The sequence below is a fragment of the Bubalus kerabau genome, chromosome 17 (assembly GCF_029407905.1).
Source record: "Bubalus kerabau isolate K-KA32 ecotype Philippines breed swamp buffalo chromosome 17, PCC_UOA_SB_1v2, whole genome shotgun sequence".
Classification (NCBI taxonomy): Eukaryota; Metazoa; Chordata; class Mammalia; order Artiodactyla; family Bovidae; genus Bubalus; species Bubalus kerabau.
Window position 1 is genome coordinate 60419280 of NC_073640.1, and position 285066 is coordinate 60704345.

Consider the following 285066-nt stretch of genomic DNA (forward strand, 5'->3'; position numbering starts at 1 on the left):
GGCTCCCACTCACAGTACCAACTGTGGTCACCCCTCAGAGGTGGAAATGACCCTTTGGTGCATGTGCGGCATCATGAATCATGACATCTGAACCAACCCTTGGATGAGGAAGTCCATCCTATTTCTGTGGCAGCAACTACATTATTCTTCATTATCCCTTCCTCCTGGGCTTCCCAGATGGGGCTAGTGGTTAAGAACCCCACCTGCCAATACAGGTGATATAAGAGACTCAGGTTCAATCCTTGGGTCAGGAAGATCCCCTGGAGGAGGGAATGGCAACCCACTCCAGTATTCTTGCCTGGAGAATCCTCAGGGACAGAGGAGCCTGGTGGGCTACGGTCCAGAGGGTCGCAACGAGTCAGACACAGCTGAAGTGACTTAGCACGCATGCGTGTTCCCTTCCTCCAAAAAGCCTGACTTGAGTGTCCAACCTCCTCAACCCGGTCACAATCCATCTGCTTCTTTCATCTTAACATTGAATTTGTTAGGATGAAATTGTGGGCTCATATGCCCATTGCTCCCATTCACCTGGTGAGTCCAGCCTAGTCCCTTAAACAAGGCCTCACACAGACTTCCCTGGTGGTCCAGTGGTTAAGAATCCGCCTGCCAATGCAGGGCACACGAGTTCGATCCCTGGTCTGGGTAGATCCCACATGTGGCGGGGCAACTAATCCCGAGCACATACCTACTGAAGCCTGCACATCCTTGCGTCTGTGGCCCGCAACAAGAGAAGCCACTGCAGGGAGAAGCCGGTTCGCCACAGCCAGAGAGTAGCCCCCTCCACTCAGCACAGCTAGAGACAAGCCCGTGCAGCAACGAAGACCAAGTACAGCCAAACAATTAATTAATTTAGCAAAAAATGAAACCAAACAGGGCCTCACAAGTGGGGCAGTGGCTCAGCTTGGTCTGGACCTGCATCCTTCCAGACTTGCGGGGTGGGGGTGGGGCGAGGAGGGGGGTGGTGGATGGGAAGGAATGTCCCTGGGGATGTTCTCAGAGGAGAAATACAGGAAGGTGTCTCCATCAGTCTGGAGGGATTCGACTCACTGCTGGATTGTCTTTAGGTCCACACGGCTATAAAATGGGGGAGCTGATATTTCCCCAACTGGGGCCTTGAGAGAAAGATCTGAGAGGGTGTTATCTGCTGGACTGATGACAGAAGTGTTGTTCTCTTTTTGCTTTGGTCTCCCCCTTCCCCACCACCCATCTTTTCACCTCCTCTCTTCCTCCACATGCCTCCAAATTCCTTCTTGCACAGGATCTCATTGTTATTAAAAATCCCCCTGGGGCAAAACAGGAAGGAGTCGGCAAGAGGTTACAAAGTCCCAGGATATGCAAGGGAGGCAGGCTGTACGAACAGCCTGCCACCTGGCTGGCCTTCTTGAATTAAAGTCCTGTTGGCAATCAGAGCCTCCTGCTCAGGTACGTCATTATTTTCTGTTCTGCTAGAAGGATTGGGCCGCCGCCTCCTGTTCTCAGATCTGCAGCTGCCACCCAAGGCGACCTGCTCCGGGCTGGATTCTTGGAGACACTGCACCATAACAATGACATCAATAATAAGAACAATAATACTCGTGACAGCTGCCACTTAGGGAGCATTCATTCAGTACTGAGTGCTGAATGTGTTCTGAGTGCTTTCACGTATGAAATCAGTCCTCTCAAGAGTCCTCTGAAGTAGATGATGTTCTCTTTAACTTTATTAATACACTGAGATGGTTCTTCATCCTCGGATGGGGAAAAGTGAATTCGTTGGTAGCACATTATTGTTAATGATCTGTACAAGCCTCCACTTTTGTTTTCCTTCTTTATTTCCTTTTGCCCTCATTTCCTTCTGCTATCACCTTTATTATTGTATATCTTTTGCTAGTATTTCTGTCACTCCGTATCCTTTGTGATCGCTTTTTATTATTGTATATCCTTTGCTAGTGTGGGCTTCCCCCCACACCAACCCCGCTGTGGCTCAGCAGTAAAGAATCTGCCTGCCAATGCGAGGATGCAGGAGACGTGGGTTCCATCCCTGGGCAGAAGATGTCCTGCAAAAGGAAATGGCAATCCACTCCAGTATTCTTGCCTGGGAAATTCCAGGGACAGAGGAGCCTCTGGCTACAGTCCACGGGGTCGCAAAGAGTCGGATACGACTGAGCGACTGAATAACGACAACAATCACCATTTGCAGTTATTTACTTTGTGTTATTTCCTGTGAAACCGCTGAGGGCAGAGTTTACGGCTGCTTAGTTATCTGATACACAGTTTGAAACCAAAACTCCTGGCCTTTCTCTGCAAAACTGTTGCTTCAGCTTCCTCCTATTTTAGTAAATGGCAGTTCCATCCTTCTGGTTGCTCAGGCCAGAGTCTTGGAGTCATCCTCGATCCTCCTCTTTTTTTTTTTTTAATGTTGAACATTAAAAAAAATTTATTTTATATTGGAGTATAGTTGATTTACAATGTTGAGATAGTTTCTGGTGTACAGCAAAGTGATTCAGTTAAACATATACATATATCCATTCTTTTTCAGATTCTTTTCCCATATAGGTTATTACAGAGTACTGAGTAGACTTCCCTGTGCTATACAGTAGGTCCTTGTTGATTATCTACTTTATATATAGTAGTGTGTTTACATCAGTCCCAAGCTCCTAATTTATCCCTCCTGCCCCCTCGATCCTCCTCTTTTTCTCACATTCTCTGGCTGAAATCAACAGACGCTGTGTAACAATCCCCTCAAACAGATCTAAAATCTGATCCCTGAACTCCTCCGAGGATGGCACCTTGATCCAAGCACCATCAGCTGTCACCTGGGCCATTGCAGTCGTTCCCCACCAACCTTTGCATCTTCTTCTCTAATCTAATACATCAGGTGGGCTCCTGCCTCACGGTCTTTGCCTTTGTTATACTTTCCACTTGGGCATTTAACCACTGCACTTGAGGGTCATAGACAAAGATGTAACAGCACGGGGTACTGAACAAGGATTGTGGGTAAAAGAACAGAAGATTTGGTGGACAATAGCTGCCAGGAGACCAAACCAGTTGATCCTCAAGGAAATCAACCCTGAATATCCACTGGAAGGACTGATGCTGAAGCTGAAGTTCCAGTACTCTGGCCACCTGATGTGAAGAGCCCGACTCACTGGAAAAGATCCTGATGTTGGGAAAGATTGAAGGCAAGAGGAGAAGGGGGCGGGCAGGGGATGAGATGCTCGGATGGCATCACTGACTCAACGGACATGAAAATGCGCAAATTCAGGGAGATAGTGAAGGACAGAGGAGTCTAGTGTGCTGCGGTCCATGGGGTCACAAAGAGTCGGACAGACTTAGCAACTGAACAACAACAGCAGCAAAGGAGCACGGAGGCCTCTTGGAGCAGTCAACCCCAGCACCCTAGAGTTTAGAGCACTGTTGATATTGAATGCCCACCGGGGTTCAGAGACAGGGAATACTGGTAGAACATGGAATGTAGGTAGGAATAGGACAACTGGGGAGACCCAGAAATGTCTCCAGGAATTTCCCGAGGTTCGTTTGAATGAACGAACCATCATGCGGCTCCAACGTTAGCTGTGACGAATCAGAGGTGCACATAATGTTGTCAGGGCAGAAGATGCTGCAGACAAAAGAATATTTTCAGGAAGAAATGTCTTGGGAGTCTAGAACTCTCTTGCGTACAAAACATAGACGGATCTAGAATATTGGCAGTGAATAAATACTTGAAGGGGTATAGGATGTTGTCAAGGAAGTTCCATTCACAGAACATAGAATATCGTTGAGATGGGCAGACAGAGGCATTCAAGTGTTCCACAGATTGCACATTCAGATGGTGATCTAGGTTTATGTTGAAACAGTTGGGGCATCCGGAGTGTTGTCTTCTTTGGGACGTTCAGGGGACTGGGATGTTTCAGTGATGCAATGTCTGGGAGAGCATGATGCTGAAAATGACTGAATGCTTTTGAAACATGCAGTGTCAGCTGGCATTGGAAGTTTGGAGAACATGGGTTGCTGGTGCAAGTGGAAGGCTTTGGGAGGGACAGGAAAGGGCTGGGCAAACCGAGTAAAGGGGCAGGAACGCCAACCCGACTTTTATTGTGGGCCCTTCGTCCATTCCTGTTTACAAGTTTTCCGCTTTTGAATTGTTTCTTGGATCCATGGAACATACTGAGAAACTCGGGTGTAGACACCAGGCCGGTTGGGCTGCCCACATGGGAAGTCTCCCCAGGAGATGATGCCATGAAGTGTTCCATTACAGACCAGGGGACCCCCGGAGTCACCCTAAGTGGGAGAAAGAGAGAGGCGGGGTGTCCTAAACAAAGGCAGAGACACACATAGAGGCAGAGATAGAGACAGGAATACAGAGAGAGGGTGTGAGAGAGAAACAGAGATAAGCTGACGAACACAGAGAGAGATAAACTCTGAGACAGAGAAACAGACAGACATTTCTGTGTCTCTCCCTGTTTTTCTGTTCTTCAGTCCCATTAAAATGGTGGTGGCTTACCTCACACCACTGTTCTTGGTTCTCTGGCCCCAGATCTCACCTGCTACCCCTCCCCACCTCTCAACCCTGCTTCGACTTTACGGCTCCTTGGTGTCGTCTTACTATTGAGTTAATCCAGCCGTGTTCCTGGTAGGGTATGCAATACACCTGAAGGGCCACTTCTCCCTCTGGGCCCAGGGCAGACATTACTAACTGATAAGGCTCATATTACTACTTCATTATCATACCATTTCCCATGAAACCAAAACTCAATCTTAAGAAGCCCCCCTCTCTTGGGCATAGGGTTTTTTTTTTTTTTTTTTGTCTTTTTTTTTTTTTTTTTTTTTGCCTGTGTAGTACCCATTTCCCCTTATTTTGATGACAGCCTCCTGATTTTCTTCATTTGGAGACTGCCCTCTCTCCCACTTACAATCCATACAACTTGTCTATGCCTCTGTCTGCCCCCACAGCTAGTCACATGACTCAGACTTGGTCCATCAGAGAACCCCACAGCTCTGGCTAGAGTGGTGGCTCAAGACACAATACAGCTGACCCTTGAATGGCACAAGGGTTAAGGGCACGGACTCTGTGCACAATAAAACTCCCCCTATAACTTGTAATTAGCCCTCTATATATATGCTGTTCCTCAGTGTCTGAGGTTCTGCATCTGCGGATTCAATCAGCCTTGAATCATGTATTTACTGTAGTACTTACTATTGAAATAAACTTCATGTATAAGTGAACCCATGCAGTCCTAACCCGTGTTGTTCAAGGGTCAGATATCCTAAGTCAGCCTAGTAAGAGAATCACGCTCAGAGATTATGTACACAGTTGGAAAGGAGATCCTCTCTCTTTCAAAGATGGTTCCTTAGAGGGTAAGATTTAAGACCAAAGCTGCTGGGGCCAACATGCTATATGGCATGGGGAAAGTTTAACTGAGAATGAAACCAAAACAGAAGAGCTGAGAGTTAGAGAGATTCTTAAACATCATATGGGCACCTGGATCCACCCATGCCTGAAACAAGACATCCTGCACTTTTCAGTCACAAAAGCCAAGGTTTTGCTGAAGCTAGTTTGTGTTGGGTTTCTGTCACTCACAACCAAAGGAGATCCAACATTTATATATCTCAACACAAGGATCTGGGTAGCCACTACCAGTCAAAGCCTAGGCTTAAGATGAATTCTGTTTGCCAGCAGTGGGTACCCTCTTTTTATCCTGACCCTCTATGCTAAGAGACATCTCACATTGCAAAGACTGGTTTGCCCAAGGCTGGAAGCAAATCCTTCCCCCCAAGCATCAGTCCCCACCTCCTGGCTTGTGGCAACCCACCACCCCCTTGGCCTCACCTCACAGGAGTCCTTGCCACCCTCTTTTGTGCCGGCACAGAGCATGTTGGGTGTGATCTTCCCCGGGTAGGCTTGACGACACTCTTCATCTGAGCGAAGCTCGATGTTGGCACATTGGAGGGTTTGGGGGTAAGTCACTGAGGAGGAGAGAGAGAGGAAGGTCTAAGGATGTCTATTCTGGACAGGTTCATGGGGTGGAAGTTGGATGGGCAGCAAGTCTGTAGAAAATAACGATGGGAAGACAAAAATGGGAGAAGAGATGGGATATGTATTTGGGTAAAGTGATGGAAGACAGAAATGTGGAGAGAAGGTGGGGGACAGCTCGAAGAAAGGATGAGAAGTAGAGAGAAAGATGGAGAGGAATGGTAAGGGGTAAATAAATACATCTCAGCAAGAGATATAAGTGGGGAGGTAGGTGAGGACAGAGGTGGAGAAAGTGATGCAGAAAGATGGAGAGAAGGTGGTGGGAAGAGACAGGAAGGCAGCAGTGATGAGAGAGAACCAGAGATGGGGAAAACACAGGGAAGAGGAGAGACGGAAGGAGATGCAAGAGAGCAGGAAAGAGTGGTGGGAAGAAGGGTGGGGCACGCTGGGAAGAGAGATGTGGAGATGAGACGAGGGGAGAGCGAGGGATGGCTAAGGAGGTGCAAAAGGCTCTTGCTGCTATAGAGCTCAACTTACAGTCATATATATATATATTTATATCCAAAAGATGTATTTATTTATATTTTATTATACTTAATAACCAATATATTAAATTTAGTTTCTAAATTATAAATGATACATATATATTTAAATACATGCTTATGTATAATATATGTTATTTGAATACAATGTATTTAAATAAATATATCATTTATAGCTTAGGAAATAAATCTAATTTCTATAATTTACATATTTATATACAGATGTTTTACTATGTCAATCCATATAAATATGATCCAAATAAATATGTACATATACTATATATTACATATATTTTTACATATAAGTTTATATATATTTATATAAAGGAAACATAATTTTATATATGGTATATAACATATGTAATTATAGCTCTGTATTGGTAAATTTATGCATATTTATATAAAGGAAATATAACTAATCATTTACATGATATGACATATTATATATAGCTATATATATTTATACATTGATTTGCATATTCTTTATAAATATGGACTATAAATATAACTATATATATACTTATACATTTATATTTATACATTCTTTATAAATAAAACTTTACATATATTTAAGTATTCTTTACATAGAATATAAATATAACCTTATATATACAATTATATTTATATATTCTTTATATAGAATATAAATATAACTTGATATATATTCACACATTTGCATATTCTTTATAAATATACATTTATGTTTATATATATTTATATATGCTACATTTATATATTCTATAAAGGATATACAAAACTATACATTATATGTGACATTATATAACTTCATATTTATATTTTTACGTATTTACACTTCTATATTTACATGAAGGATATATATACCTTTATATATCACTATGTGATTCATGACTTAACCCATGTCTAATAATCTAGTTTTATCTATAAAGACTCCTGCTCTGACCTGCCCTCCCGTCTCTGCCCCAGTCTCCCCAGCCGTTCTGTGTGGCCACCAGCCACCCGTGCGGGTGCGTACCCTGGGGGCTGGTGGTGGTGCCCCAGCCAGACACCCGGCAGCAGGTGCCAGGGGGCAGGCAGTGATGGTGGGAGAGGGGCAGGGTCTGGATGTGCCTGGTGAGCTGCACAGAGGACTTCAGTTCCAGAAGCATGATGTCGTGGTCATGGTTCAGGTGGGTGGGGCTGCTCTGGTACCGAGGGTGGGGGATAGCTCGAGCCACCTCCCTCACCTGCTCCCCAGCCTCCACACGTGCCAGGACATGCTTGCCCAGGTACACTCTGTACCCTCTGTGGGTGCAAGAAGCCGGTGGTCAGAGGGGTCCAGGAGCTCGTCTCCATTCCCATCCCCAGTCTCACCCTTCCCCACCCCCCTTCCTTATTTCCAAAGGTGTCTGCTTCCACATCCTTGACTCCAGTTCCCTCCAAGTCCTCTGCTGGGACTCCCTGTCCATACCCATACCCCCACATCTCCATCAAACCTCATGCTCACCCCATGCCCATCACAACCCAACTCCAACCTCATCTTCAAATTCTGCTCCACCCACGCACCATGCCAGTTACAGTCTCATCCCCACCCCTCACTCCCCCATGCCCCACATACTCCTTTAGACAGTGCGCTGCGGTGAGGACCCATTTGGGGTGCACCAGGACTCCCCCGCAGAGCAGCCGCCCTTGCACTTGTAGGGCTGCCTGCCAGGGCTGAGAGTGGGGGATACAGGTGTAGCCACCAGGGAGGAACCTGTTGGTCCCATTGGTACCATTGAGAATCTTGGGGTACTCCTGAGAGATGCCTGGTGGAGGAGAGAACGTGTTAGAGAATTGGGGTTCACAGGGAAAGGAGGCTGGGCGTTATGGTTCTTGGGCTTGGGGAGTGAGTCAAAATTTTGCTCTGGGTGGCCAGGAATTGATGATTCATTTATCGGTCTCTGGGCATTGCCATTTTCTACGTAGTGGAGATGAGCTGGGGCGAAGAGATTGATGTCCCTTCTTTCTAGAAGCGCCAAACCCTCCACTGGAGATTAAAAGAAGGGTTTGGGGAATGAGGAAGCTTCTGATATGTAAGCAGAAGCCTGATTTCTTCCCACCTGAATTTTCTGTCTTGGTCCACCATAGGGATTGATTTCCAGGAGTAGAGGTGGGCCTACCCTACCTACCTAGGCAGTATCCATCCATCCATTCCTCCATCCTTTCTAAACACATTTGCTGAATGCCTTCATGACCTTAAATAGCATTCATAACCTCTGTGAAGGGAACTTTCCTGGTGGCTCAGATGGTAAAGAATCTGCCTGCAATACAGGAGACCCAGGTTGGAGGCACAGCAGTCCACACAGAGACAAAGAAGGTCTAATCCTGGAGCTTCCCTGGTGGCCCAGTGGTTAAGAATCCACTTGTCAACATAGGCGACACAGGTTTGATCCCTGGTCCCGGGAGATCCCACATGCTGAGGGGTAACTAAGCCTGTGCACTGCAACCATTGAAGCCTGCATGCTCTAGAGTCCCTGCAACGAGATGCCACCACATTGAGAAAGCTGAGCACCGCAAGGAAACGTAGCCCCTGCTCGCCACAACTGGGGAAAGCCCAGTGCACCAACCAAGACCCAGCACAGTCAAGACAAATAAAATAAGCAAAGAAATTGAAAAAAATAAAAGGACATCTAATCCTGAATGTGCCACTTCCTGGCTGGGTACTAGTCTCAGTTTTCTCTGCTGTAAAGGAGGGAAAGTTATAGTTCGTCTCTCATCGGACAGTCATAGGTTCCATAAGATCCTACATTCAAGACACACACAGGACCTGGTGTGGAGCAAGCACTCAGGGAGCAGGGAGTGCTATTAATTGCACCCTCAGAAACTGAGTCATCATCACTTCTCTTTCAAACCTGATTTTAACAGGAGAAAGTTTTCATGATGGCGCTCATATCCTTTTAACATCTCTCTTGTCTTGCTGAGGTCACCTTTTCAAACCAGGAGGAAGCAGAAGGTTGCCTTTGGCTGGCAACCCCCCAAATTAAGTAGAACCAGCTGCCTTTCCTATTATGGGGGACGTCAGAAAGGGAAACTGCCTATTATTGAAGGAGGTCATAAAGGGAAATTGCCTGTCATCAACAGGCAATTCAATAAATATTATAATTGAAAACAATATTGGTCCAATTCAATAAATACTGTTTTTGTTCATTGTGCAGAACTGATTTTTTTTTCCATTGTTGTCCTTCAGTCGCTAGGTCCCGTCTGACTCTGCGACCCCATGGACTGCAGCACGCCAAGCTTCCCTCTTTCATTATCTCCCGGAGTTTGCTCAGATTCGTGTTCACTTAGTCGGCAATGCCACCAAACATCTCATCTTCTGTCGCCCTTTTCCTTTACCTTTATTTATAGCAAAAGATGCTGTTTTCCACTTAGAATAGTGATATTAACTTCAAATATGCTCTAAGTAAAAAAAAAAAAAGTTGCCTTTATGAAGCCCATTAGGTTGAAAATAAAGATGGTTTGTGCGAAGTCCCTTCAGTCGTGTTCAACCCTTTCGTGACCCTGCGGATTGTAGCTCGACAGACTCCTCTGTACATGGGATTCTCTAGGCAAGAGTCCTGGCAGGGGTTGCCATTCTCTACTCCAGAGATGGTTTACCAGAGCATAAAGTCCAGGGTGTGGAGGACAGGGCGGGCAACATGGATTAAGGTCCTGACTCAGGCACTGCTGGTGACTTTGGGGCAGGACCCTGCTGTCTGAGAGTCTTGGGTTTTTCAGCTATGAAACTGGAGTAATTACCGTGCACCTACCTCACCAGGCTGTTGAGGGCTCCATAAGACCCGCATGTGGAGCTCCTAGCTCGGGGCATGGCACCAGGCGGGGACACGTATGTGGAGCTCCTAGCTCGGGGCATGGCACCAGGCGGGGACACGTATGTGGAGCTCCTAGCTCAGGGCATGGCACCAGGCGGGGAGACGGGAGTCCTAGGGGTGTCGCCACAAGACAGAAGCTACCCTGCCTTCAGCCCAAGAGTGGTGATGGGTGCCTGAGGACCCCCTCCCTCAGGTCCCAGCTCAGGCATCAAGTCCTTTGGGGGCCCTGGTTCTGGGCCAGGAACCGCCACCACATCTCTGGGCTTCCAGGTTGGCTCCTTGAAACCATTACCTTGCATCACAGTGTTAACTATTTGGGGAATTGTCTGAATGATGCCAGCATCCATCTCTGCTAGGTTCTGGGTGCTGAACACAGCAACTGTGTCTACTTGTACAGCACCTAGCATGGTGCCTGCTGCTCAGCTGTCTGTTGAATGAATGGATGAATGGGGTTTCCAGACAACTCACCTGCCAAGGCAGGGAAAGGGGACTTAAATGGGAGGAGAGGAATATCTGGGGACCAGCTCTGCGTGGAATCAGGTTTGGGGTCTCCTTCCTGGTGGCTCAGATAGGAAAGAATCTGCCTGTCAGTTAGAAGATGCAGGAGACATGGGTTGGATCCCTGGGTCAGGAAGATCCCCTGGAGATGGGAATGTTAACCCACTGCAGTATTCTTGCCTGGAGAAATCCCATGGACAGAGGAGCCTGGCAGGCTACAGTCTATGAGGTTGCAAAGAGTCAGACACGACTGAGCAACTAACAGGGTAATGATTATCAAGGACTAAAGAACAATCTAGGTTCTGGAAAGGCCTGAGACTAGAGACAGAATACTACCGATAAAGCAGGGTGTGTGTGTGTGTGTGTGTGTGTGCATGTACACTCATACACATGCTCACTCAGTCATCCCACTGTGACCCCAGGCATCGGGATTTGAACCCCTGTCTATGTCTTCTAACTCTTGAACTTGGGAAGGTCTTGGGGATGGACTTTCCGGTACAGAGTACGACAGTCAGTGAGAGGGCTGGTGTGCAAGATCTAGAAGGCTTAACAATAGGGCAAGCCCATCTGAACCGGGATACCCCAGGGAGAGGTCTGGGGTAGGTGTGGAGCATGGACTGACCCCAGCTGGGTCACCAGGTCACGCAGGGACACGCAGGAATCACGCCTGCACCCCAGGGACCCGCCCCGCCCCGCCCACCAGCGGGCTGGAGGCGGAGCTTGCGGCTCCCTGCAGCTCCCGCCTCGTACCATTGTTGGCAGTGGCCACCCCGCCTCCGCCTCCGCCCCGGCGCCTTGCATTCTTACCTCCTGACCAGGCCACCGTCAGGAAAGAGATCGCGGCGGCCAGGGGCCACATGGTGACTTTGTGGTGGGGGGCAGGGCGGGCGGAGCCTGAGAAGTTGAAAGGGAGTAAGAGCGGGCCAGAATCCCCCATCTCTGGATACTCCATACCCTCTGGATACTCCCTGCCTGCTCTGCTCTGCGGGTTTCCCAGTCTTGAGTGTCCTCTCCTTTACTCTGAAAACCTTGACCTTGGAAGCTGCACCGACCCCCCATCTCCCAGTTCCATTCTTGGTGTGTGTGTGGGGGTGGGGTGGGGGTCCCGGTAACGCGATGGGAGGGGCAGCTTGCACATCCCTCCCAGGGGCTGCAGCTCTCTCTGCAGCTCTCTCGATGCCCTTCCCCCTGGGTGGCCAGTCCCTCCACCCCAGCCCTCCAGCCAGCTGGATCCTTGTGCACTCTCCTGCCCCTGTCTACCCTTTGCAGGCGCCTTTCCTCTCTCGGATCCCTGGTCTAAAACTGAGCATCTTATCTTTCTGCTGCTTCACCTCTCAGTTCAGTTCAGTTCAGTTCAGTCGCTCAGTCGTGTCCGACTCTTTGTGACCCCATGAATCGCAGCACGCCAGGCCTCCCTGTCCGCTTCACCTCTCAAACCTCTGCAAATTTCTGTCTGGAACCCTGCCTCTGGCCTCTGCCTCCATCTCCCTGACTCAGCTGTCTCCCGCTCTCTCCAACCCTCCTCCCTCCCAGTGCTCCTGCCCCTGCCATAGGCGGACCCTACCTCGGTTGGGGCCCCGCGTGACTTCTGCTGCCAGCTGCCTCCAACTTCAGCCTCAACCCATGGCTTTTAACCCCTGAACTCCCTCCCCCAGCGCCTTCATCGTTTCCCTGTTGCTGGCCTTCCCTTCTCCACCCCCAATGGCTCAGCAGGCTGTCTTTGGGCACCCCCAGCCTGGGCTTGGCCCTTCTCAGTGGGGCGGAGCTCCCAGGACAAGCTAGGACCCAGATCTGGTTCCGCCCAAGTTGAACCCACTGTGAACTTTCAGGCAGCAGGACCCATCTGGGAGGGAAGGGAAGAGCCCAGTTCCTTCTCCAGGTCCACCTTAAATCCCCTGGGGTGGGGGTGGGGGGTCTTCTCCAACATCAACCCAAGTTTCCATCCCACTTTCTTATCTCCCCTCCAACCTTGTTGCTGTTCAGTCGTGTCCAGCTCTTTGTGATCCCATGGACTGTGTGTAAGCTTCCAGGTTCCTCTGCCACTGGACCACCAGGGAAGTCCCTCCTACCCAACCCTACCCATACTCTTAATATATATCAGTTCCCGGCCATTTTCCATCCTCTTCCCACCTTCCTACCTAATTTTAACCATTCTCCACACTTAACCATCAGCCCATCCCTCAGACCCATCCCCGTCCACAGCCGTTCTCAAGTTTAATTCTCCATGTCAAGCTAAACACATCTAAGTTCCAGTTCTCAGCCTCATCTCCAGCCACTTCCAACTCCATCTCCAGCCCTTTTTCTTCTGGAAAACACAAGAATGCCGAAATTTACCCTGCCCTTCTCTCCGAATCAGACATAAGAAGGGAATCCTCAGGTTGGTGGATAGAAAGTCAACTTAGATTGGATGTGGGCAGGGGTTGGATCTGGGAAAGCAACATTTTGGATAAACGTGGCCTTTTAGGAGCAGGGATGAGGCAGTCCACGGGGCGTAGGTGGGGAGGGAGAAGCAGGAATCAGAGAGCTCTGGGGCGTCTGGGGGCCGGATGAGGGGGAAGAGGAAGGAGGAAGAGACAGTGTTTTTAGGTGTTTGAGGAATGAGAAGGCGTCTCCTGGAACTGGGCCTGGGTGGATCCCATGAGCTAATCCCAGGGGGTGGAGGAGGCAGGATTAGGGATTAGAGAGGACCAAGGTGGAGTCAGAATTTGAAAGAAAGCCAGGGATGGGGATCAGATGAGGTCTGGAAAGAGAGACAGCGGTGGTGTCATGGGGATGAGGAACTGAGATGGATGGAGTAAGCCTTCATCTCAAAACTGGTGTGACCCATATTGAGAGATTAAAGGTTTGTATATAAGGGTCAAATCTAGTGTTAAAAGGTTTTTAAAAAAAACAAAAACAGAAGATCTAATCATGACACTCCTGTATCTATAAAATGAACATATGTCAAAGATGTTATTTGGATTCATTAGTAAGTGATGGAGCTAGCAAGGTGTTACAAAGAACCACACACATCTGGGCAATAAGAAGTGCTGAAACGAACTAACAAATAGATACAAAAGTGGCTTATCCTGTGTTGCTGTTGTCTAATCGCTAAGTCGTGTCCAACTTTCTGCCACCCTGTGGACCATAGCCCACCAGGTTCCTCTGTCCACGGGCTTTCCCAGGCAAGAACACTGGAGTGGGTTGCCATTCCCTTCTCCAGGGGATCTTCCTGGCCCAGGGATGGAACTGCGTCTCCTGCATTGGCAGGCGGATTCTTTACCACTGAACCACCTGGGAAGCCCTATTCTATATGGAGGGGAGGGAATTGTACTTCCACCAGACAAAAGTCATTTACTCGGTTATGGATGAGAATTATTTGCACTGCTATCAACTGTTTATCATTCACAGGGTGGTAAAGTAGCTCAGACAGTAAAAGAAGCTGAGACCCCACCCAATCATAACTCGTCCAGTGTTCCATTGATGGTATCATTGGGTCCATCTTAAAGCATTTCACAAATTTTCCCTACACTAGGAAGAAAAGTTTGTGGTCATGTTTAGGATGGTAAGGGGTGTAGTTGGGGGTGGGGGGGATCTGATGCTAGCAGGCAAGTTTGGGGAAGAGAATGGACCTGGGGTGAGGGTGGGGTTGGAGTAGGTTTAGGGGATAGGATTGAGTTGTAGAATGGAGGGGTCTGGGAATAATGCTGTTGATGGAGTCCAGTTGGGTTGGGGCTGGAGAAGAGACCAAGACTGAGTGTTTGGATGTGGAGGTGTTGAAATACAGTTGAGCTGGTGTTGTGCGTTGACACTGATAATGAGCACTAGACGTGCCTGTGTTGGGATCAGGTTTTGGTGGGAGTGGGCTGGGTCGTAGCTGTGAATGCCGCTCAAGGTGACAGAGGTCACTGTCCTTCCCCACCTTGGAATTAGCCCACCTCCCAGGACTGGGCCCAGAGTAGAGACTGAGTTCAGCAACACTGCCCCCCCCCCCTTTTTTTTGTTGTTGCACTGGGATCTGAGTTCCCTGACCAGGGATCAAACCTGCATCCCCTGCATTGGAAGCACAGAGTCTTAATCACTGGACGACCAGGGAAGTCCCCGAGTTCACTCTTTTCCAATCAGTTTGGGTTCAGGGTGAGTGCCAGGAGGGAAGATGTGGGGTTAAGTGAGGTGACAGGCTTGCGTGGGAAGTCGGGGTACTTGTGCCCTCTGGTGGCCTGGGTTCACATTTCCAGAAAAAGCCTCTCACTTGGGAAGGGCTGGAACTTAGAGTAGGGGTGGCTGGTTTTGGTATTTGCTGAGGGGTGAGTACCAGGTCAACACTGACATTAGGGCTTATGACTGGCTGACTCTTGCTGAAGTGAGGTCATGGACCCCACTAAGGACTAGGAGTATTCCACCCCCTCACGGGATGAACCGGAGCCCACGGAGGGCAGTGAGCTGCTGACAGGCACGTACCAATTAGACTGAATCCAGGGGGGTCTCATGGATCAGAGAAAGAAAGGGAAAGGACAAAAACAGAGTGTTCCTGGTGGTTCAGAGCTGAGTTCAAGTGACTCGGCCACTCTGACTCAGGGTCCCATTTGTAAAATGGTGCTCTCAGTAGCACCTGCCTCATAGAGAAGGAGTAAATGAGTTAATGATGTTTGAAGATGCTTAGACCAGAGTTTGATATGAACCAAAGGCCACAAACGTGACTTGTTATGTAAGTAAATCTGGCGATGGAGGCAGCCCAAGGTTCCTGGGGTGGGGGTGGGGGGTGCCCCACCCTAGCTTGGCTTCAAAATGGGATTCTTTGTCAAGCAGGAACTGGAAGTTCTGGTTGGAAGTGCTGGCTGGAGCGAGAAAGTTGGCCCCACACCCAGGCCTGGAGCAGAGGCCCCGGTGCAAACGCTAAGGGAAGGGGAGACAGAGAAGGACGCGGAGAATACACAGAGATAGAAAAACAAGGTGGATGGGAGAGGGCAGGTAGAGGAAATGCAAGGAGAGACAAAAAAAAAACGGCAAGACATTTAAGAGGGAAAAAGACGGAGAGGCGCCTGCGGAGAAACCAGACTTGGGCTTTCGGAGAGAAAGATGCCCAAGAAATTCAGTGAATTCACGTGAATTCTTTCTTTAGAGCTGGATCCGTGTTATTAAGGATGTTGGCCCTGGTCGCCATCTTTCTCCCCAGCAACAAAATACCACTTTTCATCCATCGAAACAGCAGAAACTAGAAGTGTCAGTCTTGCCATCTACCTGCTTCTGTGCCCACATCCTCCACTTCCTCTCCCATTTCTATAGATGAGCAATCTTCACCCCCTTCTAAGACAGACCCCTCCACTGGCGCCAGGTACCCCATCCCCTCTCACCTCCTTGAGGACACTGTTCCAGCCAGCAGTTCTCTGCTCCCTCACTGACATCATCAATTTTTTTCCTTCCCCATTATCATATGAACATACTACAATTTCTCCCATGTTCCATGGAAAAGATTTTTTTTTTTTTTTTTTTAAACAGCCTGCTCTCAGCCTTCTTGCTCTCCTCCCAGTTTTGGCTCCCCTTGACTGCAAGTCTCCAAAACGTTGGCTACATGTCCTGCCTGGCATTTCTCTTCTCCTGTTCTCTTAAGCCCACTCCCTGCAGGCTTCCTCCCCTGCTAAACTTTACCAACTGTGCCCCTTTGACGGACACCAGTGATATCTGTGTTACTGAAGCCAGTGGCTGGCTCTTTGGGGTTCACCTTACTTGATGCATCGGCTGCACTTAACGAGTGGATCACTTCCTGCTCCTTTGAAGTCTTTCCTCGACTTCTGAGACACTACCCTCTCCTGGCCCTTCTCTTAACTCATTGACTGCTTCTCCTCCGTGCCTGGTGCTGTTTATTTCTTGTGAACCTCTACATGATCAAGCATCTGGCCCTCTTCTTTCCCTCTGTCTACGCTCACTCCCTTGGTGATCTCATCGTGGCTTTAAATACCATCGACACGCTGACGACTCCCACTTTTCATGTCTCCAGCCAGATCTGACTCTTAAATTCCCCACTTCACGTCCAACTGCCTACTCAACAAATACACCTTCAAAACCAAGCTCCTGACCTCCACCCCTCTCTCGTTCCAGATGAGCTCCTTTTAGAGTCCTGGTCTTCTCAGTAAAGAGTCTCTTCATCCGTTCCACCCCTCCGCCCCGACCTCAGTCTCGCCCTTGAATTTCTTTTCTCGCGTGCCACACATCTGTTTTGCTACCAAACCCTGCCCACTCCGAAACAGATCAGGAATCGAGACCATTTCTCAACACTTTTCATCCTCGCCACCCCAGTCGCTCCCAGCCACCCTCATCTCTCACTGGGATTGTCACAACTTTCTTATCTGGTCTCCATGCTCTCATCCCTGTCTGCCTACTCTCTGTTTATCGCACACAGCCGCCAGTGTGACCCTTTAAAGATGTAAGTCAGGGCAGGTCGCTCCTCTTCTGAACAGCCTGCAGTGCCTCCCGCCTCATTCAGAGTGAAGGTGTCCTCATGGTGGCCAAGAAGGCTCTGGAACCTCTGCTCCCAATAGTCCTCTGATATCACTTACCCCTTCCTCTTCTCCCACCCTTCCCATGCCATGCACAATCCCATCTCAGAACCTTAGTAGTTACTGCCTTCCCTGGTGATCCAGTGGTTGAGAATCTGCCAGCCAACGCTGGGGACGTGGGTTTGATCCCTGGTCCGGGATGATTCCACATGCCGTGGAGCGACTAAGCCCGTGGGCCACAACGACTGAAGCCTGTACACTCTATAGTCCATTCTGCCACAACAAGAGAAGCCACTGCAATGAGGAGCCCGCTGATCACAGCTAGAGAAAGCCCGTGCGCAGCAGTGAAGACCCAGTGCAGCCAAAAATAATAAATAACAGAAAAGAACTTCAGTAGTTCAGTTCTCACTCCCGGAGCCCTCTTCCCCACCAGATGTCTGCCTGAGTTCTTCCCTTCTTGCCATCTTCCGTGAAGACTTCCTTCATTGCTGTAGCTGGAGATCCCTGAGACGAGGTCCGGGAATCACTAAGGAGGGCTCACAGAGCTCGGAAAAGCGCCTCTACTCAGGATGTTGGTTTATTCCAGCGAGACAAAATGGCGCACGGGGCTAGGTCCAGGGCTGACCAGGCCTGTGCTTCCAACCGCCTTCTCCCCTGGGGTCGTATAGACAGTGCTTACATTGCCCAACACCAATGTGTGATAACACGTACAGAGTATGGCCCCCCCGGAGAGCCCCCTGGGCCTTGGTGTCTAGGTTGCTTTTACTGGGTGTTGGTCCGTAGGCACGTGGCTACCTGCCTGCACTGCTAGCTTTAGTCTTCAGCTCCCCTGCAGGTCCAGCACGCCCCCAGACCTCCACCACGAATCACCTTATTGAGATAGACTATCTGTCGTGGCCCAAGGCCCCTGGGTAAAGAAAGACACTGTTATTAGGCAGAATACTCCATGGGCTTACAGGTTATCTTCCAGAGAATGGGCAAGTGCCAAACTTTTCTTTGTAAGGTAAACAACAGTCCTGCTGAATTAACCACTCAGTGCATGACCCACTTTCAATTATAACCCTCCTCTGACATTCTTTGCATCTCTATCCCCTCACTCTGCCTTGAAAGTGAAATTGTTAGTGGCTCAGTTGTGTCCCAGTCCTTGCGATCCCATGGACTGTAGCCCGCCAGGCTCCTCTGTCCGTGGAATTCTCCAGGCAAGAACGCTGGAGTGGGTTGCCATTTCCTTCTCCAGAGGATCTTCTTGACTCAGGGATTGAACCCATGTCTCCCGCACTGCGAGCAGATTCTTAACTCTCTGAGCCACCAGGGAAGCTAACTCTACCTTACTCTGCCTACTCTGCCTTACTTTTCTCCAAAGCATTTACTCCCATCCGTAATATATATATACTTCCCTGGAGGTACTTCCCTGGTGGCTCAGACGGTAAAGCGTCTGCCTACAATGAGGTTTGTGGAAACTTACTTCCAGAACTAGGGATGGAACCTGGGCCCTGGCATTGAAAGTGCTGGGTCCTAGCCATTGGACCACCAGGGAATTCCCAATGTTTTGTGTTTTACTTATTTATCTGCCCCTTCTTTGCCCCTCCTCCAGAAGTGAGTTCCCTGAGGGCAACGGTGTTGTGTGCTTTGTTCCTAGAGCAGTAACTGGCACGTAATAAGATTCAATGACTATTTGCTGGATGAGTGAATGAGCTGCAGGCATTTTTGAGGGTGTGGTGAGATATGAATCCTTATCTGAGCAAAAGCTTGCCAGTACTTGGTGAAATCGATGAAGAGTAAGACTTTTGGTCCAGTGATCCTGCTTTTGTGAGTATTCCAGAGAAGCCTTCTTGTAGATATATAAGGGGCCTGCCCCACAGCGGTCAATAGCCTGGGTGTCCATCACTGGGGAACTGGGTCATTGAATGCGGCGGGTGTATGCCAAGAGTGGTGCTTCTCAAACTAATAAGCATTGAATCCCCTGGACTGCCGGACGAGGTGGAGGTGGGGGTTGGTGGCTCGGGCGGGGGATCTTCTTATAATGCAGATTCTGGTTCAGTTGGTCTGGGATGGAGTCCAAGACTCTGACTTCTTTCTTTTTCAATATTTATTTTTAGCTGTGCTGGGTCTCCGTTGCTGAGAGGGCTTTTCCCTAGTTCCAGCCGAGTGGGACCTCCTCTTCGTTTTGGTGCCCGTGCTTCTCATTTCAGTGGCTTCTCTTGTTGCCTAGCATAGGCTCTAGGCACTCGGACTTCAGTGGTTGTGGTACATGGGCTTAGTCGCCCTCCAGCATGGGGAATCTTCCTGGACCAGGGATCAAAACTGTGTCCCTTGCATCAGCAGGCAGATTCTTATCCGCTGCACCTCCAGGGAAGCCCTGATTCACAATTTTAAAGGTTATGCTGCCTTTACAGTTTTTGTAAAGTATTGACTCTATTCTCCCCCAGCAGTCTTATGAGCTGTTGTAGCCAGGCAGGTCCCAGGCTGCCCCCTCAGAACTCTCTGATCCTGGGTTGTCCTCCACGGCCGAGCAGCTGGACACATGTGGCCACGCAGGCTTCTACTGTATCTGAGTTCTGCAGTATCCAAGCACAGAACCTCGAGAAGATGGAGATGGAATCGGGAAGGGCTGCCCAGTTGCTTGGGGCTTCCCAGGTGGCACTAGTGGTAAAGAACCTGCCTGCTAAAGCAGGAGACAGAAGAAATGCAGGTTTGATCCCTGGATCAGGAAGATACCCTGGAGAAAGGCATGGCAACCCACTCCAGTATTCTTGCCTGGGAAATCCCATGGACAGAGGAGCCTGGCAGGCTACAGTCCATGGGGTCGCAAAGAGTCAGACACGCCTGAAGTGACTTGGTACGCACACATGTCCAGATGCTCACCGTTACAGATGTAACATGACAGGCATAAACAGCCTCGAAGCATAGATACCAACAATGATAATTAGGAATTGAGTTTTGAGTACTGACTTTTCAAAAGCGTACATTATTTAATTGCAAGTTTCTGTAATTTAATTTTATATTATGGCTATGTTGAGCAACCGGTGCTCCAAATCCCTGAAAATTTGCCAAGAGGCTCTTATGGGCTGGTATGAGCTGGCTCTGGCGTGCATACAGGGCCTGCCACCCAGCCCAGGTTTAATGACCTTTTTGTTCCTAGAGACTCTCTGCCTTCAAATGAAGTTTACTGTTTCTTGTCTGGCACCTCCTGCTAGGATGCAAGCTCTGTGATGAGAAGTGTTTACATTTGTCTGGCTTGTTCGTGGGCCTACTTCCAGTACCTAGAACCATGCCCAGCGCATAGTAGGTGCCCAGTAAATAGAGGTTCTTGAATGAAAATAAGAAAGAGAATGAGATTTGTAACACAGTGATGTTGTACAAATTAGAAGCAACACGTTGTGACAACCGACGTGTGCCAAGGAGGCATGTTATCGCAGGCCAACTGGGCTGGTGCCTGTGGTAAAGGAGGGTATCTGGAGTCAGGGGTGACAACTAGAAATAAGTAAATAAAACGAGTGCAGGACCTGAACTCAAGAGTGTGATGAACTTAACTCTCCTCACCTAACATCTGATTAGGAAAAAGAGGACCTCTTCATTTGCACCGTGTTTTCCCAGGAAAACAAGGTCGGGCTTTGCCCTGCCTGTCCTGGGCCTCAGCAGTCCCTACTCATAGGACCCCGAGAAGAGGCTGGGAGAGGGGTGGTCCTGCTCAGGGGGTCACACTGCAAGGCTGGGGTGTTTTCTTCCAGCACACCAGGTACGGTGGATGGCGAGGGGGCGGACCCCCCGGGGGACACCATGCTCCTTGGGACACAGCTCCTGGCTGGCCGTGATCGGACCTCTATGCATGTCTCTGTTGAGTGCATTAAATGAATGGGTGAATGGAATTTAAGATTGTTAAAAACGTTCTTTAAGCTGTTTATTTTGTATTGGGGTATAGCCAGTTAGGGCTTCCCTGGTGGCTCTGCGAGTAAAGAATCCACCTGCCAATGCAGGAGACTTGGGTTCGATCCCTGGGTTGGGAAGATTCCCTGGAGGAGAAATGGCAACCCATTCCAGTATTCTTGCCTGGAGAATCCCCTGGACAGAGGAGCCTGGAGGGCTACAGCCCAAAGGATCGCAAAGAATTGGACGTGACTGAGCGGCTAAACACGCAGGCATATACGATTAACAACAATGTTGTGATAATTTCAGATGAACAGCAAAGGGACACAGCCTTACTATATACATGTATTCTCTCTCTCTCAAACTCCCCTCCCATCCAGGTGCCGCATAACATTGAGCAGAGTCCCCTGTGATATACAGTAGGTCCTTGTTGTAGGATTGTTAAAATTTTATTAGTAGCATTTATCTGGTTTTTAGAGACACTGAGAGCCTTGAAAATTGTCTTCTTTGGAATGCGGTGCCAGTTCAATGCCTTTGTGTTCATGCTCCTGCTCTGGTGTCTTGGGGTACCCTGGATAACGGGGAGGAGGTAGGGGTGCAGAGAGAACCCCTGAAGGAACTGCTCTGGGAGAGGGGAGTTCTGAGCCAGGGGTCAGGATCAGGATGCTGGGGGTCTGAGGGAGGAGGACCTGGGGGCTAGGGTCCCTGGGTCTTGAGTGGGAAGGGCAAGGTCTGGGGAGCATGTGGGCAGGTGATGTTCTGTCCCGCAGGCTATGATCTTCTCCGTATGGTTCCCTGGATCCAGGTGTGATATTTGCACAGGTTGGTGTAGACGCCGGGGTAACCAGGCTGGGCACAGTGCTCCATCCCCCAGGACACGAGGCCCTGGAGCTGCCCTCCGCACACCAGGGGTCCCCCGGAGTCACCCTGATGGGGAGAGGCAGAGATGGAGACATCCGTGGACCGACGGCCAGACCCCTGGCCGTGGGGAACCCAAGAGGCAAAGATGTAGGGGGTGGGCTGAGACCCCTGGAGATCTCAGCCCCTGGGGCTTGGGGTCCCTTGTCCCGTGTGTCTCTTGGGCTCCTCTTCACCTTAGCTCTACATCTAGAAAACTGCATGTGTGTTTCCACACTGCGTGTCTCTGGAGCCATTGCTCAGGGATGGATTAAGACCTCCAGAACCTGAGCACAGCTTTCTAGGGCCCCATATGTAAAGACGGCAGTGACAGCAGCAATTAGAGCTCTGCACTCTTGCCATGGACGAGCTCATCCCATGCCACCCAGTCCTCATCGCCATCCACCGTACCTGGTGTGCTGGAAGAAAACACCCCAGCCTTGCAGTGTGACCCCCTGAGCAGGACCACCCCTCTCCCAGCCTCTTCTCGGGGTCCTATGAGTAGGGACTGCTGAGGCCCAGGACAGGCAGGGCAAAGCCCGACACTTGTCCCCATGGGACAGGTGAGGAAACTGAAACCCGGAAGGTTAGGTCCATACCCAAGGGTGAGCAGCTAGGAGACAGCCTGGCTGTGACAACCTTTCTCGATCTCTGAGGGTGGGAGGGGGGCCTCCCCTGATCTTCCTGCTCCTGAGGTCCTCTTGTACCTAAGTCCCAGCCTGGAACAAGCCCCCTCCCCAGGCTTTCTCCCTGGGGCTCACCTGACAGGAGTCCTTTCCGCCTTGGGGAACCCCTGCACAGACCATGCCCGGGGTGATGGCGCCAGAGTAGGCCCGCCGACACTCCTGATCCGAGGAGATGTTGATGTTCACACATTGCAGAGAGTTGGGGTACTTGGCTAGGGGGGCATTGAGGTGTTAAAATGAGGTCTACTTTCCAATAGGACCCAGAACTCAGGGCCTGAGACCCTCCTCCTGCAGACCCAGGAGTCCTGACCCCCAGCCCCTCCTCCCGCAGACCCAGGGGTCCAGCCCCTGGCCCCTCCTCCCGCAGACCCAGGGGTCCAGCCTCTGGCCCCTCCTCCCACAGACCCAGGGGTCCAGCCCCTGGCCCCTCCTCCCGCAGACCCTGGGGTCCAGGCCCCCAGCCCTTCCTTCCCCACACCCAGGATCCAGGCCCCCAGACCCTCCTCCCGCAGACCCAGGGGTCCAGACCCCAGCCCCTCCTCCCCCAGACCCGGGGTCCGGACCCCCAGCCCCTCCTCCCCCACACCCAGGATCCAGGCCCCCAGACCCTCCTCCCCCAGACCCAGAAGTCCTGACCCCCAGACCCTCCCGACTCAGACCCAGGGGTCCAGACTCCCAGCCCCTACTCCCACAGACCCAGGGGTCCAGCTGCCAGCCCCTCGTTCCCGATGTAGGGCCCCTCACCAACAGGACTAGAGATGGTGCCCCAGCCTGACACAAGGCAGGAGGAGCCCACGCGGGCGCAGGAGCTGGCCACGGAGATGGGCCGCACCCTCGGCCCCAGCCGGGCGGGCCGCTCCAGCTGTAGCAGCATCAGGTCGTTGTCGTTGGTCCTCGAGTTGTACCGGGGGTGTGGCACCTTACGGACCACGCGCAGCACCTGCTGTGTGGCCTCCGGGATCTTCAGGTTGTGCTTGCCCAGAGCGACTTGAAGGATCCTGGCCCGCGACCCCCAAGGGTAGTGCTGCTCAGGATGTGAGCTGGAGACCCCGCTCCCTCCCCTGGGGATGAGTTTTCCTCCAGGTTAACTCTCCCCCTGGGCTTCCCAGGTGGCTCAGTGGTAATGAATCACCCTGCCAAGGCAGGAGACACCAGAGACGCGGGTTCCGTCCCTGGGTTGGGAAGATCCCCTGGAGAAGGGCATGGCAACCCACTCCAGTATTCTTGCCTGGAGAATCCCCATGGACACAGGGGCCTGGCGGGCTACAGTCCAGGCTCACAAAGAGCTGGACCCTGCTGAGCGCGCGCGCGCATGCACACACACACACACACACACACAACCCTCCCTCTAACCACAGGCAGAAGGTTTCCTGGATTCTTGGACCCTTTCCCCCAGCCTGGACACTCTCTCTGGGTCCAGTCTTATATCCTCCCCTTCCCCTGGTGGGCTGTGCCCTGCCTTCTGAGGTTTGTGCTTGCTGGCTCTGCCCTAGGGTATGCGCCTGGGTCAATACCCTGTATTCTAAAGTGAGGCTCTGAGCTGTGGCTCTAGGCTCTAAATCAAATTGATCTTCTGGAGTAGGCGCCAGGGAAGCTCCACTGAAGCTCCAGCCTGGCCTTTGGGCTCTAGACATCCTAAACTTTTGACTCGAAGCTAGGAGTTGCGTTCTAGATTAAAATCAGATGCTAGCATACTTTCTAGATACTGGTGTGCGCTGTAGTTTCTAGGTTGAGTTCTGGGTTCTTGATGAAGCTCTGGTTTATGACGTGGGTTGTAGACAGTGGCTTGAGTTCTGTGGTCCAGCTGGACTCAGGGTTCTAAACATCAGCCTGCATTCTTGATATTAGGTTGGGTTCTGCTTTCGATCAAATTACAGGTGATAGTCCGGATTCTTGGTTCAAGATTCTGGTCTAAGCCTTCGACCTCAGGCTGGGCTCTAGGTTCTAGAAGGAGCTCCAGACTATGGTCAGGATCCCAGGTTCTAGGTGTTGGTTCCATCCTGGGCTTTATGTTCTAGACTCTAGGACCTCGGTTCTACACTGAACTTCAGTTTATGGCATTAGATCTGGTTCATGAGCACTGGGTGAGCTTTTGTCTGGACTTTGACTTCTAGTGTGGGGTCCAGGTTTAGGTCTAGAATCTGGGAAGGGCTCTGGGCTCTCTATGAAGCTTTAGATTATGGTCTTCATTCTGGGATGGAGAGAGCAGGTTGAGGTCTGGGTTCTAGGCTACTCAAACCAGAGCTATAGACTAGACTCTGGATTAAATGTTGGATCTAGAACAAGCTCCAGGTTCTGTCTTTATCCCACGCTCTGAGCTACAAGCAGGTTTCCAGATTTCATGGCTGGATGGTGGGCTCTGAACCTGACTCTGGATTCCAGGCAGTGTTCTAAGAGGGGGTCCTGAGTGAAGGTAGCTGTGTCCTGAATTCAACCACCACTCCCAATCTTAGTCTCTATGTGGAGCTTGGCCTCTGGATGGATGTCAGGTTTTGTGTTAGGTTCTAGATTATGTGCAGGACTTTAAGCTGGTATATGGGTTCCAACCGGCTTCCCAGGTGGCTCAGTGGTAAAGAATCCATCTGCCAGTGTATGAGATGCAGGTTCGATCCCTGGATCGGGAAGATCTCCTGGAGGAGGAAATGGCAACCCGCCCCAGTATTCCTGCCTAGAGAAATCCCATGGATAGAGCAGCCTGTCAGATTACGGTCCACGGAGACCCGAAGAGTCAGACACCACCGAACGACTGAGCACATGATCATGGTTTCTAAACGGCTGATCAATTTATGGCTGGCTTCCATGTTCTGGGTCTGTGGTTCTAGGCTCTTATCTAGACCCCAAACTAGGATCCAGCTAGTACCCTGGGTTGTACACAGGGCTAGACTCTGGAATTCACTTAGCAGAAGAATTAGGAAGGGACCACTCACGGGCGGGCGCAGTGAGCAGCGGTGATGACCCACTGGTTGGACAGCAGGGACCCTCCACAGAGGAAACGACGCAGGGGGCCTTGCAGGAGGGCTGCCTGCCACGGTTGGGAGCCCTGGGTGCATGTGTAGCCACCGATTATCTTGTTCTCATTCCCTTGGTTCTGGGCCATGGCTAGGAGAAGGCAAGGGTGAGCTAGAGTGGGGGAAGCAGGTAAACAAAAGCTCTCCCGCCCTCCCCCTAGCTCTCTAGGATGTCTGGAACCCACAAGTCCCCCCTATGCTGCCTAATCCTTAACCCACCCATCTTTACGTACCCCACCATGTATGAGATATGCCCAACAGTGCCCACAGTATTGTCCAGACACAACCAGGGAGTTTTCTGACACCCCCTCACTCCCAGGCACCCCATAGCATCTATTATGAGGCCCCAGAACCACCTCATCCACAGTCCTGACACTACTGCCCCTGACTCTGCTTTCCCACGCATGCTTTCTACGATCACTTTATGCAACATGCCACTTCTCTGCTCAGCAATCCTCCAACACCTTCAGGGAGCTCCCTGTCCCTTCCCCAGACTTCTCACTCTGTGTGTGGTCCCCCAGGATCACTCAGGGCCCCCAGGTTACCCCTTTCTCCCTACACCCGCTCTGCATGCCACACCACTCCCCAGCCAGGAGCCCACCACCCCATCATCATTGCTGCCGTCACTTAGTTCTTCCCTAATACAATCAACAGGGCTTCCCAGGTGACTCAGTGGTAAAGAATCTGCCTGTCATTTAGGAGACAAAGGTTCGATCCCTGGGTTGGGAAGATCCCCTGGAGGATGAAATGGCAACCCAGTCTAGTATTCTTGCCTGGGAAATCCCATGGACAGAGGAGCCTAGTAGGCTACAGTCCATGGGGTCGCAAAGAGGCGGACACGACTGAGCGACTAGCGAACAACGCAGTCAGCAAGTGTCCTGCTGGTACTTTCTCATACGACTCGGTCAAGACCTGATTGTTTTGCTCAATTCCTCCCTTGATTTCTCACTATCTCTTGATATTGTTGTTCAGTTGCTCAGTCGTGTCTGACTCTTCACTATCTCCTACAAGTCTCTGGACCCTGCGATACTCCAACACCTCCACCCCTTAGAACCTGGGCCTTCCTCTAGCATGCTCCTCAACCATGGTCCCCAGACTACTCCCACCCCTTCTTGCCAGGTGAGCATCTCAGGTCCCCAGGGCCCTTCCCCATCTCCCGGTCTCTTCTCAGAGTCCAGCTCCACCCCCACCCAGTCTTACCTAGAGCCAAGATCTGAAGAGCCATCAGCATGAAGAACATTCTGAGAGCTGGTGGCTGGATCCTGGCAAATGCAGAGAGAATGTGAGGGCCAAGGAAGCTTCAAGAGACCTAAAGGTTATAGGTGAGAGAGCCTCTTAGAGACTGAGACCCTTAGGGACATGGATTGGGGGACAGAATAGAGGTCAGAGACCAGAAGGGCAGGGTCTGGGCCGGGGTGGGGTGGGGGGGCTCCTTGGTGGCTGGAGAGGATACTGAGAAAGGCTCAGGGCTTGCCTTGATGTCTCCTGTCTGGCGGAGTGGGGGTGGCATCTGGCTTCCTTGTCACTCACCGAGGCCTTTTATCCCTGGTCTGAGTAGCTGGCCCTGCTCCTTCCTCCACCCTTCTGAGGTTTTTTTTCTTTTTTTTTTTTTAATTGCCTATTTCCTACTCCAGGATCCCTGTCCCTTCTCCTCCCATATCCTCTCTGGCCGGAGAAGCAGCCACAATTTGTTCACGAGAACCTGCCTACCTGGCGGGGGAAGGTGTTATAATCTGGGAGGAACCCAGGGAGGGGGAACTCTGGGGCAGGGTGGACGGGGTGGTGTGGGGTGGGGGACTCGGGTGAAGGTGCTGGGAGGGGCCGGGAGAGAGAGGGACAGAGGTAGAGAGAGGCTGCCCGGGCAGCAGAGAGAGGTGAGGAAATGTGAGAGAAGTAGTAATAGGAAGGAAGAGGAAGAGGGAGAGGAATACGGGCCAGAAAGACGTGTGAGAGGTGGAGAGAATTTAGGGAGATGGAGACTAGAGACAGGAAGGAGGAGGCAGACAGAAAAAGACAAGATGGGTGGGGGCGGGGCGCAGGGACGGGGATTCACGGAGAGATGAGTGTGGGAAGAGTGAGAGACAGAAGCAGAGAAACAGAAGGAAGGAGGGGAAGACAGAACAGAAACAGGCAAAGAGAAGGAGGAAAAAGCACACAGAGAGAAAGGAAGCAGAGGTGCCCCACCCTCCAAACACACACATGAGGGATGGCAGCAGAGATGACGGGAGGAGACCCAGAGAGGACGAGGAAGCATGCAGAGATCCCGAGGAGAAACCAGGCGGAGGACGGGAGAGAGGGAGAGGGAGCGGAGGCCACAGGGGGCACTTGAGAAAAAGGGGAGACGGGGAGGCAGGGATGAGAGATGACAGCTGCAGAGGGACAGGGGGGGGCAAGGGGTGGGGCTGGGAGCTGGCAGGAGGCGGGAGGTGCCGGGGGCACCAAGGTTCTGGCTGTCCTGTCTCCCACACGTTCTGTGGTCCTTGAGGTCCTGAAAGGTAGGGGAGCGAGGGTCAGGGCAGAACAGGTACCTCCCAACTCAGGCTCTGCAGAGAGGTCAGGGAGAGTGGGATAGAAGGACCCAGAGAGAGTTGGGACAGAGACCCAGGGAGAGGGGGACAGAGACTCAGGGACAGCAGGAGAGACAGAGTGATGAGATGGGGGATGGGCCTGGGTTTGGGGGACCCATCCTAACTGCTGGGCAGGGCCCCGCCACCAGCAGCCCCTCCCCCAGCCTCTTAAATTCACTAATGACTGCAATTTGTCTCAAGGCAGTCAGTCCAGGTCTGGACCACCTCATGGTGACTCAGGAGGTCAGCTGTCTGCACTCTCCCCACTGCCCTCCAGTGCCCCCTCTCCTGGGGGTCTGGCTTCCATACCACTTTCCTCCCCTTTCCACCTGGACTGCTGCTCCCCCGCTCCCTTGCAGAGGCACTCAGTGCCCCCTTCAACTGTTTTCCCTTCAACTGGCTTTTCAGAGAGGCCACACTACTTCAGGCTGAAAACCTTGGTTCAGGCCCTGGTAGACCAGAAGGGTGAAATGCAAAAATAGAAGCCCTTCTGCCAAGAAAGAATTCTCTGTGGACAAGGTGGTGGTGGGGAGGGGTGGGGAGGGGTGGGGAGGAGTGGGGAGGCATGGGTGGGGTGGATGGGGTGGGGGGTGGAACAGGCAGCTGCTCTGGGAGGGCTCAGATGCTGTAGTGCATTTTGTTTTTGTTTTGGCATGCAGAATCTTAGTTCCTCGACCAGGGATTGAACCCCTGTCCTCCCTGCATCGAGAGCATGGAGGTTTTTGTTTATAATTTATTTTAATTTTAATTTTATTTAATGTTTTACATTCCATTTTATAATTTATTTTTAATTGGAGGATAATTGCTTTACAGCGTGTTAGTTTCTGCCTGTATAACAACGTGAGTCAGCCTTATGTATAAATATATCCCCTCTCTCTTGAGCTTCCCTCCCGCCCCCGTCCCACCCCTCTAGGTCATCACAGAGCACTGAGCTGAGCTCCCTGTGCTATAAAGCAGCTTCCCACTAGCTCGTTTACACGTGCTCAGTTGTGTCTGACTCTTGGTGGCCCCATGGACTGTAGCTCACCGGGCTCCTTTGTCCTCAGCATTCTTTAGGCAAGAATACTGGAGTGGGTTGCTGCGCCCTCCTTCAGGGAATCTTCCCAACCCAGGGATTGGACCCCTGTCCTCAGCATTGGCAGGCGGATTCTTCATTGCTGTACTGCCAGGGAGGTCCCAGAAGGCTGTAATTTGAAGGACTCACAGGGATCCTCTGCTGAGCTGGAAGATAAACCCGAGATCTCTTCCTAGAAAGAATACTCGGCTTAAGCAGAAGGCCTCAGTGAAACCCAGGGAGCCCAGGACAAAAGTGCTGGGGATGTGGCCACAAATAGGGCTCTGTTAACCGGCTCATCCCCCACCTATCACAGCCCCTCGCCCCATTCAGCGTTGCTGCCAGGTTATTCTTTCCCTTCCAGCCACACTCCGTTCTTGGCTGCCTTGCTCCCACTCCACCCATTATCGGGGTCCTCAAAAAATATTTGATGAGTGAATGACTGGACATACGGCCACAGTCCTTGCCTTCCGGGAGCTCACAGTCTGGCAGGAAAGGTCAAAGACGTAACGGGAAACTCAGTCTGGTGTGATGTGTGTCCTGATTGGATGGAGGGGACTATTGAAGGTTCTGATGAAGCCCCAGGAGTAGGGAAAGGGCTCCCAGAGGGTGGGCTTTCTAAGTTGGGCACTGCAGATGAGTAGGAGTTCACCAGGGGGATGGACGGAGTGAGGAGAGCAGCTCTGAGTAGAGCTCTTCAGATGGGAGGACGGTGCAGAGCTCAGAGTGCTAGAAGGAGAAGTGATCCCCCAGTGATTCTGAGCAGTGGAGAGAAGAGCCCTTAGGGTCCTCACTGCAGACCTGGGCTGCCTCTTAAGGGAGCTGTCTCGTTAGAGACAGCAGTGGGGGTCGCTAGCACCGACGGAAGGTGCTGGAAACCACAGCACTGTCCCACTCACATGGGGAGACTGAATAGAGTGAAAAGACCCGGGGCGTCTGCTCAAGACCCCAAGGAAGATCCTCAGCTTAGGGGGCGAAGGGCCGAGAAGGAGAAATGGAAGAGCTAAGAAGGAAACCAGGAGAGGATGGCGTCAGGGAAGTTGAGATGAATTTTAAGAAGAGAGTGGCACGAGGGTTGGACCCAGCGAGGTGGCCACTGGGACTGGGAACTTTGTTTGTTTCTTGTTTTTTCTTTTGGCCTTGTGGCATGTGGCACCTTACGTCCCCGGCCAGGGATCGAACCCGGGTGCCCTACACTGCAAGGTAGATTCTCAACCACTGGACCACCAGGAAAGTCCTCATTACATCACTAAGTGTACAGTCCAGTGGCAGAAATCCTTTCACTTGGTTGTGCAGCCATTACCATCATCTGTCTCCAAAACCTTTTCATCTTCTCGGACTGCATGTCTGTCCTCATGAAACACCAGCTCCCCATCCTCCCTGCCCCCGGCCCTGGTAGACTCCATTCTACTTTCTGTCTCTATGAATTTGACTCTGAAATAGGTATTTCACATTTCAGTGAGCATAATGTCCTCAAGGTTCACGTGACATGCTGTAACGCATCAGAATTTCCTTCCTTTTTTCTTTTTGGCAGTGCTGGGTCTTCAGTGCTGCACGTGGGCTTTCTCTAGTTGTGGTGAGTGGGGGCTCCTCTCTAGTTGTGGTGCGTGGGCTTCTCATTGTGGTGGTTTCTCTTATTGCCGAGCACGGGTTTCAGGGGTTGTGGTGCATGGGCTTAGTTGCTCTGTGGCGTGTGGAATCTTCCCGGACGAGGGATTGAACCCGTGTCACCTGCACTGGCAGGTGGATCCTTAACCACTGGACCACCAGGGAAGTCTTCCTTTCTTTTTCTTTTCTCCTTCCTTTTAAAGGCTGGATCATACATCTTTGTATGGATAGGCCACATTTTGTGTATCCAGGTAACTATTTTTTAAGAGTTATTTTGGGCTCAGGTTATCGACATTTTAGGGACAAGTATTTGTCCCTAAAATTGTATTTGTATTTTTTGCATTTTTTGGCCGTGCTGGGTTTTTGCTGCAGTGCATGGGCTTCTCATTGCGGTGGCTTCTCTCGTTGTGGAGCACGGGCTCTAGGCACGTGGTGGGCTCAGTAGCTGCAGTTCCCACGGTCTACAGCACAGACTCAACAGTTGTGGCACGCGGGCTTAGTTGCTCCATGGCATGTGGGATTTCCTGGTGGTCCAGTGGTTAAGAATCCACCTTGCAATGCAGGGGACACTGGATCGATCCCTGGTCTGGGAGATCCCAGGTAACTTTCTTAATGTGGGTTAGTTTCTTTCATTCCTCCTTCCCTGCCCCCACCTTCCTATCTCCCTTTCTTCCTCTCCCTCCTTCCCTTCAATAAGTTTTTCTTGAGTACCTACTATACATCAGTCACGGTTCTAAGTGCTGGAAAGTGGAAAGTGTGTTCAACTCTTTGAGACCCCAAGGACTATATAGTCCATGGAATTCTCCAGGCCAGAATACTGGAGTGGGTAGCCTTTCCCTTCTCCAGGGGATCTTCCCAACCCAGGGAAAGAACCCAGGTCTCCCACATTTGCGGGCGGATTCTTTACCAGCTGAGCCACAAGGGAAGCCCAAGAATGGAGTGGGTATCCTATCCCTTCTCCAGTGGATCTTCCAGACCCAGGAATCGAACTGGGGTCTCCTACATTGCAGGCGAATTCTTTTCCAGCTGAGCTATCAGGGAAGCCTTCTAAGGGCTGAGGATATGGCAATAAACAAAGTAGACAGAGATCTCTGCCTCACTGATATTTAAACCCTGGAAGCAAAAGAAAGTTAAATATAATATATAATATCACAAGTCATGAGTGCTAAGAAGAAGAAAGCAGGGAGGGGACTTCCCTGGTGGTCTAGTGGTTAAGACTTCACCACTATCTGTAGGGAGCAGGGGTTCGATCCCTGGTCAGGTTAGAGCTAAGATCCCACATGCCACACAGGCAAAAAACAAAAACAGAAAACAGAAACAATATTGTAACAAATTCAATAAAGACTTCAAAAATGGTCCACTTCAAAAAAAAAAAAAATCTTAAAAAAAGAAAGCAGGGAGGAGGTCAGGGGGAAGGCACTCTTTAAGCAAAGACCTAAAGGGGAGGGACATGGGAGTGGGGAGACCCTGTGGGGGGATGGCCTCACCTGCAAAGGTTCTGGGGTGTAAGGGATCTGATGTGCCTGGGGACCAGCAAGAAGGCCAGTGTAGCTGGAGAAGCTGAGCCAGGGGAGAGAAGAGAAGGGAATGAGTGCAGTGAGACCGTGGAAAGTCCACCTTCCCTGGGCTAGGTGCTATCCTGAGCCGGGTTTACAGCCTGAGGAAGGAGGCTGGGGGAGTGGGGAGTGGCCCGTCCAAGGTCAATCAGCGGGTAAGCCCCGGAAGGCGGGCGGCGCACTGGGCTCCCCGACCCTCTGAACCCTCACTATTGTCTCCGTGATTTGAGCGTCAGTTTCATCTGAGCCCTTACTTGTGTGTCCAACGCTGTTTTAACGCGTTTCGTCAATTACCTCGCCGAACCCTTCCCACGGCCTCATGAGAAAGGTGCTCTTATTATCCTCCGCACGCAGGTGGGGAAGGGGAGTAGCCCGTCCACGGTTACGCCAAGCGGAACGGTGGCACCGTCGTCCGAACCCAGGCGGCGGGCTCTTCCCCACCGCAGGGAGCCGGATGCCTGAGAACGCAGGGGCGGAGGGTGAGCCGCCCCGGCGCGGGGATTAGCTCCAGACGGAAGGAAGGACGCCTCTCCCATTGTTCGGGAAGGAAGCAGGAAGGGGTGGGGGTCAGGTGGCCGGGAGGCTAGGGCCTGCTCATCCAGTCTCCAGGGGGCACCTGCTTGGGGAGGTAAGGGTGGCGGGTAGGTTCCCAGGTAAGATTGGCGACCAGGAATTTAACAGCGGCCTCTTCTGAGCAGCTGGATGGCTCTTGTTCCGTTTGCCTCCAGCAAAGTGCAGGGCTGGGTGATTGGGAGGAGGGATGCTGAGAGAGGGGAGATTAAGACAGTAGAGGGGCGGGGTGGTGGGGGTGGCGTTATGAGGGCGGACTGTGAGTGTAAAGGAGGCGCAGACAGAAGGGGCTCCGTTGGTGGAGCGGTTGGGGTGTCTTGGAGGTGGACAAACAGGTCCTGCTGAGCTCTGGAAGCATGGGACGGAGGCTGTGGTCAGGGAGTGGGATGTGGGATTTTGTGGGTTTTTAGAGGTGGAGCTCCTCTGGATGCAGATAGAGGCCAGGGTGTGACCTTGGGAATAAGTGATGGGGGAGGTAGACTCTGGCCGCCTCCGGAGACTGTGAAACCCCGTGGGGCGAGAGTCCTCTCTCCAGGGGGGCTCCTGACTCCCTGTCAGCAAATGCCTGTCTTGACCTCCACTTATAACTACAAATCTGGCAGGTTGTCTAGGACTTTGCCCGCGTTGTCACCTTTAATTCTTGCAGGAGCTGTATGAAGTTGGGGTTAGGGTTAGTGTTAGGATGATGTGAGAGATGAGGAAACCGGGTTCTCAGACAGAAGTCCCTTGTGCAAATGGCGTTAGCTGGGGTCAGAATTTGGGTCATCTGGCTGTTAAACGCTATGACATTCAGTCTCCAAATCTGTCTCCGTGCCGCATGGGCAAGGAGTTCTCAGCTGCATCTTTATCTCCTGGTACAGCCCCAGAGAGTGCCTGCAGAGAATGGTCTGGAATGTGCAAATCGACCTTGGGACTTCCCTGGTGGTCCAGTGGTTAGGACTTAACTCTTTGATTTCAGGGGGCATGGGTTTGATCCTGGGTCAGGGAACTAAGATCTTCTTGTTCAGTCACCAAGTCGTGTCCCACTCTTTGTGACCCCATGGACTGCAGCCTGCCAGGCTTCCCTGTCCTTCACCAGCTCCCGGAGTTTACTCAAACTCATGTCCATTGGGTCAGTGATACCATCCAACCATCTCATCCTCTGCCGCTCCCTTTTCCTCCTGCCCTCAATCTTTCCAGCATCAGGGTCTTTTCCAATGAGTCGCCTCTTTGAATCAGGTGGCCAAAGTATTGGAGCTTCAGCATCAATCCTTCTAAGATCTGCATGCTACCAAACAGACAAACGAGCCAGTCCCTCACCTTTGCCTTCTGTCCCCCATCAGCTTTTGGTTGACAGTTTCTCTAGTGCCATCCAAGCGCCACATCTCACTTATCCCCTGCACCAGCCCTAGAGATGCATATAATCACTCCCATTCTACAGATGAGGAAACTGAGAGAAAAGAAGGTCAATTGCCCAACAAGCAAGAGGTGGAGCTGGGACTCGAACCCCAGCCTGTCTGGCTCCATAGTCCTCTGCTGCTGACCTCACATGTCCCTAAGATTACCCAAAGTCTCTCTGGATAATCCCTTAGATGGCTCTGAGTCAGCACCTGTATCTGCTATGTGCCAGGCTGCTTCTGTGTGCATGCCTGGGCGCCCCTGATGCTCTGTCAACCAGCGAATATCTCTGCCCCGCCTCCCTCTCCCGTCTCCATCATCAAGCACTTGTTTCCATCTGTAGGTGACGACACCACCCTCTCCCCGATTGCTTCCTTCAAAAGCTGGGAGTGGTCCTTGATCCCGCCCTCACTCCCACTTCCCACTTTGGCAATTCCTGTCACCTTAGCGCCAAAATAGACATCAAACCCACCCACTGACTTCCTCTCACTCACCCTCGTCCAGGCTACCCTTATCTCTCACCTGGACAGGTGCCATAGCCTCCAAACTCGTCTCCCTGCTTCCAAATTTGAACCCTGTTTCCACCTCCCCCCCACGCCCACCCCACACTAAGTCCATTCTCCACTTGGCAGGCAGTGCGTTCTTAAAATATAAAATGGTATCATGTTAGAATCTGCTTAAAACCCATCTGTGATTTCCCACTGCAGTTATAATAAAACCTCAACACTTCCAAGGCACTCTATTGTCTGGCTTTCTGTCCGTCTCTCCAGCCTCACCATTCTACCATGCCCTGTGCCTCAGGGCCCCCTGGGCTTCTTTGACTTTCCTGACATGGTACAGGGCCCCCCACCTCACTGCCTGGCTTTGCTGTTCCCTCCACCTGGGACACACTTCCCATCCCTCTGCCCACGGTCACTTTCTCTGGAGTTGACGTTCCCTTCTGGTTTCTGTCTCAGCCCCTTGCTGCTTTCTTTTCCTCATTTTAATCTATGATGGCCTTCTGTGTTTGCTGCCTTATTTATTGTTGCTCTTGTTTTCTTCTCTATGGCATTTATCACGGTCCAATGTCCCTCATCTTTTATTTACTTCCTTTTCTGTGTAGTCTGTCTCCCACAGTTTGAGTGCCAACTCTGACAGGGAAGGGGGGTTTGCCTGCTTTCTCTGCTTCTTTTCCCTGGCACTTAGTATGTGTTCAGCAAACTTTTATGGACTGAAGGAACATTTCTCTCATTCAGACCAAGGCTTCATGAAGGCAGGGACCCTGTCTAACAAGTTCACAGCTGAATTCTTAGAGCCCACTCTGGTCCCTGGCATGTGCAGTGGCTCTGTGAAAACAGGCTGGATGAGATTAAGGGCATCGAGAGACTTCTCTCCAGAATCTCTGCCCCCAATGCCTCTACATCTTCAGACCTGACAGTGGTCTCCAGTTACGCAGTCCTGAGAGAGCACACACAGTGGGGAAGATGGGGAAGCCCATCTTTCTGAGATTGGGCCCCATCCTTGCAGGAAAGAATGCTTCTGACTCCAGGTCGTGGTACCCTAGGGCATGGGGATTTCTGGCTCATCAACTTGGGTCCTTTCCCAGACATTCAATAAGTATAAAGGACCCCTGATGTTTATGTAGGAGCTGCCTCTCCAAGGTCTTCCCTGGTAGGCTAGCTGGTAAACGATCTGCCTGCCATGCAGGAGACCCCAGTTTCATTCCTCGTGAAGATCCTCTGAAGAAGGGTTAGGCTACCCACTCCAGTATTCTTGGGCTTCCCTGGTGGCTCAGACTGTAGGGAATCCACCTGCAATGTGGGAGACCTGGGTTCGATCCCTGGGTTGGGAAGATCCCCTGGAGGAGGGCATGGCAACCCACTCCAGTATTCTGGCCTGGAGAATCCCCATGGACGGAGGAGCCTGGCGGGCTACAGTGCCTGGGGTGGTAGCACACAGCACAGCCTTCTCCAAGGCCATAGACCTCAGAAAAGCCCCGCTCCTCGGTGACTGGGGCTTCTTGTCTCAGCAACACCCGTGCCCCGCCCTCCATGTTTACCACGGATTTCTCTCTCAGCAAGACTCTCCTGTGGTCACCACTGCCATCTGCCTAAGTGGCAAACATCTTTATTTCTGTTTAGGAGAAACTTCTCTTGTATTTACAGGGTTGTTTGTTTTTTTTTTTTGGTGGGGGGTGTGCATGGAGCGGTTATGCAGGAGCTCTTAGGCTTATAAAACAACACCTTAGACTTGAGCAGGATTTCCAGGCTTCTTACATAGCCCTCATATCTGTTCCCACCATCCCCACCTCATGGTTTTGGCTTCTTCCTGGCTTTCTTGCTTTTAAGTATCTTCCTTTGCCACAGTCCTCCTAGAGGCAGCCACAGAAGGCCTTAAAAAAAATTTTTTTTTTTTTGTCTTGGCCCTGACCTGAGGCAGGTGGGATCCTTGTTCCCCAACCAGGGAATGAACCTGCGCCCCTCTGCCTAGGAAGCACCGTCTTAACCCACTGGACCACCAGGGAAGTCCCCAGAAGGCTCTTTTTGAACAAGCCTTGTCAGCTCTAAGCCCTTCTGCCTTGTGCAACGGCATTCTGACCCTGAGGGGTGGGGGGGTCGCCGCCCACCCCCATCGGCCCCTCTCCAGGCGTCTGGCACCAGAAGCAGCCATTCCTCCGCCGGGGCTCAGGGGTTCATGGTGCGCCCTAGCCTGCGGGCCTTTCCACCGGCTGTTTTCTCTGCTACAGTGCAGTCGTCCCCCTCCCACCCTTTTCCCGTGCTCATTCTTACTCATCTGGATCCTGGTTTAAACACTACCTCTTTCAGAAAGCATTCTGCGACGCCCCACGCTGAGTTAGCCGCCCCACCTCTGGGCTCCCCTGGGCCCTTACTGATCTCCGCCTTGACGCCTATCCCTCTGGGTCTTGATTTGCCAGAGTCGGTGCGCACCGCCTCCCCCCATCAGACAGGGAGCCCGTGGAGGGCAGGGACTGGGGCTGACTCAGCTGTATCCCCACGAACCCCCTGCAGGGCCCGGCTCCTGCGAGGTGCCTGGGCAGATGTTTGTCTCCTGAATAAAGGATGATCCTTATCACTCCTCTGTTCCCAAATCTCCGTGGCTCCCTGGGACCTGGCCCCTCCTTCATCTCTCCTCTGCTCACCTGCCTCCACCACTCCCCTGCCTCCCTTGGAGCTTTTTTTGGGGGGGGGGGTGCATATAATTTTATATAATGATACGTAGAGATATATTCATACCTATATCTAGATATATTCATACCTATCTATACCTATATCTATCCATTAGATCCATTATATCTATATATCTATCCATTGTATCTATGTATGTTTATAGAGTCAGAGATATAGAAATGGTTCCACTTATATAAAATGCTTAAAACAGTAATTATGTAGAAAGTCGTCCATACTGTTGTTGCTGTTCTATTATCAATATCATGTATACACATAGATATATCGACCATCAGTTCAGTTTAGTTGCTCAGTCATGTCTGACTCTTTGCGACCCCATGAACCGCAGCACGCCAGGCCTCCCTGTCCATCACCAACTCCTGGAGTTTACTCAAACTCATGTCCATTGAGTCGGTGATGCCATCCAGCCATCTCATCCTCTGTCTTCCCCTTCTCCTCCTGCCCTCAGTCTTTCCCTTGGAGATTGCACATATGGTTTCGCAGCTACCAGAGGTCTTCCCCGTCCACCCTACTTAAATGTTTGACATGATCGATCCATAAATTTATCACCATCTGAAATGCTACATATTCTACTTATTTGCTTCCTTTTTGGGCCTCTCCCGTGAGGGCAGCCTTTTGTTTTGTTCTAGCTGTCACAAATTGAGTGATCCATAAATATTTACAGAATGAATGGATGGATGGACAGACACATGTCTTCAGGTCATGGAATTTTTCCAGTGTTCATATGGGACCTTCAGGTTTCTGCCAGACTGTTTCTCTCACCCTTGGATCCAGGCTGGCTGGGGCCAGAGGGACCGGTGTGTGTGTGTGTGTGTGTGTGTGTGTGGCGGGGAGGGGGCAGGCGAGGAGAGGGAGGAGGAGACAGCAGAGTTCACCAAGGCGGAGGGGAAGGAAACAGATCTGTTCTAAGGTGCCGGCCACGGACGCACGGTGTGGTCATAGTGACCTCTTATGGCTGGAGCTGAGAACAGCGTCTTCCTCAGCTCCTCGAGGCCCTCTGGTCCCACTGGCGACAGAACTGTGGTTGAGTCTCAATGGAGATGGACTGTTCGTGACATTGTACAGGAGGCAGGGATCAAGACCATCCCCAAGAAAAAGAAATGTAAAAAGGCAAAATGGTTGTCTGAGGAGGCCTTACAAATAGCTGTGAAGAGACGCTAAAGGCACAGGAGAAAAGGAAACATATACCCATTTGAATGCAGAGTTCCAAAGAACAGCAAAGAGAGATAAGAAAGCCTTCCTCAGCGATCAATGCAAAGAAACAGACGAAAACAACAGAATGGGAAAGACTAGAGAGCTCTTCAAGAAAATTGGAGATACCAAGGAAACATTTCATGCAAAGATGGGTACAATAAAGGACAGAAATGGTGTGGACCTAACAGAAGCAGAGGATATTAAGAAGAGGTGGCAAGAATACACAGAAGAACTATACAAAAAAGATCTTCACGACCCAGATAATCACAATGGTATGATTACTCACCTAGAGCCAGACATCCTGGAATGCGAAGTCAAGTGGGCCTTAGGAACTATCGCTAGGAACAGAGCTAGTGGGGGTGATGGAATTCCAGTTGAGCTATTTCGAATCTTGTGAAAGTGCTGCACTCAATATGCCAGCAAATTTGGAAAACTCAGCAGTGGCCACAGGACCGGAAAAGGTCAGTTTCCATTCAAATCCCAAAGAAAGGCAATACCAAAGAATGCTCAAATTATGGCACAATTGCACTCATTTCACACGCTAGTAAAGTAACGCTCAGAATTCTCCCAGCCAGGTGAACTTCCAGATATCAAGCTGGATTTAGAAAAGGCAGAGGAACCAGAGATCAAATTGCCAACATCTGTTGGATCATCGAAAAAGCAAGAGAGTTCCAGAAAAACATTTACTTCTGCTTTATTGACTATGCCAAAGCCTTTGTGTGGATCACAACAAACTGTGGAAAATTCTTCAAGAGATGGGAATACCAGATCACCTGATCTGCCTCCTGAGAAATCTGTGTGCAGGTCAGGAAGCAACAGTTAGAACTGGACATAGAAAAACAGACTGGTTCCAAATAGGAAAAGGAGTACGTCAAGGCTGTATATTGTCACCCTGCTTATTTAACTTATATGCAGAGTACATCATGAGAAACGCTGGGCTGGAAGAAGCAAAAGCTGGAATCAAGATTGCTGGGAGAAATATCAATAACCTCAGATATGCAGATGACACCACCCTTTATGGCAGAAAGCGAAGAAGAACTAAAGAGCCTCTTGATGAAAGTGAAAGAGGAGACTGAAAAAGTTGGCTTAAAACTTAACATTCAGAAAACTAAGATCATGGCATCTGGTCCTGTCAGGAAGCTTTCAACAGGAGGCTTCCTGTGTGCTGTTTTGGATCTGTCAGGAATTCTCTGTTCTTTATTAATTCCTGAATATTCAGGAATTGGGGGGGGGGCGGTACTGAGGAATCCAGTCATTTCCTTCGTTAGTTTTTCTATACGGTGATAAGTACCCTCTTCCATTTTATGAACCATATGGTAAAAGTGATTATTTACAACTCTCTCTCTCTTTAATATGGATTGCCTATGTTTTGTGAGTCTGGAATTTTAATCTTTATCTTTGCTGAGAATGACTACAGTATATATGCCCACACCATGTTGATTAAAACACCTTTGCTCCATCAGAGCTCTGGTCCCCATGTCTTTCTTTCTCTCTCTCTCTCTCTCTCTCTCAGGCTGATCCTCTGGAGCACAGAGGCTCTCTGAGTTCACTTTCCTGCCTGGGCTTCTGAGACCCTCTCGAGAAGGCGCTCTGTGCCTTCACCCCATCAAGAGGGCACCTGAGGCCTCCATGAACAATAAAGCCCCGTGCACGGGCTTTATTGGCTTTCTGTGTAAACCAAGGAATATCAGCCTTTTTCTTTCTCCTTTACTTTCTTATCGGTCAACTCTGGACCACCAGGTTCCGGTCCATTAAAAGACCTCAATATGGTCCCATCACTTTATGGCAAATAGATGGGGAAACAGTGGCAGACTTTATTTTTGGGGGCTCCAAAATCACTGCAGATGGTAACTGCAGCCATGAAATCGAAAGATGCTTGCTCCTTGGAAGAAAAGTTATGACCCACCTAGATAGCATATTAAAAAGCAGAGACACTCCTTTGCCAACAAAGGTCCATCTAGTCAAGGCTATGGTTTTTCTAGTAGTCATGTACGGATGTGAGAGTTGGACCATAAAGAAAGCTGAGCACCGAAGAATTAATGCTTTGGAACTGTGGTGTTGGAGAAGAATCTTGAGAATCCCCTGGACAGTCCTTCCCTTCATTGGAAGGACTGATGCTGAAGGTTAAACTTCAATACTTTGGCCACCTGATGTGAAGAACTGACTCATCTGAAAAGACCCTGATGGCGGGAGGAGAAGGGGACGACAGAGGATGAGATGGTTGGATGGCATCACAGACTCCAGGAGCTGGTGATGGACAGGGAGGTCTGGCGTATTGCAGTCCATGGGGTCGCAAAGAGTCGGACACGATTGAGTGACTGAACTGATACATTAAAATAGTAATATTTTGGATATCTGTTGTTGTTGTTCAGTTGCTAAGTCATGTCTGACTCTTTGTGACCACGTGGACTGCATCACACCAGGCCTCCCTGTCTATCACCATCTCCCAGACTTTGCTCAAACTCATGTCCATTGAGCTGGTGATACCATCCAACCATCTCATCCTCTGTCACCCCCCTTTTCCTCCTGCCCTCAATCTTTTCCAGCATCAGGGTCTTTTCCAGTGAGTCAGCTCTTTACATCATGTGGGCATAGTATTGGAGCTTCAGCTTCAGCACCAGACCGTCCAATGAATATTCAGGACTGATTTCCTTTAGGATGGACTGGTTTGATCTTGCAGTCCAAGGGACTCTCAAGAGTCTCCAACACCACAGATCAAAAATATCAGTTCTTCAGTGCTCAGCCTTCTTTATGGTCCAACTCTCACATCCATACATGACCACTGGAAAAACCATAGCTTTGACTCTATGGACCTATGTCAGCAAAGTGATGTCTCTACTTTTTAATACACCGTAATAAAATATATTATTAACATTTCACCTGTTTCCTCCCCTCCTTAAAAATATGGCTACACAAAATCTTTAAATTACATATATGGCTCATATTATTAATATATTTCTGTTGGTTAGTGTTGTTCTAAACTACAACAGAAGTCTAATCAACCACCCACCTCCTGATGTGAAGGGGGTAACTCGATTAAAGAAAAGTCCCTTGCCCAAAACCACAAGGTGAATCAGTGGCTGATCTGCAGCAAGGGCCCAAGTCCCCTGGCTTCCAGCAGGCGGCACAGCAAAAAGGGTGAATAGCCCCAGCTTCTTCACTGATTTACGGCTTTGTGACCTTGGGAAGTTACTTCACATCTCTGAGCCCAAAATTCACCATTTGTAAAATTAGGGATCAAAACACAGTCTATCCTATCACTGAACTTAACGCAAGGAAGGAGTGCTCCACAAGGGCCTGGCAAACTAGAACTGGGAAATGGGCTCCTGCCTAAGTGAGACCTTGCAGGATCCACCCTGGCTACCACCGCATCTCAACTCTTGCTATTCTCCTCCCTGCCTGCTCTGCTCTGGCCACACCACCTGGCTGTTGTTTCCTGGACTTATCAACTTTATTCCCACCCTTGGGCTCTTGTATCAGCAGTTCCTTCTGCCTGGAAAGTTCTTTCCCAAGATGGCTTTATGATTTTTTTTTTTTTTTTTTTTTTTTTTTTTTTTGGCTGCCTTCAGTCTTAGTTAGCTCAGGATCTTTTGTTGCAGCCCAAAGACTCTCTAGTTGTGGAGGGTGGGCTCAGTAGTTGCGGTGTGGGTGGGGGAGAGTGGTTTAGTTGCCCCCTGACATGTGAGATCTTAGTTTCCACATGAGGGATTGAACTCATGTCTCCTGCATTGCAAGGCAGATTCTTAACCACTGGACCACCAGGAAAGTCCCGATAGCTTTATGATTCACTCCTTTGCTTCACTCAGGTCTCTGCTCAAACCCTCCTCAAAGAGGCCATGCCCTGACCCCTATGGACACTGGTGCTCACTCTCTCTCTCTAATCCTGCTTTATTTTTATTTGTTGTGTTAATCACTATCTGACATTATATATTCATTGACTTATTGTCTGTTTCTCCCAGACTGTGAACCTCATGGCAGCCGGGGATTTTGTCTTTTGCTCACTGCAGTATTCCTAGCCCTTGGCACATGGGCCACAGATGAAGTGCTCAATACATGTTTGTTGAACGAATAATTAACCTAATGCTCGATTAATTCACAAGGGACTCCAAGCATCTGTTCCCGGCTCTCCAGCCCAATCTAAATAGGAAAAGAGAGACCCAAAGAGTGTGGATGGCCAGAGGACAGGACCCAGCAGCTGGGGTTTGGGAGACTCCCAATGTCCTGGGCTGGGCAGGGTGGGAGGAGAGATTCAGGAACGCTTCCAGGAGGCCCCTGGAGGATGTGAGCAGGAAGGTGGGAAAGGAGGGCATTTCTAACAAAGGAGCAGCCCAGCAAAGCTTGGAGGTGGGACTGAGGACACCAAGCCTCCTCAGGAGTCAGGCAAGCAGTTTGTGAGCCTCACACCTGTCTGGATTGGCAGGGCAGAAACCCCCAAATCGAGCGCCCCCTGGTGGCCAAACCTTAGTGTGAACAGCCAAGTCTGACACATTTATTGAGCGCTTTATCAAACATTCACAACAGTGCTTTGGTGGGAGGCCTTGATTCCATTTTCAGCGGAGCAAACGGAAGATTTGAGAGGTTAAGTCACTGACCCAAGCTCACCCAGCTATGCCTCTAGAATCTGAAGTCTGGAGAGCCGCCCCAGTTGCTCTTCATCCATCAGAGATTCAGGTGGTAGTGGGGATAAGGGCTAATTCCACCGTCTTGAAGAGCCCCAGGTGGGGCTCCAGAGAGGTGACCCCAGGCCAGTTATGGGCCTCGGGCTACAGCCAATGAGATTGTGGTGCGGGTGAAATGAGATGGCCCAGCGCCTGCAGTACACGCAGTGCTCACACAGAAACACCATGAGTGCTGTAACTGACATGTCCATCCAGCTGCGTGGTTGTGCTTATCCCACTACAGGCAAACACGATCATCAGGCGGGCAGTAGGCGATCGAGAAGGGTTAGGGCTATCTGAGCACGTCCAGAATCCCACAGAGGTACAGGCAAGCAGCCCCCTAATTCTCACTCACTCAGGAATGGAAGGTCGTTTAGTGCTCCCCTCTCTGAGACCCAGCAGTCCCCAGTCCCCAGGCCCAGGAGCCCAGAGCCCCAGCGTCTGCAGGATCGCAGGTAACAGGTTCCGTCTCTCTCCCAGCTGCACACGAAGCCCGGGCTCAGGTAACTCGGGTTCATTCCATGTCATTTATAGGCGGCCCCGCGCCCCCACGGCGCCGGATCCCCGCGGGGAACTGGAGTCTCTAGAAGTCGGGGACCGCCTCGGAAGTCGGCGGTCGGGACGGCTGCGGCTCCCGCGGCGGCCCCTCCTCGTCCAGCCCCCGGCGGCCCTTGCCGATGGCCAGGCGGGGCCGGCCGCGGTTCAGGCCGTCCAGGAGCGCGCAGGCCTGGCACAGCGCGCGGCTGGCCAGCGCCCCGCAGCGGGAGCAGGCGCCGGGCGGCGGGGGCCGCGCAGCTGGGGCCAGCGCCAGGCGCTCGGCCGAGTGTACCAGGTCCAGCACCGCCGACGGCCGCGCCGCCTCCAGCATCTTGAGCAGGTCGCGCGCGTGGCCGCGGAAGGCCTCGGGCGCGTACACGCACTCCTCGGAGAAGTAGTCGAGGCGGCGGAAGTGCGCGTACAGCACCACCTCCTTCTGCGACGCCAGCTGCAGCGGGCGGCAGCGCGGCAGGGCGCCCCCCTCGCCCGGGGAGCCCAGGCCCCCGCCCCGCGCCAGCCGGCCCGCGTCGCCCCTCAGGAAGTTCATGAGCACCGTCTCCGCCATGTCGTCCGCGTTGTGTCCTGAGGGAGGGGAGACGGGAGCCGTGAGGAGGGGGCCGGGGCCGACGGGGCCGCGGGAGGAGACCCCGGGGCACCGCGGGGCAGCCTGCAGGAGGCTGCTGGGGGACCCGGCGAGAAACGAGAGGGTGACGCACCCAGGCTCCCGTGGAGCAACGCGGGGTGCCTCACTTACCCCCCACTTATCGCAGACCAGGCCCTCTGCTAGCAAGTGAAAGTCCTTTAGGCTACAACTATCATTTCAGAGCCTCCTCCCTGGTGGCACAGAAGGTAAAGAATCTGCATGCAGTGCGTGAGACCTGGGTTTGATCCCTGGGTCAGGAAGACTGTCATTTCAGTCTCAATTAAAAGTGTACTTAAGGGAATTAATTCCCTGGTGGTCCAGTAGTTAGGACCCTGTGCTTTGGATGCTGAGAGACCAGGTTCAATCCTTAGTTGGAGAACCAAGATCCCACAAGCCCAGAAGACACCCCCCGAACAACAAAAATGTACTTCAGACTACACAGAAGTCATTTAATGGAGATGGGAAAGAGGACTGCTGTAGTGAGCAGAGTCCCCCATGCCCTCAGCCGGAAAATATATTGGGTCCCATGGTGAAAGAGATAAAGGTTGCATACAGAATGAGGGTTACTAATCAGCTGATCTTAATATAGGGAGAGCAACCTGGCTGAGCCAAGTGGGCCCCAGGGTAATGACAGGGGTCCTTAAAGTTAAAGAGTCAGGATGGAAGATGTGGGAACACAAGCAAGGTCAGACGATGCAAGATGAGTACTCAGCTGCTGGCTTTGAAGCTGGAGGAAGGAGGCCTCCAAGAGGTAGCCTCTAAAAACTGGAAGAGGCAAGAAAATGGACTTGCCAGTAGATTCTTCAGAGGAATGCCAACCAGTGAGACTTCTGCCTGAACTTTAATCTCCAGAACTGCAACCTAATACTTTTGGTTTTTTGTTTTTTTGTTTGTTTTTTTTTTTCATTTGTGTTGTTTTAAGCCACTCAATTTGTGGTGATTTGTTACAGCAGCCATAGAAAACTCATAGTTGTTGACACAAGTGCCTTTGATGGCATAGACTGCAATGTTTTTGTGTTATCTTTGTTTAGAGGGACCAGGGAGAAAGTAAGGGAATATTTACACAGCATTAAAAAAAAAAAAAGCACTGATTCTCCCAACCATGGTCTCTCGCCTGGACCACCCGCAGCTGCCACCCTCCAGGCTCATCTTCTTTGCTCTGCCCTTGCCTCTCCAACCCAGGCGCCTCACCCCTGCCCTACTGTGCTTTTCAGAGCCTTTGTCAGGCCCACCCATTTCCCCATTGCTCAAAGGATCAGATGTTAACGCCTCACCATCAAAAGGGGAAAGTGGATCTGAACTCCTCCCACTGCTCAGGTCTTCCTGGGGCCCCTCAGACTGGCCTGGGAACAGATGGTTCCCTCTGCCTGGAACAACCTCCACCCTCCTCAAACATCTCTCCTCTTCACCTCCTCACCCAGAGCCCCCGGATCTCAAAAGCCCTCCCTATCCCCTCTCTCCACACCATAAGGTCCTCTTTTTGCTCCATGTAATTTTTCCCAGTAGCATTTATGATCGTTTATCATTTTATATTTGGACTGTGCAAAGGTGCGGGCTTAGGTCTATCCTGGGCATCACTGTATTCTCAGCCATAGCCCGATGAGGATGTGAGCATATATAATATAAATGTGTGTAGTGCGTACTCTATATATTAATAACAGCTTGGAGCTGGCAGAAACCCGGTGGTTGTTTGTTGAAGGAATGGATGAGAGCGAGAGAAGAAAAGAGAGTTATGGAAAAGAAGAGGTGCCAACAAGAAAAAGAAGTTACGAGGCAGAGAGATACTTTCCAGCGATAGAGATGGATTCTGAAGAGAGACAGCTGGGGGCCATGAGACCAAGAGTATTAGAGATGATTAAAGATAAGTAAAGACTCAAAGACCTAATACCCAGAAACTAACTCCTGCCACTCGCTTCTCCCACCTCCCACCCTCCTTGCCAAGCTGTGCAGACCAAGAGAGCGGCCAAGACCCAAAGTTTTTGTAATGCCCAGCCCATCCTGTTTCCTCCCGCCCCCACCACCCTGGCAGTAACCTGTACTTTCAGACCCCATGCTGGAGCATGCGCATATCCCCTTCTCCGTGTTCGGTGCTTTCCTTTAGGCTATTCATAGTCTCCATTACCACTTGGGCACGCACTGCAGCGCCCTTACGGTGCCCTATCCTGCGCATGCGCCCCTTCCACCATGCCCCCTCTGGGTCGCGCCTGCGCTCACCGGTCACAACGTGCGTGGCTCCCACGAGGTGCGCCCCTTCCTCCAGCGCGCGGCGCCGCAGCACCCCGCAGAAGGTGCAACAGGCGCGGCTGCGGCCGGAGCCAGCCGTGCTGCGGGCCACAGCGTCCATCGTCCAGCCCCCGAAGAGGTCCGCGTAGGCCACCACGGTGAGCGGAAGCTCCCAGCGCGCTGCCTGCCGCTGCACGGCCGCCAGCGCCGCGTCCCGGTAGCCGCCGATGCCCTCGTCCACCGCCACGAGGTGCAGCGAGATGCCCAGGCGCGGGGCCAGCTCACGCAGCACGTGCGCCAGCACCGTGGAGTCCTTGCCGCCCGAGGCGCCCACAGCTACCACGGCGCCAGGCGGCAGCAGGCGGCCCGCGACCACCGTGTGCAGCACCTCGGCCTCGAAGGCGGCGCAGAAGCAGGCGCCACACAGCGCCTGGCCCGAGCGCGGACGGCGGAGGGCAGCGCGTGCCTTGTGGCAAGAGGCGCACTGCGGGGCGGGCATCGTGGGGTCCTGGAGAGGCGGGAGGGGTCGGCTTCTCCTGGATGGGTGGAGAGGGGAGGCGGGTTACACGTGGATTCCGGATTGAGGGGGTCGTTACTTACAGAGGGTAGTGTCCCTGCCGAGAATAGTGGGGACCAGGTAGGCTTCTTCCGGAGTAGTTGTAGTAGTTAGTAGTTTAGTCACTAAGTCGTGTCCGACTCTTGCAACCCCTTGGACAGTAGCCTACCAGGCTCCTGTCCATGGGATTCTCCAGGCAATTTCCTTCTCCATCTTCCAGAGTAAGGGAGGGTTATATGTATACAGTTGACCCTTGAACAACGCGAGGATTGGGAGTACAACCAAATTCCACATAACTTTGCAGTCGGCCTTCCATATCTTCCCTGTTCCAAGTCCAAGGATTCAACTAAACTGCGGATGGTGTAGTATTGTATGTATTTATTGGGGGAAAAAAAAAGTCTGAGTCTCAGTGGAGCAGTTCAAACTCATGTTGTTCAAGGGTCAACTGTTTGACCCTTGAAGGTTTAAGGAGGCTAGTGCCTCCAGGAAGGCTTCTTGGATTACACCCATTACACACCAAGGAGAGAGAAGTAGCTGGTTGGGGGTGAAGGGTGGAGGGGAGAGAGAGGCAAGTTAGGTTGGATTCTGTTTGGAGGGATGGAGGTGCATATTAAGGACCCATTTCACAGTCTCCGGGGAAGCCACCCCTCTTACAACCCTGATCAGAAGGACAGGTCACTGACCTGGGCTTCCAGGGCTGCTCAGAGAGCTTGGGAAGGGTCAGTGATCTAAGAACAGAAGGAGGCAAGGGGACTGCCAGCAGTTCTGTTAGGGTAAGGGGGATAAACAGGAAAGACCAACTGAATTTCACTTTGGTGGGGGTGGGATGCTGTCTCTAGGAATGGGTCCTGATTGTATCCTCTGAAAGGCAAGGCAGTCATCTCAGAATCTCCTGCAAGCTTCTGTGGCCCTATCAAGAGATGGATCAGCCCATCTTTGACTCCTTCTGTTCCCCCCGCCTCATTCCTCCCCACCCAGCCACAATTCCCTCTCTTCTTGGATCCACCTGCCAGGGGAACCCATAAGAACCCACCAGACTGAGTCCCTCCCCTCCAGGGCACCATCATCTCCGGGCTGGACTATCATAGTGCAGTAGCTTCTGAGCAGTTCATCCTGTTTCCAGGATTTCCCATAGAGTGTGGAATCATTTTATGTGACTTGCATGCTTACTGTCTATAACACCAGTTAGGTGCCAATGCAACTCAGCTGTCTGACAGGCATCGCAGAACCCAGATTCCTGATTCCCCTTCCCAAACCTGCTTCTCTGAGCTCTGTCCCTCCAGCTACTCAGGGCAGGAGCTTTGTGTCCCAGGACACTGGGCTGCTTTCTCCATCCCTCTTAACTCTCCCTGTAGGTGATTCCAAATTGCAGTGTAAGGTCTCAACCTTTCCTCCAAATGCCCCACTGAGAATGTACCTGGGGCATGTCCTCAAACCTCAAACCCCATACATCCAACTAGAACGGAGCAAATCCTGTTTGTAACTTCAAAACAGACCCAGAAGCCCAGCACTCCTTAGCATCTCCACAGCTGCGACCCTGGTCTGAACCATGTTTCTCTCCTGGATACTGCAGGAGGCTCCTCCTTGGTCTCCCTCCCCTCCCCTCCTCTACACGCGAAATTGTCCACAAAACTGTCCAGGGTCTTCTCTACATCCTCCCATGCATCTCACCTCACCCCTGCCTCTGGCTTGAGTCTCCCTCGCTCTCCTCGTTTGCCTCCTGCTCAGCCTCTTTTGGAGAGGCACCTTCGTGGTTCCCAGGTCCTGCCCAACTCGTTTTCCTTGTGGGTGACTGAATCACGATGTCCATCAGGCTCGTCCTTCAAATGTCCTATTGAAGATACCCACCAGTTCTCCAGAATCCTAGGTACCCAAACTGACCAGTCCCCTGCTCCCCACAGAGAAACCTGTTCTTGCCCAGCTGTTCCCTGCTTGCTGAGAGTACCACATCTCCACCCAGCTCCTCCGTAGGACAGGACATAAAGTTACTCTGGACTCATCTCTCTTCTCCCCCTAAATCTACAGTCACTAGGGCCCAGAAACCTGCCTCCTGAATGAGGAAGACCCCGCCAGGAAATGAGTCTGCAGATTTTCAGTGGCTCATAGGCCATGAAACAGCTTTAATTTTAATTCTGAGAGAGATGGGAGTCATGGGAGGGTTCTGTGCAAAGGAGGCAAATGATCTGACTTAGGTTTTAAAAGTTTCCCTTTGGCTGCTGTATGGGGAACAGACTGTGGCAGGCAGGGAGGCCAGAGAGGAGGCTATGGTGATAGTCAGTGAGATGATGTTGGCGTGGACTGGGGTGCTGGCAGTGGCGATGACAAGAAAAGGTGGGGTTTGGGGTCTATTTTGAAGGTAGGGTCTGTAGGACTTGCACAAGACTTGGATTGGGGTGGGGTCATGAGAAAAGAGAGGAATGAAGAATGATTTGGAGGCTTGGGCCTGAGCACCTTGGGAGGATGATGGGAACATTTAGTTGAGGAGGCTGACTAGAATTCCATTTGGACACGTCACATTTGAAACGTGTATTAAGCATCTTCCCCTCGAAGATTTTATAGACCCCAGGCTGGCTCAGGCGCCCCCTCTGGGGTCGCAGAGCCCCTTGTATGCCTCCATCCCAACCGGCTCACAATGCTACCCTTCATGGTGACAGGCCTGTCTCCCTTCCCCTGTCACATGAGCTCACTACAGGCAGGGAGGGACAGGGTCTGCCTCAGCCACCACTGACTCCCCCTGCCTTGCAAGGGATTTGGCAAAGGATCGGGGCTCAGTAAAGATCTGTATGCTGAGGGAATAAGCGCCCCCAGAAGGCGGGGCCCAGACCCCAAGTGCCATGCCTCGGGATCGCAGCTTTGTCAGAATGATGGGTAGTGTGTAAGTAACATCATTCTATCAAGACAGGTTTCAGGACAGTGTAGGGACCTCCTGGAAGTATCCAGTTAGGGGTGAGGGCAGGGAAATTTCCCCGAGCCCACGCGGGGGAGAGGGGTGGGCGGGCCAGAGACAAGCTGGACCGCAGAGCCCACAGTGAGGATTCCGGTCAGTAGGCCTCTGGGAATACAAGCATTGGGACGTCAGAGGCGAATGTTATCACTCCCGGAGAGTTCCTCAACCTTCGCACGGCATCGCAACAAAGCGCGGGCGCTCAGGGGCCGACCAGCTCCGGGAGGAAATAACTCACCTCAGTAGAATGCGGTGCTGGATCGTCCAAACTGCCTAACACGCGGAACTCCTGTACGGAAGTGGCTCCGAAACTACGACTCCCACAAGGGTTTGGGCGCTGTCTTGCCTACGGCTCCCATAGCCCCACGCGACGGCTCCACCTGAAGCAGCGGTGGTTACTGAGGCCCTCGGCCTACAACTCCCAGCAGTCCCTGCGGCCCCTTATTTCAATCTGCCTGCTACTCCCAAAATCCACTGCGCTGTTTCCTTCTGCGCCTGCACATGGGCAAGGGACGGTGAGCGCGTACAGTTAACTAGGGTAGTGAGCTGTCACCGTGCCGGACGCTTGAAAGGCGAAGTGGCTGCATTCGGATTATCTGCTTTTGTGGGATTACGATAGGCTTTTAGAAGGATTATAGAGCACATTGGACTTCCCTGGTGGCTCAGACAGTAAAGCGTCTGCCTACAATGCGGGAGATCCGGTTTCAATCCCTGGGTGGGGAAGATGCACTGGAAAAAGAAATGGCAACCCACTCCAGAATTCTTGCTAGGGAAATCCCATGGACGGAGGAGCCTGGTAGGCTACAGTCCATGGGGTCGCAAAGAGTCGGACACGACTGAGCGACTTCACCTTCACTTTCTTTCATAGAGCACGTTATTTTTGCCCTTTGAGTTCGGGTCGCAGCCGTGTGAATCTCGTCCTTCACGTTTTATTGGTAAAAGCAGTAATGAGCTCAATCCAGATTCAAGAGGAAGACGTAATAAATTTCACTGTGTAATAAGTTTATTACTATTTTGCCTTAAGGAAGTGGTGGGATTGTTTGGAGCTCTTTGGAGACTAGTACCTACAGCTACTCATCTGTCTGTCAACTGCTCCCTCTATTTGATGAGGGGGATTAGCCCTTTCTGTCAGGCATATTCAGAAAATGAAATGGGATCATATATGTTAAGCGATAGAACAAAGCTTTCACCTTACCCAGTGCTTGGACCAGTGTGTCAACAGCCTAGCGTTTTCCGAAGAACATTCCTGAGGGTGGCCAGAAGGTCAAGGAAGACGAATAGAGATCTTCTTTTCCCTGGAGTCCCTCCTCTCAGGTAGACCTGGGCCCTTCCTGGCACGTCTGTCATATTGTTGACCCTCCTGAATCCAGACCGAGGGTCCTTGTTCTTTGTGGTCAACCTCAACCTCCCCTCCCCCTCCCCAAGCCTGCAGACATTCCGAGTCACCAATCAACTCCGAATCAGCACCACAGATAGCGGCATCGCCGTTTCCTAGGGACCCCCAGAAACCAGAGAGAACCCAAGGGTTGCAGAGGTGGGGTTGGTCACAGACAGAGCCCAGAGCTTGGTAGCTGGTGGAGGATCCCCAGCACAGTGGGAGAGTGAGTGGGATTGGGAACATGGTACCTGAGAGTCCAGGGTCATCTGCAGACCTCACATCACTTGTGAGACCCTGAATGTCCCCAATATGTCTGCTTGGCCTATTCCTCTCTGAGAACTCACCCTTTAGTCCAGAGAAGCAAGAGCCCCACCCATCACATACCTTTGTTTCCCCACCACAGGCACTTTCCCTGTCTCATTGGAATTGTCGGATGATCTGTCTCCCAACCAGATGTTGCTTTTCTCAAGGGCAAGGGTTGAATCTTTACTAAAAACCTAAAGGTACAGTGTAGATGGTTGATGAATGAATGAAATTTCTTCCCTCACCTCATGGTAAGAGTTGACAATTCTTCCCTCTCATATTAACATACACTTCCTATCACCCAGCCCAGTGAACCCTAAGCTGTCAACTGATGAACTGACTTCCTGTGCAATTGCCCGCTCTGGACCTCAGTGTCTTCTTCAGCAAATTGAATAAGTGGGGTTAAAAGTCCTCCTAAACTCTGATGGCTTGTGGTCAAAAGTTCCTCTTTCACCCACCACTGGATTCTCCATGACTTCCCTCTGTCTCTTCTCTGATTCTTCTGTTTTTGTTTGCAAATTAGGGACCATGGGAAACAGCCCTTCTGAGCACTGAGATATTATAACTGCCCCTGCTAGGAGACAGTGAGTTGGTCAGGACAAAAGGGGTCAAAGAAGGGGATGGGGCTGCAAGATGAGATATCAGCTGAAAAGGCAAGAGTTGATGATGGTGTGGGCATGCCCATGTATGCATATACCCTGCACCTTCCCTTCTCAGTGATCACAGCACCGACCCTACCCCAGGCTATGGGTAATGGTTCCACAAGAGGGGTGAGGGGTATAAGATGGGCAGATGCATGAAGCTGAATGGAAGAAAACAGATGCATTTTTTTTTCTTTTTATATCAAGTCTTAAGAAAAACAAGTGCAGGCCCTGAGAGTAAGTGTTTCCGGCCATTCATACGTCCAACCTCTGCTCTCGGTGGTCGGATTTCGTGTACTATCGGGCCAAAAGGGTGACGGCGCTGCTAGGATGAAGCACGTGAGATTTTTGATGAAATTGAGTCACGAAACTGTAACCATTGAATTAAAGAATGGAACACAGGTCCATGGAACAATCACAGGTGTAGATGTCAGTATGAATACACATCTTAAAGCAGTGAAAATGACCCTGAAGAACAGAGAACCTGTACAGCTGGAACCACTGAGTATTCGAGGAAATAACATTCAGTATTTTATTCTGCCAGACAGCTTACCTCTGGATACACTACTCGTGGATGAGGAACCAAAGGTGAAGTCTAAGAAAAGGGAAGCTGTTGCAGGAAGAGGCCGAGGCCGAGGAAGAGGATGTGGCTGAGGCCGAGGCAGAGGAAGAGGGGGTCCTAGGCGATAATGTCTCTCAAGACTACTATTTCAAAGTAGTGGGGCAGGAAGACAGATACGTGACAGAGGAAGACTATGAGGCCAAGGCAGAGGAATGTGAAGTCCTAAGCGATAATGTTGCTGAAGCTTGCTGTTTCACAGGGGTGGATGTTAAAGTTTTTTGTACAGGCTTTGTTTGTTTGTAGCAGTTTTTAATAAACATAAATGTAACACACACACACACACACACAGACAAGTGCAAAGCTTAGTACCAAAGGCAGCATGCTCAGATGATAAAACTACGGAGAAAAGCAAGGAACCAGTTGGCATTAAAGGGAGGCTAGGGGCTTATTGGGACTTTCCTAGTGGCTCAGAAATCAGGTAAAGAATCTGCCTGCAATGCAGGAGATGTTGGTTCGATCCCTGAGTCGGGAAGAACCCCTGGAAAAGGGCATGGCAACCTACTCCAGTATTCTCGCCTGGAGAATCCCATGGACAGAAGAGCCTGGTGGGCTACAGTCCATGGGGTGAGAAAGAGTTGGACACAGCTGAGCTAACACTTGCCCTTTTTTTCCACTTGGGGCTTATTGAGGGAAGTGGGTGTGCAGTGGGGAAGAGAAACAAGAAGGAGATCCCAAGGGGCCATCAGCATTCTGTTTCTTGGATGGCACAGTGGTCATGGGGGCAGAGAAGGGGGAGGGACTACTGGGTTCATCCACAAGAGGGTCTCAGATCACTGAGGTGGGGCCCTGGGCTGGAAGCAGCCCTTTCCCACAGCCTGGGAGAGTCCTCCTTCCTACCTGTGCCATTTTCCTGCACAATGGTCATGGTCAAGTTCAGTGGAAAGTCTGTGACAGAGAGACATGGGGGACCCGTGTCAGTAGTGAGGCCTCAGTGGACGTGGGCCCTGTGTCCTCAGGAGCTGCATAAATGGGGAAAGGATAGGGCAGGGATCTTCCTGACCCCCTCCCAGGCCAAATTCTGGGACCTGATGTTTGAGGCCTGTGACCCCCGGTTATGGGTAATGGCTGCCCTCTAGACCCTGTCAGGGACCTGGGCATCCTGGCCCAGCTCTCACAGGACACGTTGAGGTGGACAGTCCTCGCTGTGCTCACTTCGGCTCCAGGCGAGGTCACTTGACGGGAGCTTGGTGCCATGGGGTGAACACCAACGAGAGGGGGGTCCTGGGGCCCAGGGAGGTGGCAGCAACTGATGTCCAGGAGAAGATGGGGGGTGTGCCCACCTCACAGACCCAGGGCACAGAGCAGGTCAGGTTCCCGGGGCGGCCGGGCTCCAGCATCCCAGAAATAAGGATGTGGGGTGTGTGGTTTAGGGCTGGTGAGGAGATGGGGAGACGGAGGGATTAAAAGCGGGGCTTGAGGTGTGACCCCCAGACAACCTCAGGCTTTGGTCCATCACCTCCCTTGGGCCCCCCTCCTGTTTTACCCCAACCTCTATTTCTGAAGGAGAGTCTCATTCATACTTTATAATATTGATTCTGTCCCCTACAAATTGGCACTTGCCATCTACCTCGACAAAGATCAAATCCTGAGCTGCTGTAGCTGCTGACCTTTGTTACCCCCTGAAAAGAGTTCAGGGTGGAGATCAGGAATGAGGTATCTGTGTTGTGGGAAAAACTGGCAGGACAGGTCTTCAGACAGTTAGATATTTTCAGGAGAGGATTTTATGAGCCCAATTCATGCATCTCCTTATGTCTAGAAAAGCACTCAATTCCTTCCTGGTGACGTCTGCTCCTCGTGACTAGCAATAACCTTCACAAGGCAAGCAGAAACCTTCTTCAAAAAAAAATATCTGATTAATTAAAAAAATAAATGAAGTGGCAAAAAAAAAAAAAATGCTTGCTTGCATGTTCCTAAGTTACATATATACTCACATTTTGCCCTATCTCTTTGGAGCAGTTTCTTAGACCTAGAAAGGCTGTCTCCGGGGCTATAGTCCTCATTTTGACCTGAATAAAGCTTAACTCACAACTCTCACATTGTGAATTTTTTTGTTGACAATGCCATGTTTAAATATTTTTGATATGGTGGATTAAATATAATACAATTTAAAGTAATTTCAGACTTCCTTGGTGGCAATGGCACCCCACTCCAGTATTCTTGCCTGGAGAATCCCATGGACGGAGGAGCCTGGTAGGCTGCAGTCCATGGGGTCGCTAAGAGTCAGACACAACTGAGCGACTTCACTTTCACTTTTCACTTTCATGCATTGGAGAAGGAAATGGCAACCCACTCCAGTGTTCTTGCCTGGAGAATCCCAGGGATGGGGGAGCCTGGTGGGCTGCCGTCTCTGGGGTCGCACAGAGTCGGACACGACTGAAGTGACTTAGCAGCTTGGTGGTCCAGTGGTTAGGAGTCCTCCTGCCAATGCTGGGGACATGGGTTTGATCCCTCGGGAAACTAAGATTTCCTCTTGGGAAACTAAGATCCCACATGCTGTGGGGTAACTAAACCCATGCACCACAACTCCTGAGTCTCTAGAGCCCTCGAGCCACAACTACGGAAGCCCCCACACCCTAGAACCCATGCTTTGCAACAAGAGAAGCCACCACAATGAGAATCCTACGCAGAGCAGAGAAGAGTAGCCCCCGCTCACAGCAACTAGAAAAAGCCTGCATGCAGCAACGAAGACTCAGTGTAGCCAAAAATAATAAATAAATAAAATTTAAAAGTAATTTCACCAAGTTGTTTTTCTATGGGGGCTATCAAGACTTTTAAAATTACATACATGGCTTGCATTCTATTTCTTTTGGACAGCATTACTCTAGAAGAAAACTTAGAAAAATATCTATGGATGTGCAAAGAATTCTTAAAGGACATCCAAAATACTAAGCATAAAAATACATAAATTAGACTTCATTAAACACTTCTGTTCATCAAAGACAGAATTGATAATATAAAAGGGAAGCTATAAGGTAGGAGAAAATCATATCTATCTATCTATATCTTCTATCTATCAAGAGATCCCTGAAAGACAGGTTGAACTTATATATAAAGAATTCTTACTAGTTGATAAACTGATGTTTTCAAAAAAGAAGTTGGGCCCCAAATGGAGTCATACCTGCTAAGCCCCATATCAGCAAACAACACTTATTACCTAACCTAATTGCAATTTCAGCCTCCCAAGGATGTGACCTTTAATCAGTCAGCTTGTAATTTTCTGGTCAGCACTAGTGAGATGATGTTCGATATAGATCTCTATCTCCCAAAGAAAGATGAGGTAATTCATTCTTCCCTGGTCCCTGCACCCTTCCGATATAAAAGACTTCCATTTTGTACATCTTTCTACTTGTTCAGTGAGATGTTGCCTGATTCATGAATAAGCAAATATCTAATTAGATATTTAAATCTGCTCAGTTGAATTTTACTTTTTATACCAATGACAACCTAATTTTTAAGCTGGGAAAAAAATATATATTTTTTTGTAAGAGAAGAGATCCAAATGACACGTGAAAAAGTGCTGAAAAGATGCCAGAGAAATGAAAATTGTAATCACAATAGATGTTCTATCACAACTCTTAGAGTGGCTAAAGTTTTAAAACCTAAGCATACCAAATGTTAGAGGGGATGTGGAGGAGCTGGAACTCTTGTACATTTCTGAGTGTGCTCAGACTCTCAGTCGTGTCAGACTCTCTGTGACCCCATGGACTGTAGCCCACAAGGTTCCTCTGGCCGTAGAATTTTCCAAGCAAGAACATTGGAGTAGGTTGCCATTTCCTACTCCCGAGATCTTCCCAAACCAGGGATTGAACCCGCGTTTCCTGCCTTGGCAGGAGGGTTCTTGATGACTGCACCACCTGGGAAGCCACACATTTCTGGGGTGGAATGTAAATAGTGCAACTGCTTTGGAAGATGATGCGGCAGTTTTGTGTACAGTTACGCATAATGCATCCATCCTATGACCCAGCAATTCTACTCCTAGAAATTTACTCTGGAAGGATAAAAGCAAATAGCCACACAAACACTTAAATGTGACTGTTTATAGCAGCATTATTTATAACGGCCTAAATGTGGAAATAACCCAAATACTAGAAGAGAATGGATAACCAAAGTATGGTATATCCAAACAATGGAATACTAGTCCTCAAAAACAACAACAACACGTGTAACGAGAATGAATTTTGAATACATGTTGAATGAAAGAAACCAGATGCAAAAGAATACATACCTTACAATTCCATTGATATGAAGCTCAGGAATAGGTAAAATTAATGTGTAGTATCAGAAATTCCTCCTTCATGGATCGCAGCCTTGTCCTGGTGAAGGGGCTTGCATAACTCAATGAAGCTATGAGCCATAGCTCAGGGCCACCCAAGACGGACCCAAGTCATAGTGAAGAGTTCTGACAAAACGTGATCCACTGGAGAAGGAAATGCCAACCCCCTCCAGTATTCTTGCCTGGAAAATTCTGTGGACAGAGGAGCCTGGTGGACTACTGTCCACGGGGCTACAAAGAGTCGGATACAGCTGAGCACACACAATTGACTTCCAATATTATATCAGTTTCAAGTGTACAATAGAGTGATTTGACTTTTTTTAATGGAGATACAGGTTTAGATACAGACGTAGAACACGTGCCCATCTCTGTCAATGGGAATACGCAATGGTTAACTTGGGATGCATTTGTGTTAGTCGCTCAGTCGTGTCCAACTCTTTGTGACCTCACAGACTCTGTAGCTCACCAGGCTTCTCTGTCCATGGAACTCTCCAGGCAAGAATACTGGAATGGATTGCCATTCCCTTCTCCAGAGGAATTTCCCAACCCAAGGAACAAATCCCGGTCTTCTGCATTGCAGGCAGATTCTTTATCGTTTGAGCTACAGGGAAATCTGTATCGTGAAACTGAAAGTCGTTCAGTCATGTCCAACTCTTTGCGACCCCATGGACTGTATAGTCCATGGAATTCTCCAGGCCAGAATACTGAAGTGGGTAGCCTTTTCCTTCTCCAGTGGATCTTCCCAACCCAGGAATTGAACCAGGGTCTCATGCATCACACACAGGCAGATTCTTTACCGACTGAGCTATGAGGGAAGCCTATGAGGGATGTGTTTAGTTTTTTATTATTCACATCAGGTGATTTTTGGAAATACCTGTGAATCTAATGCATCTTAATGCATAGATATGACAGGCTGCAGTCCATGGGGGTGCAAAAGTGTTGGACACGACTTAGTGACTAAACAACAACATTGCTAAGTCACTTCAGTCGTGTCCCACTCTGTGTGACCCCAGAGACGGCAGCCCACCAGGCTCCCCCATCCCTGGGATTCTCCAGGCAAGAACACTGGAGTGGGTTGCCATTTCCTTCTCCAATGCATGAAAGTGAAAAGTGAAAGTCAAGTCGCTCAGTCATGTCCAAGTCTTTGCGGCCCCATGGACTGAAGCCCACCAGGCTCCTCCATCCATGGGATTTTCCAGGCAAGAGTACTGGAGTGGGGTGCCATTGCCTTCTCTGAAACAACAACAATGGTGGTTAAATAATGGAGCACAGAGGCCACAAAAAAGGGGTTGGGATGTGTAGGGAGAGCATACAGACATGGCACCAAGATGCAATAGCAGGCACTTCTTTCCAATAGGACTCCACAGGGGAGGGAGCTGGGAGCCTGGCACAGGGGAAGACATTTCCATCTCAAATCTTGACAATTTACATCCGGAAGAATTTCTCAGGGCAGCTCACAGTCCCGATTCTCTCCTAACAAGGACTGGGATCCCTGTTGCCTCCTTCTCCTGAATCACTCTTCATAACAACTCTCCCAGTTTTTTCTGAGCCTCTCAGCTGCAATCCTGGAATGACCTGTGCCCGGTGGGTGGATCCAGGCAGTGACAGACAGAAAGCCCCGCTCACTCTTTTCCTTCTCCCTTCCTGCACTCATGATGGAAAAAAAAAACAAACCTCATTGCTCCTCCCAGAGGAAGGTCCCTGTTTATGTGACATGGCTTGGCCACTGTCCAGCCCCACCCAGGATGCCTTCCGGGTTTGAACAGCAGAATTTATAACTACCTCCCACTCCCCAGTTGAGACCAGGCATTAATTCAAAATTCCCAGAGGTGTTGTCACTTCTGAATCAAGCTGGGGAATGAACTGGGGTGTGGAAGGTCATCTGTGCCCTTGCTGGGTCCCAGCTGGGCGGTGGAGTCTGACTGTAGCTTTCTTCTAAAAAACGATCAGACACACGTATGGCTTCCTGGGACCTTTGCCAAGCACCTGGCTGGTGTGAGGCTCTGTGCCAGGTGTGCTGAAGGATCCTGAGGAATGCAAAGTGTCACTCAGGTTATGGAGATGAGGAACCAGGCTCAGAAAGGTTAGGCGGCTGCCTCGGGGTCACCCAGCTACTCAGGGCAGCATTGGGACTCACGCCCCTCCAGGGTTCTGAGGGTCTCTTCCTCATGGGCTGTTGTTGGGTCAGGCAACCAGCAGATCCCTTGGCCGTGTGTTTGCACGAAATAACCTCCCATGAGGACTTTTGATTTTTATTGAAGAAACAGCAGTGAATGACCTAGTAACTTGGGGACAGGCAGATACAGATGAGGAGACGAAGGCTAGAGGACCCCAAGATGGAAAAAGAGGTCTTAAGCAATGGGCCCAGGAGACTGCCTTGTGTCCAGAAATGGCCCTAACTGCTTCACGAACCTTCAAACAGTCAGGTATTTCCTGAGAGCAGCAACAACCACAGAGGCTCAGCTGGGTCTCCACACTCCCATAGATCTGGCCAGGAGATCTTTTTCTTTCTCCCTCCCTCCCTTCTTTCTATTCTGTTATGGGGAGCAAATTTACTTCGATACTTTTGGACACGTGCATGAAGAGAGCTCAAGAAGTTCCAGAAATGGCATTATGAGGTCTCCGTAAACTGTATGTTGTTTTAATTTTATTGGTTCTTATACTAAATATGAAAACAACATATACACTTGGGGAAGGAAAAAAAAAAAAACCACTTCAGAGCATGCAGTAAAGTGCAAAAAGGGAAATTGAGATAGCACCATTAAGAGTTAACAGTTTCTACAATTTGTGCACAGATATTTATATATATATGGAGATACATATGGTATATCTATATGTGGATATTGTCATCGTTGTTCACTTGCTAAGTCATGTCCCACTCTGCGCCATGGACTGCAGCACGCCAGGCTCCCTTGTCTTTAACTATCTCTCGGAGTTTGTGCAAACTCATGTCCATTGAGTCGACGATGCCATCCAACCATCTCACTGGATATATATAGCATATGTGTGTGTGTGTGTGTGTGTGTGTACACATACTGTAATATTGTACCTATATCAATTAACTAATCTCTACTTTTCACAACATGGTCTTATCAGATGCAGGTCTGTATTGTGCGTTTCTAACTCGGCATCAAGTTGTGAACATTCCGCACACCAGTGAGTCTCGTTGCCCAGCAGTTTCTAACCATGACATTCACCCGACATGCGCTGTGGTTCCATCTCTCTGTCACTGGGGATGCTGAGATGGGGCATCTTTGCAGCCTCTCTAATGGTCCCACAGGGTCTGGTTAAGGAAGTAGAGAAGTTGGAATCCAATTTACTGGTGGGGAAGAGGCATGGGAATTAGAACCCCGAGCTCTGCGCATGCCCCGCCCCAGTCTGCATCCCATTGGCTGGTTCTGATTGGCAGATGGAGTGGTCTGTGGCCATGTGCTCCTGGAGTTCCCCACCCTCCCACCACCCGGTCCTAGGAGCAGACTGTAGACGTTCTCTGGGAGCCTCCACCTCCAGTCCCAGCGGGACTGGCCCGAGTCCCTTGCTTGACTGTCCCCTCCAGGCAGTCCCTGGGCCCCTTCCAGCCTAGCCCGTCCCTATGGGGACTCTCACTCCCGCCTCACCTCCTTGCTTGTCCGGTTTTATTCTCCAGGTCTGAGGCAGACAGTCATATAGACCAATTTGCCCTATGGAGAGAAATTAGGGAAGAAGTCAGATCTGGGATCCTTAGGAAACTGTGAGAGTCCTGGGTAGATGAGGGGTCAGCTTCTTCTTTCCAAGGCCCTGTACTCCTAAGAGAGATAAGGAATCTGGGGGCTTACCCCTTACAATGAGTGTCTCCAACATTTATACAGTTTAATATTTCTGAGGTCTTAAGGTTGCTAGAGAGCAATGCTGTGGGGCAGGGGAGAGGGAAAACAGACAGGGTGTTCCTGGAAAAGGTATAGGTACTACCTAGCTTGATTATTGATGATGATGAATTTCACACCTGTTTTATGCCAGGCACTATGGTAGATCATGTATAGAAATTGTCCTGAACTCACCAAACAGATACATAAGATATATTTTGTGGCTGAAAGAACAGGTGTTTGCAGAGGTTCCTGGGCAGTCACTTGCCCAAAGTCACACAACTTCCTAGGTTCAAGTCTAAACTGCCTCTTTTTATGAAGCCCCTAGAGTCCTAAGATCAGAGTTGGGGTAAATTCCAGGGAGATAAGGAGAGCTCACATTTTCTGAGCACTTCCTCCATGCCAGCGCCTAGCACTGTAACCAGGGTTACACTATCAGTCTCGGCACAGAGTAAGTGATTGTTATCAGCATCACCTCCACTTTGTTGTTATTGTTGCTGCTTAGTTGCTACATTGTGTCTGACTCTGCGATCCCATGGACTGCAGCATGCCAGGCCCCCCTGTCCTTCACTATATCCTGGAGTTTACTCAAACTCATGTCCACCTAGTTGGTGATGCTATGCAACCACCTCATCCTCTGTCTCCCCCTTCTCCTCCTGCCCTCGATCTTCCCCAGCATCGGGGTCTTTTCCAATGAGTCGGCTTTTCGCCTCAGGAGACCAAAGTATTGGAGCTTCAGCTTCAGCATCAGTCCTTTCATCACCTCCACTTTACCGGTGAGCAGATGGAGCCTCATGTCCTTGTTATCTATTTGTTTGCCCAGATGATCCCTGAATACTCAGTTCCTGGTTGGTCCCTTCCCCATTCTGGCTCTGCTTCCCCTCTCAAGGATGTGCTGTCCCTTGAGTTTGAGCCCCCGGCCAGTGTCCCACCCTGGGTCCAATGCAATAGGTACCTACCTGGTAGAGTAATGTCTGAACAGGGCACGGATTAGGACCATAAGGAAGTGGGTGAAGCCCAGAACTGTGAATATGATAAGAAACACCAACAAGGAGCCTGAGATGGTGAAACTTCTGCTGACAACAGGCTGGCGCCCTAGGAAGAGAAGATACATAGAGGTCAAGAGCATCATTTGCTCATCCCTTTGTACGCTCACACATCTGCTCTTCGATGATTTCTCAGCACCTTCTTCTATGTGGGAAGCACTGTTCTGGGTGCTAGGGGCTCAGCAGTGAACAAAAGAAACTTCTTCACTTGATGGGGCTGACATTCTAGCTGGGAAGTGGAGCAGTCAGCAATTAAGCAAAGAAACATCCCACTTCATCACAGGTAGTGAGAAGTGCTCTGGAAACGCATGAGCCCAAGTAAGGGGACAGAGGGCGGCAGGGCAGGGTGTGCTGGATAAAAATGGTCATGAACTCATTCCACAGGGATTCATTCACTGAGCTCCAACTGTGTGCCAGGTACCATGTTAAAAACTGGGGACAAATGATGATCAAAGTGCTTGTCCAGCCTCTGTCTGACCTTCTGAAGTTTAATAGTCCAATGGATGTCAAATGGCATGAATTGAAGCATCATTCATATGCAAAAGTTGTATCTGTTCGATGCTTAGTAAATAGTGAGAGGTAACTGAAATAAATGTCTCCAGCCCCCATTCAGCGTCTACTCACGTCATTCTGAGCCAGGCTGACGGCTTCTTGTGCCGTCTGATTTCCCTCGTGCAGCAACCCCATCGACTAGAACCCTCACTATCAAACTGCAGAGAGGTGACTCTGCAGCCCCTGTTCACGCAGAGGGGCAGTGGCTGAGCTGGGATTTGATCTCAGGTCACTAGGCTCCAGAGCTCCTGCTCTTCACTGCCCTGCATATCTACTCTCTCCCCAAGCCTGTCCATCTCTCTCCGTAGAGTAGAGGATAGGACGTGGGGTCCCTGAATAGGTGCCTCCCCTACGTGCAGATTCCTTCCTAACCTGCTCCAGAGGCCACACCATGGACAGCTCCCCACGTCCCCCGTACCACCTCCCCTGGCATGTTCCTGCTTCCTCATCTCAGGGCAGCCCCGCAGATCTGTGGAGGGCAGAGGCTGTGAGGTCAGACGGCTAGGGTTTGAATCCTGCATCCTCTGCCCATGAGAACTGGAGCCTTGAACAAAGCGCCCAAACTCTCTGTGGCTCGATTTGCTCACCGGTAGAGTGGAGGTGATGCTAATAATGGTCACTTTCTCTGTAAGGAGATTGGAGGGTCACCCAGGTTAGAATCACCCCGGTTAGAAAGGTAGCTGCTAGAGTAAATGCTCAGTCAGTGCTGGCTGATCCTGCATCCCTGGAATTCACTCCAACTCTAACCTGAGGACTCTGGGAGCTTCATAAAGGAGGCAGTTTGGACTTGGACTTGGGAGGTTGAGGGGACTTCATCTGACTATTGTGAGCATGGCAACACACGGTGAAGGGGACATTTCTGATGACAGGCATCCCCCAGGCAGAGGCATAGAAGTGGGGAGATTTGGAGAGAGCGACGGGCCTCTCCTGCACTCACAGGGTGCCTGGATGTGGACTTCATTGTACAAGGTCAGCTGGGTGGCGGAGTTCTCTGCGATGCACCTGTATCTGCCCATCTGGTCCCAGGTCAGACTCGGGAGGGTGATGTTCTTCTCTGAGAAGCTCAGGAGGGAGCCATTGTGGATCCAGCGGTACTGGGATTCTGGTCTGGAATAGGAGATGCACTCCATCTCCACCTGGGAGCCAATCTCAGCAGACAGGATGCCACTGAAGTCAATGGGACTGCTGCTGAGCTGCAGACTGTAGGGCCCATCTGCAGAGACAGAGCAGGACCCCTGGAACCATGCTTCTGACACCTGGGGGTCCCGACTCCTTCCCTCAGTCCACACGAAGTCCTCCCCAGCCCCCAGATGCCCCCGCTCTGTACCCCAAGCAGACTCCCAGACCCATCCCAGCCAGGGCAGCTGAGCCAACGACAATGACAGTAGCCGTAGCATCTTCTGTTGCCAAGAGGTACTACAGCCCAGCTCCCTGGCTGCCCTTCGCTTCGTAATAAAATAGAAAAGTAAAAGTAGAAGCAGGCATCACACCTACTGCACTCCGGCACTGTTTTAAACATGTCACACATTCACACACTCAGTTAATTCCCACCCAACCCTTGTGACCACAGCCACTCTTGATCCATTTCATGCCTGAGGATAACGAGGCTCAGAGGAGAGGTTTAGGGATTCACGAGTCCCCTGTTGACCTACAAAAGGACCAGGCAAGTACCCTTATGACCTGGGAGGAATTTCCCTGAACACTTGCAGCCCCTGTGTCTTTGGCTTTGGTTCTGAACCTCTGGCCAGTGAGCAGTGTGGGAAGGTCAGAAATGATGACCCCTTTGTCCACAGCTCTCAGTTTAGGGAATCTGAGACACTGCAAGAGTGGTTCCAGATTTAAATGTGATGACGACGCTAGACTTAGAGATGAAAGAGTTGAATCAGTGTGAACAGTCCTGGAATGTTTCAAAGAATCTGAGTTTCACTGCCTTTCTAAGTTCAGTATCTTGGATTTACAAGACTTGTTTGAAAATTTGAGCAGGTCTTAGTGGGATACCAACTTGTGTTGATGGGCAGCAGAGGACTTTAACAGAATGTCTATAAAATGCATAATTTAGTTTGAAAACCAAACTCTTTAGGGGAGTATGATCAGTCCCATCTCAGTAACAGCAAAAGTGAATGTGATTTTATTAAATTTACAAGAACTGAATAAAATGATCAGTGAGCTGAATTTGAAGACTCGTGAACAGTTGGGTTTTGAAAAATTAAGAAATGAAATGTCGTTTTAAGAAATGGTTGTAGGGGATTCCCTGGTGGCTCAGTGGTAAAGAATCCACCTGCCAAAGCAGGAGACGTGGGGTCCATCCCCGATCAGGGAGGATCCCACAAGCCTCAGAGCAATTAAGCCCGAGCCCACAACTATTGAGCCTGCACTCTAGAGCCTGGGAGGCGCAACTACTGACGCCCGCCCACCCTAGAGCTCGTGTTCAGCAACAGGAGAAGCTACCACAGCAAAGAGCAGCGCCCGCTCGATGCAACTACAGAAAAGCCTGCACGAAGCAGTGAAGACCCAGCACAGCCAAAAACAAATCAATAAAATGATGTTTCAAACAATTGGTTGTAAGCAGTCCCCTCATGACACAAGGGACAGGTGTCACAAATTGACACTATTTCTAACTTGAGAGGTAGGGATTAAGGCCCCCATTTTAAACTGAGTGGAGACCAGGGTTCTGAGCAGCCAGTAGGGTTCTGAAGCCTAAGGGTTAAATAGTCAAACCTGGGATTCGAACCCAGGGCAGCTGTCTGCAAGGCAGCTCATGTTGCTCTCTCCAGTTCTGCTGGTTTTATTGCTATGCTGTGGGAAAACCCAGAGCCCCACCACAGCTTCACTCTCACGACCCCAGAACACTCACAGGCCACTGTCACATAGACGAGGTCACTTTTCTGAATGAGCTCTGGGAGAATTTCTATCCCGCACTGAAGTGGTGAGTCGAAGCGGCTGAACATTCGGATGACGAGGGTCTTGTTGTCCGGGGAGATGGCCATCCAGTACTTGCTGGACACCGGTGCGTGATTCACATACCACTGGACGTGGCCGTCATTGGTGTAGCAAGTGGCAGCCACCGCATCCTCGCCGTCTATGACGGAGGTGGTGTTGACCGAGATTTGTGGGATTTCCAACTCTGGGTGAAGCAGGGAGGAGAAGGTTAGGGGTTGGATCTGTCTCCCCACACTCTGCTCCTCTCCAATGGGGGTTTCAGGGTATGTTGAGGGGAGAAGCCCAGAATTCTAAGATAGGATCTAGGATCCTGGCAAGAGAGCATCCCTGGGGCTGAGAGGGACAGAGAAGCAGGGGTGGGCACAAGGCAGTCGAAATGAGGGTTCTCTACTGACCTGTCTTCCAATGCTCTGAGCCATCTCTATGGCTCCATTACAATAACCGTGAGTTCTTACTATTGTCCAGTGGCCTGATGGTTGCTTCTGAACCCCCAAACCAGGACACCCCCGTCAAAGGAAGTGCAGATAGAACTCAAAGTAACCGACGGTGTTTGTTCTCCATAACAATTCCTCCCATTAACTTTTCCCATTCTTTTTACAAATTTCTGCCTCTAACCTTAAGACAGACCACAACTATGCATAATACTGCCATTTTACACATGAGAAAACCGAGGCTCAAAAGGTGACATGGTATATAAACAGTCAGAGGTGAACTAAGTTCTCCCAGCCTTCAAAATCCACACTGTCCTTCCCTAGCCGTGTGGAGCACCAGGATCTCACTGGAGTAGACAGAATTCCAAGATGGCCCCATGATCTCCACTCCATGGTATAACGCCTCTATAATCCCATCCCCTCGATGCGAGTGGAGCTCCTGACTTTGTTGTAGCCTAATGAATATGGCTAAGGTGATGGGCTGTCTGTCATTCCCATTATTAGCTTTGTTGTATTAGACTCCTCTCTAGACAGAGAAATTTTTGTTGGCCTTGAAGAGGCAAAGAGCCAGGTTGTGAAATCCTGTAGACAGAGTCACATGTAAGAACACAGCCCCAGCCAACACCCTGTGAGTCTCAGCGCTGGAAATGGCTGAGCCACATCAGAACTTCTGACTCAAAGAAGTGGTGTTCTTTTAAGCTACTAAGTTTGAGGCTCTTTGTCACGCAGCAGGAGATAACTAATACACTGAGAGGGAACCTGGAGCCCTTGAAGGTAGTGAGGGTCCCATTTCTGGGGAGAAGCTGGGCTACCATCCACCAAGGTTCCCAGTGTCATCTGGAGGTGGGTGGAGACAGGACAGTGTGAGCTTCAAGGGACACCATTCCCTAAACCTCCAGTCCAACTCAGCTGCAGTTGGGTGGTGGGGCCGCTGCTAACTCACCTAGAATCTTGAGCCAGCCAGTTGCTCTCTGGGTGTCATTGATGGTGTCCACCCTCACTGTGTAATTCCCCGTGTCATTTAACTGTGACCTCCAGATCCTCAGGGTACCTCTAATGGACACACTTTCCCGGCCACTGTACATGGGCCCATCCCGCCTGAAATGAGATGTGGCGTTGTAGCTGATAATCAGATTTTCCTCAGTGTCATTTGCACCCCGGTGCCAGCTGTATTCCTGAACATCTTCAGGGGCGTTCTCAATGGCCAGTGAGCTTGAATATCTTTCCACTCCGATGAGTGAATCCGGGGCGATGTAGATTTGGCTGGAGGCCTGGCGGATCCCACAGGCCAGCAGACTGGCTGAGGAAGACAAACAGAAAAAGACACACACACATACATACACGCACACAGGTTTACACTGCAGATCATGATCCACAGAGACCTTAGAAAATGGGTCAAGGGCTTCTAGCTCCTGAAGGACTTGGCAGTCTGTTCCCCCGCTCTCCGTCACCTCAGCCCCTGCCCTGGTCCATTCTTTTATCGTCCTGTTCCAGGCTGGCCTCCTCCCTGAACTCCAGCCCATCCTCACAGGTCAGTTTTGTGGATCCTTGTGAAGCCTCATAGGTGACCCTGCTCTCCCTCTGCTCATGTATCTTCCATGGCTCCCCAGTGTTCTCACTATAGGTTCAACCCTTAGCATAGCTTGTGAAACACGTAGAGAGAACTGGTCTCTAGGACCCAAGGTAGGCTCTTTTTGAGTCACATCCACCCTACTTTACCACCTTCATTCATTCATCAGAAGACACAGCATCCAGACTGTGTACCCCAGTCACACACATAGCTCTTCTTGACCCACCACACATACTCTTCCTCACTTCTAGCACCCTGATCCCTGCTCTCTCCTCCCCATGTCCATCTTCCTTGTTGACTCACTTCTGTGTCCCCAGCTCCCCAGAGATCAGGGTGGAGCCCAGCAGGAGGGCTCAGAATGGTTATCTGGGGGGATTAAACTCCCCCAAGAGGATCTACACTGTCTTTAATTTACCACTTAAGTTCAGTGGCACAAACACCATTGGGGGTGTGTATCTGTTATCTCCTAAGTGGGGGGGCAGGTGTCTGCTGCTATAGGAACCCTAAGCCTTGCCTCCATGGAGGAGGCAAAGACAGCTGAGACCCCCTGCTCCAGGGTTCCAGGTGTGGGCCCTAGAGGTTTTGAAGGACAGTATATGTGGCCACCAGGGCAACATGAGAGTGGTCAGTATCAGGAAGAAGCAGAGTGTTTTGGGGGAAAGTGAGGGATTGGGAGGGGTCCTGCCAGAGAGGCAGTGAGGGGATCAGGTCAGAGGAGGTGAACCCAGAGGAAGTGGTTGCTGGGAATTGTGTGTTGGGGTTCAATTTCATCATGCCTTGTGGTGGGTAGAGAGGAATGCTACCTCTGTGTGTGTGTGTGTGTGTGTGTGTGTGTGTGTGTGTGTGTGTCTTGGGCAAGCCATGCCCAGGTGTGTGAATTCATGAGAGTTCTGCTGGGGTCCTGGGTCACTCCCTTCTACCCCACCTGCATCCTGCTAGCCCCACTGTCTTACCCACAAGGACCAGTTCCCTCCGGAGTCTGCACCTGGGTCTGGAAAGGTCCATGAGCTGCTCCGGTCCTCCTGCTGGAGGGATCTCTCTAGGGACCCAGCCACCTCCTGTGCCCTTTTACAGACCTGTGTCCTCTCAGGCCCCAGACGTGGTCTCCACCCACTTCCTGCTCAGGGATGGACTCTGAACTGCAAGGTGGGAGGGGCTGGGGAAGAGACACTCTGCTGGGTGGGTGATTATCTTTAGGACTTGATACCCGAAAGGAAGGACCGTGGACCCATGGCAATTTAGAATGTCAATAATCATTATGAGGAATTTTTTATATCCCCAACTGACTTTTCTTAAAACTGAATTGGACCACCTGAGAACAAAAAGAGAACAAACAGCTCACTCATCACCTTGTTGTACAAGGGTTCAGTCACTACCTGCTTCAATCTCCCAGCAACAGTGAACCCTGAGAGGATTTAGGGATGAAAAAACAGGATGAAGCACTCTGTGATTTGGATAATCAGGCCTGCATATGCATGACTCAAGAAGAATTTCATGAATTCTGGTGATGAATTTCATAAATTCTGACTGATGACTTCTGCATCTGCTGCTGCTAAGTTGCTTCAGTCGTGTCCGACCCTGTGCAACCCCATAGACGGCAGCCCGCCAGGCTCCCCTGTCCCTGGGACTCTCCAGGCAAGAACACTGGAGTGGGTTGCCATTTCCTTCTCCAATGCATGAAAGGGAAAAGTGAAAGTGAAGTCGCTCAGCCATGTCCAACCCTCAGCGACACCATGGACTGAAGCCTTCCAGGCTCCTCCATCCATGGGATTCTCCAGGCAAGAGGAATTCTGCATCAGTCATATGCAAAAAAAGAAAAGCACTAAAATCATTAACTTGGTATATCTGTTCTTTGTGACGAGCTGTGAACAGTTACCAAGATGTATGCTTGATGACACATTTTTCCCAGCCCCCAAATTCAAATACACACTGGCTTCACCCCTTCCTTTTTGGAGCAGTTCCTCAGAGCTGTCTCCCAGGCTACAGTCCTCAGGAAGACCCTGAATAAAACTTAGATGCTCTGTGTTTTGCTCTAAGTGGACACCCTTTAATAGAGTCAGACTAACTTATTACCCTGGTTTCTCCAACTTATCAGTTAGTTCATATGCTTATCAGTGAAGACTTGCCAGTGATTCCAGCACCAGAGTGAAAGCCACTAGCTGGCAAACGCCTGAGAGGTCTCTAGGAACCCAGAGACCAGCCAACTGATTTATTGTACAATCAGGGTTGGGCAATCACTAGATGACTTTATCATGTGCTTTCTAGGGTTTTTCCAAAGCCTGTTGATTGGACAAAATTCAGGCTTGCACAGAAAAACCTGATGAACCTATTCAGGACTATCACAATCAGCCTCAGATTTGAAAGAATATTCTGATCTTCCTGCAAATGTTGCTTCCAACCAGGTAGCTTGTAACTCTATAGTTGTTAATAGGCTGACCTGGAACCTCTCTATCTCATAAGAAGGACCAGGATGGGCTGGGAAACTCTGTTGGAGATTTAGCTGATCTCTTTCTTCCTCCCTCCCTCCTTGTTCCCCTTTCCTTCCTTTCATTCTAACTGCCATGGTGATGAACAAAATTGCTTATATATTTTTGGACACACCCATGAAGAAAGTTCAGAAAAAAGTTTCAGAAATGGCATTATGGGGTCTGAACTAACTCCATGATGTTTTAAATTTATTGGGTTATATTTTCTCTTTTTTTCAGATTTTTTTTTTCTTTTTTTTTTTTCAGATTTTTTTTTAAATATTTTTTTTAACTGAAGGATAATTGCTTTGCAGAATTGTGTTGGTTTCTGCCGAAGTATTGGGTTGTCTTTTCTAACTATGAGAACAAATTATATACTTTGTGATGAAGAAAACCGCACTCAGAATATACAGTAAAGTGCAAAGAAGGAAACTGAGACAGAACTGCTGATAGTTAGCATTTTCCTCAATTTTTGCACAGATCTATATGTACATCATGCATACATACGTATGTAAAACTGTGGAGACAGTCATACAAACTGTAAAATTTTATCCATATCCACTAGCTAATACGTGGTCTGTATTGTGCGTTTCTAACTCAGCATCAAGTTTGAACATTTTGCACACCAGTGAGTCTCGTTGCCCAGCGAAGTTTCTAACCATGACAGATTCACCTGACATGTGCTGTGCCCCGTTTAAGCAATTCTCGACTGTTGGACATATGTAGATGGTTCCGTCTCTCTGTCACTGGCGATGCTGAGATGGGGCATATTTGCAGCCTCTCTGATGGTCCCACAGGGTCAGGTTAAGGAAGTGGAAAAGTTGGAATCCTATTTACTGTGGGGAGGACGCGTGGGAATTAGAGCCCCGCCCCAGTCTACATCCCATTGGCTGGTTCTGATTGGCAGATAGAGTGGTCAGTAGCCATGTGCTCCTGGGGTTCCCCACCCTCCCACCACCCAGTCCTAGGAGCGCACTGTAGACTTTCTATAGGAGCCTCCACCTCCAATCCCAGAGTGACTGGCCTGAGTCCTTTGCTTGACTGTCCGTTCCAGCCAGTCCCTGGGCCCCTTCCAGCCCAGCTCGTCTCTATGGGGGTCTCTCACTCACCTCTCACCTCCTTGCCCATAAGGTCGTGTCCTCCATGTCTGAGGTGGACAGTCATACAGACCGATTTGCCCTATGGAGAGAAATTAGGGAAGAAGTCAAATCTGGGATCCACAGGAAACTGTAAGAATATAGGAGAGTCATGGGTAGATGAGAGGTCACTGCTTCTTTCCAAGCCCGCACATCCTGAAGGAACCCCAGGAGTAGGAGGTGATGAATCTAGAGGCTTGACTTCTACATCAAAAGTCCCCACACTTTTATTGATTTTTTTGCCTTTGTGATTAGATAGCTTTCCCCCCATACTTTTAATGTATCTGAGGTCTTAAGTTCTTGGAGGAAGACGCCATGGGTCATGGGATGGTGGATTGTATGGTCTGGCCACTCAGAATGGCTGTTCTCTTGCTCTCAGTCCATCCCCTGCCTGATCAGTGCCTGCTTCACCTACAGCCGACTCACATCACTGACCTGCCTGCCTAGCCTGCCGCAGAACCCATGCTAAGCTGCTTCAGTCGTGTCTGACTCTGTGACACTATGGACTGTAGCCCGCCAGGCTCCTCCATCCTTGGGACTTCCCAGGCAAGAGCACTGGACTGGGCTGCCAGTTCCTTCTCCAGGGGATCTTCCCAACCCAAGGATCGAACCTGAGTCTCCTGCATTGCCAGGCAGATTCTTTACTGCTGAGCCACCAGGGAAGCACCACTGAAATGATTGTCAGACCCCAAATGTTTATAGTGCTGAGAATGGAAATCTTTGCTCCACTCTGTTCGTATAACTAACGCCAATCCCTTCATCCTCCACAATGTGTGTCTAATCCCCTCATCACCCTCCAGGGCAGTGCGACTCTTCACATCCTCCAAGAGGGGCTGGGAGGACGTGAGAGGAGGAATGATCTGCTCAAGGTCACCCATCCAGCTGGCGGCAAAGCTGAGTTTCAAACCTAGATTTTAATTATCTCCATCCAGTCTCTTCCCCCTGCACCACTGACCTCTGCCACTCATTTGCCCAACTTCTCTTGGTAACTAGTGACTACCATGACCAGATACATGCAGGATATTTGGCACGCACCCCTGTTATTCTCACACCTGCCCTTCTAGGTTGACCTTCAATATCTACACTGTAAACACAAACAAACTGGGCTGAAAAGATGTCACTGGAGGAAATCTCACCGCTGTTTAGAGGTGTGGCTGACCCCAGACCCTTATTCTCCCCTACAAACCTCTGCTCCTTGAGAACTATTTGTTTGCCCAGATGACCCCTGACAGCCCTGTTCCTGGCTGATTGCTTCCCATTCTGGTCTGCCTCCCCTTCTCAAGGGTGTGCTGGTCTTAGAGTCCCAGTCCCCAGTCAGTGTCCCACCCTGGGCTCAGAGTGATAGGTACCTGGTGGAGTAACATCTGATGAGGCCCAGAAGGATGAGTATAAAGAGGAGGACATAGCCCAAGATTGACCACATCATGAGGAAGTTCAGGAGGAGTGTTGGCATGGTGACGTCTTGGCTAATCCCTAGGAGGAGAAGAGGCATGGAGGTCAGGACTGCCATTCACTCATCCCTTCATTCACCCACACATCTGTTCCTCAGAGACTCACGAGCCCCTACCATGTGTGAGCAGCACTGTTTCGGGTACTAGGGGCTCAGCAGTGAACAAAGCAAACTTCCTGCCCTAATGGGGCTGGCATTCTAGCTGGGAAGTGCACAGTGGAGTACAAAGCAAAAAGATGTCCAACGTCATGGAGGGGAGCAGTAAGTCCTCCAGAAAAGCATAAGCTGGGGGGAGAGAGCAGCAGGGTATAGGGTGTGCTGGTTACACAGGGTCATGAACTTGTTCCACAGGGATTCATTCACTGAGCTCCAACTGTGTGCCTGGCACCGTGCTAAGCACTGGGGACAAATAGAGATTTAAGAACTTGCCCAGCCTCTGTTCCCTTGAAGTTTCAGAGTCCAGTGGGTGTCACGTGGCATGAAATGAGGCATCATACATACACTAAAATGGTATCGTTCGATGCTTAGTAAATAGTGTGGAGTGACTGAAATAAATGTCTCCAGCCCCCATTCAGCATCCACTCACGTCATTCTGAGCCAGGCTGACGGCTTCTCGTGCCGTCTGATTTCCCTCACACAGCAGCCCCATCGACTAGAACCCTCACTACCAAACTGCAAAGGGGAAAACGGGCTCAGAGAGGTGCTGCAGCTGCCACTGTTCATGCAGAGCGGCAGTGGCAGAGCTGGGATTTGATCTCGGGTCACTGAGCTCCAGAGCTCCTGCTCTTCACGGCCCTGCATGCCTGCTCTCTCCCAAGCCTGTCCATCTCTCTCCGTGGTGTAGAGGATCGGACGTGGGGTCCCTGAATAGGTGCCTCCCCTACATGCAGACGCCTTCCTAACCTGCTCCAGAGGCCACACCATGGACAGCTCCCCACGTCCCCCGCACTACCTCCCCTGGCGTGTTCCTGCTTCCTCATCTCAGAGCAGCCCCGCGGATCTGTGGAGGGCAGAGGCTGTGAGGTCAGACGGCCAGGGTCTGAATCTTGCGTCCTCTGCCTGTTAGAACTAGAGCCTTGAACAAAGCATCCAAAATTTCTGCAGCTCCATTTGGTCGCCTGTACAGTGGAGGTGATGCTAATAATGGTCACTTACACTGTAGGGAGACTGGAGGGTCACCCAGGTTAGAATCACCCAGGTTAGAATGGTGGCTGCTAGTGTAAATGCTCAGAGAAGGCAATGGCACCCCACTCCAGTACTCTTGCCTGGAAAATCCCATGGACAGAGGAGCCCGGTAGGCTGCAGTCCATGGGGTCGCTCAGAGTTGGACAGGACTGAGCGACTTCACTTTCACTTTTCACCTTCATGCATTGGAGAAGGAAATGGCAACCCACTCCAGTATTCTTGCCTGGAGAATCCCAGGGACAGGGGAGCCTGGTGGGCTGCCGTCTATGGGGTTGCACAGAGTCAGACACGACTGAAGCGACTTAGCAGCAGCAGTGTACATGCTCAGTCAGTGTTGGCTGATCCTGCATCCCTGGAATTCACTCCAACTCTGACCTGAGGACTCTGGGGGCCTCATAAAGGAGGCAGTTTGGACTTGGACCTGGGAGGTTGGGGGGGCTTCATCTGACCATCGTGAAGATGGTAACACACAATGAAGAGGGCATTTATGATGACAAGCACTGCCTAGGCAGAGGCATGAGAGTGACGGGATTTGGAGAGAGCAAGGGGCAGCTGCTGCACTCACTGGGCACGTGGGCCTGGACCTGGACTTCATTATACAAGATCTCGTGGGTGGCAGAGTTCTCCAGGATGCACCTGTATCTGCCCATCTGGTCCCAGGTCAGACTTGGGAGGGTGATGTTCTTCTCCGAGAAGCTCAGGACAGAGATGTTGTGGATCCAGTGGTACTTGATTTGCGGTCTGCCATCAGAAAGACACTCCATCTTCACTTGGGAGCTGATCTCAGCAGGCAGGATGCCTGGTAGTTAACAGGCATGCTGAAGATTGTTGCATAGGAGGGTCCATCTGCAGAGACAGGGCAGGATGCCTGGACTATGCTTCTGATCGCTGGGGGTCCTGTCTCCTCTCAATCCACAGGAAGTCTCCCTCTTACCAAGGGTGTCCCCAGTCTGCCCCAAGTGGATGCCCAGACCCACCCCATGAAGGCAGATGGGCCAACAATAATGAGAGTCATCACAGTGTCTTCTGTTATGGAGACTTACTACAGGCCAGCTATCTGGCCTTCATGTCACAATAAAATAGGTGTAGAGTAGAAGCAGACAGGCTTCTTTGGTGGTTCAGAATGTAAAGAATCCACCTGCAATGCAGGAGGCCCAAGTTCAATCTCTGGGTTGGGAAGATCCCCTGTAGAAGGGAATGATAAACCACTCCAGTCTTTCCTGAAGAATCCCATGGATTCCATGGGGTCGCAAAGAGTATGACGCAACTGAGCATGCACTCAGTCCCTTCTTTACACAAAAGTTAGATGTGCGTGCATTCATAGTATTTCTTGTCTGAGAAGTAGGGATTAGGGCCCTCAGTTTAAATTGAGTGGACCGGGGTTGTGAGCAGTGAGGATAATTCTGAAGTCCAAAGCTTCAAACAGCCAGAACTGGGATCTGAAACCAGGACAGCTGTCTTCACGGTGTCTCATGCCACACTCTCTGCCTGTTTTGTCATGATGTCCGTGGGAGACCCTGAGACCAGCTTGGCTTCCCTCCCATGACCCCAAGACACTCACAGGTCACCTTCGGATGGACTGGTCACTGTCAGATAGACCCTCCCATTGGATCCCAAGACTTGGATCCCACACTACAGTGGTGAGTCGTTGCTCCTGACCCTTTTGATGATGAGGGTCTTAGTGTTGGAGAGATGGTCACGCGTTCAGAGCTGGACACCTGTGTGTAGCCTACAAACCACTAGACATTCGTGTCATTGGTCTGGAAGATGGCAGCCATGGAGTCTACACTCAGTCCTGAGTAGCTGGTGTTGACTGAGATGCCTGGGATTTCAAACACTGGGTGAAGCAGGAAGGAGAAGATTAGGGGTTGGATCTGCCTCTCCAAGCTCTGTTCCTCTCCACAGGGGCTTTCAGAGCAGGCTGGGAAGAAGCCCAGAATTGTAAGATGGGATCTAGGATCTCGGGGCTGAGACAGACAGGGAAGCAAGGAGTGGGCATGAGGTAGTCGAGATGCAGGCAATCCCCTGAGCTTGTGGTCCTATGGGCCGAGCCATCCCTATAGCCGTTCATTGCAATAATGGTGAGTTCTTCCCATAGGCATGTTATCATGTGGTTCTTTCTATAAAACTTGGATCCTCCATCCATGGAACCATTGGTCGTATGGACTGAGAAATGGCCTGTGCTCTCCATAACAATTCCTCCTACTCTCTGAGTCCCATTCCCTTTACAAATACTTCCTCTAACCTTACAACAGACCACACTGTCTCGGATTCTACTGACAAGAGGATCAGAGAGGGAAGACTAAGGCGATTTGTTATATACAGAGTCAGAGGTAAGCAAAAGTCTTTCAGTCTTCAAAATCCACACTGTCCTGCCCTAGCCCTGTGGAGCCCCCTGGAGGTCGGTGGAGTAGACAGAATTCCTAGATGACTCCATGATCTCCACTCCCTAGTATAACCCCTGTATAATCCCATCCCCCCTGTATAATCCCATCCCCTCAATGCTGGTGGCTTCCCTGGTGGCTCAGATGGTAAAGCATCTGCCTGCAATGTGGAAGACCCAGGTTTGATTCCTGGGTCGGGAAGATCCCCTGGAGAAGGAAATGGCAATCCACTCCAGCACTCTTGCCTGGAAAATCCCATGGACAGAGGAGCCTGATAGGCTACAGTCCATGGGGTCGCAAAGAGTCGGACACGACTGAGCAACTTCACTTTCACTTTCAATGCCGGTAGAACTTGTGACTTTCTTGTAGCCTATAGAACATGGCGAAGGGGATGGGGCTGTCACTCCCATCATTGTGTGCCTGTGAGTGCTCAGTCACTGAATCGTGTCCGACTCTAGCCTGCCAGGGTCCTCTGTCCATGGGACTCCCCAGGCAAGAATACTGGTGTAGGTTACCATGCCCTCATCCAGGGGATGTTCCTGACCCAGGGATTGAACCCACATCTCCTGAGTTTCCTGGATTGCAGGTGTATTCTTTACCTATTGTTATATAAGTTTCCTTCTCAGCAGTCTATAGAGAGATACTGTTTTTGACCTTGAAGAGACAAAGAGCCATGATGTGAAATCCTATGGACAGAGTCATCCATAAGAACATAGCCCTGGCTGACACTCTGTGAGTCTCAGCACTGGAAATGGCTGAGCCATGCCGGGATTTCTGACTCACAGAAATGAGTGTTCTTTTAAGCTACTAAGTTTGAGGCTATTTGTCCTATTTGTCATGCAGCAGGAGATAACTAATACACTGAGAGGGAACCTGGAGCCCTTGAACATGGTGAGGGTCCTGTCTCTGGGGAGAAGCTAGACTACCATCCACCAAGACTCCCAATGTCATCTGAGGGCAGGTGGAGACTAGACACTGTGAGCTCCAAGGAACACCACTCCCCAAAACTCCAGATTCAACTCAGTGCAGTCAGGCAGTGGGGCAGCTGCCCACTCACCTCGAATCTCGAGCCAGACAGTTGCTCTCTGGGTGTCATTGATAGTGTCCACCCGCACGGTGTAGCTCCCTGTATCATTTAACTGAGAATCCTTGATCAGCAGGGCACCTGTAGGAGACACTGTTTCCCAGCCACTGTACATGGGCCCATTCTTCTAGGAATGAGATGTGGTGTTGTAGCTGATAATCAGATTTTCCTCAGTATCATTTGTACCCTGGTGCCAGCTGTATTCCTGAACATCTTTAGGGGCATTGTTGACAATCAGGAGGCTCCGGTATCCCTTCAAACCTGTGAATGGGTCCGGGCTGATGTACATTTGGTTGGAGGCCTGGGTGATCCCACAGGCCAGCAGACTGGCTGAGGAAGACAAACAGAAAAGGACACACACACAGAGGTTTATACCCACAGGCGATGACCCACAGAGACACTGCTGAACGGGTTTCTAGCTCCAAAGGACCCCCGACCCTGTCTCCTTCTCCCCGTCACCTCAGCCCCTGCCCTGGTCCATTCTTTCATCATCCTCGTCCAGGCTGGCCTCCTCCCTGGATACTCAGCCTCCAGCCCATCCTCACAGGTCAGTTTTGTGGATCCTTACGAAGCCCCACAGGTGACCCTGCTCTCCCTCTGCTTATGTATCTTCCATGGCTCCCCAGTGCTCTCACACTCTTAGAGAGCGAACTGGTCTGTAGGACCCAATGTAGGCTCTTTTTGAGTCACATCCACCCTACTTTACCACCTCCATTCATTCACTCATGTATTCATTCATTCATCAGAAGACACAGCATCCAGGCTGTGTGTCCCAGTCACACATACAGACCTCTCTTGACCAACTTCACTTTCTTCTGATTTGGGTTTTTGCACATGCTCTTCCCCATTTCTAGATCCCTGGCACCCTTGCTCTCTCCTCCCCATGTCCATCTTCCTTGTTGACTCACTTCTGTGTCCCCAGCTCCCCAGAGGTCAGGGTGGAACCCAGAAGGAGGGCTCAGAATGGTTATCTGGGTGGATTAAACTCCCCCAAGAGGATTTACACTGTCTTGATTTACCATATAGGTTGAGTGGCATGAAAATGAATGGTGGTGGGGATCTGTTATCTGGGCAGGGGTCTGATGCTCTGGGAACCTCTTCCATGGAGGAGGCAAAGATAGTGAAGACTCCCTCCCCTAGTGCTCCAGGTGTGAACTTTAGAGGTTTTGGAGGACAGTGTACATGGCCACCAGGGAAACATGAGAGTGGTCAGTATCAGGAGGAAGCAGAGTGTTTTGGGGGAAAGTGAAGGATTGGGAGGGGTCCTGCCAGAGAGGTGGTGGAGGGGATCAGGGCAGAGGAAGTGAACCCAGAGGAAGTGATTCCTGGGGTTCAATTTCATCATGCTTTGTGGTGGGTAGAGAGGAATGCTATCTGTGTGTGTGTGTGTGTGTGTGTGTGTGTCTTGGGCAAGCTGTGCCCAAGTGTGTGAGTTCATGAAAGTTCTACTGAGGGTCCTGGGTCACTCCCTTCTCCCCCTGCACCCCATATCATGCTAGCCTGACTCTCTTACCCACAAGGACTAGTTTTCTCCAGAGTCTGCACCTGGGTCTAGAAAGGTCCATGAGTCACTCTGGTCCTCCTGCTGGAGGGATCTCTCCAGGGACCCAGCTGCTTCCTGTGCCCTTTTACAGACCTGTGTCTTCTCAGGCCCTGAAGTGTGGTCTCCACCCCCTTCCTGCTCAGAGATGGACTCTAAATCACATGGTGGGAGGGGCTGGGGAGGAGACACTCTTCTGAGTGGCCGATTATCTTTAGGAATTGATACCCACAAGGAAGGACCTGGGACATGTGGCAATTTAGAATATCAATGACCATTATGTGGAATTTTTGATATCCCAACCTACTTTTCTTAAAACAGAATTGGACCACCTGTGATCAAAAAGAGAACAAACAGCATCACTCATCACTTAATTGTACAAGGGTTTTCAGTCACTACCTGCTGCAGTCTCCCACCAACAGTGCACCCTGAGAGGAATTCAGGATGAGGTACTCTGTGCTTTAGATAATCAGGCCCCAAGATGCATAGCTCAGGAAGAATTTCAATGACCCAGACTTCAGCATCAGTCATACTCAAAAAAAGCTCTAAAATCATTAACTTGGTATATCTGTTCTTTGTAATGAGCAGTGATCAGTTACTAAGATGTGTGCTTGATGATATATTTTCCCCGCCCACCAAATGCAAATACACACTGGCTCCTCCCCTTTCTCTTTGGAGCAGTTCCTCAGAGCTGTCTCCCAGGCTACAGTCCTCAGGAAGATCCTGAATAAAACTTAGATACTCTGTGTTTTGCTTTAAGTGGACAGCCTTCAATATAGTCAGCCTAACTTATCACCCTGGTTTCACCAACTCATCAGTTAGTTCATATGCTTATAAGTGAAGGCTTGCCAGTGACTCCACCATTGGGTGAAAGCCACTAATTGGGAAAAGCCTGAAAGGTCTCTAGGATTACTGTGAGGAGGCCAGCCTGCTAATTTAATATGTGGTCAGGCTTGGGCAATCACTGGGCCACTTCATGTGATTCCTAGGGTTTTTCCAAAGCCTGTCGATTGGACAAAATTCAGGCTTACACACAAAAATCTAACAAACCTGTTTATTGATAGGGCCCACATGGGGTCTCAGTGATAAGATGGCTCGTTATGTCGACCTCGCAAAGAAAGAATAAAATCACAGTGATCCGTGAGACTGACCAAATTGCCCAAATGGCATCCTGTTATCTCACTGGTGCCCATCTTCTCAAAGCTGCGAGACCACCAGATTCCAGACCTCAGGCTACGTGACCATCCCTTCAGAGAATTTTTCATTAGTGGGGTACAAGAAGGACTCCATCAGAAAGGGAGGACGCTGGTTCTCCTTAAGAGCCACTCACCCTCTCTTTTCCCTCTACTAAATTTCCCTTTTCTTGCCTGACTGCCCAGCTTGGTCTCTTTTTCTCTTCATTTGCCTTACATTTATGACTATCACAATCCGCTTCAGGTTATTTTAAAGGATATTCTGATCTTTCTTCAGATGTTGATTCCAACCAAGTAGCTTTTAATTCTATGTTTGCTAATGGGCTGAACTGGGACCTCTCTTTCTCATAAAAAGGACCAGGATGGCGTGGTAAGTGCTGTTGAAGATTTAGCTAACCTGGAAAAACAGCTCTCTCACTCTCTAGAGGAGCTCCCTAAAAGGAAGACCCCCTCCCCAAATTCTTCATCTTTAACTCCAGCCATTGAAGACCCCTCAGTGAAAGCAAGATCCTCCTTGTTTCTGCTCTTATTGCAAAACAAAAACAAAGACAGGACATTGGAAAGGACTATCATAAAGTAAAGGTCTTAAGGCACCTTTTTCCTCCCAATTCTCAATGATGGAGCTCTGAGGAGCTATAGGGCCTCTTTCCCCTTTCTCCCTCTTCACTGGTTTGAGAAACATTTCTCTAGATTGGGAGTAAATCTCTCTGGTCCTAATTCACGCAGTAGACACACTTCTGGTGCTCAACCCACTACCATAAAACCTCCCCTGCCTTGAGCAGTAAAATCATCCAAACAGTGGGGATCTCCAGTGAACCCCAAGAGATTCTTGCATCTGAACCTGCTCCCTCTGTTTAGACCTCTGAGGTGCTCACCCTTTCTCCTTTGATCCTTCACCCTTCTGGATTTATCAGGTTGAGATTCCTTAAAGAAGTATCATGCTGTCCTATCTTTCTCCCAAAGGGGAAAATAATTCTAGAATTTGACAGCAGCCAACCAAGTGAATTAAATGACCCTCTGACATCTTTTCTTTGTTCCATCCCTGACAAAGCTAAAGCTGAACCTGGAAACACTGATCAATTATCTCTACGGAATCAGCTACCCTCCTTATGGGCAAAATCTCCAACTGGTAAGTCACAGTACACCTCCCACCAAAATCCAGTGAACTTCCCTGGTACTCCAGTGGTTAAGACTTCACCTTCCAATGCAGGAGATGCAGCTTTAATCCCCAGTCAGGGAGCTGGAATCCCACACGCCTCGACAGTCAAAAAAATAAACCATGAAACGGAAGCAATGTTGTAACAAATTCATTAAAGACTTTTAGGGCCTCCCTGGTGGCTAGGGGTAAAGAATCCACCTGCCGATGTAGGAGACACTGGTTCAATCCCTGATCTGGGAAGATCTCACATGCTGGGGAGCAACTAAGCACAAGAGTCACAAGCACTGAGCCTGTGTTCTGCAACAAGAGAAGGCCGCTCAATGAGAAGCCAGTGCCCCACAGCTAGAGAAGCCCCCACTCACCACAACTGGAGAAAAGCCCACGCAGCAGTGAAGACCCAGCACAGCCAAATAAATAAAGTTAAAACATATATAAAGACTTTAAAAACTCACATCTCTCAAAATCGCTTTTCAGAATTAATATCCTGTAAGTAAGATCTTCAGTGCTTCCCAGGTGGCACATTCGATCCCTAGGTTGGGAAGGTTCCCCAGGAGGAGGGCACGGCAACCCACTCCAGTATTCTTGCCTGGAGAATCCCTTGGACACAGGAGCCTGGTGGGCTATGGCGCATAGAGTTGCAGAGAGTTGGACACAACTCAAGAACCTTGGCACGCACACACAAGAAGTCCTTCAAGGCTTAAAGACCATCAGAAGATTACAAGGCTCAAAGCCCTTGTAACACTCCCTGATAACACTGCCATTTTGGCACTGAGGATGAAGGTCTGTCCCGGGTCTTCAAGGGATAAACAGACCTGCTGAACTTTGACTCTGTTATTCCTAATGGTCATATGTTGTGGGCGTCCCTTCCAACCATAAGTAAATTCTTTACTGTAATTGATTTATGAGTATAATGTTTAATGGACTTTCCTGGTGGCTCAGCTAGAATTGGTTTCATTCAGAGCCCAATTCCAGTTCACTACAGGAGTTAAGGGGCTTCCCAGGTGGCGCTAATGGCAAAAAACCTGCCTGCTGATGCAGGAGATATAAGAGATGCGAGTTCGATCCCTAGGTCTGGAAGATCCCCTGGAGGAGGAAAGGGCAACCCACTCCAGTACTCTTGACAGAAGAATCCTATGGACAGAGGAGCCTCGTGGGCTACAGTCCATGGGGTCCCAAAGAGTCAGACATGACTGAAGTTGGGCAGCATGCACGCATGCAAGAACCTAAGAGTTAAAAGCAATGAGACCCTCAGGAGGCCCCTTCCACTTGGGAGGTGCCTACAGGTTTGGAATTCATTCCAGCCTCCAGAGACTCGCTCTCTTGCCCTCAAACAGACCCGGAGCTGGACTGATCTATTCCGTCCTGGATTCCCTATAATTTGGAGCATCTTGTTTGAACCCTAGCCAGGAGCCTGAGGTTTCCTACCTCATCAGACTCTGAATCAGAGACATCTGATGATCCTGGGGGAAATGATTCCCTCCAGAAAGACCTACTAATACTACTACTGAGTCCAAGCTCGCTCTGCTCACCACATGAGAGGCCAGTGAATTGGAGACAAGCCTGCGGAGGCAAGGGATACAGCTTTATTCAGAAAGCCCGCTGACCAAGAGGATGGCAGACTTAAGTGTAAAAATAACCCTCTTATTGGAGTCTGGAAGCCAGGATCTTTTACAGATCAGAGACTGGGGCAGGGGGAGGTGAGGAGACAAAGTAAAAAGGTCATTAATCTTGCAAATATCTCCTAGAATGGCAAGCCTCAGGCAGGGGATGTGTTAATTTCTTCCTTCCTGTAGCCATCCACAAGTGGACAGAGTCCTGAACAAGGGCTCTTCAGTTTTAACAGTTAGGCAGAGGGGCAAGTTCTCTGAGGCAGGCCATTATGTATGATCATAATAACAAAAGTAACGAAAAGCAAGTCAAAGAGACAGTCCCAACCTGGAATCAGAATTAGCTTTTCCCTGCAACAATATTGGATGTGGCTCCCCTTAGCCAGTCCCAGAGCTCACCTGGGGGCAGGTGGCAGCCAGGGAAGCTGTCTCATAGAGTCCTTAATCTCTTTCTAGAGCTCAGCTTTGTTCTTTCTTATCGGAAGAGCAAAATGTCACAGCCCCTCCCAGGGAAAATTTCTACCAGGTGCAATAAGCATGTGTGCGTGCTAAGTCACTACAATCTTGTCCGACTCTTTGCGACCCCGTGGACTCTAGCCCACGAGGCTTCTCTGTCCATGGGATTTTTCAGGCAAGGATACTGGAGTGGGTTGCCATGCACTTCTCCAGGGGATCCTCCCGATCCAGGGATCGAATCTGGGTCTCCTGCATTGAGGACAGATTCTTTACTGATTGAGCCACAGATATTAATAAATTTCCATCCCCACCTATTTGTTAGGCCTGGAGAGCACCAGGAATATTAGCCTGGGCCCTTTGTGCAACTGCAAACAGGCGGAACCCGAATAACTTCCAGCCGCTGTCCTCCTAGACCTGCTAGGCAAAGCCCCATCACCCCAAGTGCATCAGACTAGCAGGGGGAGCCGTGGAGTTGGAAACTCGGCCACCCTGATCTTGGTCAACATGGTAACCCACTCCAGTATTCTTGCCTGGGAAATGCCATGGACAGAGGAGCCTCACGGGTTACAGTACATGGGGTCTCAGAGAGTTGGACACGACTGAAGTGACTGAGCACGCAGGCAAGTGATGAAGAGTAGTAACTCTGATACATGCCCTGGAGTGCCTTGCTCCCTGGTATGCAGGGTGGTGTGGTTTAATCACTAAGTTGTGTCTGACTCTTGTTGAAGGAGGAAACAGAACAGGTTCTATCTTGAGAGCGGGACTCCATCTTGGGCCGGACTGTGGACTTTGAGCTATATGCCCACTATCTATGGAAACAACATACCAACTAGAAAACCAGGCCCCAGGAAGGAAGAGCCCCAGGGCTCCCCATCCCCTAAAAGAATACCCTAATTATCTGTATAACCGAATAGAATCATACTTTCTATTATGCTTGTTGGGGTATGGCCACTATTGGTAATTGTCCACTGTTAACTACCTAGGCTTAAGGCATATGAATCAAGAGTTAACTTTGATTGTATCTTTCTTTTTCTTTGTTCAGACTAATTTCAGGGAATTTGGGGAGGTGGGTTTGGGCACATACACTTAGAGTGTATAAGGTTTTCACAAAAACTGGTTGGGGTCCTTGGCTAAGAGGAGACTCTGCCTTGCACCCGCCGGTGTAATAAACTGCACTCCACTATCTGCAATGTCCTTCTAAGTGAGTTTGTTTCTCAAACGCGTGGCTACAACATTATGACCCCAGGGACGGTAGCCCGCCAGTCTCCTCTGTCCATGGGATTCTCCAGGCAAGATACTGGAGTGGGTTGCCATTTCTTTCTCCAGGGGATCTTCCCGACCCAGGAATCAAACCCAGATCTCCTGCATTGCAGGCAGATTCTTTACCTACTGAGCTATGAGGGAAGCCCCTGGTACCAGAACAGGTTCCAAAGGACAGGATGTAGAGCCAGGAGAGGTGGCAGCAGGTCCCGGCTTCCCAAGTGCCTTGGGTTGTTCATTGCCTTCTCTGGACTGCAGCATCTCTCTGAAAGATGGGTAAATGAGCACCATCTCCCAAGACTGCCAAGCTGCGATAAGAGAAGGTCTGAGGTTCCTCTTCTGCACGCACGCACGCACACACACACACTTCTGTCAGGACTTCCTCTTGCTTCACAGGGCTATTGGTTCCTTGAAAGAGGGAACTTAGACATCAGACAATCCCAGCAAAGAGCTTGGCCCTTCCCATTGCCTCTACTGTGCCCACCTGATGAAAAGAATTGACTCCTTGGAAAAGACCCTGATGCTGGGCAAGACTGAGGGCAGGAGGAGAAGGGGACAAGACAAGATGAGATGGTTGGATGGCATTACCAACTCGATGGCCACGAGTTTGAGCAACCTCAAAGAGATGGTGAAGGACAGGGAAGCCTGGCGTACTGCAGTCCATGGGGTGCAAAATCAGACAGGACTGAGTGACTAACAGTTTCACGTTCACTTTAGGAGGCTAAAGCTTTCTTTTACAAACAAGAGGCATGGGATGTGGGGCGGTCTGTCTCTGGGAAAGGCCCTTAGGGTCTTGGTCAATGTCAGCTCCACACCTGGAAGAACTGAGGACCTCTAGGGTCTGGACTAGGTCCCAGTCACTGGGTTCTCAGTCCCAGCACTGTTGACTTTGGGGCTGGATGATTTCTGTCGCAGGAGTAGGGGCTGGGTGTGGAGTATAGCACGTTAAGAAGCTTCCCTGGCCTCTGCCCACACCCATCAGATGCTAGTTTCACCCAATATCCAAATGTCCCTTGGCATGTTGGGGCATGCACAACAAGTTGACCCTCCCTGGCCAGGGCAGCAGGACCCAGCCATCCAGACATCTACCACATCCCCCACACCACATGCCTCTGAGGTGTGCAGACCTCCCTGGCGCACCCATGACAGGTCAGGAGGTGCCTCCACCAAGGTCCAGAGTCCTGGAGGTTCATAAGCCACATTCCTCGTCTCTGCTGCACTGCTGGATGAATGAGCCCCAGATGGGGTCAGGACAGGGGTCCCCTGCTTGTCTGCTCTTTTCTGGGCAGGTCTCTGGGGTCTCTGGGCCCAGGGGTGTCCTGTCTGCTGTGTGTGGAGCGGGGGGAGCTCCAGCTCTGAAGTTCCTCTTCTGTGAACAGAGTCTCTTGCTCCTCCCCAGCTTCCCACGGGTCTCCCCACAGCCCTACCTCCCTCTGCCTTCCCTTCTCTTTTCACACAAGGACGCCCAGACACCCTCCAGCTCAGACATGCCGCCGCTGCTGCTGCCACTGCTGTGGGCGGGTGAGTGGACGGTGGGGCATGGGTGGGTGGGGCGGGGGCTTGGCTGATCCTTGATTTCCCGCAGGGTCCCTGGCTCTGGGTCCGAATTAGTGGCTGAAAGCACGGCGGTCTGTGTCGGTGCAGGAGGGCTTGTGTGTCTGCGTGCCCTGCTCCGTCTACTATCCCAGCGACTTCCACAATGGTTCTACCCTTGTTCACGGCTTCTGGTTCTGGGAAGGGGCCAAAATGTTCGTGGATGCCCCTGTGGCCACAAACAAATTAGATCGTGAAGTTCAGGAAGAGACCCAGGGCCGATTCCACCTCCTCGGGGACCCCAGGGACAACAACTGCTCCCTGGAGATCAGAGACGCCAGGAAGAGTGACAGAGGTTCCTATTTTTTTCGTGTGGAAAGAGGAAGGATGAAATGGAGTTACGTGTCTCAACTGTTCTTCTTGAATGTAACAGGTAAGCAGTGGATCTAGGAGAGGCCACAGTGGGGGTCATGGGGGTCCCAGGTCAGGGCTGATATGGGGGCCCCTCCTGGGAGGCTCTGAGGGTAAAGCAAGTGGGGGCTCAGAGGTAGGGGCTGGACTGAAGCCTGAAGCATCTCTTGGGGGGCCACACCTAAAAGCCTCCTCCAGATCCCCGGTCTGCCCCCTCCTTTCACCAGCCCTCACCCACCAGCCCCACGTCCGCAGCCCGGGGGCCCTTGAGCCCGGCCGTCAGGGGAACCTGACATGCTCTGTGCCCTGGGCCTGTGAGCGGGCCACGCCGCCCACCTTCTCCTGGATATCAGCTGCCCCCACTTGACTTTACATTCCAGGATGTCTGGCTCTAGGTGAGTGATCACACCATCGTGATTATCTTGGTTTGAAGATCTTTTTTGTACAGTTCTTCTGTGTATTCTTGCCACCTCTTCTTAATATCTTCTGCTTCTGTTAGGTCCATACCATTTCTGTCCTTTATCGAGCCCATCTTTTCATGAAATGTTCCCTTGGTATCTCTAATTTTCTTGAAGAGATCTCTGGTCTTTCCCATTCTGTTGTTTTCCTCTATTTCTTTGCATTGATCGCTGAGGAAGGCTTTCTTATCTCTCCTATCAATAGATAAAGGGATAAAAAAGATGATGGTCTACGTATATAATGGAATATTACTCAGGCATAAAATGGAAAGAAATAATGCCATTTGCAGCAACATGGATGGACCCAGAGACTATCACATTGAAGTAAGTCAAAGACAAACGTTCTATAAATCACTTATATGTGGAAACTAAAAAAAAAAAAAAAAAATGAATGTATTTACAAGACAGAAACAGGCTCACAGACATAGAAAACAAATGTTTGGCTACCAAAGGGGAAAGAGGATGGGGGTAGGGATAAATTAGGGGTTTGGGACTAATTTAGGAGTTTGGTGTCTGACTCTGTGTGACCCTATGGACGATAGCCCACCAGGTTTCCGTGTTCATGGGATTCTCCAGGCAAGAATACTGGAGTGGGTTGCCATGCCCTCCTCCGGGGGATCTTTCAGACCCAGGGATGGAAGACAGGTCTCTTGCATTGCAGGTAGTCTCTTTACTGACTGAGCCACCAGGGAAGCCTCATATACATACTGCTATATATAAAAGAGATAATCAATGAGGACTTCATGTATAGCAGAAGGAATTCTACTAAGTATTCTGTAATAACCTATATGGAAAAAAAAATCTGAACAAGAATGGATATATGTATGTGTATAACTAAATCTTGTTGCTGTACAACTGAAACTAACGCAGTCTTATAAGTCAACTATATTCTAATACAAAATAAAAACTATATTAAATTGAAAAATAAATCCTTTGGATAATAAAAAATATCCTATTATCCTATTGTCCCTCTATCTATATTAAATTGAAAAATAAAAGAAGTTTTGTCTGCACTGACTCACAGAACATGTGTTTGCCCTTTTTGTTTTATGTGAAGCAAGATGCTATACAGTCTTATTTTGAAAATGCAATTGAAAGTTTGTGAATCAGCATAGAAGTTTTTTTCTTTAAAAAATTCCATGTCATAATTCCAGAAAACCCCCAGAATGCTGCCAGGACACTAATTCTAGAAAACCCCAGAATGCTGCCAGGACACATGGCAGTCTCACCAGTGAAGAAGCTCTAGACCTGGCAGTGCTGTGTGTTGGGGGAGAAAGTGAGGGCCCCGGGCAGGGGGCATCAATCCCGCCGGGACCAGGTGAGTCGTATCCCTTCTGGTCTCCAGGTTACCACCCAGAGACGCTCACCGATGGGGGGGATGCCTGAATGGGTGGCTGGCTGCTGCCTTCACTCCACCCAGGAGCCCCTTCTTGTCTTCTGCTCCAGACACTCCCACAGACCGTAAAGAGCCCTGCATCTCGCAGGAATGACCACCCGAGGGTCTCCGTGAGGCTGTGACTCTCCAGGTCAAGAGTGGAGTTGAGCAGCACCCTGGTGTAGACAGTGGAGCTCGGATGGGAGAACCTTAGGAGGCCGCCTGAGTCCCAGCCCTCGGTGTCCTCAGAGGTCCGAGCTCTGGTGCTGGAGGGACGAGCCCCAGATGGGGGTCAGGATGGGGGTCCCCTGCTTGTCTGCTCCTCTCTGGGCAGGTCTCCGGGTTCTCTGGGCCCAGGGGTGTCCTGTCTGCTGTGTGTGGAGGGGGAGGAGCTCCGGCTCTGAAGTTCCTCTTCTGTGAACAGAGTTTCTTGCTCCTCCCCAGCTTCCCTTGGGTCTCCCCGCAGCCCTACCTCCCTCTCCCTTCCCTTCTCTTTTCACACACAGGACGGCCAGACACCCTCCGGCTCAGACATGCTGCCGCTGCTGCTGCCACTGCTGTGGGCAGGTGAGTGGACCGCGGGGCGGGGGTCGGCGGGGCTGGGGCTCGGCTGATCCTCGGTTCCCTGCAGGGTCCCTGGCTCAGGATCCGAGCTACAGGCTGAAAGCACCGCGGTCCGTGTTGGTGCAGGAGGGCCTGTGTGTCCGCGTGCCCTGCTCCTTCTCCTATGCCCAGAAAGATTGGAAAGACTCTGACCCAGCTCACGGCTACTGGTTCCGGGAAGGGGCCGAAATATCCGTGGATGCCCCCGTGGCCACAAACAAATTAGATCGTGAAGTTCAGAAGGAGACCCAGGGCCGATTCCACCTCCTCGGGGATCCCAGGGACAACTGCTCCCTGGAGATCAGAGACGCCAGGAAGAGTGACAGAGGTTCCTACTTTTTTCGTGTGGAAAGAGGAAGGATGAAATGGAGTTACATGTCTGAACAGCTCTTCTTGAATGTGACAGGTAAGCAGTGGATCTAGGAGAGGCCACAGTGGGGGTCATGGGGGTCCCAGGTCAGGGCTGGGGTGGGGGCCCCTCCTGGGAGGCGCTGAGGGTAAAGCAGGTGGGGGCTCAGAGGGAGGGGCTGGACCGAAGCCTGAAGCTTCTCTGGAGGGGGGGGCACACCTCAAAGCCTCCTCCCGATCCCCCGTCTCCCCCCTGCTCTCACCAGCCCTCACCCACCAGCCCCACCTCCGCAGCCCCGGGGCCCTGGAGCCCGGCCGCCCCGGGAACCTGACCTGTTCTGTGCCCTGGGCCTGTGAGCGGGCCACGCCGCCCATCTTCTCCTGGACATCAGCTGCCCCCAGCTCCCTGGGCCCCAGGACCCCCTTCTCGTCGGTGCTCACCCTCACCCCACGGCCCCAGGACCACGGCACCAGGCTCACCTGTCAGGTGAAGCTCCCCACAAGCGGGGCGATGGTGAAGCGGACCATCCTGCTCAATGTCACCTGTGAGTGAGGGGTGAGGATGCCCGGGGAACTGAGGGTGTTTCGGGCAGGGAGGCCAGGCTGTGGATTTGTGGTGCTCTTGTCCTGGAGGCTGGGCTGGGGAGGGGGCTAGAGGGACATAAGGCCTGTCCCGCCTGGGTTCTGCAGATCTGGGGGGGGGCGGGGGGGGGGATGACTACACTTCCATCACCCTGGTCCTCCCGCTGAGGAAGGAGATCCTCTCTTCCAGTCCCGGATGCTCCACAGAGCCCAGTGACCAGAGACTTCCAAGGAAACAGCACAGGTAGGAAGGAGGGCCCCTCCTGGGCTGTCAGGAGTGAGGCTGCTTCTGGCTCAGGGCTGGGCTGGTCTCTGCTGGTCCCTGCCTCACTCTGGACCCACCCCAGTGACCAGAGCCCCCTAGTGCATGAACCCAGTGGTCCCTGCCCCTCCTCTGTCCCCATGGCCTCTGCGCCCAGCTGTCCCCTCCGGCCCCTCACTTCCCTGGGACTTGTCCACTTCCTCCTCTGCTCCCCAAGAGCAGAGCAACATCCACAGGGCAGAGCCCACCCCTCAAAGCCCCTCACCACCCACGACCTGACTCCTTCAGCTCTGCATTTTTTTTCTTCCAATAGCTTGTAACTTATGCATGTTTTGATGGATCATATATTTTGAAAGCGTTTTGTTTTCACCAAGGCCATTTATGGTGAAACCTTTTGATCTTTGCCCGTACCAGATGAAAACTGGCATCTCTATATAGCGTTGCTTATTTAAAAGCATTATTTTTATTGAGGAAAAATCAGATAAAATAAAATCAACCGTTTTAGCCAGTTTAAAATAGACAAGACAATAGTTGGCTTCGAGAACATTTGTGAAGTTGTACAAGTCTCACTACTCCCTAAATCCACCCATCTCAGATTTTCATCATCCCAGAGAGAAGCCTGGTGCCCATGAAGTAGTCACTCACCACACTGTCCTCCCCAGCCCTGGGCAACCACTGACCTGCTGTCCGTGTCTATGGATCTGCCTAAGGGGGACATTTCATACAAGTGGAGTGTTACAAGACTCTGGCCTTTTCCATGTGGCTCCTTTCACATAAAAAACCATTTTCCAGGATCATTCATTAAGCGTGTATCAGTATCAATTTCTTTTTGTCTGAATAATATCTCATTGCATGGATGGACCAGCTTCTGTTTGTTTAGCAATGGTTGGACCTCTGCGTTGTTTCTACTCTGGGGCTATTACAATGCTGCTATGAATGTTGCTATACTTTTTTGGGTTTTGATCATTGACTGCAGTTTTCTCAGGCATATACCTTGGAGTGAGATTTCTGGGTCAAATGGTAGATTCTACATTTAAATTTCTGAGGAAATGTCAGCTGTTTTCCACACTGACAGGACCATTTTACGTTCCCACCATCAATATATGTGGGTTCCAATTTCTCCAGATCCTTGTTGATGTTGTTATTTTCCTTTAAAACTGCAAAAGAAATTTGGGTGTGAAGAAATATCTCATCATGATTTCTATTATGTTTATGGAGTGAGTAATGATGTCATTCCTTTTTTAAAATGAAATTATTGGTCATTTGGAGAAATCTTTTTATCCATTGTTCCCTTTTTTAAATTGCAATGTTTGTCTTTTTGTGGTTGAATTGTAAGTTTTCTTAATATAGGCTGAATACTACATACATATCAGATCTATGATGTGCAGATGTTTTCTCCCATTAAATGGGTTGGCTTTTCACTTTCTCAGTAGTGTCAACTGATAAGCAGAATTTTTCGTTTTCACGAAGTCCAACTCATGCATTTTCCACGCTCCACGCCCCCCTCCCCCCCATTCAACTGCTGGAAGGTAAGGGCATGGGGATGGGGTGAGGTGCGGGCACATGGGGTCTGGCATCCAGTGAGTCAAGAAGGCCTGGAGTCCTCGTGGGAGAGGAAGGACCCAAGATGAGGTCAAGCTGGTGAATTTGTCCTCATCCCACCTTCCTGCAGGGCAGTCAGGGCGCGTGGCAAGGTGGTGCTGAAATCACTAAGTGGCCTCTTGCGGGGGGGCTCCAGTGAGCTCTGGTTCTTTATGACTCGGCACAGAAAGGATTCATCAAGAGGCAAAGTCACAGATAAGAAGTGATTTATTAGAACAGGATGCTGAGGAGTCTTACAAGCCGATTTTCCATAGGGTGCCGTGCCCCTAGATCTCAGTGGTTTACAGTCTCATAAAGAAAGGAAAGGTGGAAACAGGGAAAAGATCACCTCCTTCTTCATTCTTGAGTAGACGTCACATTTCCTCACTAGCTCCCCTTCCACATTATGCTGGGGAGTCTGCTTGTCCCCACATGGTCCAGCTGGGGCTGCCGTGGCATCATGGAAAAGTCATGTCTCAGTACACTGAGGGTCTTTCACTTTGAAGGGTCCTCTCTCCGTAAATTATTATTTTTTTATGTGTGCAGACAGAACGTCCTAGGGCTCATTAACTCACCGGGCTCACCGGGCAGGGTGTGGGGTCTCATGCCGCGGTCATTGTACCGTTTGGGGCCACGTCTCATGCTGCAGCTGCATGGTTTTGTTGCTAAGAAAGACTGCTCTCTTGAGTGACCATTAACTTGCAGGGTCTCTCATACCTTTTTCTTTACCTACGATCCCCTCGTGGGCTTAACGATTTAATCACCTACTTTGTTCGTTTACTCTGTCCCTGCCAGTCCTGGTGGCCATCTGGGAAGCGGCTGTCAAGATCACACTCCTCTTCCTCTGCCTTCTGGCCCTCCTGTGAGCACTGCCCAGGGAGAGGGGAGGGGTGGGCAGGGCAGGGTGCAGGGGGCTGCAGCCTTGAACCAGCACCACCGGGGGTGGGGCAGGGCCAGCAGGGGGCTGATGGGAAGGGGGGTGTGTGGAGTTGGCAGTGCTTAGGGTTCCCCTGGGGAATGGGCTGTCCTCTGTCTGGCGTCAAGGTTGGAGGTACCTGCTGTGCTCTGGAAGGTCTGTGGGGTCAAATGACGTCTTCCACCTGTCACCCCTCCTGCCCCTGAACAAGGAATGGGGGATGGGTGAGTCTGCAGCCCAGTTGCACCCTGTTCTGGCCAGAGTGAAACAACCTGGTCTCTTCTTCTCTCAGCGTGAGGTCCTGCAGGAGGAAGACAGCCAGACCAGCAGGGGGCGCCTCAGATGCAACCGCCATCCCAGGTTAACCCTTCAGGTGAGCGATGCAGGCATCTTACTGCCCAAGATCACACTGCACACCTCCCCCAGGATGGCCTTTGGGATTGCCTGGCTCAGCGTGGCCAAAGAAGAGCTGCCATCTTCCTCCCCAAACTCACTTCTCTGCTTGGCTCCCTGTCCCACTGATGACAAGGCAGCCTCTAAGGCCAGATGTTGGGGAGGGGGCAGGCTTTCCCCCCTTTCATCACCCCCTTCTCTCCTCTGGGATCCAACAAATCACTAAATGCTGTCCATTCTTCCTCCTAAGCACAGCTCATCTTGAAGTCCGTTTCCTCCCCGTCCTAACCCTGGTCCTTCCAGCAGCCTCATCTCTTCCTTGAGTCACTGAACTGATGCATCTCCTGCTTCTTCTCGTTGGGAGACACAGCCCTCCGGTCAGAGGACTCACCAGAGACAGTTCCCGTCCACTTCCTGCACATTCGGAGCAGCTCTCTTTCCTCCCCACGCAGGGGACGGTGGGGCCCACACTGCAGGCTGGATTCAAAGCCCTGGTGGGCTCTCCCCTGCTGACTCTCCACCCAGATTACCCCTCTGTCTGCATCTCCTAACATCTCCACACCCAGCCTGGTCAGAATCTGTGACTCTGAGACTGTATGTGCAGTTCCTTCTCCTGAAACGCCCTTTCCTCCCCATCCCTGCCTCTCTGAATTATGAGCAACCTTCAGGCTCAGTCTTCAACATCACTGTGTGTGTGTATGAGTGCAGTTCATTGTCTGGTTTTGGTTGGAAGAGCGACATACGTTTAATTATAGATTATTCATAAAGTATTACTGCATATCTACTCTAAGCCATCTAGTTGTAGGTGCCCAGCGGGCATCAGTGAATACAACATCAAATTCTGAAAGTCCCAAAAGTCACTGGGACTTTCCTGGTGGTTCAGTGGCTAAGACTGCCCTCCCAGTGCAGGTGAGCTGGGTTCGATCCTGGATCAGGGAACTAGATCCCACATGCTGAAACTAAGAGTCCACATGCTGCAACCAGAGATCCTGCATGGGGCAACTAAGACAACTAGATAAAAACAAGTAAATAAATATCAGATCAGATCAGTCCCTCAGTCATGTCCGACTCTTTGCGACCCCATGAATCGCAGCACGCCAGGCCTCCCTGTCTATCACCAACTCTCAGAGTTCACTCAGACTCATGTCCATTGAGTCAGTGATGCCATTCTGCCATCTCATCCTCTGTCACCCCCTTCTTCTCTTGCCCCCAATCGCTCCCAGCATCAGAGTCTTTTCTATTGAATCAACTCTTCGCATGAGGTGGCCAAAATACTGGAGTTTCAGCATCAACATCAGTCTTTCCAAAGAAATCACAGGGCTCATCTCCTTTAGAATGGACTGGTTGGATCTCCTTGCAGTCCAAGGGACTCTCAAGAGTCTTCTCCAACACCACAGTTTGAAAGCATCAATTCTTCAGCACTCAGCCTTCTTCACAGTCCAACTCTCACATCCATACATGACCACAGGAAAAACCATAGCCTTGACTAGAGGAACCTTTGTTGGCAAAGTAATGTCTCTGCTTTTGAATATGCTATCTAGGTTGGTCATAACTTTCCTTCCAAAGAGCAAACGTCTTTTAATTTCATGGCTGCAATCACCATCTGCAGTGATTTTGGAGCCCCCCCAAATAAAGTCTGACACTGTTTCCACTGTTTCCCCATCTATTTCCCATGAAGTGATGGGACCGGATGCCATGATCTTTGTTTTCTGAATGTTGAGCTTTAAGCCAACTTTTTCACTCTCCACTTTCATCTTCATCAAGAGGCTTTTTAGTTCCTCTTCGCTTTCTGCCATAAAGGATGGTGTCATCTGCATATCTGAGGTTATTGAGATTTCTCCTGGCAATCTTGATTCCAGCTTGTGTTTCTTCCAGTCCAGCATTTCTCATGATGTACTCTGCATATAAGTTAAAGAAACAGGGTGACAATATACAGCCTTGATGTACTCCTTTTCCTATTTGGAACCAGTCTGTTGTTCCACGTCCAGTTCTAACTGTTGCTTCCTGACCTGCATACAAATTTCTCAGGAGGCAGACCAGGTGGTCTGGTATTCCCATCTCTTGAAGAATTTTCCACAGTTTATTGTGATCCACACAGTCAAAGGCTTTGGCATAGTCAATAAAGCAGAAATAGATGTTTTTCTGGAACTCTCTTGCTTTTTCCATGATCCAGCGGATGTTGGCAATTTTATCTCTGGTTCCTCTGCCTTTTCTAAATCCACCTTGGACATCAGGAAGTTCACGGTTCACATATAGCTGAAGCCTGGCTTGGAGAATTTTGAGCATTACTTTACTAGTGTGTGAGATGAGTGCAATTGTGCGGTAGTTTGAGCATTCTTTGGCATTGCCTTTCTTTGGGGTTGGAATGAAAACGGACCTTTTCCAGTCCTGTGGCCACTGCTGAGTTTTCCAAATTTGCTGGCATATTGAGTGCAGCACTTTCACAGCATCATCTTTCAGGATTTGGAATAGCTCAACTGGAATTCTATCACCTCCACTAGCTTTGTTCGTAGTGATGCTTCCTAAGGCCCACTTGACTTCACATTCCAGGATGTCTGGCTCTAGGTCAGTGATCACACCATCGTGATTATCTGGGTTGTGAAGATCTTTTTTGTACAGTTCTTCTGTGTATTCTTGCCATCTCTTCTTAATATCTTCTGCTTCTGTTAGGTCCATACCATTTCTGTCCTATCGAGCCCATCTTTGCATGAAATGTTCCTTTGGTAGCTCTGATTTTTTGAAGAGATCTCTGGTCTTTCCCATTCTGTTGTTTTCCTCTATTTCTTTGCATTGATTGCTGAAGAAGGCTTTCTTACCTCTTCTTGCTATTCTTTGGAACTCTGCATTCAGATGTTTATATCTTTCCTTTTCTCCTTTGCTTTTCACTTGTCTTCTTTTCACAGCTATTTGTAAAGCCTCCCCAGACAGCCGTATATAAAAAATATATATAATAGCCATATATATAAATAAATATATAGACTTTTAAAACTGTCATCAAGCATAAGGCACAGACTTGTGGTTGCCTACGGGAAGGCATGGTGGGGGAGGGATGGACTGGGATTTTGTGGTTAGCAGATGCAAACTGTGATATGTAGAATGGATAAACAGAAAGACCCTCATTCTACTGCGTAGCACAGGGAATTATATTCAACATCCTGTGATAAACTATTATGGAAAAGAATATGAAAAATAATATATATGTATGTATAACTGTTAGGTAGTTAGAATAGGAGAAAGCAGTCCAGAATGGCGGTGACTAAAAGACAGGGAAGGGAAAAGCCCGTGGAAATAGAACAAAGGAAGGTCTGAGGCCCAGAGTGAGGATCTCAGGTAGAACAAACAGCACTCTTGGCTAGCCCAATTTACATAAGGCAGGCCCAGGGGGAGCCAAAAACACATAAAAAGAAGAGCCAAAGGGCCTGGGGGGCGGGGTTCTCTTCTGCACACACGCATGTGTGCCCGCGCTCTCTCTCTCTCTCACTCTCTCTTCTCTTTGCGTCTTTTGGGTTGGAATGCCCTCATGCCTTGAGGATGTATTTTCCTTTATTTTCTAAATAAAGCTGAGCTGTAACACGGAGCTGTAACACGGAGCTGTAACACTGATCTGTCCGAGAGCTAAGACACAGTCTGTCTGAGGGCTTTAACGTCCTTCGCTTCAAATTTTTGTGGTGACAAGACAGAACCGAGGAAATTACACACTCCCCTGACATAACTGAATCACTTTGCTGGACAGCAGAAATTAACACAACATTTTGTAAATTGCAAATCAACTATGGTGTGGCGTGGCATGCATGGTCCATCGTCTCCAACTCTTTTGTGACCCCATGGACTGTAGCCTGCCAGCCTCCTCTGTCCATGGGATTTCCCAAGCAAGAATACTGGAGTGAGTTGCCAGGGCCTCCTCCAGCGGATCTTCCTGACACAGGGGTCAAACACGTCAATAAAAAAGTTTCTTTTTTACAGCTCTATCATGAAGAAGCTGTCCTTCTGGAAACAAAGATACAAACAAAAGGAAATAAGGACAAAACTGAGAGTGTTTGATGGTAATATGTGTTTAGAGAAGCATCACCCAGGGAAAGACCACATGACATTTAGGGGGACAATTTTGTATATTCGAGAGGTGAGGATTGAGCCAAGACTTGATGGTAAGAAAGCAGGTTCTGTGTTCACCTGAGAGAGTTATCCCAAGACAGTGGGTGTGAGGGAGGGGAGAAGGAGTGTTAAAGCTCTAATGCAGCTGTGTTGTGCTGCGGAAGCAGCCAGAGGCTGGTGTGTGACAGCATAGGGAAGAAGGGACGTGGGGAGAAGCTGGGGGGATGCTACAGACCCCGAGGCGGTACAGATTTCGGGAGGGCTTCAGGCCAATCAGTATCCAGAAGTCTTTGAGGAGAGCAGTCATATGACTGAACTTTCACTTGACAAGGATCTTCATGAAAATGCAAATGAAAACCACAGTGAGGTTCAATGGCCACCGATCAAACTCACCAAAAAGTCTACAAGTGGTAAATGCTGGAGAGGGTGTGGAGAAAAGGGACCCTTCTACACTGTTGATGAGAATGTAAACCAGTGCAGCCACTATGGAGAACACAATGGAGGTTCCTTAAAAAAAAACAAAAATAGAGTCACCATATGATCCAGCAATCCCGCTCCTGGGCATTTATCCGAAGAAAGCTCTAATTCAAAAAGATACATGCAGCCCCATGTTCACAGCAACACTATTCACAATAACCAAGATGTGGAAGCAACCTAAGTGTCTATCAATAGATAAAGGGATAAAAAAGATAATGGTCTATGTATATAATGAAATATCACTCAGAAATATTACTAAAATGAAAAGAAAGAATGCCATTTGCAGCAACATGGATGGGCCCAGAGATTATCACATTAAAGTAAGTCAAAGACAAACATTACATAAATCACTTATATGTGGAATCTAAAAAATATTACAAATGAATGTATTTACAAGACAGACAGACTCACAGACATAGAAAACAAATTTATGGTTACCAAAGGGGAAAGGGGGTGGGGAGAGGGATAAATTAGGGGTTTGGGTTTAACTTAGGAGTTTGGTGTCTGACTCTGTGTGACCCTATGGATGATAGCCCTACAGGCTTCCCTGTCCATGGGATCCTCCAGGCAAGATACTGGAGTGGGTTGTCATTTCCTTCTCCAGGTGATCTTCCCGACCCAGGAGTCAAACCCAGATCTCCTGCATTGCAGACAGATTCTTTACCTACTGAGCTATGAGGGAAGCCCCTGGTACCAGAACAGGTTCCAAAGGACAGGATGTAGAGCCAGGAGAGACAGCAGCAGATCCCGGCTTCCCAAGTGCCTTGGGTTGTTCATTGCCCTCTCTGGACTGCAGCATCTCTCTGAAAGATGGGTAAATGAGCACCATCTCCCAAGACTGCCAAGCTGCAATAAGAGAAGGTCTGAGGTTCCTCTTCTGCATGCACGCACGCATGCACACACACACACTTCTGTCAGGACTTCCTCTTGCTTCACAGGGATATTGGTTCCTTGAAAGAGGGAACCTAGACATCAGACAATCCCAGAAAAGAGCTTGGCCCTTCCCATTGCCTCTACTGTGCCCACCTGATGAAAAGAATTGACTCCTTGGAAAAGACCCTGATGCTGGGAAAGACTGAGGGCAGGAGGAGAAGGGGACAAGACAAGATGAGATGGTTGGATGGCATTACCGACTCGATGGCCATGAGTTTGAGCAACCTCAAAGAGATGGTGAAGGACAGGGAAGCCTGGCGTGCTGCAGTCCATGGGGTGCAAAATCAGACAGGACTGAGTGACTAACAGTTTCACGTTCACTTTAGGAGGCTAAAGCTTTCTTTTACAAATGAGAGGCAGGGCACATGGGGTGGTCTGTCTCTGGAAAGGCCCTTAGGGTCTTGCTCAAAGTCAGCTCCACACCTGGAAGAACTGAGGACCTCTAGGGTCTGGACTAGGTCCCAGTCACTGGGTTCTCAGTCCCAGCACTGTTGACTTTGGGGCTGGATGATTTCTGTTGCAGGAGTAGGGGCTGGGGGTGGAGTATAGCATGTTAAGAAGCTTCCCTGGCCTCTGCCCACACCCATCAGATGCTAGTTTCACCCAATATCCAAATGTCCCTTGGCATGTTGGGGCAGGGGTAAGAACAGTCTGCACAACAAGGTGACCCTTCCTGGCCAGGGCAGCAGGACCCAGCCATCCAGACATCTACCACATCCCCCACCCCACATGCCTCTGAGATCTGCAGACCTCCCTGGCGCACCCATGACAGGTCAGGAGGTGCCTCCACCACGGTCCAGAGGCCTGAAGGTTCATAAGCCACATTCCTCATACCCACTGCACTGCTGGATGGATGGGCCCCAGATGGGATCAGGACAGGGGGCCCCTGCTGGTAGTTAGAATAGGAAAAAGGAGGCCAGAATGGCGGTGACTAAAAGACAAGGAAGGGAAAAGTACGTGAAAATAGAACAAAGGAAGGTCTGAGGCCCAGAGTGAGGATCTCAGGTAGAACAAACAGCACTCTTGGCTAGCCCAATTTACATAAGGCAGGCCCAGGGGGAGCAAAAACACATAAAAAGAGGAGCCAAAGGGCCTGGGGGACGGGGTTCTCTTTTGCACACGTGCATGTGTGCCCGCGTGCGCTCTCTCTCTCTCTCTTCTCTTTGGGTCTTTTGGGTCGGCATGCTCTCATGCCTTGAGGATGTATTTTCCTTTATTTTCTAAATAAAGCTGAGCTGTAACACGGAGCTGTAACATTGATCTGTCCGAGAGCTAAGACACAGTCTGTCTGAGGGCTTTAACGTCCTTCGCTTCAAATTTTTGTGGTGACGAGACAGAACCGAGGAAATTACACACTCCCCTGACATAACTGAATCACTTTGCTGGACAGCAGAAATTAACACAACATTTTGTAAATTGCAAATCAACTGTGGTGTGGTGTGGCATGCATGCTCCATTGTTTCCAACTCTTTTGTGACCCCATGGACTGTAGCCTGCCAGCCTCCTCTGTCCATGGGATTTCCCAAGCAAGAATACTGGAGTGAGTTGCCATGGCCTCCTCCAGCGGATCTTCCTGACACAGGGGTCAAACACGTCAATAAAAAGGTTTCTTTTTTACAGCTCTATCATGAAGAAGCTGTCCTTCTGGAAACAAAGATACAAACAAAAGGAAATAAGGACAAAACTGAGAGTGTTTGATGGTAATATATGTTTAGAGAAGCATCACCCAGGGAAAGACCACATGACATTTAGGGGGACAATTTTGTATATTCGAGAGGTGAGGATTGAGCCAAGACTTGATGATGGTAAGAAAGCAGGTTCTGTGTTCACCTGAGAGAGTTATCCCAAGACAGTGGGTGTGAGGGAGGGGAGAAGGAGCATTAAAGCTCTAATGCAGCTGTGTTGTGCTGCGGAAGCAGCCAGAGGCTGGTGTGTGACAGCATAGGGAAGAAGGGACGTGGGGAGAAGCTGGGGGGATGCTACAGACCCCGAGGCGAACAGACTTTGGGAGGGCTTCAGGCCAAGGGAGTATCCAGAAGTCTTTGAGGAGAGCAGTCATATGATTGAACTTTCATTTGACAAGGATCTTCATGAAAAAGCAAATGAAAACCACAACGAGGTATCAATGGCCACCGTCAAACTCACCAAAAAGTCTACAAGTGGTAAATGCTGGAGAGGGTGTGGAGAAAAGGGACCCTTCTACACTGTTGATGAGAATGTAAACCAGTGCAGCCACTATGGAGAACACAGTGGAGGTTCCTTAAAAAAAACAAAAATAGAGTCACCATATGATCCGGCAATCCCACTCCTGGGCATTTATCCAAAGAAAGCTCTAATTCAAAAAGATACATGCAGCCCCATGTTCATAGCAACACTATTCACAATAGCCAAGATGTGGAAGCAACCTAAGCGTCTATCAATAGATCAGTTCAGTTCAATTGCTCAGTTGTGTCCAACTCTTTGCAACCCCATGAATTGTAGCACGCCAGGTCTGTGTCCATCACCAACCCCCAGAGTTCACTCAAACTCATGTCCATCGAGTTGGTGATGCCATCCAGCCATCTCATCCCCTGTCGTCCCCTTCTCCTCTTGCCCCCAATCCCTCCCAGCATCAGAGTCTTTTCCAATGAGTCAACTCGTCGCATGAGGTGGCCAAAATATTGGAGTTTCAGCTTCAGCATCAGTCCCTCCATTGAACACCCAGGACTGATCTCCTTTAGGATGGACTGATTGGATCTCCTTGCAGTCCAAGGGACAGTCAAGAGTCTTCTCCAACACCACAGTTTGAAAGCATCAATTCTTCAGCGCTCAGCTTTCTTCACAGTCCAACTCTCACATCCATACATGACCACAGGAAAAACCATAGCCTTGACTAGACGAATCTTTGTTGGCAAAGTAATGTCTCTGCTTTTGAATATGCTATCTAGGTTGGTCATAACTTTTCTTCCAAGGAGTAAGCATCTTTTAATTTCATGGCTGCAATCACCATCTGCAGTGATTTTGGAGCCCCCCAAATAAAGTCTGACACTGTTTCCACTGCTTCCCCATCTATTTGCCATGAAGTGATGGGACCAGATGCCATGATCTTCGTTTTCTGAATGTTGAGCTTTAAGCCAACTTTTTCACTCTCCACTTTCACTTTCATCAAGAGGCATTTTAGTTCCTCTTCACTTTCTGCCATAAGGGTGGTGTCATCTGCATATCTGAGGTTATTGATATTTCTCCCGGCAATCTTGATTCCAGCTTGTGCTTCTTCCAGCTCAGTATTTCTCATGATGTACTCTGCATATAAGTTAAATAAGCAGGGTGACAATATGCAGCCTTGACGTACTCCTTTTCCTATTTGGAACCAGTCTGTTGTTCCATGTCCAGTTCTAACTGTTGCTTCCTGATGTGCATACAGGTTTCTCAAGAGGCAGGTCAGGTGGTCTGGTATTCCCATCTCTTTCAGAATTTTCCACAGTTTATTGTGATCCACACAGTCAAAGGCTTTGGCATAGTCAATAAAGCAGAAATAGATGATTTTCTGGAACTCTCTTGCTTTTTCCATGATCCAGCAGATGTTGGCAATTTGATCTCTGGTTCCTCTGCCTTTTCTAAATCCACCTTGGACATCTGGAATTTCATGGTTCATGTATTGCTGAAGCCTGGCTTGGAGAATTTTGAGTATTACTTTACTAGAGTGTGGGATGAGTAAAATTGTGCGGTAGTTTGAGCATTCTTTGGCATTGTCTTTCTTTGGGGTTGGAATGAAAACTGACCTTTTCCAGTCCTGTGGCCACTGCTGAGTTTTCCAAATTTACTGGCATATTGAGTGAAGCACTTTCACAGCATCATCGTCCAGGATTTGAAATAGCTCCACTGGAATTCCATTACCTCCACTAGCTTTGTTTGTAGTGATGCTTTCTAAGGCCCACTTGACTTCACATTCCAGGATGTCTGGCTCTAGGTGAGTGATCACACCATCGTGATTATCTTGGTTTGAAGATCTTTTTTGTACAGTTCTTCTGTGTATTCTTGCCACCTCTTCTTAATATCTTCTGCTTCTGTTAGGTCCATACCATTTCTGTCCTTTATCGAGCCCATCTTTTCATGAAATGTTCCCTTGGTATCTCTAATTTTCTTGAAGAGATCTCTGGTCTTTCCCATTCTGTTGTTTTCCTCTATTTCTTTGCATTGATCGCTGAGGAAGGCTTTCTTATCTCTCCTATCAATAGATAAAGGGATAAAAAAGATGATGGTCTATGTATATAATGGAATATTACTCAGGCATAAAATGGAAAGAAATAATGCCATTTGCAGCAACATGGATGGACCCAGAGACTATCACATTGAAGTAAGTCAAAGACAAACGTTCTATAAATCACTTATATGTGGAAACTAAAAAAAAAAAAAAAAAATGAATGTATTTACAAGACAGAAACAGGCTCACAGACATAGAAAACAAATGTATGGCTACCAAAGGGGAAAGAGGATGGGGGGAGGGATAAATTAGGGGTTTGGGACTAATTTAGGAGTTTGGTGTCTGACTCTGTGTGACCCTCTGGACGATAGCCCACCAGGCTTCCGTGTTCATGGGATTCTCCAGGCAAGAATACTGGAGTGGGTTGCCATGCCCTCCTCCAGGGGATCTTTCAGACCCAGGGATGGAAGACAGGTCTCCTGCATTGCAGGTAGTCTCTTTACTGACTGAGCCACCAGGGAAGCCTCATATACATACTGCTATATATAAAAGAGATAATCAATGAGGACTTCATGTATAGCAGAAGGAATTCTACTAAGTATTCTGTAATAACCTATATGGAAAAAAAAATCTGAACAAGAATGGATATATGTATGTGTATAACTAAATCTTGTTGCTGTACAACTGAAACTAACGCAGTCTTATAAGTCAACTATATTCTAATACAAAATAAAAACTGTATTGAATTGAAAAATAAATCCTTTGGATAATAAAAAATATCCTATTATCCTATTGTCCCTCTATCTATATTAAATTGAAAAATAAAAGAAGTTTTGTCTGCACTGACTCACAGAACATGTGTTTGCCCTTTTTGTTTTATGTGAAGCAAGATGCTATACAGTCTTATTTTGAAAATGCAATTGAAAGTTTGTGAATCAGCATAGAAGTTTTTTTCTTTAAAAAATTCCATGTCATAATTCCAGAAAACCCCCAGAATGCTGCCAGGACACTAATTCTAGAAAACCCCAGAATGCTGCCAGGACACATGGCAGTCTCACCAGTGACAAAGCTCTAGACCTGGCAGTGCTGTGTGTTGGGGGAGAAATGAGGGCCCCGGGCAGGGGGCATCTCTCCTGCCGGGACCAGGTGAGTCGTATCCCTTCTGGTCTCCAAGTCACCACCCAGAGACGCTCACCGATGGGGGCATGCGTGAATGGGTGGCTGGCTGCTGCCTTCACTCCACCCAGGAGCCCCTTCTTGTCTTCTGCTCCAGACACTCCCACAGACCGTAAAGAGCCCTGCATCTCGCAGGAATGACCACCCGAGGGTCTCCGTGAGGCTGTGACTCTCCAGGTCAAGAGTGGAGTTGAGCAGCGCCCTGGTGTAGACAGTGGAGCTCGGATGGGAGAACCTTAGGAGGCCGCCTGAGTCCCAGCCCTCGGTGTCCTCAGAGGTCCGAGCTCTGGTGCTGGAGGGACGAGCCCCAGATGGGGGTCAGGATGGGGGTCCCCTGCTTGTCTGCTCCTCTCTGGGCAGGTCTCCGGGTTCTCTGGGCCCAGGGGTGTCCTGTCTGCTGTGTGTGGAGGGGGAGGAGCTCCGGCTCTGAAGTTCCTCTTCTGTGAACAGAGTTTCTTGCTCCTCCCCAGCTTCCCTTGGGTCTCCCGCAGCCCTACCTCCCTCTCCCTTCCCTTCTCTTTTCACACACAGGACGGCCAGACACCCTCCGGCTCAGACATGCTGCCGCTGCTGCTGCCACTGCTGTGGGCAGGTGAGTGGACCGCGGGGCGGGGGTCGGCGGGGCTGGGGCTCGGCTGATCCTCGGTTCCCTGCAGGGTCCCTGGCTCAGGATCCGAGCTACAGGCTGAAAGCACCGCGGTCCGTGTTGGTGCAGGAGGGCCTGTGTGTCCGCGTGCCCTGCTCCGTCTCCTATCCCCAGAAAGATTGGAAAGACTCTGACCCAGCTCACGGCTACTGGTTCCGGGAAGGGGCCAAAATATCCGTGGATGCCCCCGTGGCCACAAACAAATTAGATCGTGAAGTTCAGAAGGAGACCCAGGGCCGATTCCACCTCCTCGGGGACCCCAGGGACAACAACTGCTCCCTGGAGATCAGAGACGCCAGGAAGAGTGACAGAGGTTCCTACTTTTTTCGTGTGGAAAGAGGAAGCATGAAATGGAGTTACATGTCTGAACAGCTCTTCTTGAATGTGACAGGTAAGCAGTGGATCTAGGAGAGGCCACAGTGGGGGTCATGGGGGTCCCAGGTCAGGGCTGGGGTGGGGGCCCCTCCTGGGAGGCACTGAGGGTAAAGCAGGTGGGGGCTCAGAGGGAGGGGCTGGACTGAAGCCTGAAGCTTCTCTGGGGGAGGGGCACACCTCAAAGCCTCCTCCCGATCCCCCTTCTCCCCCCTGCTCTCACCAGCCCTCACCCACCAGCCCCACGTCCGCAGCCCGGGGGCCCTGGAGCCCGGCCGCCCCGGGAACCTGACCTGCTCTGTGCCCTGGGCCTGTGAGCGGGCCACGCCGCCCATCTTCTCCTGGACATCAGCTGCCCCCAGCTCCCTGGGCCCCAGGACCCCCTTCTCGTCGGTGCTCACCCTCACCCCACGGCCCCAGGACCACGGCACCAGGCTCACCTGTCAGGTGAAGCTCCCCACAAGTGGGGCGATGGTGGAGCGGACCATCCTGCTCAATGTCACCTGTGAGTGAGGGGTGAGGACGCCGGGGGGTGGGGTAGGGGGGTGCTGAGAGTATGCGGGCAGGGGGGCCGGGCTGGGGATGCGAGGTGCTCTTGTTCTGGAGGCCCTGCTGAGGAGGGGGCTAGAGGGACATTAGGCCTGTCCCTCCTGGATTTTTGTGGCTTCTGGGTTTGTGTGTGGGGGGAGGGGATGTCTACACTTGTCTCTCTCCATCCCTCCCCAACCCCCCCTCCCACCCCACCCCCCCACCCCCACTGAGGAGGGAAATGCTCTCTTCCTGTCCTAGGTGCTTCACAGAACCCAAGCAATATCTGCGCAGGGGATGGCACAGGTAGGAAGGAGCCCCCTCCCCCTCCCCGTGGGGCATTGACTGGAGTGGGGTCTCTGCCAGCTTGGCTCAGAGCTATACTTTCAAATGATGTACTCACATTCAAATCATGGGGCTTGAGCAGGGTCCTGCATTGAGACAGAAGCCCCCATTAGGTCTCATCCCCAATATCCTCCAATTCTGGTCTTGCCAAGTGACCCACATCCTCCTCCCTGCCCATTCTAAACATGCTCTTTGCCCTTCACCAATCACTGAAGTCCTCAGCTGGCTTTTTTTTTTTTTTTTTACAGCTGGCATTTTTTAAAATTAGACTTTATTTTGAGGAACAGATTGAGACTAAACATGCTCTTTATCCTTCACCAATCACTGAAGTCCTCCGCGGGCTTTTTTTTTTTTATGAATTAGACTTTATTTTGAGGAACACATTGAGGTTCGCAGTAGAACTGATCAGAAGATAAAGAGACTTCCCCTGCCCTTCCTGCACTTTATTACACACACACAGCCTCTCCCTCACCAACATCCCCCTGCTCCTAGGGTACATGTTGCAGTGAACTTCCACTGACACATCCTTTTCAACCAAAGTCCATGATTGATGTTAGAGTTCACTCTTAGCATTGCATGTTTTGTGTGTGCATGTGTGCTCAGTCACGTCTAGCACTTTGCCACCCCCCGGACTGTAGCTGCCCAGGCCCTTCTGGCCATAGAATTTTCTAGGCAAGGATACTGGAGTGGGTTGCCATTTCCTACTCCAGGGGCTCTTCCTGATCCAGGGATGGAACCTGCGTCTGTTCTGTCTTCTGCATGGGTAGGCGGATTCTTTACCATTGTACCACCTGGGGTACTTTTCTTGGGTTTGGACAAAGATGTAATGACATGTATCCACCATTAGAGTGTCCCTCAGAGTGGTTTCATTGCCCCCCAGTGTCACTTGGGGCCATGTTTTGACTGTCAGCACCACCCCCACCCCAGCCCTCACGCTGACCCCTCTCTGGAGCCCAGCGCTCCCCTCGTTTCTCTAGTCCCATGGGTCATGACAACCGGACAGTGAGCCCCATCAGCAGTCTCTCAGCAGTGCCCATCCAATCATTGACAAGTAATGTCCAGATGTACCTCATCTTGAGTGTTGGGGTCCCAGGAGGCTTGGCCAGGCAGGGCCAGGAGCACCGTCTGGATCTGATATGAAGGTCTGAGAAGGTTCCTTCTTCCACTTACTTCTGGAGGCTCAAAACACCACCGTGAACTCTGAGTGACAGCGTCAACAGAGGCCGAGAGAGCAGATTTAGACACCCTCCCTGGAAGGAAGGAGGGGCAAGGCCTTTCAGCATCCCCCAAAGACTCGCTGTCTGTCTGTCTGTCTGGAATGTCCACGGGGCTCAGAACCTCATGGCTCTGCTGTGGCCGGGTCTGGGGTCTGTTACATTGAGACTCTGGATGGAGAAGTAGCTGACTCCAAGGAGAGCTGAAGTTTGTTGGAAGAGTGTGGGCTGGAGAGGCAGTGCCGCTTAGACTGTGCCCTTCTGAAAAAGGCTGAGGTTCTGAGAGGGGAGGGGGAACCGAGCGGCTGGACCCTGCATGTGAGGGGCGGGATACCCCTCTCCATGCTGAGGAGAGGAGTCAAGGTTGGAATTCTCTCCAAGTGTCTCTCTCATCTGCAGGGGAATCAGGGACAGGGGCAGGAGTGACTGAGGGGGCCATCGCGGGAGCTGGCGTCACCGTGCTGCTTGTTCTCTGCTTCGGCCTCATCTTCTTTCTGTGAGCTGGGCTGGGTGTGGGCCGGTGGAGGAGAAGAGGGGCTTGGAGGGATTTTGAGGACCCAGAGCAAGGGTGGGGATGTACAGGTAATGAGAATCCAGCTAGTAGCCACCTAGCCAGGCATGACAGTGCTCCCAGCCCTGATCCTAGAGATTCAGGACCCTCCTGGACTTACTCTACCCTTTTAAAATTTTTATTGGAGTATAATTGGTTTATAGTGTTGTGTTAATTTCAGGTATACATCAAAGTGAATCCATTATGCATATACCTATATCCACTCTTTTTTATATCCTTTTCCCATATAAGTCATTACAGAGTATTGAGTAGAGTTCCCTGTGCTGTACAGTAGGTTCTTATTACTAATCTATTTTATGCTTCGTGCTCGTGCTCGTGCTCAGTCTCTATGTCATATCCGACTCCTTGGGTCCCCAAGGACTGTAGCCCACCAGGCTCTTCTGTCCATGGGATTCTCCAGGCAAGAACACTGGAGCGGGTTACCATTTCCTTCTCCAGGGAATCTTCCCAACCCAAGGATCGAAGCTGCATCTCCTGCATTGGCAGGCAGATTCTTTACCACTGAGCCACCAGGGAAGCCCATTTTATGCATAGTAGTGTGTATATTGGAGAAGGCAATGGCACCCCACTCCAGTACTCTTGCCTGGAAAAACCCACGGACAGAGGAGCCTGGTAGGCTGCAGTCCACGGGGTCGCAAAGAGTCGGACACGACTGAGCGACTTCACTTTTACTCTTCACTTGCATGCATTGGAGGAGGAAATGGCAACCCACTCCAGTGTTCTTGCCTGGAGAATCCCAGGGACGGGGGAGCCTGGTGGGCTGCCGTCTATGGGGTCTCACAGAGTCAGACACGACTGAAGTGAGTTAGCAGCAGCAGCAGCAGCAGTGTGTATATTTGCCTAGAAAATCCCATGGATGGAGGAGCCTGGTAGGGTGCAGTCCATGGGGTCGCTAAGAGTCAGACACACTGAGCGACTTCACTTTCACTTTTCACTTTCATGCATTGGAGAAGGAAATGGCAACCCACTCCAGTGTTCTTGCCTGGAGAATCCCAAGGATGGAGGAGCCTGGTGGGCTGCTGTCTATGGGGTCACACAGAGTCAGACACGACTGAAGTGACTTAGCAGTAGCAGCAGCAGTGTGTATATGTCAATCCCAATCTCACAACCTATCCCTCCCCTTGTTTTCTGCCCTGGTAGCCATTGGTTTGCTTTCTACATCTGTGACTTTATTTCTGTTTTGTGAATAAGTCCATTTGTACCATTTTTTTTTTTTTTTTAGATTTCACATTTAAGTGATATCATATGATATTTGTCTTTCTCTGTCTGACTTCAGGCTTCCCTAGTGGCTCAGATGGTAAATAATCTGCCTACAATGCAGAAGACCTGGATTTGATCCTTGGGTCAGGGAAATCCACTGGAGAAGGAAATGGCAACCCACTCCAATATTCTTTTCTGGAGAATTCCATGGACAGAGGAACCCAGTGATTTACAATCCAAGGGGCTGCAAAAAGTTAGACATGAGTGAGCAACCGATAATTGTCCGACTTACTTCACTTAGTGTGATAATCTCTAGGTCCATCCATGTTGCTGCAAAATGGCATTTCATTCTTTTTTAAGGCCAGTAATATTCCAGTGTAGGGCTTCCCAGGTGGTACTAGTGGTAAAGAACCCACTTTCCAATGCAGAAGACGTAAGATACATGGATTCAATCCCTGGGTCAGGAAGATCCCCTGGAGGAGGGCACGGCAACCCACTCCAGTATTCTTGCCTGGAGATTCCCATGGAAGAAGAGCCAGGCGGGCTACAGTCCACAGGGTCGCAAACTGTTGGACACGACTGAAGTGACTTAGCACACATGCATGCAATATTCCATAGTATACAGGTACCACATCTTCTTTATCCATTCCTCTGTCAAGGCACATTTAAGTTGCTTCCATGTCCTGGCTATTTTAAATAATGCTTCGATGAACATTGGGGTGCATGCATCTTTTTGAATTATGGTTTTCTTTGGATATATTGGTGGCCCTACACTTGACCTGCATTAAACACTCACTCCAGCCTCAAAAGAGTGACCCTGTGTCACAAACCCTCTCTCTCACCAGAGTGAAGATCTACAGGAAGAAGGTAGCCAAGACCACAGTGGACATGGAGGACATCTACTCTGCCACAGAGCCAGCTTCCCTGGTGAGTGACATGGGTACCCTGGCAACGCAGCCTGCCCGGTATATTCCCCCAGTGTGTGGGGTGGCCCTGGCCATGCTCCTTTCAGCATGTCCAGAAATGAGCTCTTCCTCTTCCCCTTCTTGCTTGTTTGAAAATGTAGGATTCATTATTATTCAAATATGTGAGGCCGACAGATCAGGAGATGATTGCCATGGAAAAGACAGTTATTATAGTTCCCAGGAGGAGGGTTCATGCCACACCACACAATCACACCATTGTTTTATTGTTTGAGGGACAGGTCATGGGCTTCTTTTGCATGGTTTTGTTGCTAAGCAAGCCTGCTTGGTTTGTGGTTAAGCAGGAGAAGGGAATGGCAATCCACTTCAGTATTCTTGCCTTGAGAACCCCATGAACAGTATGAAAAGGCAAAAAGATAGGCCACTGAAAGATGAACTCCCCAGGGCAGTGGGTGCCCAATATGCTACTGGAAATCAGTGGAGAAATAACTCCAGAAAGAATGAAGAGATGGAGCCAAAGCAAAAACAACTCCCAGTTGTGGATGTGACTGCTGATGGAAGCAAGGTCGGATACTGTAAAGAGCAATATTGCATAGGAACCTGGAATGTGAGGTCCATGAATCAAGGCAAATTGGAAGTGGTCAAACAGGAGCTGGCAAGAGTGAACATGGACATTTTAGGAATCAGTGAACTAAAATGCACTGGAATGGGTGAATTTAACTCGGATGACCACTCTATCTACTACTGTGGGCAAGAATTCCTTAGAAGAAATGGAGTAGCCATCATGGTCAACAAAAGAGTCTGAAATGAAGTACTTGGATGCAATCTCAAAAATGACAGAATGATCTCTGTTCATTTCCAAGGCAAACCATTCAGTATCACAGTAATCCAAGCCTATGCCCCAACCAGTAACGCTGAAGAAGCTGAAGTTGAACGGTTCTATGAAGACCTACAAGACCTTATAGAACTAACAACCAAAAAAGATGTCCTTTTCATTATAGGGGACTGGAATGCAAAAGTAGGAAGTCAAGAAATACCTGCAGTAACAGGCAAATTTGGCCTTGGAGAACAGAATGAAGCAGGGCAAAGGCTAATAGAGTTTTGCCAAGAGACTGCATTGGTCATAGCAAACACCCTCTTCCAGCAACACAAGAGAAGACTCTACACATGGACATCACCAGATGGTCAATACCAAAATCAGACTGATTATATTCTTTGCAGCCAAAAATGGAGAAGTTCTATACAGTCAGCAAAAACAAGACCAGTAGCTGACTGTGGCACAGGCCATGAACACCTTATTGCCAAATTCAGACTTAAACTGAAGAAAGTAGGGAAAACCACTAGACCATTCAGGTATGACCTAAATCAAATCCCTTACGATTATACAGTGGAAGTGACAAATAGATTCAAGGGATTAGATTTGATAGACAGAGTGCCTGAAGAACTATGGACGGAGGCTCCCAACATCGTACAGAAGGCAGGGATCAACACTATCCCCAAGGAAAAGAAATGCAAAAAGGCAAATGGTTGTCTGAGGAGGCTTTATAAGTAGATGTGAATTGAAGAGAAGTTAAAGGCAAAGGAGAAAAGGAAACATATACCCATTTGAATGCAGAGTTTCAAAGAATAGCAAGGAGAGATAAGAAAGCCTTCCTCAGTGAACAATGCAAAGAAATAGAGGAAAACAATAGAATGGGAAAGTCTAAAGATCTCTTCAAGAAAATTATGAGATACCAAGGGAACATTTCATGCAAAGATGGGCTCGATAAAGGACAGAAATGGTATGGACCTAACAGAAGCAGAAGATATTAAGAAGAGGTGGCAAGAATACACAGAAGAACTGTACAAAAAAGCTTTTCACAACCAACATAATCACGATGATGTGATCACCAACCTAGAGCCAGACATCCTGGAATGTGAAGTCAAGTGGGCCTTAGGAAGCATCACTATGGACAAAGCTAGTGGAGATGATGGAATTCCAGTTGAGCTATTTCAAATCTTAAAAGATGATGCTGTGAAAGTGCTGCACTCAATATGCCAGCAAATTTGGAAAACTCAGCAATGGCTACGGGACTGGAAAAGGTCAGTTTTCATTCCAATCTCAAAGAAAGACAATTCCAAAGAATGTTCAAACTACTGCACAATTGCACTCATCTCACACACTAGCAAAGTAATGCTCAAAATTCTCCAAGCCAGGCTTCAACAGTACATGAACCGTGAATTTCAGATGCTCAAGGTGGATTTAGAAAAGGCAGAGGATCCAGAGATCAAATTGCCAACATCCGTTGGATCATTGAAAAAGCAAGAGAGTTCCAGAAAAATATTTACTTCTGTTTTATTGACTATGCCAAAGCCTTTGACTGTGTGGACCACAATAAACTCTGGAAAATTCTTAAAGAGGTGGGAATACCAGACCTGCCTCTTGAGAAATCTGTATGCCCGTCATGAAGCAACAGTTAGAACTGGACATGGAACAATAGACTGGTTCCAAGTAGAAAAAGGAGTCCATCAAGGCTGTATATTGTCACCCTGCTTATTTAACTTATATGCAGAGTACATCATGAGAAACACTGGGCTAGATGATGCACAAGCTGGAATCAAGATTGCTGGGAGAAATATCAATAACCTCAGATATGCAGATGACACCACCCTTAATGGCAGAAAGTGAAGAAGAACTAAAGAGCCTCTTGATGAAAGTGAAAGTGGAGAGTGAAAAAGTTGGCTTAAAGCTCAACATTCAGAAAACTAAAATCATGGCATCTGGTCCCATCACTCCATGGCAAATAGATGGGGAAGCAGTGGAAACAGTGTCAGACTTTATTTTTTGGGGCTCCAAAATCACTGCAGATGGTGACTGCAGCCATGAAATTAAAAGACGCTTGCTCTTTGGAAGAAAAGTTATGACCAACCTAGACAGCATATGAAAAAGCAGAGACTTTACTTTGCCGACAAAGGTCCATCTAGTCAAAGCTATGGTTTTTCCAGTAGTCATGTATGGATGTGAGAGTTGGACTACAGAGAAAGCTGAGTGCTGAAGAATTGATGGTTTTGAACTGTGGTGTTGGAGAAGACTCTTGAGAGTCCCTTGAAGTGCAAGGAGATCCAACCAGTCCATCCTAAAGGAAATCAGTCCTGAATATTCATTGGAAGGACTGATGCTGAAGCTGAAACTCCAATACTTTGGCCACCTGATGTGAAGAACTGACTCATTTGAAAAGTCCTTGATGCTGGGAAAGATTGAAGGCAGGAGGAGAAAGGGACAACAGAGGATGAGATTGTTGGATGACTCAATGGATATGAGTTTGAGTAAACTCCGAGAGTTTGTGATGGACAGGGAGGCCTGGCGTGCTTCAGTCCATGGGGTTGCAGAGTCGGACATGACTAAGTGACTGAACTGAACTGCCATCTGTTTTCTTGAGTAATCATTAACTTACAGGGGTCTCCCATATTTTTCTACTTACAATCCCCTAGTGGGATTAACTGTTTAATCACCTGTTCTGTCCCTCATTCTGTCCCTATCATTGGGAAGTAGCTACCTTCTTTGAGAGTTTCCCTGTAACATAATAATATTTTCCACATAGGGCTTCCCAGGAGGCTCAGTGGTATAGAATCTGCCTACAGTGCCGGAGAGGCAGATGTGGATTCAATCCCTGAGTCAGTAACATAATATTATTTTCTACATAGGTCTATGTGAGTGTTCTGTAGAGTTGGAAAACAATCTATAGCCTTATATATGTTGAATGATTGAATAAACAGAACCTTGAGAAATGTTTAATAACAGAATGGAAGAATGAATAAATGCTTGTCCCAGAGTCAAATTCACTTCATGGGCCCTCTCTGCTTTCTCATCCCCAAACTACCTTTATGTGACCCTTTTCTTTGCTCTCTGCACAGGATCACCAGCAGGAGTCCAAGTCAGAGGAATCTTCTGACCCCACAAATTATGCAGGGGCCACCCCCTCTTTGGAGTTGGAGCAGGAGTTGCATTATTCCTCCATCATCTTCCGTGGGGAGAAGCCTCGGGAGAGCCCTCACTCAGAATACGCGGAGATCAGGATCAAGTGAGGCACCGAAGGCCGTATGAGCCTCAGCGTCGGGACGTCGCTTCCTGTGGGAAGGAGGACCCACAGGCTGATTCTTGGAGACCTAACATCCCCATCAGCAGTGGGTTCATGAACTACTGCCTGCAAGTTTCCTGCTATATGTCTTAGGCTTTGCAATCACAGAGACCTGGGATCACATCCATGCTCTTTCATTTATTAAGAAAGTAGCATCTTGTGACCCACCTACCCTGACCCCCATCCACCATGCTTTGGTGAAACAAACATGAGAAGTCCAGCCTCACAGGGCTGTTGTGAGGATTAAATGGAAGTATGAAATATGCAACAGAAGTCTTGATACATTGTGACTTTTGGCTGAAAAAAACCACACACACACAAAAACACACACAACCTGAAAGTTGTGAGTTATGCTTTATTTGGGGATCTTACCTAGGACTATAGCTTGGGAGACAGCCTTTCAGATAGCTCTGAGGAACTGCTCTGTAGAGGTAGGGAGGAGCCAGGATATATAGGCGTTTTTGCTGAAAACAAACGTGTAACTGAACATCAAAAATATCACTGCTAATCACAAAAATCAGATACCTCAAGGTAATGATTTTAGTGCTTTTCTATGTATGGGAGGATGCAAAAGTCTGAGTCCATTGGAAATTATTCCTTAGATATGCATTTTAATCATCTAGGGCAAGTACTGTGTTTTTCTCCACCCTGAGTTCTCCTCAGGGCACAGCAGCGGGGCAGGCTTCTGTGGCTGATGGCTTGATGGTGGGCAACATTATTATTTTGTCTGCACATTTCACCCAGAACCGGGTCGGTCCTGTCCCTGGGTACCACATTGGTTATGTTTGTCAGCCTCTCTCTTACTCAAAACTCTCCCTTGGATCCCTTCCCTGACTTGACCTCCAGCATCATCTCTCTCCATTCCTGAATTTTCCTTTTCCATCCTCTCTACCTCCTACTACTCCTGCTATAGGCAAAATCAAATAACGCCATTTAGAGAATTTGCTAAAGCTTAGAGCTGACCATAGCCAAAAGACTGTTCTCTCTCCTTAATCCAACAGAAGAATTTGCAAGCTTCTCAACCTGATATTCCAGGTCAGCAGTCAGGAGACTTTTTGGTAAAGGGACAAATAGTAAGTATTTAGGCTTTTCAAGCTGTATGGTTCCTGTTGCATTTCCCAGCTTCTGCCCTCTGTTCACAACTATAAATCCCCCAAATGGTGCAAGAGACAACCAAGGAGAATTCTGGAAGGTGGTAAGAAGAAGGCAAGTGGGCTTCAGTTCAGTTCAGTCGCTCAGTCATGTCTGACTCTTTGTGATCCCATGGTCTGCAGCATGCCAGGCTTCCCTGTCCATCACCAACTCCAGGCGCTTGCTCAAACTCATGTCCATCTAGTTGTTGATGCCATTCAACCATCTCATCCTCTGTCATCCTCTTCTCCTCCTGGCTTCAATCTTTCCCAGCATCAGAGTCTATTCCAGTGAGTCAGCTCTTCGCATCAGGTGGCCAAAGTATTGGAGCTTCAGCTTCAGCATGAGTCCTTCCAGTGAATATTCAGGACTGATTTCCTTTAGGTTTGACTAGTTGGATCTCCTTGCAGTCCAAGGGACTCTCAAGAGTCTTCTCCAACACCACAGTTCAAAAGCATCAATTCTTCAGCACTCAGCTTTCTTTAGTAAATATTTAGGCTTTTCAAGCTGTATGGTTCCTGTTGCCTTTCCCAGCTTTTGCCCTCTGTTCACAACTATAAACCCTAAGAATGATGCAAGAGACAACCAAGGAGAATTCTGGAAGGTGATAAGAAGAAGGCAAGTGGGCTTAGGACCCCAGGAATGGAGGAACAATACAGAGTGAGGGCATTTCAGCCCCTATAACACAACCCACTCAGACCCACCATCTCTCGAACCTGACTGAGAGACAGTCAGGGGTCTTTGCCATATTGTCAGGGATGCGCACACCTGTCCCATCCTCCAGGTACATCCTCTCTCCCTCCTCCTAGGGACTCCCACAGCCCGGTCCTCCTGATTGGGTCAGCCCTGGCCACGCCCGACCTTGCAGCCCCTCCCCCACTCAGCTGGTGCTTACCCAGTGTCAGCCCCACCCCCACCCCACCCCCAGGACACTCTGCTGGACAGATGGCTGCAGGGACAGCAACTGGCTCAACCATCAGAGGGACAACCCGAGCAGAGGCCAGGTCAGCACCACCTGGTGAAGTAAGAGCCCGCTGGGATCAGAGCAAGGGCAAAAAGGAGAAGCAGAGGTTTCCTGGGGTTGCCACACCATTCCTTCCCTTTTCCCCTCCCGGCCTCAGAGGGCTCCCATCCTGCCAGCTGACCCCTGGCCACTGTGTACACTGAGTGCTCCACGGGTTGATTCTTCCTGGAGACCCCGTGGGTTCACTCACTATGGCTGCTTCAAGGAAGTTCCACCAGCTGGCAGGTTTGAACAGCAGAAATTCATTTGCTTATGAACCTGGAGGCTGGAAGTCTGAGATCAAGGTGTCCACGGGGTTGGCTCCTTAATTTTTCTTCATTTTTACATTAAAAAAAATTAACTTATTTTCAACTGCGCTGGGTCTTTGTTGCTGCCCATCTCGGTTTTCTCTAGTTGCAGCGGGTTGGGCCTACCGTTCACTGCAGTGCACAGGCTTCTCTTGTTGAGGGGCACGGGCTCGAGGCCCACGGGCTTTGGTAGCTGCAGCTCCCAGGCTCTAGAGCTCAGGCTCAGTAGTCGTGGTGCACGGACTTAGTTGCTTGCAGCACGCAGGATCTTCCCGAACCAGGGATTGAACCCGTGTCCCCTGCGTTGGCAAGTGGATTCTTAACCACTGGACCATCAGGGAAGTCCCTAAGTTTTAAAACAATTTTTGATTAACGTATAGTTGCTTTACAATGTTGTATTAATCACTGCTGTACAGCAAAGTGATTCAGTTATACATATGTATACAGCCTTCTGTGGCCTCTCTTCTTGGCTTGTAGACAGTCGTCTTCTCCCCGTGTCTCCACGTGGTAGCTTCTCAGTGTGTGTCTGTGTCCTAACCACTTCTACTTACATGGACACGGGCCCTATGAGGGCCAACCTCAATGACCTCATTTTACCTTAATTACCTCACACATACAGTTGTGAGAGCTGGACTGAGTGCCAAAGAATTGATGCCTTTGCATTGTGGTGCTGGAGAAGACTGCTGAAAGTCCTTTGGATAGCAAAAAGATCAAACCAGTCTATCTTAAGGAAAATCAACCCTGAACACTCATTGGAAGGACAGATGCTGAAGCTGAAGCTCCAGTATTTTGGTCATCTGATTCAAACATTGGAAAAGTCCCTGATGCTGGGAAATATTGAGGGCAGAAAGAGAAGAGGGTGTCAGAGGATGAGAGGATTGAATGGTATTGCCAATGCAATGGGCATGAACTCAGGCAAACTTTGGGAGGTGGTGAAGGACAGAGAGGCCTGGCCTGCTGCAGTCCATGGGGTTGCAAAATGTCGGACATGACTGGGCGACTGAATGACAACACAACCTCTTTAAAGGCCCTGTTTCCAAATGCAATCACATTTAGAGGCACTAGGGGTTAGGACTTGCACATATAAATTTGTTTGGGGTGGGTGATACAATTCAGCCCCAACACCCCATGAACAACAGGGATGCAATTCTGCACGGAATGGTTAAGCCACTTCCCAAGGTGGCACAGCACACATTAGGGAGTGAGGCTTGGCCCAGAGCCATCTGACTGCAGAGTCTGTGCCCTGGATCCCCTCTTTGGAGGCCTCAGATGAGGCTTTGGTATCTATCAAAGATAACACTGAGGCTTTGGTATCTATCAAAGATACCACTGACCACCAGGAGCTTCTCGCTGAAGGAGGGACTCAGAGCAAACGGGCAGGGCCAGACACGTGATCTGCAAGACGGCCACACCAGAGACTGTAGAAAATGCCCAGGACAAGGGTTGAACATTCTTATTCCTGCATGTACAGATGAAAAGGAGAAGGTAATGGCACCCCACTCCAGTGCTCCTGCCTGGAAAATCCCATGGACAGAGGAGCCTGGTGGGCTGCGGTCCTTGGGGTCGCTAAGAGTCGGACATGACTGAGCGACTTTGCTTTCACTTTTCACTTTCATGCACTGGAGAAGGAAATGGCAACCCACTCCAGTGTTCTTGCCTGGAGAATCCCAGAGACCAGGGAGCCTGGTGGGCTGCCGTCTATGGGGTTGCACAGAGTCGGACACGACTGAAGTGACTTAGCAGCAGCAGCACAGATGAAAAAGCTGAGGCTTGGAGGGGAAGAAGGGCAGGCCCACCTGCCCCCAAAGGCTGTCATCTTGCTCTCAGTGCCTGGCTCCCAGGCCTGGTGTTCGCAGCCAACACCAGGAGGGCCAGGGCAGGCTGCTATTACTACGTCAAGAAGCCCCATGCTCCCCTGGGATCATGTTCTCTTAGCACCTTCATTCTGGTCCCACCCACTCTGGCCATTTACACCCAGGAACTCACCTTCTAACTGCACAGAGCAATCGAGTTTTTCCTCCAAACCCCGAGCTGGCTACCGCCAGCTCACTGTATCAACGGGACCTGGGGTGTCAGAGAAGTTCTCCAGGATGACACAAAGTCTGTCCCATTCTTCCTGGGGCTCCAGTCCTGAAAACAGAGATGCACATGTGTGCCGTTGTCATATCATCTCAGTAACTAATCTCCACCTCCTTCATCCGGGGGGGTGGGTACCCATCCCCATCTTTCATGCCTAGAGCTTCCCCGGCTGCCCTTCCTGCCTCCCACACCCGGCGGGGACTGACTGGCATGATTTCCAGCTGTGGACAGAGGTGCAGAGGGGTCAGGTGGAGGACAGGGAGCCGGGAGCCTCCCCCTGGGCAGTGCTCGCTGCTTGTGACCCTCAGCGGGGCCTCATCTAGACGGTTCCTCTCCAGGATTTCCGTGGCTCTGGCAGCCTGTGGGTGCCGAGTTCTTCTTTTGTGGTTTGTCACTTTCTGACCTCAGCCCTGGGCTTCCTGTTGGGGCTTCCTCTCAATCCTGTGACACCAAGGCTCCAAGAGTGTCACCCCAAAGATGCTGCTGCCGCCGCTGCTGCTATCGCTGCTGTGGGTAGGTGAGTGGGGCGGGGGCTCGACTAATCCTCGTTTCCCCGCAGGGTCCCTGGCTCAGGATCTGAGATACCAGCTGGACGTGCCGCGGTCCGTGTCGGTGCAGGAGGGCCTGTGTGTCCACGTGGCCTGCTCTGTCTCCTATCCCCGGGAAGGCTGGAAAGACTCTGACCCAGCTCACAGCTACTGGTTCCGGGAAAGGGCAGATTCCCCTGGAGATCCCCCAGTGGCCACAAACAACCCAGAGCGTGAGGTGCTCAGTGAGACCCAGGGCCGATTCCTCCTTGTTGGAGACCCCTGGACCAAAGACTGCTCCCTGGACATCAGAGACGCCCAGAGGATGGATACGGGGACATACATCTTTAGGGTGGAGAGAGGGCCTACTGTGAGATATAGTTATAAACGGCATCCACTTTCGGTCCGTGTGACGGGTAAGGATGGGGCCAAGTGGAGGACATACATATAGGGGTCTTTAGGGACCCTAGGGCAGGGTGGGAGGGGAACCCTGTCTTCTCATCCTGGGGGGGGACCCAGGGGTACAGGATGCTGGGGAACAGACTGCTCTGAGGGGCACACAGGGGTCCCCCCTCCAGTCCTGGGTCTGTGTCTCTGCCTCTCCAGCTCTGACAGACACACCTGACATCCACGTCCAGGGGACCCTAGCATCCGGCCGCCCCACCAACCTCACCTGTGCAGTGCCATGGGCCTGTGAGAGGGGGACGCCCCCCACCTTCTCCTGGACCGGTGTTGCCCTCACCTCCCCGCACCCCGAGAGTCCCCACTCCTCAGTGCTCACCCTCACCCCAAGTCCCCAGGACCACGGCACCAACCTCACGTGTCGTGTGACCTTCCCTGGAGCTGGTGTGAGCACAGAGGCGACCATCAGGCTTAATGTGTCCTGTGAGTGGGGGTGGAGGGGCAAGAGGCTGGGTCCCCAATGGTGTTGGGGGGAAGGAGGCAGGGCCTGGGCTGCTGGGACTGGGGAGGATGGATGAGGATACTCCACTCCACTTGCTTCCCATTTCTGATGTTTCTGGGAGGCCTATGTTCCTGCCCCTGAAAAGGGACAGTTATGTCTGTCTGTCCAGATGCACCCCAGGAGCTGACCATCAGAGTGTACCAGAAAGAAGGCTCAGGTATACGTCAAAACCTCTCTTCTTGGGGGCAGTGACGGAAATGGGGTCTGTCTCTGACCTTCCGAGCTGACCTGGGGTTCAGGACTCAGATGGACGGTGTGGGAACAGCAGGAGTGGAAAGCCCCCCACACTGGCTTGTGGGCTTACAAACCAGCCTCCCCCTTCCGCTGACCCTGTTCTCATGGATGTCGCCTGGTCTCTTCCTTGCCAAATGGACGTAACTGTCCCCACTGCCTGGGCTCTATCTTCCTCCCAAATCCTGCCTTCTCTCTCCTTAGGGGTTGGCTGTCACTGGTTGGCAAGAGCCAGTTGTGCAACTGTGTCCATCTTTTCCCACTTCTGGGTTCAGTGGCTTCAAATGAGGCATTTGAAATTGGCCACAATGGGAGTTTTTACACAGAGGAAATCAACAGTGCTCCGAACCAGGACAATATGAGCCACTAAGTAATGGAAGAGATAGGCAGAGCGAGGCTAGCTTTCTCTCTGTCTTGCCAGGACCTGAAACTCTGGGCAAAAGCCAGTCTCTTTCAGTCCAGGAGGGCCAGTCCCTGCGCCTGGACTGTGTTCCTGACAGCAACCCTCCTGCCATGATCAGCTGGACCCGAGAGAGCCTGACTCTGAGCCCCTCGAATTCCTCGAACCCTGGGGTCCTCGAGCTGCCCCGGGTGGAACTGAGGGACCACGGGTTATATGTCTGCCAAGCTCAGCATCCACTGGGCTCCAAGAAAGCGTCTCTGAATCTCGTTGTGAGAAGTGAGTTGGAACACACCCGGGGGAAGGAGGCCAGGGTTCCAGGGAGGGGAAAGCTCCCCTGATCCCTCCCATATCTCCCCACAGCTCCCCTACAGCTGCTGGGCCCCTCCTGCTCCCAGGAGGACGAAGGTCTGAGCTGCAGCTGCTCCACGCGAGCCTGGCCGGCCCCCTCCCTGCACTGGCGGCTGGGCGAGGGGCTGCTGGAGGGGAACTTCAGTAACACCTCCTTTGAGGTCGCCTCCAGCTCCGCCGGGCCCTGGGCTAATAGCTCCCTGAGCCTCCGCGAGGGGCTCAGCTCCGGCCTCAGACTCAGCTGTGAGGCCCAGAACGCCCACGGGAAACAGATCGTGAAGATCCTGCTGCTGCCAGGTCTGGGGAAAGGGGAAGTTGCGCATCTGGGTCCTAGAAAACGTGGAGAGGAAGAGAAATGGGCATGATTCTAGGCTAAAGGGGACTAGCATTCAGGGTCCTCTGTGGTACCAGGGGAGGGGGGCACAGGAGGATGCAGTTGTATCAAGGATGGTGGACACAGCACCGAGTCCTGGGGAAAAGTGGGCACACTCGTGGGTCATGGATGTGAGAAGGCTGGGGGCTCAGGTGCCCGCTTGAAGGGGGCTGGAGGTCACCCCAGGTCTCGTATCTGCAGGGAGACCAGGACCCAGGACCGGCGTGGTTCAGGGGGCCATCGGAGGAGCTGGCGTTACAGCCCTGCTTGCTCTCTGTCTCATCTTTGTGTGAGTGGGGGCCTCAGCTGGGGACCACTATGGGGGTGGGTGCAAGGGGTGGATGACGGGGGTGAAGACTCAAAGAATCTTCAAAACTCAAAGCTCAGGACTTCCCTGGTGGTCAGTGGTTAAGAATCCGCCTGCCAGTGCAGGGAACATGGGCTCGATGCTGGTCCGGGAAGATCCCACATGGGCGTGGGACAACTAAGCCCGTGTGCCGCAACTACTGAAGCTTGCTCGCCTGGAGCCCCGTGCTCTTCGACTAGAGAAGGCACTGCAGTAAGAAGCCCACGCAGGGCACCCAGAGTGTAGCCCCCACTGGCCCCAACTAGAGAAAGCCACTAGGCAGCAAGGAAGACCACCACAGCCAAAAATAAACTAATTGTTTTTTTAAACAAACACTCAAAGCCCAGAGTTGAGGGCACTGGTGGAGTGATGATGCTGAAAAGGAGGTGGCTTGCTGAAGTGGCATCAAGAATGCAGCCTTCTGACATCTTGGCCCAGTGTGGACCCTGGCACTGGCCGTGCGGGAGGAGGGCGCTTGCTTTCTGGTCACGGTCTCTGCAGCTGGACACCGGCCTGCGCTCAGGAAGTCCCTCTGGACTCCCTAGAGGAGCCCTCTTAAAGGCCTTGGTCTCTTTTTTCAGAGTGAAGATCTACAGGAAGAAGTCGGTGGAGAGAGCGTCGAGCCAAGATGGCGACTGCCCAGCGTCGCGTCCCGCGTCCCGGGTGAGTGACGTGGGCGGCTTGCCGTCCAGTGTCCCCACCGGACCCCTCTGCCTACACAGGGGCCGCGGCGGCCTACTTAGCACCTTAGAAAAATGTGCTCTCCCCCACCCCTCCCCCGCCTCCAAGTTTGCTTTTCCTCTCGAGTTTCTTGTTGCACTCAAATCACCCTCTCGTCTTTCTGCACTCCCCGGAGCCTAGAATTCACCGAGTCCTGTCCATCTTCCGTTTAGCAAACTTCTTCTTTTGGCCCCTTTCCTGCTGAGCCCTCACTCTCTTCTGGGTCAGTGGCTCCCTCTCTCCTCCCCCACTAAGCTCTCAGTAAGAAGTTCCCCAAACAGCTTTTCTTTACAGTCGTCCTGTGCTTGCCCCCCACAGTCTAAATCCAACAGAAATAGGATGTGAGCCATGACTACAACTTAAAACCTAGCCATGTTTAAAAAAAAAAAAAAAAAAAAAGGAGAAAGGAACGTGAGATCGGTTTTTATATAATATTTTATTTAACTGAATGTAGCCAAAGTATCATCTCAAACATCATGTCATCAATAGTCAACATAAATGTACAAATTATTAATAGGATATTTTCTCTTTCTTTCTCTTCTTCCTTCCTTCCTTCCTTTTTCTTTCTTTGTTTCTCTTTGTCTCTTCCTTTCCTTCCGTCCCCTTTCTTTCCGTATCTCTTTCTCCCTTCCTTCTTTCCTTCCTCTGTCCCCCCTCCCTTTCTTTCTCTCTCTTTTTCTTTCTTTCTACAAAAACTTTGACCTCCAGTATTCATTTTTGACTGATTCACTACATTTCTTGGGTTCAAGAGCCACGCATGGCTAGGGGCTCCTGTATTGGACAGCGCAGGCCTAAGGAATCAAGCCCAGATTCTTCAGTCTAGTGTTCTGTAATCTGTCCCCTGCCAAGTTCTCCCGCCAGCATCCTATCCCTCCCCACAAATGAGCTTATTGTATTCTATGATATTATGATCTATAAAAAGAAATATATATTTGATCTTTATCCCCTATTCCTGACACAGAGCTCCTAGAACACTTGAGCCTTGCAGTGATGGGAGTGTTAAAGGGGTCTCTTGTTATTTTCATGGCGTGACTTTTGGAAAGTACCTAAGGATAGGGCCTGGTTGCCAGGAGAACCAAGCAGAGGGGACTGGAACCTTCAGTCCCACCCCCTGACCTCCAGGGATGGGAGAGGCACTGGAGGATTTCAGTCGCCAAAGGCCAGTGGTTTAGTCAATCACGTCTGTGGTGTGAAGCCTCCCTAAAACCCTCAAAGGATGGGGTTTAGAGAGCTTTCGGGTTGGTGAACAAGAGGAGTTTTGAGCAGGATGAAGCAATTGGAGAAGACATGGAAACTGTGTCCTTTCCCTACACCTTGTCCTCAGCATCTCTTCCATCTGGCTGTTTCTAAGTTAATATTGTCCAGTTGCTCAGTCGTGTTCAACTCTTCGGACCCCGTGGACGGCAGCATGCCAGGCTTCCCTGTCCTTCACTATCTCCCTGAGTTTGCTCAAACTCATGTCCATTGAGTCGGTGATGCCATCCAACCATCTCACCCTCTGTTGCCCGCTTCTCCTCCTGCCCTCAGTCCTTCCCAGCATTGGGGTCTAAATAAGTTCATTTGTATCATTTTTTGAGATTTCACATATAAGCAATATCATGTATTTGTCTGTCTTTGTTCAACTTACTTCACTTAGTATGATAACCTCTAGATCCATCCATGTTGCCACAAATGGCTTTATTTCATTCTTTTTAAAAAAAAAATGTATTTTGTTGAAGTATAGTTGATTTACAATGCTATGTTAATTTCTGCTGTACAGCAAAGTGATTCAGTTATGTATGCATATATGAATATATACACATTCTTTATCCCATTATTTCTTCCCATTATGGTTTATCAAGGTAATTGAAAATAGTTCTCTGTGCTATATAGTAGGACCTTGTTGTTTATCCATCCTATTATAATAGTTTCCCTCCACTGATCCCAAATTCCCAATCCATCCCTCCCTCACCCTGCCCCACTCCTTGGCAATCTGTTCTCTATGTCTGTGAGTCTGTTTCTGTTTTATTTCATTCTTTTTTAAATGTCATGGCCAATTGATGACATTCAAATATTCCCCTGCCCTACACCAGGCAGACTGTTGTCACACTTCCCTACAATAACCACAGGCCTGTTCCCCCGACACCGTGAGCTCCTGGAGGGCAGTGCAGGTCTCCTGCAGACCTCTGTGACTCTCGCCCACAGCACCCTGCTTCTGTCCATAAAAACACAATTTGCAATTTGATAAGTTTTGAGTGTGTGACAAGTTCATACTGTCTCCTTGTCCTGATAGACACTCCAAGGTCAGGGACCTCGTCTGTGGAAGAATCACTTCACTTTGCTCCCTCTATTTTCCTATCTGTAAAATGGGGATAACATTTATATCACCCATGGAGGGAGGTTGTAAGGATTCAGTGAGATGAGTAATAAGAAGAACAGACCATTCTGATTAAAGGTATGAATGAATGAAGGAGTGACTGAATGAGCGAATCCTCAGGAAATGGGTGTGAAAATAGATAAGTGAATAAATGCCCTCCTCAAGCTCTGGGTTCCCTTCTCCAGACCTCAAAGGCCAGCTCAAATCGTTCTCTCTTCCCACTCAGGGTCACTTCAATGAATCCTGGTCAGACAGCGCCTCTGACTACCAGACCCCAGCTTCGGCTGCTTCCACCTCAGAGAAGGAACAAGAACTCTATTATGCAAACCTCAGTTTCCACAGACCGAGGACCCACAACTTCCAGGTCTGGGACACCACCGAGTACTCAGAGATCAAGATTGGGAAGTGATAGGACCCTGTCTCCACCCCCAGAAAATGCACCTCTGAGGGACGTGTGTGTCAGATACTGATTCTTGAAGACTTGGCTGCCTGCTGAGTCAAAGCCTATAAGTGAGAAGGTGAGGTTCCTTGGAGTGGCTGAAGGTCACAGTTAGAGAGTCCTGGGTTCAAATCCAGGCTTGGGTAATGCTAAGGGTGTTATGTCAAGCAAGTCAAAGGATTTTATCTCTCTGTGCCTCAGTTTCCTCCTCTGTAAAGTGAGGATAATATTCCTCAGTTCAGTTCAGTTCAGTCACTTAGACATGTCTGGTTCTTTTTAACCCCATGGACTGCAGCACGCCAGGCTTCCCTCTCCATCACCAACTCTCAGAGTTTACTCAAACTCATGTCCATTGAGTCGGTGATGCCATCCAAGCATCTCATCCTCTGTTGTCCCCTTCTCCTCCCACCTTCAGTCATTCCCAGCATCAGGGTCTTTTCCAATGAGTCAGTTCTTCACATCAGGTGGCCAAAGTATTGGAGTTTCAGCTTCAGCATCAGTCCTTCCAATGAATATTCAGGACTGATTTCCTTTAGGATGGACTGGTTGGATCTCCTTACAGTCCAAGGGCCTCGCAAGAGTCTTCTCCAACACCACAGTTCAAAAGCATCAGTTCTTCAGTGCTCAGCTTTCTTCATGCGAGCATGCACTGTGGGACATGACTGACGTGACTTAACGCACACACACGTGCACTGTGGGTGTTGTTAACCATGTTTGTGATATGTTACCTCAGAATGGAGGGAGATGTCGGCTTTTGATTCTACCACATACTTCTATTTTGCCTGACTAGTTTTTGACTATTCTTAACAACATATATTATTTTAGTTTTTCTTTTCTGCTGGGGTGTGACATGTATTTTTTTTTTTTAAGTAAATCTAAATGTAATTCTCTGGGTGGAGAAGATACTTCCCAATATATGTATCTAACAAAGGACACTCAGAGAATATAAAGAATATCTATTTTAAAATAATTAAAAAATTAAACAATAAATTTTAAAAAATGTAAAGGAATATATAAAGAGCTTCCACAAATCAATAAGAAAAAGACAAGCAAATAGAAAGGCAAGATAGTCAAATGGCCAACAAGCATACAGAAATGTATTCAACTTTTGTAGCTGTCGAGGAAATACAAATGAAAATCGCAGTGGTATGCCAGTTGCATAGTGACATTGGCTAAGATAATAAAAATAATATCAAGGAAATTGATTGTTGAGGATATTACATGAAGTGAAATAAGCCAGTTGTACAGAAAGACAAATACTGCGTGATTCCAGCTATAGGAAGTATTCAAAGAAATTAAACTGTGAAACAGAAGGTAGAGGGGTCCCCAGGGGATACTCAGAGGTTGGGGAGATAGGAAGTTACTATTCAATAGGTGTGGAGTTTCATTCTTGCAAGATGAAAACATTCTTAGAGATTTGATGGCCAACAAGATGCATATAATAAACACTACGGTATCATGCATTTATAAATGGTTAAGATGGTAAATTTTATATCATTTTTTTTAACCACAGTTTTTAAAGAAAAGCATTATAAAGTGGATACCAGGGGCTGGGGACTGGAGGAGTCAGTGGACAGTTAATGTTTAATGGGTACAGAATTCCAGTTTCAGATGATGAAAAAGTTCTAGAAATGGGCGATGCTGATGGTTACACAACTTGAACATGTTTAACGCCATTTAATTGCACACTTGAAAATAGTTACATTGGTAAATTTTATATCATGGGTACTTCATCACAATAAAAAATGTTTTCTTAAAGAATATCCAATGTTGGGACTTGCCTGGTGGTCCAGTGTTTAAAACTTTGTTTCCCATACAGGGGGCACAGGTTCGATCCTAGTTGGGGAACTAAGATTCCACATGTCTCAAGGCATGGCCAAAAAATAAATAGCATTTAAAAGAAAAAAAGAATATCAAGTGTTGGTGATGATGTGGAGCAATTGGAACTCTCCCAAAGTGCTGGTAGGAGTGAGAATAGGTACAACCAACTTTGGAAATGCCTGTCACTCTAACACTGAGCACACGAGACAACCATTCAACTCCCAGGTATGCATTCAACAGAAGCGTGTATGCATGTTCACCAAATGTATCCAAAAGTTTTCACAACAGTGCTTGTTGTAATGGCTGAAAAAATGGAACCTGCCCAAATGCCCATGGACAGTAAGACAGTTGACAGACAACGAGGTTCCTCTGGATAGCACAGGGGACTGTATTCAGTGTCCTGGGGTGAGTCATTATGGAAAAGAATGTAAAAAAGAATGTACAGAGATGTATAACCGAGTCACTTTACAGTACCAGAAATGATCACAACATTGTAAATCAACTGTATTTCAAAAAAAGAAAAAACATTAAGACAGGTGACAACAAGGTCCTATTGTATAGCACAGGGAACCATATTCGGTCTCTTGTAATAAACCACAGTGGAAAAGAATATGGAAAATAATATGAAAAAGAATGTTGTCATTGTTTAGCTGCTCAGTCGTGTCTGACTGTTTTGTGACCCTGTGGACTGTAGCACGCCAAGCTCGTCAGTCCATGGGGATTCTCCAGGCAAGAATATTGGAGTGGGTTGCCATTTCCTTTTCCAGGGGATATTCCCGACCCAGGGATCAAACCCAGGTCTCCTGCAGTGGCAGGCAGATTCTTTACCACTGAGCCCAGGGAAGACATTAAAAAGAATATATGGCTGAATCACTGCTGTGCAGAAACAGACTCAGATATAGAGACCAGATCTGTGGTTTTCAAGAGAGTGCAGGGAGAGGGATGGATTGGGAGTTTGGGATTAGCAGATGCAAACTATTATATATAGAATGGATAAACATGCTATGTGTAGCATGGGGAACTATACTCAATATCTTGTAATAAACCATAATGGAAAGCAAAAAAATTGTAAGTGCCTTCCTAATAGCCAAAAAAGAAATCCAAATGTCTATTGGTGGATGAATGGATAAACAAAATATGATCCATCCATACAATGTCACCAACCCACTCCAGTGTTCTTGCCTGGAGAATCCCATAGACTGAGGAGCCTCACAGGCTACAGCTAATGGGGCTGCAAAGAGTCGGACACAACTGAATGACTAGGCAGTACAATGGCGCATCATTCAGCAGTAGAGGCACAGATACACACTGCATCACGGATAAACCCAAACATATGCTAAATGAAAGACACCAGACACAAATGGTCACATAGTGTATGATTCCCATTTATACGAAACATCCAAGGTATTTACCTCCACAGAGACAGGAAGCTGATGAGGGGCTGCCAGGAGCTTTGGGAAAGAGAAGACTCTTGAAGAGTCCCTTGGACGTCAAGGAGACCCAACCTGTCCATCCTAAAGGAAATCAACTCTGAATATTCATTAGAAGGACTGATGCTGAAGCTGAAGCCCCAATACCTTGGCTACCCAATGCGAAGAGCCAACTCATTGTAAAAGACCCTGATGCTGGGAAAGATTGAGGGGAGGAGGAGAAGGGGGTGACAGAGGATGAGATGGTTGAATGGCATCACCAACTCATTGAACATGAGTTTGAGGAAACTCAGGGAGATAGTGAAGGACAGGGGAGCCTGGCGTACTTCAGTCCATGGGGTCGCAAAGAGTGTGACATGGCTGAGTGGCTGAACAGCAACAAGGGGTTTGGGCAAGGAGGAAATGGAGAGTAACTGTTTAATGGGTACAGAGCTTATTTTTGGGGTGAGGAAAAATGTTTCAAAACTAGATAGAGGTACTGGTTACACAACATTGCGCATATACTAAATGCCACTAAACTGTTCATTTAAAAATGGTTAATTTGATAAAAGTTAGATAAAAACAAGGGGATTTCCCTGGTGGTCTAGTGCTTGAAAGTCTCACAGCCAAGGCAGGGATGAGGGTTCCATCCCTGGTTGGGGAACTAAGATCCCACACACTATGCAGCAAAGCCAAAAGATAAAAAAGTAATTTATTGGTTAATTTTATGTCATGAGGATTTCCTCTTCATTAAAATAATAATAATTTAAGCTCAAAGTCATTCCACCAGGATCCAGGCACCTGTTTCACCACTTAAGCTCTTGCTACTGCCACTTGCTTCTGCATCAAATGGGGATGACAGCATTTCTTGGTTCGTTTGGTTGTTTTGAGGATTCAGTGAATTCGCGTCCACAGGCACAGTGCAGTGCTCTGCGCTCAGTCAGCCCCCAGTGGCCGATCAGAGTGTACCATACAGCCAAACACTCCCAGGTAACCATTAGACTTACTAAATGACCGCCAGACTCGAGGCTATAAAGCTGGGGCACCCTGATCAGGTGGGTGTTTGTATGGTTATGGGGAAAGGATGTTGACACGCAAATTAGCAAAGGAGAAGTATGAGGTTTATCTCAACTCTTCACGGCCAGGCTTCTGTTTCAGTTCCCTCCTCCCTCATCGCCAGTTTCCACTGAGTCACCAACTCCCAGATCTGTCCCCTTGTCTCTATCCCAGCGTGACCTCTCTCCCCTGAGCCTTAAAACACCCCCTCTACTCAAACCCTGGGCTCCAGTCTCACTCCCTCCAGCCCATCCCCACCACCAGCAGCAGAGGGAGCAAACAGCCAGCTCCAACCCTGTCCCTCCCCTCCTCAGTGTCCTTCCACGCCTGCCCTGTTCCCTCAAGATGAAGCATCAACCTCAGGGACAGTTATTCAAGAACGTTCACACTTTCACCATCATCTGCCTTTCCCCCGCTCTCAGCCACCCGCTCACATGCCTCAGCCACATCGCTGCCACTTCCTAAGGACCTTGCGCCTCTTCCTGTCTCTCCAACCCTGGTTCACATGGTTCCACCCCACTATAGTATTGCCCCCTCTCTCCAGCTTTGCGATGCATGCTTATCCTTTGAGACTGGGGTCTACATTCCCTCAGACAAGCTACGTTCCCTGCCTTACCCTGTCCCCACCGCTGCAGTTGCCCACGTGTGGATAAGAGCTCGGTTTGTCAGCCTCTGCACTGTTGATACGTGGGCATTTGGGGCTGGACAATTCTTTGTTGATGGGGTGGGTCTTGTGCACAGCAGGACATCAGCGAACATCTCTACTCTCTAGCCATGAGATGTCAGGAGCTTTCGATGTCCGGTTTTGACAACCAAAAATGCCCATTAGCAAATGATCCTGGGAGAGTGGAAAACCCCCACCCCCAGCTGAGCCCCACTGGGTTACAGTCTCCCTTCTCTGCAAAAAATGGAACGGCAAACTTTCCCCAGTTCTCTTTTTTAAAGTCACCGCAAGCACCATTTCTTTACTCCTGGTCAGTTTCAAAACCATTAAGTGTATTTCAGTTCCTTTCCTTTGCCTCGCATTCAGGAGGGGAGTCTTGGGAAGTTTTTACACTGCCCCCTCATTCCTTTGTTCCCCAAACTTTTTTTGGTTGCTGTCTTTCCCAATGTGCATGAAACACTAAGAATAACTGAGAGGAGAAAGATACAGTTTCTGCCCCAAAGGAGTTCAAGTTCACGGGGTAAGGGTTGGAGAAGGAACAGAAATAAGTAACCTGTTTAAAACACAGTGTGATGAGGCTCTTATCCAGATGGACATTGGGGATTAAGGGAAAAGCAGGAGTTGCCCAAGCAGAGTGAGAGGTGAGAGGGCGGTGGTTTGGCCCAGGGTGGCAGTAGGGCAGCTGGTTAGAAGTGGCCAGGCTTTGAATGTATTTTGGAAAATGGCACCAACAGGATTTTCTGACATATAGAAGAATAGTCAAGGTGGACTCTTGTAGGGGGAATTCCTAACAAGGTACTTTCACAGCCTTGAGAAATTTCATAGAAATAGCACTTGGAAGAACAGCATATTTCAAGAAACTGTGTTGATGATTTTTTTTCATAGTTTTCTTAGAATAATAGCCTGTTACAGACCCAGAAGGGAGTGTGACTGGGATCATGAAAGCATAGACCTTGCAACACTGGGTCAGCGTTAGGTAGGAACACTGCCTCCACACTTGCTGATTGCTCCTGAGACTATCCCAGAACGGAATGGCCTGGGGTAAAAGCAAGGAGATCTGGACTATGTCAGTATAGTGTCTTAGGACAGATAGATCAAAGAAAGTCTTGTAGTCTGCAATCAGGAATAAAAGCTGGACTCAGAGTGGACTCTGCACCCCCGTCCAATAGAGGCTGCAGGTCCCCTGGACCCATTGCACCAGATTTCACGTTCTGTTTTCATTCTCGTCACTCACTTCTGGACCTTTAGGGCAACAGACTCTGAGGTCTTGATTCTTGATTTCCTCCTGAACGTGATTTTATTTGATTTAGAGACATGTTTCCTAAATTTTAAGTGATTCACTTCTTCCTTTTTTGAGCGAGATGGGGGCTGCATTCCTGCGTGTACACAGTCTTGTCCGACTCTTCGTGACCGTATGAACTGTAGCCCGCCAGGCCCCTCTGTCCATGGGATTATCCCGACAAGAATACTGGAGTGGGTTGCCATTTTCTTCTCCAGGAGAGCTTCCTGACCCAGGGATCGAACCCATGTCTCCTGCATCTGCAGGCAGATTCTTTACCACTGAGCCACATGGGAAGTCCTGAGTTGAGGGTGAGCCTGTATAAACATTTAATAGTAATTTGTACAGTACCCATAGTGCCAGTTGGCCAAAGAATGTGGGGAGTTTATATAATTTCTATACTCTCGAAAGTTGGTGTGGAGAAAGAGAAACTTGAGTTTTAAATCCATCTCTGTTTTGGGGTTTCCATGATGGCTCAGATGGTAAAGAATCTGCCTCCAATGCAGGAGACCTGGGTTCAGTCCCTGGGTTGGGAAGATCCCCTGGAGAAGGGAATGGCTATCCACTCCAGTATTCTTGCCTGGAGAATCCCATGGACCCCGGAGCCTGGTGGGCTACAGTCCATGGGGTTGCAAATGAGAACAGGTTATTGATTCAGAGCTTGCTGTAGCGTGAGAGCCAGCGACCACAATTTGCATTTGGCAGACACAAAGGCAGGTGGGGCAGTGGGAGTCCTTTAGAGTGGAAAAAGTGAGGGAGTGTCAGCAGTGATGGGAGATGATTGTAATCACGAGAAAGCTGGAGTTCTGTAGTTGTATTAGGGAGCATATTTGGTTTTCTTTGGTTGGTTTTGAGCTGGACGCAGGGGCAAATAATAAGGAACCTGATATTTGTGGACCAAACTCTGACTGTTCTGGGCTGTCACGCAGCTGTGGTTTGGATTCTTGGACTAGTTGCTGGTAATTGAGGATCAGAGTCATATATATCATATGGCCGAGACTTGAGGATCGTATACGGTCTGGCTATTGTTTCTGTATATTCAGTCTCTCAGGTTGTTGGTGGGGGTGTAAACGAGACGTGTATGTGAAACTGACAGACGTACATGCTAAGTGACTTCAGTCGTGTCCAACACTTTGCGACCCCATGGACTGTAGCCCACCAGGCTCCTCTGTCCATGGGATTTTCCAGGCAGGAATACTGAAGCGGGTTGCCATTTCCTCCTCTTTCCAGACATATAGTAAACAATACATAAATACTAGTTTAAATTAAAGATTTTTAAAAATCTCATTATGGCCTAATTGGGTAATCCTTTCTTTTTTTCTCTTACTAATCCATCATTAGGAAAAGAATTTATCACCAGTGTAATATGTGAATGTGAACTTATATATCTAACAATAACAGAATGTGCATAATTAAAACTGAAAATCCTACTTCATTTTTTCCTTAATTAGTGCTCTTGAGTTTCATCTCTCAGTCATGTCTGACTCTCTGTGACCCCATGGACTGTAGCCCACCAGGCTCCTCTCTCTATGGAATTCTCCAGGGAAGAGTACTGAAGGGGGCTGCTGAAGGCAGGGCAGGGTGATCAGACAGCAGGTGGGGGTTGGTGGAGGATGAGGAAGCCCATCAGATATTGAGGGTAAGGGATTTTGATTAAACTGACTTCCCTGGCGGTCTAGTGCTTAAGAATCCACCTGCCAACGCAGGGGACACAGGTTCCATCACTGGTCCCAGAAGATTCCACATGCCAGAGGGGCAACTCAGCCTGTGTGCCATAAGTACTGAAGCCCATGCGCCTAGATCCTGTGTCCGCAACAGAGAAGTCACTGCAATGAGAAGTCGCATGCTGCAACTAGAGAAAGCCCATTTGCATCAACGAAGACCCAGTGCAGCCAAATATTAACTAATTAATGAAACTTAAAAAAAGAATTGGGATAAAGGGGACATTGATGGGGTCAAAACAAAGGTCTCAGTGCAGCACTCTGGGAGACTGGGTGGACCAGGGGGAACCCTGGATCGTCCCCAGCACTGAAGGACCTCAATCAAGTCTGCTCTATCTACCCTAGTTTGGGGGAATTTAAAAAGCCACAAGACAGATAGGACAATGAGAAATCTGACTGCAAATCACCTGAGGTGATGGTCCCATAACCTAATCAAGATAAAGATTCATTAAAGGGCCTGGGTTCCTTGGCCCCACTTCCAGCGGGGCACTCAAAGCCGTATGCACATTAGCAATAAAACGGAGAAGACATGTTTCTGGGACTCCTTAACGCAGGAGCCTCACATTCTGTGATTCTAAAACTTGTTATTCAGTCACTCAGTTGTGTCTGTCTCTTTGTGACCCCCATGAACTGCAGCATGTCAGGCTCCCCTGTCCTTCACTATCTCTCAGAGTTTGCTCAAATTCATGTCCATTGAGTCGATGATGCTATGTAATCATCTCATCCTCTGCTACCCCTTTCTCCTCCCGCCTTCAGTCTTTCCCAGCATCAGGGTCTTTTCCAATGAGTCAGCTCTTCACATCAGGTGGCCAAAATATTGGAGCTTCAGTTTCAGCATCAGTTCTTCCAATGAATATTCAGGGTTGATTTCCTTTAGGATTGGCTGATTTGATGTCCTAGAAGTCCAAGGGACTCTGAAGAGTCTTCTCCAGCACCATAATTTAAAAGCAACAATTCTTCATTGCTCAGCCTTCTTTATGGTCCAATTCTCACATCCATACATGACTAGTAGAAAAGCCATAGCTGTGTCTAGTCTGACCTTTGCCGGCAGAGTGATGTCTCTGCTTTTTAAATACATTGTCTAAGTTTGTCATAACTTTCCTTCCAAGGAGCAAGTGTCTTTTAATTTCATGGCTGCAGTCACCATCCACAGTGGTTTTGGAACCCAAGAAAATAAAATCTGTCACTGCTTCCACTTTTTCCTCTCCTATTTGCCATGAAGTGATGGGACTGAATGCCTAGTCAGCCCTAATGGGAGTTATAGTTGGGTGGGGACGCTATGGAAATGCAAGAATGATGAAATTAAGGTGAGAGTTTGGATGAAGATTGGAATGTTTGAACAAATTTCTTGGGAAGCCATTGTGTCTCCTCCTTTACCTCAGTGTATTAATAAATAGATACCCTGTATGACGGGGAACATTTCCCCTTTCTAGTATCATTAAACAGGAGACAGGTAAATCCTCCCTTCAACCAAAATTGATTGGACATAATAAATGGGAACCAATAAGACTGCCCAAACCCACACAGGTTGTTAATTTGAAAAGTACAGGGTGTCTGGTGGAAAAAAGAAGTTAGAAGCCCAGTGTCTGATTGGCCTATTTGGATTTTGGAGGACACGCACATATTCTACATCAGGGATTGTTGCTAGCCCCTGTCTATAAAATTACTGGAAAGAAGTCTCAGAATCCTTATGCAGACTGGAGTTTATGGCAAAAGCCAACGAGCTCCACAGTGGCGGCTGCTGGAATATTTTACCAGAAATCAATTGAGACCAACCCAGTGTCTGAGGACATAAAATAACCCTGGAACCTGAAATACCCATGATGTCTTTGGTAATGCTTGATTAAAATGGTAATGAGGAAGGTCATGCCCAGACATATTTCTTAATTCTGCCTCTTTCCCAGGAATTATTGCAGAATTATTGAAGAAATGGCCCAGAGAGGAAAAGCAGTTGTCTGTGGTTTCCCAATGAATCAATGTCATAGCTGACATAATCGGCACTCAAACCCTGGGCTCCTGCTCTGAAGTCGGTGCTTTTCAAAAAAAACAAGTGTGTGTGGGGGGAATAGTTTCAAGAAAGGTGAAATTGATGTGAACATTGTATCAGTGACTATCAAACAAGTTCATTTCTAAGCTCTGCAGAGGGCACAGGGGTGTGCTTGATATAGGATTGGATGTCAAGTGGGAGCTGGGTGGGGGAGGGATGGATTGGGAGTTTGGAGATTTGCAGATGCAAACTATTATAATACAGAATGGATAAACAACAAGGCCCTACTGTGTAGCACAGGGAACTATTTTCAGTATCTTGTGATAAACCATAAAGGAAAAGAATATGAAAGAGAATATATATATTTATACATATATACATGTATAATTGAATCTCTTTGCTGTACAGCAGAAACTAACATTAAATCAGCTATACATCAATTAAAGAAAAAAAGATGTGCAGAGCTAGGCTGTGCAGGGTTGGCATAGCAGCTCTACAAGGCCGTCAGGGAACTAGACTTCTTGAATTGTTCTGCTAAAGCATCCTTAAGTGAATATCAACCATGAGTGGCTTTCTTCCTTATGGTTACCTCATGGTTGCCAAATTGCTGCTCCACCTCCAGTATCACATCCATATTCTAGGAAGAAGAGGAAGGAAGTGACAGGAAAGAGGAAAGGACAGTATCAGGAAAGCAAAAACTTCCCCAAGAATCCCCAGCTCACTTCCACTAAAGCAATGTCACACGGTCCCCTCTTAACTGCAAAGGAGGCCAAAGTAGTGCTTTAGTGGGCAATATTGCATCCCTAAACAGGTTGAATTTGTTGAGTAATGAAGAGCAGGGTAGGTTACTATCTGGCATCTGCACAAAAACAAATCACTCTGTCATGAGGCAAAAATCACTTCTCCAGAAAAGAACAAATAACATCACTTGACAGGGGCTTCCGTGTGGTCCAGTGGTTAAGACTCCGCCTCCCAGTGTAGGCAGCACAGGTTCCTTCCTGGTCGGGGAACTGAGATCCCACCTGCTGCCGAGCAACTACATGCCCTGTAGCCCGCCTTCTGCAACTGAGACACAATGTAGCCAAATAAATAAATTAAAAAGGAAATCACTTGATAATTCAGGGAAGGGAGAGATTACCCACTTCTGATTGGGTAGGGCAATCAGGAAAGGCTGCGTGAAGGAAGCTGCATTGAACTCAGCTGTGAAATTGAAGAAGGATTTGAATGTGGACAGAGGAGAGTTACAAGATGAAAAGCTGGAGGCTCCAGAGCAGGGGGTGGCTCAGGCTGCAGTGATGTGAAAAAAGAGGACTTAAGGGTGTAGGGTGGGCTTCCCTGGTGGCTCAGCAGTACAGAATCCACCTGGAAGGCGGAGATTTGGGTTCCTTCCCTGGGCCAGGAAGATCCCTCGGAGGAGGAAATTGCAACCACTCCAGTATTCTTGCCTGGAGAATCCCAGGGACAGAGGAGCCTGGCGGGCTACAGTCCAAAGGATGGCAAAGAATCAGACACAATGCAGCAGCCACACAAGGGTGTAGGGCACCAAGGAATCAATGTGGGTTAAGCATCTGCGGGCCAGATTCTGGCCGGGCTGGGGAGGTAAGAGGGGGTGTGGGCAAGGGTGTAGGGTTGAGGGCGAGGATAGGAGCTCATCAGGGGGTCTGAAGAGCTTCGAGCACAGGAGCCATCTGAATATAGCTAGCACACTGGGAGTTCCAAGATTAGTCAGTGTTTCAGCATCTGTTGATCACTCTCCATGGCCTGTCTCCTCAGGTGGTGAAAATGAATCATCTGGAGGTCAGCAGTGGAGGAGAGACAGGCAAATTCTTCATTCCCCCAAGTAACCCAGATGGAAAGTCCAAGATCAAGGGCGACTCTTCAGGGGGAAATGACCCCTTTCCTCCAGTAACCCCAAAAAATTCCAATGGCAAAGTACGTGGAAATGCTAAGGACTGATTCCTCAGTATTGGAGACCTTGAAGAGCGTGACTATCCCTTATCAACCCACAATCTCACTGGATGGACCACGTGTCCGACCTGTTCTATGGAGAGTGAGGCAGTTTCATGGTGTTCTCACTCAGAAATCAGCAAGCAGTCTTTGCTTAAGATGAATGCCCAGTCCACGTCCACCGGGGTGGGGAAGAGGAAAATCTAAAAATGTTCATTGAATGGGTGGTACGTGGTCCTGAATTGAGGCAGGAACACAGTAAACCTCAGGCATTCATTGTATGCCTTTTCCAGCAATAATAGTGTGAGACGGGCTCAGGGAGTCTCTGTTTTCCAGACTAGGGAAGAGTAGAAGGGGAAGTGACTTGTCAGGAGCATCCAGACAGTGATGGAGGGAAAAATCTGACCACAGGTGGGGCTGGAAGGGCCAGAGCTGGGGACGCAAGGAAGGGAGGAGCTGAGGGTGAGAAGTCTAGCCTGGGTGGGGGTGGATGAGAGATCGTAGGCAATGCAGATCCTCAGAGGAGACTCCTTTGCTATCCGTCTGGAAAGTTGAGTGTTCCGGTTCAGGCCAGATGAGGAGAAAGGGTGAAGGGCAACTGGTCTGTGAGGCCTGACTCCTCTGGACGTCCGAACAACATTTTTTTTAATATATAATTTTGTTTATTTCTTTATCTTTGGCTGTGCTGAGTCTTTATTGCTGTGCGGGCTTTTCTCTAGTTGCAGTGAGCAGGCTTCTCACGGCGGTGGCTCCTCTGGCTGCAGAGCACAGCACCTAGGGTGCCTGGCCTTCAGTAGTTCTGGCTCATGGGCTCAGTTGTGGTTCTCGGGCTCCAGAGCACAGGCCCAGTGGTTGTGGCACATGGGCTTAGTTGCTCAGCGGCCTGGGATTTTGGTTTTGGTTCCTCAGAGTTTTCGTTCCTGCATTTCTAGAATGTCTCCTAGATTCTTCTGCTTCTTACAATAGAGTTTCAGATCCCTGCTTTCTAGGGGTAATGGGAATACGTGAGTTGAGAAAGACAGACTTCATGATGATTCATTATGATTTTTAACCTTCCTCTCCACTGAGATAATCTTCATCCTTCATACTGCTGCTGCTGCTAAGTCGCTTCAGTCGTGTCCGACTCTGTGCGACCCCATAGACAGCAGCCCACCGGGCTCCTCTGTCCCTGGGGTTGTCCAGGCAAGAACACTGGAGTGGGTTGCCATTTCCTTCTCCATATAGTGTTTGTGATATTCATACATGTTAATCAATAAAACTGAATGGTTTCTGGTGTACAGTTGATGTGTGATGAATGGTTTACCTACCACCGACATTTGCCTCTCCCATCTTATTTAAAGTTGTAGGGAAGAATATATAACAGTGAACTATTAGGTAGCACAGTGGGATGACATCTGTTACTTCCCTTAAGCCTCATATAATTTGATCATATATTTCCCACCATTTATCCATTGTACTTTTTCCCCCTCTCTGTAACTGCAGGGACATGGTGACGGTTCTAATAAGAAGGATCATACAGAGGACTGTTGAGAGCCTCCCTGACTGCTCCGTGCTGGTGCTGCCTCAGCGTCTGTCTGGGGAGCAGGCAGCCTGCAGGTCCTTGAACTCACACCAGCCAGTCCTGTGAGCACCTCCACTAAGTGACCCCCTTCCTTGAGATCAGCAGTCTTGCTGAACCCCAGGGTCTACTGCACAGGCCCCCCTTCAATGACACCCTCAGAGCTCACCAGATTCCTGCTCCTCTGGTTTGAATGGACCCATCCACTCTCAGCCTGGGGAGCCCACAGCACTTCACCCAGGGTCCCTTAGAAAGGCCTGAACCCCAAGTATTGGAGCTTTCTCTGCCTGGTTCTAGTCTGACCTCCCTCAGAAATTCCCACCCTAAACCCTCCCCTCCTGAGATGTCTCAGCTGTGCTGAGTGAGAGGGCTAAAGCTCAGGGCTCCTGAATGTGGGTCTTGGGGGAGAAGCATCAGAACAGAGAACTTGCTAAAGGCATATTTAATGACCTCACCTCAGACCTGCAGATTCATAACTTCTTACAGTGGGGACCTGACCTCGAGGGGTTCATATTCACTGAAATTCATTGGCCAAGTGACTTCCATCTGTTTCCCATCAGGGTCACATGACCAGTGTTAGGCAAGGACCTCCTGGTGCCCTCCCCACAGAGTTCTCTCTTGGTCCTGTGGGAGCATCAGTGTGGTGTGTAGGAAGAGCTCCAGGGGACTCTAAGTGGAAGCCCAGGTTAAGAACGTGGCTCCTGGTCTACCTGTGAGAGCTGAGGCCGGGCTTCAGTCCAAGGAGAGGCCGCAGGGTTGGTCTAGCTGGATTTGGACCGTGGAAGTCAGTCAGCTCACGTGGTCTGTGTGAGCAGAGGGTTAGGAGCTCTCTGTGGGGAGAGAACAATCAAGAAATAAGTCCACAGGCTGGTCTCCAGGTAGGAAGTGATTGTTCCTGAATCTCTCCTGAGACAGGACAGGGGAGGTGGGTCTTTTCAGCTTTTCAAGGGCTTTCTGTCTGTAGGTGAAGTGGTTGCAGGTTAAAGAGCTGTGCGGATGCCTTTGAAGATATTTTCTCAAGATGCAGAGGTGTGTTTGCTACATAACATCCTCAGAGAAGACGCAGCAGGAGGAAGAAGAGGAGGAAATGGTAGCTTCTCAGGTACATGTCCTGTTCCGGGCCTGGGGCTGTGTCTGCTTTTCCTCCTGAACTGCCTGGACTGAGAATCTGCAAACCTTTAGTTCTCTGCTTCTAATTTTTCTGCCTGGGGTATTTGTTATCAACTTCTTATTTTTTCCTTTTCTTCTTATTGTGAAGACCGGCTCTCTAGACCACCTCTCCCTTGTGTCCCAGAGCCTGTTCTCCGTTGTCTGTATCCTGGCTTTCTATAGAACATGATGAATTTTCAAAGTGAATTAGTGACTTTCAGCTGGTGAATATATTCCCTTTGTGAGAGATCAACACGGAGAGGCACTGGTATCCAAGATTCCCACTGGGATGTGGTTCGGTGTTGGGATCTTAGGGAAGTAGGGGAAATGCCGTCATGAGTTTACACGTGGATACAATTCAGCTCTTGAGGAGTTAAAAAATGCCCTTATATATTAAATCAACTCAGTGATCCAGAATTTTTCAGAAAATGCTCAGAAATAAAAAGAAAACTAGGAGATACTGTCCTCTGTAATGCTAAGACTTACTAGTTAAACAGATTGTTAGGTTACAAAACAGAGGAAGTATATATAAAATGAATTTTGCATAAAACTGATATCTTTTTATGTTAGGTTCAACTTATAATTTCCTTATTTTTTCCTAAATGCCTAGGCTCTGATAGTGCATCTTCCGTGTGATCAATTTACACCATGACAGATCTGGCTCTGGTGATTTCTCTGAGGTTATCAGGCTATGAAGTTCATTTTTTCCCCTCTGTATTTAAACAAGGCTGTGGAAAAATGGAGCGAGGAACATGTGAAAACCCTCACAGTTAATGGAGAAACTCCGCATCTTCTTGGTTTCTCTTTGCTTTGGAAAATGAACACTCACTGTGTTGATGATAGACACTGGGTTTTGGGAGTGGGGTTTTCATCACTCAAGCCCAGGTGTGGTGTTTCCAGTACACTCCATGCTCATATCACTGACATAGTCTTCTTACTCACTTTTTTTTTTTTTTTTCAAAATATTTGCAACAATCATATTGGTGCTAATCTGTTTTCACCTATGTTGAATTTCTAAGATACAGCTCAACAAAATGATACAGTTTTTCAAGAAATCAAAGTTTCAGAACCAAGAGTTCTAATTTATCTTATACTGTTGTATATGTTTGTACCCTAGTGTATTTAAAATAAACAAAGAATATCATCCACAAGTAGATGTATATATTTTAACCCATTAAAAATCATCTCAATTTTATTGACATGAATCAGTTCAGTTCAGTTGCTCAGTCGTGTCTGACTCTTTGCAACCCCATGAACCACAGCATGCCAGGCCTCCCTGTCCATCACCAACTCCTGGAGTTTACCCAAACTCATGTTCAATGAGTTGGTGATGCCATCCAACCATCTCATCCTCTGTCGTCCCCTTCTCCTCCTGCTTCCAGGAGGAGAATCTTTCCCAACATCAGGGTCTTTTCAAACAATTCAGCTTTTCGCATCAGATGGCCAAAATATTGGAGTTTCAGCTTCAACATCAGTCCTTCCAATGAACACCCAGGACTGATTTCCTTTAGGATAGACTGGTTGGATCTCCTTACAGTCCAAGGGACTCTCAAGAGTCTTCTCCAACACCATAGTTCAAAAGCATCAATTCTTCTGTGTTCAGCTTTCTTTATAGTCCAACTCTCACATCCATACATGGCTACTGGAAAAACCATAGCCTTGACTAGATGGACCTTTGTGGACAAAGTAATGTCTCTGCTTTTTAATATGCTGTCTAGGTTGGTCATAACTTTCCTTCCAAGGAGTAAGCATCTTTAAATTTCATGGCTGCAATCACTATCTGCAGTGATTTTGGAGCCCCAAAAAATAAAGTTAGCCACTGTTTCCCCATCTATTTGCCATGAAGTGATAGGACCGGATGCCGTGATCTTAGTTTTCTGAATGTTGGCTTTTCTTTAATACTCTGAATAAGTATATAGTCTCATTTTAATATATGTCTGTATGCATGAAAATGTTAAATTTTTTTTCTTGTTTTGGTATTCTCCCCAGTTATATAAAGTTCTTTTAAAAAAATACACGTATTTATGTGTTCGGCTGAATTGTGTCTTGGTTGTAGCCTGCAGAATCTTGGAGCTATGTGGGAGACTGTTGCAACACGGAAGCTTTAGCTGTGGCATGTGGGATCTAGTACTCTAGCAAGGGACTGCACCCAGCCCCCTGACTTGGGAACTTGGACTACCAGGGAAGACCGTATAAAAACTTGTATAAACTTTCTTTAGTGTTGTCTCTGTGTATTTGTGTTTTACTAGTTAAATTTTAGTTCACATAAACTGAAGCAAAATTCAAAATCTGTCATTTAATGAATGTTTGACAAAATATTTGCAAAAAGGTGGGACAACAATGTTGTTGATTTTATATTATTTATTTAGTGCATTCAAGACTCTGTAAAAACTGTTAGAAAGACATATAGTATATACTAAATAGTTCAAAGGATTATTGCTGCTATGGGTACTATTCTATCAGACCCATCAATTTTGTAAAACACTTAAAATTCAAAGTTAAGTATAAATTCTAACCTTACTAGTCTACCTCTTTGCTATTCAGAATGGTCATTTATGTATCAGAATTTTCAACATTGCTAGTTAAAATAAGCTTGTTAAAAATGGGGCACATTGGCCCCACTCCAGAAGTCTTAGATCAGAGCATGCTTTTTAAAAATATTGCCTGTTTCCTTGATAAGGGCCTTTCCTGGTGGCTCAGATGGTGAAGAGTCTGCCTGCAATGTGGGAGACCTGGGTCCGATCCCTGGGTGGGGAAGATTCCCCTGGAGAAGGAAATGGCAACTCACTCCAGTATTCTTGCCTGAAAAATCCCATGGACACAGAAGCCTGGCATGCTACAGTCCATGGGGTCAGAAAGAATCAGACATGACTGAGTGACTAACATACTTTCCTTGATAGACAGTTTATCCTGTGTCACACGAGTACAACTCGCAAAAATAGATCAGTGTTGGTGTGATTGTTTTATAATTTCTCTTCCAGATCAGAATAGTTTCTATAGTGGTCTGTGGATCATATCTCATTCTCCTTTCCTGGGTTAGAAATACAGTGGAAAATATGGCTGTATAAAAATTATATTCTTGTGTAACACCAGACATTCTCCTAAATCAAAACCATTTCTCTTGCTGGTTTCATCTTGGGTCACATTAGGAAGTCTTCCCATGTCCACATGGCTCATGTCCTTTGTATTTCAGGGACGGCTGACGTTCCAGGATGTGGCCATAGACTTCACTCAAGAGGAGTGGGAGTGCCTGGACCTCGGTCAGCGGGAATTGTACAGGGACGTGATGTTAGAGAACTACGGGAACCTGGCCTCCTTGGGTGAGGATAACTGCCTTCCAGAATCCCTTAAGTACATTCAGGGTTTTGGTTCGTTCATTCTAGAATGTCTCCTGGAATTTTCTGCTTTGTCCAGTAGAGGTTCAGATCCCTACTTTCTAGGGGGAAAAGGGTATTTGTGACATTTGAAAGAAAGACTTCATTATGGGTCATTATAATTCTAGCCTTCTTCTTCCTTGCTGTAATCTGCCTCCTTGCTGTTCAGTCACTAAATCATGTCCAGCTCTTTGCGATCCTGTGGAATGCAGCAAACCAGGTTTCCCTATCCTTCCTTAACTCCCAGAGTTTGCTCAAATTCATATCCATTAAGTCAATGCTATTCAATCATCTCATCCTCTGACGCCCCCTTCTCCTGCGCTCAGTCTTTCCCAGCATCAGGGTCTTTTCCAATGAGTCGGCTCTTCACATCAGGTGGCCAAATTATTGGAGCTTCAGCATCAGTCCTTCCAACGAATATTCAGGGTTGACTTCTTTAGGATTGACTGGTGTGATCTCCTTGCTGACCAAGGGACTCTCAAGAGCCTTCTCCAGCACCACAGTTCAAAGGCATCAATTCTTTGGTGCTCAGCTTTCTCTATGTTCCAAATATCACATCCATACGTGACTACTGGAAAAACCATAGCTTTGACTAGATAGACCTTTGTTGCCAAAGTGATGTCTCTGCTTTTTAATATGCTGTCTAGGTTTGTCATAGCTTTTCTTCCAAGGGGCAAACATCTTTTAATTTCATGGCTGCAGTCGCAATCTGCAGTGATTTTGGAGCCCCCCAAAATAAAGTCTGTCACTGTTTCCCCATCTACTTGCTATGAAATGATGGAACCGGATGCCATGATCTTAGTTTTCTGAATGTTGAGTTAAACTAACTTTTTCACTCTCCTCTTTCACTTTCATCAAAAGGCTCTTTAGTTTTTCTTTGCTTTCTGCCACAGGGGTGGTGTCATCTGCATATCTGAGGTATTGATATTTCTCCCGGCAATCTTGATTCCAGCTTATGCTTCATCCAGCCCAGCATTTCTCATGATGTACTCTGCATATAAGTTAAATAAGCAGGGTGACAATTTACAGCCTTGATATACTCCTTTCCCAATCTAGAACCTGTCAGTTGTTCCATGTACGATTCTAACTATTGCTTCTTGACCTGCATATCCTTCATTCTAGGTTAGTGGTAATTCTGTAAGTTCTGTGGTATAAAATAGTGCCACTCTCCTCTTAAAACCGGATTTCTACTACTAGCTTTTGCCTTAGTAGTACTCGAGCATAATATGAGAACCTGATTTTGATGCAATTGTCTTTTAAAGGTGCTTCCAATAAACTATTTGGTAAAATCATTTATTAAGGCTATTTTAACTTTCTTCCTTGACTTCTCTCTCACCTGAACACATATTGGATTGGAAATTGATGAATATCTGGGAAAACACATATTCCTTTTTCTGATGAACAGGTCTTGTGATCTCTAAGCCAGACCTGGTCACATTTCTGGAGCAAATGAAGGATCCCTGGGATATATGGAGAATGGAGACGCCAGCCGTACACCCAGGTATGTGTCTATGGATGGAGCAGATAACTCAGGTGAGAGGGACAAGCATCGTGGAGGAAGTCCTACTTTGTCGTGTGGTTTGAAAAGATCTGCTGTGGAAATGATTTTGGATTAGCCTGGGTTTATTTCTGTCACTGTCATAGAGGGTCATCTCCTGACCCATTCCTGATTCTTTTTATCATTTATGTATTTTTCTCCTGTGGTTAATTTTCACATTCACAGTGAGAACCAAAATACTTGTCTGGCCTGGGATAACCTGAATGACCTGATAGCTCTTCCATTTTGGGGAGGTTTTAGAAAATCTGTGCACATTTCTGAGTAACTGTATTAAGCCCTTTTAAAAGTTCTGATTCTGTCCCTAGTCAGAAGTGTGTGGGTGGAGTTGTGAACAAATTGCCACACTTCTAGGAGTACTGGGGACAAATAGTGCTTGTTTTCTACCCTATAATTTCCAACCCACTAGAAACTACACATATGACCTTATAAACTTCATACTCAAATTCTTTCTTCACTGCATAAGACATTTTGCTAAAATGAGAAAATGCAAACCTGAATTTTACTTTAAAGTTTCTCTTTTTATAATATGAACTAACATTAAATGTGTTAAGTATATTTACCCCAATTCCTTAATGCTAAAATACTTGAATATATTTATTTAACTCATAGAGTTTTTAAATAAATTATTGGCATGAGGATTTAAGACATTTCCCACAGTGCTTTTTTCTGATTGTTCTTCACTATTAAGCTTATAGATTATATAAAGGAATCTTTCAAAAGAAATTTTTCTGTTCCAATAATGCCATTTTACAAAGTTATGTTAGTTTGCTGTACAGAAAGAATAAGTGATACATATACACATTTCCCTCCTTGATTAGATTTCCTTCCCGTTTAGGTGACCACTGAGCATTGAGTAGCATTCCCTATGTTCTCACCATATTTTTCAAGTCTCACTTCTTATTTTATTTCTTAAGATCTCTTACCTTATTAAATCTATCTTGTTTGTTATGAAACATCCCAGAACTTTATTGTTTATGCCATCTATTTCTGATTAGTTCTAGGTCAATATCATTTATGATTTTAGATTCTATTAGAGCATGCTCAGATAACAACAGGAGTGGTAGGAAGTGGGTTAAATAATTAGTAGGCATTAGTATTCGTGGAGAAGGAAATGGCAAGCCACTCCAGTGTTCTTGCCTGGAGAATCCCAGGGATGGGGGAGCCTGGTGGGCTGTCGTCTCTGGGGTCGCACAGAGTCAGACATGACTAAGCGACTTAGCAGCAGCAGCAGCAGCAGCATTTGTGAAAATGTTTTGTTTGTAAATTTGATTACTTAAAGGTAAAATTAATCATTACATTGCCCAACTGCTCTTCATTTAGCTGTTCCTGTAGGTTTCTATCTTGACTTCTCCTCTACACCATACTCCTTTGTCATCTCATTTTGTCCAGTGTTCTGTGTTTGTGCTCTCTGTTCTGCAGGCTGCAGATCCTAGTTCCTCTTGCTCTGGTGTCTGCCCCTTGGTGGGTGAGGTGGTCCAGAGACTTGTGCCCTTATCCCCTTGATAGGGACTTGATTGTTATTATTGTGACCAGAGCCTGTCTGAATATTGAGGGGAGCTTCGTCTTTCCTCTGTGGCTGTCACTGCCCTGTCAGGGGTGGGGTCTGCTCCCTGATTAGTGGAGTAGAGTCCCCAGATCTGTTTCTTAGCTGTGCTTCTGATCTATGGTGCTTCTGACCCAGTGGGACTGGAGCACACCCACTAGGAGAGAAGCCACTGAGGATTGCTCCTCGGGGGATGTTCACCCCGGAGCGTGCTCTGTGGGTCATCTTCCATGTGTTGTGCGAGCTCTCATGTGACCCTGTGTTGGCATTGATCTTGGCCCCACCTGAACAATGGGCATGATGGCACTTGACTCTGGTGTCTCTCAGATGTTGTTTTCACCAGGGCACCAGCATAGATCCACTGTAGTCTCATGTCCCAGGTGTACATCCATTGTGGAGCTGGACCCCCTGCAGTGCTATGGGGGCAATTTAGACTGCGACCTGGCCCAACCGCCTCATGTGCATGCCTACAAAGTCTACAGTTGCTAAAGCCAGACTGGTCTTGACTGCCAGAGCCTCGTTTCCATCCAGATGTTCTGTCGGGGCTGAGTTTACAAAGCCAGTTGTGGGGTGTAACACCATGGTTTGTACAGCTGCAAGGAGAGATCTCAGCTTTTCTTTCTTAGTGGTTTGTACAGCTGCAAGGAGAGATCTCAGCTTTTCTTTCTTAGTGGTTTATACAGCTGCAAGGAGAGATCTCAGCTTTTCTTTCTTAGTGGTTTATACAGCTGCAAGGAGAGATCTCAGCTTTTCTTTCTTAGTGGTAGGGCCTGGAGGCTCAGCTGTGGTTTCAGTGCCACCTGTACATTGGGACCACCCACAGGCGTGTGCTCTGAAGGTGCCCCTGGAGCCCACTGGGGAGGGGGCTGCGGAGCAGGAAGCAGCTGTGGGGGTCATGAGATCACCCACCTAGGTGGGAGCCATTCCTAGTATCTGGAGAGGCAGGGACAGGCACAGGGGCAGAGAGGCTGCAATGGGGTTCTTCCCTTTGGGCATCACTCAACAACGCTGCTCTGCTTCTCGGGTGGTTCGGGCTTCCTCCACAAGCATCCCGTTTGCAGAGCTCCTCCCTCCCTCCTGTCCCCTCAGGATGTCTCCTCACAGCCCACCGCAGTCCTCTGCCTGGGTCTGCTCTCCAAGCCCCACGTTCCAGCACCCAGCCCTTGTGTGCAGCGGTGGACTCCCTCTCAGGCTGCATGGGCAGGGCTGGGGTCAGCAGCCTGTGTACAGGTCTCACTCTGTCCTGCACACTGGTTGCAGCGTTCTCTTCCCACAGAGAATGAGTCTCTCCTTCTGTCCCAACTGGGCTCCCCTCAGTGAGGGGCTTCCCTGGATGTGGAGACCTCTCCTCTCTTCAGTCCCCCCATGGTTTTGCGGGTCCCATCCCGCTTCTTTTCCTCCCTCATTCTTTTGTCCTACCTGGCTCAGCAGGAATCTTTCTTGTCCTTTCAGGTGTCCACGTTCCTCTGCCCGTGTTCCGCAGGGCTCTGTGAGAATTTTTCCGCTTCAAGATGTATTCTTGATGCTTTTGTGGAGAGAGATGAACTCCACGTCTTCCAAATCCTCTGCCATCTTGACTTCTTCTATCTCAGTTTTAGGCTTAATCTAGCCAGTGTATGCCAATTTTATGTAAATTGTAAAACATATTCCCCGAGAATAGTAAGTAGAATAACTTATTATTTGGTATCCTTCAGCTGTATCTTCTCACGACACCCAGGGTTTGAGGACCCAAAAGCCAGGCTTAGAAGATTTATTCCCAACAGCAAAGCTAAGAATATATGAAAGATTTCACCTTGCAAATTTACATTTAACCAAAGACTGGGAATATATGAGGGCATATAAAGAACAGAGAGCATGTTATGATGGACAAAAGCAAATTGGTACAGTTTCCCATAATGTAAACATTACTGCCAAAAGAAATCAAGGATGTGAATCAAATAGGGAAAAACCAATCTCAGATGACCAATTTCAGTCATCAACACCCACAGATAAGTGTATATTTGTCAGCAAAGACCCACATCATCTCTTGAAACATACACGTTCTCTGAACAGAAATGTGGAAAATCTGGAAAGTCATCTAGTCTCTACTGCAAATACTCATTCAAACAACTCTGAGCATAGGTATCTATTAAACATACATTCAAACATGTCTGGAAACCAGAAACTTAAAAATGAGGGGGTAAATTCCCAATATAATCATTTTGAGGGATCCTTTAACGAGGGTTTATTGTTCTTCAACCAACAACTATTTTCTCCTTGTTCCAAAATCTGTAATGTTGATAATAATGGGAGAGACCTTATTCAACCATCATTGTTCAATACATATGGAGGTATAATTAGTGTGGAACAACTTTACAAGCGTAACAAAATGAGTAATGCCTTAAGCAGGAGCTCTACCCCCAATAATTACAAGAGTATACATGATGGAATGAGAAGCTCTTCATGCAGTGAAACTGGGCGTAATGTTGACCAAGACTCATATCTCATGTCTCATGAAACAACAGGGACATCAATTTTCAGACAATTCTAAACATAATAAGTATAAGAATACATTTTATCAAAGCTCAAATCTTACTATTAATACTTATAAGAGTATTGATATTGGAGAGAAGACTTATAATTGTTATGATTATGCTAAAGTTTTTAACCAGTCTTCAAAAGTTATTCAACAGCAGAATATTCAGACTAAGCAGAAACATTACAAGTGTAATACATGTGGGAAAGTCTTTAGTAACTCACCAAATCTAAGTAGACATAGGAAAATTCATACAGGAAGGAAACATTTCAAATGTACAGCATGTGGCAAAGCCTTTAATCAGAGTTCATATTTAACTGAACATCAGCGAATCCATGCTGGGGAGAAACCATACAAATGTACAGAATGTGGCAAAGCCTTTATCTGTTGTTCACGTGTTACTCAACATCAGCAAATTCATACTGGGGAGAGACCTTATAAATGTACAGAATGTGGCAAAGCCTTTAACTGGCATATGAGTCTTACTGTACATCAGCGAACTCATACTGGGGAGAAACCATACAAATGTAAAGAATGTGGCAAAGCCTTTATCTGTTGTTCACATCTTACTCGACATCAACGAATCCATACTGGGGAGAGACCTTATAAATGTACAGAATGTGGCAAAGCCTTTACCTGGCGTATGAGTCTTACTGTACATCAGCGAACTCATACTGGGGAGAAACCATACAAATGTAAAGAATGTGGCAAAGCCTTTATCCATTGTTCACATCTTACTCGACATCAACGAATCCATACTGGGGAGACCTTATAAATGTACAGACTGTGGCAAAGCCCTTTCCCGGAGTTCAGGTCTTTCTCAACATCAGAGGATTCACACTGCAGGGAGGTGTTAGAAATGTAAGGAACGAGGCAGAGGATTTCATCACAGCCATCACGCCACTCACCGTCAGAGAATACATGCTGCAGAGAAACCCTAGAAATGAATCAGTGATAAAGAAAGGTTGGTCCTAAACATACAATTTTGAAAAAACGAGTGTTTACTTTGGAAAGATACATGAATGAAATACAAAAATGTAGACAAGTGTTTAATCAAACAGCAAAAGTAAATCAATGCCAGAGAATTCATACTAGAAAGCATTTCATTAGTACCACTTTTGTTGAATTACTCTAAACAGAAACTCTGTAGCAAGTATTCCATAATTAAAACACGTACAAAATTGATATGTTAATACGGATCACAAGATGAAGGGGTGGGTATTTGCAGAGGTATAATTATTATTCATGTATCCTTATTTATATTAACGTGATTTGAGATCATTAAGGAACCAAAACGAATGTAATTCAACTCTCAAGTTACTATGCTGTGATTTGTTTCTACTGTATATATGAACTTCTGTTTCTGACGGTTGTTGCCTCAATTGTAAGAGAAGCCCTTCTATATTAGGTGGGAATCATTTATATTTATTCTCCAATTTATAAGACTAAGAACACAGTAATGGTATATGCACACCAAACCTCTAAATGGAGGTATTTGTCACTGATGTCAAACATCTGTGTTGCCACCATGATGTAAGTGTTCAGGGAATAATTCAAAGTAAGACGGAAGTTTGCTCTAAGTTTTCAGTAATTATGTCACTTGCTTTTTAAGCATAAAACAAGGGTTGTTCTTTCAAATCTAAGGTATTTTTATAACATCAACATAGAGAAATCATGCATATTACCTGGCAGGCTTGAAGCAAGGACACCTTCTCTTCTACCTGATGTAAGTATAGAAAACTCTTTCTGGAAAAGTCATATTAATATAATAAATGTCCATCCCTGTTTACTAAATTAGCCTCCATTTTGTAAACCATATAAATCACATTCACAGATCATTTTATCAGAGAAACAGGAAAGTTTTTAGAAGCTTGTAATCTGTATTTTAATCAAGGATCAAACAACAGTTGTAAAAGGTTTTATTCCATCTGTGTAAAATTAATGTATGTTAATTAATAAAAGTGAATGGTTTTTTAGTGTTACAGTTGATGTGGAATGAATGAAGGGTGAACGCACCACCAGCATTAACCTGTCCCACCTATTTAAGGTTGCAGGAAAGATAACGTTACAATAAACTGTCTGTAGCACAGGGGGATGGCATCTGTAGAAATTAGTTCCCACCATTTCTATGTTGTATCTCCTCTCCCATTTTGAAGCTACTTGGACACTGTGACGGTTCTAATAAGAAGGATCATACAGAGGACTGTTGAGAGCCTCCCTGACTGCTCCGTGCTGGTGCTGCCTCAGCGTCTGCCTGGGGAGCAGGCAGCCTGCTGGTCCTTGAGCTCACACCAGCCAGTCCTGTGAGCACCTGCACTACGTGACCCCCTTCCTTGAGACCAGCAGTCTTGCTGAACCCCAGGGTCTACTGCACAGGCCCCCCTTCAATGACACCCTCAGAGCTCACCAGAATCCTGCTCCTCTGGTTTGAATGGACCCATCCACGCTCAGCCTGGGGAGCCCACAGCACTTCACCCAGGGTCCCTTAGAAAGGCCTGAACCCCAAGTACTGGAGCTTTCTCTGCCTGGTTCTAGCCTTGACCTTCCTCAGGGGCCCTCAAGGCTTCCTGTGAATTCTCTCAGGACCTAGAGTCATAAACTCACCTGCTTCAATTGTCCTTTGTTCTTCTGTTAGCTAAAGCTTTTCAAGGGCTCATTTAAGCAAATGTAAATTTAACAAAGTCACAAAAAGAATAATTAAAAGCCATGATGGTAAAGTTCTGAACCAAGATTTATAAAATCTTACCCTGGATAATTCTTAGCACGTTTCTTGTCTAGGCTTAAAGGAACTGTTTTCTCATGGCCTTGGCATACTTTGAATGCAATATATAAATATCTGAAGATATATACATAATATAATTTATATAACACACATTGAATACAATATATAAATATCTGAAGGTATACATGTTAAGCAGTGAGAAAACCAAGAAGGAATATGTGAGTGTATGTGTATTCGTACACATTTAACTTAGAGAATTTAGAAATGCTAGATCCAAACTGGTCATTTTAGAATTGCAGATGATTTACTAAAAACTGCAAAACTTGTCAGTTTGTCAATTAATCTGTTTTGTCTACTTTTCATGGAATTCATTTCCTTGAATGTCACGACGTTACGTTTTTTAAGGAACTTCCACACTGTCCTCCCGCGTAACCGCACCAGTTTACATTCCCTCCAGCCATGTAGGAGGTTCCCTGATCTCCAGGCCTCTTCAGCGTTTATTATTAGTGGGCTCTTTGCTAATTGTTATTCTGACTGGCATGAGGTGATGCATCACTGTAGCTTTGTTTGCATTTCCTATTCTTTTGCGCTGGTGAGAATCTTTCATTTGCCTCTTGCCTCTAAAAGAGCAAGCTGCCCCACCCAGGCTCAGCAGTTGTGGCAGTTGCCCCAAAGCATGTGGAGAATTCCTGGACCAGGGATCCAGCCCATGGCCCCTGCACTGTCAGATGGACTCTCCACCACTGGGTGGCCAGTCTGTTTAGCCTTTTTTCCTTTTGAGATGCATATATATTTTTCATTGGCATATAATTGCTTTACAATGTTGTGTTAGTGTCTGCTGTACGACATCATCAAGCAGCCATAAGTATACATAAATCTGCTCCCTCTTGAACCTCCCTCCCGTGATCTCCATTTCACCCCTCTGGTCAGCACAGAGCACCAAGCTGAGCTCCCTGTGCTATACAGCAGCTTCCCACTAGCTAACCTGTTTTAACCATCAGTTCAGTTCAGTTCATTTGTTCAGTCATGTCCAAGCCTTTGCGACCCCATGGACTGCAGCACGCCAGGCCTCCCTGTCCATCACCAACTCGCAGAGTTTACTCAAACTCATGTCCATTGGGTCGGTGATGCCATCCAACCATCTCATCCTCTATTGTCCCCTTCTCCTCCCCACTTCAATCATTCCCACCATCAGGGGCTTTTCAAATGAGTCAGCTCTTCGCATCAGGTGGCCGAAGTACTGGAGTTTCAGCTTCAGCATCAGTCCTTCCAATGAACACCCAGGACTGATCTCCCTTAGGATGGACCGGCTGGATCTCCGTGCAGTCCAAGGGCCTCGCAAAAGTCTTCTCCAGCATTTCGGCCAAGGTGGTGTGTGTGTGTGTCAGTGGGGCCCTTCTTCTTCTCCTGCCGTGTCCACACATCTGTTCTCTATATTTGTGCAAATATTGTCTTAACAGATATTTATGGAATCTAAAAAAATGGTGTTGATGAATTTATTTACTGAGCAGGAATATAGGCGCAGAGGTAGTTCTTAAGCTTTTGGATGTTAAGCTTTCAAGGCATAAAATACATGGACAATCATTCCATGCATTTTACTAAGTGAAAGAAGCCCATTCGAAAATGCTACAAAAAGTAGGAATTTTACAATATGACATTTTGGTGTAGGTAAATGTTCATATGTGCTCAGTTGTGTCTGAGTCTTTGTGACCCCAGGGACTGTAGCCTGCCAGGCTCCTCTGTCCATAGATTTCCCAGGAAAGGATACTGGAGTGGGTCTCCATTTCTTCCTCCAGGGGATCTTCCTGACCCAAGGATTGAACCCGTATCATCTGGATGTCCTGCATCAGCAGGCAGATTTCTTCCCACTCAATCACCTGGGAATCTAGTAGGAAATATAGAAGAGATTAAAAAGGTCTGTGGTTGCCATGGGTTTCAAAGGAGGGACTATGAATATCCTAAGTCTAGAGAACTTTCAGGACCTTGAAATAATTTGTGTTAAACTGTTGTGATGGACACATGTTATTATACATTTATCCAGAGATATGGAGTGCACATCCCTAAAAGAGAAACATAAGGGTAAACTAAAGAGTTTATCTATTTACTGTCCATGTAGATTCATCAGTGGTAACAAATGCTCACTCTGATGGGGAAAGGTAAGTAGGGAGATTGTCCACGTGTTGGGACAAGAGGTATATGGGAAACGTCTATACCTTATTCTCAATTCTGCTGTGAAACGATATCTTCTACAAAGTTGGTACTGGTGCATGCACATTGAATATTTTTTAGAATATATAATATTAGAAAGATGTACATGTTCTATCTTTAATTTTTCCTTAGTCATTATACTTTAACGATGTGAGAAAATAGAGCTCTCTAAATGGAGCAGACAACAAACTGTAGCAATTGATTCATAAAACCTAGAAAAACACACACAGGAATTAGAACAACAACGTTTTCACGTCTAAATTCATGTGTAATGTAACTTATGACAACACCGATCATTATTTCCTTGGTTGGTCATCAGATAGCATTTAGGGCATCATTTTCAAAGGCATTTGTCTCTGCCCATACACACTGTTAACCTCGCATGTCCTGCTCAGTTCAGTTCAGTTCAGAGGCTCAGTCCTGTCCCACCTTCTGCGACCCCATGGACTGCAGCTCGCCAGGCCTCCCGCTGCCTCTGGTTTATTTTCAAAGAAAGCCTTGATGGAAACACCTCTAGGCTCCTGGTCTCTGAAGTTGGAGGTGCCACACCTGCAGGGAGGTGGTCACAATGCAAATCATTTTGTGAAAACCTGTGTCCCCAGGCTGCAGAGGAGGGTAAAAAAAACTAAGGAAGCGGGAGATCTGTGGGAAGAATTCTGCAAGTAAAGCCTGGCAGGAACCCAAGACCCCCAGGTGATTCCCACCAAACACTCACCTCTCCCCTCCCCTCCACCAAGGGCACAGGCACAGGCCGTGGACCACCACACCCAGCCTAGAAAGAGCCCCTCCCCAGGGAATCAGGTTGACCTTTGCTTCTAGAAGTTCCCACCCTAAATCCTCCCTTCCTGTGGTCTCAGTTGTGCCAAATGTGAGGTTTCCCTCAGGGCTCCTGAATGCGGGTCTTCCTCTTGCATTTCTTCAAAACCCTCATAGGCTGGGTCAGGTAGCCCAGAAGTAGGGTCCATTGTCTCTCGTGAATTGTTCTGCGGCCTGCTCTCTGTAATGCAAAAAGGAAGGAGAGGAACTAGCCGGCAAGATCTGCAAATAGCGTGGAGCACCGGGATGTGATTAGCATATCAAGTTAGTCTTGATTACCCACTACAGCTCAGGAACACAGAAAGTCAGAAAAGAGCTCAGAAAAGGGTGAGAGAAACAAGGAAACTTTTTCTTCCTTTTCACTGCAGCAGTTGCAGGTTAAACGGCTATATGGATGCCTTGGAAGGTGTTTTCTCAACATGCAGATGTGAGTTTGAGACGTAATATCCCCACAGAAGACGCAGAGCAGGAGGAAGAAGAGGAGGAAATGGCAGCTTCTCAGGTAATTGTCCTGTCCCGCGTCTGGGGCTGTGTCTGCTTTTCCTCCTGAAATGCCTGAACTGAGAATCTGCAAACCTTTAGTTCTCTGCTTCTAATTTTTCTGCCTGGAGTGCTTGTTATCATCTTATTCTGCGCCCCCCCCCCCTTTTTTAATAGTGAAAACCAGCTCTTTCAGGTTTCATCTCCCTCATGTTCCAGAGCCTTTTCTCCATTGTTTGTATCCTGGCTTTCTATAGAGCATGATGAATTCTCAACATGAAATAGTGACTTTCAATGTTGAATACATTCCTTTTGTGAGCGATCAACACGGGGATGCACCGGTACCAGAGATTCCCATTGGGATGTGGTCCGGTGTAGGGATCTTAGGGAAGTCGGGGAAATGCCGTGATGAATTTACATGTGGATGCAATTCAGCTCTCTAGAACAGGAGTAAGAAAATGCCCTTGTTAATAGAATGAACTCAGCATTCCAGAATTTTTCAGAAGTTCAAGTAGCAGAGACAATCCTCTATACCGATAAGAAAAATATACTAATTAAATGGACTATTAAGCTACAGATCATGGGAGGTATATAGAAGGTGGAATTTGCAGAAAATTGACATTTTTCATGATAGATTGAGATCATGGTTTTCCTAATATTGCCCAAATATCTGGCAGTGATAATGCATTTTTCCATGTACTCTTACCCCGTGACCTCTGATGTTCACTGATTCAGGTGCTTCTATGAGATTTCCACACTATGAAATTCATTTTTTTTTTTTGTCTTGAACAAGGCTCTTGGAAAGAAAAAGTGATGGATATGCCTATCACAGTTAATGAGGAAATGCCGTATCTTCTTAGTTGCTCTTTGCTTTGAAAAATGAACACTGTCAGCTAAAACAGATGCACAATTTGAGAGATGTGAATTAAGTTGTATTTGGGGCAAAATGAGGACAGCAGCCCAGGAGACAGCACCTCAGATAACTCAGAAACTGCTCCAAAGAGACAGTGGGGGAAGGTCAGTCTGATTTTGGTGAAGGGGGAGTTCAGTGCAATCAAGCACTTACTTTACAAAAGGTTTTCTGCCAGGAAAAACCTGAGGAACTGAAGTCATCATTTAGTGGTTTAGTGCTTTTCTAGGTCTGAAGAGATACAAGGATTGGGATCATGAAAGCAGTTCCTGAAAATACCTAACTCTCTGAAGACCTGTCCCACCAGATTTTCCTGGAGCAGGGTGCCTCAGTCCACCCTGAACTCCCTCGAGGGGATTGAAGTCAATAGTTACAGCACCGTAGGGTTCATTCTCCCCAGAGGCAGATGGCAAACGCCCATGTTGAGTCACTGGCAATGCTCTTGGCAAGAGCTGATTTGTAGTTGACAACACTCATGTGTGTTTAGTAGAGATGCTGGGATTTGGGAGTGTGGATTTTCATCATTCAAGCCCAGGTCTGATCATTTCCAGTACACTCCACACTCACATCCCAGATAAGTCTCATCACATTTCTGTATTTTCCAAAATGTTTACAAGAATCATATTAGTGCTAATCTATGTTCAACTGTGTTAAATTTTAAAATATAGTTCCATGCAAATGGTAGATTTTTCAGGAAATTAAAAAATTCACAACCAGAGCTGTCTATTTTTTTTTATCATTGTGTATGTCTATACCCTAGTCTATTTTAAAAAATTAAAATAATATCATCCTCAAATATTTATGTAGATTTTCAATCAGTTAAAAATTATCCTGATTTTATTGACATGACAATTTTTCTCTTACTAATTAATAAGTATATAGTCCCATTTTAGTGTATGTCTGTATGCACGAACATGTTAACATCATTTGATTGATTTTTTTCTTTTTCTTTTTTGAAGATTCCCTGAAGCAGGGAATAGCTACCCACTCCAGTATTCGTGCCTTGAGAATCCCATGGACAGAGAAGCCTGGCAGGCTACAGTCCCTGGGGTTGCAAAGAGTAGGACACCACTGAGTGACTAACACTTTTCTTGTTTTTAGTATTATTTACAAATACAGAAATTTCTATAAACTTTCATTAGAGTTAGCTCTGTGCATTTGTCTGTGTTTTATTAAAGTCTAGAGTCATAAACTGAAGTAAAATTTGCTGCTGCTAAGTCACTCCAGTCGTGTCCAACTCTGTGCGACCCCATAGACGGCAGCCCACCAGGCTCCCCCGTCCCTTAAGCTGTCATTTAAAGAATGTTTGTTAAATATTTGCCAAAAGATGCTACAGCAACATTATTGATTTTGAATTATTTCTGTTATACATTCAAGATTCTGAAAAACTGTCAGAAAGATATATAGTATATACCAGATCGTTAAAATGATTGTTGTCGCCGAGGTTACTATCCTATCAGACCTGTAAAATTTGTAAAGCACTTAAAGTTCAAAGTTAAATATGAATTCTTTCCTTAGTATTCTACTTCGTTGCTGTTCAAACATTATCACTCATGGAGCAGAATTTTCAGCATCACTAGTTCAAATAAGCTTGTTAAACATGTGGCACACTGAGTCCACTCCAGAACACTTGGATCAGGGAGTGCTTTTAAAAAATATTTCCTGTTTCTTTTGATAGACAGTTTATCCTCTGTCAACGGAGTACAGCACTCAAAAATGAATATGCCAATGTTGATCTGATTATCTTTAATTTCTCTTCCAAATCAGAATAATTTCTGTAGTGGTTGATGGAGCGTATCTCATCCTCTTTTCTTGGGGTTAAAAATGTGGTAGGAAATATTACTGTGTAGAAATTCTATTCGTGTGTAACACCAGCTGCTGCTGCTGTAACACCAGACATTCTCCTAAATCAAAACCATTTCTCTTGCTGGTTTCATCTTGGGTCACATTAGGAAGTCTTCCCGCGGCCACAAGGCATCTGTACTTTGTATTTCAGGGACGGCTGACATTCCAGGATGTGGCCATAGACTTCACTCAAGAGGAGTGGGAATGCCTGGACCTCGGTCAGCGGGAATTGTACAGGGACGTGATGTTAGAGAACTACAGGAACCTGGCCTCCTTGGGTGAGGATAACTGCCTTCCAGGATCCCTTATCTACCCACATGGTTTTGGTTCCTGCATTTCTAGAATGTCTCCTAGAATGTTCTGCTTCTTAGAATAATCTCAGATCCTTGCTTTCTATGGGAAAAATGGATTATTTATGAGTTGAGAAAGAAGACTTCATGATGATTCATTATGATTTTAACTTTTCCTTGATGTAATCTGCCTCCTTCTTCTAGGTTAGTGGTAATTCTGTAGGTTCTGTGGTATAAATGCCATTCTCCTTTATAAATCAGATTTCTACTATTACTTACTTTGGCCTTAGTAGTACTTGACTAGAATCTCAAGATCTTTTCTTTATGTATTTGTTAGTTATAAAAGTGCTTTCGATAAAGTATTTGGGGATATAATTTTCTAGGCTATATTAACATTCAACCATGCCTTCTCTAGAATGTTAATAATGTAATAATGTAATGAGCAAGATTAGAGTCGTGTTCGACTCTTTGCGACCCCATGGAATAGTCTATGGAATTTTCCAGGCCAGAATACTGGGATGGGTAGTCGTTCCCTTCTCCAGAGGATCTTCCCAACCCAGGCATCAAACACAGGTCTCCCACATTGCAGGTGGCTTCTTTACCAGCTGAGCCACCAGGGAATGTTAATGCAGCCTAGGAAATGATGTCCCCAAATACTTTATTTCTAGGCTGTATTGACATTCTACCACGCCTTCGCTGGGCTTCCCAGATGGCACTAGTGGTAAAGAACCTGCCTGCCAATGCAGGAGACGTAAAAGAAGTGGGTTCGATTCCTGGGTTGGGAAGAACTCCTGGAGGAGGACATGGCAACCCACTCCGGTATTTTTGTCTGGAGAATCCCATGGACAGAGGAGCCTGGCAGGCTACAGTCCATAGGGTGGCAAAGAGTCAGACATGACTGGAGCGACTTAGCACGTGTGCCTTCTCTTCTCACTTGAATACATATTAGATTGGAACCTGATGAATCTCTAGCAAAACAAATAGTCCTTTTCCTGATAGCAGGTCTTGTGGTCTCTAAGCTGGACCTGGTCACCTTTCTGGAGCAAATGAAGAATCCCTGGGATGTAAGGAGACTGGAGACACCAGCCATATACACAGGTAGGTGTGAATGGATGGAGCCGATGACTCAACGACAGGTCCCAGGATCAGTGAAGAATTCATCTTTTGTCATGTGGTTTGGGAAGATCTGCTTCAGTGGAAATGATTTTAGAGAAGTCTGGGTTTCTTTCTGTTGCTGTCATAGGCAGACATCACCTGCCCCATTCTGTCTCTTGAATCATTCCTGAATTCATCTCCAGTGATTACTTTTCTCAATCGCAGTGAGAACTGAAATTCTCTTGGCCTGTGACAACCTGAATGAATCTGTTACTATTCCATTTTTGGGGGGTCCTAGGAAAATTGCACATTTCTGAAAAACTCTTAAGACGCTCCTATTAAAGTTTGTTTCTACCTCTAGGTGACAGTATGTGAGTGGAATTGTAGACATACTGCCAAAGTTCTAGGAATACTGCAGACAGAGGTTTTGTTTGTTTGTTTGTTTTCTGACTTATAATTTCTAAAACACTGGAAGCTACAAATATGATCTTATAAATTTTAAATTCAAGTAATTTATTCACTGTATAAACCAAAACCTCCCTAAAGAGAAAGAATGCAAATCTCAGCGTTACTTCAAAGTTTCTGTTTTCTTCATATGAACTCATATGAAATGTGAAGTGTATTTGCCCCAATTCCTCAATGCTAAAAGACTTAAATATATTCAATTAACTCAAAGAATTTTCAAATAAATTGGCATAAGAGCTTAAAACATTTTCCACCATATTTTTAATGGTTTCAAACTATTACAATTTTTAGATAATATAATCTTTTTAAAATGTTCTTATTGGAGTATAACAGGTTTACAATGTTGTACAGCAAAGAGAATCCATTTTACGTATAGATATCTACTCTTTTTTAGATTTCCTTCCCAATTAGATCTCCACAGAGCATTGATAACATTCCCTGTGTTCCCACCGTATTTTTTAAGTCTCATTTCTTAATTTCTCAAGAACTACTTCTTTATTTAATTAATCTTGTTATCAGCTTCCCCAGACTTTGTCCTATATGTCCTCGCTTTCTGATTAGACCTACATCAGTATCATTTATGATTTTTAGATTGAAACATTGAATAGCACATGCTAAAATAAGAAGTGGGTTAAAGAATTAGAGGGCACCTAGTGACATCTGCATTTAAGATGACTTAAGTCAAAAAGTAGTCATTAGACTGCCTGTCTCTTCTTCATTTAGTGGTTCTTGTAGCTTTTTGTCTTGCTCCTTCCTCTACACCATACTTCTTTGTCCTCTCATTTTGTCACATTTTCTGGGTTTGTGGTCTGTTCTGCAGGCTGCCGGATCCTGGCTCCTCTTGCTCTGTTGTCTTCCCCCTGGCGGGTGAGGTTGGTCCACAGGCTTGGACCCTTAACCCCTTGATCTGGGCTTTGATTGCTGTTTTTGTGACCCCAGCCTCCCCTGGATATTGAGGGGAGCTTCCCCTTGGCTCTGTGGCTGTCACTGCCCTGTCTGTGGTGGGATCTGCTCCCTGGTTGGTGGAGTAGAGCCCCCAGATCTGTTTCTTCGCTGTGATTCTGATCTGTGGTCAAGGCAGCTAGGATTGGAGCACACCCACTGGGAGAGAAGCCACCAAGGATTGCTTCTCTGGGGATGTGCACCTTGGGGTGTGCTCACGTGCTGTGAGTCTCATGTGACCCCATGTTGGCACTGCTCTTGGCCCCCCCCAACCATGGGCATGCTGGCACACTGCTCTGGTGTCTCTCAGATGTTGTTTTCACTGGAACACCAGCATAGATCCAGTGAACTCAGGTCCCAGAATTGCATTCATGGAGCTGGACCCACTGTGGTGCTATGGGGGCAGCTCAGACTCTGGCCTGGTCCCACCCCCTAGTATACATCCCCACCAAGGCTACAGCTGCTAAAGTTACGCTCCCATGACTGGGGGAGCCCTGGTTGTCCATTCAGATGCTCTGTAGGGGCTGAGTTGACAAAGCCAGTTGCAGGTATAAAAGCATGGTTTGTGCAACTGTGAAGAGAGACTTCAGTTTTTCTTCCTTTAACCCTGGGGCTCAGCTGAGCTTTCAGCTCCTTCTGTGTGTGTGGCCCACCCACAGGTGTCTGCTCCAGAGGCTGCCCCAGAGCACAGGAGTCTGCTGATTTTGGAGGAGGTGCATGGGGGGAGGCTGTGGCTGGAGCTCAATAGAGCCCACTGGGGTGGTGGCCCTTCCTAGTGCTGGGGGAGGAGGGGCTGCAATGGTGGGTCTTCCCTTTGGGCATCACTCAACAATGGCGCTCTGTGCTATGGTGGTTCAGGCTTCCTCCACAAGCATTCCTGTTTATAGAACTCCTCCTTCCGTCCCATCCCCTCAGGATGTTTCCTCACCGCCCACAGCAGTCCTCTGCCTGGGTCTGCTCTCCAGACCCCACATTCCAGCACCCAGCCCTTGTCTGCAGTGGTGGACACCCTCTCAGGCTGGGTGGGCAGGGCTGGGGTCAGTACCCTGTGTACAGGTCTCACTCTGTCCTGCTGCCACAGACTGTTGCCATGTTCTCTTCCCACAGAGAAGGCTCGCCTTCTGTCCCAACTGAGCTCACACCAGCCCCAGTAGATAAGAATAGTAGATAAGAAAACTTTATTTGGTATCTTTCAGCTGTGTCTTCTCACAACACCCGTGGTTTGATGTCAAAGAATCCAAGGTTAGAACATTTAATCCAAAAAGAAAACCTAGGAATATATCAAAGAGCTCACCTTGGAAACGAACATTTAATGAAAGACCAGGAATATACGGGGATATGTGAAAGATCTAGAAGATGTTTATATGGACATAAAGAAACTGAGATAGTTTCACACCCTGCGGACATTACTGCCAAAATAAATGAGCAATGTGAGTCAAATTGTGGAAAACACCCATTTCAGTTATCAACATCTGCAGAGAAGTGTATCTCTTCAAGCAAAGGCTTAAATCATTTTTTGAAACGTACACGTTTTCTGAAGGGAAATGTGGAAAATCTGGAAAGTCATCCAGTCTCTACTGCAAATACTCATTCAAACCACTCTGAACACGGGCTTCGATTACACATACATTCAAGCACGTCTGAAAACCAGAAATTTAAAAACGATGGGGAAAACTCACAATATAGTCAGTTTGAGGGAACTGTGAGCAAGGGGTCATTATTCTTCCACCAACAGACAGTTTCTCTCTGTCCCAAAATGTGTAACGTTGATAATAATGGAAGAGAGTTAATCCCACCATCAGTGTTCAATACACATCATGATACGGTTAATACGGAACAACTTCTCACGTGTAATAACACGAGTCAGGCCTTAAGTAAGAGCTCTACCCCCAATGATTACAAGAATATTTACGATGGAGTGAGAAACCACTCATGCAATGAAACTGGGTATAAAACTGAACAAGACTCTAACCCTATGAAACATCAGGGACCTCAATCTTCAGACAAAGATTCTAAAAATAGTACGTGTAGGAATATCTTTTATCAAATATCAGGTCTTCCACTAAATGAGAGTACACATACTGGAGAGAAGACTTATAATTGTGAATATGGTGATGTTTCTAATCAGTGTTCAAATCTCACTCAACAGCAGAGTATTCAGAATCCGCAGAAAAGTTACAAGTGTAAGAAATGTGAGAAAGCCTTTCCTAAGTCATCCAGTCTAAGTAGACAAAGGAAAATTCATTCAGGATGGAAACCTTTCAAATGTACAGAGTGTGGCAACACCTCTAATCCGAATTCAAAGCTTAGTCAAGATCGGCAAATCCACACTGGCAAGGAACCTTATGAATGTAAGGAATGTGGAAAAGCATTTATGTCTTGCTCACATCTTAGTCGACATCAGCGAATTCACACTGGGGAGAAGCCTTATAAATGTACAAAGTGTGGCAAAGCCTTTAATCAGAACTCAAATCTTACTCAACATCAGCGAATCCATACAGAGCAGAAACCTTACAAAGGTAAGGAAAGTGGCAAAGCCATTTTTAGGTGTTCACATTCTAGTCTGCATCAGCGAGTTCATGCTGGGGAGAAACCAAACAAATGTAAAGAATGTGGCAAAGTGTTTCCTTGTAGCTTATGTCTTACTCAACATCAGATAATTCATATGCAGCAGAAATCATACAAATGTACAAAGTGTGGCAAAGCCTTTAATCAGAAGTCAAATCTTACTCAACACCAGAGAATTCATACTGGAGAGAAGCCTTATAAATGTAAGGATTGTGGCAAAGCATTTAGACAACACTCATATCTTACTAAACATCAAGTAATCCATACTGGAGAGAAATCTTATAAATGTAAAGAATGCGGAAAAGCCTTCAGTCACGACTCAACTCTTGCTAAACATCAGCGAATTCATACTGGAGAGAAGCCTTATAAATGTAAGGATTGTGGCAAAGCATTTAGACAACACTCATATCTTACTAAACATCAAGTAATCCATACTGGAGAGAAATCTTATAAATGTAAAGAATGCGGAAAAGCCTTCAGTCACGACTCAACTCTTGGTAAACATCAGCGAATTCATACTGGAGAGAAGCCTTATAAATGTAAGGATTGTGGCAAAGAATTTAGCCAGCGCTCAGGTCTTACTTACCATCAGAGAACTCATACTGGAGAGAAGCCTTATAAATGTAAGGATTGTGGCAAAGCATTTAGACAACACTCATATCTTACTAAACATCAAGTAATCCATACTGGAGAGAAATCTTATAAATGTAAAGAATGCGGAAAAGCCTTCAGTCACTACTCAACTCTTGGTAAACATCAGCGAATTCATACTGGAGAGAAGCCTTATAAATGTAAGGATTGTGGCAAAGAATTTAACCAGTGCTCAGGTCTTACTTACCATCAGAGAATTCATACTGGAGAGAAACCTTATAAATGTAAAGAATGTGGAAAAGCCTTCCGTCACCACTCAAATGTTATTCAACACCAGAGAATTCATACTGGAGAGAAACCTTACAAATGTAAAGAATGTGGAAAAGCCTTTAGCAAGCACTCACATCTTACTCAACATCAGAGAATTCATATTGGAGGAAAAACCTTATAAATGTAAGGAAAGTGGCAACAGCTTTAATCAGAGCTCTCACCATATTAGACATCAGACAGCATGTACTGGAGAGAAACCCTAGTAATAAAATAGGTGATGGAAGAGGTTTGTCCTAAACATACACTTCAGAAAATACAAGACCATTTATTTAAGAGAGATAAGGAATGACATAAAAAAATGTAGAAAAGTATTTAATGAAAATTAAATCTAAATAAATACCAGAAATCACACACTAGAAAAAGTGAAAGTCTCTCAGTCGTGTCCAACTCTTTGCAACCCCATGGACTGTGCATGGAATTCTCCAGGCCAGAACACTGGAGTGGGAGGCGGATCTTTACCAACTGAGCTATTAGGGAAGCCTGCAAAATAGAAAGCATTTCATCAATGCTGTTTTTTGAAGTTCCTCTTCAGGAGAAGTATTGTAGACAGTAATCCATAGTTAAAACAGATAGAAAACTGATATGGTAGTATGGATCACAAGGAACGGTTGGTATTTAGAAATGTACAATTATTAGCAATATATCTTTGTTTATATTGACATGGTTTGTGATTATTTGAAAACCAAAATAAATGTTATTCAGCTCTCAAATTACTCCATGCTGCTATGCTTCATTTCTAGTGTGTATGCAAAGTTATGTTTTTGATGGTTGCTACATCAAAGATAAGACAAGGCCTTCTATCCTAGAGAGAAATCATTTATATTTATTCTCCATTAGAAGATTAAGGACACAGTAATGTAACATGTACATCTAAATGGAGGTGTTAGTCATTCATGTCAAACATCCCTATAGGTCACCATGAGGTAAGTGTTCAGGGAGTAATTCCACATATTAAAGTAAGACGTACATTTTCAATAGTTGTGTCACTTGCTTTTTAAGGAAAATACAATGACAGTTCACTGAAATCTTGATTATCTGTATAATATCAGCAGAAGTCATGAATATTAGTTGACATGTTTCAAATAAAGACAGCTCTGCTACCCTAGAAATGTATGGAAACCCCTCCCAGAAAAGTCATGTAGTTGCTGTATGTCTTGTTTCGTAAACGGTTAGCCTCCATTTTGTAACCATAGATATCACAGTTCTCAGATCATTGTATCAGAGGAATGAATATCGTTGTTTATGCTTGTAACCTGTATTTTATTCAGTTACACAGTGGGTTGGGAAATGTTTTATTCTGACTGTGTGATATTACATGTTAATAAACCTGGATGGTTTCTTGTGATGAAATTGGTGTGTAGTGAAGTGTCAACCTACCGATTTAAGGTTGAAGGGAAGAATACCTAACAATAAACTCTTTGTTAGCACAGAGGGATGATATCTGTAACAATTAGTTTCCATACTGCCTTTAAGCCTCAAATAATTGGATATTTCCCATCATTTCTCCACTGTACTTTTCCCCCCTCTCTGTAACTGCTGGGACATTGTGATGATTCCAATAAGGACCATACAGAGGACTGTTGAGAGCCTCCCTGACTGCTCTGTGCTGTTGCTGCCTCAGCATCTGTCTGGGGAGCAGGCAGCCTGCAGGTCCTTGAACTCACACCAGCCAGTCCTGTGAGCACCTGCACTAGGTGATCACCCACCTTGAGACCAGCAGTCTTGCTGAACCCCAGGGTCTACTGCACAGGCCCCCCCTTCAGTGACACCCTCATAGCTCACCAGAATCCTGCTCCTCTTGGTTTGAATGGACCCATCCACACTCAGCCTGGGGAGCCCACAGCACTTCACCCAAAGTCTCCTATAAAGGCCTGAACCCCAAATACTGGAGCTTTTTCTGCTTGGTCCTAGCCTTGACCTAAGAAATTCCTGCCCTAGAACCTCTCCTGAGAGGTCTCAGGTGTGCTGAGTGTGAGGGCTGAAGCTCAGGGCTCCTGAGTGTGGGTCTTGGGGGAGAAGCATCAAAATAAACAGGGAACTTGCTGAAGACTCATTTCATGGCCCCTCTTCAGACCTCCAGATTTATAACTTCTTAGAGTGGTGACCTGACCTCGAGGGATTCATAGTCACTGAACTGGTTCAGAAAGAATCTTTAGGTGGTTTCAACCCAGTTTCCTATCAAGATCACGTGACCAGTGTTAAGCGATAACCTCCCCACAGAGTTCTCTCTTGGTCCTGTGGGAGCATCAGTGTGGTGTGTAGGAAGTGCTCCAGGGCCTTCTAAGGGGAGGCCCAGGTTAAGGACGTGGCTGCTGGTCCATCTGTGAGAGCTGAGGCCCAGCTTCAGTCTGAGGAGAGGCAGCAGCGTTGGTCTAGCTGGATTTGGACCAGGGAAGTCAGCTCACATGGTCTGTGTGAGCAGAGGGTTAGGAGCTCTCTCTGAGAACAATCAAGAAATAAGTTCACAGTCTGGTCTCCAAGTAGGAAGAGATTGTTCCTGAATCCCTCCTGAGACAGCACAGGAGAGGTGGGTCTTTTTCAGCTTTTCAAGGTCCTCTGTAGTTGTGGTTGCAGGTTAAAGAGCTGTGCCTTTGAAGGTATTTTTCCAAGATGCAGAGGTGTGTTTGCTACATAACATCCTCAGAGAAGTCACAGCAGGAGGAAGAAGAGGAGGAAAGGGCAGCTTCTCAGGTAAATGTTCTGTCCTGGGTCTGGGGCTGTGTCTGCTTTTTCCCCTAAAATGCTTGAACTGAGGGAACCTGCAAACCTTTAGTTCTCTGCCTCTAATTTTCTGCCTGGGGCGTTTGTTATCAACTTCTTATTTTTTTCCTTTTCTTATAGTGAGGACGGGCTCTTTAGATCACTTCTACCTTGCGTCCCAGAACCTTGTCTCCCGTGTCTGTATCCTGGCTTTCTATGCTGCTGCTGCTAAGTCACTTCAGTCTTGTCCGACTCTGTGTGATCCCATAGACGGCAGCCCACCAGGCTCCCCTATCCCTGGGATTCTCCAGGCAAGAACACTGGAGTGGGTTGCCATTTCCTTCTCCGATGCATCAAAGTGAAAAGTGAAAGTAAAGTCGCTCAGTCGTGTCTGACCCTCAGCGACCCCATGGACTGCAGGCTTCCAGACTTTTCCATCCACGGGATTGTCCAGGCAGAAGTACTGGAGTGGGGTGCCATTGCCTTCTCCGATAAAGCATGAAAAATTCTCAACTTGAATGAATGACTTTCAACTGGTGAAAATGTTCCCTTTGTGAGAGATCAACAAGGGGAGGCATAGGTTCTGAGATTCCCATTAGCATGTGGTTCAGTCTTGGGATCTTAGAGAAGAAGGGGAAATTAGTGATGAATTTACATATATATGCAACTTCAGACATTTAGAACAGGATTAAGAAATTGTCCTTATGAATAGAATTACCTTAGTGGTCCAGAATTCCACAGGAATTTTGGGGAAAAGAAGGAGAAAAGTATGAGAGACGCTTCTCCATATTGGTAGGAAAGACTCAGTCTTGAGTGTAGTCTTAGGATACAGAACATGGAAGTTATATAAGAAGTGAATTTTGTGTAAAAATGGTATTTTCCAGGATTCAGATCACTGCTAACATTTATCCCACTACACCTCAGGTTCCCTGGTTCAGGTGCTTCTGTGATATTGCAAGTCTGATGTTCCTGCTTTTTTACTTTAATAAGGATTTTTGAAAGACTTAGTAACGTGTATAGACTACCAAAATTAATGTAGCAAACTGTGCCTTCTTCCATTTACTTTGGAAAATGAACACTCACCTGTGTTTAGTAAGGTTCTTGCAATTTTGGGAGTGGAGGTTTTCATCACTCAAGCCCAGGTCTGATCATTTCCATTAGTAATATACTCTGCACTCATTTTCCAGACAGAATTCTTAGCACATCTTTCTATTTTCTACAATATTTACAAAAATGTTATTATTTATGTATGTTTAACTGTTAAATCTAAAATTTAATTCAACACAAACGATAGAGATTTTCAAAAGAATAAAAGATTCAGAACCAAGAGCTCTAATTTATGTCATGTGTTTTGCACCCTGGTGTATTTTAAAAATACAGAATATTGCCACAAATAAATTATAAGATTTTAGCACAGAAATCTATTCCTGATTTTATAAACATGAATACTTTTTCTCTCAACTAGTGTGTGTTTGTGAAACTGTTAACAGTATATGACATTTTTTCTGTTTTTGATATTTTTGCCAGTTACCTCAACTGGTAAAACATCCATTAGAGTGGTCTCTGCGTTCAGTTCAATTCAGTCATTCAGTCAGGTCTCTGTGTTGACTTAATTCTTTTTACATAAAATCGATCTCAGATCCATTGAAGTAATTCCCAAGCTCTACCATTTTCTGAATATTTGATCAAATATTCCAAACAATTTTGAACGGCAGTATTTTTTATCTAAAATTATTTATGTGGCTCATTCAAGATTAAAAAGTAAAAAACTGTTAGAAAGTTATATTGTTCAGAAATAGTCAAAAGGATTGTTTTCTCTGCTTACTGATCTAGAAACCTGTAAAATCTGTAAAGCGCATAAAGTTCAATAATAACTATGAACTTGTACCTGGCCCTTTTCAGTTCAGTTCAGTTGCTCAGTTGTGTCTGACTCTTTGCGACCCCATGGACTGCAGCACATCTGACAATCACCAACTCCCAGAGCTTACTCAGCCTCGTATCCATTGAGTCCATGACACTATCCAACCATCTCAACCTTTGTAGTCCCCTTCTCCTGCCCTCAATCTTTCCCAGCATCAGGGTCTTTTCCAATGAGTCAGTTCTTTGCATCAGGTGGCCAAAGTATTGGAGTTTCCGCTTCAGCATCAGTCCTTCCAATGAATATTCAGGACTGATTTCCTTTAGGATGGACTGGTTGGATCTTCTTGCAGTTCAAGGGACTCTCAAGAGTCTTCTCCAACACCACAGTTCAAAACCATCAATTCTTCGGTGCTCAGCTTTCTTTATAGTCCAGCTCTCACATCCATACATGACTAGTGGAAAAACCATAGCTTTGACTAGATGGAATTCTGTCAGCAAAGTAATGTTTCTGCTTTTTAATATGTTGTCTAAGTTGGTCATAGTTTTTCTTTCAAGGAGCAAGTGTCTTTTAATTTCATGGCTGCAGTCACCATCTGCAGTGATTTTGGAGCCTGAAACAATAAAGTCTCACTGTTTCTATTGTTCCCCCATCTATTTGCCATGAAGTGATGGGACTGGATGCCATGGCTATTTGCCATGGCTCTTTTACCTCCATGCTATTCACAACGGCCATTTATCAACCAGACATTTAGTTAAAACTAAGCTTGTTCAAGATGGAAAACTGTGTCCCCACCCTAGAACTCTTGAATCACAATGTGCTTTTTAAAAATATTCCTGCTTAGATTGATATTTATCCTGTGGAACACAAGGAAAACCCTTAAAAGTAAATATGCCTCTGTTGATCACATTAATAATTTTTCTCCCAGATGAATGAATGAATGAATCATAGTCGTTCAGTCACGTCCCACTCTTTGTGACCCTGTGGACTATAGCCTGCCAGGTTGCTCTCTCCATAAGATTCCCCAGGCAAGAATACTGGAGTGGGTTGCCATTCTCTTCTCCAGGGGATCTTCCCAACCTAGGGATCGAATCCAGGTCACCCGTATTGCAGACATATTCTTTACCGTCTGAGCCACCAGGGAAGCCCAAGTGTCTTTGTGGATCATCTGTCATCCTGTTATCTTCAGGTTAGAAATGTGGTAGAGCATATTACTATGTAAAAAAGTATATTATTGTATAACATCAGACAGTCTTCTCATTGAAAAACTAGTTCTCTGTACTTGCTGTCTTCATCCTGGATCACATTAGGAAGTCTTCCCACAGTCCCATGGCATATGTCCTTTGTATTTCAGGGATGGCTGACATTCCAGGATGAGGCCATAGACTTCACTCAAGAGTAAGAGAGTCAGTTCCTAGGCAGGTTGATGATAAGTCCGGGGGTCCCCAAGGAGAGAGGAGTCTGGAATTCTCAAGGAGGAGGAAAGGACAAACTTTTTTGTCTACATTCCTTCAGTTCAGTTCAGTTCAGTCGCTCAGTCATGTCCGACTCTGTGCGACCCCTGAATTGCAGCACGCCAGGCCTCCCTGTCCATCACCAACTCCCGGAGTTCACTCAAACTCATATCCATCGAGTCAGTGATGCCATCCAGCCATCTCATCCTCGGTCGTCCCCTTCTCCTCCTGCCCCTAATCCCTCCCAGCATCAGAGTCTTTTCCAATGAGTCAACTCTTTGCATGAGGTGGCCAAAGTACTGGAGTTTCAGCTTTAGCATCAGTTGTTCCAAAGAACACTCAGGACTGATCTCCTTTAGGATGGACTGGTTGGATCTTCTTGCAGTCCAGGGGACTCTCAAGAGTCTTCTCCAACACCACAGTTCAAAACCATCAATTCTTTGGCGCTCAGCTTTCTTCACTGTCTAACTTTCACATCAATACATGACCACTGGAAAAATCATAGCCTTGACCTAACAGACCTTTGTTGGCAAAGTAACGTCTCTGCTTTTGAATATGCTATCTAGGTTGGTCATAACTTTCCTTCCAATGAGTAAGCGTCTTTTAATTTCATGGCTGCAGTCACCATCTGCAGTGATTTTGGAGCCCAAAAAAAGAAAGTCTGACACTGTTTCTACTGTTTCCCCCTCTATTTCTCATGAAGTGATGGGACCAGATGCCATGATCTTCGTTTTCTGAATGTTGAGCTTTAAGCCAACTTTTTCACTCTCCACTTTCACTTTCATCAAGAGGCTTTTGAGTTCCTCTTCACTTTCTGCCCTAAGAGTGGTGTCATCTGCATATCTGAGGTTATTGATATTTCTCCCAGCAATCTTGATTCCAGCTTGTGCTTCTTCCAGCCCAGCATTTCTCATGATGTACTCTGCATATAAGTTAAATAAGCAGGGTGACAATATACAGCCTTGACATACTCCTTTTCCTATTTGGGACCAGTCTGTTGTTCCATGTCGAGCTCTAACTGTTGCTTCCTGACTTGCATACAGATTTCTCAAGACGCAGGTCAGGTGGTCTGGTATTCCCATCTCTTTCAGAATTTTCCACAGTTTATTGTGATCCACACAGTCAAAGGCTTTGGCATAGTCAATAAAGCAGAAACAGATATTGTCAATAGTGCTGCCCTGAAAATTGAGGTGCAACTATCATTTTAAATCATGATTTTCTCCAGGTCTAAGGCAAGGAGTGGGCTTGCTAGATCATGTGGTATGTCTATATTTAGTGCTTTAAGGAATTTCCATATTCTTTTCCTTGTGGCTGCACCCACTCAACTACACTCCTGCCCACAGCGTAGGAGGATTCTCTGTGACCCTCACCCTCAGCACCAATTAACCTTTGTAGACCTTTTGGAAGATGGATATTCTGCGGGGTGTGAGGTGATGCCTTATTGCAGTTTCAATTAGCATTTCTCTAAAAGTGATCATGAGCATCTTTTCCTGTGTTTTATGGCCATCTGGATGCCTTCCTTGGAGACATATCCATTTAGATCTTTACGGTTTTTCTATTGGATTGATAGGGGTTTTTTTTTGCAGCTTTATCATGAGCTGCGTGAGCAGTTTGCATGTTGGGAGATGAATTCATTATTTTAAACATCTGTTGCAAACATTTATTTTCCCATTCTGAGGGTTGTCTTTTTCTTTCCTTTAGGGTTGCCCTTGTAGTGCAAAAACTTTTTAGGTGATGAGGTGCCTTTTTAAAGTTTTGTTTTAGTTTTAATTATTCTAAGCATAGATTCAAAAAGAACTCGTGATTCATGTCAGAGTGTGTTTGCCTATATTTTCCTCAAGAGGGTTAGAGTAATCTTCCGTCCATTTAACTCTTCAAGCTATTTGGATTTTTTCTTCTGTAAGCAGTTAGGGAGAGACGTAAATTCTGCCCTTTCCCCTTGTTTACGGAAGCGCCTCCCAGTCCGTCCTGACTGGTGACAGCTTACGTTGCCAGCATCGGTGTAGAGGACTTCCCGTGTCTCCACGGCCTCTCTGCGTTTTGTTAGTAAACCTTAAGACATAGGCCATTCTGAGCTGTGTGAGGTGATACGTTCTTGTAGTTTTGATTTTAATTTCTTTAGTAATTAGCAATGTGAGCATCTTTTCATGTGCTTTATAGCCACCTGGATGTGTTCTGGGGAGAAATATCCATTTAGATCTTTGCCCTCCTCCGCTTTTATTATTGAACAGCATGGGTTGTTTGCATGTTTTGGGGATGAATTCCTTATTTTCACCTTGGTTGTAACATTTTTTATCCTGAGGGTTATTTTGTTTATCCTTTAGGGTTCCCGTCCTTTTGATCTCTGGTTCCTCTGCCTTTTCTAAATCCAACTTGAATATCTGGAAGTTCTCAGTTCATATAGTGTTAAAGCCTGGCTTGGAGAATTTTGAGCATTCCTTTACTGGTGTGTGAGATGAGTGCAGTTGTGCGGTAGTCTGAGCATCCTTTGGCATTGCCTTTCTTTCAGATTGGAATGCAAACTGACCTTTTTCAGTCCTGTGGCTACTGCTGAGTTTTCCAAATTTCCCTGCATATTGAGTGCAGGACTTTAACAGCATTATCTTTTAGGATTTGAAATAGCTCAGCTGAAATTCCATCCCTCCACTAGTTTGTTCGTAGTGATGCTTCCTAAGGCCCACTTGACTTTGCATTCCAGGACGTCTGGCTCTAAGTGAGTGATCACACCATCGTGGTTATCTTGGTCATTAAGATCTTTTTTGTACAGTTCTTCTGTGTATTCTTGCCACCTCTTCTTAATGTCTTCTGCTTCTGTTAGGTCCTTACCAGTTCTGTCCTTTATTTTGCCCATTTCTGCATGAAATATTCTCCTGGTATCTCTAATTTTCTTGAAGCGATTTCTAGTCTTTTCCACTCTATTGTTTTCCTCTATTTCTTTGAACTGACCACTCAAGAAGGCTTTCTTATCTCTCCTTGCTATTCTTTGGAACTCTGCATTCAAATCGGTATATCTTTCCTTTTCTCCTTTTACATTTTTGATTTGCAGTTTTGATTTCCATTTCTATAACATTTCACAAAGTTGAAAGCTTTTCATGTGACATTTTTAATAACAGTGTGAGTAAAACTGAGCTTTGGAGATCGGCCTCGTGATCTTTTGCCCTGGTTTGACTCTTTTCCCCCGACGCACCTAGGACATTTCTTGAGGCAGGTGTTTCTTCCTTAGAGCCCCTCAGTCCTGGTGAATATGAACTGCCATCCGCACAGGATTTTACGTTGCTGTCCCAAAAGCGGCCACAAGGCGGCAGCATTTCCTTCAGTTCAGATCAGTTCAGTCGCTCAGTCGTGTCCTACTCTGCGACCCCATGAATCGCAGCACGCCAGGCCTCCCTGTCTATCACCAACTCCCGGAGTTCACCCAGACTCACGTCCATCGAGTCGGTGATGCCATCCAGCCATCTCATCCTCTGTCGTCCCCTTCTCCTCCTGCCCCCAATCCCTCCCAGCATCAGTCTTTTCCAATGAGTCAACTCTTCGCACGAGGTGGCCAAAGTACTGGAGTTTCAGCTTTAGCATCATTCCTTCCAAAGAAATCCCAGGGCTGATCTCCTTCAGAATGGACTGGTTGGATCTCCTTGCAGTCCTTATGCTGCACAATTGTGTATTTATTTATTATGGTTAACTTTTCTTTTCTATTGAAGTAGAGTTGATTTCTGTTGTGTTTATTTTAGGTTGACAGGAACTTGGTTCAGTTATACATAGAGGTACATCTCTTCTACTCTTTCTCGGGGTCTTTTCCCATACAGGTTCTTTGAGTGTGTTCAGTAGACTTCCCCGTGCTATTCAGTAGGTCCATTTCAATTAACTATCTGACAATAAGTAGTGTGTATCTGTAAGCCCCAATCTCTTATTGTTTCCCTTCCCCAAACTTAAAAAAAATTGTACACTCGTGTTTCTACGTCTGTGAGTCTGTCTCAGTTTATGAATTAGTTCACGTGAGGAATTTATAGATTCTCCCTGTATGTCATCCTTTGCTTTCACTCTGACTGGCTTCACTCGGTATGATAAATCTCTCGGTCCATCCATACTCCTAAAAATGACTTTTTTTTTTCATTCATTTCAATGGCTGAGTGTACTGCCATGTTTTGATGGACAGTTTCCTCGTTATTTCTCTATTGATGGACAGTTTGGTTTATGCTCTGTCTTGGATATTGTCAACAATGCTGCCCTGAAGATAGGGGTGCAACCATCATTTTCAGTTTTGATTTTCTACCAATCTAAGACCAGGAGTGGGCTTGCCAGACCATGCAGTAAGTGCATGTTTAGTGTTCAAGGAATCTCCATACTGTTTTCTTCTGTGGCTGCACCCACCCATTTCCATCCCTGCCCACAGTGTAGGAGGATTCCCTGTTTCCCTTGCCCTCTGCAGCATTTCATCCTTGTAGATCTTTTGGAGGATGGCTCTTCTGAGGGGTGTCAGTGATACCTGGTTGCAGTTTGATTGGCATTTCTGTAGGAGTGGTCCTGAGCATCTTTTCATGTGCTTTATGGACATGTGGATGCCTTCTTTGGAGAAATGTCCATTTAGATTTTTGCCAGTTTTTCTACTGGGTTGATTGTTTTTTTGATCATGAGCTGTGGGGGGCTTCCCTTGTGGCTCAGCTGGTAAAGAATCTGCCTGCAATGCAGGAGACCTGGGTTTGATCCCTGGGTTGGGAAGATCCCCTGGAGAAGGGAAAGGCTACCCAATCCAGTATTCCGGCCTGGAGAATTCCATGGGCTGTACAGTCCATGGGTCACAGAGAGTCGGACACCACTAAGCAACTTTCACTTTCACTGTGTGAGCACTTTGCATGTTTGGAAATTAATTTCTAACTTCAGTTGCAAATGTTTATTTTCCCATTCTGAGGGTTGTCTTTGTCTTTCCTTCAGGGTTGCCCTTCCTGTGCAAAAGCTTTTCAGGTTAATGAGATACCTTTTTAACGTTTAGTTTTATATTGAAATATTCTGAGTGTTGATCAAAAAAAAAAAAAAATCTTGCTGTGGTTTATGTAAAGTGTGCGCTGCCTATATTTTCCCCTAGAGGTTTAGAGTAATTGTCCTTCCAGCTAACTCTTTAATCGATTTGGAGTTTGTCTGTAAGCGGTTAGCCAGAGATGTAAATTCTTTCACTTTCCCCTTGTTTAAGGAGCTTCCACCCCTTCCTCTATCGTGGCTGTTAACAACTTACAGTCCCAGCATCAGCGTAGGAGGGCTCTCTTTTCTCCACAACCTCTCCAGCCTTTATTTTTTCTAAGACTTTTTGACAAGTCCATTCTGACCAGTATGAGCCCATGCCTCATTGTAGTTTGAACATTTCTATAACATTTCACGATGTTGAAAGCTTCTCATGAGATATTTTTAATAACAGTGTGAGTAAAACGAGCTTCGAAGATTGGCCTCGTGATCTTTTGCCCTGTTTTGAAAAAAATTTCCCCGGACGTACCGAAGACATTTCTTTCTTTTTTTTTTTTTTTTTAGTTTAATTTTATTTTATTTTTAAACTTTACAATATTGTATTAGTTTTGCCAAACATCGAAATGAATCCGCTACAGGTATACATGTGCTCCCCATCCTGAACCCTCCTCCCTCCTCCCTCCCCATACCATCCCTCTGGGTCGTCCCAGTGTACCAGCCCCAAGCATCCAGTATTGTGCATCGAACCTGGACTGACAACTCGTTTCATACATGATATTGGAGAGGGAGAGGGTGGGAAGATTTGGGAGAATGGCACCGAAGACATTTCTTGAGGCAGGTGTTTCTTCCTTAGAGCCCCTCAGTCCTGGTGAATATGAAGTGCCGTCAGCCCAGGATTTTCCGTTGTTGTCCCAAAAGCGGCCACAAGGCGGCAGCATTTCCTTATGCTTCACAATTATTTATTTTAGTTAATTTATTTACTGCTGTTAATTTGGCGTGCTGTGATTCATGGGGTCCCAAAGAGTCGGACACGACTGAGCGACTGATCTGATCTGATCTGATCTGATTGAAGTAGAGTTGATTTCTGCTGTGTTTGTCTTAGGTTGACAGGAACTTGATTCAGTTATACATCGAGGTATATCTATTCTGTTCTTTTCCGGAGTATTTTCTCATATAGCTTCCTTCAGTGTGTTTTGTACTTTCTTGTGCTATTCATTAGGTTCATTTGGATGATCTGACAGGAAGTAGTGTGTATCTGTTAATCCCAGTCTTTTATGGTCTCCTTTCCCCAACCTTTTAAAAAATCGTAAACTTGTGTTTCTACATCTGTGAGTCTGTTTCTGCTTATGAATTAGTTCATTTGAGGAATTTCTCGATTCCCCACGTGTGTGATAGTTTGCTTTCCCGCTCAGACTGGCTTCATTCAGTATTATAAACTCTCAGTCCATCCATGCTCCTGAAAATGACGTTTTTTCATTTGTTCCAATGGCTGAGTGTATTCCGGTGTTTAGATGGACAGGTTCCTCTTTGTGTCTCTATTGATGGACCCTTTCGTAGATGTTCTGTCTTTGAGATTCAGTAGTGCTGCCCTAAAAATAGGGGTGCAGCTGTCATTTTCAATTATGATTTTCTCTGGGTATAAAGCAAGGGGTGGCCTTGCCAGATCAGGTAGTAAGTCTACGTTTAGTGTTTTAAGGAATGTCCTTACTGTTTTCCCTGTGGCCACACCCACCCATTTCCTTCCCCGCCCACAGTGTAGGAGGAGTCCCTGTTCCTCTCGCTCTCGCAGCATTTAACCTTTGTAGGTGGTTTGGGGGATGGCTGTCTGAGGGGTGTGAGGTGATACCTCATTGAGGTCTCAATTGACATTTCTGTAAGTGTGGTCCTGAGCATTTTTTCACGCGCTCTATGACCATCTGGATGCCTTCTTTGGAAAATGTCCGTTTGGATCTTTGCCTGTATTCCTGCTGGGTTCATTGTTATTTTTTTTTATCTTGAGCTGCGTGAGCAGTTTGCATCTTTGGAGACGAATTCCTTATTTTTAACTTCGGTTGCAAACATTTATTTTCCCATTCTGAGGGTTGTCTTTTTCTTTCCTTTAGGGTTGCCCTTCCTGTGCAAAACCTTTTTAGGTTAATGAGGTGCCTTTTTTTTTTTTTTTTTCAGTTTTATTTTTAATAATTCTGAGTATAGATCCAAAAAGAACTTGCTGTGATTTATGTCAAAGTGTGTTCTGCATATATTTTCCTCAAGAGATTTAGAGGAATCGTCCCTACATAAAATTCTTTAATCGATTTGAAATTCCTTCATGTGTAAGCGGTTAGGGAGAGAAGTAAATTCTTTCACCGTTCACAAGTTGAAGGAACCTCCACTCCGTCCTCTCCTCTATCGTGGCTGTTAACAACTTACAGTCCCAGCATCAGCGTAGGAGGGCTCCCTTTTCTCCACAACCTCTCCAACCTTTATCGTTTTTAAGGCTTTTTGACAAAGGCCGTTCTGACCGTTATGAGATGATACCTCCTTGTACTTTTTTGATTTACACTTCTGTAACAATTCACTATGTTGAAAGCTTTTCATGTGGTATTTTTAAAAACAATGTGAGTAAAACTGATCTTTTGAGATCGGCCGTGTGATCACTGGCCCTGTTCTGAATCTTCCCCCCCCACCCCCAACCCACCGAGGACATCGGCTGAGGACGGTGTATCTATCTACAGCCCTCGGTCCCGGTGCATTTCCCACTGTTGTTACCAAAAGCGGCCACAAGGCGGCAGCACATCACGCTCCGCTCTTTTGTTGGCTAAATTAATATTTATTTTCTCTTGGAGTAGAGTTGATTTCCGCTGTTGTGCTTGTTTCAGGTTTACAGGAACTTGATTCAATTATATAGAGAACTGTATCTATTCTTTTTCTGGTTTGCCCCAGGGAGGTTCTTTCAGGGTGTTCGGTAGACTTCTCTGTGTTATTCAGGAGGTCCTTTTGGATTATCTATCTGATAATACGTTGTAAGTATATGTTAATCCCAACCTCTTAATGTCTCCCTCCCTGTACCTGCTTTTTTTTTTTTTAATAATCATAAATTGGTTTTCTAAGTCTGAGAGTCTGTTTCTCTTTATAAATTCTTTCATTCGTATGATTTATAGATTCCACCCGTAAGTGATATATTTCTTTCCCTTCCTGACTGACTTCACTCAGTATGATAAATCTCGGTCCATCCATGCTGCTGACAATGATATTTTTTCGCTTTTTGACGGCTGAGTGATTCCCGTGTGTAGATGGGTCAGTGACTTGACTTCTCTATTGATGGACATTTCGACTGATGCTCTTTCTTGTGCTGGGCTTAGTCGCTCAGTCGTGTCTGACTCGCTGTCATCCCATGGACTGTAACCCGCCAGGTTCTACTGTTCTTGGGGACTCTCCAGGCAAAAATACCGCAGTGGGTTCCCACGCCCTCCTCCAGGGGATCTTCCCAACCTAGGGATCGAGCCCAGGTCTCCCGCATTGCAGGTGGATTCTTTACCAGCTGAGCCACTGGGGAAGCTCTCTATTAAATATTGTCAATATTGCTGCCTTGAAAATAGGGTTGCAAGTATCATTTTAAAAATTATGGTTTTCCCCGGATCTAAGGCAAAGTGGGTGGGCTTGCCCGATCATGCAGTAACTATATTTAGTGTGATTCAGCAATCTTCACACTGCTTTCTTTCATTACCGCCCCCACTCATTTACATCCCCGCCCACAGTGTAGGAAGGCTTCCTGTTTGCCTCGCCTTCCGCGTCATTTAACCTTCGTAGAGCTTTTGGAAGATGGCCATTCTGAGGGGTGTGCGTTGATACCACGTTGCAGTTTTGATGGGCATTTCTCTATTTCCTGTGCTTTATGGTCAGCTGGATGCCAGCTGAAGACAAAGGCCTATTTAGATCTTTGGCCTATTTTTCTATTGATTGATTTTTGATGTTTAGCTGAATGAACTGCATGTTTTTGGAGATGAATAAATTGTTTTTATTTTTATTTTTTAATATAAATTTATTTATTTTAATTGGCGGCTAATTACAATATTGTATTGATTTTGCCATACATCAAAATGAATCCGCCACGGGTGTACACGTGTTTCAAATCAAGTGACCATTTTTCCCAATTTAAGTGTTGTCTTTTTCTTTCATTTAGGGCTGCCCTTGCTGTGCTAAAGCTTTTGAGGTTAATGAGGTTACTTTTGTTGAGGTTTTGTTGTTGTTATCCTAAGAGGGAAACCAAGAACTTGCTGTGATTTATTCCAAAACCTGTCTTGCCCATATTTTCCTCAAGAAGTTTAGAGCATCCATCCTTCCATTTAGTTCTTTAATCGATTTGGAGTTTCTTTTCTGTATGAGGTTAGGGAGAAATGCAATTTCATTCACTTTTCACTTGTTTCAGGAGCCTCCCACAGGATCCTCTGCTCTGGCTGTTAACAATGGACATTACTAGCATCAGTGTGGGGGAGCCTGGTGGGCTGCCGTCTCTGGAGTCGCACAGAGTCGGACACGACTGAAGCGACTTAGCAGCAGCAGCAACATCAATGTAGGAGAATTTGTTTTTCTCCAAAGCGCCTCCAGCATTTACTGTTTGTAGAGTTTTTGACACTAGCCATTCTGACTGGGACTAGCTCATTCCTAGTTGTAGTTTTTATTTGAATTTCTCTAAAATTACTTCATATTGAAAGGTTTCCATTTGATTAAAAAAAAAAAAAACTGTGATTAAAACCCGCCTCTCAAGATTGGCCTCTTGACCGTCTGCCCTGTTTTGAATTCTTTTCCCCGGACCCACCCGAGGATGCAAGTTGAGGAGAGGTGTGTTTTCCTTACGTCCCCTCGGGTCCATCCATGCTGCTGCCCATGCCACTTTCTCCTTCTGTTGCTGGTTGAATGTATTCCGGTGTCTAGATGGACCAGTTACCTTCATTTCTGTATCGATGGACATTTTGTTTAACACTCTGTCTTCAATATAGTCAATAGTGCTGTCCTAAAAAGAAGTGTACATGCACATATCATTTAAATATTTTATTTTTTCCAGATCTAAGGCAAGGAGTTGTCTTCCAGGGCGTTAGTAACTCCCTGTTTAGTGTTTTAAGGAATCTCCATGCCGGTTTCCTTCTTGGCCACACCCATCATTTACATCCCTGCCCCCAGGGTAGAAGGATTCCTTTTCCCCAGGCTCCTGGCAGAGTTTAATCTTTGTAGACCTTTCGGAGGATAGTCACACTCAGTGATTTTAACTGATACCTCGTTGTTGTTTTGATTTGCATTTCTCCAATCATTAGGGATGTGAAGCATCTTTTCATGTGCCTTATAGCGATCTGGATACATTCTTTGAAAAAATATCCATTTAGAACTTTGGCCCATTTCTGGTGTGTGTGTGTGTGTGTGTGTGTTTTAATTGACCTGCATGCTCTGTTTGCTTGTTTTGCAGATGAATTGCTTGTTGATATATTTGCTTGTAAACTTGTTTTCCACTCTGAGGGTTGTCATTTTCTTCCGTTATGGTTTCCCTTGCTGTGTAAGTGCTTTTAAGGTTAATGAGGTCCCTTGCTGAGTTTTTCTTATTTCTATTTTTTTCCTTATTCTAAGAGGTGGATCCAGAGGGAATTTGCTGTGATTTATGTCAAAGCCTGTTTTTCCTATGCTTTCCTCTAATGGTAGGGAGTAATTGTCTCTCCATTTAGTTCTTTAACTAATTTGGAGTTTTTCTTTAAATGGTTAGGGAGTGTTGTAATTTCATTCTCTTTTTGCTTGTTTAAGGACCCTCCTCCTTGTCCACTGTCCTGGCTATTAACAAGTTACGTTGGCCTCTTGACCACCTGCCCTGTTTTGAATTCTTTTTCCAGGACCTATCCCAGGACATTTGTTGAGAACAGGCGTATTTTACGTAACATCCCTGAAGGACTGGTCAGCACAGGTTTTTCAGTTGTTGTTACCAAAAGTAGCCACAAGAGGGCAGCATTTTTCATCCTCCACTTTTTTTGGTAATTTATTTTTTTCTAATAGAGTTGATTTCTGACTCTGTGTTTGTTTTAGGTGTTCAGGAACTTGATTCAGTCATAAACAGATGTACCGCTGTTCTTCTGGGGGATCTTTTCCCATGAAGGTTATCACAGTGTTTCCTTCAACTTGCTGAGCTCTTCAGCTGGTCCTTGTAGATTACCTGTTTGATACGTAGTAATGTGAGCATTTTAATCCCTCTTAGTGTATCCCTCCTGCAACGTTTTAAAAAAAATTTCATGAGTTGGTTTTTTAAACTCTGAGTCTATTTGCAAATTATTTCATTTGCATGAATTTCTGGCTTCCACCTCTAAGTACTCTTTTAGGATGTTTGTCTTTGGTCTCATACCTCAGTGTGATAATCTCTCAGTACATCCATGCTGCTGCTCATGGTAGTTTTTTTTTCTGAGTGTATTCCACTGTATAGATGGGCCAGTTCGTCTTCATTTTTCAGCTGATGGATATTTTGGTTAATGCTCTGACTTGGCTATTGTGAGTAGTGCTGCCCTGAAAATAGAAATGTACATATTCTTTTGAATTGGGATTTTTTTTCCAGATCAAAGCAAGGAGTGGTATTGCTGGAAAACGTGGTAACTCTCTATTTCGTGTTTCAAGGAGCCTCCAGATATTTTCCTTCGTGGCTGCACCCACCCATTTACAACCCTGCCCACGGTGTAGGAGGGTTCCCTGTTCCCCTCGCCCTCGGCAGCACTTAAGCTTCGAAGATCTTTTGAGGATGGCCGTTCTGAGCCGTGTGAGAAGATGGCTCGTGGTAGTTTTAATTTGCATTTCTTTAATACTTACTGATATTGAGTATCTTTCCATGGGCTTTCTACCTTCTACGGGCGAGTACAGTTAACCTCTGGAAAGTGGCTTCTTGACAGTCAGCCCTGTTTTGAGTTCTCTTCATGTGATTTACCCTGGAAGATTTCTTTAGGGCTGTTGTCATTTAGAGCCGAGCCCAATAGCCCCGGTTTTCAAGTGGTTGTTACGGGGAATGACCACAAGGTGGCAGCATTTCTTCATGCCCGCTCTGGTTACCTGGGCAACCAGAGCCTTAGGGCAAATCCGGTTTCTGGGTTGTCAATGAGAATCCATCCCGGGGATCTTCCCGACCCAGGGATTGAACCCGCTTCTCCTATGTCTCCTGCATTGGCAGATGGATTCTTTACCACTAGCGCCACCTGGGAAGCCCTAAGGCTTGTGTCTCCTTACTTCTTCCCCCTTACCCTTCATCCCCCAGGCGATCCCAATGATTGCAACACCACTCTGCAGAGGGACCTGTCCTCTCAGTGGGGTGACCCTAAGGAAGGAGGCTGGAGGTGGGAACCCCACCACCAGGAGACACGGGGCCCGGGGCACTTTGCAAAGCTCTTCCAGCCCAGAGACCCCACCATCCTTTGGGAGCACTAGATTTAGTTCTGCTGCAGGAGGGTCCCACAGGATCTGGAGATTGTGGACTCATGCAGAGGGGAACAGAAAGTCCATGTCCAGCGGGGTTGGGGGCTTATTGGCTGGCATATCCTCCCCAGCGCCCTCAGCCCCAGGACAGCCCCGCCTGGGGACCCAGCCTGCTCAGGCTCCAGGAGTGGGACGCCAGCCCAGGTGCCCAAGGCCCGAGGGGAACAGAGTCAGCAGTTCTTTTGTCTTGCTTTCTTTCTTTCCTGTTATGTTTATTTTGAATTTGAGATATAGGTGATTTGCACTGTTGTGGGTTTGTTTTTTTTAATGTGTAAAGCAATGTTATTCATTTATGCATAGATGTATAATGTTCTTTTCGGGTTCTTTTTCTCATATAGGTTATTTACAGAGTCAAAGTAGGGTTCCTTTAGCTCTATAGTGGGTCCTTATGGATTATTTTATAACTAGTAGTGTGTATATGTTATTCTCAACAAATATTTCTCCCTGCACCCAGCCTTTCCTTTTTGGTAACACGTTTCTTTACTAAGTGTATGAAGCTGTTACTGTTTTGTAAAGAAGTTCATTTGTTTCCATGTTTGGATTCCACCTAGAAGCGATAACAGGTGATGCTTTGTCTTACTTCCCCTAGTGTGACGTCTCTGGCTCTTCCCTGTGTCTGGAAGTGGCTTTCTGTCATCCTTTCGTGTCTGGGTAATGCCGCTTTGTGTGTCTGTACCCCGGCTTCTTTAACCATTCACCTGTCCTTCTACACTTAGGTTTTTTTGTATCTTGGCGATTGTATCCAGTGCTGCCATGATTGTTGGTGTGCAGTGTCTTGAAAATTTGGTTTCCTCAGGATCCATGCCCAGGTATGGGATGGCTGGGCCACGTGGTACTTTGTTGCTGAGTGTCTGAAAGCCCCTCCGTACTGTTCTCCAGAGTGGATGCACTGATTTACATTCCCACCCGGGGTAGGAGGGTTCCCTTCTCTCCACACCCCCTCCAGCATTTATTGTTGAATTTTTCAGATGGCCATGCTGACTGGTGGGAAGTGATATCTCATTGAACTTTTTTTTTTTTTCCTCATTGAACTTTTGATTTGCGGTTCTCTAATGATTAGGGACGCTGAGCATCTTTTTGCGTACTTTATGGCCACCTGGATGCCTTCTTTGGAGAAACTCCCATTTTGATCTTTGGCCCACTTTTCTATTGTTTTTTTTTAATTGACCTGCATGGACTGTTTGCATGTTTTGGAGATGAATCCTTGTATTTCCATTTGCAAACACTTTTATCCCCACCCATTCTGAGGGTTGTCTTTTTCTTTCATTTATGGTTTACCCTGCTGCTCAAATGCTTTTAAGGTTAATGAGGCCCCATTTGTTTATTTTATTGTATTATTCTAAGAATGAATCCAAAAAGAACTGGCTGCGATTTATATCAAGGCATGTTCTGTATATTTTCCTCAAGAGCTTTATAGTATCCATCCCTCCATTTAGATCTCTAATTGATTTGGTGTATGTTTTTCTGCATGGGGTTAAGCAGTGTAATGATTTCATCGTCTTTTCACTTGTTTGAGGAACCTCCACCCTGTTCCTCCATGCTGAGGGTTCCCGTTTCCCCACACCCTCTCCAGCATTTATTGTTTGCAGACTTTTTGCCAATGGCCATTCTGATCGGAGTGAGGTGATACCTTCATTGTAGTTTTGATTTGAATTTCTGTAAGTTTTAGTGTGGAGAAGGCAATGGCAACCCACGCCAGTATTCTTGCCTGCAGAATCCTAGGGACGGGGGAGCCTGGTGGGCTGCCGTCTATGGGGTTGCACGGAGTCGGACGCGACTGAAGCGACTTAGCAGCCGCAGCAGCAGGAAGTTTTAGTGATACTGAAATCTTTTCGTGTGATTATTTTGAACGAGTGTGAGTAAGGTTGGCTTCTTGACCAATTGCCAGGTTTTGAATTCTTATTCCAGGATCTACCTAAGGTCGTTCGTTGACGACAGGTGTTTTTTCCTCGCATCCCTGAAGGCCTGGGGATATTACGCGCCCATCTTCACAGGTTTTAAATTGTTGCTACCCAAAGTGGCCACAAGGTGGCAACATTTCTTCATGCCCCACTCTATTATTTTGGTAAATTTTTATATTCTGTTGGAGTAGACGTGATTTCCGATGTTGTGTTTGTTTTTGGTTTTCAGGAACTTCATTCAGTTATACACAGACATATATCTATTAGACACGTGCCTTGTATTACATTGAGAAAAACTGTACTTTGGAAAAATACTTGTTTTTAGAGGTTCTAAAATATGTTCTTGAGTTTGCTAATCAGAGACTGCCAATGCAACAAAGAGTTCACAATTGCTTTCTTCTTGATTTTCATTAGAGGTTCATTTTTTAAAGATTAAAAATTACGGACTCAAATCTACTAAAGTGACAAGGAAAATGTTTCAGTGTGTATGGCAAGTCGGATATGTGTTGTCAGTGAGAGAAGATGTAAAGACTGGAAATATTTTTGTTGTAAAATAATGATTATTCTCTAGTCAGTCATTTATAAATGGGGGAAAGTAGAACAAATTAATAAATTCTTGGCCTTGAGAGGCCTTTGGGGAATTTAGTCTAAGACTCCTGAGGAATTACAGCAGAGTCCGTGTAGAAGAAGCCTATGTGGTCAGCACCCAAACTTATTTTTAAAACAAATTAGTCTTGGCCTAGTTTAATGAAAATAGAGGCAATTTTAGAAAAAAAAAATATGTTTCACTAAATATTAAATTCCGGTTTTGTTAATTAAGGTCTATGTTTACTAAGAAACTCTTATGACATAGTTCCCTGCGTTTATGTTATAATGCTGATGAGAGTTAACTGAATTATTAAGGGGCTCTCTAAGTTTATTTCTAAAACTTATCTCAGTAATCAGTCTTTGGATAAGGGTCAGAATCTCCATGGTCTACAGCCAGGAGATTAACACCAGGCTACAGTTATTTAACAAACTAAGTCAGAGGATCTGGGACATACTAACTGTACTTAAAACAGGTTCTCAGATTCTTACTTATGGTCCTACTGATACCGCTAGCTGCATTATTTCCTCTTCTGCCTGCTTTGCACGATTGTTTCTTGTGTTACTGAGTGTGTGGCTGAGCCTCTGATAAAATGATGATATGCGATCAGAGAGGGTAACGGTGAAACTCTAGCTATGGGAAGAAGCAACAAGAGGGAACATTTTCACGGACCGTAGAGGCTGGTGAGACAGGTGATCTAGTGTCTCTTGGCTCCTGTTTTTTGGGTTAGTCCCGTAACAGCGCACTGAGTGGCCTGTCAGCAGAATCTCTGCCAGATCTAGGAATGAGCATTCCTAGCACCAGGGGAGGAAATAGACATGAAGCGCCCCCAAAACCACGATCAAATTGCCACGAAGGGGCCGTGCCATCTGAAAACTGGCACTTGCCGTCTGCCTCTGCTAGGACTCAATCAGGACCCGCTGCAGCGGCTGCCCTTGAGCAGCCCTGAAAGGCACTGAGGGGGAGATAGGGAACAGGGCTTCTGCGCTCTGGGGAAGCTGGCAGAACAGGCCTTCAGATAGTCAGATGCTCTCAGTAAAGGTTCTCACGAGCCCCGACTCTTGCCTCTTCTCATGCCTAGAGGAGCACTAGAGTCAGTAACAGGGACAACTGCTCTGACTAATATGTGAATTAATATGTGAATACCACGTCAGCAGCTAGAACCTACTTAGACAAAACTAGACAACTGGCTACCAGGCTGCCGGCCTCCTTGGAGTGCCAGGTCTAGACTGGGAATCCAGCTTATTCTCCTGGGAAAAAATTGTGATTGGTTTTTTACATTACTGTTCAGGTTGTCACTCCTCCAACTACTTGAAACTGAGCCTGTCACACCCTCATCAGTCACCCTGGGCTAATACAAGAGCCATCGGAAGTGTGTAAGACCACGCAAAAGGCTCCGTTCCTTTGGAGAGGGCACCACCCATGCTGACTCTATCTGGACCAGGCTCAAAATTGCTAAAAAACGTAACCTGGTTCTTACTCCTGCTATAGCCCCTGCTCACAATAATTTGTGATAATTAATCACAGATCTTTGGCCCCTGACTTTTTAAATCCACTTGTTATGTTTGTCTCTTTCGGATTACGATGGTTTCACATCAAGACAATGGTTCCAGCTAGTCTTTGGAACAGATCCTGTGGGGATAACAACAGAGGTCACCCTGGGGCCCCTGAATGAGACAGGATGAGAGCTCCATGATCCCAGCTAGGTAAGGTCTATGAGCCCCATGCCAGCCTGAAGAAGCTACAGAAGACAGACCTTCGCCCCTCAGCCTCCCAATAAAGATTTTTGGGGTTCATGTCTCTCAGCAGGATTTGACGTAAGAGATAGAGGGGCCTCTGGGCTGGACAGCTGGTGTTTGTCTGGAGTGAAATTGAACCTTTGTTCTCGCTCACACACTCCAAGGGCAAATCTAGTGGCAGAAGCTGAAGTCTGTGGGAGTAAAGAGATAAGGGGCCCACTCCTGAGGTCGAAGAAGACTTCTCTGTACAAGGGCAGGAAGCCTCCTTGATGGCCAAAAAGGGAGGGGCCCCATCCCATAATAAGTGTGGACATGCACCCACAGGCCTCTGTGGGGGATCAATCTTAGCAAATGTCGTGCCCACATCTTGGGGAGGGTGCAGGGACCAGTCAGGTGTGAAAAAAGAGACAAGGTAATTGCTCAAAGGTGACCAAAGACCCGGAAGGACGGTCCCAAATGAGGGATTTACATCACCTCTTCCTGGGCTCCCCCGCAGGACACGCACACTTCTCTCGGTTCTTTATCCCTGAGCTGCTTCTCTCTTAAACACCCTGTGTTTCTCTATGCTCTCCAAGATGCTATGCTGTGTCGATAATAATGGACTTCTATACGTATTTATGCTTCTTGCCTCCTTAAAATATTCTTGGGTTCAAACCAGGGAACAACCGAGGGTCACTTTACTTCTACGCTCTGGCCACCGGCGGTCTCGTGGCTGGCAGTCCTGCTTTTCATCCAGGGCACCCTGGTTCAGCTCCGGGCAGGGAGCCGAGATTTCTCTCCAGGCCTGTTCACTGCTGTCTCCCCGAGATCACGATCGTGTGTTTTCTGTCACCATGGCTGGAATAGGTGTGATTTCTTGGCATATTGTGGTAGATAATATTGCCCTGTGTATCTGCCCTGCATCTTCTCTATCTGTCGTCTCTCCTTCTAAGCGGAGGTTGCTTCGCTGTCTTGGTTATTGAACCTAGAGCTGCCGATATCGCTGGGGTGTGGCTGTCTTCTAAAATATTACTTTTTCTCTAGCTCTCTCTGCAGGCATGGAGCCCAATCACTGAAAGTTTATACACATATATGATTTTTTAAGTTTATTTTGTATTGCTGGATAATAGCTCTGAAATTTTCTGTCAGTTTCTGACTAAGCTCTTGCCAGCTCTAATTATATATTTATCTGGGGTTGAACCGATTTATGATGTACAGGCCTTAGTGAGCAGCAGATTCAGGCCCTAGTGTGGAACCAGGCCTTAGCCTTGACCAGAGTCAGGCCTAATTGAGGACCAGACTCAGGCCTAAGTGTGGACTAGATTCAGGCTGTAGTGTGGGACAGTATGAGGCCTCAGTGAGAACCACAGTCAGGCCTCAGTGTGAGCCAGAGTCAGGCTTAACGTGGACCAGTCAGCCCTGAAAGTGGACGAGAGTCAGGTCTTCAGTGGTTTAGAGTCAGGCCTGAGTGTGGACCAGAACCATGCCTCAGTGTGCACCCGAGTCTGGCCTGAGTGTGGACCCGAGTCTGGCCTGAGTGGGTACAAGAGTCAGGCCTTGGTGTAGACCAGAGTGAGGCCTAAGTGAGGAATAGTCAAGCATCAGGAAGACTCGGTTCCACACTCAGACCTGACTCTGGTGCACACTCAGGTGTCACTCTGGTCACACTGAGGCCTGACTCTGGAAACACTCAGGCCTGACTCTGGAAACACTCAGGCCTGACTCTGGTGCACACTCAGCCCTGACTTTGGACCAGGCTAAGGCTTCACTCTGGTAAAAACTCAGGCCTGACTCTCGTCCACACTCAGGCAGACTCTGGTTCACATAAAGCCTGACTCTGGTACTTACTTACCCTGACTCAGGTCCATCCTGAGACCTGATTCTGGTGCATGGTAAGCCCTGACTCTGGTCCTCATTTTGGCCTGACCCTGGTCCACTCCTATGCCTGTTTGTCGTACTCACTTAGGCCTAACTCTGGTCGTCATTAGGACTGACTCTACTACACAGTAAGGCCAGACTTGGTACTCACTGAGGCCCGGCTGTGGTATGTACTTAGGCCTGACTTGGTCCACACTAAGGCCTGGATCTGGTTCTCACTATGGCCTGGCCTGGTCCTGAGTTAGTCCTGACTCTGGTACTGACTTAGGCCTGACTCTGGTCCACACTCAGGCCTGACCGTGGTACGTGCTTAGGCCTCACTCTGGTATGACTCTGGCTCTGACTTAATCCTGACCCTGGTAAAAGCAACTGTAAACATCTGCTGGGCAGTTAATACCCACCAGCCCTCGTGTGTGCTCAGTCGCTTCAGTCGTGTCCAACTCTTTGCGACCCGATGGACTGTGGCCTGCCAGTCTCCTCTGTCTGTTGGATTCTCCAGGTAGGAATTCTGGAATGGGTTGCCAGGCCCTCCTCAAGGTATCTTCCTGAGTCAGGTAATCAACCAGTGACGTCTCCTGCCTTTTCTGCATCTCAGGCAGATTCTTTACTGCTAAGCCACCTGGGAAGGCCCTCACCAAGCCTGGGCACCTGTTAAACAAACAAAAACCTACACTCAACAACTATTCTCTGAAAGGTAGTGGACAAAGAGCCTAAGACCCAAATCACTAAAGCCCCACCTTGCACCACCTACCCAGAGGCTCCACCTTGGCTGGGCCCGGCCCGCCCCGCCCTGCTTCTCCACCCCTTTCCTCCCCTGCCCAGGGTCCCACCCCGCCCTCCTCTCCCCAGGGCCCCTGCCCCTCTCCTCTCCTCCCCTACCCTCCCCAGGGTCCCACCCTCCTCTCCCCTCCCCTCCCCTCCCCTCTCCTCCCCAGGGTCCCACCCTCCCCACCCACTCGTCCCTGGACCCTCCCCAGCACACATGTGCAACTTTTCCCTCACACTGATCCCACCACAGAGGCCTGCGGTGCGTGTCCACACTTTTTATGGGATGGGGCCACATGGTCTTCTCAGCTCCAAGCAGCCTTCCTGCGCGTGTGCAGAGAGGGAAGCTTTGCTTGTCCTCAGAAATGGGCATTTTATCTCTTGACCCCAGCAGGGCTCAGCTTCTGCCACTAGCTTTGTCCTTGGAGTGTCTGGTGAGAACAGAGCTTCAACTTTATTCCATCTGACAGACTCCAGCTTTCCAGCCTGGGGGCCCTTCTATCTCCTACCTCAAATCCCTCTGAGAGACATGAAAAATAAAATTGTTTATTGGGAAGATGAAGGGCAAAGGTCTGTCTTCTGGAGCTTCTTCAGGCTGGCATGGGACTCTAGACCCCACCTTGCTGGGGTCACGGAGCTCTCACCCTGTCTCGTGAAGGGGCCCCAGGGTGACTTCTGGTGTTATTCTCTCAGGATCTGTTCCAAGGATTGGCTGGGATCTCTGCATTCCCTTTATCTTGATGTGAAACTGTAGTAATCTGAAAGAGACAAATTTAACAAGGAGATTTAGAAAGGCAGGGGCCAAAGATCAGTAACAGAATTACTGTGACCAGGGGCCCAAGCAGGAGTGAGAATGAGGTTATGCTTTTCAGCAGTTTCGATCCTGGTCCAGATGGAGTCAGCGCTGGTGGTGCCCTGTCCGTGGGAACGGAGCCTTTTGCGTGGTCTTACGTACTTTCAATGTCTCTTGTATTAGCCCGGAGTGACTGATGAGGGTGTGACAGGCTCAGTTTCAAGTAGTTGGAGGAGTGACAACCTGAAGAGTAATAAGCAAAATAGATCTCTTTTTTTTTCCAGGAGAGTAAGCCTGAGTTCCAGTCCAGACCTGGCACTTCAAGGAGACCTTTAGCCTGGTAGCCAGTTGTCTAGATTTATCTAAATAGAGTGCAACCTCTGATGTGGTATTATTAATAACACAAACCACAAAACCCAAGGCAGTTGTCACAGTTGCTGACTTGAGCGCTTCTCTAGGCATGAGAAGAGGCAGGAATCTGGGCTCATGAGAATCTTTCCCTGAAGACATCTAACCGTCTGAAGGCTTGCTCTGCCGGCTTCCCCAGAGCACGAGGCCTCGTTCCTGACCTCCGCCTCAGTGCCGTTCAGGGAGTGCTGAAGGCCAACCACGGCAGAGGCCCCTGATTTAACCTTCGCAGGAGCAGACAGCGATGCCAGTCTCCTGTCAGCATGGCCCCCTCATGGCCGTAGGTTTGATGACGGGTTTGGCGGCATCTCACGTCCGTTGTGAGCCATGGTGCTAGGCACGCTCGTTCCAGGCCTGGCAGAGATTCCGCTGACAGGCCGCGCCGTGCGCCGTTGCTGGACAGGCCACAGAGCAGCAGCCAGGAGCCGCCGGACCACCTGCCTCTCCAGCCCCTGTGGCCCATGAAAACATTCCCATTTGGAGCTTCTTCCATATTTAGAGTTAAACCACTACCATCACTGAGCTCATGAGGAATTATATGATATCACTGTGTTCTCAGAGGCTCAGTCGTATATCTGGTCATGCAAGAAGCAACTGGAAAGCAGGCAGAAAAGGAAATAACGCAGCTCGCGGTGCTGGAGGCTCACAGGCAAGACTCTGAGAACCTGGACGGGGTGCAGCCAGTGTGATCCAGGCCCTGCGTTTACTAAGGCGGAGAAGTCTTAGTAAACATAGACCTTAATTAACACAACTAGAAGTTAATATTTAATGAAACAAGTTTTTTTCTAAAATTACCCCCATTTTTATTAAATTAGGCAAGACTAATTTGTTTTAAAATTAAGTTTGGTGTACTGACCACACAGCTTCTTCTACACGGTCTCTGCTGTAATTCCTCAGGAGTCTTGGACTAAAATTCCCAAAAGGCCTCTCAAGGCCAAGAAAGTCACGCCAAAGGCTTGCCATCAGATTTTGCCTAAGTGGATTTTTCTCTCTTCTTATTGCTAAGTTGCTAAGTCACTTCAGTCGTGTCCAACTCTGTGTGACCCCATAGATGGCAGCCTTCCAGGCTCCCCCGTCCCTGGGATTCTCCAGGCAAGAACACTGGAGTGGGTTGCCATTTCCTTCTCCAATGCAGAAAAGTGAAAAGTAAAAGTGAAGTCGCTCAGTCGTCTCTGACTCTTAGCAACCCCATGGACTTCAGCCTACCAGGCTCCTCTGTCCATGGGATTTTCCAGGCAAGAGGACTGGAGTGGGGTGCCATCGCCTTCTCCGTTCTCTATTCTAAAGGTCCCCAAAATCTCAAATCTGTGAGATTCCTGTATGTGTCAGGAGATGGTCTTTTCATTTACCTGATAAGGCTGCTCAGAACCCAAGTGTCTGTAATTTCTGGAGGGACAAGGCAGAGAGAAAAGAAAAAATGTTTGAATCTTACCCAGAGGTGTAAATTACCAAACTGTTGTAAGTCTTAAGTAGCTTGAGGAGAAGAGCTTCTTTATACCTGAAAAGAGTGGAAGCCAGTAATACGTCACCCCAAAGGTCATGAACGTTATAATCACGTTTAGCAGATTATTTAACCCCACGTAATTAATCTCTGTTCTGTTGTCCCTGCCTGATGATTGAGTATGATGACGACAGTGAGAGCTGTGAGAAGTCTGTGAAGTTGGTTAAGGCTTGCACGGTTTGTCCAGTGAAGTGGGTGCCATGGTCACTGGAGACTGTGGCAAATGTACCCCAAGTGGAAAACACATTTTAAACTATTTTTTCCCATTGTGAGGCCATCCGACGTGTAACATGTACCCAGGAAAGGCTGTAAGCCTTCAAATATAAATGAGGTCTGTCCGGGAGCTGGGGAGAACTGAGTGGCCGTCTTGGATTTCCCGTGGCCCTGACTGAGTTACAGTGTATTTACCACTGTAAATTCCTTGATTTCGGAGACTATTGCCAACTCCTAAGGACATCAGGAAAACAAAAGTCTGACAACGAGGGGTTAATTCTTTGTAGAAGCAGAATTAGTTTTATCTACATGTACCACAATCTTCATAGATCATTGTGAAATAATATCTAGTTCACCAAAGTAACCAAGCTTTAAAAACAAATATAAATCACTTTAAGGCAAAGAAATTCACGTAGACCGTTATCAAAAGCCACATTCTAAGAAAAGTTTATTCTCTTAATAGGGAGAGAAAACCAAATCCCAGTCTGGTCACAGCTTACTATTAATCACAAAATTTATTTACCTAATCAAATTCAGTGTAGTCTTAGAGAGTCCTGGCCACATATAACATTATCTTCCCAATATTCAGTTCAGTTCAGTCGCTCAGTCATGTCCGACTCTGCAACCCCATGGACTGCAGCACGCCCGGCTTCCCTGTCCATCACCAACTCCCAGAGTTTACTCAAACTCATGTCCATTGATATTCCGTTCGATCATGTCCATCCCAATATTGCTTTAATGCAAACCTTGAACTCCTGGATTTCTGGTTTCAGCACCAAGTGGTCTCGCAGGCAGCAGTGAGCCGTCCTGAACTGAATGTGGGGAGCCCGGATGAGAACCAGGAGTCCTTGCTGCCAGACCAGCAGGGGCCAGAGGCGAGAAGCAAAGGGACCCTGGGTCTTTCCTCTGCTTGAAAGCAAGAAAGTCTCAAAGAGGCAAACCCCGTAAAAACAGATACAAAGTTCACTATTAGAGACAAGGCAGAATGTCTGGGCAAGCACACAGAGAAGCAGTTTATTTATTTAAGACAGAGACTAAGTACCACACACCGGGTGAGCAGTGCCGGAGTCCTGGGTGAGAGCCCAGTGAGAGGAGACTTATATCACTCACACAGGACGCCCTTCTGGGCCTTTGTTTACATTTGGAAAAAACATATATCATATAATACCACTTCTAGGTGGAACCTAAACATGGATACAAGTGAACTTCTTACAAAACAGAAACAGCATCACAGACTTACAAAAATTTATAGTTCCCCAAAGTGAAATGTGTGGGGCAGGAAGAAACTAGCAGGTTGAGAATAACATTGGCAAAGTAATGTCTCTGCTTTTGAATATGCTATCTAGGTTGGCCATAACTTTCCCTCCAAGGAGTAAGCGTCTTTTAATTTCATGGCTGCAGTCACCATCTGTAGTGATTTTGGAGCCCCAAAAAAGAAAGTCTGACACTGTTTCCACTGTTTCCCCATCTATTTGCCATGAAGTGATGGGACCAGATGCCATGATCTTCGTTTTCTGAATGTTGAGCTTTAAGCCAACTTTTTCACTCTCCACTTTCACTTTCATCAAGAGGCTTTTGAGTTCCTCTTCACTTTCTGCCGTAAGGGTGGTGTCATCTGCATATCTGAGGTTATTGATATTTCTCCCGGCAATCTTGATTCCAGTTTGTGTTTCTTCCAGTCCAGCATTTCTCATGATGTACTCTGCATATAAGTTAAATAAACAGGGTGACAATATACAGCCTTGACAAACTGCTTTTCCTATTTGGAACCAGTCTGTTGTTCCATGTCCAGTTCTAACTGTTGCTTCCTGACCTGCATACAAATTTCTCAAGAGGCAGATCAGGTGGTCTGGTATTCCCATCTCTTTCAGAATTTTCAACAGTTTATTGTGATCCACATAGTCAAAGGCTTTGGCATAGTCAATAAAGCAGAAATAGATGTTTTTCTGGAACTTCTTGCTTTTCCCATGATCCAGCGGATATTGGCAATTTGAGCTCTGGTTCCTCTGCCTTTTCTAAAACCAGCTTGAACATCAGGAAGTTCACGGTTCACATATTGCTGAAGCCTGGCTTGGAAAATTTTGAGCATTACTTTACTAGCGTGTGAGATGAGTGCAATTGCGCGGTAGTTTGAGCATTCTTTGGCATTGCCTTTCTTTTGGGATTGGAGAATTGATGCTTTTGAACTGTGGTGTTGGAGAAGACTCTTGAGAGTCCCTTGGACTGCAAGGAGATCCAACCAGTCCATTCTGAAGGAGATCAGCCCTGGGATTTCTTTGGAAGGAATGATGCTAAAGCTGAAACTCCAGTACTTTGGTCACCTCATGCGAAGAGTTGACTCATTGGCAAAGACTCTGATGCTGGGAGGGATTGGGGGCAGGAGGAGAAGGGGACGACAGAGGATGAGATGGCTGGATGGCATCACTGACTGGATGGACGTGAGTCTGAGTGAACTCCGGGAGTTGGTGATGGACAGGGAGGCCTGGCCTGCTGCGATTCATGGGGTCGCAAAGAGTTGGACACGATTGAGCCACTGATCTGATCTGATCTGATTTATACTTCTAGAATAATCCACCACAGAGCACAAGAAACCCTCTCAAAACTCTGTAATAACCTCTATGGGAAAAGAAACCAGTAAAGAATATATGTACTTCTACGAATAAATGAATCAAGTTTCTGTACAAGCCATCACGATGTAAGTCACCTGTAAACTACAATTCAAAAACATTTTCTTTAAAAAGAGAAAAGAACTGCTGACTCTGTTCCCGTCTGGCCCTGGGGTCCTGGGCTGGTGTCACATCCCTGGAGTCTGAGCAGGCTTGGGTCCCCAGGCGGGACTGTCCTGGGCTGAGGGCGCTGGGGAGGGTTTGCCAGGCAAACAGCCCCCCACCCCATGGACTTGGACTGCCTGTTCCCCTCTGCATGAGCCCACAATCTCCAGATCCAGGGGACCCTCCTGCAGCAGAGCCAGCCCTAGCGCCCCCAAAGGATGGTGGGGTCTCTGGGCTGGAAGAGCTTTGCAAAGTGCTCTGGGCTCCGTGTCTCCTGGTGGCAGGGTTCCCACCTCCAGCCTCCTTCCTTAGGGTCACCCCACTGAGAGGACAGCTCCTTCTGCAGAGTGGTGTGGCAATCGTTGAGATCTGTCGGGGGATAAAGGCTCAGAGAGAAGGAAGGAAGGAGACACAGCCTTGGGTGTATCCATTCTTATTAACAACCCAGAACAGGATTTGCCCTAAGGCTCTGGTGGGCATGAAGAAATGCTGCCACCTTGTGGCCGCTTTTGGTAACATCAACTGAAAAACCTGCGCTGATGGGCACTTAGTAATATTCACCAGGCCTGCTTGGACGTAAGGAAAAAACACCTGTCCTCAACTAATGCCCTCGAGTAGGTCCTGCAAAAAGAATTTAAAGCAGAGCAGACGGTCCAGAGGCCAACTTTGAGAGGTCAGTTTTACTCACACTGTTTTTTTTTAAAAAAATCACATGAACGGCCTTCACATCATGAAATCTTATAAAAACACAAATCAAAACTACAAGGAAGTATAACCTCACATTGGTTAAATGGCCTTTGTCAAAAAGTCTACGAACAATAAATGCTGGAGCGGTTGTGGAATAAAGGGAACCTTTCTACACTGAAGCTGGCAAAGTAAATTGCTAACAACCAGTGTGGAGGAGAGGGTGGAGGTGCCTTAAACAAGTGAAAAATGATGAAATTCACAGTCCCTAACCAACTACAGAAAAAGACATTTCAAATCCATTAAAGAACTATACTGAGGGACGATTACTCTAACCCTCTTAAGGAAAATATAGGTAGAACACGGTTTGACACAAATCGTAGCAAATTGTTTTAGGATCCACTTTTAGGATAATGAAAAATAAGAGTCAACAAAAGGGACTTCATTAACTTCAAAAGCTTTTGCACAGCAAGGGAAACTCAAAACGAAAGAAAAAGACAACTCTGAACATCAGGGGGAAAATGCAACCGAATTTAAAAGCAACATATTCATCTGCAAAACATGCAAACATCTCCTGCAGCTCAACATCAAAGTACAACCAACCCAAGAGAAAAAATTGGCCAAAGATCTAAATGGATGTATCTTGAAAGGCGGCATCGAGATGGCCACAAAGCCTATGAAAAGATGCTCAGCATCACTGTTAGAGAAATGCCTATCAAACTGCAACAAGGTATCAGTTCACTGCCTCAGAATGACCATCCTCCAAAAGATCTACAAAGATTCAATGGTTCAGAGGCTGAGGGGAACAGGGAAACCTCCTACACTGTGGGCGGGGATGGAAATGGGTGGGTGCAGCCACAAGAAAAACAGTATGGAGATTCCTTAAAACATTAAATATAGTTACCACCTGATGAAGCAAGCCCACGCCTTCCCTTAGATCTGGATAAAATCATAATTTAAAGTGATACTCGCTCCTCTGTTTTCATGGCAGCACTATTCACAAATTCCAACAGAGCTTCAACCAAATGTCCATCAATAGAGAGAACTGAACAGTAACTGATCCATCTAGACACTGGAATACTCAGCCATCAAAAAGAACAACAACAAAAACAATGCCATTAACTGCAGCATAGATGGACCAAGAGATTTATCCTACTCAGAGAAGTCAGGGAAAGAGAAATATTATATCACTTACAGGTGGAATCTATAAGTTGTTTCAAGTGAACAGATTTACAAACAGAAATAGACTCAGACTAATAAAACTCACCTATGATTATTTCAAAAAAGGGAAAGGTAGGGAGACATTAAGAAGTTGGAATTAACATACATACTACTTACTATCAGATAGATAATCCAAAAAAACCTACTGAATAGCACAGGAAAGTGTACTGAAAACACTGAAAGAACCTATATGCGAAAAGACCCCTACAAATAAGAGAATAGACATACATTTACATATAACTGAATCAAGTTCTTGTAAACCTAAAAAAAAGGCCAACAGGTATCAACTGTATTCCAACAGAAAATAAACACTAAAGTCGAAACAAAAGCGGAGCATGAAGAAATGCTGCCGCCTTGTGGCCACGTCTGGTAACAGCAGCTGAAAAACCTGTGCGGATGGGCACTTGGTTATTTACCAGGCTTGCAGGGATTTACGGAGAAGGCGATGGCACCCCACTGCAGTACTCTTGTCTGGAAAATCCCATGGACGGAGGAACCTGGTAGGCTGCAGTCCACGGGGTCGCGAAGAGTCGGACACGACTGAGCGACTTCACTTTCACTTTCCACTTTCATGCATTGGAGAAGGAAATGGCAACCCACTCCAGTGTTCTTGCCTGGAGAATCCCAGGGACGGGGGAGCCTGGTGGGCTGCCGTCTCTGGGGTCGCACAGAGTCAGACACGACTGAAGCGACTTAGCAGCAGCAGCAGCATTGGCAGCAGGGATTTAATGAAAAAAAAAACAAAACAAACACCTGTCCTCAATAAATGTCCTCCGGTGGGTCCTGGAAAAAGAATTCAAAAGAGAGGGCAGACTGTCAAGAGGCCAATCTCGATATATTAATTGTACTCACACTGTTTTTCTTTTTTTTATCCCATGAAAAGCCTCCACACCCTGCAATCTTACCAAAATGCAAATCAAAACTATGAGGTATTGCCTCACACTGGTCAAAAATGACTTTTGTCAAAAAGTCTACAAACAATAAATGCTGGAAGGTTTTGGAGAAAAGGGAATTAATTCTCCTGCACGGATGCTACCAAGTTAAATTGTTAAGAGTCCATACAGAGGAGAGGGTAACAAGATAACAACAAGATAACAGTGAATGAAATTGTGACATTCCCTATCCTCATACAGAGAAAGTAACTTCAAACCAATTAAAGAGCTTAATGGACGGACAATTACTCGAAACCTCTTGAGGAAATTACAGGAAGAACAAGCTTTGACATAAACCATAGCAAACCCTTTTGGATCCACTTTTAGAATAATGAAAAATTAAAACTCAACAAAAGAGTTGATTTTCTCTAACCTCAAAAGCTTTTGAGGTTTTGCTGAGATGAGTTTCTCTAACCTCAAAAACTTTTGCACTGGAAGGGAAACTGTAAACCAAACTAAAAAAAAGAAACCCTCGGAATGGGGGGAAAAAAACCTTGGAACTGAATTTAGAAACAAGGAATTTATCTCCAAAATATGAAAACAGCTCATGCAGCTCAATATATATATATTTTAAAAAATCATCCCGTTAGAAAAAATGGACCAAAGATCTAAATGGGCATTTGTCCAAAGAAGACATCCAGGTGGCCATATAAAGCACCTGAAAAGATGCTCAGCATCACTAACTATTGGAGAAATGCAAATCAAAACTGGGCCATGGTACCACCTCACACCCCTCAGAACAGCCATCCCCCAAAAGGTCTACAAGGATTAAACGCTGCCGAGGGCGAGGGGAACAGGGAATCCTCCTACACTGTGGGCAGGAGTGGAAATGGGCGGGTGCGGCCAGGAAGGAAAACAGTTCCTTAAAATACTAACTATAGACTTAGTACACGTTCCGGCAAGCCCACTCCTTGGGTTAGATCCGGAAAGAACATTAATTTAAAATGATACATGCAGCCCTCTCTTCAGGGCAGCACTATTGACAATATCCAAGACAGAGCATCAACCAAAATGTCCATCAATAGAGAAATGAAGAGAAAATGGTTCACTTGTACACCGAATACACTCAGCCATCAGCAGAAAGAAAAAATGCCACAGGCAGCAGCATGGATGGACCGAGAGATTTATTATACTGAGTGTAGTCAATTAGAGAAGGAAAGAGAAATATATCACTTGCAGGTGGAATCTATAAATTCATTAAAATGAACTAATTTATAAACAGAAACAGGCTCACAGACTTAGAAAACTCACATTTGATTGTTTTTTTTAAAAAAAGGTGGGGGAAGGAAGACATTAAGAGGTTGGGATTAACATACTCACTGCTTATTATCAGACAGATAATACAAAATAATGAAATAGCACAGGAAAGTCTACTGAACACCGAGAGAACCAATATAGGAAAAGAACCCGAAAGAGAATAGAGATACGTTCATGCATAACTAAACCAAGTTCCTGTACACTTAAAACAAACACAACGGAAATCAACTCTACTCGAACAGAAAATAAACACTAAAAACAAGAAAAAACCCAACAGTGGCGCAGAAAGAAATGCTGCCACCTTGTGGTCACTTTTGGTAACGACTGAAAAACCTGTGCTCATGGGCACTTCATATTCACCGTGTCTGCGGGGCTTACAGCTGTGTAACTCAGACGGTAAAGCGTCTGCCCGCAATGCGGGAAACCCGGGTTTGATCCTTGGGTCAGGAAGATCCCCTGTAGAAGGAATTGCCAACGAATCCAGTATTCCTGCCTGGAAAGTCCCATGGACGGAGGAGCCTAGTAGGCTACAGACCATGGGGTCCCAAATAGAATAGTTGGACACGACTGAACGACTTCACTTTCATGGGGAAAAACATTTGTTCTCAACAAATGTCCTTGGGGAGATCCTAAAAAAAGAATTTGAAACAGGGCAGTTGGTCAAGGGGACAACCCCGAGAGGTCAGTTTTACTCACACTGTCTTTTTAAAAATCAAATGAAAATATTTCAACATGGCGAAATCTTAAGAGAAATGCCAATCAAAACTCACACAGGTCAGAATGGACATTGGCAAGAAGTCTAAAACCAATAAACGCTGGAAAGGGTTGTAGAGAGAAGGGACGCCTCCTACATGTTGGATGTGGCAATGTCAATTGTTAACAGCCAGACTGTAGGACAGTGTGGAGGTCTCTCAAGGGAAAAGAGAACGAAATTACCACACTCCCTGAACCCAGACAGAAAAGAAACTCCAAATTGATGAAAGAGCTCAAAAGAGGGCTGATAATCTCAACCTCTTGAGGGAAATATAGGTAGGACAGACAGACAGACAGACAGACAGAACACGCTTTGATATAAACAGCAACTCTGTTTGGATCCACCTCTTAGAGTAACGAAATAAAAACAATACTAATTTTTGGGGCTCCAGAATCACTGCAGATGGTGACTGCAGCCATGAAATTAAAAGACACTTGCTCCTTGGATGAAAAGTTATGACCATCCTAGACAACATATTAAAAAGCAGAGACATTACTTTGCCAACAGAGGTCTGTCAACAAAGCTTTGGTTTTTCCAGAGTCATGTATGGATGTGAGAGTTGGACTATAAAGAAAGCTGAGCACCGAAGAATTGATGCTTTTGAACTGAGGTGTTGGAGAAGACTCTTGAGAGTCCCTTGGACTGCAAGGAGATCCAACCAGTCCTTCCTAAAGGAAATCAGCCCCAAATATTCAATGGACAGACTAATGCTGAAGCTGAAACTCCAATACTTTGGCCACCTGATGTGAAGAGCTGACTCATTGGAGAAGACCCTGATGCTGGGAAAGATTGAAGGCAGGAGGAGAAGAGGACAAAAGAGAACAAGATAATAGATAGCATCACCAAGTCAGTGGACATGTTTGAGCAAGCTCCAGAGTTGGTGATGGACAGGGAAGCCTGGTGTGGTGCAATCCATGGGGTTGCAAAGTCAGACACGGCTGAGCGACTTAACAACAACAACATGATTATACAGTAGAAGTGACAGGTAGGTCAAGGCATTAGATCTGATAGACAGAGTGCCTGAACAACTATGGTCAGGGGTTTGTAACATTGTACAGGAGGCAGTGACCAAAACCAGCCCCAAGAAAAAGAAATGCAAAAAGGCAAAATGGTTGTCTGAGGAGGCCTTACAAATAGCTGAGAAAAGAAGAGAGGTGAAAGGCAAAGGAGAAAAGGAAAGATATACCCATCTGAATGCAGAGTTCCAAAGCTAGCAAGTAGAGATAAGAAAGCCTTCTTAAGTGAACAATGCAAAGAAGTAGAAGAAAACAATCGAATGGGAAAGACTAGAGGTCTCTTCAAGAAAATTAGAGATACCAAGGGACCATTTCATGCAAAGATGGGCTCAATAAAGGACAGAAATGGCATGGACCTAACAGAAACAGAAGAGATTAAGCAGAGGTGGCCAGAATACACAGAAGAACTGTACAAAAAAGGTCTTAATGGCCTGGATAACCACAATGGTGGTGTCACTCACCTAGAGCCAGACATCCTGGCGTGTGAAGTCAAGTGGGCCTTAGGAAGAATTACTACCAACAAAGCTCGTGGAGGTGATGGAATTCCAGCTGAGCTATTTCAAATCCTGAAAGATGCTGCTGTGAAAGTGCTGTACTAGGTATGCCAGCAAATCTGGAAAACTCAGCAGTGGCCACAGGACTGGAAAAGGGCAGTGTTCATTCCAGTCCCAAAGAAGGGCAATGCCAAAGAATGCTCAAACTACTGCACACTAGTGCTCATTTCACATGCTAGCAAGGTAATGCTCAAAATCCTTCAAGCCAGCCTTCAACTGTACGTGAACCATGAACTTCCAGATGTACAAGCTGGATGTAGAAAATGCAGAGGAATCAGAGATTAAATTGCCAACATTCATTGGATCATAGAAAAAGGGAATTCCAGAAAAACATCCACTTCTGCTTTATTGAGTACACTGAAGCCTTTGGCTGTGTGGATCACAACAAACTGTGGAAAATTCTTAAACAGATGAGAATACCAGACCACCTTAGCTGCCCCCTGAGAAACCTGTATGCAGGTCAAGAAGCAACAGTTAGAACCGGACATGGAACAACAGACTGGTTCCGAATTGGGAAAGGAGTATGTCAAGGCTGGATATCATCACCCTGATTATTTAATGTATATGCAGAGTACATACTGGAGAGAAACTCTAGTAATGTAATAAGTGATGAAAGAGGTTCATCCCAAATTTAGTTAGAAAACAGGAAAGGGGTTTATACGAGAAAGATAAGTGAACAATGTTAAAACAAAAAGTAACAAAGTATTTAATCAAATCTAAATAAATATCAAAGAATGTATAAGAAAGCATTTCATCAATTCCTCTTTTCTGAAGTTCCTGGAGGAGAATTACTGTAGATAGTAATCCATAGTTAAGACAGATAGAAAATTGATATGTTACTCTGCATCACCAGACAAAAGGTTGGTGTTTCTGTTCAGTTCAGTTCAGTTGCTCAGTCATGTCCAACTCTTTCCAACCCCATGAACTGCAGCACGCCAGGCCTCCCTGCCCATCACCAACTCCCGGAGTCCACCCAAACCCATGTCCATTGAGCTTGTGATGCCTTCCAGCCATCTCATCCTCTGTCGTCCCCTTCTCCTCCTGCCCTCAATCTTTCCCAGCATCAGAGTCTTTTCAAATAAGTCAGCTCTCTGCATCAGGTGGCCAAAGTATTGGAGTTTCAGCTTCAACATCAGTCCTTCCAATGAACACCCAAGACTGATCTCCTTTAGGATGGACTGGTTGGATCTCCTTGCAGTCCAAAGGACTCTCAAAGAGTCTTCTCCAACACCACAGTTCAAAAGCATCAATTCTTCTGTGCTTAGCTTTCTTTATAGTCCAACTCTCAATCCATACATGACCACTGGAAAAACCATAGCCTTGACTAGACAGTTGGTGTTTAGAAAGGTATAATTATTAGCAATGTATTCTGGTTCTATCAACATGATTTGAGATTATTTGAAAACCAAAATGAATGTAATGCAACTCTCAAATTATTCCATGCTATGCTTTGTTTCTAGTGTATGTGAAGTTACGTTTGTGAAGGTTGCTGCCTCACAGATAAAAGAACCCCTTCTATCCTAGGGAGAAATCATTTATATTTATTCTCCATTAGAAGATTAACTGCAATGTAATGTGTACACTGAACATCTAAATAGCGGTGTTTGTCATTCATGTGAAACATCCCTATAGGTCACCATGATGTAAGTGTTCAGGAATTAATTCTATGTATCAAAGTAAGACAAAAAAAATTCTAAATTTTCAATAGTTCTGTCATTTGCTTATTAAGGATAAGACAATGAGAGTTCACTGGAATCTTAATGTATCTTTATCATATCAACTGAAGTCATGAATATTAGTTGACATGTTTGGGATAACGACATCTCTGATACCCTAGTATGCGAAAGCCTTCCCAGCAAAGTCATGTAGCTAGTTACATCTTGTTTATTAAATGATTAGCCTCCATTTTGTAACCATAGAAGTCACAATTCTCAGATCATTGTAGCAGACAAATGAATATTGTTGTCTATGCTTGTAAATCTGTATTTTAAATGAGGTCACACAGTGGATTGTAACAGGTTTTATTCTGTGTGTGATATTCATATATGTTAATTAATAAAATTGAATGGTTTCTGGTGATAAAGTTGATGTGTACTGAAAGGTTAACCCACCACCACCACTAACCTCTCCCACCTTCTTTAAGGCTACGGGGGAGGATTTGTGACAATAAACCATTAGGTAGCACAGAGGGGCGGCATCTGTAACAGCTAGTTTCCTGACTGCCCTTAATCCTCAAATGATGTCACGTATTTTCCATAATTTCTACACTGTACCTTCCCCCGCCCCCTCTCTGTAACTGCAGGGACGCTGTGACGGTTCTAATAAGAAGGACCATACAGAGGACTGTTGAGAGCCTCCCTGACTGCTCTGTGCTGGTGCTGCCTCAGCGTCTGTCTGGGAAGCAGGCAGCCTGCGGTTCCTTGAGCTCACACCAGCCAGTCCTGTGAGCACCTCCACTAGATGACCCCGTTCCTTGAGACCAGCAGTCTTGCTGAACCCCAGGGTCTACTGCACAGGCCCCCCTTCAATGACACCCTCAGAGCTCACCAGAATCCTACTCATCTGGTTTGAATGGACCGATCCACACTCAGCCTGGGGAGCCCACAGCACTTCACCCAGGGTCCTTTAGAAAGGCCTGAACCCCAAGTACTGGAGCTTTCTCTGCTTGGTTCTAGCCTGACCTCTCCAAGAAATTCCTGCCCTAAACCCTTCCCTCCTGAGAGGTCTCAGCTGTGCTGAGTGTGAGGGCTGAAGCTCAGGGCTCCTGAGTGTGGGTCTTGGTGAAGAAGCATCAGAATAAACAGGGAGCTTGCTGAAGACTCATTTCATGGCCTCACCTGAAACCTGCAGATTCATAACCTCTCAGAGTGGGGCTCTGACCTCATGGGATTGTATACACTGAACTGGTTCAGAAAGAATCTTTGGCCAAGTGGTTTTCCACCTGTTTCCCATCAGGGTCATGTGACCAGTGGTAAGTGATAACCTCCCCGGTGCCCTCCCCACAGAGTTCTCTCTCGGTCCTGTGGGAGCATCAGTGTGGCGTGTAGGAAGTGCTCCAGGGGATTCTAAGGGGAGGCCCGGGTTAAGGACGTGGCTCCTGGTCCATTTGTGAGAGCTGAGGCCTGGCTTCAGTCCAAGCAGAGGCAATAAGTTCTGCTCTGCATGAGCTTTAAAGGGGCAAGTCAGTGCAGCCCACACACCCCAAGTTAGCAGAATTTGGGGGACTTTATATGAAGAAAGAAGAGTAGACAACAACGGCAACAAATTGATAGATTGGTCTCCACGGGGGAGCTGATTGTCCTGAGTCTCTCCTGAGACAAAGGACAGGAGAGGTTGGCCTTTCCAGCTTTTCAAGGTCCTTCTGCCTGTGCGGGTGTTGGGAGCAGGCGAAGGAGCTGTGCTGGAGCCTCTGAAGGTGCAATCTCATGACGCTGAGGTGATTCCTCCACAGTCTTGATGCGAAAACGACCCAGGGCAGCAGGGAGAAGAGGAGGAAATGGCAGCTTCTCAGGTGAATGTCCTGATCCAGGTTAGAGGCTGTGTCTGCTTTTTCCTCCTTAAATACCCTGGATTGAAAACATACAACTCTTTAATTCTCTTTTTCTGATATTCTTGCCTGGTGAGGTGGTTTTCAACTACTAAATACTGTTTTTTCTTTTATTTTTATGAGTCACAATCAGGCTCTTCTCTCTCCACGAGCCTCTTCTCCTTGTCTGCCTCCAGGCTCCCTACAGGGCATGAAGCATTCCCAGTGTGAATTAACAACTTTCAGTTTTTCAAAATATTCCGTTTTCGAAAGACCAACAAGGGAAGGCATTGATGTGCAGAATTTCTGTTGGGATGGGGTGGGGTCGCAATGAGTCAGACAGGACCCAGGGACTGCACTGAACTGAAACAGGATGACCCTAGTGGTCTAGAGTTCCTTAGAGACTTTTGACAAAAATCTGACTATTTTCTACATTGGTAAGAAAGGTCTATTATTTAAATGCGCTATTAGGGTTGCAGAACAGGGGAGGTATTTTTTGAGTAAAAATGCAGAAAAGTGAAATTTTTTCAAGATACATTGACATTTCCTTATTTGTGCCGAAAGTTAGGCACGTGTCTTCTTGAGTGTTTCTCTCACCTGACACCAGTTTATCCCATAACACCTGATGGTCACCGATTCGGGTGTTTTCTGCTAGATTCCCACACCATCAATTTCCATTTTTTTCTCTTTATCTTTAATAAAATCTTGGCAAGATGTTGAGGGAGGTGCACAATCCAACACAGCTAAGGTGGAAACTCCATTTCCTCCTAGTGTCTCTTCGCTGCTAGTTGGCTTTGAAATATGAACACGCAACAGTGTTCAGGAGAGATACTGAGTTTTGTAAGGAGAGGTTTCCATCAGTCAAGTCAGAGACTTTTCGCTTATAGGTTATTATGAATATTGAGAATAGTTCCCTGTGCTATGCAGCAGATCCTTCTTGGTTATTTTTGTATATACTAGAGTATATATGTTAAACCCAAAGTCCTAATTATGTTCATTTTTCTAATGAGCAGGCCCCCTTTGGAGTAAAGGAAGAATCCCGGTGCTAGGTGTGAATGAATGAAGCGGATGACACAGGTGAGAGGTCCAAAGACCACAGAGGAAGCCAGACGTGTTCAGATGGTTTGGGGAGGCCTGCTTCACTAGAATGAGAAGCCTGGGTTTCTCATGACCTGCCCCGTTCTTCTGCTCTTACATCTCCATGTGTTCTTCTTCAGCTCCAGTGGGCTTTCTCTCACTTTCACTGAGAGCCAAAACCTTCCTCCTGGTCTGTGGGGACCTGCATACTCTCGCTGCTTTGGGGGACCTAGGAAAAGCTGCTAACAGTTCTGACAAACTCTACCTTAAGGCCTTTCCAAATTTCCGTCTCTGCCTCAAGTCAGAAAAGAGTTGTGGAGATCTGGGATTAGTTGACAAAATTCCAGAAATACTGGGAACAGATATATGCTTCCTGCTTTCTAATTTCCAATGGAAACTTCAAACATGGCTCTCTGAAGTTCATACTCAGTCCCTGAAATCATAAAATGTAACTCCCAATTTCTACCTCCCAATTTTTTCTTCGATGAACAAATTTTAGACATTTTCAGTGCATTTACCCCAACTCATCAGTGCTAAAACCATTTAATATATCTATTAACTCACAGAAATATTTTTTACTGTTCTTTTATTTTGTATTGGAGTGTAACCGGTTAACAATGCTGTGATAGTTTCAGGTGGGTAGCAGAGGGCCTCAGCCGTCCAGACGCATGTATCCGTTCTCCCCGAAACTCCCCTCCCATCCAGGCAGCCACGTAACATTGAGCAGAGCTCCCTGTGCAGTACAGAAGGACCTTTTGGCTCTCCATTTTAAACATAGCAGTGTGTACATGGTGATCCCTTATGGAGAATTGATATTTATTTTTCTTGAAATGTTGTTGGAATTTTCCAGTTAACTCATCTACTCCAGGGATTTTTTAAAATTACTTTTTTACTCTTATTAATAGTTGTAGATGTGTTATAATTTTTTAATTCACTCATGCTAACATCTAAGGTGTTCTGTGTTTCTAAAAATTGAATCTTCCTTGGAGGTATTCAACTTTTGGGTATAGTATCATTCATCATAACCTGATAGAATTACCTTTTCTTCTATGTAACATGTACAGTGCCATTATTTTTACTTCTGATCTTCCTTGCATCTCACCTCTTATTAATATAGCTAAGGGTTTGTCAATATTGTCTACAACTGTAGAGCATATTCACTCAAGGTACTAAGTGGGATCTTGGTTATTTGTTATCTTTCAGCAATATCTTCTCATGACACCCAGGGTTTGTTCCCAAAGAAGCCTTGCATAGGAGATTCATGTGTAATGTGCTCAGAAATTCTGGGAGCTCTCAGCTTGGAAATTTGTACTTAATGAAAGACTGGGAAAGTAAGGGGGGCTGTGAAGGGCCAAAAGGATGTTGTTTTAGATGTAACCAAATCGGGACAATTATTCATGATGAAAACATGATTGCCAAAAGAAATTGAGGATATGCATCAACTTGGGAAAAATTCCATTTGAAGTGAATAAGTTCTGCAGAAAAATATGGTTTTGTAAGCAAGAACCTATATGATTTAAAAAACAAACAAACATATTCTCTGGTGTGAAATTTTGAAAACATGGAAAGTCATCTAGTCTATGCTACAAATAATCACTCAACCCAGTATGAATATAGATTTGAATTCAACAGTCAGTCATACATGTCTGAGAGCCAGAGATTTGAAAATGAAGGAAGAAAATCTCACTACGATCAGTTTGAGAGATCCTTTAGTGAAGGCTCATTATTTTCCCACCAAGAAACATTTTCTCCCTATTCCAATATCTGTAATGTCAATAATAATGAGACAGTCTTTATCCAGCTGCCGTCATTCAATGGGTATCATAGTACAGATAATGCGGAACAGCCTTCCATGTGTAATCCCACGAGTGAGGCCTTAAGCGAGAGCTCCAGCTTCAATAATTACAACAGTATTTATGATGGAGCCAGAATCTACCCATGCCTTGAACCTGGGAGTCACTTTGACCAAGACTCAGGTCTCATGAATCATCAGAGAACTCTATGTTCAGAGAACCATAGTGATGAATGTAGAAATGTCTTTTATCAAAGCTCAAATCTTATTACAGATGGGAATATACATATTGAAGAGAATAATTACAAATTCAGTGAATGTGGTCAAGTTTCTAACCAGTCATCAGGACTTACTCAACATCTGAGTATTCATGCTAAGGAGAAACATTGCAAGTGGAATAAATGTGGGAAAGTCTTTCCTCAATTATCAAATCTAAATAGACACAGGAAAATCCACACTGGAGGGAAACCTAACCAATGTGCAGAATGTGGCAAAACCTTCAGCAAGCCCTCAAGCCTTACTCAACATCTCACTGTTCATACTGCAGAGAAGACTTACAAATGTCCAGAATGTGGCAAAGCCTTTAATCAGAGCTCAAACCTTAATCGACATAGGCGAATCCATACTAGGAAGAAACCGTATAAATGTCAGAATTGTGGGAAAGCCTTTAACCGAAGTGCAAGACTTAATCAACATCAGCGAATCCATACTGGGGAGAAACCATACAAGTGTAAAGAATGTGGCAAAGCTTTTATCAGTTGCTCAAATCTTAATCAGCATCAGAGAATTCATACTGGGGAGAAGCCTCACACATGCAGAGAATGTGGGAAAGCCTTTAATAGTGGCTCATATCTCACTGTGCATCAGCGAATTCATACTGGGGAGAAGCCTTATAAATGTACAGAATGTAACAAAGCTTTTAATCACCAGTCAAACTTTACCCGTCATCAGAAAATTCATGCTGGGAAGAAACTATACAAATGTACAGAATGTGGCAAAGCCTTTAATCAGAACTCAACACTCACTCAACATCAGCGAATTCATACAGGAGAGAAGCCTTATAAATGTACAGAATGTGGCAAAGCCTTTAATCAGAGTTCAAACCTTAGTCGACATAGACGAATTCATGCTGGGGAGAAACCATACAAATGTAAAGAATGAGGCAAAGCTTTTAACTGCCACTCAAATCTTACTTGCCATCAAATAATTCACACTGCCAAGTAGTCTTAAATATAAATAATGTGACAAAGACTGAAGTGAGCTCTCACCTCACTCAGCATCAGAGAGCGTGTGCTGGAGAGAGACCCTACAAATGTAGTAAGTGATGAAAGAGGTTTGTCCTAAGCATACACATCAGAAAATGCCAGAGAGTTCATACTGGGAAGAACGCTTAATGCTGTAAAAAATGTACAAAATGAATTTAAAAACTCAGGTCTAAATAAATATCAGAGAATTCATCAAAGATAGCATTCAGTCAATAACCCTTTTCTGGTATTACTTTAAATCAGGATATTATAGAAAATAATCCAAAGTTAAAACTCTTAGAAAAATTATTTGTTACTTGGACCATAGGATCAAGGCGAGAGATGTTGGACAACATAATTATTATCATTGTATCCTTATTCATATTGACAGTATGTGAAAATGAACTTGAATATAACTCAACTTTCAAATGACTACATGCTATACCTTTGTTTCTGTGTGTATGTGAACACATAATATGCTTTTTTAAAACTAATATTCTTGATCTCTGCTGCCTCAAAGTTAAACAAAACCCTTCTATAATAGGTGGAAATAATTTTTATCTACTTTTTTATGTACTATTAAGGATATTGTAATGTGAAATGTACAGTGGAAGTCTAAATGAAGGTGATGATTGTCATTGTTTAAAACATCCCTCTGTGTCACCATTAGGTAAGTGTTCAGAGACTAATTCTTTGTATTAAAGTAAGACAGAGAGTCGAAATTTTAAATGGTTGTGCCAATGGTTTTTATGGATATAAAGATGGCAGCTCACTGAAATCCTGATGTATTTTTATAACAGCGATAACTACAAGTCATGAATTTTAGTTGACATGGTAACAATCAGGAAGTCTTCACAGATACCCAAGAGAAATACATGCAACCTTTTCCTGAAAGGTCATGTAATTAATGTACATCCTTGTTTACTAAATAATTGCTCTCTGTTTTGTAAACCATAAATATCACATTTCTCTGACCACTGTATCACAAGAACAAGAATGTTTCCAAATGCTTGTAATCTGTATTTTGATCAAAGATTATAGAGTAAACTTTGGAAAGTTTTATTTAGATTATGTGTGAACTTACTATATGTTAATCAATAAAAGTGAACGGCTTTTCATATATTAAACTTGATGTATATTTGAAGAAGTGTTCTCATCAGTAACAAGCTTCCAGTGGTTCAGTGGTAAAGAACCTGCCTGCCAATGCAGGAGACACAGGAGATGTAGGTTTGATCCCTGGGTCGGGAAGATCCCCTGGAGAAGGAAATGGCAACCCACTCCAGTATTTTTGCCATGGGAAATCCCATTGACAGAGGAGGCTGGGGGGCTGCAGTCCATGGGGTTGCAAAGAGTCAGACACAGCTGAGCATGCACATACGTATTCCACCACCAATGTTAACATTAATAGAAGCATTATCATCCCCCTGGGGTTTTTTTAAGTCGTCATTAACTGATGGTGAATAGAAAGTATCTGTAACACAGTAGGATGACATCTCATGGGGCTTCCCAGGTAGTGCTAGTGGTAAAGAATTTGTCTGCCAGTGCAAGAGACGTAAGAGACGCTGGCTCAATCCTGGGTCCAGAAGATCCCCTGGAGGAGGGCAGGGCAACCCATTCCAATATTCTTCCCTGGAGAATCCCATGGACAGAGAAGTCTGGCAGGCTACAGTCCATGTGGTCACAAAGAGTAGGACACATCTGAAGTGACTTAGGATGCACAGAGAATGACATCTCATAGTAATTCCCTTTTTCTACTGGCCATAACCCTCAAATAACTTGAGATCATATTTTCCATAAATGGTACAGTGTGTCATTTCCTCATTTTTAACTATTGGGACATTATGATGGTTACAATATGGATTGCCTAGGAGTATAGCTGACAGTTATCTACAGTGCTCCATGATATTGCTGCCTTGGCATCATTTGTATGGACCAGAAGCCCACGGGTGCCTTGCTTTGACACCAGGTATTCTCATAAGCACACATGCTAGATAACAGCCTGAAAGTTCATAAGCAAATGTAAATTCCTCATAGGTCTTCCCCAGCAGCCCTGGTGACCAGCAATCTTCCTAAATCCCAGGCCCTTCTATTTTTGCTTACTCATTTATTTCTGGCTGTGCTGGGTCTTGCTTGCTGTGCGGGCTTTTCTGCAGTTGTGGTGCATGGACTTTTCACTGCGCGGGCTTCTCTCGTTGTGCCGCGCGGGCTCCAGGGCACACACTTCCATAGTTGCGGCTCCCGGGCTCCAGAGCGCAGGCTCAGTACTTGTGGGCACGGGCTTAGTTGCTCCGCGGCCCATGGGATCTTCCCGGGTCGGGCATGGAACCCGTGTCCCCTGCATTGGCAGGAGGATTCTTAGCCACAAGGAAAGTCATTACTTTTTGGTGAGAAAGCTTCAAGTTCTCCAGGCAGCCTTGATGCTGACAGACACCTGAGAAAAGGCTCTGGGACGTGAGGGAGAAACATTCTAAAGCTCTGATCTTGACCATCATCAGAATAAAAGGGGAAAAAATTTAGCAGTTGAAAACCACGTCAATAGGCAACATCAGAAGTAGAGAATGAAAGGTTTGTAAACTGTTAATCCAGGGCATTTCAGGAGGAAAAGCAGACATAGCCTCTGACCCAGGACAGACATTTACCCGAGAAGCTGCCATTTCCTCCTCTTTTCCTCCTGCCCTGGGTCGTTTTCTCCTCAAGGTCGTGGGGAAGGATCACCTCAGCATCATGAGATAACACCTTCCAAAGCGTCAGCACAGCGTCTTCGCCTGCTCGCAACACGCCCACAGGCAGAAGGAGCTTGAAAAGCTGAGAGGGCCCACCTCTCCTGCCCTTCGTCTCAGGAGAGACTCAGGACGATCAGCTCCTCCCGGAGACGCACGTCAAGTTTTCCTTTGCTGTCCACATGGGTTCTCTCCCCGGATTCTGCCAACACGGGATAGGTGAGCGGCACTGACGTCCCCTCCCGACCCCAGAACAGCAGACCCCGCCACCCGTCCCGGCCTGAAGCTGGCTCTGAGCTCTCACAGACGCGCCCGAAGCCCCGTGTTCAGCCCGGGCCTCGCCTGGAGCAGGAAGACAAGCAGCGCTGATGCTCCTCCAGGACCAGGGGCCGGTGTTTGCGAAGAGGATCCTCCTGGGACCCTAGATGATTTGCCTAAAGATTTTCTCTGCAGCTTTAAAGTGGATACAAACCCTCCCCAGTCTAAGAAGCTATGAATTAGCCAGTTTGAGGGGAACCCATGAAATGACACGTTGAACAAGCCCCCTGTGGGTGCTGACGCTGCTCCTATAACACCTGTCTTCCGTGGCACTGAGCTGGAGCCATCCCACATAGCACACCTGGGAGCCCTGAGCTGGTGAGGGTGCGGGGCTGGAACCTCTGAAAACACCGGCTCCCTCCGCCTGATGCCCCAGGAGGGGCTCCTCCTGGGGTCTGCCCTCCGTGGCCTCGAGCTGCACTTGGGGAAGGGGAGGTGGGAGGCGAGTGGTGCACAATGTCACATGATGCCCTTGCGGGGTGTGTGTGTGTGGGGCGGGGGTGTGGTGAGGCTCTGCTCTCCGAGATCTTCCCAAAGTTACCCTGAGTCCTTGGGTCCTGTCTCCCCCTCCCCTTCCTGGGGCCACGTGCTTTCCTTCTCAGTAGCTCAGTCGTGTCCCACTCTTTGGCAACCCTGTGGACTATAGCCCTCCAGGCTCCTCTGCCCTTGGGATTTCCCAGGCACGAAAACTGGAGTGGGTTGCCATTCCTTTCTCCAGGGGATTTTCCTGGCCCAGGGATGGAACCCACGTCTCCTGGGTCTCCTACATCGGCAGGTGGGTCCTTTACCACTGAGCCACCTGGGGAGACCCCCTGGGACCACGTTCATTCACAAAATGATTAGCGTTGTGATCACCATCTACCCGCAGGTGAGGGGGCCTCCATCTTCAGAGACCAGGGGCACGAAGGTATTTACATCACAGCTTTCTTTGAAAATGAACCAAAGGCAGTCCTGGAGGATTAAAATGTTTGTTGGGAAGGGACCAAAGCCTTTGGAAATGATGCCATAAATGTGTATTTGATGATACACAAAGGAAGTAGTGATTAATATTAAGTAAAAAGGCACATTGTAACTGAATTAGCAGATGAGACTTTTTTTTGGTGTTGCTGCCCTATTGCATGTGTGTTTCTACATTTTAAGAATTGTTTGAGGGATTTCCCTGGTGGGCCAATGGTTAAGAATCTGCCTTGCAATGCAGAGGACGCAGGTCTGATCCCTGGTCAGGGAACTAGGCTCCCACATGCCACAGGGCACCTAAGCCCATGCTCCCACAACTAGAACCTGATTCAGTCAAATAAATAAATATTTTTTTAAAAAAGAAAAGGATTATGTGGCTATAGTTTGTTCTCTCCCTACTGTTTACCTGATATTTTATCACATCTATAAAGTGCATTAATTGAGATAAAAATAAAACAGGGGAAACATACCCATTTTCTAAATATTATTTGAGAGCATTAAATCTCTTCAAATATCCTATGAAGTGTGCATGCACCAATAACAATGTATTTTTTAAAGTTTAAAGATTTTTTTTTAGAGAAGGTTTAGATTCACAGCAAAATTCAGAGAAAGGTACAGAAATTTTCATATGCTTCTTATTCCCACATATGTATAACCTCCTTCTTTATCATCATCTTCCACCATAGGGGTACATCTGTTACCACTGATGAATCTATGCTGCTGCTGCTAAGTCGCTTCAGTCGTGTCGACTCTGTGCGACCCCATAGACGGCAGCCCACCAGGCCCCTCCGTCCATGGGATTTTCCAGGCAAGAGTACTGGAGTGGGGTGCCATTGCCTTCTCCGTGATGAATCTATAGTGACATCCTAAGTATTTAAGGTCCATACTTTACCTTATAGCTCACTTTCAGGGTTGTACAGTTTGTGACATTGGAGAAACACATAATGACATGTATCCATTATTAAAGGTTTCCATTTATTTTTGATTAGTTTTTTTTTAAAGTAAACTTCATACTGTTCCCCACATTGGCTGTACCAGTTTACATTCTTTCTGACAGTGATGTTCCCACCAAGGAGGCTTCTCTTTTCTCCAGACCCTCTTTAGCACTTTTTATTTGTAGATTTTTTTGATGATGGCCATTCTGTTGTAAGGTGATATTTCATTGCAGTTTTGATTTGCATTTCTCTAATGATTAGTGATGCTGAGCATCTTTTCATGTGCCTCTTGGCCATCTGTATGTCTTCTTTAAAGAAATGTCTGTTTAGGTCTTCTGCCCATTTTTTGATTGGATTGTTTGTTTTTTGGATACTCAGTTACATGAACTATTTGTAAATTTTGGAGACTAATTCCTTGTCAGTCACATCCTTCACAAATATTTTCTCCCATTCTGTGGGCTTTTTGTTTTATTTGTGGTTTCCTCTGCTATGCAAAAGCTTTTGAGTTAAATTAGGTCTGATTTGTTTGCTTTTGCTTTTATTTCCATTACTATAGTAGATGGATCAAAAAAGATGTTGTTGAGATTTATGTCAAATAGTGTTCTGCCTATGTTTTTCTCTAGGAGTTTTATAGTATTCAGACTTAATAATATGAAAACCAAAGACCCTTCTCAATGTACTTTTCAATACTTCCCAGTTCAATGGTACATGGAGTTCAAGGGACCGAAATATTTCTTGAGACATCTGGTACCCATGTTATGGACTATTCTTTTAGAAATTCTTTGAATTAAAAAATTGACCAGTAAAAAAAAATAAAAGGTTCCCACAAATCATTTTCACTGTCCAGAAAATCCTCTAGACACAGAATATTCATAGCCCCACCTCTGCCAATCCTTGGATAACACTGAAATTTTTAAAATTAATTCCTACTAGAGTACACTTGCTTTACAAAGTTGGGTTCATTTCTACTGCACAGCAAAATGAACCAGTCACACATATACATATACCCGCTCCCTTTGGGGCTTCTTTCTGACTCAGGTCACCACAGAGCATTGAGTAGACTTCCTTGTGCTACAGAGTACATTCTCATCAGTTATCTATTTTATACATAGCATCAATAGTGTATGCGTGTCAATCCCAATCTCCTGATTCATCTCCCTCACGCCCTTTTCCCCCTTGGTGTCCATACATTTCTTCTCTATGTCTTTGTCTCTGCTTCTAGTTTGAAAATAGGATCATCTATACCTTTTTCTAGATTCCACATATATGTGTTGATATATGATATTTTTCTCTTTTTTTCTACTTAAAGCTCAACATTCAAAAAACTAAGATCATGACACACACTCCCATCACTTCACAGCGAATCGATGGGGAAAAAGAGGAAACTGTGATATAAGACAAGCATAGAGACAAAGAGAGCGAGCTGGGCAGTCAGGCAGAGAAAGATTTGTTATAGGAAGAGAGAAAGTGGCTGGCCTTGGAGAGAAGCCAGTGCTCTCTCTTTGCTGCCAACCCTTCTTATACCTTATTGATGGGAAATTGTGCCCGGAAGGGAGGGGCCTTTAGTGTATCTTTAGCCCACAGCTGGGGTCTTGTTATCAGGGAGTTGAAGGGGTCTCATGGTTGGGGGGTCATGTAAGTGTTGAGAAACTGGCACCAGCAGAGGGAAACAGGATATCACCTTAAGGAAAAAACAGGATGTCACCAGGGCAATTTGGTCACTGTGACTTCATCCCCTGTTTGTCAGATCACCACAATGGGCCATTTTTAAACTATACACTATGAGCCCCTTGTGAACAAGAGACAGACTTTACTTTTCTGGGCTCCAAAACCACTGTGGATGGCGACTGCAGCCACAAAATTAAAAGACACTTGCTCTGTCGAAGAAAAGCTATGGCCAACCTAGACAGCATATTAAAAAGCAGAGACATTACTTTGCCAACAAAGGTCCATCTAGTCAAAGCTATGGTTTTTCCAGTAGTCAGGTATGGATGTGGGAGTTGGACCATAAAGAAGGCTGAGCACTGAAGAACTGATGATTTCAAATTGTGGTGCTAGAGAGGACTCTTAACAGTCCCTTGGACTGCAAGGAGATCAAACCAGTCAATCCTAAAGGAAATTAACCCTGAATATTCATTGGAAGGACTGATACTGAAGCTGAAACTCCAATACTTTGGCCACTTGATATGCAAATTGACTGAATGCAAAAGGAGAAGGGGGTGGCAGAGGATGACATGGTTAGATATCATCACCAATTCAATAGACATGAATTTGAGCAAACACCTGGGGGTAGTGAAGGACAGGGGAGCCTGGTGTGCTGCAGTCCATGGGATTGCAAAGAGTCGGACACAGCTTAGTGGCCAAACAACATAAGATTAGGTGATTATTTCATCTTTATCCAAGAAAAGGAGAGCCTGGGTACTCTGCAACCATGACTGATGAGAATGTAGGGGCTTACAGTTGGGAAGCATGCAGTAATGGGTGCAGCAGAGCTCACCAGCCACCAGCTGGGATTGTTAAAAAGAGCCAAACAAATGTGAAAGATGGAGGAGACACTGTACAAAGACACAAAGGTGCTCACCAGGACAAGGATGCTCTGGGTGGCTCTAGGTTCGGGGGAGGATCTTGAAGAGATGCTGGTCCTATGAATGTATTGCACCCTTTGCTTCTGGCTGTCCAAGATGAAAACCATGGAGACACTGGACCAGATCGTGAACACCAGACATGAAACAGCAGGAAGTAAAAACCATCCTACATTCAGTAAGACTCTGATTCTATTATGAATCAAACCATAACACAATCCTAAATCTTTCTTCTTTGTGATGTTTCTGTTACTCCATTGATCTTTCACATACCTAGTAAATTGAATATTTATCAGCATGTGCACAACCCAGCAGAGGAAAATAGTGGGTCCAATGTACTTGGGACCTTTCATTTTAAGCTGTCCCCACCTGGAGTTCCTGGGACTGATGGTGATGGCCTGGCAGACCCTCAAGAGGCAGATGCTACCAGTGGACACTCCCTTGGCCACTCTTTGGATATAGTAAACAATTTTGCATTCAGTATCATTGAGAAAATATTTCCACCCAAACACTTCCATTGTCCTTGGAGTTCCTGTAGAGAGCATGATCAAGGAGTTGGCTATAAGCAGATACTCAACAATCAGATCTGTGGATCTTAGCCGGCATCCGGTGAAGTGAAGGAAGAGATAATGGTAAAGAAGAGAGAAATTTCCCAGGATTCCAAATATATTCTGGGATAGGAAGATCAATTCTATTACAAAATCTCTGGTGGCCATCCTTCCAGTTCGCTGTGAAGGATATTTGCCTTCTGAGCTAGAGTTTCCTGCACAGAAAAATGAGGCATGGGCCACATGTGTTACACCAAGTGAAATTTAATCTTGTCCACTTATTATTCATTTCCACAGAGATATATTACCTTCTTGTTTTTATTTTACTAAGAGGTTTCCATAATGGGGAAACAGTGGAAACAGTGTGAGACTTTATTTTTCTGGGCTCCAAAATCACTGCAGATGGTGACTGCAGCCATGATATTAAAAGAGGCTTACTCCTTGGAATGAAAGTTATGACCAACCTAGATAGCATATTCAAAAGCAGAGACATTACTTTGCCAACAAAGGTCTGTCTAGTCAAGGCTATGGTTTTTCCTGTGGTCATGTATGGATGTGAGAGTTGGACTGTGAAGAAGGCTGAGGGCCGAAGAATTGATGCTTTTGAACTGTGGTGTTGGAGAAGACTCTTGAGAGTCCCTTGGACTGCAAGGAGATCCAACCAGTCCATTCTGAAGGAGATCAGCCCTGGGATTTCTTTGGAAGGAATGATGCTAAAGCTGAAACTCCAGTACTTTGGCCACCTCATGCAAAGAATTGACTCATTGGAAAAGACTCTGATGCTGGGAGGGATTGGGGGCAAGAGGAGAAGGGGACGACAGAGGATGAGATGGCTGGATGGCATCACTGACTGGATGGACGTGAGTCTGAGTGAACTCTGGGAGTTGGTGATGGACAGGGAGGCCAGGTGTGCTGTGATTCATGGGGTCACAAAGAGTCGGACACGACTGAGTGACTGATCTGATCTGATATATATCATATGATATCACTTATATGTGGAATCTAAAAAAAATTGTACAAATGAACCTATATATGAAATAAAAATTGAATCACAGATGCAGAAAACAAACATAGTTACTGAGGGGGAAGTGGGGAAGGGATAAATTGGAAAATTGGGATAGATATACATACGCTGAAGTAGTGAAAGTGTTACTTGTCAGTCGTGTCTGACTCTTTGTGACCCCATGGACTGTAGCCTGCCAGGCTCCTCTGTCCGTGGAATTCTCCAGGCATGAATACTGGAGTGAGTAGACATTTCCTTCTCCAGGGGATCTTCCCGACCCATTCTTTACCGTCTGAGCCACCAGGAAAGCCCCGTATACACACTACTATATGTAAAATAGACAAGTGATAAGGACCTCCTGCACAGCACAGGAGACTCTACTCAGTACTCCGTAATGATCTATGCTGCAAAAGAATCTAAAAGAGACTAAATATATGTATATGTATACTGATTCACTTTGCTGTACTGCAGAAACTACTGCAACATTATAAATCAACCATGCTCTGTGGAGTCTTGCCCCAAGGCCACAGTCATGGAGCCCAGAAACAAGGTCATCTCCGGAACTGTCTGAGCCCCCTTGTTGTTGTTCAGTCACTCAGTTGTGTCTGACTCTTTGCGACTACATGGACTGCAGCACGCCAGGCTTCCCTGTCCTTCAGTATCTCCCAGACTTTGCTCAATTCATATCCAGTGAGTTGGTGATACCATCCAACCATCTTATTCATTGTTGCCCCCTTCTGCTCCTGCCCTCAATCTTTTCCAGCATCAGGGTCTTTTCCAGTGAATTGGCTATTCACATCAGGTGGCCAAAGTATTAGAGCTTCAGCTTCTGCATCAGTCCTTCCAATGAATATTCAGGGTTGACTTCCTTTAGGCTTGACTGATTTGATTTCCTTGCTGTAAAGGGACTCTCAAGACTCTTGTCTATCACCACAGGTCAAAGGCATCAATTCTTTGGCACTCGGCCTTCTTTACGGTCTAACCCTCACATCCATATGTGACTATTGGAAAAACCCCTTTGTAACCACTGCCAAAAGCTCTGGCCCCATCTCTTGCCATCATCACCAGCAGACTGCCTAACCCCAAATTAGGCAAAAATGCCCATCCTGGTAGTCACCCTATAGTGCCCTATCCAATTACCTAATGCTAGCCTTCCAGCAGGAATCTTCTTGGTCTTGAGACTATAAAAATCAGCTACTAACCCACGAAAAGCACCGGCTCTCTCCAGCCAGCTGCATTTGTAGCACCTTCATTATCTCTGCTCCCTGCTCTTAATAAGTGTGCTCCCTTCTGAAATACTCTGTGTCTGGAAATTCTTTTCCAACCCACGCTCAGACTGCCCCGACAAACTTGAATAAAAAATTAACGTAAAGTGAATAAAATAAAAGCAGAAAAAATCTGGAAAAAAGAGCTCTTATAAATGAGCGAATCACTGCTATGAAGGTCTAGATAGCAGTGACAAAGCTCTGTCGAGTCAAAGCTGTGGTTTTCCAGTAATCATGTATGGATGTGAGAGTTGGACCATAAAAAAGGCTGAGTGTCAAAGAATTGATGCCTTCAAACTGTGGTGCTGGAGAAGACTCATAAGAGTCCCTTGGGCAGCAAGGAGATCAAATCAGTCAATCCTAAAGGAAATCAACCCTGAATATTCATTGGAAGGACTGATGTTGAAGCTGAAGCTCCAATACTTTGGCCACCTGAGGTGATGAGCTAACTAACTGGAAAAGAACCTGATGTTGGGAAAGATTGAGGGCAGGAGGAGAAGGAGGTGACAGAGGATGAGATGGTTGGATGGCATCACTGACTCAATGAACATGAGTTTGAGCAAACTCAGGGAGATGGTAAAGGACAGGGAAGCCTGGCATGACTTAGCAACTAAACCAGCATAGGCAAGAAAGGACTTAAACCTGACTTGTCTCATAGCAAATCTAGCACATTTAATCACTGTGGTATCTGCCAAATCCAGGTAGCTCTGTTCACCCAAGTTTAAATAGATATTGAGCTCTTTTGGTAATGTGTCATTATATTTTGGGCTTCCCTGGTGGCTCAGTGGTAAATAACTGCCTGCCAATGCAGGAGATATGGGTTCAATCCCTAGGTCAGGAAGATCCCCTGGAGAAAGAAACGGCAACCCACTCCAGTATTCTTACCTGAGATATCCCAATGAGAGAGGAAGCTGGTAGGCTATAGTTCATGGGATCACAAAGAGTTGGACATGACTTACAACTGAACAACAGCAACAATTGATAGTAGAATATTTTTAGATGAGTGAAAGTATCATGGTATATTTGAGCCTGACTGGGGCTATCTGACGGAGAAGGCAACGGCACCCCACTCCAGTACTTTTGCCTAGAAAATCCCATGGACAGAGGAGCCTGGTAGGCTGCAGTCCAAGGGGTTGCGAAGAGTCGGACACGACTGAGCAACTTCACTTTCACTTTTCACCTTCATGCATTGGAGAAGAAAATGGCAACCCACTCAAGTGTTCTTACCTGGAGAATCCCAGGGATGGGGAAGCCTGGTGGGCTGCTGTCTATGGGGTTGCACAGAGTCGGACACGACTGAAGCGACTTAGTAGCAGCAGCAGCAGCAGGGGCTATCTGAAACTCATTACTATAAATGTAGACTTTTCTTATGTGCTGATTCCTTTTCTTCAATAGGGAAAACAGTCTCATCAATTTAACAGACCTAAAACATTTTCAGGAGGTAACAATTACTGTCTCCATTAAGCACTTCATATACTCAGAGATAAAGCAAACAGTTTTATACCAGGAACTGTCATTTGGGTTCACCATTTCTGCACAGGACTAAGTGACCTGTAGATTCATCTTACTCATTACTAGAAGCAGAAGGTGTCATAGGCACTCACACCGGCAATAACCCCAAAAATTGAATCTCTGATGTCAGTAAACGAGGCTGAACTTCAGACTGAGTTCAAAACTACAGTTCTTAAGGACTCCCCTGGTGGCACAGTGGATAAGAACCCACCTCCCAGTGCAGGGGACACAGGTTCAATCCTTGGTCTGTCCGGGAAGATTCCACATGTCCTCGAGCAACTAAGCCTGTGCGCCGGCACTTTTGAGCCTGCTCTCTAGAGCGGCACACTGCCACTCCTGAGCCCACATGCTTCAATACGGAAGACTGAGCGCCTAGACTCTGTGCTCTGCAGCAGGAGCCACTGCGGTGAGAAGCCTGGGCGCCACAAGGAGTGGCCCTGCTCACCCCGACTAGAGAAAGCCCATGCACCAGTGGAGACTCCGCGCAGCCAAAAATAAACAAATAAAAGAAAAAACCCTATGGTTCTTAAGAAAATTAAAAGTCAATCTGCACTGTCACTCACACTCAATGCCAGCAATCAAGGTCATTGTGGAGTACACGAAATTATACACTATAACTTCAGAGCGGTCATGGATTGCTGTTGGATCTCTAGTCCTGGCCTCTCTGTACTGGTCCAGCTCAAGAGTCAGAATCCTTTCTGTGTGGCTTTGGCACTGGACTAGATTTGAACCCTGAAGAATTTCTTTTTTATCTGAAATAACCACTTATCCCAGTTCCTGATACTCCTTGTCTGCAGACTCTTCCTCTCAGATTGAAATAGAAAATGGGTATCTGACTCCTTTCTGTTGCCAGGACACTGTTGGGGGAGGTGTGCTGGTTGAAAATCAGCACCTGTGTTAGATGGAGGCTGTCACACCCCTAGATATGGATTTGTGATTCCATGACCTCCTCTTCCCTCAGAATTGTGATTATCTTTTCACTTTTAGCTGCAATGAGAAGGTAGGCTCATGGAACAAGGGGATACTTGTGTAAAACTTTTAATTAACTTTCTAAAAACTGTTAATTAACCTCCCCCCAAAAAAACTACAATCAACTTGTCATTCCCAAAGAGACCACTGCAGTGCTCTGAGAGGCTTTTTCTTTTATACGATCTGGGGAGGCAGATAGATTCTCATATGGAATGAGCAGGAAATGCTGAGTTGACAGCTGAGAGCCTGGCAATGAAACTCTTGTATTGTGCTGACTTCTCTGTTCCTCTGAGAAATTTTTCTACCCAACAGTGAGTTCTTTCCTGACCCCTGAGCTTCAGCATCGCTTAAGTATGATCAGAGAAATAGAACCAAACTGCCTGAGGATTTCTAAGCCCTATAATTAAAAGGAAGACCATGATGACAGCAATTTTTATATTAAAAATTATTGTATATATTTGTCCAACTCAATGCCAACTAATTTGGAAGTCTAGGTGGTGATAAAGATGTTTTCCACTAAAATATGTTTTACCAATATGGACCCATTCCCAGGTAGTTACAGAAAGCCTAAATGAAAAATGTCCACAGAAAGATGGAAATTTATAAATTTCTCCCCCTAAAAGTACCCCCAATAGTAAGTTTTAACAGGAGCTTTCTTGCTTAGTCTCTCAGTCAGGTCCGACTCTTTGCAACCCCATGGACTGCAGCACACCAGCCTTCCTTGTCTTTGACTATCTCTCAGAGTTTGCTCAAACTTGTGCCCATTGAATCAGTGATGCCATCCAACTATCTCATCCTCTGTCATCCCCTTCTCCTCCTGACTTCAATCTTTCCCAGCATCAGGGTCTTTTCCAATGAGTCGGCTCTTTGCATCAAGTAGCCACAGTATTGGAGCTTCACTTCAACATCAGTTCTTCCAATGAATATTCAGGATTGATTTCCTTTAGGACCGATTGATCTCCTTGCAGTCCAAGAGACTCTCAAGAGTCTTCTCTAGCACCACATTTTGAAAGCATCAGTTCCTTGGTGCTCAGCCTTCTTTATGGTTCAACTCTCGCATCCGTATATGACTACTGGAAAAACCATAGCTTTGACTAGACAGACCTTCGTCAGCAAAGTGATGCCTCCACTTTTAATACGCTATGTTTGTTTTGATTGTGTGGATCACAACAAACTGTGGAAAGTCTTAAAGAGATGGCAATACCAGACCATCTTACCTGCCTCCTGAGAAATCTGTATATGCAGGCCAAGAAGCAACAGTTAGAACTGGAGATGGAAAAATGGACTGGTTCCAAATTGGGAAAGGAGGACATCAAGGCTGTATATGGTCACCCTGTTTATCTAACTTATATGCAGAATACATCATGCAAAATTCAGGGCTGGATGAAACACAAGCTGGATTCATGATTGCCGGGAGAAAGAACAATAACCTCAGATATGTAGATGACACCACTCTTACAGCAGAAACTGAAGAGGAACTGAAGAGACTCTTGATGAAAGTGAAAGAGGAAGGTGAAAAAGCTGGCTTAAAACTCAACATTCAAAAGATTAAGATTGTGGCATCCAGTTCCATCACTTCATGGAAAATAGATGGGGAAGCAATGGAAACAGTGACAGACTTTATTTTCTTGGGCTCCAAAATCACTGCAGACTGGGACTGCAGCCATGAAATTAAAAGATACTTGCTCCTTGGAAGAAAAGCTATGACCAATCTAGACAGCATATTAAGAAGCAGAGACATTACTTTGCCGACAAACATCTGTCTAGTCAAAGCTATGGTTTTTCCAGTAGTCATGTACAGATGTGAGAGTTGGACCATAAAGTTGAGTGCCAAAGAACTGATGCTTTTGAACTGTGGTGTTGGAGAAGGCCCGAGAGTCCCTTGGACTGCAAGGAGATCCAACCAGTCCATCCTAAAGGAAAGCAGTCCTGAATATTCATAGGAAGGACTGATGCTGAAGCTGAAAATCCAATACTTTGGCTACCTGATATGAGGAACTGACTCATTGGAAAAGAGCCTGATGCTGGGAAAGATTAAAGGTGGGAGGAGAAGGGGACGACAGAGGATGAGATGGTGGATGGCATCACCGACTTGATGGACATGAGTTTGAGCAAGCTCCAGGAGTTGGTGATGGACGGGGAATCCTGGGTGCTGCAGTCCATGGGGTTGCAAAGAATCAGACACAACTGAGCAACTGAACTGAACTGTCATAGCTTTTCTTCCCAGGAGCACGTGTCTTTTAATTTCATGGCTGCAGTAACCATCTGCAGTGATTTTGGAGCCCAAGAAAAGAAAGTCTGTCACTGTTTCCATTTTTCCCAGATCTAAGTCTGGGAAAGTATAATAACCTCTGTCTAGTGGTGTTAGTGTTCTGTGCTGCCCAGAAACTCTCCTAACTCAGGAGGACAGAATTGTATTTTCTGGATTCTCAGAAACCTACTGTATTTGCCACATTCTCATATCTGTCATTTGTTCATCAGAACACACCCCCCTCCCCTCCTCCCTCACACTAGCAGCCTAAGACTTTGGAGGGATCAAAGAGAGCTTCCTTGTAGTTCCCTCCATGCATTTCCAGAGAGCTCTCATGTGTGCTCTCAATGGGTGGTATGTTCCTCCCTAAGAAAAACAGCATCACACACAGCATCTGGGGCTTCCTTGGTGGCTCAGTGGGTAAAAATATCCTTGTGCCAATGCAGGACGCACAGGTTCGATCCCTGATCCAGGAAGATCCCACATGCCTTGGAGCAACTAAAGCCCTGCACCATAACTATTGATTCTGTGCTCTAGGGCCCAGGAGCCACAACTACTGAGCCCAGGAGCTGTAACTACTGAACGCTGTGTGCCCTAGAGCCTGTGCTCCACAACAAGAGAAGCCACCGCAGTGAGAATCCCACACATTTCAAGGAAGAGTAGCTCCCCTCTCCGCAACTAGAGAGTAGCCCCACCTCACTGCAGCTAGAGAAAAGCCTGTGCAGCAATGAAGACCCAGCACAGCCAAAAATAAATAAATTTTTTTTAAAGGATGTTTTTGCACATCTTGGTCAGTTATAACTGCCTGAATGAAACCTCTAGAACTTGATGCTGTTCCCCTTTTATCTCAATCAAGGGATCAGAAAGTTGCATTTAAATCCCCTAAGTGGCATCAATTTCTTCAGTTAAAATTGATTTCTCAATGCATGAGAAAAATTCAAAAGCACTCATAAAATCCTATCAGTTCCTGCACGGATGACACATGTGAGAACACCGAGAACTCTGCAGTCATAACACAGACAAGGAAGGCTCATGAGTGTGACTCATGTAGCAAAAATACCTACAAGGAAAATACAAAAACTGGAGATAACTCAGCAATAAAACACATAGATTTTTCTCCTAAATTCAGAGTCTCAGTTTGTGTCCCACGACAGCCTGTACCCTCTCTCCACACGAAGAATTCTTCATCCTGTATATTTTCTACCTCTTACTTCAGATTATAGCCTCAATCTATTGAATTCTTTTTCTTTTTCAAAACTGATTTTATTTATTTATCTTTGGCTGTGCTGGTCTGCACTGCTGTGTGGTCTTTTCTCTAGCTGCAGTGAGGCGGGGCTACTCTCTAGTTGCGGTTGTGGGCTTCTCATTGTGGTGGCATCTCTTGTTGGGGAGCATGGGTTCCAGGTGTGTGGGCTTCAGTAGTTGTGCAAGAGGGTTCAGGAGTTGTGGCCTGTGGGCTCTGGCCCCAGGTTCTATAGCTGTGGCGCACAGGCTTAGTTACTCTGCAGCATGCACTGGTTCCAAATAGGAAAAGGAGTACGTCAAGGCTGTATATTGTCACCCTGCTTATTTAACTTCTATGCAGAGTACATCATGAGAAACACTGGGCTGGATGAAGCACAAGCTGGAATCAAGATTGCCGGGAGAAATATCAGTAACCTCAGATATACAGATGACAGCACCCTTATGGCAGAAAATGAAGAACTAAAGAGCCTCCTGATGAAAGTGAAAGAGGAGAGTGAAAAAGTTGGCTTCAAGCTCAACATTCAGAAAACTAAGGTCATGGCATCCAGTCCCGTCACTTCATGGCAAATAGATGGGGAAAGAGTGGAAACAGTGGCTGACTTTATTTTTCTGGGCTCCAAAATCACTGCAGATGGTGATTGCAGCCATGAAATTAAAAGATGCTTACTCCTCGGAAGGAAAGTTATGACCAACCTAGACAGCATATTAAAAAGCAGAGACATTACTTTGTCAACAAAGGTCCAGCTAGTTAAGGCTATGGTTTTTCCAGTGGTCATGTATGGATGTGAGAGTTGGACTATAAAGAAAGCTGAGTGCAGAAGAATTGATGCTTTTGAACTGTGGTGTTGGAGAAGACTCTTGAGAGTCCCTTGGACTGCAAGGATATCCAACCAGTCCTCCTAAAGATCAGTCCTGGGTGTTCATTGGAAGGACTGATGCTGAAGCTGAAACTCCAATACTTTGGCCACCTGATGTGAAGAGCTGACTCATTGGAAAAGACCCTGATGCTGGGAGGGATTGAGGGCAGGAGGAGAAGAGGACGACAGAAGATGAGATGGCTGGATGCCATCACCGACTCGGTAGACATGAGTTTGAGTGAACTCTGGGAGTTGGTGATGGACAGGGAGGCCTGGCATGCTGCGGTTCATGGGGTTACAAAGAGTCAGACATGACTGAGAGTCTAAACTGAACTGATGAGGGATCTTCCCAGATCAGGGATCGAACCTGTGTCTTCTGCCTTGTTTTTGTTGTTCAGTCGCTCAGTCATGTCTGACTCTTTGCCTTAGTAGGCAGATTCTTTACCACTGAGCCACTGTTTAACCCTGATGAAGTCAATTGTAAGAAATGAAAGAAACAATCAGAAAAAAAAGATTCTCTTAGTGTTCCTCTCAAATTAAGAAGGAAGGAATGGAAGATATTAAACAAAATCAAATTAATATGCTCATGGGGAAATTAATCTCATCTTAAAACTAATTTCTGACCTCCATGAAATTTAATAAAAGCTATTCTTAAAATCCTTGAGCAGATAAGTAAAGTTCATAAATTTTGAACTAAAAAAAAAAAACCCCACAAAATAGATTTTTCATAATTAACAGGGCAGTAAGCAAAATGGGATCTGCATGGAAAGAATCTCAAAACAAGGATTCATGAAATATGGGAGAAATGAATTCAATGAAAAGTAAACAAATTAGATTTACTTTATGAATCTAAGGTTTTTAGTTAGTAACTCATCAAAACTTTTGAAGTGACCAGTTTTGATTTAACATTTCTAAACTCTGCAAAAGACATTTGTATAAACACATATACCCACACTGCTCTTCTTAGGTTTCATACTCTTAAAATATACCTTCATATATTTACATTTTGCATTCAGTGTAGGTCAAAGCCATGAAATACTGTGTTCCATAAGTTGAGACAAAGTACATGTGCCAAGAAATAGATAGCATAAAATTGTATAAATATGATTCCAGATTTTGATAAATATGGCTTTAATTATATTTTTGTGACTTTCTTAAATTTACCTTTGTTAAAAGGAACCTCCAGCAGGAATGGAGAGTCTCAGTTCAACAAAAAAGCACAATGGAAATTGATGCAGATGAGTTTATTACTCAAGGTCGTGAGTGAATTAACAGCAAACCTTGAGGGCCCCCTGAGGGAGGTCAAGGCTAGAACCAGGCAGAGAAAGCTCCAGTACTTGGGGTTCCGGCCTTTCTAAGGGACCCTGGGTGAAGTGCTGTGGGCTCCCCAGGCTGAGCGTGGATGGGTCCATTCAAACCAGAGGAGCAGGAATCTGGTGAGCTCTGAGGGTGTCATTGAAGGGGGGCCTGTGCAGTAGACCCTGGGGTTCAGCAAGACTGCCGATCAAGGAAGGGGGTCACTTAGTGGAGGTGCTCACAGGACTGGCTGGTGTGAGTTCAAGGACCTGCAGGCTGCCTGCTCCCCAGACAGACGCTGAGGCAGCAACAGCAGGGAGCAGTCAGGGAAGCTCTCAACAGTCCTCTGTATGATCCTTCTTGTTAGAACCATCACAATGTCCCAGCAGTTACATAGAGGGGAAAAGTACTATGGATAAATGATGGGAAATATATGATCAAATTATATGAGGCTTAAGGGCAGTAACAGATGTCATCCCACTGTGCTACCTAATAGTTCACTGTTATGTATTCTTCCCTGCAACCTTAAATAAGGTGGGAGAGGTTAATGTCGGTGGTAGGTAAACCATTCATCACACATCAACTGTGTCACCAGAAACCATTCAGTTTTATTGATTAACATGTATGAATATCACACACACTATATGGAGAAGGAAATGGCAACCCACTCCAGTGTTCTTGCCTGGAGAATCCCAGGGACAGAGGAGCCCGGTGGGCTGCCATCTATGGGGTCGCACAGAGTCGGACACGACTGAAGCCACTTAGCAGCAGCAGCAGTATGAAGGATGAAGATTATCTCAGTGGAGAGGAAGGTTAAAAATCATAATGAATCATCATGAAGTCTGTCTTTCTCAACTCACGTATTCCCATTACCCCTAGAAAGCAGGGATCTGAAACTCTATTGTAAGAAGCAGAAGAATCTAGGAGACATTCTAGAAATGCAGGAACCAAAACCCTGAGGAACCAAAACCAAAATCCCAGGCCGCTGAGCAACTAAGCCCATGTGCCACAACCACTGGGCCTGTGCTCTGGAGCCCGAGAACCACAACTGAGCCCATGAGCCAGAACTACTGAAGGCCAGGCACCCTAGGTGCTGTGCTCTGCAGCCAGAGGAGCCACCGCCGTGAGAAGCCTGCTCACTGCAACTAGAGAAAAGCCCGCACAGCAATAAAGACTCAGCACAGCCAAAGATAAAGAAATAAACAAAATTATATATTAAAAAAAATGTTGTTTGGACGTCCAGAGGAGTCAGGCCTCACAGACCAGTTGCCCTTCACCCTTTCTCCTCATCTGGCCTGAACCGGAACACTCAACTTTCCAGACGGATAGCAAAGGAGTCTCCTCTGAGGATCTGCATTGCCTGCAATCCCTCATCCACCCCCACCCAGGCTAGACTTCTCACCCTCAGCTCCTCCCTTCCTTGCGTCCCCAGCTCTGGCCCTTCCAGCCCCACCTGTGGTCAGATTTTTCCCTCCATCACTGTCTGGATGCTCCTGACAAGTCACTTCACCTTCTACTCTTCCCTAGTCTGCAAAACAGAGAGACTCCCTGAGCCCGTCTCACACTATCATTGCTGGAAAAGGCATACAATGAATGCCTGAGGTTTACTGTGTTCCTGCCTCAATTCAGGACCACGTACCACCCATTCAATGAACATTTTTAGATTTTCCTCTTCCCCATCCCAGTGGACGTGGACTGGGCATTCATCTTAAGCAAAGACTGCTATGCTGATTTCTGAGTGAGAACACCATGAAACTGCCTCACTCTCCATAGAACAGGTCGGACACGTGGTCCGTCCAGTGAGATTGTGGGTTGATAAAGGATAGTCATGCTCTTCAAGGTCTCCAATACTGAGGAATCAGTCCTTAGCATTTCCACGTACTTTGCCATTGGAATTTTTTGGGGTTACTGGAGGAAAGGGGTCATTTCCCCCTGAAGAGTCGCCCTTGATCTTGGACTTTCCATCTGGGTTACTTGGGGGAATGAAGAATTTGCCTGTCTCTCCTCCACTGCTGACCTCCAGATGATTCATTTTCACCACCTGAGGAGACAGGCCATGGAGAGTGATCAACAGATGCAGAAACACTGACTAATCTTGGAACTCCCAGTGTGCTAGCTATATTCAGATGGCTCCTGTGCTCGAAGCTCTTCAGACCCCCTGATGAGCTCCTATCCTCGCCCTCAACCCTACACCCTGGCCCACACCCCCCCTTACCTCCCCAGCCCGGCCAGAATCTGGCCCGCAGATGCTTAACCCACATTGATTCCTTGGTGCCCTACACCCTTGTGTGGCTGCTGCGTTGTGTCTGATTCTTTGCCATCCTTTGGACTGTAGCCCGCCAGGCTCCTCTGTCCCTGGGATTCTCCAGGCAAGGATACTGGAGTGGTTGTTATTTCCTCCTCCAAGGAATCTTCCTGGCCCAGGGAAGGAACCCAAATCTCCTGCCTTCCAGGTGGATTCTGTACTGCTGAGCCATCAGGGAAGCCCACCCTACACCCTTAAGTCCTCTTTTTTCACATCACTGAAGCCCGAGCCACCCCCTGCTCTGGAGCTTCCAGCTTTTCATCTTGTAACTCTCCTCTGTCCACATTCAAATCCTTCTTCAATTTCACAGCTGAGTTCAATGCAGCTTCCTCCACGCAGCCTTTCCTGATTGCCCTACCCAATCAGAAGTGGGTAATTTCTCTCTTCCCAGAATTATCAAGTGATTTCCTTTTTAATTTATTTATTTGGCTACATTGTGTCTCAGTTGCAGAAGGCAGGCTACAGAGCATGTACTTGCTCGGCAGCAGATGGGATCTTAATTCCCCGACCAGGGATGGAACCTGTGTTGCCTGCACTGGGAGGCGGAGTCTTAACCACTGGACCACCAGGGAAGCCCCTATCAAGTGATGTTATTTGTTCTTTTCTGGAGAAGTGATTTTTTCCTCATGACAGAGTGATTTGTTTTTGTGTAGATGCCAGATAGTAACCTACCCTGCTCTTCATTACTCAACAAATTCAACCTGTTTAGGGATGCAATATTGCCCGCTCAAGCACTACTTTGGCCTCCTTTGCAGTTAAGAGGGGACCGTGTGACATTGCTTTAGTGGAAGTGAGCTGGGGATTCTTGGGGAAGTTTTTGCTTTCCTGATACTGTCCTTTCCTCTTTCCTGTCACTTCCTTCTTTTTCCTCCTAGAATATGGATGTGATACTGGAGGTGGAGCAGCAATTTGGCAACCATGAGGTAACCATAAGGGAGAAAGCCACTCATGGTGATTGTTCACTTAAGGATGCTTTAGCAGAACAATTCAAGAAGCCTAGTTCCCTGATGGCCTTGGAAAGCTGCTACGCCAACCCTGCACAGCCTAGCTCTGCACATCTTTTTTTCTTTAATTGACGTATAGCTGATTTAATGTTAGTTTCTGCTGTACAGCAAAGAGATTCAATTATACATGTATATATGTATAAATATATATATTCTCTTTCATATTCTTTTCCTTTATGGTTTATCACAAGATACTGAAAATAGTTCCCTGTGCTACACAGTAGGGCCTTGTTGTTTATCCATTCTGTATTGTAATAGATTGCATCTGCGAATCCCCAAACTCCCAATCCATCCCTCCGCCACCCAGCTCCCCCTTGACATCCAAATATCAAGCAGACCTCTGCGCCCTGTGCAGAGCTTAGAAATGAACTTGTTTGATAGTCATTGATAAAATGTTCACATCAATTTCACCTTTCTTGAAACTATCCCCCCCCACACACACTTGTTTTTTTTGAAAAGCACCGACTTCAGAGCAGGAGCCCAGGGTTTGAGTGCCGATTACGGCAGCAAGGACACTGATTCATTGGGAAACCACAGACAACTGCTTTTCCTCTCTGGGCCATTTCTGCAATAATTCTGCAATAATTCCTGGGAAAGAGGCAGAATGAAGAAATATGTCTGGGCATGACCTTCCTTATTAGCATTTTAATCAAGCATTACCAAAGACATCATGGGTATTTCAGGTTCGAAGGTTATTTTATGTCCTCAGACATTGGGTTGGTCTCAATTGATTTCTGGTAAAATATTCCAGCAGCCACCACTTTGTGGAGCTCATTGGCTTTTGCCATAAACTCCGGTCTGCATAAGGATTCCGAGACTTCTTTCCAGTAATTTTATAGACAGGGGCTAGCAACAATCCCTGATGTTGAATATGTGCGTGTCCTCCAAAATCCAAATAGGCCAATTGGACACTGGGCTTCTAACTTCTTTTTTCCGCCAGACATCCTGTACTTTTCAAATTAACAACCTGTGTGGGTTTGGGCAGTTTTATTGGTTCCCATTTATTATGTCCAATCAATTTTGGTTGAAGGGAGGATTTATATGTCTCCTGTTTAGTAATACTAGAAAGGGGAAATGTTCCCCAGTCATACAAGGTATCTATTTATTAATATATTGAGGTAAAGGAGGAGATCCAATGACTTTCCATGGAATCTATTTAAACATTCCAATCTTCCTCTAAACTCCCACAGTAATCCCATCAATTCTTAAATTTCCATAGCTTCCCCATTCAACTATAACTCCTATTAGGACTGACTAGCGTCCAGTCCCATCACTTCATGGCAAATAGGAGAAAAAGTGGAAGCAGTGACAGATTTTATTTTCTTGGACTCCAAAATCTTTGCAGATGGTGACTGCAGTCATGAAATTAAAGGATGCTTGCCTCTTGGAAGGAAAGTTATGACAAACCTAGACAGCGTATCAAAAAGGCAGAGACATCACTTTGCTGACAAAAGTCTGTATAGTCAAAGCTATGGTTTTTCCAGTAGTCATGTACAGATGGGAGAGTTGGACCATAAAGAAGGCAGAGCACCAAAGAATTGATGCTTTCAAATTGTGCTGGAGAGGACTCTTGAGAGTCCCGTGGGCAGCAAAGAGTTCAAACTAGTCAAGGCTAAAGGAAATCAACCCTGAATATTCATTGGAAGGACTGATACTGAAGCTGAAGCTCCAATGCTTTGGCCACATGATGCAAAGAGCCGATGTATTGGAAAGACCCTGATGCTGGGAAAGACTGAAGGCAAAAGGAGAAAGGGGACGACAGAGGATGAGATGGTTAGATAGCATCGTTGACTCAATGGTCATGAATTTGAGCAAACTCTGAGAGATAGTTAAAGACGGGGGAGCCTGGCATGCTGCAGTTCATGGGGTTCACAAAGAGTCAGACATGACTGAGTGACTAAACAAGTTTTAGAATCACAGAGCATGAGGCTCCCATGTTATGGAGTCTCAGAAACATGTCTTCGTTTTATTGCTAATGTGCATATGGCTTTGAGTGCCCTGCTGGAAGTGGAGCCAAGGAACCCAGGCCCTTTAATGAATCTTTATCTTGATTAGGTTATAGGACCATCACCTCAGGTGATTTACAGTCAGATTTCTCATTGTCCTATCTGTCTTGTGGCTTTTTAAATTCCCCCAAACTAGGGTAGATAGAGCAGACTTGATTGAGGTCCTTCAATGCTGGGGGATGATCCAGGGTTCCCACGGGTCCACCCAGTCTCCCAGCGTGCTGCACTGAGACCTTTGTTTTGACCCCATCAATGTCCCCTTTATCCCAGTTCTTTTTTAAGATTAATGTATTAATTTTTGGCTGGGCTGGGTCTTCGTTGCTGCATGTGGGCTTGCTCTGTTTGCAGCACGTGGGTTTCTCATTGCAGTGGCTTCTCGGTTGTGGAGCACAGGCTCTAGGCTCATAGGCTGAGTTGCCCCTCTGACATGTGGAATCTTCTGGGACCAGGGATGGAACCCGTGTCCTCTGAACTGTCAGGAGGATTCTTAACCATTGGACCACCAGGGAAGTTCCTATTTATCCCATTTCTTAAGGACTGTTTAAAGATTTCCACCCTGTCAGACTTTGACTCTCCCCTTCATCTTTCTTCATTCTCTTGTAAATTGCTTTAATGTTTTGTGCTCCCTGCGGTTTCAACATAACGCTTCCCTTTAGTAGCAGCAGCCCCGAGGCTAACAGCTTTATCTTGGGCTGGACAGAACCCAAACTGGGCTCTGTGTCAGGATCCAGCCCGGCCTTTTCCTTTTCTTTCATGTTAGCTATTACAGATAAAAATAACCCAGGATCATGCATTTAGCTTGTTCTTGTTATGTTGCATTTTCCTATGCATCCAGTGAGTCAACTTCTTGGATGTTGTATCCATCATTAAAAAAAAAAAAAGGTAACCCTTAACCTCCTGTAACTAATTACAAAACAGTTGTATTTCAGGAACCCTTGAGTAACCCTGGGGCCACCCAGGAATCAGAGTCATCATCGCGTGTCCTCATCCTTCCTTTTCCCAAATGATGTGCTTCAGTGGGTCCTGTTTGCTCTAGTGGATTTCATTTCTATGCCAGCAGCAAAGCTAGGGAACGGTCTGCAAGATGCCTCATTCCTGACAGTGACTGCAGATTGCAGGGGTCCCTAAAAGCCCCTCGTTTTTGACATCTATTGAAAGTTTGGGGGCCCTCAAGACTACCCTCAGATTTGATAATTCACTGGAAGTACTCCCAGAATTCACAGGACTTCCCTGGTGGTCCAGTGGTTAAGACTCAGCACTTCTGATGCAGGGTCATGAGTTCAATCCCTTGTCAGGGAACCAAGATCCCATATGCTGCAGGGTTCAGCCAAAAATAGGAAACAAAAAGAATCCACTTCCAGAATTCACTGAAAGCTGTTTTAGGTTACTGTTTTTTGCAACTAAAGGACACAGATTAGAATCTGCCAAGAGAAGGAGCACAGAGGGCAGAGTCTGGGAAAGTTCCAGCCAGACAGCTTCCTGTTCTCCTCTCCCCGAGGGGTCAGAGACAGAGCAACTTAACTGTTCTGGAGTTAATGCCTGACAACAGGCCCAGGAGACTGACAACCAGAGAAGCTCACCCAAACCCTGTGACCAGAGTTTTTATTGGAATTTGTGGCCTTATTCTCCTGCTCCTTCTGAAGGTGAACTGATACCACAGGATCCAAAGACCCCACTGGAAATCACATTGTTAAACTGTCTTGTGCGGGCAGCTCCTGCCCTTAATCACAGCTGAAGACTCTTCAGCATGACGCCAGGACCTCAGGCAAACAGAGACTCTCCATCAGGCAGGACTTCCCAGGGTTTAGAGATTATACCTCCTGGAATCCAAGGGCAAAGGCCAGACCTCTCTTTGGGCTCCATTAAGTTCCTTACTACATAGAATGATGTGTGCTAAATTCAAGGTAGCAGTTATTGCTAGATTTTAGTAAGAGATATGGTTGGGGAAGGGGTACAAAGGGTGAGTGTTTTAAATTTTAAGCTGGATGGTAGGTGCATGCTCTTTTATATACCATTTTTATACAATTCTGTAAAGAATCTGACAGCAATGTGGGAGAACCGGGTTTGATCCCTGGGTCAGGAAGATCCCCTGGAAAAGGGAATGGCAACCCACTCCAGTATTCTTGCCTGGAGAATTCCATGGACAGTGGAGAAATGAAAAATTGATCATTTCATTTATGTAAAATTTTTATTTATTTATTTTTGTTTTGGCTGCACCTCGTGGCATGCGGAATCTTAGTTCCCCGACCAGGGATCCAACTGGCATCTCCTGCATTGCAGGCTGAGCCACTTGGGCAGCAAAGATGGATTAGTAAGTGGAAAAAAAGAAGGAATCACCTAATTAGGCCATAATGAGATTTTAAAAACCTTTAACTTAAACTAGTATTTATTGTTTCCTATGTATCTGTCAATTTCACATACATATAGTCTCATTTACATCCCCATCAACAACCTGAGAGACTGAATATACAGAAACAATAGCCAGACTAGATATGACCCTCAAGTCTCAGCCGTACGACATAGATGACTCTGGTCCTCAATTACCAGCAACTAGTCCAGGAAACCAAACCACTACTGCAGTGACAGTTAGCCGAGAACAGTCAGCGTTTGGCCCGTAAGTATCAGGTTCCTTATTATCTACCCGTTTCCAGCTCAGAACCAACCAAGGAAAACCAAATATGCTTTCCAATCCAGCCACAGAAGGTGCTAACCCTCCAACCTTCTCATGATTAAAATCATCTCCCAACACAGCTGACACTCCTTCACTTTCTTCCACTCTAAAAGACTCCCACTGCCCTGCCCGCCTTTGTAGTCTTTGCCGAATGCAAATGGTGGTGGCTGGCTCTCACTACAGCAAGCTCTGAATCAACAGCCTGTTTGTTCTCATTTGGGTGGTTTTCATTTATTTCCACAAGCCCTATGGAATTAAGTGTTATGATTTCCTCTTCACAGAGGAGAAAATGGAAATTCAGACAAATAAGTGATCTTCCCAGAGTCTCTGAGCAAACACAGTTAGAGATGAACTTAAAACTCGTTTCTCTTTTTCCACATCAACTTTCAAGAGTGGAGAGATTATAAGCTCCCCAAATTCTCTGGCCAACTGGCACTATGGGTACTGTACAAATTACTATTAAATGTTTAAACAGCATTGCCCTATTGTCAGGGCTTCCCAGGTGCTCAGAGGTAAAGAATCCTTCTGCCAATGCAGGAGACGTGGATTCGACCCCTGCAGCAGGAAGCTCCACTGGAGAAGGAAATGGCAAGCCACTCCAGTATTCTTGCCCAGAGAATCCCATGGACAGAGGAGCCTGGTGGGCTACAGTACACGGGGTTGAAAAGAGTTGGACAAGACTGAGCACACACGCAGCAACACAGCCCTCATCTCATAAAAAGGAAAAAGTCAATCATCTAAAATTTAGGAAATATGTCTCTAAATCAATAAAATCACGTTCAGGAAGAAATCAAGAATCAAGACCTCAGAGTCCACTTTGATACTCTTTTATATGTCAGAAAATCCTGTTGGTGTTGTTTTCCAAAATATATTCAAAGTCTGGCCACTTCTAATCCGCTGCACTGCCGCCACCCTGGCCCAAACCACCGTCCTCTCACCCAGATGGCTGCGATGATCTTCTCATTGGCTTGGCTGCTTCATCTTGTCCTGTACATGCTACTCCCCGCATGGCAGCTGGAGGGCTTCCATCAACACCTCAGTATCATCCTGCCCTCTTCTCTTCTCAAAACTCTCCAAACGGTTCTCATCTCACTCAAGAGTAAAAGGCAAAATTCTGCATAACATGGTCCATTCCCTCCATTCCCTTTCCTTGTCTGATCTCATCCCCTACCACTCTACAGAAACTCTACATCAAACAGCAGTCTTCCCCTTCTCAGGAACCTTTCTTGAGAAGCACACGCCATTTTTGTTTTTGGCCATGACACACAGCCAGCATGTGGGATCTTAGTTCCCCCAGGAAGGATCAAACCCGGGCCTTCTACATCGGCAGCACAGAGTCCTAACCACTGGACCACCAGAGAAGTCCCAAGAAGCACATGCCTTTGTGATGGCACTCTTCATTCATTCTTTCAGTCAACCAACATGTTTGAGCATCTCCTTTATGCCAGGTACTATTTTAGGGTTTTAGCAGTAAGCAAGAATGACACAATCCCTGTCCACAAAAATCAAGCTGATGGTGAGCATAACTTGATAACTGTAAATACAATGAAGAAAAAGAACCCAGGACAGCACGATAGGAATTATGGGATGGGGGACAATGGGGAAACAGTTTAGATAGGGTGGTCAAAGAAGGCTTCTTGGAGGAAGTGACATTTGAGCAGAAACCTAGAGGAAGGAAGCCAGGCCACGCAGGGGGAAGGAAAATTGCAGGTTGAGGGAACAGCAACTGCAAAGCTTGAGGAGTTTAGCATGGTTAAGAGAGAGAAAAAAAAAGTGAGCTGCTGAAGGGCAGTGAGGGGAGACTGGCATGAGACAAGGTCAGATACCAGGTGGGCTCAGCTCCTAAAAGGCACAAGGAGGAATATGAATGCAATTCCATTGGAGTGTATTAAGAGGCGTGACTGTAAACTGATTAGTTTGGTGTTGAGTTCCCTCTGGCTGCTGTGTGGAAAATGGACCACATCAGGGGCTAGAGCGAAAGCACAGACACCAGTGGGAGACCACGCAGCCAGTCAGAAAGTGTGATAATGGCTTAGCCCAGGGGGGCAGCTCTGGAGATCCTTACTGTACTGAGCATAGATTCTGGGGTGAAATGATAGTATTTTCTCTTCTTCACACCCTACAGCCATCCCGTTTTTGCACTGCCATTTTTATTCCCTTTTCCTTTCTCCAATTTAAAACTGCATTTGGGTGTTGGGATGAGCCCTGTCTGGGTCCTGGCCCAGGCTTGGCCAGTAAATCACTAAATAACCTTGGTCAACTATTTTACCCTCTCTGGGTTTGTTTTTTTTTCTTTCTTTTTTAATCTACATTTATCTATTTGACTCCATGGCATCTTAGTTGCGGCTCATGGGATCTAGTTCCCTGCCCAGGGATCGAACGGAGCCTCCCTCCATTGGGAGCACAGAGTCTTAGCCACTGGAACACAAGGGAAGTCCCTCCTTTTATTTCTTCATCTATAATATGAGTGAGCTTGATTGTTTGAGATGTAATGATTAGCCAAGCTCTAAAATTGATTTCTTCTTGCTCCTCTCTGCCAGCCTTTAGAGGTGAGTTGAGTGACTCCTCATGCACCCTCTTTTCCCCTTTCCTTCTATTTCCCTTCATCCGTCACCTCTCCTCTCAATTTTACCTTTGTCTCTGGTTCCAAGGGCCCCAGACGGTTCTTTGACCTCAGCACACCTCTGTCTGTATATTTCCGAAGCAGAGTGCAAGAGATGCAGCCACCTTTCCAGACTTGGTAAGGGCAGGACTGACTTTTGGATGACTGACCTACTTAGGAGCCTGGAAAACGAATTTTCAAGAGAAATCAAGGACTAACAGTGAAACCGATTAGCTGGCTTACACGCAGGATAACTGTGTGACTAATGACTGAGTGCCTGGTAGGGGGATCAGCTTATTAGGAAGCTGATTTACAGGGAGCCTAATTGGACTGATTAACAGGGCAGGCTGTGAAGGGGGTGGATTATCCGATTAAATGATTTATGAGGGGACTCACTGCAGACTCATCAGGGCACTAGCCTGATCCTCCGTTGACATAGAGACTGACGGTCTTATTGGCAGATTGGTGATCCCCTGGCTGCTCTTCAGGCTGACCGGGTGACCCACTTGGTGGCAGGCTGACGAATACAGAGACAGGCTCCGGTGAACTGACTGACTAGCTGGTGAGCTGGCTCTCAGGGAGCCTTCCAACCTGATCCAGAATTGGTCCCGGGGGCCTCTCAGGCCGGACAGCCACCTTGGGAGGCCTCACCCACCTCCGGCCGCCTAACTGTCCAAGGGTCACAGTGACTGACAGAGATGCCCGACTCTCATGGAAGCCCAGTTCGGCCAGTGCCAGCGCAGGTTCTCCACTCAACAACTGACAGGAGAGCCAACAGCCGGAGTGCAGCCCCATGAGGCCTCGTGAGGCCCCACGACGACCTATGTATCTACAAAAAGAAGGCTGTGTGGGAACCATCCTAGATCCTGGCTGCGTGCCTCTTGAGCCTGTGACGTAAGAGTATACCCGGCAGCCAATCAGCGACTGCACGGGCCTGCCTCCCAGCCAATCAGTGACTGAGTGGTTTAGTTTGGAGCCTGAGAGGGAGGGTTGATGCTTAGAAAGAATTATTAGCGATGTACCCTTGTTATGGAGAAGGCAATGGCATCCCACTCCAGTACTTTTGCCTAGAAAATCCCATGGACGGAGGAGCCTGGTAGGCTGCAGTCCATGGGGTCGCTAAGAGTCGGACACGACTGAGCGACTTCACTTTCACTTTTCACTTTCATGCACTGGAGAAGGAAATGGCAACCCACTCCAGTGTTCTTGCCTGGAGAATCCCAGAGACGGCGGAGCCTGGTGGGCTCCTAAGAGCCTAACAGACGTCAGTCTGTTAGGTGGCAGAGAGTCGGACACGACTGAAGCGACTTAGCAGCAGCAGCAGCAGCACCTTGTTTATAATGACATAATTTGAAATTATTTGAAAACCAAAATGAATGTCATTCAACTCTCAAATAATCCATACTATGCTTCGTTTCTAGTGTGTATGCAAATGTAAGCTTTTGATGGTTTGTGCTTCAAAGAGAAGAGAAGCCCTTCTATATTGTGTTGCAACCATTTATATCTATTCTCCATTAGAAGATGGACACCTTAATGTAAAATATACAATGAACATCTAACTGGAGGTTTTTGTTATTCTTGTCAAGTATCCTTGGAGGTCACCATGATGTAAGTGATCATGGAATCTTTTCATGTATTAAACTAAGACAGATTGGTTCTAAATTTTCAATAGTTATGTCACCTGATTTGTGAGGAGAACACAATGACAGCTCACTAAAATATTGATGTTATGTTTATAATATCACCAGAAGTCACGAACGTTAGTTGACAACGCTGAAATAAAGACAGCTTCTGTGACAACCTAGAAATGTATGGGAAACCCTTCCTGAAAAAGTCATATAATTAGTGTGTGTCTGTTTACTAGCTTCTGTTTTGTAAATCACAGAAATCACAATTCTCAGATTGTTATATCAGGAAACTAAATAGCTTTCTCTACACTTGTAATTTGTATTTTAATCAATGATCACACAGTGAATTGTAAAATGTTTTATTTCAACTATGTGTAAAATTAAGACATGCTAATTAATAAAAAGTGAATGGTTTTTATTTTTTATTTTAATGAAGTGTTCACCCACCACCACCATTAACCTCTCCCACCTTATTAAAGGTTTCAGGAAGAGATAACAACAATAAACTATTTGGTAGCACAGAGAGATGGCATCTGTAGAAATTAGTTTCCTTACTGGCTTTAAATCTCTAATTGTCATATATTTCCCACCATTTCTACACTGTATCTTTTCCCCTCTCTGTAACTGCAGGGACATTGTGGTGGTTCTAATAAGAAGGATCATAATTGTTGAGAGTCTACCTGAACTGCTCCATGCTGTTGCTGCCTCAGCATCTATCTGGGGAGCAGGCAGCCTGCAGGTCCTTGAACTCACACCAGCCAGTCCTGTGAGCACCTCCACTAGGTGACCCCCTTCCTTGAGATCAGCAGTCTTGAGGAACCCCAGGGTCTACTTCACAGGCCCCCCTTCAATGACACCCTCACAGCGCTTACTAGATTCCTGCTCTTTTTGGTTTGAATGGACCCATCCATGCTTGGCCTGGGGAGCCCACAGCACTTCACTCAGGGTCACTTAGAAAGGCCTGAATCCCAGTTACTGCCTCTTTCTGTGCCTGGTTCTCACCTTGACCTCCCTAAGAAATCCCTTCCCTAAACCCTACCCGACAGAGAAGTCTCAGGTGTGCTGAGTGTAAGGGCTCGACCTCAGGGCTCCTGAATGTGCGTCGTGAGGGAGAAACATCAGAACAAACAGGGAATTTGCTAAAAACTCATTTCCTGGCCCCACTTCAGACCTGCAGATTCATAACTTCTTAAGAGTGGGGACGTGACCTCAAGGGATTGTATACACTGAACTGGTTCAGAAAGAATCTTTATCCAAGCGGTTTCCACCTGGTTTCCTATCAGGATCACGTGACCAGTGTTAAGCGATAACCTCCCCGGTGCCCTCCCCACAGAGTTCTCTCTTGGTCCTGTGGGAGCATCAGTGTGGTTTGTAGGAAGTGCTCCAGGGGCTTCTAAGGGGAGGCCTGGGTTAAGGATGTGGCTCCTGGTCCATTTGTGAGAGCTGAGGCCCAGCTTCAGTCTGAGGAGAGGCAGAAGGGTTGGTCTAGCTGGATTTGGACTGGGGAAGTCAGTCAGCTCACACGGTCTGTGTGAGCCAAGGGTTAGGAGCTCTCTCTGAGGAGAGAACAATCAAGAAATAAGTTCACAGGCTGGTCTCTAGGTAGGAAGTGATTGTTCCCGAATCTCTCCTGAGACAGGACAGGGGAGGTGGGTCTTTTCAGCTTTTCAAGGTCCTTCTGTCTGTAGGTGAAGTGGTTGCAGGCTATAGAGCTGTGCGGATGCCTTTGAAGGTATTTTCTCAAGATGCAGAGGTGTGTTTGCTACATAACATCCCGAGAGAAGACAGAGCAGGAGGAAGAAGAGGAGGAAATGGCAGCTTCTCAGGTACATGTCCTGTCCTGGGTCTGGGGCTGTGTCTGCTTTTCCTCCTGAAATGCCTGGACTGAGAGAACCTACAAACCTTTAAATTCTCTACTCATATTTTTTTTTGGCCTGGGATGTTTGTTTTCAACTATTTACTTTTTCCTACAATAGTGAAGACCAGCTCTTCTCCCTGATGTCCCAGAGCCTTTTCTTCATTGTCTGTATCCCAGCTTTCTATAGAAAATGAATTCTCAGAGTGAATTAGTGATGAATTCTCAAAGTGAATTAGTGACTTTCAACTGATGAATATATTCCCTTTGTGAGAGATCAACATGGAGAGGCACTGGTATCCAAGATTCCCATGGGGATGTGGTTTGGTGTTGGGCTCTTAGGGAAGTAGAGGAAATGCAGTGATGACTTTACATCTGGATGCAATTTCAGCTCTTTAGAACAGAAAGAAAATGCAGGTATAAATAGATGAACTCAGTAATCCAGAATTTTTCAGATAATTTTGAAACAAAAAATAATCATGTAATGTCTATATTATTAAAATGACTCGCTGTTAAAATATACTCATAGGATACAGAACAGGGGAGGTATATATGAAGTGAAATTTTTAGAAACTGACATTTTTCAGGGTCAATTCAGATCACTGCTACCATTTATCCCATTACACTGCATGTTACCTCAATCAGGTACTTCTGTGAGATTCCAGCATTATGATGTTCACATTTTTTTTCTCTTTATCTTTAATAAAGATTTAGGATGATTTAGTGAGGGACATGCATAAGCCACCAGTTATGGTAGAAATCCGTACCGTCTTAGTCTATCTTTGCTTTGAATAATGAACACACCTGTGTTTAGTAGGGATATTGGATTTTGGGAGTGGAGGTTTCCTTACTCAAGCTCAGGTCCGGTAGTTTCCATTACACTCCACCCTCATATCTCAGACATGATCTTATCACCTCTTTTTATTTTCCAAAGCACTTACAATCATCATATTCCTAATGTTAAATTTCTAAAATGTAGCTCAACACAAGTGATACAGATATTGAAAGAAATAAAGGACTCTCATTTAGAGTCCTAATTTATTTCATATTGGTATGTGTGTTTGCACGTTAGTGTATTTTAAAAATACAGATTATCATCCACAAAAAATGATGAGATTTAACCAGTGAAAAATAATCTTGATTTTATTGAATTGAATATTTTTTGTCACTTTTAAAATATATATAGTTCCCATTTTAGTGTAGGTGTGTGCATGGAAATGTTAACCTATTTGATCTATTTTTGGACTATGTTCTTGATGTTCTTCCCAATTATTTACACTTGTCTACACATTTATTAGAGTTGTCTCTGTATATTTCTCTGTTCTTTTTATTTTTTCTTTTTTTGTACTATGAAAGTATGATAACACATTTACAGGAGGCATGTACAACACAGAATAAAGTTACATATAGTTCCACTATATAATACATTTGTCTTTTTAAGTAGATAAATTAAGATTTTTAGTTGGAGTTTCAATATCAAGCTCTCCAAAGTTAATGGAATATTCATTCTAAAATGAGTGGATTATGATTTATTAAAGTTTATTTAATTTAATTTCTAAAAGTAGAAGAATATAGTTAGACCTGAAAAGCACCATGAACCAATTCAACATAATTAAGATTTATATAATTCGTACACAACAGTAGGATACAAATTCTATTTGACTTCCAATAGCCTGTAAACAGGAGAAGGCGGTGGCGACCCACTCCAGTGCTCTTGCCTGGAAACTCCCATGGATGGAGGAACCTGGTGGGCTGCAGTCCATGGGGTCGTGAAGAGTCGGACATGAGTAAACGACTTCACTTTCACTTTTCACTTTCATGCATTGGAGAAGGAAATGGCAACCCACTCCAGCGTTCTTGCCTGGAGAATCCCAGGGACAGAGGAGCCTGGTGGGCTGCCGTCTGTGGAGTCACACAGAGTCGGACACGACTGAAGTGACTTAGCAGCAGCAGCAGCAGCCTGTAAACTAGGAGACACTGGAACATATGTGCTAAGTCACTTCAGTTGTATCTGACTCTTTGTGACCCCATGGACTGTAGCCTCCCAGGCTCTTCTATCCATGGGATTCTCCAGGCAAGAATACTGGAGTGGGTTGCCATTTTCTTCTCCAACTAGAACATATCTCGGTACATAAAACAAGGTACAAAAATTTCATGGTCTAAAGTTTTTGAAATCATAGAGTCTGTTCTCTTATCAATGTGGAATTGTCTTAGAACAAATATCAAAAGATGTTTTCAAGTGCAGTCTGACATTTATCAAGAGAGATCCTTGACTTAGCCATTGAAAACCTCAATAAAGTTAGAAGGCAGAAAAGAAATGTGTTTTTTAAAAAGAAATTCTAGTCCATATCAACTAAAGAAAACTCAAGCTCTACCATTTACTGAATACCTGACAAAATATTCTAAAATAAGTGTTACAGCAATATTATTGATCTAAATTATTTATGTGGCTCATTCAAGACTATGTAAAAACTTTTAGAAAGATATATGGTATATACTAAATATCAACAGGACTGTTTTTTTCTGTGCTTACTATTCAATTAAACCTGTAAAATCTGTAAAACATGTACAGTTCAATATTAACTATGACTTCTTACCTGGCTGTTCAAGTCTTTGCAATCCCATGGACTATACAGTCCATGAAATTCTCCAGGCCAGAATACTGAAGTGGGTAGCTGTTCCCTTCTCCAGGGGATCTTCTCAACCCAGGGATCGAACCTAGGTCTCCCACATTGCAGGCGGATTCTTTACCAGCTGAGCCACCAGAGAAGTCCTACCTGGCTGTTCTACCTCTGTGGTACTCACAATGCCATTCATGAACCTGAGATTCAGTTAGAAGTGAGCTGGTTAAAGAACAACAAGTCTGGCCCCACTCCAGAATTCCTGAATTAGAATCTCCTTTTAAAAACTATTCCCAGTTTGGTTGATAGACAATTTATCCTGTATAATACAAGAACAACACTCTAAGTAAACCTGCCTCTATAGATCACATCATACCATAGTTTTTCTCCCAGATAAAAAGGATCTCTACAGTAGTTTTGTGAATCGTATACCATCTTCTTTTTTTCTGGGGTTAGAAATATGGTACAGAATATTAGTGTGGAAAATTTTATTTTTGTGTAATACCAGACATTCTCCTGAATCAAAATCATTTCTCTTGCTGGTTTCATCTTGGGTCACATAAGGAAGTGACAGCCATAAGGCATCTGTACTTTGTATTTCAGGGATGGCTGACATTCCAGGATGTGGCCGTAGACTTCACCCAAGAGGAGTGGGAGTGCCTGGATCTTGGTCAGCAGGAGTTGACAGGGACGTGATGTTAGAGAACTATGGGAACCTGGCCTCCTTGGGTGAGGATAACTGCCTTCCAGAATCCCTTATCCACCCACTGGGTTATGGTTCCTGAATTTCTAGAATGTCTCCTGGAATCTTCTGCTTCTTATAATAGAGTTTCAGATCCCTGCTTTCTAGGAAAAGAATGGGAGTTTGTGAGGTTAGAAAGACGTCATGATGATTCTTTATTATTCCAACCTTCCTCTTTCTTGAGATAATCTGCATCCTTCTCTCTAGATTACTAGGAATTTTATAAGTTAATAGTGGTATAAAATAGTTGTATCCTCATCTTTACTACTAACTTTTCCCTCGTAGTACTAGACCAGAATCCCAGGATCTGTTCTTTATGTTTTTGTTAGTGTTTATAGGTGTTTTCAATAAAGTATTTGGGGAAATCAGTTTTCTAGGCTGTGTCAATATTCTACCACACCTTGTCTTCTCACCTGAATACATATTGGAATGGAAACTGATGAATCTCCTTTCTCTGATGAACAGGACTTGTGTCTCTAAGCCAGACCTGGTCACCTTTCTGGAGCAAATGAAGGATTCCAGGAATATAAGGAGAATGGAGACAACACCCATATTCCCAGGTATGTCTGAATGGATGGAGCATATGACAGGTGAGAGGTCCAAGGATCAGTGAGGAAGTCATCCTTTGTCATGTGGTTTGGGAAGATCTGCTTCAGTGGAAATGATTTTGGAGAAGTCTGGGTTTATTTCTGTTGCTGTCATAGATGGATATCACCTTCCTCATTCTGTCTCTTTAATCATTCATGAATTCATCTCCAGTGATTACTTTTCTCATTCACAATGAGAACTGAAATTCTCCCCTTGGCCTGTGACAACCTGCATGAGTTGGCTGCTCTTTCATTTCTTGGGGATCCTAGGAAAACTATGTTCATTTCTGAGTAACTCTATGACACTCCTTTTAAAGTTCGTTTCTACCTCTAGACAGAAGTGTTTGGGTGGAGTTGTAGACAAACTGCCAAGTTCTAGAAATACTGGGGACAGACATTTGTTTTCTGCTTTATAATTTCTAATCCACTGGAAACTATAAATATGGCCTTATAAATTTCATACTCAAATAATTTCTTCACTGCATAAAGCCAAATCTCTCTAAAATGAGAAAATGCAAATCCCAGGTTTATTTCAAAGTTTCTTCTTTCTTTATATGAACTCATGTTCAATATCTTAAGTGTATTTGCCCCAATTCTTCAATGTTAAAATACTTTAATATATTCATTTAACTCAAAGAATGTTAAAATAAATTGGCATGAGAGCTTAGAACATTTTCTTCCATATTTTTTCTGGTTGTTTCTCACTATTAAGCTTTTTAGATTATGTGAAGAAATCTTTAAAAAAATTTTATTTGCATGTAGCTGTTTTACAGTGTGCTGCTGTATAGCAAAGAGAATCATATATATATATACACTTTTTTAGATTTCCTCTCCACTTAGGTCTCCACAGAGCACTGAGTAGAGTTCCCTGTGTTCTTACCACATTTTTAAAGTCTCACTTCTTATTTAATTTCATAAGAACTACTACTTTTATTAAGTTTATCTTGTTTGTTATGAAGCATCTCAGCACTTTATCCTATACATCCTCACTTTCTGATTAGCTCTATGCCAATATCACTTATGATTTTTAGATTCAAACATCTAATAGAATATGCTCAAGTAAAAACACATGTGGTAAAAAGTGGGTTAAAGAATTAATAGGCACCTAGTAATTGTGAAAATGTTTGGTATCTCAATTTAAGATTACTTAAAGTAAATGATTACTTAAAGTAATCATTAGATTGTAATCATTAGTAATCATTAGATTAACTATCTATTCTTAATTTAGTTGTTCTTACAACATATTTCTTTTTCATTCTTCATCTCATTTTGTGAAATTTTCTGTGCTTGTGGTCTCAGACTCTGGCCTGGTCCAGCTCCCTCAAGTACAAGCTCACAAAATCTCCAGCTGCTAAAGCTACACGTATCAGGACTGTGGGCGTCCTTATTGTCTAATCAGGCTTTCTGTAGGTGCTGAGTTGACAAAGCCAATTGTGGGGGTATAAAATCGTGGTCTGTGCAGCTGTGAGATGTCACTTTTCTTCCTTATATGTATGACCCTGGGGCTCAGCTGTGTTTTCTGCCCCCTCAGTGCGCGTGGGCCACCCACAGGCACCTGCTCCTCGGGCTGCCCTGGAGCACAGGAGTCCACCCTGGTGGCGAGGGTCATAGGGGAGGAGGCAGCAGCTGGGGTTGTGAGATCACCCAACCCTGTGGGAGTCCTGCTAGTGCCTGGCCAGGAGGGGCTGGCGTAGGAGGAGAGGGGCTGCAATGGTGGGTCTTCCCTTTGGGCATCACTCAACAACGCTGCTCTCCTTCTCTGGTGGTTCAGGCTTCCTCCGCAAGCATTCCCGTTTGCAGAGCTCCTCCCTCCCTCCTGTCCCCTCAGGATGTCTCCTCACAGCCAACCACAGTCCTCTGCCTGGGTCTGCTCTCCAATCCCCACGTTCCAGCACCCAGCCCTTGTGTGCAATGGTGGACACCCTCTCAGGCTTGGGGAGCAGGGCTGTGGTTAGTACCATCTGTAGAGGTCTCACTCTGTCCTGCCTGCCTCTAACAGGTGCTGCCTTCTCTTCCCATAAGAGAATGAGGCTCCCTTCTGTCCCAGTGAGCTCCCCCAGGGGTTGCAGGTCCCATCCCACTTCCTCTCCTCTTCCCTTTCCTTCATTTTCTTTGGTCCCACCTGGCTAAACAGAATCTTTCTTGACCTTTTAGGTGTCCATGGTCCTCTGCTAGTGTTCAGGAGGAGCTCCATGAGACTTAATCCATTTCTAGATGTATTGATGCATTTATGTAGAAAGATGAATTCCATGTCTTCCTAATCCTCTGTCATTTTGACTCCTTCCTTCTCTGTTTCATTCTTAATCTAGCTAAGGGTGTATCAGTTTTATGTAAATTGTAAACTATATTCACTGAGAATAGTAAGTAGAATAACTTGCTATTTGCCCTTTCAGCTGCATTCTTCTCTACACACCCCGTGTGTGATGCCAAGAAATCCAGGCTTCAAAGATTTATGTCCAATAGAAAAACCTATAAATATATGAAATATTTTACCTTGTAAATTTACATTTAATGAAAGACTGGGAACATACAAGGGCATGTGAAGGGCAGAGAGGATGTTATGATGGACATAACCCATCTGGGACAGTTTCTCATAATGTAAACATTACTGCCAAGAGAAATCAACTTTGTGAATCAAACTGGGAAAAACACCAATTTAAGTCATTAACATCTGCAGAGAAGTGTATGTTTGTCAGCAAAGACCCACATTGTTTTTTGACATATACATGTTCTCTGAAAGGAACTGTGGAAAATCTGGAAAGTCATCTAGTCTCTACTGCAGATAATCATTCAAACCACTCTAAATGCAATATTCAATTAAACATACATTCAAATATGTCTGAAGACCAGAAATTTAAAAATGAGGGAAAAGATTCCCAGTGTAATCAACTTGAGAGATCCTTTAGCAAGGGTTCAGTATTCTTCAAACAACAGATTTTTTTTCCCTTTTCTAAAATCTGCAATGTTGATAATAATGGAAGAGACTTTATTCAAACATCAATGGTCAATGCATATGGGGGTGTAGTTAATGCGGGATAACTTTTCATGTGTTGTAAAATGAGTAAGGCTTTAAGAAAGAGCTCTACCCCCAATAATTACAAGAGTCTTTGTGATGGAGTTAGAAAGTATTTATTCAATGAAACTGGACATAACATTGACCAAGGCTCAAGTCTCATGAAACACCAGGGAAATCAATTTTTAGACAATGATTCTGGAAGTAATAAATGTAGGAATATATTTATCAAAGAGCAGATGTTTCTCTGTATAAAAGTGCGGATATTGGAAAGAAGGCTTATAATTGTAGTGAATATAGTAATGTTTGTAATCAGTCTTGTAAACTTAGACAACAGCAGAGTATTGAGAATGTGGAGAAACATTACAAGAGTAACCCATGTGAGAAAATAGTCACTAAATCATTAAATCTAAGTAGTCATAGGAAAATCCATACAGAAAGGAAGCCTTTCAAATGTACAGAGTGTGGCAAAGCCTTTATCTGTGCCTCATGTCTTACTCAACATCAACAAACCCATACTGGGGAGAGACCTTATAAATGTAAGGAATGTGGCAAAGTCTATACCTGTTGCTCAAATCTTACTCAACATCAGGTAATTCATACTGGAGAAAAGCCTTACAGATGTAGAGAATGTGGCAAAGCCTTTAATAGGTGTTCATATCTCACTATGCATCAGCGAATTCATATAGGGGATACGCTATACAAATGTAGAGAGTGTGCCAAAGCCTTTATCTGTGGCTCACATCTTATTCAACATCAGCAAATTCATACTGAAAAGAAGCCTTATAAATGCACAGAATGTGACAAGTCTTTTAAGCAGCGTGGAAGCCTAACTCAATGTCAGACAATTCATACTGAGGAGAAGCAGTATAAATGTACAGAGTGTGGCAAAGCCTTTAAGCACAGCTCAAGTCTTACTCAACATCAGCGAATCCATACTGGAGAGAGACCTTATAAATGTAAATATTGTGGCAAAGCCTTTAATTGTAAATCACATCTTACTCAACATAACCAAATTCATCCTACAAGGAAGGCTTATAAATGTACTGAATGTGGTAAAGCCTTTAATCAGAAGTCAAGTCTTTCTAGACATCAGATAATTCATACTTGGAGAGAAACCTTATAAATGTAAGGATTGTGGCAAAATCTAACCAAATTTCAAGCCTTACTCAACATCAGCAAATTCACATTGGGCAGAAATCATCCAGATGCAAAGAAACGTGGCAAAACCTTTACCCAAAGCTCAAGTCTTGGTCAACATCAGAGAATTCATCCTTCAGAGAAACTTAAAAACCTAAACATAAGGAAAGTGGCAAAGGCTTTAATCACTCTCACCTCACTCAACATCAGAGAACACATATTGGAGAGAAACTCTAGTAATATAATAAGTGATGAAAGAGGTTTGTCCTAAATACACACTTTAGAAAACGTGAGCCTGTGTTTATACCAGAAAGATATGTGAATGATGTAAAAACAGATGTAGGAAAGTATTTAATCAATAATCAAATCTAAATAAGTATCAGAGAATGTGTACTAGAAAGCATTTCGTCAGTTGCCTTCTCTGAATTCACTCTAAAGGAGAATTACTGTATATGAACTTACGTTTTTGATGGCTGATGCCCCAAACATAAGAGAAGCCCTTGTGTATTGAGTGGGCATAATTTATATTTGTTCTTCATTAGAAGATTAAGGACACAGGAATGCAAAATGTACAGTGAACATCTAAATGGAGGCGTTCTGTCATTGAAGTCTAACATCCCTGGAGGTCACCATGATGTCAGTGATCAGGGAATGATTCTGTGTATTAAAGTAAGGCAGGTTTGTTCTAAGTTTTCACTAGTTATGTCACTTGTTTTTTAAGGATGAAACAACGACAGTTCACTGAAATCTTGGTATATCTTTATAATATCACCGAAATCTTGATGTATCTTGATAATATCCACAGTTCACTGAAATCTTGATGTATCTTGATAATATCCACAGTTCACTGAAATCTTGATGTATCTTGATAATATCCACAGTTCACTGAAATCTTGATGTATCTTGATAATATCCACAGTTCACTGAAATCTTGATGTATCTTGATAATATCAACAGAAATATATCAATAATAACAGTTCACTGAAATCTTGATATATCTTTGTAGTATCTTTATAATATCAACAGAATATTAGTTGACATGGCTGAAATAATGCCATCTTCTCTAATATCCTAGAAAAGTAAGGACACCTTTCCTGGAAAGGTCATATGATTAACATAGGTTCCTGTTTATGAAACAATTAGCTTCCATTCTGTACACCATAGAAATACTTTTCTCAGATAATTATATCAAAGGCATGAATATCTTTCTCTGTGCTTGTAATCAGTTATTTTGATCAAGGATCCCACAGTGAATTGTAAAAGGTTTTATGTCAACTGTATGTGCTATTAATATATGTTAATTAATAAAATTGAGTGGTCTTTAGTGTTACAGTTGATGTGGAATGAAGTGTCAACCCACCACCAACTTTAACTTCTCCCACCTTGTTTAAGGTTGCAGGGAAGAAATCAAGCATAAACGATTTGCTAGCACAGAGGGATGGCATCTATAGAAATTAATTTCCTTACTGCCCTTAATCCTCAAATGATGTCACGTATTTTCTATAATTTCTACACTGTACCTTCCCCCACCGCCTCTCTGTAACTGCTGGGACACTGTGACGGTTCTAATAAGAAGGACCATACAGAGGACTGTTGACAGCCTCCCTGACTGCTCCGTGCTGGTGCTGCCTCAGTGTCTGTCTCGGGAGCAGGCAGCCTGCAGGTCCTTGAACTCACACCAGCCAGTCCTGTGAGCACCTGCACTAGGTGACCCCGTTCCTTGAGATCAGCAGTCTGGCTGAACCCCAGGGTCTACTGCACAGGCCCCCCTTCAATGACACTCTCACAGCGCTCACCAGAATCCTGCTCCTCTTGGTTTGAATGGACCCATCCACGCTCAGCCTGGGGAGCCCACAGCACTTCACCCAGGGTCCCTTAGATAGGCCTGAACCCCAAGTACTGGAGCTTTCTCTGCCTGGTTCTAGCCTTGACCTCCCTCAGGGGGCCCTCAAGGTTTGCTGTTAATTCACTCAAGACCTTGAGTAATAAACTCATCTGCATCAATTTCCATTGTGCTTTTTTGTTGAACTGGGACTCTCCATTACTGCTGGAGGTTCCTTTTAACAAATGTAAATTTAAGAAAGTCACAAAAATATAATTAAAGCCATATTTATCAAAATCTGGAATCATATTTATACAATTTTATGCTATCTATTTCTTTGCACATGTTCTTTGTCTCAACTTATGGAACACAGTATTTCATGGCTTTGACCTACACTGAATGTAAAATGTAAATATATGAAGGTATATTTTAAGAGTATGAAACCTAAGAAGAAGAGCAGTGTGGGTATATGTGTTTATACACATGTCTTTTACAGAGTTTAGAAATGTTAAATCAAAACTGGTCACTTCAAAACTTTTGATGAGTTACTAACTAAAAACCTTAGATTCATAAAATAAATCTAATTTGTTTACTTTTCATTGAATTCATTTCTCCCATATTTCATGAATCCTTGTTTTGAGATTCTTTCCATGCAGATCCCATTTTGCTTACTGCCCTGTTAATTATGAAAAATCTATTTTGTGGGGTGTTTTTTTAGTTCAAAATTTATGAACTTTACTTATCTGCTCAAGGATTTTAAGAATAGCTTTTATTAAATTTCATGGAGGTCAGAAATTAGTTTCAAGGTGAGATTAATTTCCCCATGAGCCTATTAATTTGATTTTGTTTAATATGTTCCATTCCTTCCTTCTTAATTTGAGAGGAACACTAAGAGAATCTTTTTTTTCTGACTGTTTCTTTCATTTCTTATAATTGACTTCATCAGGGTTAAACAGTTTATTGTGACAATTGATCCAGAGAAAATCTGGAAACTTCATAAGTAATTGTGTTGCTTAGGCAATTATAAGAAGTGAACAAATACACTGAAGCTGATGGGTGCATGACAGAGTATCTGTAATTAAAAGAAAAATACTTCAGGGGCTTTCCTGGTGGCTCAGTGGTAAAAAATCTGCCTACTAAGGCAAAGAGTCAGACATGACTGAGCGACTGAACAACAAAAACAAGGCAGAAGACACAGGTTCGATCCCTGATCTGGGAAGATCCCTCATCAGTTCAGTTTAGTCGCTCAGTCATGTCTGACTCTTTGCAACCCCATGAACCGCAGCATGCCAGGCCTCCCTGTCCATCACCAACTCCCAGAGTTCACTCAAACTCATGTCTACCGAGTCGGTGATGGCATCCAGCCATCTCATCCTCTGTCGTCCCCTTCTCCTCCTGCCCTCAATCCCTCCCAGCATCAGGGTCTTTTCCAATGAGTCAGCTCTTCACATCAGGTGGCCAAAGTATTGGAGTTTCAGCTTCAGCATCAGTCCTTCCAATGAACACCCAGGACTGATCTTTAGGATGGACTGGTTGGATCTCCTTGCAGTCCAAGGGACTCTCAGGAGTCTTCTCCAACACCACACTTCAAAAGCATCAATTCTTCTGCGCTCAGCTTTCTTTATAGTCCAACTCTCACATCCATACATGACCACTGGAAAAACCATAGCCTTAACTAGACGGACCTCTGTTGACAAAGTAATGTCTCTGCTTTTTAATATGCTGTCTAGGTTGGTCATAACTTTCCTTCCGAGGAGTAAGCGTCTTTTAATTTCATGGCTGCAATCACCATCTGCAGTGATTTTGGAGCCCAGAAAAATAAAGTCAGCCACTGTTTCCACTCTTTCCCCATCTATTTGCCATGAAGTGATGGGACTGGATGCCATGATCTTAGTTTTCTGAATGTTGAGCTTGAAGCCAACTTTTTCACTCTCCTCTTTCACTTTCATCAGGAGGCTCTTTAGTTCTTCATTTTCTGCCATAAGGGTGGTGTCATCTGTATATCTGAGGTTATTGATATTTCTCCCGGCAATCTTGATTCCAGCTTTTGCTTCATCCAGCCCAGTGTTTCTCATGATGTACTCTGCATAGAAGTTAAATAAGCAGGGTGACAATATACAGCCTTGACGTACTCCTTTTCCTATTTGGAACCAGTGCATGCTGCAGAGTAACTAAGCCCGTGCGCCACAGCTATAGAACCTGGGGCCAGAGCCCACAGGCCACAACTCCTGAACCCTCTTGCACAACTACTGAAGCCCACACACCTGGAACCCGTGCTCCCCAACAAGAGATGCCACCACAATGAGAAGCCCGCAACCGCAACTAGAGAGTAGCCCCGCCTCACTGCAGCTAGAGAAAAGACCACACAGCAGTGCAGACCAGCACAGCCAAAGATAAATAAATAAAATCAGTTTTGAAAAAGAAAAAGAATTCAATAGATTGAGGCTATAATCTGAAGTAAGAGGTAGAAAATACACAGGATGAAGAATTCTTCGTGTGGAGAGAGGGTACAGGCTGTCGTGGGACACAAACTGAGACTCTGAATTTAGGAGAAAAATCTATGTGTTTTATTGCTGAGTTATCTCCAGTTTTTGTATTTTCCTTGTAGGTGTTTTTGCTACATGAGTCACACTCATGAGCCTTCCTTGTCTGTGTTATGACTGCAGAGTTCTCGGTGTTCTCACATGTGTCATCCGTGCAGGACCTGATAGGATTTTATGAGTGCTTTTGAATTTTTCTCATGCATTGAGAAATCAATTTTAACTGAAGAAATTGATGCCACTTAGATTTGAATGCAACTTTCTGATCCCTTAATTGAGATAAAAGGGGAACAGCATCAAGTTCTAGAGGTTTCATTCAGGCAGTTATAACTGACCAAGATGTGCAAAAACATCCTTTTAAAAAATATATATTTATTTATTTATTTTTGGCTGTGCTGGGTCTTCATTGCTGTGCAGGCTTTTCTGTGGTTGCGGTGAGCAGGGGCTACTCTCTAGTTGCGGAGAGGGGAGCTACTCTTCCTTGAAGTGTGTGGGATTCTCACTGCGGTGGCTTCTCTTGTTGCGGAGCACAGGCTCTAGGGCACACAGCGTTCAGTAGTTACAGCTCCTGGGCTCAGTAGTTGTGGCTCCTGGGCCCTAGAGCACAGAATCAATAGTTATGGTGCAGGGGTTTAGTTGCTCCAAGGCATGTGGGATCTTCCTGGATCAGGGATCGAACCTGTGTCTCCTGCATTGGCACAAGGATATTTTTACCCACTGAGCCACCAAGGAAGCCCCAGATGCTGTGTGTGATGCTGTTTTTCTTAGGGAGGAACATACCACCCATTGAGAGCACACATGAGAGCTCTCTGGAAATGCATGGAGGAAACTGTGAGGAAGCTCTCTTTGATCCCTCCAAAGTCTTAGGCTGCTAGTGCGGGGGAGGAGGGGAGGGGGATGTGTTCTGATGAACAAATGACAGATATGAGAATGTGGCAAATACAGTAGGTTTCTGAGAATCCAGAAAATAAAATTCTGTCCTCCTGAGTTAGGAGAGTTTCTGGGCAGCACAGAACACGAACACCACTAGACAGAGGTTATTATACTTTCCCAGACTTAGATCTGGGAAAAATGGAAACAGTGACAGACTTTCTTTTCTTGGGCTCCAAAATCACTGCAGATGGTTACTGCAGCCATGAAATTAAAAGACACGTGCTCCTTGTAAGAAAAGCTATGACAGTTCAGTTCAGTTGCTCAGTTGTGTCTGACTCTTTGCGACCCCATGGACTGCAGCACTCAGGATTCCCTGTCCATCACAAACTCCCAGAGCTTGCTCAAACTCATGTCCATCAAGTGGGTGATGCCATCCACCATCTCATCCTCTGTCGTCCTTTTCTCCTCCCACCTTCAATCTTTCCCAGCATCAGGCTCTTTTCCAATGAGTCAGTTCCTCATATCAGTTAGCCAAAGTATTGGATTTTCAGCTTCAGCATCAGTCCTTCCTATGAATATTCAGGACTGCTTTCCTTTAGGATGGACTGGTTGGATCTCCTTGCAGTCCAAGGGACTCTCAAGAGTCTTCTCCAACACCACAGTTCAAAAGCATCAGTTCTTTGGCACTCAACTTTATGGTCCAACTCTCACATCTGTACATGACTACTGGAAAAACCATAGCTTTGACTAGACAGATGTTTGTCGGCAAAGTAATGTCTCTGCTTCTTAATATGCTGTCTAGATTGGTCATAGCTTTTCTTCGAAGAAGCAAGTATCTTTTAATTTCATGGCTGCAGTCATAGTCTGCAGTGATTTTGGAGCCCAAGAAAATAAAGTCTGTCACTGTTTCCATTGCTTCCCCATCTATTTTCCATGAAGTGATGGAACTGGATGCCACAATCTTAATCTTTTGAATGTTGAGTTTTAAGCCAGCTTTTTCACCTTCCTCTTTCACTTTCATCAAGAGTCTCTTCAGTTCCTCTTCACTTTCTGCTGTAAGAGTGGTGTCATCTACATATCTGAGGTTATTGTTCTTTCTCCCGGCAATCATGAATCCAGCTTGTGCTTCATCCAGCCCTGCATTTTGCATGATGTATTCTGCATATAAGTTAGATAAACAGGGTGACAATATACAGCCTTGATGTCCTCCTTTCCCAATTTGGAACCAGTCCATTTTTCCATCTCCAGTTCTCACTGTTGCTTCTTGGCCTGCATATATAGATTTCTCAGGAGGCAGGTAAGATGGTCTGGTATTGCCATCTCTTTAAGACTTTCCACAGTTTGTTGTGATCCACACAATCAAAACAAACATAGCGTATTAAAAGTGGAGGCATCACTTTGCTGACAAAGGTCTGTATGTTCAAAGCTATGGTTTTTCCAGTAGTCATATACGGATGTGAGAGTTGAACCATAAAGAAGGCTGAGCACCAAGGAATTGATGCTTTCAAACTGTGGTGCTAGAGAAGACTCTTAAGAGTCTCTTGGACTGCAAGGAGATCAATCGGTCCTAAAGGAAATGAACCATGAATATTCATTGGAAGAACTGATGTTGAAGCTGAAGCTCCAATACTTTGGCTACTTGATGCAAAGAGCCGACTCACTGGAAAAGACCCTGATGCTGGGAAAGATTGAAGTCAGGAGGAGAAGGGGATGACAGAGGATGAGATAGTTGGATGGCATCACTGATTCAACGGGCATGAGTTTGAGCAAACTCTGAGAGATAGTCAAAGACAAGGAAGGCTGGTGTGCTGCAGTCCATGGGGTTGCAAAGAGTCGGACCTGACTGAGACTAAACAAGAAAGCACCTGTTAAAACTTACTATTGGGGGTACTTTTAGGGGGAGAAATTTATAAATTTCCATCTTTCTGTGGACATTTTTCATTTAGGCTTTCTGTAACTACCTGGGAATGGGTCCATATTGGTAAAACATATTTTAGTGGAAAACATCTTTATCACCACCTAGACTTCCAAATTAGTTGGCATTGAGTTGGACAAATATATACAATAATTTTTAATATAAAAATTGCTGTCATCATGGCCTTCCTTTTAATTATAGGGCTTAGAAATCCTCAGGCAGTTTGGTTCTATTTCTCTGATCATACTTAAGCGATGCTGAAGCTCAGGGGTCAGGAAAGAACTCACTGTTGGGTAGAAAAATTTCTCAGAGGAACAGAGAAGTCAGCACAATACAAGAGTTTCATTGCCAGGCTCTCAGCTGTCAACTCAGCATTTCCTGCTCATTCCATATGAGAATCTATCTGCCTCCCCAGATCGTATAAAAGAAAAAGCCTCTCAGAGCACTGCAGTGGTCTCTTTGGGAATGACAAGTTGATTGTAGTTTTTTGGGGGGGAGGGTAATTAACAGTTTTTAGAAAGTTAATTAAAAGTTTTACACAAGTATCCCCTTGTTCCATGAGCCTACCTTCTCATTGCAGCTAAAAGTGAAAAGATAATCGCAATTCTGAGGGAAGAGGAGGTCATGGAATCACAAATCCATTAGGGGTGTGACAGCCTCCATCTAACACAGGTGCTGATTTTCAACCAGCACACCTCCCCCCACAGTGTCCTGGCAACAGAAAGGAGTCAGATACCCATTTTCTATTTCAATCTGAGAGGAAGAGTCTGCAGACAAGGAGTATCAGGAACTGGGATAAGTGGTTATTTCAGATAAAAAAGAAATTCTTCAGGGTTCAAATCTAGTCCAGTGCCAAAGCCACACAGAAAGGATTCTGACTCTTGAGCTGGAGCAGTACAGAGAGGCCAGGACTAGAGATCCAACAGCAATCCATGACCGCTCTGAAGTTATAGTGTATAATTTCGTGTACTCCACAATGACCTTGATTCCTGGCATTGAGTGTGAGTGACAGTGCAGCTTGACTTTTAATTTTCTGAAGAACCGTAGGGTTTTTTCTTTTATTTGTTTATTTTTGGCTGCACTGAGTCTCCTGGGGCACGGGCTTTCTCTAGTCGGGGTGAGCAGGGCCACTCCTTGTGGCGCCCAGGCTTCTCACCGCAGTGGCTCCTCCTGCTGCAGAGCACAGAGTCTAGGCGCTCAGTCTTCCGTATTGAAACACGTGGGCTCAGGAGTGGCAGCGTGCCGCTCTAGAGAGCAGGCTCAAAAGTGCCGGCGCACAGGCTTAGTTGCTCGAGGACATGTGGAATCTTCCCGGACAGACCAAGAATTGAACCTGTGTCCCCTGCACTGGGAGGTGGGTTCTTATCCACTGTGCCACCAGGGGAGTCCTTAAGAACTGCAGTTTTGAATTCAGTCTGAAGTTCAGCCTCGTTTACTGACATCAGAGATTCCATTTTTGGGGTTATTGCAGGTGTGAGTGCCTATGACACCTTCTGCTTCTAGTAATGAGTAAGATGAATCTACAGGTCACTTAGTCCTGTGCAGAAATGGTGAACCCAAATGACAGTTCCTGGCATAAAACTGTTTGCTTCATCTCTGAGTGTGTGAAGTGCTTAATGGAGACAGTAATTGTTACCTCCTGAAAATGTCTTAGGTCTGTTAAACTGTTTTAAGAGACTGTTTTCCCTATTGAAGAAAAGGAATCAGCACATAAGAAAAGTGTACATTTATAGTAATGAGTTTCAGATAGCCCCTGCTGCTGCTGCTGCTGCTGCTGCTAAGTCGCTTTAGTCGTGTCTGACTCTGTGCGACCCCAGAGACGGCAGCCCACCAGGCTTCCCCGTCCCTGGGATTCTCCAGGCAAGAACACTGGAGTGGGTTGTCATTTCCTTCTCCAATGCATGAAAGTGAAAAGTGAAAGTGAAGTCGCTCAGTCGTGTCCGACTCTTCGCAACCCCATGGACTGCAGCCTACCAGGCTCCTCTGTCCATGGGATTGTCTAGGCAAAAGTACTGGAGTGGGGTGCCGTTGCCTTCTCTGTCAGATAGCCCCAGTCAGGCTCAAATATACCATGATACTTTCACTCATCTAAAAATATTCTACTATCAATTGTTGCTGTTGTTTAGTTGTAAGTTGTGTCCGACTCTTTGTGACCCCATGGACTATAGCCCACCAGCTTCCTCTGTCATTGGGATTTCCCAGGCAAGAATACTGGAGTGGGTTGTCATTTCTTTCTCCAGGGGATCTTCCTGACCTAGGGATTGAACCCATATCTCCTGCATTGGCAGGCAGTTCTTTACCACTGAGCCACCAGGGAAGCCCAAAATATAATGACACATTACCAAAAGAGCTCAATATCTAGTTAACCTTGGGAGAACAGAGCTACCTGGATTTGTCAGATATCACAGGGATTAAATATGCTAGATTTGTTACGAGCCAAGTCAGGTTTAAGTCCTTTCTTGCCTATGCTGGTTTAGTTGCTGAGTCATGCCAGGCTTCCCTATCCTTTACCATCTCCCTGAGTTTGCTCAAACTCATGTTCATTGAGTCAGTGATGCCATCCAACCATCTCATCCCCTATCACCTCCCTCTCCTCCTAACCTCAATCTTTCCCCAAATCAGGTTCTTTCCCAGTTAGATAGCCCTTCACCTCAGATGGCCAAAGTATTGGAGCTTCAGCTTCTGCATTAGTCCTTCCAATGAATATTCAGGGTTGATTTCCTTTAGGATTGACTGATTTGATCTCCTTGCTGCCCAAGGGACTCTTTCGAGTCTTCTCCAGCACCACAGTTTGAAGGCATCAATTCTTTGACACTCAGCCTTTTTTATGGTCCAACTCTCACATCCATACATGATTACTGGAAAAACCATAGTTTTGACTATACAGACCTTTGTAAGCAAAGTGATGTCTTTGCTTTTTAATATGCTATCTAGACCTTCATAGCAGTTATTCACTCATTTATAAGAGCTCTTTTTTCCATATTTTTTCTGCTTTTATTTTATTCACTTTACGTTAATTTTTTATTCAAGTTTGTTGGGGCAGTCTGAGCATGGGTTAGAAAAGAATTTCCAGACACAGGGTATTTCGGAAGGGAGCACACTTATTAAGAGCAGGGAGCAGAGATAATGAAGGTGCTACAAATGCAGCTGGCCGGAGAGAGCCGGTGCTTTTCGTGGGTTAGTAGCTGATTTTTATAGTCTCAAGACCAAGAAGATTCCTGCTGGAAGGCTAGCATTAGGTAATTGGATAGGGCACTATAGGGTGACTACCAGGATGGGCATTTTTGCCTAATTTGGGGTTAGGCAGTCTGCTGGTGATGATGGCAAGAGGTGGGGCCAGAGCTTTTGGCAGTGGTTACAAAGGGGTTTTTCCAAAAGTCACATATGGATGTGAGGGTTAGACCGTAAAGAAGGCCGAGTGCCAAAGAATTGATGCCTTCGACCTGTGGTGATAGACAAGACTCTTGAGAGTCCCTTTACAGCAAGGAAATCAAATCAGTCAAGCCTAAAGGAAGTCAACCCTGAATATTCATTGGAAGGACTGATGCTGAAGCTGAAGCTCCATTACTTTGGCCACCTGATGTGAATAGCCAACTCACTGGAAAAGACCCTGATGCTGGAAAAGATTGAGGGCAGGAGCAGAAGGGGGCAACAGTGAATAAGATGGTTGGATGGTATCACCAACTCACTGGATATGAATTGAGCAAAGTCTGGGAGATACTGAAGGACAGGGAAGCCTGGCGTGCTGCAGTCCATGGAGTTGCAAAGAGTCAGACACAACTGAGTGACTGAACAACAACAAGGGGGCTCAGACAGTTCCGGAGATGACCTTGTTTCTGGGCTCCATGACTGTGGCCTTGGGGCAAGACTCCACAGAGCATGGTTGATTTATAATGTTGCAGTAGTTTCTGCAGTACAGCAAAGTGAATCAGTATACATATACATATATTTAGTCTCTTTTAGATTCTTTTGCAGCATAGATCATTACAGAGTACTGAGTAGAGTCTCCTGTGCTGTGCAGGAGGTCCTTATCACTTGTCTATTTTACATATAGTAGTGTGTATATGGGGCTTTTCTGGTGGCTCAGACGGTCAAGAAAGGGTTGGGAAGATCCCCTGGAGAAGGAAATGTCTACTCACTCCAGTATTCTTGCCTGGAGAATTCCATGGACAGAGGAGCCTGGCGGGCTACAGTCCATGGGGTCACAAAGAGTCAGACACGACTGACAAGTAACACTTTCACTACTTCAGCGTATGTATATCTATCCCAATTTTCCAATTTATCCCTTCCCCACTTCCCCCTCAGTAACTATGTTTGTTTTCTGCATCTGTGATTCAATTTTTATTTCATATATAGGTTCATTTGTACAATTTTTTTTAGATTCCACATATAAGTGATATCATATGATATATATCAGATCAGATCAGATCAGATCAGTCGCTCAGTCGTGTCCGACTCTTTGTGACCCCATGAATCGCAGCACGCCAGGCCTCCCTGTCCATCACCAACTCCCAGAGTTCACTCAGACTCACGTCCATCCAGTCAGTGATGCCATCCAGCCATCTCATCCTCTGTTGTCCCCTTCTCCTCTTGCCCCCAATCCCTCCCAGCATCAGAGTCTTTTCCAATGAGTCAACTCTTCGCATGAGGTGGCCAAAGTACTGGAGTTTCAGCTTTAGCATCATTCCTTCCAAAGAAATCCCGGGGCTGATCTCCTTCAGAATGGACTGGTTGGATCTCCTTGCAGTCCAAAGGACTTTCAAGAGTCTTATCCAACACCACAGTTCAAAAGCATCAATTCTTCTGCCCTCAGCCTTCTTCACAGTCCAACTCTCACATCCATACATGACCACTGGAAAAACCATAGCCTTGACTAGATGAACCTTTGTTGGCAAAGTAATGTCTCTGCTTTTGAATATGCTATCTAGGTTGGTCATAACTTTCCTTCCAAGGAGTAAGCGTCTTTTAATTTCATGGCTGCAGTCACCATCTGCAGTGATTTTGGAGCCCAGAAAAATAAAGTTTGACACTGTTTCCACTGTTTCCCCATCATGGAAACCTCTTACTAAAATAAAAACAAGAAGGTAATATATCTCTGTGGAAATGACTAATAAGTGGACAACATTAAATTTCACTTGGTATAACGCATGTGGCCCATGCCTCATTTTTCTGTGCAGGAAACTCTAGCTCAGAAGGCAAATATCCTTCACAGCGAACTGGAAGGATGGCCACCAGAGATTTTGTAATAGAATTGATCTTCCTATCCCAGAATATATTTGGAATCCTGGGAAATTTCTCTCTTCTTTACCATTATCTCTTCCTTCACTTCACCGGATGCCGGCTAAGATCCACAGATCTGATTGTTGAGTATCTGCTTATAGCCAACTCCTTGGTCATGCTCTCTACAGGAACCCCAAGGACAATGGAAGTGTTTGGGTGGAAATATTTTCTCAATGATACTGAATGCAAAATTGTTTACTATATCCAAAGAGTGGCCAGGGGAGTGTCCATTGGTAGCATCTGCCTCTTGAGGGTCTGCCAGGCCATCACCATCAGTCCCAGGAACTCCAGGTGGGGACAGCTTAAAATGAAAGCTCCCAAGTACATTGGATCCACTATTTTCCTCTGCTGGGTTGTGCACATGATGATAAATATTCGATTTACTAGGTATGTGAAAGATCAATGGAGTAACAGAAACATCACAGAGAAGAAAGATTTAGGATTGTGTTATGGTTTGATTCATAATAGAATCAAAGTCTTACTGAATGTAGGATGGTTTTTACTTCCTGCTGTTTCATGTCTGGTGTTCATGATCTGGTCCAGTGTCTCCATGGTTTTCATCTTGGACAGCCAGAAGCAAAGGGTGCAATACATTCATATGACCAGCATCTCTTCAAGATCCTCCCCCGAACCTAGAGTCACCCAGAGCACCCTTGTCCTGGTGAGCACCTTTGTGTCTTTGTACAGTGTCTCCTCCATCTTTCACATTTGTTTGGCTCTTTTTAACAATCCCAGCTGGTGGCTGGTGAGCTCTGCTGCACCCATTACTGCATGCTTCCCAACTGTAAGCCCCTACATTCTCATGAGTCATGGTTGCAGAGTACCCAGGCTCTCCTTTTCTTGGATAAAGATGAAATAATCACCTAATCTTATGTTGTTTGGCCACTAAGCTGTGTCCGACTCGTTGCAATCCCATGGACTGCAGCACACCAGGCTCCCCTGTCCTTTACTATCCCCAGGAGTTTGCTCAAATTCATGTCTATTGAATTGGTGATGATATCTAACCATGTCATCCTCTGCCACCCCCTTCTCCTTTTGCATTCAGTCAATTTGCATATCAAGTGGCCAAAGTATTGGAGTTTCAGCTTCAGTCTCAGTCCTTCCAATGAATATTCAGGGTTAATTTCCTTTAGGATTGACTGGTTTGATCTCCTTGCAGTCCAAGGGACTGTTAAGAGTCCTCTCTAGCACCACAATTTGAAATCATCAGTTCTTCAGCGCTCAGCCTTCTTTATGGTCCAACTCCCACATCCATACCTGAGTACTGGAAAAACCATAGCTTTGACTAGACGGACCTTTGTTGGCAAAGTAATGTCTCTGCTTTTTAATATGCTGTCTAGGTTGGCCATAGCTTTTCTTCGACAGAGCAAGTGTCTTTTAATTTTGTGGCTGCAGTCGCCATCCACAGTGGTTTTCGAGCCCAGGAAAGTAAATTCTGTCTCTTGTTCACAAGGGGCTCATAGTGTATAGTTTAAAAATGGCCCACTGTGGTGACCTGACAAACAGGGGATGAAGTCACAGTGACCAAATTGCCCTGGTGACATCCTGTTTTTTCCTTAAGGTGATATCCTGTTTCCCTCTGCTGGTGCCAGTTTCTCAACACTTACATGACCCCCCAACCATGAGACCCCTTCAACTCCCTGATAACAAGACCCCAGCTGCGGGCTAAAGATACTAAAGGCCCCTCCCTTCGGGGCACAATTTCCCATCAATAAGGTATAAGAAGGGTTGGCAGCAAAGAGAGAGCACTGGCTTCTCTCCAAGGCCAGCCACTTTCTCTCTTCCTATAACAAATCTTTCTCTGCCTGACTGCCCAGCTCGCTCTCTTTGTCTCTATGCTTGTCTTACATCACAGTTTCCTCTTTTTCCCCATCGATTCGCTGTGAAGTGATGGGAGTGTGTGTCATGATCTTAGTTTTTTGAATGTTGAGCTTTAAGTAGAAAAAAAGAAAAATATCATATATCAACACATATATGTGGAATCTAGAAAAAGGTATAGATGATCCTATTTTCAAACTAGAAGCAGAGACAAAGACATAGAGAAGAAATGTATGGACACCAAGGGGGAAAAGGGTGTGAGGGAGATGAATCAGGAGATTGGGATTGACACGCATACACTATTGATGCTATGTATAAAATAGATAACTGATGAGAATGTACTCTGTAGCACAAGGAAGTCTACTCAATGCTCTGTGGTGACCTGGGTCAGAAAGAAGCCCCAAAGGGAGCGGGTATATGTATATGTGTGACTGGTTCATTTTGCTGTGCAGTAGAAACAAACCCAACTTTGTAAAGCAAGTGTACTCTAGTAGCAATTAATTTTAAAAATTTCAGTGTTATCCAAGGATTGGCAGAGGTGGGGCTATGAATATTCTGTGTCTAGAGGATTTTCTGGACAGTGAAAATGATTTGTGGGAACATTTTATTTTTTTTTACTGGTCAATTTTTTAATTCAAAGAATTTCTAAAAGAATAGTCCATAACATGGGTACCAGATGTCTCAAGAAATATTTCGGTCCCTTGAACTCCATGTACCATTGAACTGGGAAGTATTGAAAAGTACATGGAGAAGGGTCTTTGGTTTTCATATTATTAAGTCTGAATACTATAAAACTCCTAGAGAAAAACACAGGCAGAATACTATTTGACATAAATCTCAACAACATCTTTTTTGATCCATCTACTATAGTAATGGAAATAAAAGCAAAAGCAAACAAATCAGACCTAATTTAACTCAAAAGCTTTTGCACAGCAAAGGAAACCACAAATAAAAAAGCCCACAGAATGGGAGAAAATATTTGTGAAGGATGTGACTGACAAGGAATTAGTCTCCAAAATTTACAAATAGTTCATGTAACTGAGTATCCAAAAAACAAACAACCCAATCAAAAAATGGGCAGAAGATCTAAACAGACATTTCTTCAAAGAAGACTTACAGATGGCCAAGAGGCACATGAAAAGATGCTCAGCATCACTAATCATTAGAGAAATGCAAATCAAAACTGCAATGAAATATCACCTTACAACAGAATGGCCATCATCAAAAAAATCTACAAATAAAAAGTGCTAAAGAGGGTCTGGAGAAAAGAGAAGCCTCCTTGGTGGGAACATCACTGCTAGAAAGAATGTAAACTGGTACAGCCAATGTGGAGAACAGTATGAAGTTTCCTTTTAAAAAAAACTAAACAAAAATAAATGGAAACCTTTAATAATGGATACATGTCATTATATGTTTCTCCAATGCCACAAACTGTACAACCCTGAAAGTGAGCTATAAGGTAAAGTATGGACCTTAAATACTGATGTCACTATAGATTCATCAGTGGTAACAGAAGTACCCCTATGGTGGAAGATGATGATAAAGAAGGAGGTTATACATACGTGGGAATAAGAAGCATATGAAAATTTCTGCACCTTTCTCTGAATTTTGCTGTGAATCTAAACCTTCTCTAAAAAAAATCTTTAAACTTAAAAAAATACATTGTTATTGGTGTAGTCACACTTCATAGGATATTTAAAAAGATTTAATGCTCTCAAATAATATTTATAAAATGGGTATGTTTCCCCTGTTTTATTTTTACCTCAATTAATGCACCTTATAGATGTGATAAAATATCAGGCAAACAGTTGGGAGAGAACAAACTATAGCCACATAATCCTTTTCTTTTTAAAAAAAATATTTATTTATTTGACTGAATCAGGTTCTAGTTGTGGGAGCATGGGCTTAGTTGCCCTGTGGCATGTGGGAGCCTAGTTCCCTGACCAGGGATCAGACCTGCGTCCTCTGCATTGCAAGGCAGATTCTTAACCATTGGCCCACCAGGGAAATCCCTCAAACAATTCTTAAAATGTAGAAACACACATGCAATAGGGCAGCAACACCAAAAAAAAGTCTCATCTGCTAATTCAGTTACAATGTGCCTTTTTACTTAATATTAATCACTACTTCCTTTGTGTATCATCATATACACATTTATGGCATCATTTCCAAAGGCTTTGGTCCCTTCCCAACAAACATTTTAATCCTCCATGACTGCCTTTGGTTCATTTTCAAAGAAAGCTGTGATGTAAATACCTTCGTGCCCCTGGTCTCTGAAGATGGAGGCCCCCTCACCTGCGGGTAGATGGTGATCACAACGCTAATCATTTTGTGAATGAACGTGGTCCCAGGGGGTCTCCCCAGGTGGCTCAGTGGTAAAGGACCCACCTGCCGATGTAGGAGACCCAGGAGACGCGGGTTCCATCCCTGGGTCAGGAAAATCCCCTGGAGAAAGGAATGGCAACCCACTCCAGTATTCGTGCCTGGGAAATCCCAAGGGCAGAGGAGCCTGGAGGGCTATAGTCCACAGTGTTGCCAAAGAGTGGGACACGACTGAGCTACTGAGAAGGAAAGCACGTGGCCCAGGGAGGGAAGGGGGAGACAGGACCCAAGGACTCAGGGTAACTTTGGGAAGATCTCGGAGAGCAAGCCTCACCACACCCGCACCCCCACCCCCACCCCCGGCAAGGGCATCATGTGACTTTGTGCACCACTCGCCTCCCGCCTCCCCTTCCCCAAGCTCAGCTCGAGGCCACGGAGGGCCGCCCCCAGGAGGAGCCCCTCCTGGGGCACCAGGCGGAGGGAGCCGGTGTTTTCAGTGGTTCCTGCCCCACGCCCTCACCGGCTCAGGGCTCCCAGGTGTGCTATGTGGGATGGCTCCAGCTCAGTGCCGCGGAAGACAGGTGTTACAGGAGCAGCGTCAGCACCCACAGGGGGCTTGTTCAACGTGTCATTTCATGGGTTCCCCTCAAACTGGCTAATTCATAGCTTCTTAGACTGGGGAGGGTTTGTATCCACTTTAAAGCTGCAGAGAAAATCTTTAGGCAAGCGGGTCTCATCTGGGGTCCCAGGAGGATCCTCTTCGCAAACTCCAGCCCCTGGTCCTGGAGGAGCATCAGTGCTACTTGTCTTCCTGCTCCAGGCGAGGCCTGGGCTGAACAAGGGGCTTCGCGCGCGTCTGTGAGAGCTCAGAGCCAGCTTCAGGCCGGGAAGGGCGGCGGGGTCGGGAGGGGGACGTCAGTGCCGCTCACCTATCCCGTGTTGGCAGAATCCGGGGAGAGAACACGTGTGGACTGCAAAGGAAAACTTGACGTGCGTCTCCGGGAGAAGCTGATCGTCCTGAGTCTCTCCTGAGACGAAGGGCAGGAGAGGTGGGCCCTCTCAGCTTTTCAAGCTCCTTCTGCCTGTGGGCGTGTTGCGAGCAGGCGAAGACGCTGTGCTGACGCCTTGGAAGGTGTTATCTCATGATGCTGAGGTGATCCTTCCCCATGACCTTGAGGAGAAAACGACCCAGGGCAGGAGGAAAAGAGGAGGAAATGGCAGCTTCTCGGGTAAATGTCTGTCCTGGATCAGAGGCTATGTCTGCTTTTCCTCCTGAAATGCCCTGGATTAACAGTTTACAAACCTTTCATTCTCTACTTCTGATGTTGCCTATTGACGTGGTTTTCAACTGCTAATTTTTTCCCCTTTTATTCTGATGATGGTCAAGATCAGAGCTTTAGAATGTTTCTCCCTCACGTCCCAGAGCCTTTTCTCAGGTGTCTGTCAGCATCAAGGCTGCCAGGAGAACTTGAAGCATTCTCACCAAAAAGTAATGACTTTCCTTGTGGCTAAGAATCCTCCTGCCAATGCAGGGGACACGGGTTCCATGCCCGGCCCGGGAAGATCCCACGGGCCACGGAGCAACTAAGCCGGTGCCCACAAGTACTGAGCCTGCGCTCTGGAGCCCGGGAGCCGCAACTACGGAAGTGTGCCCTGGAGCCCGCGCGGCACAAGGAGAGAAGCCCCCGCGGCACAACGAGAGAAGCCCGCGCAGTGAAAAGCCCGCACAGCAACCAAGACCCAGCACAGCCAGAAATACATGAGTAAGTAAAAATAGAAGGGCCTGGGATTTAGGAAGACTGCTGGTCACCAGGGCTGCTGGGGAAGACCTATGAGGAATTTACTTTTGCTTATGAACTTTCAGGCTCTTATCTAGCACGTGTGCTTATGAGAATAACTGGTGTCAAAGCAAGGCACCCGTGGGCTTCTGGTCCATACACATGATGCCAAGGCAGCAATATCATGGAGCACTGTATATAACTGTCAGCAATACTCCTAGGCAATCCATATTGTAACCATCATAATGTCCCAGTAGTTAAAAATGAGGAAATGACACACTGTACCATTTATGGAAAATATCTCAAGTTATTTGAGGGTTATGGCCAGTAGAAAAAGGGAATTACTATGAGATGTCATTGTCTGTGCATCTTAAGTCACTTCAGATGTGTCCGACCCTTTGTGACCACATGGACTGTAGCCTGCCAGACTTCTCTGTCCATGGGATTCTCCAGGGAAGAATATTGGAATGGGTTGCCCTGCCCTCCTCCAGGGGATCTTCTGGACCCAGGGATCGAACCAGCGTCTCTTACATCTCTTGCACTGGTAGACAAATTCTTTACCACTAGCACTACCTGGGAAGCCCCATGAGATGTCATCCTACTGTGTTACAGATACTTTCTATTCACCATCAGTTAATGACAACTTAAAAAAAACCCAGGGGGATGATAATGCTTGTATTAATGTTAACATTGGTGGTGGAATACGTATGTGCATGTTCAGTTGTGTCTGACTCTTTGCAACCCCATGGACTGGAGCCCCCCAGCCTCCTCTGTCAATGGGATTTCCCATGGCAAAAATACTGGAGTGCGTTGCCATTTCCTTCTCCAGGGGATCTTCCCGACCCAGGGATCAAACCTACATCTCCTGTGTCTCCTGCATTGGCAGGCAGGTTCTTTACCACTGAACCACCTGGAAGCTTGTTACTGATGAGAACACTTCTTCAAATATACATCAAGTTTAATATATGAAAAGCCGTTCACTTTTATTGATTAACATATAGTAAGTTCACACATAATCTAAATAAAACTTTCCAAAGTTTACTCTATAATCTTTGATCAAAATACAGATTACAAGCATTTGGAAACATTCTTGTTCTTGTGATACAGTGGTCAGAGAAATGTGATATTTACGGTTTACAAAACAGAGAGCAATTATTTAGTAAACAAGGATGTACATTAATTACATGACCTTTCAGGAAAAGGTTGCATGTATTTCTCTTGGGTATCTGTGAAGACTTCCTGATTGTTACCATGTCAACTAAAATTCATGACTTGTAGTTATCGCTGTTATAAAAATACATCAGGATTTCAGTGAGCTGCCATCTTTATATCCATAAAAACCACTGGCACAACCATTTAAAATTTCGACTCTCTGTCTTACTTTAATACAAAGAATTAGTCTCTGAACACTTACCTAATGGTGACACAGAGGGATGTTTTAAACAATGACAATCATCACCTTCATTTAGACTTCCACTGTACATTTCACATTACAAGATCCTTAATAGTACATAAGAAAGTAGATAAAAATTATTTCCACCTATTATAGAAGGGTTTTGTTTAACTTTGAGGCAGCAGAGATTAAGAATATTAGTTTTAAAAAAGCATATTAGTTCACATACACACAGAAACAAAGGTATAGCATGTAGTCATTTGAAAGTTGAGTTATATTCAAGTTCATTTTCACATACTGTCAATATGAATAAGGATACAATGATAATAATTATATTGTCCAACATCTCTCGCCTTGATCCTATGGTCCAAGTAACAAATAATTTTTCTAAGTGTTTTAACTTTGGATTATTTTCTATAATATCCTGATTTAAAGTAATACCAGAAAAGGGTTATTGACTGAATGCTATCTTTGATGAATTCTCTGATATTTATTTAGACCTGAGTTTTTAAATTCATTTGTACATTTTTTACAGCATTAAGCGTTCTTCCCAGTATGAACTCTCTGGCATTTTCTGATGTGTATGCTTAGGACAAACCTCTTTCATCACTTACTACATTTGTAGGGTCTCTCTCCAGCACACGCTCTCTGATGCTGAGTGAGGTGAGAGCTCACTTCAAGGCTTTGCCATATTATTTATATTTAAGACTACTTGGCAGTGTGAATTATTTGATGGCAAGTAAGATTTGAGTGGCAGTTAAAAGCTTTGCCTCATTCTTTACATTTGTATGGTTTCTCCCCAGCATGAATTCGTCTATGTCGACTAAGGTTTGAACTCTGATTAAAGGCTTTGCCACATTCTGCACATTTATAAGGCCTCTTTCCAGTATGAATTCGCTGATGTTGAGTAAGCGTTGAGTTTTGATTAAAGGCTTTGCCACATTCTGTACATTGATAAGGCTTCTCTCCTGTATGAATTCGCTCATGTTGAGTAAGTGTTGAGTTTTGATTAAAGGCTTTGCCACATTCTGTACATTTATAAGGCTTCTCTCCTGTATGAATTCGCTGATGTTGAGTAAGTGTTGAGTTTTGATTAAAGGCTTTGCCACATTCTGTACATTTGTATAGTTTCTTCCCAGCATGAATTCTCTGATGACGGGTAAGGTTTGAGTGATGATTAAAGGCTTTGTTACATTCTGTACATTTATAAGGCTTCTCCCCAGTATGACTTCTCTGATGCTGAGTAAGTTTGGAGCAAGTGATAAAAGCTTTGCCACACTCTTTACACTTGTATGGTTTCTCCCCGGTATGGATTCGCTGATGTTGATTAAGGTTTGAACTCTGAGTAAAGGCTTTGCCACATTCTGTACATTTGTATAATTTCTTCCCAGTATGAATTCTCTGATGATGGATAAGGTTTGAGTGCTGATTAAAAACTTTGTTACATTCTGTACATTTATAAGGCTTCTCCCCAGTATGAATTCTCTGATGCTGATTAAGATTTGAGCAACTGATAAAAGCTTTGCCACATTCTTTACACTTGTATGGTTTCTCCCCAGTATGGATTCGCTGATGTTGATTAAGTCTTGCACTTCGGTTAAAGACTTTCCCACAATTCTGACATTTATATGGTTTCTCTCTAGTATGGATTCGCCTATGTCGATTAAGGTTTGAGCTCTGATTAAAGGCTTTGCCACATTCTGTACATTTGTAAGTCTTCTCTGCAGTATGAACAGTGAGATGTTGAGTAAGGCCTGAGGACTTGCTGAAGGTTTTGCCACATTCTGCACATTGGTTAGGTTTCCCTCCGGTGTGGATTTTCCTGGGTCTATTTAGATTTGATAATTGAGGAAAGACTTTCCCACATTTATTCCACTTGCAATGTCTCTCCTTAGCATGAATACTCAGATGTTGAGTAAGTTCTGATGACTGGTCAGAAACTTGACCACATTCACTGAATTTGTAATTATTCTCTTCAATATGTATATTCCCATCTGTAATAAGATTTGAGCTTTGATAAAAGACATTTCTACATTCATCACTATGGTTCTCTGAACATAGAGTTCTCTGATGATTCATGAGACCTGAGTCTTGGTCAAAGTGATTCCCAGGTTCAAGGCATGGGTAGATTCTGGCTCCATCATAAATACTGTTGTAATTATTGAAGCTGGAGCTCTCGCTTAAGGCCTCACTCGTGGGATTACACATGGAAGGCTGTTCCGCATTATCTGTACTATGATACCCATTGAATGACGGCAGCTGGATAAAGACTGTCTCATTATTATTGACATTACAGATATTGGAATAGGGAGAAAATGTTTCTTGGTGGGAAAATAATGAGCCTTCACTAAAGGATCTCTCAAACTGATCGTAGTGAGATTTTCTTCCTTCATTTTCAAATCTCTGGCTCTCAGACATGTATGACTGACTGTTTAATTCAAACCTATATTCATACTGGTTTGAGTGATTATTTGTAGCATAGACTAGATGACTTTCCATGTTTTCAAAATTTCACACCAGAGAATATGTATTGTTTTTTTAAATCATGTAGGTTCTTGCTTATAAAAACATATTTTTCTGCAGAACTTATTCACTTCAAATGGAATTTTTCCCAAGTTGATGCATATCCTCAATTTCTTTTGGCAATCATGTTTTCATCATGAATAATTGTCCCGATTTGGTTACATCTAAAACAACATCCTTTTGGCCCTTCACAGCCCCCCTTACTTTCCCAGTCTTTCATTAAGTACACATTTCCAAGCTGAGAGCTCTCAGAATTTCTGAGCACATTACACATGAATCGCCTATGCACGGCTTCTTTGGGAACAAACCCTGGGTGTCATGAGACGATATCGCTGAAAGATAACAAATAACCAAGATCCCACTTAGTACCTTGAGTGAATATGCTCTACAGTTGTACACAATATTGACAAACCCTTAGCTATATTAATAAGAGGTGAGATGCAAGGAAGATCAGAAGTAAAAATAATGGCACTGTACATGTTACATAGAAGAAAAGGTAATTCTATCAGGTTATGATGAATGATACTATTCCCAAAAGTTGAATACCTCCAAGGAAGATTCAATTTTTAGAAACACAGAACACCTTAGATGTTAGCATGAGTGAATTAAAAAATTATAACACATCTACAACTATTAATAAGAGTAAAAAAGTAATTTTAAAAAATCCCTGGAGTAGATGAGTTAACTGGAAAATTCCAACAACATTTCAAGAAAAATAAATATCAATTCTCCATAAGGGATCACCATTACACACTGCTATATTTAAAATGGAGAGCCAAAAGGTCCTTCTGTACTGCACAGGGAGCTCTGCTCAATGTTACGTGGCTGCCTGGATGGGAGGGGAGTTTCGGGGAGAACGGATACATGCGTCTGGACGGCTGAGGCCCTCTGCTACCCACCTGAAACTATCACAGCATTGTTAACCGGTTACACTCCAATACAAAATAAAAGAACAGTAAAAAATATTTCTGTGAGTTAATAGATATATTAAATGGTTTTAGCACTGATGAGTTGGGGTAAATGCACTGAAAATGTCTAAAATTTGTTCATCGAAGAAAAAATTGGGAGGTAGAAATTGAGAGTTACATTTTATGATTTCAGGGACTGAGTATGAACTTCAGAGAGCCATGTTTGAAGTTTCCATTGGAAATTAGAAAGCAGGAAGCATATATCTGTTCCCAGTATTTCTGGAATTTTGTCAACTAATCCCAGATCTCCACAACTCTTTTCTGACTTGAGGCAGAGACGGAAATTTGGAAAGGCCTTAAGGTAGAGTTTGTCAGAACTGTTAGCAGCTTTTCCTAGGTCCCCCAAAGCAGCGAGAGTATGCAGGTCCCCACAGACCAGGAGGAAGGTTTTGGCTCTCAGTGAAAGTGAGGGAAAGCCCACTGGAGCTGAAGAAGAACACATGGAGATGTAAGAGCAGAAGAATGGGGCAGGTCATGAGAAACCCAGGCTTCTCATTCTAATGAAGCAGGCCTCCCCAAACCATCTGAACACGTCTGGCTTCCTCTGTGGTCTTTGGACCTCTCACCTGTGTCATCCGCTTCATTCATTCACACCTAGCACCGGGATTCTTCCTTTACTCCAAAGGGGACCTGCTTATTAGAAAAATGAACATAATTAGGACTTTGGGTTTAACATATACACTCTAGTATACACAAAAATAACCAACAAGGATCTGCTGCATAGCACAGGGAATTATTCTCAATATTCGTAATAACCTATAAGTGAAAAGTGTCTGACTTGACTGATGGAAACTTCTCCTTACAAAACTCAGTATCTCTCCTGAACACTGTTGCGTGTTCATATTTCAAAGCCAACTAGCAGCAAAGAGACACTAGGAGGAAATGGAGTTTCCACCTTAGCTGTGTTGGATTGTGCACCTCCCTCAACATCTTGCCAAGATTTTATTAAAGATAAAGAGAAAAAAATGGAACTTGATGGTGTGGGAATCTAGCAGAAAACACCCGAATCAGTGACCATCTGGTGTTATGGGATAAACTGGTGTCAGGTGAGAGAAACACTCAAGACACGTGGTCACTGCTCAGGTACCTTCGGCAAAAATAAGGAAATGTCAATGTATCTTGAAAAAATTTCACTTTTCTGCATTTTTACTCGAAAAATACCTCCCCTGTTCTGCAACCCTAATAGCGCATTTAAATAATAGACCTTTCTTACCAATGTAGAGAATAGTCAGATTTTTGTCAAAAGTCTCTAAGGAACTCTAGACCACTAGGGTCATCCTGTTTCAGTTCAGTGCAGTCCCTGGGTCCTGTCTGACTCATTGCGACCCCACCCCATCCCAACAGAAATTCTGCACATCAATGCCTTCCCTTGTTGGTCTTTGGAAAAGGGAATATTTTGAAAAACTGAAAGTTGTTAATTCACACTGGGAATGCTTCATGCCCTGTAGGGAGCCTGGAGGCAGACAAGGAGAAGAGGCTCGTGGAGAGAGAAGAGGCTCGTGGAGAGAGAAGAGCCTGATTGTGACTCATAAAAATAAAAGAAAAAACAGTATTTAGTAGTTGAAAACCACCTCACCAGGCAAGAATATCAGAAAAAGAGAATTAAAGAGTTGTATGTTTTCAATCCAGGGTATTTAAGGAGGAAAAAGCAGACACAGCCTCTAACCTGGATCAGGACATTCACCTGAGAAGCTGCCATTTCCTCCTCTTCTTCCTGCTGCCCTGGGTCGTTTTCGCATCAAGACTGTGGAGGAATCACCTCAGCGTCATGAGATTACACCTTCAGAGGCTCCAGCACAGCTCCTTCGCCTGCTCCCAACACCCGCACAGGCAGAAGGGCCTTGAAAAGCTGGAAAGGCCAACCTCTCCTGTCCTTTGTCTCAGGAGAGACTCAGGACAATCAGCTCCCCCGTGGACACCAATCTATCAATTTGTTGCCGTTGTTGTCTACTCTTCTTTCTTCATATAAAGTCCCCCAAATTCTGCTAACTTGGGGTGTGTGGGCTGCACTGACTTGCCCCTTTAAAGCTCATGCAGAGCAGAACTTGTTGCCTCTGCTTGGACTGAAGCCAGGCCTCAGCTCTCACAAATGGACCAGGAGCCACGTCCTTAACCCGGGCCTCCCCTTAGAATCCCCTGGAGCACTTCCTACACGCCACACTGATGCTCCCACAGGACCGAGAGAGAACTCTGTGGGGAGGGCACCGGGGAGGTTATCACTTACCACTGGTCACATGACCCTGATGGGAAACAGGTGGAAAACCACTTGGCCAAAGATTCTTTCTGAACCAGTTCAGTGTATACAATCCCATGAGGTCAGAGCCCCACTCTGAGAGGTTATGAATCTGCAGGTTTCAGGTGAGGCCATGAAATGAGTCTTCAGCAAGTTCCCTGTTTATTCTGATGCTTCTTCGCCAAGACCCACACTCAGGAGCCCTGAGCTTCAGCCCTCACACTCAGCACAGCTGAGACCTCTCAGGAGGGAAGGGTTTAGGTCGGGAATTTCTTGGAGAGGTCAGGCTAGAACCAAGTAGAGAAAGCTCCAGTACTTGGGGTTCAGGCCTTTCTAAGGGACCCTGGGTGAAGTGCTGTGGGCTCCCCAGGCTGAGCGTGGATGGGTCCATTCAAACCAAGAGGAGCAGGATTCTGGTGAGCTCTGAGGGTGTCATTGAAGGGGGGGGCCTGTGCAGTAGACCCTGGGGTTCAGCCAGACTGCTGATCTCAAGGAAGGGGGTCATCTAGTGGAGGTGCTCACAGGACTGGCTGGTGTGAGCTCAAGGACCAGCAGGCTGCCTGCTCCCCAGACAGACGCTGAGGCAGCACCAGCACGGAGCAGTCAGGGAGGCTCTCAACAGTCCTCTGTATGATCCTTCTTATTAGAACCGTCACAGCGTCCCTGCAGTTAGAGAGAGGGGGCGGGGGAAGGTACAGTGTAGAAATTATGGAAAATATGTGACATCATTTGAGGATTAAGGGCAGTCAGGAAACTAACTGTTACAGACGCCGCCCCTCTGCGCTACCTAATGGTTTATTGTCACAAATCCTCCCCCGTAGCCTTAAAGAAGGTGGGAGAGGTTAGTGGTGGTGGTGGGTTAACCTTTCATTACACATCAACTTTATCACCAGAAACCATCAATTTTATTAATTAACATATATGAATATCACACATAGAATAAAACCTGTTACAATCCACTGTGTGACCTCATTTAAAATACAGATTTACAAGCATAGACAACAATATTCATTTGTCTGCTACAATGATCTGAGAATTGTGACTTCTATGGTTACAAAATGGAGGCTAATCATTTAATATACAAGATGTAACTAGCTACATGGCTTTTCTGGGAAGGCTTTCGCATACTAGGGTATCAGAGATGTCGTTATCCCAAACATGTCAACTAATATTCATGACTTCAGTTGATATGATAAAGATACATTAAGATTCCAGTGAACTCTCATTGTCTTATCCTTAATAAGCAAATGACAGAACTATTGAAAATTTAGAATTTTGTCTTACTTTGATACATAGAATTAATTCCTGAACACTTACATCATGGTGACCTATAGGGATGTTTCACATGAATGACAAACACCGCTATTTAGATGTTCAGTGTACATATTACATTGCAGTTAATCTTCTAATGGAGAATAAATATAAATGATTTCTCCCTAGGATAGAAGGGGTTCTTTTATCTGTGAGGCAGCAACCTTCACAAACGTAACTTCACATACATTAGAAACAAAGCATAGCATGGAATAATTTCAGAGTTGCATTACATTAATTTTGGTTTTCAAATAATCTCAAATCATGTTGATAGAACCAGAATACATTGCTAATAATTATACCTTTCTAAACACCAACCATCTAGTCAAGGCTATGGTTTTTCCAGTGGTCATGTATGGATTGAGTGTTGGACTATAAAGAAAGCTAAGCACAGAAGAATTGATGCTTTTGAACTGTGGTGTTGGAGAAGACTCTTTGAGAGTCCTTTGGACTGCAAGGAGATCCAACCAGTCCATCCTAAAGGAGATCAGTCTTGGGTGTTCATTGGAAGGACTGATGCTGAAGCTGAAACTCCAATACTTTGGCCACCTGATGTGGAGAGCTGACTTATTTGAAAAGACCCTGATGCTGGGAAAGATTGAAGGCAGGAGGAGAAGGGGACGACAGAGGATGAGATGGCTGGAAGGCATCACGAGCTCAATGGACATGGGTTTGGGTGGACTCCGGGAGTTGGTGATGGACAGGGAGGCCTGGCGTGTTGCGGTTCATGGGGTTGGAAAGAGTTGGACATGACTGAGTGACTGAACTGAACTGAACTAAAACACCAACCTTTTGTCTGGTGATACAGATTAACATATCAATTTTCTATCTGTCTTAACTATGGATTACTATCTACAGTAATTCTCCTCCAGGAACTTCAGAAAAGAGGAATTGATGAAATGCTTTCTTATACATTCTTTGATATTTATTTAGATTTGATTAAATACTTTGTTACTTTTTGTTTTAACATTGTTCACTTATCTTTCTTGTATAAACCCCTTTCCTGTTTTCTAAACTAAATTTGGGATGAACCTCTTTCATCACTTATTACATTACTAGAGTTTCTCTCCAGTATGTACTCTGCATATACATTAAACAATCAGGGTGATGATATCCAGCCTTGACATACTCCTTTCCCAATTTGGAACCAGTCTGTTGTTCCATGTCCGGTTCTAACTGTTGCTTCTTGACCTGCATACAGGTTTCTCAGGGGGCAGCTAAGGTGGTCATTCTCATCTGTTTAAGAATTTTCCACAGTTTGTTGTGATCCACACAGCCAAAGGCTTTAGTGTACTCAATAAAGCAGAAGTGGATGTTTTTCTGGAATTCCCTTTTTCTATGATCCAATGAATGTTGGCAATTTAATCTCTGATTCCTCTGCATTTTCTACATCCAGCTTGTACATCTGGAAGTTCATGGTTCACGTACAGTTGAAGGCTGGCTTGAAGGATTTTGAGCATTACCTTGCTAGCATGTGAAATGAGCGCTAGTGTGCAGTAGTTTGAGCATTCTTTGGCATTGCCCTTCTTTGGGACTGGAATGAACACTGCCCTTTTCCAGTCCTGTGGCCACTGCTGAGTTTTCCAGATTTGCTGGCATATTGAGTGCAGCACTTTCACAGCAGCATCTTTCAGGATTTGAAATAGCTCAGCTGGAATTCCATCACCTCCACGAGCTTTGTTGGTAGTAATTCTTCCTAAGGCCCACTTGACTTCACATGCCAGGATGTCTGGCTCTAGGTGAGTGACACCACCATTGTGGTTATCCAGGCCATTAAGACCTTTTTTGTACAGTTCTTCTGTGTATTCTGGCCAGCTCTTCTTAATCTCTTCTGCTTCTGTAGGGCCCATGCCATTTCTGCCCTTTATTGAGCCCATCTTTGCATGAAATGTTCCCTTGGTATCTCTAATTTTCTTGAAGAGACCTCTAGTCTTTCCCATTCTATTGTTTTCTTCTATTTCTTTGCATTGTTCACTTAAGAAGCCTTTCTTATCTCTCCTTGCTAGTCTTTGGAACACTGCATTCAGATGGGTATATCTTTCCTTTTCTCCTTTCCCTTTCACCTCTCTTCTTTTCTCAGCTATTTGTAAGGCTTCCTCAGACAACCATTTTGCCTTTTTGCATTTCTTTTTCTTGGGGCTGGTTTTGGTCACTGCCTCCTGTACAATGTTACAAACCTCTGTCCATAGTTCTTCAGGCACTTTGTCTATCAGATCTAATCCCCTGAATCTACCTGTCACTTCCACTGTATAATCATGTTGTTGTTGTTCAGTCGCTCAGCCGTGTCTGACTTTGCAACCCCATGGATTGCACCACACCAGGCTTCCCTGTCCATCACCAACTCTGGAGCTTGCTCAAACATGTCCACTGACTTGGTGATGCTATCCATTATCTTGTTTTCTTTTGTCCCCTTCTCCTCCTGCCTTCAATCTTTCCCAGCATCAGGGTCTTTCCAGTGAGTCAGCTCTTCACATCAGGTGGCCAAAGTATTGGAGTTTCAGCTTCAGCCTCAGTCTGTCCAGTGAATATTTGGGACTGATTTCCTTTAGGAAGGACTGGTTGGATCTCCTTGCAGTCCAAGGGACTCTCAAGAGTCTTCTCCAAAACTGCAGTTCAAAAGCATCAATTCTTCGGCACTCAGCTTTCTTTATATTCCAGCTCTCACATCCATACATGACTACTGGGAAAACCAAAGCGTTGGCTAGACAGACCTTTGTTGGCAAAGTAATGTCTCTGCTTTTTAATATGTTGTCTAGGTGAAAAAGTTGGCTTAAAACTCAACATTCAGAAAATGAAGATCATGGCATCTGGTCCCATCACTTCATGGCAAATAGATGGGGAAGCAGTGGAAACAGTGTCAGACTTTGTTTTGGGGGGCTCCAAAATCACTGCAGATGGTGATTGCAGCCATGAAATTAAGAGACGCTTACTTCTTGGAAGGAAAGTTATGACCAACCTAGAGAGCATATTGAAAAGCAGAGACATTACTTTGCCAACAAAGGTCCGTCTAGTCAAGGCTATGGTTTTTCCTGTGGTCATGTATGGATGTGAGAGTTGGACTGTGAAGAAGGCTGAGCGCCGAAGAATTGATGCTTTTGGACTGTGGTGTTGGATAAGACTCTTGAGAGTCCCTTGGACTACAACGAGATCCAACCAGTCCATTCTGAAGGAGATCAGCCCTGGGATTTCTTTGGAAGGAATGATGCTAAAGCTGAAACTCCAGTACTTTGGCCACCTCATGCAAAGAGTTGACTCATTGGAAAAGACTCTGAGGCTGGGAGGGATTGGGGGCAGGAGGAGAAGGGGACGACAGAGGATGAGATGGCTGGATGGCATCACTGACTCGATGGACGTGAGTCTGAGTGAACTCCAGGAGTTGGTGATGGACAGGGAGGCCTGGCGTGCTGCGATTCATGGGGTTGCAAAGAGTCGTACACGACTGAGCGACTGAACTGAACTAGGTTGGTTTTAACTTTTCTTCCAAGAATCAAGTGTCTTTTAATTTCATGGCTGCAGCCACCATCTGCAGTGATTCTGGAGCCCCCAAAATATTAGTTTTGTTTTTATTTCATTACTCTAAGAGGTGGATCCAAACAGAGCTGCGGTTTATATCAAAGCATGTTCTGTCTGTCTGACCTACCTATATTTCCCTCAGGAGGTTGAGATTATCAGCCCTCTTTTGAGCTCTTTCATCAATTTGGAGTTTCTTTTTCTGTCTGGGTTCAGGGAGTGTGGTAATTTCATTCTCTTTTCTCTTGGGAGACCTCCACACTGTCCTACAGTCTGGCTGTTAACAATTGACATTGCCAGCATCCAACATGTAGGAGGGGTCCCTTCTCTCTACAACCCTTTCCAGCGTTTATTGGTTTTAGACTTCTTACCAATGTCCATTTTGACCTGAGTTTTGATTGGCATTTCTCTTAAGATTTCGCCATGTTGAAATATTTTCATATGATTTTTAAAAAGACAGTGTGAGTAAAACTGACGTATCAAAGTTGTCCCCTTGACCGACTGCCCTGTTTCAAATTCTTTTTTTTAGGATCTCCCCAAGGACATTTGTTGAGAACAGATGTTTTTTCCTTACAGCCCCATGAAAGTGAAGTCGTTCAGTTGTGTCCAACTCTTTAGGACCCCATGGGCTGTAGCCTACCAGGCTCCTCCGTCCATGGGACTTTCCAGGCAGAAATACTGGAGTGGGTTGCCATTTCCTTCTCCAGGGGATCTTCCTAACCCAGGGATCAAACTCGGGTCTCCCGCATTGTAGGCAGACGCTTTACCTTCTGAGCTACACAGCTCTAAGCCCCGTAAACATGGTGAATATGAAGTACCCACGAGCACAGGTTTTTCAGTCGTTACCAAACATGGCCACAAGGTGGCAGCATTTCTTCCTGCTCCACTGTTGGGTTTTTTGTTGTTTGTTTTTTAGTGTTTATTTTCGGTTCGAGTAGAGTTGATTTCCGATGTGTTTGTTTTAAGTCTACAGGAACTTGGTTTAGTTATGCATGAACGTATCTCTATTCTTTTTCGGGTTCTTTTCCTATATTGGTTCTCTCGGTGTGTTCAGTAGACTTCCCTGTGCTATTTCGTTATTTTGGATTATCTATCTGATAATAAGCAGTGAGTATGTTAATCCCAACCTCTTAATGTCTTCCTTCCCCGCTACCTTTACAAAAAAAAAAAAATCAAAAGTGAGTTTTCTAAGTCTGTGAGCCTGTTTCTGTTTATAAATTAGTTCATTTTAATGAATTTATAGATTCCACCTGTAAGTGATATATTTATTTCTCTTTCCTTCTCTAATTGACTACACTCAGTATAATAAATCTCTCGGTCCATCCATGCTGCTGCCTGTGGCATTTTTTCTTTCTGCTGATGGCTGAGTGTATTCGGTGGACAAGTGAACCATTTTCTCTTCATTTCTCTATTGATGGACATTTTGGTTGATGCTCTGTCTTGGATATTGTCAATAGTGCTGCCCTGAAGAGAGGGGTGCATGTATCATTTAAAATTAATGTTCTTTCCGGATCTAACCCAAGGAGTGGGCTTGCCGGATCGTGTACTAAGTCTATAGTTAGTATTTTAAGGAACTGTTTCCCTTCCTGGCCGCACCCGCCCATTTCCACTCCTGCCCACAGTGTAGGAGGATTCCCTGTTCCCCTCGCCCTCGGCAGCGTTTAATCCTTGTAGATCTTTTGGGGGATGGCTGTTCTGAGGGCTGTGAGGTGGTACCATGGCCCAGTTTTGATTTGCATTTCTCCAATAGTTAGTGATGCTGAGCATCTTTTCAGGTGCTTTATATGGCCACCTGGATGTCTTCTTTGGACAAATGCCCATTTAGATCTTTGGTCCATTTTTTCTAATGGGATGATTTTTTAAATATATATATATATATATATATATATATATATATATATATATATATTGGGCTGCATGAGCTGTTTTCATATTTTGGAGATAAATTCCTTGTTTCTAAATTCAGTTCCAAACTTTTTTCCCCCGATTCCGAGGGTTTCTTTTTTTTAGTTTGGTTTACAGTTTCCCTTCCAGTGCAAAAGTTTTTGAGGTTAGAGAAACTCAACTCAACAAAACCTCAAAAGCTTTTGAGGTTAGAGAAAATCAACTCTTTTGTTGAGTTTTAATTTTTCATTATTCTAAAAGTGGATCCAAAAGGGTTTGCTATGGTTTATGTCAAAGCTTGTTCTTCCTGTAATTTCCTCAAGAGGTTTCGAGTAATTGTCCCTCCATTAAGCTCTTTAATTGGTTTGAAGTTACTTTCTCTGTATGAGGATAGGGAATGTCACAATTTCATTCACTGTTATCTTGTTACCCTCTCCTCTGTATGGACTCTTAACAATTTAACTTGGTAGCATCCCTGCAGGAGAATTAATTCCCTTTTCTCCAAAACCTTCCAGCATTTATTGTTTGTAGACATTTTGACAAAGGTCATTTTTGACCAGTGTGAGGCAATACCTCATAGTTTTGATTTGCATTTTGGTAAGATTGCAGGGTGTGGAGGCTTTTCATGGGATTAAAAAAAAAACCGGTGTGAGTAAAACTAATATATCGAGATTGGCCTCTTTGACAGTCTGGCCTCTCTTTTGAATTCTTTTTCCAGGACCCACCCGAGGACATTCATTGAGGACAGGTGTTTTTTTCATTAAATCCCTGCTGCTGCTGCTGCTGCTAAGTCGCTTCAGTCGTGTCGGACTCTGTGCGACCCCAGAGACGGCAGCCCACCAGGCTCCCCCGTCCCTGGGATTCTCCAGGCAAGAACACTGGAGTGGGTTGCCATTTCCTTCTCCAATGCATCAAAGTTGACAAGTGAAAGTGAAGTCGCTCAGTTGTGTCCGACTCTTCACGACCCCGTGGACTGCAGCCTACCAGGCTCCTCCGTCCATGGGATTTTCCAGGCAAGAGTACTGTAGTGGGGTGCCATCGCCTTCTCCGTAAATCCCTGCAAGCCTGGTAAATAACCAAGTGCCCATCCGCACAGGTTTTTCAGCTGCTGTTACCAGACGTGGCCACAAGGCGGCAGCATTTCTTCATGCTCCGCTTTTGTTTCGACTTCAGTGTTTATTTTCTGTTGGAATACAGTTGATACCTGTTGGGCTTGTTTTAGGTTTACAAGAACTTGATTCAGTTATATGTAAATGTATGTCTATTCTCTTATTTGTAGGGGTCTTTTCGCATATAGGTTCTTTCAGTGTTTTCAGTACACTTTCCTGTGCTATTCAGTAGGTTTTTTTGGATTATCTATCTGATAGTAAGTAGTATGTATGTTAATTCCAACTTCTTAATGTCTCCCTACCCTTCCCTTTTTTGAAATAATCATAGGTGAGTTTTATTAGTCTGAGTCTATTTCTGTTTGTAAATCTGTTCACTTGAAAGAACTTATAGATTCCACCTGTAAGTGATATATTTCTCTTTCCCTGACTTCTCTGAGTAGGATAAATCTCTTGGTCCATCTATGCTGCAGTTAATGGCATTATTTTTGTTGTTGTTCTTTTTGATGGCTGAGTATTCCAGTGTCTAGATGGATCAGTTACTGTTCAGTTCTCTCTATTGATGGACATTTGGTTGAAGCTCTGTTGGAATTTGTGAATAGTGCTGCCATGAAAACAGAGGAGCGAGTACCACTTTAGATTATGATTTTATCCAGATCTAAGGGAAGGCGTGGGCTTGCTTCATCAGGTGGTAACTATATTTAATGTTTTAAGGAATCTCCATACTGTTTTTCTTGTGGCTGCACCCACCCATTTCCATCCCCGCCCACAGTGTAGGAGGTTTCCCTGTTCCCCTCAGCCTCTGAACCATTGAATCTTTGTAGATCTTTCGGAGGATGGTCATTCTGAGGGGGTGAACTGATACCTTGTTGCAGTTTGATTGGCATTTCTCTAACAGTGATGCTGAGCATCTTTTCATAGGCTTTGTGGCCATCTCGATGCCGCCTTTCAAGATACATCCATTTAGATCTTTGGCCAATTTTTTCTCTTGGGTTGATTGTATTTTGATGTTGAGCTGCAGGAGATGTTTGCATGTTTTGGAGATGAATACGTTGCTTTTAAATTCCGTTGCATTTTCCCCCTGATGTTCAGAGTTGTCTTTTTCTTTCGTTTTGAGTTTCCCTTGCTGTGCAAAAGCTTTTGAAGTTAATGAAGTCCCTTTTGTTGACTCTTATTTTTCATTATCCTAAAAGTGGATCCAAAAACAATTTGCTGCGATTTGTGTCAAACCGTGTTCTGCCTATATTTTCCTTAAGAGGGTTAGAGTAATCGTCCCTCAGTATAGTTCTTGAATGGATTTGAAATGTCTTTTTCTGTAGTTGGTTAGGGACTGTGAATTTCATCATTTTTCACTTGTTTAAGGCACCTCCACCCTCTCCTCCACACTGGTTGTTAGCAATTGACTTTGCCAGCTTCAGTGTAGAAAGGTTCCCTTTATTCCACAACCGCTCCAGCATTTACTGTTCGTAGACTTTTTGACAAAGGCCATTTAACCAATGTCAGGTGATACTTCCTTGTAGTTTTGATTTGCGTTTTTATAAGATTTCATGATGTGAAGGCCGTTCATGTGATTAAAAAAAAAAAAGTGTGAGTAAAACTGACCTCTCAAAGTTGGCCTCTGGACCGTCTGCTCTGCTTTAAATTCTTTTTGCAGGACCTACTCGAGGGCATTAGTTGAGGACAGGTGTTTTTTCCTTACGTCCAAGCAGGCCTGGTGAATATTACTAAGTGCCCATCAGCGCAGGTTTTTCAGTTGATGTTACCAAAAGCGGCCACAAGGTGGCAGCATTTCTTCATGCCCACCAGAGCCTTACGCAAGTCCTGTTCTGGGTTGTTAATAAGAATGAATACATCCAAGGCTGTGTCTCCTTCCTTCCTTCTCTCTGAGCCTTTATC

At 46.1% G+C, this 285066-nt stretch overlaps 12 protein-coding genes, 5 long non-coding RNA genes and 1 pseudogene across 24 annotated transcripts; 9 read left to right on the forward strand and 9 right to left on the reverse strand.

Annotated features, from left to right (window-relative positions):
- Positions 1-4046: 4046 nt before the first annotated feature.
- On the reverse strand, positions 4047-12455 carry KLK13 (kallikrein related peptidase 13). Of its 2 annotated transcripts, XM_055552985.1 has the most exons (6): positions 12367-12455; positions 11610-11696; positions 8069-8258; positions 7487-7755; positions 5807-5943; positions 4047-4257 (listed from the first exon to the last, which is right to left on the reverse strand). In XM_055552985.1, exons 2-6 carry the CDS (start codon positions 11659-11661, stop codon positions 4069-4071), a joined length of 837 nt encoding a protein of 278 aa, XP_055408960.1. In that variant the 5' UTR covers positions 11662-11696; positions 12367-12455; the 3' UTR covers positions 4047-4068. The 2 variants fall into 2 exon arrangements, with proteins under 2 accessions (XP_055408960.1, XP_055408959.1); XM_055552984.1 differs by lacking the exon at positions 12367-12455 and having other exon boundaries at positions 11610-12005.
- Positions 12456-21619: 9164 nt separating this feature from the next.
- On the reverse strand, positions 21620-27000 carry KLK14 (kallikrein related peptidase 14). Its single transcript, XM_055553068.1, has 5 exons — positions 26937-27000; positions 25656-25827; positions 23473-23726; positions 22804-22940; positions 21620-22072 (listed from the first exon to the last, which is right to left on the reverse strand). Exons 1-5 carry the CDS (start codon positions 26974-26976, stop codon positions 21917-21919), a joined length of 759 nt encoding a protein of 252 aa, XP_055409043.1. The 5' UTR covers positions 26977-27000; the 3' UTR covers positions 21620-21916.
- A 16331-nt stretch (positions 27001-43331) lies between these two features.
- On the reverse strand, positions 43332-50708 carry CTU1 (cytosolic thiouridylase subunit 1). 2 transcript variants are annotated; one of them, XM_055552978.1, is made up of 3 exons: positions 50647-50708; positions 46900-47444; positions 43332-44624 (listed from the first exon to the last, which is right to left on the reverse strand). In XM_055552978.1, the coding sequence occupies exons 2-3, from the start codon at positions 47405-47407 to the stop codon at positions 44089-44091; spliced, it is 1044 nt and encodes a 347-aa protein (XP_055408953.1). In that variant the 5' UTR covers positions 47408-47444; positions 50647-50708; the 3' UTR covers positions 43332-44088. The 2 variants fall into 2 exon arrangements, with proteins under 2 accessions (XP_055408953.1, XP_055408955.1); XM_055552980.1 differs by lacking the exon at positions 50647-50708 and adding an exon at positions 49136-49422.
- A 2263-nt stretch (positions 50709-52971) lies between these two features.
- Positions 52972-53486, forward strand: LOC129631790 (small nuclear ribonucleoprotein Sm D1-like). The gene has a single exon (XM_055553046.1). It carries the CDS (start codon positions 53061-53063, stop codon positions 53382-53384), a length of 324 nt encoding a protein of 107 aa, XP_055409021.1. The 5' UTR covers positions 52972-53060; the 3' UTR covers positions 53385-53486.
- Positions 53487-53514: 28 nt separating this feature from the next.
- On the reverse strand, positions 53515-69011 carry CEACAM18 (CEA cell adhesion molecule 18). Its single transcript, XM_055551197.1, has 11 exons — positions 68960-69011; positions 67380-67736; positions 65920-66189; positions 64003-64278; positions 63484-63534; positions 62427-62562; positions 54960-55009; positions 54633-54724; positions 54468-54573; positions 54190-54237; positions 53515-53540 (listed from the first exon to the last, which is right to left on the reverse strand). Exons 1-11 carry the CDS (start codon positions 69009-69011, stop codon positions 53515-53517), a joined length of 1464 nt encoding a protein of 487 aa, XP_055407172.1.
- A 2026-nt stretch (positions 69012-71037) lies between these two features.
- Positions 71038-73075, reverse strand: LOC129631818 (uncharacterized). Its single transcript, XR_008704187.1, has 3 exons — positions 72957-73075; positions 71581-71650; positions 71038-71307 (listed from the first exon to the last, which is right to left on the reverse strand). It is a non-coding gene; the product is annotated as an uncharacterized LOC129631818 (long non-coding RNA).
- An 11158-nt stretch (positions 73076-84233) lies between these two features.
- On the forward strand, positions 84234-210389 carry LOC129631736 (zinc finger protein 501-like). 2 transcript variants are annotated; one of them, XM_055552966.1, is made up of 4 exons: positions 84234-84243; positions 204629-205152; positions 206163-206226; positions 207430-210389. In XM_055552966.1, exon 4 carries the CDS (start codon positions 207788-207790, stop codon positions 209177-209179), a length of 1392 nt encoding a protein of 463 aa, XP_055408941.1. In that variant the 5' UTR covers positions 84234-84243; positions 204629-205152; positions 206163-206226; positions 207430-207787; the 3' UTR covers positions 209180-210389. The 2 variants fall into 2 exon arrangements, with proteins under 2 accessions (XP_055408941.1, XP_055408940.1); XM_055552965.1 differs by having other exon boundaries at positions 204629-205134.
- LOC129631778 (myeloid cell surface antigen CD33-like) lies at positions 86413-87236 on the forward strand. The gene is given in 3 exon segments (XM_055553032.1): positions 86413-86446; positions 86511-86891; positions 87097-87236. Coding segments are annotated over 3 exon segments (555 nt in total).
- LOC129630699 (myeloid cell surface antigen CD33-like) lies at positions 89198-93938 on the forward strand. The gene is made up of 7 exons (XM_055551198.1): positions 89198-89269; positions 89334-89711; positions 89920-90198; positions 90344-90479; positions 92625-92670; positions 93287-93367; positions 93840-93938. Exons 1-7 carry the CDS (start codon positions 89236-89238, stop codon positions 93936-93938), a joined length of 1053 nt encoding a protein of 350 aa, XP_055407173.1. The 5' UTR covers positions 89198-89235.
- On the forward strand, positions 104807-115798 carry LOC129630700 (myeloid cell surface antigen CD33-like). The gene is made up of 7 exons (XM_055551199.1): positions 104807-104840; positions 104905-105285; positions 105493-105771; positions 106056-106100; positions 107753-107849; positions 109970-110051; positions 113942-115798. Exons 1-7 carry the CDS (start codon positions 104807-104809, stop codon positions 114110-114112), a joined length of 1089 nt encoding a protein of 362 aa, XP_055407174.1. The 3' UTR covers positions 114113-115798.
- LOC129630701 (sialic acid-binding Ig-like lectin 13) lies at positions 119164-126226 on the forward strand. Its single transcript, XM_055551200.1, has 8 exons — positions 119164-119629; positions 119820-120098; positions 120263-120334; positions 120830-121087; positions 121172-121456; positions 121734-121821; positions 122460-122541; positions 125181-126226. The coding sequence occupies exons 1-8, from the start codon at positions 119164-119166 to the stop codon at positions 125361-125363; spliced, it is 1713 nt and encodes a 570-aa protein (XP_055407175.1). The 3' UTR covers positions 125364-126226.
- On the reverse strand, positions 137510-139280 carry LOC129631808 (uncharacterized). Its single transcript, XR_008704175.1, has 2 exons — positions 139005-139280; positions 137510-138262 (listed from the first exon to the last, which is right to left on the reverse strand). It is a non-coding gene; the product is annotated as an uncharacterized LOC129631808 (long non-coding RNA).
- LOC129631760 (putative zinc finger protein 66) lies at positions 139291-153144 on the forward strand. 5 transcript variants are annotated; one of them, XM_055553002.1, is made up of 5 exons: positions 139291-139713; positions 139800-139937; positions 143178-143304; positions 144764-144859; positions 152892-153144. In XM_055553002.1, the coding sequence occupies exons 2-5, from the start codon at positions 139857-139859 to the stop codon at positions 152984-152986; spliced, it is 399 nt and encodes a 132-aa protein (XP_055408977.1). In that variant the 5' UTR covers positions 139291-139713; positions 139800-139856; the 3' UTR covers positions 152987-153144. The 5 variants fall into 5 exon arrangements, with proteins under 5 accessions (XP_055408977.1, XP_055408978.1, XP_055408980.1 ...); XM_055553003.1 differs by having other exon boundaries at positions 139815-139937; XM_055553005.1 differs by lacking the exon at positions 152892-153144 and adding an exon at positions 151131-152352 and having other exon boundaries at positions 139291-139937.
- Positions 153345-154712, reverse strand: LOC129631812 (uncharacterized). The gene is made up of 3 exons (XR_008704179.1): positions 154620-154712; positions 154334-154453; positions 153345-153581 (listed from the first exon to the last, which is right to left on the reverse strand). It is a non-coding gene; the product is annotated as an uncharacterized LOC129631812 (long non-coding RNA).
- Positions 154742-164949, forward strand: LOC129631709 (zinc finger protein 665-like; annotated as a pseudogene).
- Positions 180793-182132, reverse strand: LOC129631821 (uncharacterized). The gene is made up of 3 exons (XR_008704190.1): positions 182015-182132; positions 181560-181717; positions 180793-181425 (listed from the first exon to the last, which is right to left on the reverse strand). It is a non-coding gene; the product is annotated as an uncharacterized LOC129631821 (long non-coding RNA).
- A 29583-nt stretch (positions 210390-239972) lies between the features above and the next one.
- LOC129631805 (uncharacterized) lies at positions 239973-251226 on the forward strand. The gene is made up of 4 exons (XR_008704172.1): positions 239973-241762; positions 245016-245141; positions 245620-245714; positions 248135-251226. It is a non-coding gene; the product is annotated as an uncharacterized LOC129631805 (long non-coding RNA).
- Positions 251227-269199: 17973 nt separating this feature from the next.
- LOC129631731 (zinc finger protein 883-like) lies at positions 269200-275341 on the reverse strand. Its single transcript, XM_055552956.1, has 3 exons — positions 274811-275341; positions 273693-273756; positions 269200-272490 (listed from the first exon to the last, which is right to left on the reverse strand). Exon 3 carries the CDS (start codon positions 272132-272134, stop codon positions 270407-270409), a length of 1728 nt encoding a protein of 575 aa, XP_055408931.1. The 5' UTR covers positions 272135-272490; positions 273693-273756; positions 274811-275341; the 3' UTR covers positions 269200-270406.
- Positions 275342-285066: the final 9725 nt, after the last annotated feature.

Coding starts and splice junctions, on each gene's coding strand:
- LOC129630699 (XM_055551198.1), top strand. CDS start 89,236: ATGCTGCCGCTGCTGCTGCCACTGCTGTGGGCAG. Junction 89,270..89,333: donor GCTGCCACTGCTGTGGGCAG/GTGAGTGGACCG, acceptor GGTTCCCTGCAG/GGTCCCTGGCTCAGGATCCG. Junction 90,199..90,343: donor CATCCTGCTCAATGTCACCT/GTGAGTGAGGGG, acceptor TGGGTTCTGCAG/ATCTGGGGGGGGGCGGGGGG.
- LOC129630700 (XM_055551199.1), top strand. CDS start 104,807: ATGCTGCCGCTGCTGCTGCCACTGCTGTGGGCAG. Junction 105,772..106,055: donor CATCCTGCTCAATGTCACCT/GTGAGTGAGGGG, acceptor TTCCTGTCCTAG/GTGCTTCACAGAACCCAAGC. Junction 110,052..113,941: donor CCACAGAGCCAGCTTCCCTG/GTGAGTGACATG, acceptor CTCTCTGCACAG/GATCACCAGCAGGAGTCCAA.
- CEACAM18 (XM_055551197.1), bottom strand. CDS start 69,011: ATGGACCTTTCCAGACCCAGGTGCAGACTCCGGAGGGAACTGGTCCTT. Junction 62,563..63,483: donor GGAACATGCCAGGGGAGGTG/GTACGGGGGACG, acceptor TTCTCTTCCTAG/GGCGCCAGCCTGTTGTCAGC. Junction 55,010..62,426: donor TTCAGACATTACTCTACCAG/GTAGGTACCTAT, acceptor CCCACAACACAG/ATACCTCATTCCTGATCTCC.
- CTU1 (XM_055552978.1), bottom strand. CDS start 47,407: ATGCCCGCCCCGCAGTGCGCCTCTTGCCACAAGGCACGCGCTGCCCTC. Junction 44,625..46,899: donor AGCCACGCACGTTGTGACCG/GTGAGCGCAGGC, acceptor CCCCTCCCTCAG/GACACAACGCGGACGACATG.
- LOC129631760 (XM_055553001.1), top strand. CDS start 148,922: ATGTTGACCAAGACTCATATCTCATGTCTCATGAAACAACAGGGACAT.
- LOC129631790 (XM_055553046.1), top strand. CDS start 53,061: ATGAAGCACGTGAGATTTTTGATGAAATTGAGTCACGAAACTGTAACC.
- LOC129631731 (XM_055552956.1), bottom strand. CDS start 272,134: ATGGAAAGTCATCTAGTCTATGCTACAAATAATCACTCAAACCAGTAT.
- KLK13 (XM_055552984.1), bottom strand. CDS start 11,754: ATGGAGTATCCAGAGATGGGGGATTCTGGCCCGCTCTTACTCCCTTTC. Junction 7,756..8,068: donor GCAGCGCACTGTCTAAAGGA/GTATGTGGGGCA, acceptor TTGCACCCACAG/AGGGTACAGAGTGTACCTGG. Junction 4,258..5,806: donor GTGGCAAGGACTCCTGTGAG/GTGAGGCCAAGG, acceptor TCTCCCACTTAG/GGTGACTCCGGGGGTCCCCT.
- KLK14 (XM_055553068.1), bottom strand. CDS start 26,976: ATGTTCTTCATGCTGATGGCTCTTCAGATCTTGGCTCTAG. Junction 25,828..26,936: donor TCTTCAGATCTTGGCTCTAG/GTAAGACTGGGT, acceptor GCCTTCTCCTAG/CCATGGCCCAGAACCAAGGG. Junction 22,941..23,472: donor CACCATCTCTAGTCCTGTTG/GTGAGGGGCCCT, acceptor ATGCCCCCCTAG/CCAAGTACCCCAACTCTCTG.
- LOC129631736 (XM_055552966.1), top strand. CDS start 207,788: ATGGAAAGTCATCTAGTCTATGCTACAAATAATCACTCAACCCAGTAT.
- LOC129630701 (XM_055551200.1), top strand. CDS start 119,164: ATGCTGCTGCCGCCGCTGCTGCTATCGCTGCTGTGGGTAGGTGAGTGG. Junction 121,088..121,171: donor TCTGAATCTCGTTGTGAGAA/GTGAGTTGGAAC, acceptor ATCTCCCCACAG/CTCCCCTACAGCTGCTGGGC. Junction 121,457..121,733: donor GAAGATCCTGCTGCTGCCAG/GTCTGGGGAAAG, acceptor TCGTATCTGCAG/GGAGACCAGGACCCAGGACC.